A 243,597-nucleotide genomic window follows, 5' to 3' on the forward strand; every position below is an offset into this window, starting at 1 on the left:
TTTGTAGGCAAAACTTCAAAGTTACAAAAAACAGGAATAAACCTCCCTCTTAGCATAGGGAAAATTCACAAGCTAAAACCAAAGATAATCTAACACATCCTTGCTATTACTTACAATTTGTAATCTTAGATGCTTATTTCAGGTAGGGTTTTAGGAGATATGTTTTTCCTGCCCTGGTCTCTCTGTGTCCTGGAGAGAACAACAAAGAGACACAACCAAAACCTTCCCCCACAGATTTGAAAGTATCTTCTTCCCTTATTGGTCCTTTTGGTCAGGTGCCAACCAGGGTATTTGAGCTTCTTAACCCCTTACAGGGAAAGGAGAGGTTTTGGTTTTATGCTACCCTTAGTTGTATGTTTATGACAGGGTGGGAACCCTGGTGTCCTGCAGGCCTGGTGAGAAGGATCAGGGCACCCTGGGGATGAGGCTCCCCTTGGGGAAGGACATGCATTCCTGAGCCTGCATGCAGCAAGGGGGTCCCTGCAGCACAGGATGCTGCAATGCTCTTGCTGACTTCCAGGGCAACAGGTGATGGTACCCTGGTGAAAATCGTGCCCCTCCTTCCCCCCCCGGCCAGGACTCCAGCAGCTGGCCTGTCAGCTCCATAAGGAAACAGCTCCCTTTGTAGGTTCTGCAGCTACCACCCTTTCCACTCCCCTTCGTTCTCAGGGCAGGGCAGCGTCAAAGGAGGCGCTAGTTCTCCCCAGGCCTTTCATAACCACAAACTAGCCCCCGCCGGTGCGCTCACCAGATTGATGTTCACTCCTCCACTGGACAGCGAGGTCCAGCAAAGCGGGCGGGAGGAAGGGACCCATCCATTACTGCCTTCCAGGGGTAATGCCCCAGTGGGGGCTCCTGGAGGGACCACCCAGCTCCCACAACGCTAAATCCTACCTGCAGCCCTCCCCAACTCTGCTGGGCCCCGGCCGCTCTTTATTTAGCAGTGGCACAGGGCCGGCTAAAGCTGTTCCCAGGGTCTCCTGGATCCCCAGCTGACCGAAAGGACAGGGCAGCCCAGACCGAGGATGCAGGATCTCGCCCTGGGGTGAGCCCTTTAAACCAAACCCCTCTTGAGCCCGGGGGGAACAGAACAGGTTCGTTATGTGGGTGGGGGGGCGTTAAATCCAAACAGTGTTAATGAACACAACGCCCCCCACCAGGGAAAGGCAAACAGGCCTCAACAACTGGAGGGAAAAGCAGAGAGGTGCCAATTCAACTCTGGCCTGTGCCGGCTGCAGTGCAGCCCTGAGGCCCCCAGAGCCCTCCCCTGTGTCTGTGCGCAGCCTGCCCGCTGCTCTGAGCTGGCACCGGGGGCGGGGTGGCTGGCTAGTAAGAGTGGCATGGGATGGAGTCTAGCAAACAAGCCAGGCTGCCTCTGTTATGGCACGTTACCCTGTATTATACTGTTCAGCGACGAGGGGAGGCTGGGTAAAATACCTTCTTTAAATGAACCTCAAATGTACCCGGCAGAGCATTAACGGGTCTTGTGATGAACCCATCTGCCGTGCTCAGCGTCTGCCAGGGCTTGCCAGGGCCGAGCCCCGGCACCTCTGGGCCTGGCAGATCAGAGCCCCGGCACCTCTGGGCTTGCTGCATCAGTTAGAAATGTAAAAAAATTGCTTGAGACCCGGCACTGCCCATCTGGTGTGTGTAAGCAAGCTCCGTAGCCAGTCCATACCTGGTCCAGGAACATGATATGGTGTCCCACCTGCGCCCACCCGGAGAGTGTCATTGAATATTCCAAGCAAGACTGTTGAGTTTAAAATTGACAAGAGCTGATGTCTCAGTCATCTCAGAAGGGACTTAATATCACCGTCAACCCCTCCCAGCGCTTCCTCTGACACAGCTCTGACCCTCCCTGAAGGGATCCCAAACTGCATGGGCCAGTTCATCACCGAACCAATTTACAAAGACAAAAGCTTTGCGTTCAGTGTGTATGGGATCAAAGACCAACAACCTTCTCAGCTGCAGGGTGGGAGCCATGATGGGCCTAGTGAGAAAGATGCAAGAACTTGAGGATCTGATGCTACTGGGCTTTTGAAAGGTGATCTAGCCCAAATCAACTGAAGAGGCAATGCTGAACCAGTGAACAACCACCTCTACAAGAGAGAAGCCTGGGAAGGGACTAGCTGCAGATTTTTGTGAAGTCAGAGGACATCAGTGCCAGGACATTGTGGACTATTCTTCCAGCTATATGGACAAAATGTACTTGAAAGACATAACATGTTGCAGTGCTATTGAGAAACTGAAGTGCACGTTTGCTCACTTCGGTATCCAGAACTAGTGATGGACAATGGCCCACAATTCACTGCAGCAGAATTTAAGTCAGCCTGAATGGAATTTGATTTTGATCAGAGGGGTAGCCATGTTCGTCTGTATTCACAAAAACAATGAGGAGTCCGGTGGCACCTTTAAGTCTAACAGATTTATTTAAGAAACCCACTTCTTCAGATGCATGGAGTGAAAATTACAGCCTCCTCACTCCTGGAGTAGGTTCACAGCTGGGCATCCCAGCTGGAGCTAGATAAGGGCTGAGCTCCCTGGGCAGGCTGGGCTTAGCGCATGCCCTCTCCTTGGCATTTCCGGGGGGGAGGGGAGGGGCACAGCATGCTGGCCTCCAGGGATCCTTGGGGAGCTTGGGTGGCAGCAGGAGGGCACCTACAGTTAAGGACAGCCGGACAACACCCAAGCCCCCTTTGTGGATTTCCCTCTCTGTGGGCCTAAGTGCCCATCTGTCCACTGGGGAAGGGGGGGCAAAGGGAGGGTATGTAACCCACACACCTTCCGGGTGTGGTGTTCTGTCCCATCTAGTGGCACTGAGCCACTGGCGGGGGGAGGGGGGGAATGAGTCTGCTCTACAGTCTTGGTTACCAGCCAGTTGGCTTTTAGCTCATACTGTAGAGGCTCATGCACTAAGCTCTAGAGGTCCCCGGTTCAATCCTGGACAGGCCCCTACTTGTAACGCTGACAGACCCCAGTCGTCGGCAGGCGGGATCGAACCTGGGACCTGTGGAGCTCAGTGCATGGCTCTTAGCTAAGGCTGTAGAGCAGACTCATTTTATCTCTTTAAGTGGTCTCAGTGCCACTAGATGGGACAGAACACCACACCCAGGAGGTTACACGTAAATCCAGGCAGGGATGAGGTACTCAGATACTGCAGTGTTGGGGGAGTCCTATAAATAGCGGGTGAATGGGGTTTATTGTGACGTCTTGACTGTGTCTGGAGGCTCCTCCCCCTCCAACAGGTGAGCGGACATTTAATGACAGTTGCTGGTTGTTCCCACTAGTCTGCTCTGCCAGGGCTCTTCTGAGTGCTGTGGGTCTGACCCCTGCTTCCTTCCTTTCAATCATAGTCCTCAAAGGCTTGCTGCAGGACAGCAAGTCCTCAGTCCGCTGCCTGGCTACTCAGACCATCCTGATACCGGATACCTTCAGGGACCAACCCCCTTCCAGCTGCAACCTACAGACCTTCGCCCACAGGATCAGAAGGATATGTGCTAGGTAGAGCCCAGTCACTGGAGCCGGCTGCCCCCGCCCTGCTAAAAGCCAGCCTCCCTCCTTTGGGGCTTTGTGCACCGGCGCCTGCTTGAGTGGGGTGAAACGCTTGGTGTCTACGGGGGAGGCTCTTCCCACCACCCCAAACCCTGGCTTCTTGCCCATTGGCCACCTGCCCTTCCGTATGCAATCCCTCCTCATACAGAGCAGCCCCACGCCTCTGTTTCATTTTGGTGCGTTTATTTACGAAGACAGCGCAAGGAACAGACACATCCATTGGGAAAAACCATGTACAGCTTGAGGCTTCAACAACCCCATTTACAGTAATACATCGAGGTATAAAATATATACACACCTTGTCCTATACACAGAACACAGACCGCCCCGCTGGATCACACAACCCAGAGAGAGAGAGAGAGAGAGAAAAGCCTTAGCAAGCGTTGACAGCTCCAAAAACATCCCAGGGCAAGAAAAGGCACCGGCTGTTTGCAACACTTGTACAGTATCAACACAGGGTGAGGGCTAAACTAAGTGACTGGTGTTAGGTCTGCTCCATCTCTACTGGAGGAGGCTCCATACACAGCTGCTCACGCTCACAATGCAGGGCAGGAGTAAGGTGACTATCCCATCACCAAAAGAACCTCAGTGTAAAGCAGTGCTCCTTCCTGCCCCAGGGGGCGGGGGAGAAATCACACAGACGACTACACCAAAGGCCAGGCATCATCCCAGGGTAAAGCAGGGCTGTAGTGTAAAGTGGAGGAGCCCCCGGACTAATGCAGCTAAGAGTTGCCAGGCTGGGCACCGGAAGAATCTCCTGGTGGAACTGTGGGGAGGGGTGGAAGGATCCCTGCGCGGGGTCAGTCCCAGTGCCAACGGCCCACTGCCTTTGCAGAGGCACAAGGCCACTGATGAAGGCCGTTCGTCCTACCCCGCTGGGTCTCGCAACCCAGCTCCCCCAGGAGAGAAGCTTTGCCCAGCGGCTTTGTTGTTAGGGCTGAAAGGGGCGAGAAGGGAAGGGGAGACGCTGACCATGGGATGGCACCAGTCAGATCAGAAAGAAATCTGACCCTTGTGCTCTTTGGGGGAATCGTACCTGAATCGGGGGTCAGCGGGAGGCAGGATGGGAATACGGCCAGCAGTGTGAGGGGGTGGAAGGGCTGAGAGTAAAGGACCAGGAAGGAAGCAGGGTCCTGGGAGAGGATCAGTGCCAGGACACGTCCTGGTGCTCATGAGAATCCACCTTCCAGTAGGGCGGCCCCAGGTTTGTAACCCTTACGCTGGGGAGCTCTTCCAAGTGAAGGCCCCTGCCTCAGGGACCCATCCCTGCCCGACATAAGGGCTGAGAATGGAGCTCCCAGCAGGGGGGTTACTCCTAGGTCCTGAGGAGCACGAGGGATGGGAGGGACCCCTCGGGACGACAGGCTTCCCCCAGGGCTTTGGGGGCTAAAGGAGTCTCTGCTCCTGGACTGGACATGCCAGGTCACCAGTGATTAGAGGGAATGGGGCTAGCAGTGGCTCTGCGGTGCTAACAGCTAACTGGGGGCCTGAAAGGGGTGAGCCGTGGGGTGCTAGATCTTAATCAGCCCTGCCCCTACAGCACAAACGGTAGCAGATGGGACAGAGTGAGTCCCAGCTCCAGGAGGGTACCACAGCCAGTGCTGTGAACGGAGCTGTTTGGCCCGCATGGTCGGGAGAGGACAAGGGTGGAGCAGTTGGGGTGGGAAGCCTGGCAGGAATCTAGGGAGAAAGCAGAGCAAATAGTGCAGAAACAGAGCTGCAGCAACCATGAGTTCAATTGTCTCCATTGTCAGTTAGGGCATCCTCCCTGGGTCTGGCCCCCAGAGAGGTTTGCATGAGCAGGGTCTGCACAGACAGCAGGTAAAGGAACAGGGCCCGTGGGTGCCACGCTAGGGGTACATGCAGTGCCCTGCAGCATAAACAAAAAAAGTCATTCCAAGCAGCTCAGACTTGTAACTTCCATCGTCTACCCCCGGGTCAATTTCACCATCGGTCTGCAGGAGGCGCCATAGCTGCAGCGGCCTTGAGGGCTACCGGCACTGACCTGTCCCTCCCCGCCCCCCGAAGGCGCCGCTCCCTGAATTCAATCCCCCTTCATGTGCAGTGGGTAGGGGAAGGTGGCCACTGGCCAGTCGAGTCTTGGATGGTTTCAGGACCAGAAAGGGGGATGGAGGGAGAAGAGGCGGGAGCAGGGTGGGGAGAGGTTGGTGGTCAAATGCAGATGCCATTCGTAAGGGTGGAGGTTACGCATCTGTAAATGAGTGTGTGCCAACGGGCCTGACTCTCATGGCCCCACAGACACTGCAGTGACAGGGCAAGATCAGAATCAGGGCTCGGGAGACAGCTCACTGCCGCTCCCAGGCCCTCATCCACCTTGGGCTCCTTTCAGCCCCGAGTTACTGGGCTACAGCCTGCCCCGGGCGCTGCTGCGAACACCAAGGAGACTTGGGGGGGTGAATTTATCTCCTGAGCCCTCGCTGTCCTGCCCTGTTACCTGCTTCCCATCACAGACACACCAATTAAACTCTCCCAAATCACACACGGTCACGGTTACTGTCACTCGTTGCCCCTACATGGAGGCATTTGTTCCCCATCTCCCCACCTTACATGGTAACATCAGGGATGACTGCACTCAAAGGGACCTCTTGATTTGTGCTGTCCTCTTCCCTGTCCTGCTGCCTGAAAGTACAATCACGTGCAATCACTAGCAGGCAGATTTTGAAGACAAGGAATAAATAGGACTCCTTAGTTCTTCCAAGAGGCTAACGCGCCCAGCTACCAATGACAGCAGGGGTGCGTTGGGGGTGTGCTTTGAGTTACTGGCCCCCAGAAGGGGTGCAGCATATATATTTTAGGGGAATGGGCTTCCCCTTTGATTGTACATTACAAAGCTGCCCCTTATTCCCAAGATTAAGCGGCATTGTGCTTTCAGCTGGGGCTCTTCCAGGATTTGTTCCCTGGCTAAGAGGAAGGATAGCCTAAAAGTCCAGGGAACAGATCCTCAGCTGGTGTAAACCATCCTAGCTCCATTGATGAAGCTGTGACCATTTTCACCAGCTGAGGATCTGGCCTGAGATAAGGGAGGGCATTAGGATTCAGAAAGAGATGGACGTTAATCCGAACGCTGGGAAAGAGTCCCTGTTAGGGGACGTTTCAGCCAAACACAAGCTGTATACAACATGAGCTCAGGGGAAACTCCATAACCCTGCTCTTACATGGGTCCTGAATATGATGCCACAGGAAGCTCTTGTTAAATTAGGGTTAAGTGCAGCCAGATCATGGTAAAATCGGTCACTGCATGGTTCCAGACAAGGAGCCATTCCCAGGTGACCACGGCCAGCGTCAGGACCAGGAGGGTCAGGGGGGCGCGTACTGGTTTCACTAAAACGCAGAGGGCCCCACTTCGGGTGAAGCGGAGGACCTGGGAATCAGCGTCAGGCTGTCAGTGCTTTCAAGAACAGGCAGCTGGGGGGTTGGCATGGGCCCTTCGGGGCTCGCAGCAGGACTATTGTGAGCTCGAGAGGCGTTCCGATGTCCGCCTGGCACACGCTGGGCTCAGGGTGGCATTCGGAGCTCCTCTTGACAACCTGCAGACAGGGCCTCCATGTAAGAGTCAGGGTCATGATTTTCAAGAGCGGCTAGTTGTTTCAGGGGCCCAGTCCATGACCCCTTAAAGAGAAAGCCGTGAGCACCCCCTGCCTGGAGGTCAGACCCCTTTCAAGTGTCAAGTTGGGCCCTCCAACAATCAGAGGTCCTTTTTTAAAGGCTAAGGGGGGCATTTTTCAAGCAGAGCAAGGGTGCGGTAGGTCACCCTGCAACGCTAAGGCAGGAGAAGCCCCCAGGACCCGAGCGGCTCAGCAACGCAAGTGGTGATTCCAGGACAAATTCAAGTTTCAAAATCATAAAAAAAAAAAGTTTTAAAAATGGCTCAGACCATGAGGTAGCTTAACCGAAAGAACCCCCCTCAAATGACACTCCTCCCAATGAAAAGAGACCGTCCGCACACACACAGAGCTACAGTACAACACAGCCCCCGCCTGCTCTCCCTTCCACACAGGGAGAGGAGCCGGCAGGGGCACCTCAAGGGAAGGGCTGTGCCCAGCACATGGGAGTGGACAGTGGACACATGCCAGGTGCCCGGTACTGGATCATCTGATGCCGGCTGGGTGGGCGGCCTCAGGACAACTTGTGAGGAAATTTCCATCTTTCAACCTGCTTGTTCCTATTGACCTCCTGTGGGGTTTCGCTGGCCGGGAACGCCACGAGATGCAGTCGCTCAGTGCGAGACAGAACGAGGCCCAGCCGCCACGAGTGCTCGGTCTTGCAATGTGCTGGGGTCACTGGAGCAGAGCTGCCTGGGATTAGCCCCGAGGGAAAGAACCAGGGAATCCCAACAGGTGGCTACTAGGCTACATGCAGGTGAAATCTTCCCCTCTCATGCAGCGACCCGCACTGAGTCCCTGATCCAAAATCCCTGGAGGTCAACGGGAGACTTTCTGCTGGCTTCGGATCAGGCTCTTAAAGATCAGATGAAGCCCCATTGAAGCAGAGACACTGCTGCCCTGGCTCCCTCCTGCCCCCAGAGCCATTCACACCTGCCAGGGCGGAGCGGGTGTCAGGTGTTACATTCGACAGCCGTTGTGACAAGTAGAGACTCAGGCATCATCCGCCAGGGTATAGGCCACCCACTCACCCACCGGCGTCTCAGCCCCTAGCTCAGATCCTTCATTTCAGACCATTCACGTTTGCTTGTCCCTCGTTGCCAACTGGAAAAATCCAACTTTTCTCTCCCAGCCAGTTTAATCCTGTCCCATCGGGGGGGGGGGGTGAGGGGAGGGGATCTTGGATATAATCCACTCTCTCTTGGTGGCTGGAAGGCATCACTTCAACCTGCGTTCCCTTCCCCCAGGCCATCGGCAGAGCCCTGGGGACACTTCTCCTTTTGTTGGTGGCAGCAGTGGGAGAATGATGGGTGGGTGTGATGCGTAGCTGAGCAAACCAAGTCACTGTGTTTGGGTCCCACCAGAGCCAGCACCCTGGCAGGACTTCAGAGCTCCCCATCCCGGTCAGTAGCCAGATGCTCAGAGGCATGATGGAAATGAACAATTTTTCCCATCTCAGAACCACTCCAGAGCAGCAGCGACTGGAGGCCATTTTTACTTTGTGCAGCAGGGGGCGATCACTGGTTTTGCAGGGCTCGCTACTGCAAGACAGGGCAGCCGGATTATCAAAAGGCAAAACAAACAAACGAAGAGGCTGGTGCTGTTTACGAAGTGGAAACGTTTCCTGTCCAATGTATCAGTTTCAAAGGAGGTCAAATCTGGGGCAAGAACCCCTTGGTGTTGTCCTTCGATCTGCCGGGTAGAAGGAAACCCGGGGCAATCCCCTGTTAACCAAGGACACCGAAAGTCTTGCATCCCAGAGAACACACAATCCATTGCTGATGGGGTTAGCTGAAGATCAATCAATAAAACCAGAGTCTGGCCGCTGCTTCTTATGTGACGGGCGGAGCGACGCAAGAAACGTACCCGGGGGAAAAGGGCCAGCCTGCTGCCGTTCCCTCAGGTCCATTTCGCGGCAAGCTCTGCACCCCAAGGGCGTTACGTAGCAGCGAGAAGCTGGCTGACGAAGGTTCTGGCTGCACTGGGTGTTGGCTGCGTGGGACTGGGACTCCTTAGCCAGTCATTAGGGGAGGAGGGAGCGAAGGGAGCGAAAGACCCCAGTGACAGCGAGTCCATGTGCTTTGGGGAGTGTAGTGCTGTGGGGTGCCCACGTGGCTCTGGACGCTGCAGGCACTTGGCCGTGGATGCCCCAGAGGAAGCAGGGCACCCAAGCATGGCGGGGGAGATGGTGGCAAGAGACCTTATGCAATTTTGACCTTTATAAAACTGAAATCTGGGGTGATTTAGTGTCTTGTGCCATACTGGCCATGCAGGTGGGTGGCAAGCAGAGCATGGGCAGGCCATGGGCAACCCCTCATTGCCCCCCAGCTCTGCTAATGGACCTCAAGTCTCATGTGGGCCCCTCCCGCTACCCCCATCTTTCCCTTCATCCAGCTCCATTCTAGCCCTGCCCCACTCCCCGCTGCAGATCCCATCCAGAGCGCCCCATGCCCTCCGCCTTTACCAAAGCGCCTCTCTCCTGACCATATAACCACCGCCTGCCCTGCCCTTCCACCCACTACTCTAGTCCCAGACCTCTCCCAGGCCAGGCCCACAGGCTGGCAGGCAGGGATCTGTCCCAAGCAAACCTAAACCCCTCCTGTGAGATGGTGCGGAGAGCTTACCCCTTTTCCCAGCCTTAAAGCCTTTCCTGGCTATTAAAAATCCCCAGGTCCCAATCCGTTCGAGGGTGCTTAAAAAATTCTTTGAAACCCCACTATAAAAGCTTCAATCCCTTCCCGCAGCAGCTGGGAATGAGCTACTCCCATGCTCAGCAGAGATGGCACCAAGCCGGATGTCCAAATGGGCAGTGGGGACCGCAGGGAACAGCGAACAGACCAGTGCGCGATGAAGGCTCAGTCGGATGTGTGTGGGGGGTGCCCAAAGTGAACAGATCCAGAAATTCCGCTTTTCCTTGGAGACGCCCACAGGGATTTTTTCCCCGATGTGCCAGCTGCCTTCTCTCCACCCCTGGGGCAAAAGGGGAGATGCCCTGGCTCAGAATGAGGTGGGTCAGATGCAGAGGTCGACATTTGCCAGACCGCATGCGGATTTGGCCCCGCGACACAGTAATGGAGCTGCTGCCGGAGCTCCTTGCAAGGAACCCTAGTGCAGCGCCGGGGCTGGGAGGCTGTCTCCGGGAGCGGGTCGTTCCCCAGCCGTGCTCCGTGCACCCTGCTGGTGCCAGGCTGGGGTCGGCTCTGAGCGCGGCCCTGGGGCGATCTTCGGGCAGCACACAAGCCCTCTCCGTATTTCGGTACCGGCCAGCAGAACCCAGCTCTGCTGAACGATGAGGTGTAGAGAGGGGCGCCTGCAGCCGCTTCCAGGGGGAACGAGACCCCAGGCACCAGGGCGGTGCGGAGGTCAGCAGCAGGGTGCAGGTGGCAGGATCCCTCATGCACATCCAGGCTCCGGGGTGTGGGGGCACTGAATAGGCTGTGGGGCAGACTGGAACGATCCCGTTGAGTGTCTCAGCTCAGGGTCCTCCCCAGGGCTGGCAAGACCATGTCCTGAAGCACTGCCTGGCTACGCCCCAGTCAGCAGAAAGCCCTGCGCATCCTGGAAACCCAGCGTGGGGCTGGACGGCAACGACGCCCCCTAGCCGTGGGAGCTGGCAGTGCACAAAGCCCCAGCCGAGACACCATCACCCCAGAGTCCTGGGAACTGGGGCACATGCAGGCCAGGCCGATCCCAGCTCTTCATGGCCGGGGAGAGGGGCTGGGGCCTGGGCCTGCCAGGGAGCCTGCCAGTCGCCCTGGCTCCGGCCTTTCCAGCCCCTAGGTCGGGCCGTTCAGGAATCGTCTCCTGCTCCAGAGCTTCACTGTCATGTCACTGGGGAAGGGAGAGAGAGAGAGAGGAAGTGAGCCCGGGGGGCTGCCCCCACCTGAGCCCCACCCCAGCTAAAGAGAGGAAGCACAGCGAATACAATCAGCTGTGGGCCACGCCCTGCACCCAACTCCCCCGCCCCCAAAGGCATCATGCTGCAGCCCAGGAGAGCCAGGCCGCTGTGCACCAGCGCAAGGAGGGAGCAGATGCGCCCAGCTGCCTGCCAGCGGGATAATCCCCCAGAGCGCAGGCTCAGCCAGTGGCTCCTCACTGGCAGTGGCCAGTGACGCGGTGGGGATGGGGCGGGGATCCCCCCAGCAGTGGCCCAGGAGGAGCAGTAGTCAGATGGGCAAACCCCATGCAGCACCGAGCCAACTGCTGGAGCCAATCACCCCTTCACCGAGCTTTGGAGGGGCCGGGGGAGCTGCCAGCCCTGGCCCCCCTTCCCTACTGCTACAAGGGGGCAGGCAGCCCGCCCCAGGGCAAAGGCATAGAGCAACCTGGGGGGCAGGGAGGGGCCAAGAGGACAGTCTCCTCTTGCAAAGAACTCTACGTGGGGGGAAAATCCAAAAGAATCTCATACCGTTAAGAAGCAGCTGAGACCAGAGCGGAGAGGGGAAGAGAGAGAGAGACAGAGAGAGAGAGAGCAGGCCAGAGAGAGCAGGAGGAGGGTCAAGGCAGGCTAGTGGCACGCCCCTTTATGGCAAGGACGCGGCGAGGAAGGCAGGGGGTGAGCCCAGGCACGTAAGTCCATAGCTTTACCCGGCAGTCACTGCGGCACAGAGAGAAACAGAGGGAGGAAGAGAGGAAGAGAAAGGAAAGGAGAAAAGGGAAATGGTCGGAAAAGAGGAGATCAGAGACGGTGCCGGAGACATCGCGAGGGGCGGGCGTGAGCCCGGAGACCCTCTCTGGGGGCCAGGGCTGTGCACAGAGGCCGGGGAGCGGAGGGAGGGGGCCGTGGCGCTCTCATTGAGATGCACAAGGTGCCCTCGAGGAGGAGGAGCTGGTGCCCGGCAGGCAGGAAGCCCGTTCTCTGCGCCGAGGGTGGCAGGGCCAGCGGCACCAGGTCTGGCATGTCGACGGACCAAAAGCATGGCAGGGCAGGGCAGGACCAGCGCTCGGCATAACGGGATGGGGCAGAGGAGCCTCGCTGTGGGGCGGGCTGACAATGGCTGAGAGATGGAGGAGAGAGGCTAGATGGCTGCGGGGCCCCCAGAGCGCTCCCCCTGCCCCGACTGCTGCCCCACACCAAACCGCTTGCAGCCAGCTCCCGTCCCTCGCTCCCTGTACCATTCCGGGCCCTGCTATCTGGGGGGCGCAACAGTGGGTTTGGAGAGCTCCTGCGGCTCTGCTGCACCGGGGTGAGCTGGGGGTCAGACCTCCCACCCCCATGCTGCAGGGGCCTAGCCCCGCCCACACCCCTCACCTGGAAGCAGTGAATATGTGCTTGGAATTGGTGCAGACGGCATTGATGGGGCTGTCGTGGCCCTTGATCTCCCCAACGGGAGTGAAGTTCTCCACGTTCCAGACCTTCACCATGCCCCCACGGCAGGCACTCAGCAGCATGGGGCGGCCGGGGACGAAGGCCAGGGCGCAGACCCAGTCCTTGTGCGCGTTGGGGATTTGCTGGCAGGCACAAAGACAGGGCAGAGCCAGTGAGCGCCCTCGGGCCAACAGCGCCCGACCCATGCTGCCAGCTGGGACCATCAAGACCCAAACCGCCCCCCTGAGCTCCGGGGCAGGGCCAGACCAGCAGCCAGAGCCAGATCCTGGGTTTGCAGCCGGCTGCTGTTTCTAGAATGGGCTGAGGCAAACACCCCACATCTGCACAGTGGCTGAGAGCTGGAGCTGGAATTATTAAAGCTCTGCTCAATTTCTCATCAAGCAGCAGCAGAGGATTCGAATTCAAGACAACAGGACTCTGGTGAGCTACAGAAGCAGCTCAGCGGGAGAGAAGAGGGCTACGCCCCATGAGACAATTGCTCATTGGGACTGGCCAGAGGATCTCCAAGCTCCGATTAATTCACGGCGGCCATGCTGGCCCCAGGATATGAGACACACAAGGTGGGCGAGGGAATCTCTTTGATTGGACCAATTTCTGTGGTGGAGGAAGGGACAAGTCTGCAAACTCACAGAGCTCTTCTTCCGGGGTGGGGCTTGAAAGTTTGTCCCGTCCACCCACAGAAGCTGGCCCAATAAGAGAGATTCCCCCCTGCCCGCTTTGGCTGCTGCTCTATCCCCGACCCATGGAGCCGCCAGAGGCCGTCCCGGCACTGCTGCGCGCCCCGACTGAACTGGGGAACCAGGCACTGCGGCATGTGGGGCCCGGAGACCAGACAGACAAACTCACAGGGATCGGAAATAGGGAAAACACAGAGCGCTATCTAACTCCAGACCAACCTGTCCCCCTTCCCCATAGGCCACTGAGCCCTTTAGCCGTAACAGGTGGGGCACAGTCCTACAGAACTGGCTACCATGCATTGCCCACGGGTGTAAACTACCTTCAGGACCCACCATGCCAGCCACTGTGGTTTGCAACCCCGTGGGCTCTTCCATTGCCCGGAGGCCCTGTGTGCAATGTAGGGATGGGGTCCCTGCATCTGCCCTCTGGTCCTCTGCCCCCAGCTCGGCAGGAGCACGCTCCAGATTGTAGTGACACTCCAGCAGGTTCTACATCCTCGCTCCAGCCCCTAGCACCGGCCCTAGCCCTCCAGCACACGAAACGGCAGGCTGCGGGTCTAGGCCCATCTAAATGCACCCCCCCTCCCCAAGCCCAGCAGGGCCTTCCTGCTCACCCCACTCCGTACCTGGAGGAGCTCCTGCTGCTCCAGGTCCCACTTCTTGATCCCGTTGTCCCTGGAGCCGCTGAAGAGCACATCGCCCTGGATGGCCAGACACTCAATGCCGTCGTAGTGCGGGGGCTCGAAGTTATGGGTGGGGCCAACGTTCCCCACCACGCTGTCCGCGATCTCAAACATCTGCAAGGCAACAGCCCGGAGGGCAGCCGCTGTGAACCCCGGTGGCGAAGGAGACCAGCCGCTCTCGGGTCATCTGGCCAGCAACAGCTCTTCCCGTAAGGCAGGGGTATGGCTAATGCATCCGACCACACAGCTCCCACTGGATGCTGAGCCAGGGCCCGGCGCAATGAGACAGGGATGGATTGGCAGCGGCGGGGTTCTGCCTGCTTACGCCAGGCCGGGATCCTTGCGGGGAGGCCATGCGGGGACACGATGGCTCCGTGCGGGGACACAGGTCACTGGTTTGAACCTCGCCCGGCTCAGCTGGGACTGGAAATCTCCACCTCCTACAATGGTTTGGCGGCCGACGTGCGAGCACAGATCAGCGCCTGGCTGGCAGGGGGCCACGTTGCAAAGACAAAATAGCCCCCTGGGAGACAGGTCCAGCAGAGGCCACAGAGGGCAGGCTGAGCCCGGATCCACCTTTGCAGGAGGCACGTTGGCGGGGGGTGTGGAGGGGAGGCCTGGGCCGGGCACCTGGAATTCCGGTCTCCAGGGCTGGCGAGCGGCCCGGCATTTTGAGACACGGCAGCTCCTCCAGCATTTCCCGGATCTGGGTTCCAAGATGCTCTTAGGGGCAGTGCACAGACCCTGCTCCCCGTGACCCACAGAGGCACCTGGCAGACGGGGGGACAGGAAGGCTGGCCAGCTGCAAAGCCGCCAGGTCTTTCAAGCCACGAGTCCTGGGGGGCTCATGGCATTTCTCAGACCCTGGTGGGATTTGCAGATGTGCTCAGCGCTGGCCTCCCTCTGCTCCTGCTGAGGTCAACAGAACGGCTCCCTCCCGCCCACTGTGAGACCAGAGTTAGGCCGACACCAAGCGCTCTGGACAACCCCACCCAGCGCGTCCCCTCCTCGCCAGGCCTTTGGTGGGCAGCGAGCCCCTGTATCTGGCACCTACAGGAGAGCGGCTATGCACGGGGCTGGGGAGGGCTGGTGCGAGCAGCGGGTCCTGGGCTCAAAGGCCCCTTGTGCTGCCTGTGAGCGGGAGGGAGGGAGGGTCCCAGGGTACCTTGACGTAGTGATCCTTGGAGCCGGTGACGACCAGGTCGTGGTTGCTCGCGGTCTGGTTCACAGTCAGACACATCACGGGCCCGATGTGGCCGGTCAGCTTCCCGATAGGCTGCAACCTACAAGCAGGAGCTGGGGCTGTCAGGGTGTGGGGCATGCTCAGCAGAAGACGCTCGTTCCTGCAGGCCCTTCGCTGGCCCTGTCTCCAAGGCTCTCAGCAGGGACCCTTCCAGCCCCAGGCCCCTCTCCACCATCCTGAGCAGAAGTGGGGACCTCGGGCTCCAGGGACCAGAGCACGGAGCACCCTTGGCGATACCACGTCCCTCAGCACCGTGGGCCGTGATCCTGGCCTCAGGCTAGGGGTGGGGAGCTGGGTTCAGGTGCAGTGCCAGGGGGTGATCAGCTTGTCCGCTGAGCCCCTAAGGCAGGGTGGGGAAACCTACGGCCCGCAGGCTGGATCCAGCCTGTTGGTTAATTTTATCTGGCCCGTGGCGCCCTCCCCGACCCACACCCCCTGTGGGGCTGGAGCTGCTAGCACCGGCTTGCCCCACTGCAGGGGAAGCCCCAAGCCCCTGCACCCCTAGAGGCAGGTGAGTGGCCTGTGATTGATTTTTTCTGTGGGTCAATGGCCTGTGACAGAAAAAAGATTCCCCAACCCCGCCCCAAGGGCTGCAGCTGGGAGAGGAGCGCTGGGTCCTGCTTTCAGCCACCCCGGGGCCTGAACATCGGCCCCAGCAGCTGCTGCAGTGCAAAGCCCCAGTGCAGACAGGCCAAGCTGCTCCACGCGGGGGTTTGTGCCGGTGCAGCTGCCCCCGCTGCCAAGTCCAAATCTGCCCCTGCCTCAATAACAGCTTCCAGGCAGGAGGGAGCGGGCCCCAGCCCAGCCCAGAACGGCTGCTCCCTCTGCCTGGGCAGCACCCGGCTCCCGCCCCACAAGAGCTGCCCTCGCCTGGGGGCCCGAGCCCCGGTGCTGCCCTGACCTGTTGAGCTCCCAGATGCGGACGGAGTTCCCGGCAGCGGCGTAGAGCATGGTGCCGGCGGGGTTGAGCGCGATCTGGTTGATCTGGTGCTCGCCCTGCACGCTGGCGATGGTGCGGGTCGTGGTCCCGGCACAGGCGTCCCCGGAGATCACCTGACCGGAAGAGCTAAGCCAAAGAGACAGCAAGAGGTGAGCCTCAAGGCAGAGACCCTCGGGGGAGTGGGGGGCAGGGATTTACACAACGTGCAATGGAAGATCTGGTCCATTGTGGACTGATTAGAAGGCTGGAGAGCGTCTGTCCCCAGCCATCTAGAGGGCAAAGCAATGCCACTTCCTGGCCCCATGCAGTGCCAGGATGAGACCCCCCCCTCAGCCCCACGTCCCCTCAAACCAGGAGCAACGGCACAGCAAGGGTGACCCAGGCAGCAGCTCTCGGGGGGCGGCCCCAAGGGAGGTGCCTTGCCGAGCAGCCAGCCAGACCCACGCCAGCAGGCGTGCCAGCGCCACGCCCAGGGGCGGAGCAACACAAACCCCGCCCCTTGCCTGGAGTTGATGTTGACAGGCAGCCCAGGCCCGTTCCCGCCAGTCTGATTTTAGGTCTGGGGAGGGACTGCAGACAAGGAGACGTCTCAGTCGGTGGCTGGGCACCAGAGAGAGGGGCTGATTCGCTGGGGTCTGGAAACGGTGCTGGCAGCTGCAGATGGGTCATTACCCATCCCTGATCAAAGCAATCGTAGGCAGTAGGGTGCACGGGGCCCCCTGAAACAGACTAAAGGAGCAACTGCCTTGAGAGCAGAGCACCAAGCCACGCCGGGCTAGAGTGACCAGCACTGCACCATTCCTAGGCTCAGCCCTGCAGCCTGCCTGGCCTTTGCTATGCGGCCCTGGGTGCAGGACAGCTGGCAGGGCAGTGCGTCGAGCTCGGCCAGGCCCCCAGAGCAGCCTCAGCGCACCAGGTACCTACGTGAGGGTGCGGACGCACTTGGCCGAGTCCCGGATGTCCCACACCTTGATGTAGGAGGTAGAGACGGTGAACACCAGCCCCGAGTGGCTGCAGTACTTGATGGACACCACATTGTTGGGGTGGCCCTTCAGCGAGGCGATTTCCTGGCCCGTCACCAGGTTCCACATTTTGCAGCTCCGATCTGCGGGAGGAGGCAGGAGCACATGACACTGCGGGCCCCTTCCTGTCCTCAGCACAGGAACCCCATGGCTCCCTACCCTCCCACGCTGGCCCCCAGGGGTGCCCCAGGGGCGAGAAGCGAGCTCAGTCCCTGTGGCCCATCCAGCCCCTGGCACCTCCACCAGAACTGCAGACAGGGGAAGGGTCTATAAGTGCCGGGTGGGAGGTGACACCCAGCCACTAGGGGCTGGGCAGAGGCCCCAACAACTCGCTTCATGGATGTCACGGGGAGGGATAGCTCAGTGGTTTGAGCATTGGCCTGCTAAACCCAGGGTTGTGAGTTCAAACCTTGAGGGGGCCACTTAGGGATCTGGGGCAAAAACTGGGGATTGGTCCTGCTTTGAGCAGGGGGTTGGACTAGATGACATCCTGAGGTCCCTTCCAACCCTGATATTCCATGATTTCATGTCACCACACAGCTGTTCAGCCGTAATGACTTGTGCAGCATTACTGCCCTCTACTGGGGGGACCCAGAACTGCACTGGCCTGTTGTGGCTTAGTTTTCAGAGTAGCAGCCGTGTTAGTCTGTATCCGCAAAAAGAACAGGAGGACTTGTGGCACCTCAGAGACTAACCAATTTATTTGAGCATAAGCTTTCGTGAGCTACAGCTCACTTCATCGGATGCATTCAGTGGAAAATACAGTGGGGAGATTTTATATACACAGAGCACATGAAACAATGGGTGTTACCGTACACACTGTAACAAGAGCATCTATTCAGGAGACACCATCACAGGGCCTAATCACATCAGCCACACTATCAGAGGCTCGTTCACCTGCACATCTACCACTGTGATATATGCCATCTTGTGCCAGCAATGCCCATCTGCCATGTACATTGGCCAAACTGGACAGTCTCTACGTAAAAGAATAAATGGACACAAATCAGACGTCAAGAATTATAGCATTCAAAAACCAGTCGGAGAACACTTCAATCTCTTTGGTCACTCGATTACAGACCTAAAAGTGGCAATTCTGCAACAAAAAAAACTTCAAAAACAGACTCCAACGAGAGACTGCTGAATTGGAATTAATTTGCAAACTGGATACAATTAACTAAGGCTTGAATAAAGACTGGGAGTGGATGTGTCATTACACAAAGTAAAACTATTTCCCCATGTTTATTTCCCCCCCTACTGTTCCTCACACGTTCTTGTCAACTGCTGGATATGGCCCACCTTGATTATCACTACAAAAGGTCCCCCCCACCCCCGCTCTCCTGCTGGTAATAGCTCACCTTACCTGATCGCTCTCGTTACAGTGTGTACGGTAACACCCATTGTTTCATGTTCTCTGTGTATATAAAATCTCCCCACTGTATTTTCCACTGAATGCAACTGATGAAGTGAGCTGTAGCTTATGCCTACAGAAATTTGTTAGTCTCTAAGGTGCCACAAGTACTCCTTTTCTTGTTGTGGCTTAGGGGGCTCTCAGGCAGGCCGGTGCCGTCCGAGCAGGAGGCTCGTGTCCTGTCCTCGCAGTTCGGGGCGGCTCAGCCACTCCCCTGGGTAACAGGCTCACTCCGCAGCGATTACACCCAGCGCTCAGCAGCCAGCCCACCCCTGAGGTGTGCACCTTTGGATCCAGAGAAGAGCAGTTCGTCGGTGGCGTCCACGCAGAGAACAGGTTTGGAGTGCCCCTCCGCCATGGATATGCACTGCAGCGGGGCCGTCCGAGCGCTCCTGGCACTGCCCACGGGGTTAATGAGGCCCCTTCCATGAGAGAGAAAGAGAGCAAGGGCGTCAGCAAGGGGGCACTGGCCGGGTGACCTAGGACGGAGCCGGGGCAGGCTGGCTCCGGACCCAACCCCCAGAACCTCCAGGCTTGAACAAACTGGGGCCTGGCTCCAGCTGTGCTGTGGGGCACAAAAGAGCACCATGGCCAGCATGGGGAAGCGCCCTCTCCCCATCTGACCCACTCCAGTTTCCCAATGAGCTTCACCCCGGTTTGGCAGATGGGGAAGGGATTTTTAAAAGGTCACATGGCAAATCAATGGCAGAGCTGGGAACGGAGCCCAGGAGTTTTCGATCCCTCCAGAACAGGGAGAGAACCCAGGAGTTCTGGCTCCTGAGCCAGGAGACAATCCTGTCTCAAACCAGTTCTAGGCTTTGCCCCAGCAACAGCCAATGGGGCTGTGAGGGGAGTTCAGAGGGAGGTTCCAGAGCGCTGAGCACATGAGACTCGACATCCCTGAGGAAAGAGCCCAGGTGGAAGAGCCCATCATGGAGGGAATCAATATCTCCAGAGCAGCTTCCCAGCCAGGATCTCAAAGCACCTCCCCTCCTCCCAGCGGGGTTGGATTAAGGTGGGGACAGGGAGGGGAAGGGGCTAGCCCAGGGTCACACGGTACATTTGTGGCGTGGTTGGAATCGATTTTTCGAGGGGCGCGGAGTACCCCCTACTCCAGCTGATGGTGCCAGAGTCAGGCCCACGGTGTCTCAGATAGGCACCCAAACGCCAGTGGGGAGATGCTCCTCTGCCAGCCTGGCCCTTTTGACGTGCAGGGCATGGGGGAGGGGGAGTTGTGCTGGCACAGACACTGCCTTGGGCTAGTGTAATTGGTTCTACGTTGCTCATGTTGCCAACCCAAGCATGCTGGGGGCAGAGCCAGGGCCTTAGCACACCCCATTAGGGGAACTCTGGGCTGTGGCACAGTCAGCAAGCAGCCCCTTGGGAGGTTGCAGTGAGTTAGAGCAACCCCAAGGCTGCTCTAATATATGTGGGAGGCTGCATAGGCCTTAGCAGCAGCCATAGGATCTTCAGTGCCAAGACGCTGCACCCCAGGTGTTTAATCATTGTGCCTCGGTTTCCCCATCTGCGAGACAGGGATAACAATCTTGACCAGCCTCGCCATGGGTGTTGGGAGGCTGAAGCCCCATTTGTCAAGTGTTTGAGATGTTTGAACTGAAGGTGCGAGAGAAGAGGACAAAACATCATAGTCTGGACCCCCCCAAACATCCACCAGCTCCAACAGCTGGACTGCCCTGCCTCTTGGAGCTAGGCTAGACACAGCGCAAGTTATCATCACTACCCGCCCTGCCCTCGAGGCAGAATAGAGCATGCAGCTGCCCCCATCCAGTCAACGCACCGTACGCTATTTGCTTAAACACCCAGCACTGCATTTCAAGACAATGGCTCAGACCTTAAGGCTCTGGAGACCAGAGGCAGAAAGGGACTTCCACAGCCGGACACGGCATGCCAGGGCCATGCGGGGCAGCAGAGAGAAGGAAAGAGGGACACACAACAAGCAAGAGCCGCACCACGACAGAGTCCCAATAGATTTAGCAAAGAAGCAAGGCCCAGAGTTTGGCCAGCACAGATTCAGCATGCAGGGCAGCGGGAGGGAAATGCGAGAAGCAGGAGAGTTCTCATCAACAGAAAGTTGTATGTACCTCAGCACCTCCGAGACAGAGGAATCACTGTCGTCAGACCTAGGGACAGAAAATTAGCAGGATTACGGGAGAAAAAATCCCGGATGAGAGAGGCAGCAGCAGAGTCAGAGAGTGGAGCGTTGTTATTGCATCCAAGCTAGTGGGGTAGAGAGGGAGGAGCGGACACAGAAAACCAGAGAGAGCAAAGGGGCAGAGGAGCAGGAAGGGACACGTGGCTCGGACACAAGATCTTTCCGGCTGGGCTGGAGTCGTTCAGCCAGAAGGGACTGTTACAATCACCCAGTCTGACTTGTACAAGGCCTCGCCCGGGGATTCCTGCATCGAGTCCTCATTTCATCTCCCATGGTCCCCCCTGTCCCATCACTGCCACCAGCGATCCAACCTAGCCCCCCAGGTTTCGGGGTCCAGCCGGGGCGTTCTGACACAGACCTGCTCTGCGCTATCGTGCAGTTTGCTAGCAGACGGGATGGGGACGGGGGGCTATTCCTGAGCTGCAGGCAGCACCATGGGCTCCCCCCCCAGGTTAGAACGTCACCTCCAAACTGGGATTCTGCAAGGAGGCAGATGGGAGGTGGCTGCTGCCTGCTCCCCTAGGGCCAGGCCCTCAGGGGCTGTAAATCAAAGCAGCTCTGCTACCCCCATGGCAGCTAGGCCAATTTACACCCACCGAGGGGCTGGCCTGTGACTGTCAAAGGCGGTCCTAAGCTGGATTCGATCCTCTGTGGAAACCCAGACTCCCACGGGAGAGCGCATGCCCCCAACCACCAAAGGGTCGCAGCCCCTGGCACCAGGAGCAATCAGGGAGCACCGACGGGACCCTGGTGGAAAGTTCGCCCCAAACAGAGCAGCCATATCACCTCCTGAGGGGCCCGGGGCCTGCGAGCAGCCGGTATCTCCCCACTGAACACAGCGGGAGAGGGAGCAGGGCCCCGAAGGGGCAGGTGCGATGGCACAGCCAGTGCCCCCAGAACCAGGGGTGGGGCCAGCTGGGAAATAGCTTCCCCATCGCCTGGGGACCCCTGCCAAGCCCAGCGCCAACGAGCCCCACGCTTCGGCGGGGACAGGATGGCGGCTCAGCGTCCTCAGCTAACAGCCCCCTGGGCCCACCTCACCCGCTTTAGAACTGCGGCCAAACCCACCCAGCGGCGTCACTGCGGGTGAAATTCCCCCTCTGATGGCCGCCAGCGTGATGGCCGCCATCTTGGCCAACACACCGGGGCCTGAACCGGGGCCCTCCAGAGCTACCAGCAGGACCTGAGGAGCCCAGGGCCGCCAGTGGGGCCTGTGACTGCCCCAGCCCCCCAGGGGATCCCCACGGGCCCAGCGGGGGCCCTGGCACTGCCACGTGTGCGCGCACAGCGCTCAGGCCGGGGCACCGCTTCGGGCCTGGTCTGAGGGCTCTGGCAGTGCAACGTAACGACGAGCCTCTGGCTGGAGCGTCTGCAGGGAGGGCACCTGCCGCCCCAGGCTCGCAACAGCAGCTGCTTCTGCCTGAGCGAAAGGCCCAGGCTTGGCCGCTCAGGGGCAGCCCCGAGACAAGGTCCAGCCAGTAGAGGGGGGCCAAAGAGCCCCGCCCCCCATACCAATGGGGTTATACACAGGCCTGGCATAGGGCTCCTGCCCAGGGAGACGCTGCCCCGTGTGAGGTTCTAGTGCACCAGGATTGCAGCTCTCTGCCTTCGCCCGGGTCAATTCACGAGCCCGGGGCTGACTCCGGCTGGGACTGCCGGGCTCCGGGGCAGAGCGGGGATGGTATCAGGGGGCAGCCATGGGAGTCACCATCTGCCATTCACTGCTCTTGGGCTGGGCTTCCCCAGAGATTCACGCCCCCACCCACTCCTTGCCCCGTGAGACTCTTACTTGTCCAGCGCGGAGCCCTGGCTCTGGTTGCTGGTGAGGCGGGAGAAGACATTGCGGTCGTTGCGCGGCCTGGTGGGAGGGGACGAGGGAGGCGTGAAGCCAACGTCTGAAGTCCTGAGCCGGGGCGTTCAGAAAGAGACCCACGATTACAAACCTACCCCCTTGCCCTATTCCCCCCACCCCTCCACTCAGCACAGGGAGGCCTGCAGTGCCAGCCCATGGTGAAGTGATTATTCCCCTCTATTCGGCACTGGTGAGGTCACTTCTGGAGTATTGCGTCCAGTTTTGGGCCCCCCACTACAGAAAGGATGTGGGCAAATTACAGAGAGTCCAGCGGAGGGCAACGGAAACGATTAGAGGGCTGTTCTCTAATCGGCTGTTCTCAGTGGTGGCAGATGACAGAACAAGGGGCCATGGTCTCAAGTTGCAGTGGGGGAGGTCTAGGTTGGATATTAGGAAACACTATTTCATGAGGAGGGCGGTGAAGCACTGGAATGGGTTCCCTAGGGAGGTGGTGGAATCTCCATCCTTAGAGGTTTTTAAGGCCTGGCTTGACAAAGCCCTGGCTGGGATGATTTAGTTGGGGTTGGTCCTGCTTTGAGCAGGGGGTTGGACTAGATACCTCCTGAGGTCCCTTCCAACCCTGATCTTCTAGGATTCTATGGTACAGCTGAATCCAGCACTGAGCTCTGTGCCAGTGCGCTGCCGATTGCACAGGCCGGTCCCCGACGGGGAGCTAGGCCCATGTGCTCTCCAGCTGCTCCCCAGCTCACCTGGTCGGCTGCCCCCGGTCATAGGATTTCCTCCGGGTCAGAGGCGAGGTGTCCGAGCCACGGGACTGCCTAGGGCTAGAACAGAGCAAGACCTGGTCAGCAATCGCCCCTCCCTGGGCCCTGGGCCCTTCAGCACCGAACAAGCCTACCGCAGAGCAAGCGAGCCGAGAGCCCTGGGGCAGCACACAGATCCACCTCCTGAGCCAGGGGCCCAGCGGGCTGGATCAGGCCCCGGCAGGGCCCAAGGTCAGGCCAGTGGCCCCGGCTAAGGGTTTGTGCTTTGAGTGCAAGTCCTGTTGGCTTCATCACCGAGACTCTGCTGCGGGAGAAGGCAGCTCCATGCCTTTGATAAGAGGGCCATGGAGACTGGACGCCCAACTCTGTCCCACAGCGGAACCCAATTTGTCCTACCTTCCCCAGTCCCCGTCCCCCCGACTGCCAGTGCCACAAACTGTCCATCCAAGATGGCAGAGCAAGCCAGGAGAGCTGGCCCCACCCCTGCATGCTGGGGACAGGCTGGGTTGACCGAGAGGAGTCCACACTCAAGGCTCCAATGGCAGAATATGATGGCCCAGCCCACCTCGCCCCCAAGAGCCTGTAAGCATGTGGGGCCCACGCTTGCCAGGGCTTACAAGGTGCTGCCGCGGGTGGGCAGGCTGATGGTGCGGGAGACCTTATCCTTGTAGTAGGAATCTCGGATGGAAAAGCCGATTCCGTCTTCTTTGATCTCCATGAGGGATACCAAGGACTTGGTGATGTTCTTGGTGGAGATGTCCAGTGTGGGTCCCAGGCACTCGGCCGACACAGCCTTCATCTGGCCTGACAGCTTGGGTTCCCCCTACGGCAGGGCAGAGGGAGAGGAAGGCTGAGAGGGGAGGAGTTCACTGCCCCAAGGGTAGCACATGGAGTGAGTCTGAAATACTGGCACCCCTTGGCCACTCAGTTCCAAGAAGCCCCCTGGCCGAGCACCCAGCAGTGGCAGATGTAGGGAGACCTTTCAGTTGGGCCCTGGTTGCCAGCATTAACGCTTCATGCACTCATTAGTGAGGGCAACAGGAAGTACCCCCCATGCCAGGCTGGAACATGCCCCATATGGCCAGGGCACTGGAGCAGCTCTCCCAGGAGGATTTGGCACATGGAGGGACTGGTCCAGTCAATTAACTGCTGGGGAGGGCGCACAGCACCGGGGTATCTCGTGCGTTTTATTTGCTCCCAGAGGAGGGGTAGGCAGCACGAGGACACCTTCCCTGGATTCAGGGAAGCCCAGTACAGCCCAGTGATGTGACATTTGGCGGTTTCAAGTGGGGTCTACCACTCAAGGAGCCATTTATAGGGCCAAAGTAACACGCCAGGCACGGACGCCACCAGGAGACCAGACCTCAGGCTATTTCAATTCCAGACCCAGCTCCTCAAGGCATTCCAGCCATGGAGAAGACACCAGCCAGGGGCCACCACCCAGCCGTGAGCACAAAGGGAGAGAGGGGGTACAAAGGACCGAGGACCCCACACCCACATCCAGCCGCGGCCACCTGGACTATGTTAAACGGCCCCATCTGAGGCCGTGAACTGACCTTGAACTTGAAGTCGTCCTGGCTGGCCGAGCCCTTCATGGTGAAAGATTGGGAGAAGCTGTAGGGAACAAAGGGTTCAGTGGCCAACTCCCTTTAGGTTTTACCTAAAGCTAAAGGAAGAAACCATTGCCCATCACCCCCACCCCATAACACCCTATCATCAGCCCGGCTACAGTTCCTCCTCCCATTCCCTGAGGTACAGCCCATCCCCTGGTCCCTTTCGGGGCCCTCTCCACCCTCAGCTCCGTCTTGCCCCTGGTCCTCAAGAGGAATGATTGCTGGGATGGTTCTGTACAGCCCCTGCACGCCTGGGTTTGAGCAAGGCCAGTCATCGTGTGTGGGTAACGTGTGCACTGTCCAGTCACACGTAGGAGCTCTGAGGGGCTGGAGCATGCTCGGTGCAGACAGAACCTGGAGAATTTAGCTGCCAAGCTCTAACGGGTCTCTCTTGCCAACGAGTGCCACAGAGATGTGCCTCCCTCCCCCGGCCTTGCTCACTCCATAGATCCCGCTGCTCAGGGGCACACGAGGCTGGGACCCTGCATGCTCCCTGGTGCGCTCACCTCCCCTCCGAGGCCAGGCTGAACTCCGAGATCTCCTCGTCCGTGCTGGCGTAGCCATTCTCTGCACAAGGAACAGCCAACAAGGGGGTGTCAACGCGACAGAGGGTGGGAGGGCACCGCGCTGGGCCAGTCCGATCAGAGCCAGGCAGCAGGCAGTTGCCGATCAGCGTGTGGACCTTTAGGTCCTTGGGACACCCCCCAGACCACTGCTATCGTATCATTAACTCTATGCCACCAAAGCCCCATCAGTGCATCCTCAAGGCTGGACAGGCTGTGACCACATGGGCGGATACGTCTGGAAGAAGCGGGCCCATCACTCCTGCCCACGGAGTCAGAGCAATGCCAAGAGTCCTGGGGTGGGCTCCATCTGTCCCAATGGGCAGACGTGCCATCTGTAGGGGCAGAGAAACACCCCGAGCCTTCCCAGCTGCTGCCAGCCCCTGGTCCCACATCAGTGCTGCCAGCTCCCTTGCCAGCCAGTGCCCCATACCCACGGGGGTGCCCAGGAGGGAAAAGCCCAGCACCCACCTTGCTGCACGTTGTGGATGAGTGCCTGCAGCTCAGGGTGGGACTCCGCTTTCTCCCGCAGGGCATCCAGGATGACGTGGTTCTGGGAGGAGCCGGTCACGTCTGTTTGTCTCAGGCGCCCTTCCAGCAGGCGGATCTGGGCTTCTTTCTGAGCCACCTGCAGCCCCTGTTTGGCGGGAGCAGGAGGTTAGCCTCCGTCCCGCACACAGGATGGGCCAGTGGGTGGGTTGGGGAAAATCGGCTCCTGGCTTCAATCCCCATCCCTGGGCACAGACGCAGGTTCCACACCAGCCTCGCTCAGATGCTGCTTGCAACCCGTTCCCCGCCCTGGGACCAGCAGCACACAGGCTGGGCCAGTCTCTCAGTCTCCCTCACCCGCGCAAAGAGGATGCCCCAGGCCCAGCCAAATAGCCCCGGCTCCAAACCTGCCCTGCAGCGACTGCGATCCCCCCCGCCCCGGGATCCCATGCTCTGCGACCCGCCCCCCGGAGCTGCACCTCCCCGCCCCAGATGGCCCCTTGCCTGACCTTATCGATGGAAGCCTTGAGGAAGTTGTCCAGCAGGAGACGCGCCTCGGCCAAGGAGCAGGAGCTGATCACCACGGAGGTGTCGGTGGAGTCCAGCTCCTCCTACGGTGCAGGAGAGACCCCGAGGGAGGGGAATTAGAACGGCGCTGGGGGCGGTGAAGGGCAGAAAGCAGAGGGCCAGCAGAGACACCGGCGCCAGGTAACTGGGGGGTGCCCTTGACTGGCTGACGATGGTGGGGACGACGACTTGCACGCCAATACTGTGCGTGAGCACTTGCAGTCAGGGGCCCACTGCACCCCATGCACTGGATGCACGCCTGGATCCAGGCCCCCAATTGGGCCGTCTGTGGGCACCGAACCACACACCTGTGGGATCTCAAGAAGATGAGCTTCTACTGCCTGGACAACAGGAGCTGCTCATTAGTCAGGTGACCAGAGCAGAGCAAGGGCAGGTTTACACTGGGAGCTTAAACCAGCATAGCTATGTCTCTCCAGGGTGTGACAATCCTGCCCCGCCCCAGAGAGATGTAGCTATGCGGACCGAACCAAACAGCCACCTCCTTGGGAGGTAGATTAGCTACTCCAATGGGGAGCGTCTACACCAAGCACTAAAGCCTTGCAGCTGTAGCCGTTGAAGCACAGACGTATACTAATAAACCAATTTACATACGCCAGCCGCTGGGAGGGGAGCAGAGAGGGACACTGTGCTAACCTGGGTCAGAGCCCGCATGTCATTAACAGTACGTTCACACAGCAAAGAAAAACCCACGGCAGCGAGCCTCAGAGCCCAGGCCAATGGTTCTGGGCTTGCGCTACGGGGCTAAAAGTAGCAGTGTAGACGTTCCTGCCCAGGCTGGAGCCTGGGCTCTGAGACCCCTCCCCTGGCCAGGTTACAGAGCCCAGGCTCCAGCCCCAGTGTGAGTGTCTACCCTCTTATTTTTAGCCCTGCAGCCCAAGCCCTGCGAGCCCAAGGCAATGGATCCAGGCTCCGAGACGGGCTGTGGGGTTTTCTTTGCAGCACCGACACATGCTACAGGTGCCAGGGAGAAAGGCCTCATTATTAGGGCTACTGTTCCACATTTCTCGGTGGAAATATTTAATCAAAAAGCCATTTTTAATCCAACAAAAATTTCCTTTTTGCTCAAAATCCCTCCACCCCGTTTACAAAAATCTGACATCAGAAGACTCTTAATGTTTGAAAACAGCTTTCAGCAGAAGTTTGCAGTTTCTCAGAAGGAAAACTCTTTCCCAAGTCCCCCAATTATTTGTCTTAATCAAAACTGATTTTCAAAAACCACAAAAAATTCCAGTTTCTCATGGGGGTGGGGTGGGGGGGAAGAGAGAGATTTTCCCCTGTACGGACGGGGCTTCCACTGATTCCAGCATGTGCAGAACTCCCACCAGGGCTGTTGGGCCTAGCGGCTGGTGGTGGACATCATGGTCTCAGCAGCCGTCCATCCAGCACTGATGGAGACCCTGACGGACCAACATATAAGGGCCTTCCTAAATCCTGGCCCCAGCCGTGCGGACGAAGAGGGCGGATTCGTTGCCTCCGCTGGTCCAAGCCAAGCCGCAGCCACGTCCGTTAGCCTGGCGCCTACGGCAGCCCATTGCACCAGCCCCGCCAAGGCTCAGGCACCTGCTGAACTGGGCCTTGTACAGCCGCCCTCAGCGACCACGAGCAGAGAAAGCAGCCAGACTGCAAACCTGCCTCCTGCAACCCTTGCGCTTAAACTGCCTAGAGGAAGAGTCCAGCCAGCCAGCCTCCTGCCCACACCCAGCCCCATCTATCGGCCAGCCCCCAGCGCACCCCCTTTCCCTTACAGCACACAATGCCCTGCTGTGATCTCCCTCCCATCCCCGCCCCCGTGAGACCACCTCCCCATACACAGACCCCTGCGCCTCGCCCCCGCCCGCAGGCTCCCTCCCCCGGCACCTTGGTCTCCTCCAGCTGCATGATGGTGGCCTGGCAGTCGGCGATGCTGTCGTTGATGTAGTCGATGTTGGCGGTCAGCACCTCGATCTCCTCGTTCAGCTCCTGCAGGCCCTTCTGCTCCTCCGGGCTCCCCGCCTGCAGCTTTCCCCTCTTCCCCTGCAGCGCCTCCTGCAGCAGTGCCAGCTCCTCGCGTTTCTGGGGAGGGGCGGGTGGGAGGGGAACGCTTCAGCTGGCGCCGTCCAGGTGCCAGCAGCCTCCCAGCCCTCCGTCATGCTCAGGCCACCCACCCCCCACACCCACCGGGGCACTGCCCCCCTCCCCCACCTCACCTTGATCAGCCGCTCCATGTCCGCCTCCAGGTTGACGATGGTCATCCTCTGCATGACGACGTCGAAGATGCGCCGCTCCAACGACTGCCACTTGAGCCGGGCCGCCTTGCTGAAGGACTGGCTCACCCCCTTCTTCGGGAACTTCTTCCTGCAGCGGGACGGGACGCGGTCAGGGGGCTCCCGCCGGGCGGGCGCTCGGCTAGTGCTCGGGACGGGGGGGGGGGGCATTTACACATCGGGGCTGCCTCCAGCCAATGGGGAGAGTCCCACGCGTCAAACCACGGGGCAGAGTCACCCACGACGATAGAGCGATCGTCTCCCGCGTGCCTCTTGGCCACAGAACTCCGCTCCCGGCTCACACCCAGGAGCCCGGGGGCTGAGGACCAAGCAGGGAATGGGGCGGTGGGGGACATGGATTTGAAAGCGCTGGTCTGACCTGACGGGCCGAGCCCCATTCACGGAGGGCAAAGGGTCTCCGAGGAAGTGGTCGATTTTCCGATTCCACTGACGCACGATGCTGGAGACCGAGCGAGAGCCGGACTCCGGTTCCGAGGAGGTGGTGCTGGCGGACACCTCCGCCCCCGAGTCCAGCATGGCCGGCTTCTGACTCAGCCTCCCAGAGACCCGGTCCGACATGGGCTTGGCCAAGCGGCGCAGAGCGGAGACCTGGGCGAGAGCAGTGCCGGAGGGTTGGGCCTCCTGGGGAACACCCGCAGGGGGGGATCGCCCCGCAGCCATCCCAGTGGCAGAGCGACTCCAACCCGTCTCAGGTGGCACAGAGAGCCCGGGAGCGGCTGAGCACCTTTCGAGAGAGCTGAGCCTATCGGGGCTGGGTGGAGGTCCGGTACCCTTGGAGAGCCGTTTCCCAGAATGCGTCAGCAGGGGCTGGGGACCCGTCCGGATTACCGACCCCGAGACGGGATCAAAGCACCGTCCCGTGAGCTGTACGGCGCTGGGGCAGGAGGCAGCCTGGACAAGTCACCCGACCGACTCGGCTGCCAGGACCCAGAGCGGGCTGGTGTAGACTGGATCAGAGAAGGGCCAGGATCCAGCCCCAGGAAGGGAGAAGGGGGGCACAGCCTGTTGTGCACACTCCCACATGGCATGCCGAGAATTCCTCCTTCCTGACTCCAGATCAGCTGCCCCTGGAGGCAGGTGTTTCCTCCTCCACCCCGATAGCGGTCATCTCCTGCCTGGTTACTCCTGGCCATAAAACCGCCAGGCTCTGTGGGAAATCCACCCCACCCAGGGCCAGCGCCTTGGGAACAACCCAGCATTGGCTGAGTACGACCCACCGGGATGGCGGAGGGGACTGGAGAGGCCCCAGGCCCTGCCCTGCCCAGGGCCCCATCCAGCAGCCAGGCCTCAGCGCCCATCCGGTCACAGCCGCGAGCAGCTCTCCAGACGCCCGCAGGCGCAGGGGCCGGCACTCACCTCCTGGGTTTTCCTTCGCAGCACGATTTCCTGCTGCCGCTTCTGAGACTCCAGCGCCCGGATCTGAAACTGCGCGGGAGAGAAGCCGAGCCTCAGGCGAGTCCTGAGCGGGCGTGAGCCGCTAAAGAGGAACCCGGGTTCTGGGGTAGAACCCATGGCAGGAATGGGGGAAGGGGAGAGGACCCCAGGCTCCCACACCCCCTTGCGTGAGGCCAGCATGTGGGATGTTCTCAATGCAGGCCATGGGCCAGATTCTGATCTCACCAGCAGCGGTGTAAAACCTGGAACAACTGTGGCATTTGCACCTGCCCTGAGCAACAACCAGAGATGCAGGAGGAAGCAATCACCTCCTCTGACCTTGGGGAGGAACCTGCCACCCCACCAGGTGCTGATCTCAGGGGATGGATGGACAGACTGACACATGGTTGGAGGAGGGGACGTGTTGTGCCTTCAATAGGGGGAGGATGGGTGCCGGATGCTGTTTGAGTCCCCAGACAGACGGTGGGGCGGCTGGCTTCACAGACCCTCCCCTGATGCAGATTCAGCCTGCAGGCCTTGGCGGGCCAGTGGCCCATCACAGGCTCTGAGAGGAGCAGGCCTGGGGGCCAAGCTGGGCACTGATCCCAGGGGCCGGGCACGCGGGAGAGCTCTAGCACCCTGTCGAGCAGAGGCAGGGTAGGGCTGAACACGGAACGTCCTTGATGCAGGCGACGGCTGGATTCACATCTCCGCGGCAGCGGTGTAAATCTGGAGCGACTCCGCTAATGTCAATGCAGTTACTCCAGATTTACAACCAGCGTCATGGAGAGCGGAATCTAGTCCTCTGCTGGTACAGCGCTTGCTCCAGATTTCCCAGCGCCTTGCTCAGCCATCCCCGCGGCTCAGCCCAGCTTTGCAGGGCTCCCCTGCTGCCCCCACATCCCAAATGGCCCCACCCCCTGGCTCAGCCCTGCCCGATCACAGGGGCACCCCTGTCCCCGCCCCACCCTGCGTCAGGGGCTCTGGGTGCAGGCTGGCTCACAGGGGAGGGGGACCTGACATCATGTGCACACCACAGGGGACCTGACATCACGTGCACAGGGGAGGGGACCTGACATCATACATCAGCAAGGGCTCTTCAGCACCCTCCCCATCCAGCCCCAAGGAGCCTGGCTTGGGGCATCTCCCCAGGAAAGGCCCAGACCCCTTGGAGAACCCGCATTCCCCGCTGCGCCTCAGCCAGCTAGTGAGGGAGCTCAGAGCCGAGCAAGGGGCGCAGGCCCCAGCCGGAGCTGCCCGGCCTGCAGGGCCCTGGCGAGGTGCTGGGCTCTCACCTCCTGCCTGCGTTGCTCCTTCTTCAGCTGGGCGATCTCCCGGTTCCGCTTGGTCTCCGCCAGCCGTCTACGTTGCTGCTCCTCCCGCATCTGCTTCATCAGTGCCACCTGTGGGCCCGATGTGACGAAGCAGGACTGTTCTTAATGCTTCCTCTGAATAGTGTGGGGGTGCCTCAGTTTCCCCTAGGAAATTCTTAAGTCTCTAGGGGGTGGGATAAGGGTGTGATATCCTTGCAGAGCTCTAGAGGACAGGTGTGTGCAGGGATCTGCACACAGAGAATGGCCGACACCCTGTTTCCTGGCAACTGATGGCCTGGGCCCTTCCCCCCTGCAAGGTGAGAGCTAAAGGGCTGGAGAACAAAGGAATCTGGTGACCTCCTGGCCTGGGAAAGGGACAAAGCCCAGAGGAGGAGGGGCTGGAGGGAGTTTCAGTTGGGGGCTGGCTGGGGACATGGAGTGAAGGGCAGACGTGGTTGTCTGGCTCACTGCCCCCCAAAATGGACGCAGCTGAGGGGTCCTGTTCTCTGCACCTACAAGCTCTGTTTTAGACCATGTTCCTGTCGTCTAATAAACCTCTGTTTTACTGGCTGGCTGAGAGTCCCGTCTGACTGCGGAGTTGGGTGGCAGGACCCTCTGGCTTCCCCAAGACCACGCCTGGGCGGACTCGCTGGGGGAAGCGCAGGGAGGGGCAGAGGATGCTGAATGCTCCGAGGTCAGACCCAGGAAGGTGGAAGCTTTGTGTCCTGAAGACAGGCTGCTCACAGATAGGTGACTGCCCCAGAGTCCTGCCTGGCTTCATGGGGAGCAGTTCCAGAGCATCGCCCAGGGACTCCATGACACCCCCAACAGCCCACAGCCAGCATAAGGAGCGTGCCCAGAGGGCCATGCCCATCCACCGCCCCTGCCCCAGCGTGGAGAGCTGGCACAAGCGGGCCATGCCCCTCCAGCCCCCTCCTCCTCTGCCCAGCCAGGTACCTTCGCTTTCTTCATCTCTGCCACCTCAGCCTGCAGCTTCTTGAGCTCCCGCTCATAGCGCGACTGGTTCTTGAGCAGGCGAGCGTGTTCCTTCTGGGCCGCCTGCAGCTTCTGCAGGTCCCGGTTCATCTCCTTCAGCCGCTTCTCGTAGTCCGCCTTGATCTTGTTGGCCTTCTCCTCCGTGTAGCATTCCATGGTGCCTGGAGAGGGTGGCGCAGGGACGCTCAGAGCGCCAGGCCAGGCCCAGCCCCTCATGCTCCATCCCACCCCGCTGCCCCCTGGACCCACCAGGCCCTGAGGGAAAGCACCCTCATTGCAGGGCGCTTTAGATTAACCCTTGGCCTCCAGGGACAAGCCTGCCTGGTCCAGGAGCTCAGGAGATGTTCAATGGCTGAGTAGCCCAGACCAGTCATGGCCTGCAAGCCAGAACCATGGGCCTATTTAAGACCAATAACCCTTGCAGCAGAGCAGTGCCAGGCGTGTGCCAGGGACTGCACCACTCCAGGGACTGGGCGTATACTGTTCTCCTCCAGGCAGCCATTGCCATTTCACCCCAGAGGGGAACGCTGCTGAGATGAGTTTGGTGGGACTCAGCTGAGAGCAGGTGTCTCAATCACTAACGTCTCAGTTATAGCATCAGCTGCCCCTCTCGGGGAAGATGCCCAGGACTGAAAAGCCCTGGAGACCAAGCTCTCTGCATGGGCAGGCTACGCTGCTGCTCCTGCACTGGGGAGCCAGTTTCCTCGCTGGGAGGAAGTCGGGAGCAGCTGGGAGATCTGGGTTCCACAGCCACCTTGGCCACAGATGCCAGCTGGCTTTGGGCACAGCTCTTTACCTGGGCCTGTCTCGCAAGGGGGCAGAGCTCATTAACACATGTCAGAACTTGGAGCTCCTCTGAGGGAAGGTGCCGGGGAAGAGACTTTCCACAGGCCCTACTCCCACTCTCCACGGCCAGCGGGCTGCCCAGCCCTGATCAAGAGGTGGGACAAGTGGCACGCTGCCGGGGGACCGTGGAGAGGGGTCAATCCCACGAGGTGGGAAGCCAGACAACTGAGCAGCCAGCGGTAATCGCCGGGGACTGCAAGAGGGGCATGGAATGGAGTGGGGAGCGGCCCCAGTTTGGGTCTCACTGGGCGCCGGGAGAACCCCAGGGGTCTCCTGCCGGCGCTGGCTCAGAGGGCCCGTGTGGTGGGATGAGCCGGCGGGGTGGAAGGGGCACTGCCCGTACTGAGGTTCTGCAGCACCCGGTCCCTCTCCAGCTGGGTGTCGCGGATCTTGTTCTGCAGCAGGATCAGCTTCTCCTCGTACTGGTGCTTGAGGGTCTGCAGGCGCCGCTGGCTGTTCTCCAGCTCGTCAATCAGCTTCTGCTTGATCTCGATCTCGCAGGTCAGGTCAGCCAGGTCAGCCTGGAAATTCACCACTAGCGGTGGGAAGAGAGTCAGTCAGCCAGGCAACCCCAGGGAGGTCAGGGGGAGAGCGCCAGGGAGCCCTGGGCTGGCCTGGAGACGGGAGGGGCAGTGCCTGGCTCATGGGTCCCCTGTGGACTCTGGCTTTGCAGGGGAAAAGGAGGCAGATGAGGCAGGACGCCGAGGGGATGGCATCTCGCTCCTGCAGTCTTAGCCCAGCCAGGGTACCCGGAGGTGAATGTGGGGGGCTGAGGTGGGAAGGGGCACCAGCTTGGCAGCCAGGCCTGTGCCACTGAGCACCAGCTGAGCAGGCCCACCTCAGCACCCCGACTGGCACCTCGTGCACCTCCAGCCAAGACCTGCCCAGCTCACCCCACAGGCCTGCTGCAGCCCCCTACCACCTCCCCAAAGGGGGCATTGGCCCTGAGTCACTGCACATACCCCCAGCCCAAGCCTAGAGCCGGGCGCCGTGCTCTCTGAGTTACCCTTCTCCTCAGCGTCTGAGTCCGAGTCCACCAGGCTCTCCTCACTGCCCGAATCCTCGTCCTCATCCTCACAGCCACTCTCCTCCCGCTCCTCCTCCTCCTGGGAAACAAGCGCAGGGTTAGGGCAGAGATCAGGAGCCTTCGGCCCCTCTCCTGTCATCCCAGGGGCTCAGACCTCTCTCCATCTGTCAGCCCCAAACGTGGGTGAATTAAAGCGATTGCCTCAGAAACCAGTGCCAGGCAGAGGCAGGAGAGAGGGCGAGGGACAGGGCTGATCCCGCATCATTCAGGATGTGGGGTGTGCAAAGGGAGGGGGCCATGTCTGAGGAACGCCCCCCACCCTCCCCGCTGAGATGGCAGCTGGATACGAAGGGCCTGATGGGGCAGACGGGACACGGTTCATGGGACAAAGCCCAACTGCACGGAAAGCCCTGTGGCTAGTTGCCCTGCCCCAATGTCGCCAGTGTGTCAGATAGCACAGGGCACTGCCAGGGGGCTGAGGGGATGGTCTTGCCCGCCATCCTCGGCCCGTGCCCAGCCCCCACTCCCCACACCTAGGTGGGGCCAAACAGCAGCCAACTGACTGCCCTATGGGGGGGTGGTCATGGACTCTGCCCCTGCCTCCCAGACGCAGCTGACCCAATGCCAGCGAGGCACAGAGAAGGCTGTTGCTATTCTGGCTAGCAATGGGGCTCCCACCCCCAACTCCACGGGGGAAGCCTCCCTCACCTCCTCGTTCTCGTCCGTCTCCTCCCCGTTCTCCTGCTGCAGCTTTGGCCTCTTCTTAAAGGCCTCCTTCTCCGGGCTGCCAGGAAGAGAAGGGATGAGCCCTGGTGACGGGGGAGAACTAGCACATGGTCCCCTTAGAACACCCCCAACATCCTCCATCTCAGAGCCCTTCATGAACCCAGCCCTCTGGAGAAACAGGCCAGGTAGTGTTAACAGATGGGGAGACTGAGGCACAAGGAGGGGAAGGGACTCACCCAAGGTCATGTGGCACATCAGAGGCAGAGCTGAGAAAAGAACCCAGGAGTCCTGATTCTCTGCTGTATGGTTTTGGCTTCCCCTAGGGATGCGGGAGCAGGATGTCTGGATCAGCAGGGCTGATGGGGGCTAAAGGGTGCCAGGGCTGGAAGCCCAGGGAAAAGTAAGCACCCCAATAACTACGGTCCTGCCATAACAAAGAGGCAGGCGTGGGCGCACCCAGAACAGCCCCGTCTGCCCGCCCAGCCAGGGAGTTGGCCATCACCTCTTCCTCCGCTGCCTGGTCTCCTTCTTCAGCCGCTCCAGATCCTGCTTAGCCCGCCGAAGAACTTCGGTGGCCTCCGCCTCCATGGAGACCACGGGGCTGCTGAGTGCCCCCAGGCCTGGCCCTGGAGACGAGCCCAGGGAGTAGGGGGGCCTGGAGGAGACCCGTGACAGACTGCGGCGAAGCGACTCATTCATGGCTTCGCTCTCCAAGAGCTTTGTCCTGGGGACCAGAGGGGCTTTTGGTTATGGAGATCTGCCACCCTGGGCAGATGTCCAAGCACCCCAGGGGAAAAGACACACCCCCCCCCCAACCTCTAAGGAGGGGTGACCGGGAGAATGTGTGTCTGGAACCTAAACTGCCCTTGCTCAGCTCGGTCCAAGGGGCTCAGGGCTCCGCTCCTAGGGAGGGGTGCTGCAGAAGGGCCACCACTAACCATCTTCATGCCTCTCATGAGAGCAAAGAGTCCCGTCAGATGCCACTTCCCGGATTTAGTGCCTTCACTTGGATGGCAATACAGCCCGGACCACGTCACAAAGCCGTCTCAGCCCAGGGCTTCCCATCAGGCCTGAACGCTAACGGGAGAGAAGCAACCCTGGCCGACAGCCAGGTCTCAAGAGCAACGACAACACGGCCATAGCAGCCTAACGGTTAATCTTCAGCCGCTGGGATAGACACGGTGGGGCCCCTCTGTTTTCTAGCATTACGGACAGGGGTCTGGATCCTCAGTGGGAGGGGGGTAAATCGGCATTGCTCCATGGACCCCAGTGGGGCAATGCTAATTTTACACCAGCTGAGAATCTGGCACAGAATGAGCGAGGGGATTCCTGTCTCTGGGGCTGTCAGTTTCTCTGGCACAAAATCCACATTTATGAACAGCACTAGCTATCAGACTGCATCTCAACCTCGGAGGCATTTAAGTCTGGATCAGCCAAGGCTCCAGAGAAGGCTTGGGAGCAAGGCGGCCGGACAGAACACCCTACAGGATGGGGACATTTCCCTCTCGAATGTGGGGCTTTTATTTATATTTCAGCAGCACCGAGACACGAGATCAGGGCCCTGTTGTGCCAGGTGCTGCAAGCACCCGTGAGACAGCCGCTGCCCCAAAGCGCCAACAATCTAAATGGTCACGTCAGGCCAATGGCAAGAGAGAGGGGAAGGGACTTGCCCACGGTCACCCAAGGTCATTGGCAGAGCTGCGATATCAGCCTACTACTTGAACTCAGTGCCCACGACATCAGTCACCCAGCCGGGAGCGGCAGAGCCAAGGAGGGAATCTGGGCCTCCCAGCTCAGCGTCCCCCTGCTAGCCCGTGCTGCCCCTTTGCAGGTCCTCTCGAGCTGCCCGCGATACGCGGCCCCCCGGATGGGCGGAAGGAGAGAACGTGGCTCGCACCCACCTGAGCTCCTCGATCTCCCGGATGTAGTTCTGGATCAGGGCGCCGATGGCCTCGTTGCCGTCACCTGGAGTGACAGAATTAGGATCACGGACTAGATCAGAAACACCTAGGAACCGGGGTGCCACTCAGCCACCCTGAGCTCTGGGGTGGCTGTAATTTTCATGGTACCGGTCTGTATTCCCCACCCCACATACACGTCCTCCAGGGGTGTCCATCCTCACCTGCCTTGGCCAGTATCAAATTGGCCTCCTGGCTCATCAGGTGGGTGACCCGGCTGTTGATGGCATCTATGGCCTCCTGCATGGCCTTCACCCTCATGCGCAAGGTGGCGTTCTCCTTCTGGAGCATGGCGTTCTCGTGGAACAAGTCGCTGTAGCCCTCGGAGCCGTCCTCCCCGATCACACGCTTGCCCTGGGGGGGAGAGGAGAAGGGGAGATGCAGAGAGGGCAAAGCCACAGCATCCGTCAGGACTGGCCGAACCCAGCCGGTCATGCACTCAATGTCTCCGCACAGAGGAAGATGGGTAGGGTGATCCTACATCCCCGTTTTGGCTGGGACAAGTCCTTTTTTAAGGCATGTCCCGGGTGACCCGACTTTTTTCGGCAAAAGTGGGCATTTGTCTCCAAGAGCAAATGGGACACTCACTTTTGTCAAGAAAGTGGGGTGCAGAGGAACGTGGGGAAGGAAGGGGGGCTCAGGCCAGGCCTGCAGGGTGTTCCGGTTTCCCTTTGGGAAATGTGGTCCCCTTAAAGATGGGTCACAGCAAGGGGAGAAGGGGAAACGCGGAAAATCAAAAAATGGCAGGCGTGCCCATGGGGAGGCCGTGCTTGGGGGATGGCAGAAACGGGGAGCAGCTGACATACTGTAAATGCCTTTTACAGTTAAGATACTGATCTGAGCCCCTATATATGATGGCAGGATCTGAGCACCTCCCAGTTTCATGCATTTACCCTCATGCACCCCCAGGGGGCAGGGCAGTGCTCTTACCCCCGCTGGGCAGACGGGGATTGAGGCCCTGAGGCTAAGGGAGTTGCCCAAGGTCACACAGTGACTCTGTGGCAGAGCAAGGACTTGAACACAGGGCTCCCAAGTCCCAGGCCAGTGCCATGGCCACTGGGCCATCCTTCCTCTCAGACTGGTGAGATACATGACTCAGCTCAATAGCAACCCTTGGCTGCCTAAGGGCTGGTGCTCATGGGAAACCAGCCCAGACAAGCTCAGCACGAAGCAGGATGTCCGATATGCCACGTGGGACAGGGATATAAAGCAGGAGGTGCCTTCCCAGCTCCGAAAGATACTCTGAAGCCTTCTCCCTGTTCATAGTGTGACGTACAGCCCTTTAACAGCCTACCTCACCATAGCCCCTTGCAGTCTACCCACAAACTACAGCGTCACTGAAACTCAGCCATCTCTGGGGTGGAGCCCAGTGCCACAGCGTATACCACACCCAGGAGGAGTGGTGCTGGCCAAGGCCAGCAGACGTGTAGCTGTACACACACCATGGGGCCAGGTCTGTGCAGGGGAGGCAGGAATACCTTCCCCCCGCCATTCGAGGCTGTGTTGGTGCAGCTGGGATTTGAACCTGTGACGGCGAAGAGTCCAGGTGTTTCTATCATACCCAGGCTTTGTACATGCAAGTAGATCTCCCTCTAGCAGCCAGCCCCAGCAACCGCAAAAGCCTGCCACAAACCCAGTTAGGGGAGTTAGTCCGTTAGCCCAAGTGGCAGGCGCAGAAGGTCCTGGGTTCGATCCGTGCCGGTGACCCGAGTGGGCCGTACATGTGCGAGGCTTCGCCCGCTCAGGCGCCCCTTACCGCCTTGTACTCCATGAGCTCCATCTGGAGGCGGGCGATCTCGGCCCGCAGGGCACTGATCTGTTGGCTGGTTTTGTCCTGGTTCACCACCACCTTGTTCTTGATGTTGCGAGCCCGGTTGGCGTACTTGAGCGTGTTCAAGGTCTCCATGAAGTCCCGGTCAGAGGGGCTGATGCAGGCGATCATGATGGTTTGACTGGGAAGGATGGAGAGCCAGCGGGGTCAACCAGAGCAGCCATCGAACAACGCAACGGCTGGGCCACATCAGATCAGCCAATTCCAACCCTGGCACGTGGGGGCCCATTGGCAGCTCCAGCCACAACCCCCGTTGGCCTTTATTTACTTTATAACCGGGGTGCAATCGGCGTCCGGGCCATGCCTTGGGTCCCTTCCACCCTGGGCTGGCACAGGCTGGGAGTGTGGCTAACGCAGCAGCCTGCTTCGTGCTGGCAAAGTGCCGGCCTTCCCTGCTCATTACAAAGTGATATTCAGGGAGTCGCCACCCACGGCAGCCCACGGCAGGGCATCCGGGGCATCGCTGAGGCAGGAAGGATTAGAGCAATCTTGTGCTGGGAAACTCAGCTGCCAAGTCCCGGATCACGAAGGGCTCAGACACATTTTGCAAGAGCTAATTCTGCGAAAGCTGCCTAATTGCGTCTGGGGCTCGGGACTGAGAGAGCCGAGATAATTACATTGGAAAAGTCGCCACGGAGACACCACCAGACCCTTGGCAATGCGCCACCCCAGGAAACGCACACGGCACTTCAGATCCGTCCCTGAGCCCGAGCGGCCCTCCAGTTACTCGGAAATCTCCCACCCCCCGCAGGTGACACACCCAGGGTGCAGACCCCAGACCCAGCAAGGGTACAGCTCTTCCATTCTGGGTCACACACACCCAGCCGCAGCGGACACCCGCTGGGTGACCCCATGCCCTGGCTCAGGGTGCCTGGTACCTGTTCCCCCCAAGGGAGTCCTGGAGGAGCCGGGTCAGTTTGGAGTCTCGGTAGGGTACGTGCACGGCTTTCTTGCTCTGGTCTCCAAGGGCGCTTATGACGTTTCCCAGGGCCAGCTGCCAACAAAACAGAAGGGCCTGAGTTCTCACCCCATGCTGGGGAGGTCCCTTCCCTGCGGAAAACAAAGCTCAGGGTGATCGGAGCCACCTCTTTCCGGGGAGCAGGGGGCTCTGGACCAGATGCACTTGCAGCTATATCAGCCAGACAGTGTGCTGCCCCTCTCCTGCCTCCACGTTATTCCTGAGCCCCCAGATCCAGGAATCTACCCCTACTAGGGACGGCGCTGGGTAGTGCAGCTAGTGACCGAACCAGGACTCGGCGTGACCCCCCGGCAGCCCCTTTATATCCACTGCAGCCCGTCCCAGCCTCCTCCGCCCGCTAAGCGTCTACCAGGCCGCAGTTGATGGAGATGCCCTCCTTGGCTCTCTCGCCCGTGGCTCCCGTCCGCTTCAGCCTCTCCGAACCAGCCAGGTCCACGAAGTGGAACTTGGCGGTGAGGGTCTCGTACTCGCCGGTGGCCTGGGATCCCTCGGGAAGGCCGGTCACCTGGCAAGCAGACACGCCGCAGCGTCAGCGCGTCCCACGGGGGAACGGGGCATTATCCCTCTGCGCTGATCGCTCCCAACCCGACCCCACTCCGAGCATCCCGCTGTGCAGCCTCACCAGGTCCGGCCGGGCACAGACTCTCATCTGGCACAAGTGGATGGTGAAGATGGCATGGGAGCGGGAGCTCTGGACATTCATCTGGGTGCTGGCGGTTGTGCGGGACAGAGCTCCCTGCTTCAGGCACTGGATCAGCTGCAACGGCAAGGAAAGGGTTAAAAGGAAACGTCCACCCCATCCTGCTGGGAGGGGGCACGATGCCAGAGTGGGGAGGGCGCCCTTGGTCAATGGGCCGTAGTCACCCTGGGATGCGGGCAGCCGAGCCCCTGCGTGGCATGCAGGCCCAGGTGCCCGGGCCCCGCACTGGGAGATCCCTGCCCGGTGACACTGGGGAGCGTCTCCCATGGCCACAGGGAACGAGGGAGCTGCAGGGAGACCGCAGATCAGCCCGCTCACGAGTTACCAAGAAAGCCAAACCCGAGGCCAGAGGCCAGGGTGGAGGCTCACTCAGGGTCTGTGCGCTCAGAGAAGGGATTGGGAATCTGCCCATGCACAGCTATGGTGAGTAATGTAACACTCTACAGATCGAGGCCCCGGTGTGCTAGGTGCTGTACAAACGCAGTGAGAGCCAGCCCCAGCCCCAGCCCCACGGAGCTGACAGAGAAGGGACTTGCAAAGGTTACACAGCAGCAAGTGGCACGGTGGGTAACAACCCAGCTCTCCCAGGGCCCAGCCCAGAGTCCTAAGCACTGGTCCACGCTGCCCCCCATGATCTCTGCTGCACACAAAGTGTCTGGGGGCAACAGAGGAGGGATCTGACCTCCAGGTCCTGAGGGTCGTTTCTGCTGGCCCCAGACGGCTGAGAGACGTTCCCGCGCAGACACCGCACAGGGCAGGGGCTTCTCCAGGACCAACCCCCTCCATGCACTTGTGCCAGGAGATACCCGCTTGAGGCAGCAGGAGAGACTCGTCCCGGCGTCACGCGCTCACAGTCCTGCCTTTGGCGCCTGACTCTTCTCCCCTGGGACCAGAGCCTCCTGCAGCGATGCCTGGTTAACTAATGGCTCTTACTGCCTGCTGGACGAGCGATTCCCTCGCCCCGGCGCTACAGGATGGGGGCTGCGTTCCCACCCCCCCTTCGCCCTAGGATGCTGCTCCCATGGGAGACAGGTACCGCATGCCAACAACACAGGGGGGCATGGGAGGGCTGGGCATGGAGCCCAGACTCCTGCCCTCGGATAGCAAAGGGTGAGCACATGAGCACTGAGGATGCCAGGGGACCGCTCTCCCTAGGCCCTGCACCACATGGCACAGAGGGGAGGAGCAGGGGGCCTGGAGAGAAGGGGTGGGAAATGGATTTAAAAAGCCTCCTTTCTGGGGACTGGCAAGGAGAGGGTTAACCCTGTCCAAGCTGGGTCCCCTCTTGCTGCAAGGGGGGCTGTTGAGTGTGGGGAAGAAGAGAGGGCTGGGATCGGCAGGGGGACAATTTCCCTTCGAGGGGGGGGCTAGTAGAGCAGGTCGGGGGAGGGAAAATCCATTCACAGCCCATCCCACCCCACACCAGGTTTGGGACCAGGGAGCACGGTCGTAGGAAAATGCAAAGGGCTCGCATCCTGGTGCGGTGCCCTCATGCCACCCAGGGGCACATCAGCCGGCCATGTGTCAACGCCACACCCTGACCGTGGCTGTCCCAGGCCAGCAGCAGCCAGAGCCTCCCAGGGCTGGCTAGGACAGCCTGCAGGAGAGCTTCCGCCCTGGGACTCTGGCGGGCTAGCACCCGACTCCCCTTGTCGTCACGGGGGCTCTGCCCCGCACAGCACCCGGCCCCTCCATTCCGCCCACGCCCGCTCTCCGGCGACCCGGAGCGGCCAACCCACGGCAGCAGCCAGGCCCCGGGCGTCGCCCACCTCGTCCTGGGAGCTGATGAGGCGGGAGGTGACGCCCGTGGTGTAGATGCTGCCGCTGGCGTCCTCGTGGATTTTGATGTTGGACTTGCGGTGGCGGGAGTCGGGGTCCCGGGCGCTGTCGAACAGGTCCAGGATCTCCTCGTTGTAGAGCTGCGGGGGAGGGAGACACGGGAGCAGGTTACTGGGCGGCACGGGGCCCGCTGCAGAGCCCAGCGCTTGGCTTCACGACTAATCTCCCGCCACTGCGGGGTGAACAGGGGCCGTGCTCAGACCCCTAGCGCCATGCTGCGCTGGAGGAGGGAGTATCCTAGAGAGAGAGTCCACGCAGACCACCGCGAAACTCCCGTTGTCGTTTGCCAGCGGGTCCCAGCTGGCTACTGGATCTGCTGGCCCCACACAGGCCGCCACATGGACTAAGATACTCTAATGGCACCTGCTGGAACAGCTGGTAGAGCCCCCTGTTCTCTGGGGCTCCCCTGGCCGGTCACACGCCAACCTTCCAGCCGGGAGCTTGCTTCGAGAAAGAACCGAAATCGATTTGGGAAGATCTGGCGGGCGTTAGGCTCGGCACGCAGTTCATTGCGACAATCCCAGCTCAGGGGCTAGCGGGAAAGCACCGCCGAGCGGCTCTGAAGCTAAAGGCTAATCTGTTCCACTCTGCCCCTGGAGGAAGTTATCTCCAGCCCAGTAAAGCCTCCCCTCTAACGAACCTTCCTGGAGAGGGCAGAGGTCCCAGGACACGGCTAGGAACACAGCGGTAACAGCAGCCGCCTGTCACCTTGCATGCTGGAGCTTTAATGGACCCACAAGGTCACCCTCCAACGAGGGCACCTTTTATTCCAGCTGTGCACACCACGGCGCTGAGATGCAGCCACCTCTGGGGTGGAGGGTAGCCATCAGCACACCCCACCAGGGGAAGAGGGGACACTGGGGCAAACCATTTCCCACAGGGCCACGCTGCCCTGCTGCGTTTGCGGGGAGCGTGGGTGTTCAGCGCTGAGAGGGCAGGCGCTATAGGCCAGCTGAGCCGGGCCCTGCATGCGTCGGGCCAAGCAGGCAGCTAACGAAGCCATCCCCTGCTGACTGGCTGCAGCTGCACAGGAGCAGGCAGTGTGGCCTAGTGGCTAGAGAACTGGGCTAGGCCTCCAGAGACCTGGGTCTGGTCTGTTCCCAGCTCTGCCACTGACTTGCCGGGTGAGTGACTTCCCCTCTCGGTGCCTCAGTTTGCCCATCTGTAAAATGGGGATCAAGATACTGATCTTCCTTTGTAAAGCACCTTGAGCTCTCCTGAGGCAAAGCGCTAGGTACCAGCTGGCTCTAGATGATGCGACGGTAAAGCCTGAGCTCTGCCTACACTAGTGCCTTCGCCATCACTGTGATTCTGCGGATCGCCTGCTCCGAGCCAGGCTGGCCACAGCCCACCAGGGGACTACGAACGGGCGACTCTGAAATAGACCAGAGGGGTTTGTCTGGAGGAAACTCCTGCCTCACGCTGGGACTGGATGCTTCAGAAGCCCAGACATCTGAGTCTCTGAAACTATTTAACAGGCAAAAATATCCTGACCGGAAAACAGACAGGACACAATAAACTCAGAACTCGGCAGGCAGCCCCCAGCTCCAGCACTGCCAGGGTCATTAACCCTGGCAGTGCTGGAGTCTCAGCAGCCTCCGGGCTTGGTCAAAGCTTCTCTATAGCCAAGAAGCTAGCATCTGCCAGCCCTGCCGTCGGACAGGACGGCTTCTGGTGCTGAACCTACAGAGCCGGAGCAAGGCCAAGGTGAAGGGTTTTCAGATGTAGCTCCTCTTAGCCTAGGGGGGATGGTTCAGGCCATGTAAAGGGTCCACGGCGTTGGCCAAGTTCGCAGATACTCTCCACATGCCAGTGCAGTGGGGCCAGATCCTCAGCCGGCGTCAATCAGACACAGCTTCATTGAAGTCAGTGGCGTTACCCCAGCCCGTAAACTCTAACAGGGCGTTCCCAAAGGGGATGTCGCTGGGAGGAAAGGGATCGAGCAAAGAGAAACATAGGCTGAATAGCAGGAGGTTTCCCTGACAGTGAGATCTACTGTGGCAACGTACCCGGTGGGAGTCCCAGCACCCTGTGGCATTCACAAGCTGGCCTGGCTCTGGGGAAGATGTTATAGGAGGCAACCCTGCCGCAGCAGGGAGCAAGGGCTAGACGGGATCTCGCAGGGTTCACTGCAGCACTTGTGTCTGATCCTATAGCTCATGCCCGGGGCTGGGCAGTAACACAACACTGCGGGCAGAGGGGCACTCCCAGCCGTGCTGTCCTGCTGGCGTACTGAATGAGAAGCAGGGTTAACCACCACTCGGAATAGCCTCGCCCCGACAAAGGGATTTCAAAGGAGGGGACAATGAACAGGAAGAACTCCCACGTCCTGCTTCCATGCCAGGTCACGGGCGCTCACGGAAGAGCCAAAGCCCTGCCAAGGCTAGAGATCTTTGGGAACACGGTCACCCTTCCCACTTCTTCAGATCTGGGACAGAAGAGATGAGGAGCGCATCATGGAAGGGAAGGTTTCCTAAAGTGCAATATGGGGGTAACTTACCCAGCCAGGTACAGGGGTCTGAAGCCATATGGGTCTCAAATCTTTGCCCAGATGGAGAAAATGGAGCTCAGACTTTCCAGGGGAGCTCTGTGCTCTAGTGGATGGGTCTGATCATCTGGAGATGTGCAATCCACTTCTGGTTCTGACCCAGGCTCGCCTGATCTTTGGCAAGTCACTATCTGTACCTCCGTTGTAAAATGGACAATTGGTATTTATCTAATTCATAGATTCTTAGATATTTAGGTCAGAAGGGACCATTATGATCATCTAGTTTGACCTGCACAATGCAGGCCACAGAATTTCACCCACCACTCCTGCGAAAAACCTCTCACCTATGTCTGAGCTATTGAAGTCCTCAAATCGTGGTTTAAAGACTTCAATGAGCAGAGAATCCTCCAGCAAGTGACCCGTGCCCCATGCTACAGAGGAAGGCGAAAAACCTCCAGGGCCTCTTCCAATCTGCCCTGGAGGAAAATTCCTTCCTGACACCAAACATGGCAATCAGCTAGACCCTGAGCATATGGGCAAGATTCACCAGCCAGATACCCAGGAAAGAATTTTCTTTAGTAACTCAGATCCCACCCCATCTAATATCCCATCACAGGCCATTGGGCCTATTTACCATGAATATTTAATTACCAAAACCATGTTATCCCATCATACCATCTCCTCCATAAACTTATCGAGTTTAATCTTAAAGCCAAATAGATCTTTTGCCCCCCACTGCTTCCCTTGGAAGGCTATTCCAAAACTTCACTCCTCTGATGGTTAGAAACCTTCGTCTAATTTCAAGTCTAAACTTCCTGGTGGCCAATTTATATCCATTCATCAAGGTGTTGTGAAGCCCAAGAAAATACGCCTCTGAAGGGATAGATATACAAGGATCATTGAGGGCACGGAGTGTCAGCAGTGGGATTAGAACTCAGGACCTCCCCGCTCCCAGTCTTTCAGTCCTTTCTAGGCTAGATACACAGCAGATGCTTTCTCCTCAGAGGAGGCATTTCTATGTTGGAGTGTGACTAGTTTTCAGATCACTTGAGATTTTGCACATTCTAAAAAAAAGCTGAAGTTTCAGGATTCCATGAAATTATGCAAAACTGATCTGGCAAAATAATATCACAGTGGTTTTCAGTAATTTCACAAAACTCTCTCCCACCCAGCTCGAGTCACTATACACAAGGATGGCACAGTCTGGATCTATTATATCACAGCATACATTTCTCTGTCAACATAATCTAAAAGTAAAATGCAAAGCCAACCCTTTAAAGATCTCCTGGCTTTTTCCATATGCCTTTGAGGCATTACCAAAATGGAAATTTTGTCAGAACAGCGGGGCTAGCTATATACAGGCTTCCTGCATTCGCCCAGAGAAGGTATTCTAAACCCATTCCAGTCCTGAACTGCTGATTAATGCTGCATTTGGCTTTTTCACATTCCACCCCAGAACTAGCTGCATGTGCGGAAGAGCTGAAGTGGTCACAAAGTACACGCAGTCTGCAAGGCACGGTGGGATCGTTCTAGATGAAAGGCGCAATAGGAAAGATTTGGATTCAGGCTCTGGGGACTAAGAAACAGGGCAAAGGGGTGGCAAGGGCCAGTATGTTACTTTCAAGGTGATCAATTCAGTTGGTGAGAAAGCCGGAAGCAATAGATGGGGTGGAAGGAACCATAGACTTCCTGCTTAGCCCCTGAATTGGGGAAGGCTGGGAAAACCTGCATCCTTTGTACAGCTACTGGACTTTGGGCCAAATCCGGATGTCGGCAAGTGGGTGCAGCGTACACTGACTGCAGTCGAGCCACCCTCCAGCTCCCAGACCCAGAGGGACCACAGATAACCAGCACCACGGCCTCCCCGAGAAGCCAGAACATAAGTGGTCAGCTCTGTTTTATGTAGGGCCCATCACACATGCCCCCCTGCTGCAGCATGTGAGCAGCTGTGGTTTGCGGTCGCTGGGGCTGACACCCCTGCCCATGCCCTGTTCCGGGGTGTGGGAATGGCAGCTCCGAGCGCTCCCCAGCCCCAGCTTGTCCCCTGCTCGCTCACACGCACCTCCAGGAACTGGGCGCTGACTTTGAACTCCGGCACGGCTGCGCCATGCTCCTGCGCCGCCCGCTTGCGCTGCTCGATGCCGCTGAAGAGGTGGGAGATGGCCCGCGGGATAATCCCATGCTCCTCCTCCGAGATGTTTGTGTCAAAGCCGGTGCCCATGGTGTACGTCTTCCCAGCTCCGGTCTGAAAGGGCACAGGACGGGTGTTTAGACAGCCCCACGGCGCATCAGTCTTAGAGCAGCCCCCTGCAGCTCCAGCCCTGGGCCGCCAAACCCAACCTGCAGCCACCCCTCCCTGACTGTTCCCCAACAGCTCTGCTGATGCCCCAAAATCCCAACTCGCAACCCCCTCCCCAACATTCCAGCCCTGGGCCTCTGCCCCTGCACCCCACCAATGAGCCTCAACTCCGGCCTGCAGGTCCAGCCCACCACCCTCCGGCATGGCTTCGCTGGCGCAGCACTTGGTGCCCAGCCAGATAGCCCACAACGGCTAACACCCGAGCCTGGCGTCAGTGCAACGGCCCAGGTTTACCGCCGAGGCCCAGGACGGGGACAGCCGGTACCTGGCCATACGCCAGCACGGTGGCATTGTAGCCTTCGAAGCAGCCCTCTATGAGTTTGCTGACGCAGGTGGTATAGATCCGCTCCTGCCACGTGTCCAAGTCGAAGACAAAGTCGTAGGTGAACGCCTTGTCCTTTCCCAGTAGCACCTGTGGCTCCCCGGGGGTCACCGAAGTGCAGATATGGCATCCCTCAATCTTCTCCTTTGACAGCTGGGGACGGATCCTGCCAGTGGGAGAAGACAGGCAACTGAGGACACAGCAATCTTACCTCTCCCAGAGCACCCTGCATCCTTGCAGCAAGGGGGATCACCCTACCCAACAGTGAAATGCAGCCACCTCTGGGCTGCAACATGGCAGCAGCTGCTTAACCATACAAAGTAACAGTCTGGAACAGGAATACCACACCCAGGTGAAACTGCAGGATGCAGGCTTTAGGAAGGCAGCTGGAATTTGGCCAGGGTGACCCCTCCCGACTCTTGTGACTAATGCAATGAGATATTAGAGACCACACAAAGGGTAGGGACAGTGGTGTTGACTGTCACCTCAATATTGCTGGTTCAAATCCCCGTCAGTACTTACTGACAGCAATTCCCATGTGATGGCTGCTTGGCCCATAGCAAGCGAGATTGGTGGGGCCCAGTGATCACTGCCACCAACCTGACAGTCTATCCCTTAATCATTCTTGTGGCTCTTCTCTGAACCCTTTTCAATTTATCAACATCCTTCTGCAATTGTGGGCACCCAAACTGGATGCAGTATTCCAGTAGTGGTCACATCCATGCCAAATACAGAGGTAAAATAACTTCTCTATTCCTATTCAAGGTTCCCTGTTTATGCATTAGCTCTTCTGGCCACAGCATTACACTGGGAGCTTGTGTTCAGCTGATTATCCACCACAACACCCAAATCTTTTTCAGAGTCACTGCTTCCCAGGATAGAGTCCTCCTTTCTATAAGTATGGCCTAAATTTTTTGTTCCTAGATGTATACATTTAGCTGTATTAACACACATATTGTTTGTTTGGCCCCAGTTTACCATGTGATCCGGATCACATGGTATCAGTGACCTGTCCTCTTCATTATTTACCAATCCCCCAATTTTGGGGTCATCTGAAAACTTTATCAGTGATGATTTTACATTTTCTTCTTGGTCATTGATAAAAATGTTAGCTAGTGAAGGGCCAAGAACCAATCCCTGCAGGATCCCACTGGAAACAGACCTGCTGAAGGACTATTCCATGTTTACAGTTACATTTTGAGACCTATCAGTTAGCCAGTTTTTAATCCATTTAATGTGTGGCACACTAAAAAACGAAATATAAAATTAATCAAAGGATAGTGTGATATCAAGTCAAACACCTTACAGAAGTTTAAGTATATTACATCAACGTTATTACCTTTATCAACCAAACCTGTAATTGTATAAAATATATCTATCTATATCTATATCTATCAGGTTAGTTGGACAGGATCTATTTTCCATAAACCCATGTTGATTTGCATTACTTATATTTTCCTCCTCTAATTCTTTATTAATCAAGTCCCATATCAACCGCTCCATTATCTTGCTCAGGATCGATGTCAGACTGACAGACCTATAATTACCAGGTCATCCCATTTTCCCTTATTAAAAATTGGCACATTAGCTGTCTTCCAGTCTTCTGGAACTTCCCCAGTGCTTCAAGACTTATTAAAAATCAACATTAACAGTCCAGTGAGTGCCTCAGTCAGCTCTTAAAACTCTTGGATGCAAGTTATCTGGTCTGGCTAATTTAAAAATGTTTAACTTTAGTAGCTTCTCTAACATCTTCCAGAGATACAAGGGTAATGGAAAGAGTGTTATCACCATATGATGAGACTGAATCATTCGTTTTTTGCCCCCAAATACCACTTCTACATCTGACCATTTCTGCATTATTATTAATAATTCTACCATTTCCAGCTACTAACTAAAGGGCCAATACTATTGTCCAGATTCTTTTGGTTCCAAATATATATTTTTAAAACTCCTTATTGTCCTTACTCTGCTGGCCATCAATTTCTCCCTGTGTTTCTTAGCTTCCCTGATCAATTTTCTACAATTCTTAACTTCTGATTTATATTCATTACTATCTATTTACCCTTTCTTCCATACTTAAAATTTTGTATAGCTTCCTTCACTTCCCCTCTAAACCTGGGTGGTTTTTTAAACAGTGTGGCCTTCTTCCTGAATTGTGGCTTTTTGGGCATCTAGTAAGGAGTTCTTAAATAATTCCCAATTATCATTCACATTTTTCTGTTTAAATTCTTTCTCCCAGCAGCTTTGGCTCATACTTGTTTTCAGCTTTGTGAAATTGGACCTATTAAAGCACCAAGTATCTATATCACTGGTCTGCACTTTATTCCGATTGCACATTATAAATGTGATCAAGTCATGATACTTGTTCCTAGGCTACCATTACACTTTAGTTCTGTGAGCAGTTGCTCTTTACCTGTAAGAACAAAGTCCAATACAGAATCCCCCTGGGTTGGCTGCACCACCTTTTGAGTTAGGAAATTGTCATCTGTAATAATATTTAGAAATTCAGAGGATGTTTGAGTACTGGCAGCAGGAGACCTCCCGCAGATGTCACTCCAAATGAAGTCTGCCATCATCACACAGGGTTCTTTCCCCCTACACGTCATAGATCAGTACATAAGGAGCTGGTCATCCAATTCCCTAGTGTGATTTGGGGCTCTGTAGCAGACACCAACTAAGTCCCCACCTTGTGCTTTATCTGTTAGCACATTGATCTGTGAGCATTCAAGATCATTTTCTTCCAAGTTATCAGTGACTCGGAGACAGGTGATGCCATTTTGGACCTAGAGTGCCCCGCCCCCACCCCTTTTGCCCATTCAGTCCTTCCGAAATAGATTAGAACCATTGCTTTTAACGTTCCAATTGTGCAAATCATCCCACCGGGTTTCAGGAATACCAAGTAGACCGAATTAATGCTCACAGATAAGCAATTTACCCAGCTGTGAGTGACTGCACAAGCCAGAAGGCACTGGGGGAATTGGGCCCTTTCTGAAGGGACTATATTTAGTGCTGGAGATGAACGTACTCTACGAGAACTTCGGCTCTTTTTGAAAGACACTTTGCTTATAGAATTAGAGAGAGGTGACTCACCGGGATGCCTGACACTAGCAAACTGGAGTTACACTTACGAAAACCATTTAAGAGCAGATTATTCTCAAGCCTCTGGAGAATCCCAGAGGATCATTCCCACAAAAGCATCACGCAAGCTGATTGAGAAAGCAGATTCCCAGCCCCACTCCCCCAAGTAAATCAATCAGTCCAGAAAGGAAATCGTTCATTTTTGTCAACTATTTTCTTCGAAATTATAAGAAGGACTTGTGGCACCTTAGAGACTAACCAATTTATTTGAGCATAAGCTTTCGTGAGCCACAGCTCACTTCATCGGATGCATAAAGTGGAAAATACAGTGAGGAGATTTATATACACACAGACCATGAAAAAATACACATTGTAAGGAGAGTGATCACTTAAGAGAAATTATGTTGCTTTTTTGACCAAAACCCAGACATTTGAAAAAATGTCACTTTTAGTAAAAAAACAAACAAAAAAAGGGATTTTCTGTCAGAAAAAAAACGTGATGGAAATATCCCCCAAGCAGCTCTCCCTGCTAGAGCAGGAAGCTGCAAAGGGGGACACATTAGTGAGGACTTGGGCCTTGTGTTTTCAACCTCCGGAGCAGTTCACACCTGTAGCCCCAGTGCGTAATTTGTCGCATCAGAGGTGCCGGGGCTCAGCTCAGGCAAGTCCTGGCACAAATTAAACACTGAGTAGCCCTTCCCTCCCATGGCACTGCCTGGCCTGGCCTAGGTTTGGTACATTTTCTGGTGTTTTGAAGAGGATGCGTGTGCTCGCGCGCATGTGTGTGCATTATATATGAGGGACAGTAAATTGTAGGGGAAGGTTTATGGGAAATATCCTTCCGCTATTACAAAAATAGTTCCTTATTATTATTGGTCTTGCAGTAGCTCATCGGAGCCCAAGTTATGGATCACCACCCCGTGGTGCCAGGCGCTGTACAAACACAGAACAAGAAGAGGGTCCCTACCCCAAAGAGCTGATGATCAATTGAGAGAGACCACAGGTGGCTGCTGACGGACGACGAGCACAAGGAAACACGGCCCTGCCAAAGGCTAACTGAAGTCTTAGAAGCACCTTTCCTATTTATGAATGGCTCCCTGGCCTAGTCAGATGCCAGTCTCCCTCCTCCTCCTCCCCCCAGTCTGCTAGAAAAAGAGTAAGGCCAATGTTTTCAGCAGTGGCCTCTGCGTCTGGAGGCTTCTCTTTCTGGGGAGCCCATTTTGAGACAATTGGGGCCCAATTCCCAGAGGTACTGACTGTCCCACGGCTCCCACTGACTTCAGCTGGATTTCCTTGTGTTCAAATCTTCTGGGGGGAAAAAAAACCAAGGCCCATTCCGTCTCATGCTGGCCCCCCCAGAAGCAGAGGCGCCCCAAATCCGTGGCTGCTATTGACCAGCTCCCATTTTCATTTGCACAATAAGTGGGTCAGGTCAGAAGATGCTGGATGGTCCTAAAAGACTGCTCCCAGGGGCAAGCTGGGCCCTTGGGTGGATTATTTCTCCTTCCAGACTTCTCTCCCACTCCTTTACTGCTTGCAACCCCTGACCCCATTAAATACGTAGGGGTCCCAGCTGCTAATTTATGGCAGTCGGTGCATCAGAGTCCTAACTGGAATACAGGTTTGGATGGCCTGAGCATATACAAACTACTAGGAAACGTAACACCTGGTTTAGACAAGCAGATCCTCAATCTGCAAGGCATATGTAGGTAGGCCCCCACATCTGCGCACAGCCCCAAACTGCACACCCAATTCAGGGATATAGAAGAATGCACGCTCGCTCATTTAAAATGTTGTTTATCAATACCTAGATTTTAAGGCCAGGAGGGGCCATTCTGATCATGCCGTCTCGTCTCCGGCATAACACCGTCTTTCCCCAGTAACTTCGGAATCAATCCCATGACACGTGGTTGAGCTAAAACAGATGTATTAGAGATGCACATTCTTGATTTCAAAGCTTCAAGGGATGGAGCATCCACCGCAGCCCTGTGTAAATGGTTCTGGGGTCTACTTGCCCTCACTGTTCAAATAAAAACACAAACCTGTACTTTATTTCCGGTCTGAATTCATCCGTCAGCTCCCAGCCGCTAGACTCATTGTTCCTTTGTCAGATAGACTACTGCAGTGCACGTGCTCAATCCACACCATTAAAAGCTCCCTTGACACAGTTTCCCATCCTACCAATTCGAGGCTTAAACATTTTTGCCCCAAATCAGTCATTAAAAATAAACCCCAAATATTGCTAATCAAAACCGACAAGGCAAAGGGACAGTACAAACCCCACATGAGCGAGACTGGGGAAGCCAGAGATGAAAACCAACGCAATCTGAGCCAGGAAGGTAAGAGCTCTGCTAGGGGTCTTTTCAGTACTCGCTCTCAAGTTCTTGCTTACCGCCTAAATCCCAGCGCAGAAGGCCAGAAGAAACCATGAGCCAATCTGACCTCTGTAGCTCACAGGCCACGAGCACCACCCGAGCATCTGCACAACCCAAAAACCCAAATCGGATGAATTAGTCAGAATTTCACATGCACCCCCATCTAAAATCCTGCTGTTACACAGGAATCAACTAATAGAAATGTACTGCTAACAAAATGACCTGCAGCTTTGCTTGGTAAGACAGCTGCATTTGTTGAGATTTTAAAGTCTCCTGTTTCCAGGGGATTGGCCTGGCAGCTCTGAAGCTGGCTTGCCTGGGAAGAATCAGGGAGAAGAGACAACATGACACCAAATACCCTGACAAAAACTCTTTTTGGAGACTTAATGACAAAACAACTCCCCTCACTGGCTGTTTTATAAATATTTATATTAATTCCTTTAAAGCCATGGAAGCCAGGAGAATGGACCACATGCTTAATACCACCACCACCAGCCCCCTCTCACTAAAGTGGGGCTTATCAAATAGTGTCCAATATCATCCTCAGCTACTATTTAATGTACTTTAACCATGGGCGAAGCAAATCCTGTATGGCCACTGTGCCTCAGTTTCCCTATCTGTAAAGCAGGGATAATGATATCAAATACCTGTGTAAAACTCTTTGAAATCTCTGGATGAAAGACACTGTGTAAGAGCTAGGTGTTAAAGATTCAGACTTTAAGGCCAGAAGGGGCCCTCGTGATCATCTCATCTGGCCTCCCGCACATCGCAGGCTGCAAAACCTCACCCCCACCCACTCCTGTAACAGACCCGTAACCTCTGGCTGAGTTACTGAAGTCCTCAAATCATGGTTTAAATACTTCAAGGTAGAGAATCCACTATTCACACTAGTTTAAACCTGCAAGTGCCCCATGCCCCACGTTCCAGAGGAAGGCGAAAGCTCCCTAGGGTCTCTGCCAATCTGACCTGGGGAAAATTCCCTCTAGACCCCAAATCTGGTGAGCAGGTAGACCCTGAGCATGTGGGCAAGACCCACCAGCCAGATACCTGGGAAAGAATCCTCTGTGAATAGTTTGTGTAGGATGAAGGATGGAAAGGGAGGTCAGATTATGCCAGCACAAAAGTCTCACTAAGTGGCTGCTTTTCCCCAGGGTTCCCAAGCTTGCACTTGGTTTAAAGCGTACAAACAGAATCAAACAGCCCAAGGCTCAACTGGGCCCTTTGGGCCCGAATTTCCAGAGAGAGCTCAGCGACAACAACAAGGTTCAGAGTTTCAGAAGGGCTCAGCACTGGGGCCGCTCAGGTTTCTTCTCCCCAAAGACATTTCCTTCCCTGTCCCCTTGGACAAAAAAATGGCTTTTTGACAAAAATGGGGTGTGCGTGCGTGCAAAAATGGGGTGTGTGTGTGTGTGCGTGCGTGCGTAAAACGCAGCGCTTTGTTTTGGACCAGAAAAACCTTTTTTGGTCAAAATTTTCATTGTTTCTTGGGGGGGGAAGAGGGGAGTAAAATGTTTTCAAATATTTCTTGCAAAAAGAATGGATATTTTTCAACATAAGAACGGCCAGGCTGGGTCAGACCAAAGGTCCATCCAGCCCAGTATCCTGTCTGCCGACAGTGGCCAATGCCAGGTGCCCCAGAGGGAGTCAACCTAACAGGTAATGATCAAGTGATCTCTCTCCTGCCATCCATCTCCACCCTCTGACAGACAGAGGCTAGGGACACTATTCCTTACCCATCCTGGCTAATAGCCATTAATGAATCATAGACTTTAAAGGTCAGAAGGGACCATTATGATCGTCTAGTCTGACCTCCTGCACAACGCAGGCCACAGAATCTCATCCACTCGCTCCTGTAACAAACCCGACCTATGTCTGAGCTACTGAAGTCCTCAAATTGTGGTTTAAAGATTTCAAGGTGCAGAGAATCCTCCAGCAAGTGACCCGTGCCCCATGCTGCAGAGGAAGGCGAAAAAACCCCAGGGCCTCTGCCAATCTGCCCTGCAGCAAAATTCCTTCCCGACCCCAAATATGGCGATCGGCTGAACCCTGAGCATGTGGGCAAGACTCTCCAGCCCGACACCCAGGAAAGAATTCTCTGTAGTAACTCAGATCCTGGACTTAACCTCCATGAATTTCTCCAGTTCTCTTTTAAACCCTGTTATCGTCCTAACCTTCACAACCTCCTCAGGCAAGGAGCCAGCACCCGACATGCACAGCTCGCATGAAAGCCTGGCTGCAAGTGTCACACTGGGAGCAGCAGGAATAGCTAGCCCCAGCTGGGGCTGCTGAGCCCTTCTGAATGCTCTGGCCCACTGCAACTGTGCGTGGACAGCTGCACCCTCCCGGAGATCTCTCCCCTCTGAGTCACAAGAAGCTACTGTTAAATGCTTTGGCTTTCACCCTAATGCCCAATAGCACCCTGCTCTCCCCCCTCCCCTGCCCTGCTTCCCTATGCCACCCCGTACAGCTGGGAGAGCCGGCACCCTGCCTGCCGTTCGCTGCTCTGCTTCTGTGCTAAGGGAGGCAAACAGAACCCACAGCGCCGCAGGGCCCATGCTTAGACCAATAAGCAGAGCCAGAGGGTCTGAGCTAGGCAAGGTATTCCTGGCTGAGCCTTCAGACCTGATCCCACCAGACACCCAACCACTCGGAGTCCTGCCTCAGGCCAATGCCTGGTGTCCTCTAACACTGAAGTTCTGGGAGTGCCTAGAGGTACAAGTCAGGATAGAGGCCCTATAGTGACAGTAGAGTTGCCACCTTTCTCATGGCTGGTAACTGGACCCTTGAGGCCCCGCCCCCTGCTCCGCCTCTTCCCTGAAGCCCCACCCCCTGCTCCGCCTCTTCCCCAGATTTTAAGAAAAAAAAAGACATCAGGGCTTGTCAAATGGCACCCAGACACAGGAGCCAAGTGGCAGGTCCTGTACACCTTCACCAGGCAAATGCCCAGAGCACAGCACCCCATGCCCGAGATCTTTTAAACCAAGGGGACATGAAGGGTGGTGCAAAATGAAGAGGCAGGGGATGTGTTCAGTGCAACATGGAAGGATGGAGCAGGAGAGCTAGGAGCACTGGGATAGAACTGAGCAAAGGAAATCAAGACTGAACATCAGGAAATGCAGAACAAAAGTCACGAAGAATATAACGAAGAGAATAATCCTTTATTACCCAGCACAGAGTTAGCAATGAGTTCCACAGGCTATCACCTAGCCCAGTTGCCAAGAGCTTAGTTGGACTCAAAAGAGGGCTGCATATTTTACAAAGATAATGAGAACTTGAGAAGGTTATTTTTAAAAAGTTGTACATCCTCATGCTTCAGGGCATGAGCCAACTTCTAAGCAATGAGGGTCAGGAAGAAACTTTCTGTGGGCAGGTTATTCCTTAATTTTCCACAGGGGCGGGGGGGGTGTTCTTGTACCTTTCCCTGAAGCAGCTGCCCCCTATTAGAAATTGGGCTATGCCAGTTCCTAAACCTGGTTGCTGGCCGGGGAGCAGACAGATGGACGGGACCGGACCTACCGGCATTAGAGACGGAAGAAACCTCCAGGAGGGTTAGTAGAGCACAGATTTGTCCACCTTGCAGAGCCCCCATGATGCTCGCTCCATGCCTTGTCTCGGCTGCATTCCCGAAAGCTCCCCATAACAAATTAGAGACGGAAATAGCCACACGATTACCCTGTATAACTAACGAACTTGCCTGATCATGTGTCTAAGGGTTACAGTATTACAGCACTAATGAGGCCAGACAGATGGTGCTGTTCTAGTCAGTTACTGTCATGCCTGAGGTGGGTAGGATAAGGCACGGCAGGTCTATGTTCACAGAAGATTAAAATAAAGCCCAGGACAAGACTAGACCCTTACAAATCGAAACTCAGGGTTGTAATCCCAGATCTGCCACTGACCCATCATGTGATCTTGCCTCAACCTCGCTATGCCTCAGTTTCCCCACCTGCTCAGTGGGGCTAATCACACTGACCAGCCTCACACAAAGCCAGGAAATTGGATCCAGCCGTGATCGCAAAGCACACCGAGAGGCCAGGCCGGGAAAGTGTTCGTAACGAAAGCAGCGAAGTTGCACCAGGGTGCATTTGGCCCCTGGAGGTCAGCGTGGCGGGAGGCCTCCCTGCGGCTCCCTCTCGGGTATTAAGCTGTGCTGAGGAGTGCGGGACACTGCAGATGTTGGAGGCGTCCCGTCAGAATCCATGTAGCCCAAACAGCAAAGCGGGGCGTGGACTTCGCTCCCAACCTGATCCCAAACCCACGGGAGCCAGTGCCAAGACTCCCGGTAACTCCAGGGACTGCTCCAAAGTGCATCAAGCATCGCACTTGTCCGCCCAGATGCCTAAGACCATTTGGCAGTTAGGGAGTTACCCACTGGTCATGGAGTGGCAGCTCAAACAGATCAGGGCTTCAGAGGCCAGGAAATCATTCATCAAGCCGGATACGAGGCAGCCTCCCGCAGGCACTGCCTGGAAAGGATCGAACCTGAGCCCCATCTGCGCAAGAAAGCGCAGGACAGGGCTTGTTCCAGCCACACGAGCCGCTTCCAGTCTCCATTTCAGGGGGAAAAACGTCTGCCAGCCACTATTTTAGGGTAGAGGGGGCTTGAAAGTTCCCACTGAGCCCTGTTAGGAGTGGGGTGTGCGCCCCAGCCCTGGCTCAGCACCCGCTCCCTCCTGCAGACAGCCCCATAGGAGACACGACACCAACAGCATCCCGGGGGCACTGACAAGGCATTCTGGGAGTACAGCCACCCTCGGGGCTGGGTGCAGTCAGACTGGCCGACAAGCCCAGAGACAGGATCATCGCGAGATCATCGGCGCCGGGGGTTCCCCAGATGGGGGTGCAGGGAGGGGGAGAGGGAAAGGACACAAAGGACCGCACAGCGATCACTGTTAGCAAACAGCCCTGCAAGACGCTCCGGCTGGAGCCTTCCTGATCCTCCGGAGGGAGGAGGTGGGGGTGTGACAGATGCCACAGCTGGGTGCAAGAGGGGTTGGGTGGGGGAGGGACGAGAGTCCCCCGCCCCACTCAGGCGCATCCAGCTGGCTGAGCTGTTTGGAGACGCGGGTGGTGGGAAAGCAGCAAATAGATCTGGTCCGAGCAAGGGCCATTGGAGCCCCCGGGCTGATTGACACGGCCGGCCGGAGCTGCAGATCCTTCCTGCAGGGCCGGTCTATTCGCAGACCTGGGCCTGGCCAGCTGACAGAGCCAGCAACATACCAGGCACAAACGCCGCAGGCCGACAGACACGTTGGTAGAGACAGAGACACGGGCAGGGGAGAGATCTTGCCCTTTCCAACCGGGAGCTCTCGCTGGGCCGATGACTGACAGTGCTGGGCCCCCGGAGCCGGGAGGCCCCTGTGTGCCAGGGAGCCCCTATCCTGCATCCGGGCTGCACGGGAGCCAGACCCGACTCGGAAAGAGAGAGACACAGAGTGGTTTGTAAAGGAACAGAGGCGGCACAGGGGGCTCCCAACTGGGAGCCTCTCGGCCTTTTCTTTCTTTGCTGGCAGGATGTGAAAGCAGCCGTCACCATGGCAAGATTGTCATGGCAACCAAGCATCTGCAGGGAGGGGAAGAGGGAGCGGGACACTGAACCCGAAGGGTGAAAAGCTTTGACTGACACACACACACACACACACACACACACGCTTATAAAAATCCCCAGTCAATTTCTCCAGTGGCCCTGAGCCGCACAATGGCCGGCTTGTTCAGCTCCGTCACCGTAAGCCAACATTTACAGAGGGGGAACCAATTGGGCTGGCGTCCAAAGTATTGAATGGGCACCGGCCTAAGAGCGAGCCCGCAGTCCCCACGCCGGCAGCGAGCGATTCAAGGAGCCTTCCCCCGCCTTGCTTCCTTCTAGGAAGAGGCCACAGTGACCCACTGCACAGAAAAAGCTGGTCCAGAAAGAAGCGACAAGTCCACAGAACCGTGCCAGACGGGTCCCAGGCTCCCTGTGACAGTATGGAAAAACAGGGGTTCATTCCCCCAATGTTCTGTATGGCACCCACCACTCCAGGTGTCAATCAATAACCCAATTGCACCATGGACCAGACAGGGAGGGAAACCAGCGTTTTAAAAAAGGGGATGTCCCCTTGTCCCGCCGTACACAGCTCATCAAGGACCCCTAAGAAGCATTTGATTACATAAGAGTCTTTTGAAGCCGTGTTCACACACAGCCTCATTGCAGATGAAGTCCGCACAACTCAGACCTGAGGACTTGGTTCCCCTGAAGCTCAGGGCACAAACCCAGATGATCTGCTGAAGTTCTAGAGAGGGTGCTGTCCGGTCACCTCTGCTCTGTTTCCCCTTCCATTGCTAAATTATCTCGGTGGGACTATTTTACATCGATCAAACTCCGTTCTGTCCACAGCACTTTGCCAAGCAATACCTGAACAGCCCAGCACAGACCCTAACCTGGCCTTGGCTTTCAAGAGATCTCCGCTCCCCACAGCCCCCACCACCCACTGAGCCGCTGGGAGCTGAGCCGTTTTGAAAATCCAGCACTAAATTAAATCTGCAGTGATTCCCCCTCTCTCTCTCCCCCACCCCCAGCACGGTAAGTGTACAGCAACACTGAAATGCAGCCACTTCTGGGGCAGAGGCATGCAGTAGAAACGGGGGAAGAGAAAAACAACCTTGGACACTTGGGAAAACCCTCTGCTCTTATGAGAAGTGGGGGCCCGCAGGGATTCTAAAAATTAATACTGACCACTCCAGGCTTGTATTAAACTCCCAAGGTTACAGCTTCTCTCTGACCTCGGATGGGTAGATGCTGCCATCACCCAAGTGCAAAAACCACCTTTTGGAACCCAGAAAGGCGCACTTGGAAATTCCTTCCTGTGGGGTACCCTCAAGCCCTGTCACCCCCTCTCTAGGGAAGAGCTGAGGAAGAAAAAGGAAATCAGCTGTTGCCACTAGCTAATTAAACAACGTGTGCACGACCCTCTTAGGGCACAAAAATCCAATCCTGTTCGGGGAAAAAAAATAAATACATTTGGAACCTAGGCTTTTTGCTAGATTAAAAAAAAAAACACAATTACAAGGATTAAGCATCAAGAATAGCTCTCTGAGGTCCAGCTTAAAGGTTACAAGCAAAACAAAAGCACCTGGGGTTAGCTCAGAGAAGTCCACAAGCCATAAAGAAATAAACCTATTTGAGTCTTCCTGGACATTCCCTGATCTACTGACATAGCTGGGGTTTCAAATGAGTAGTTTCTAGGTATGACCTGGTGATTTTCATACCTGGTCCACAGCTTTTTACAGCATAGCTCCAGCCCTGTGTCTGCTCTGTCCCCTCTCCCCAGAGAACAGACAGACAGAAAAAGGGGGAAAAAATTTCCCCAATTTTAAAAAGTTCTAGCCCTCCCATTGGCTCTTTTGGTCAGGTGCCCACTCCCTTCCTTTTACCGCTGGGATTTTTTAACCCTTTACAGGGAAAGCAAGTAGAGAACAGCTACTAACAGGGATTTTATAGCTAACTGGCTGGCTGGGTGTTCATAAAAGGGAGCTACTCCCCCTCCCCCATTCATTTATCACAGGGGGAAAGAATTCTTTATCACCCACGCTAAGCAGACAGTTTTTAACATCTCATCCCCAAACCCTCCGAGACACCCACCGAGTTGTGCCCACTAGTTTGCTATGCTGTCTGGTCAGTTAGGGGCTTGGTAATCTGTAGCTCATGCTAGGGCCTGCTGCTGCTGTCTGCACAGTTGCCCAGAGCAGCTGCTGTATGGATGTGGCTGTAGAGGTCAAAGGGTCGCCCCACACTGGACAGCAGGGTCTTGCAGGCTGCAGGGACAGACAGCTGCAGGCAGGCAGGGGGATATAATCATTAAATAAAAACAATGCAAACTCTCGGGGCTGCGATGCACCAGACCAGGGAACTCTCCCCTCAGTGGCTCAAGACACACACACACACTCACACACACACTCTAGGGAGTTTTCACACAAAACACTCAACTGATGAACAATCAATGGTCTGGAGGCAAGAAAACCTCTCTGCTCAATGCAAGTCAGTATCTCGGCCAAAGATTACCTTGACAGACAGAAGATTCTGACATAAGATGGGGGGGAAGAGATCCCCCACATGGTGGGGCAGGAAGCCCTACATTCAGGGAGGATAGAAATGTCTCTTTGGTACACTCATCTCTGGGATCCTAGAAGGCAGCCAGCAGCTGGCTTAGACAGAGGGTTTTTTGTTTAGCCCAGCTAGCTCCCCTTTTCAAAGGGATTAGACTAGCTGAGTGGACAGGCTGCTCAGAGTCCTTGGGGGCTTCTACCCTTGTGCCACTCAAACGTGGCTTTTCGTTGGCCCCGCTGGAATTTGGATGGGGTGTTACTGCTATGTTAGCACCATCTGCCCCTGGCAGAGACCTCAGAGGTCAGGCCTGCAAACACAGCTGTAGCTCGCTATGGGCGGGGTGAGGGTCGCAAGCGTGAGAGCTACCACCTTGGCCAATGCACCAGGGACACCCACAGCTAGAAGCAAGAGCGAGAGAGAGCGAACAGTCTCAGACTCGTGTCCTCTATGGATCAGCCCAGAGGGGACCTGCAACACACACTGGCCACGGGGTTGCACAGGGAAGCTGAAGGAGGTCAAAGCAACTTGGAGGAATCCAGTCCTGCTTCTAGCCACATGTCCCAGCCTCCGTTTATCTACCTTGGAAGGGCGGAGCAGATCCTGCCTCACGTGTAACCTACATCTGCTCCCCTGCAGCTCTGGCTCCTGTCACCTCGTGGACAGCAGAGGCCGTGCTGGTCTATTTCTGCAGCAGCCGCGCGTGGATGACTCACTCAATCCATCACCTGCTCCAATCCCCCTGAGCTTTCGATGTGGTGCGACTGCCTGCCTAGCCAGTCCCCTCCACTCTCATTGGGCATCTGATCGGCTCTCCCCACACAAACCACGCTAGTGGGGGGCTCTGTTCCAGCCTGCATCTCCAGTGCTGCTGCTCAGCCCCACGCATCCTCCCCAGCTTAGGGGTCGCTCCTGATTCTCGAAGGCACCCGGATACTATTTGAGGGCAGCATAAGTGCCTAGGTCAAGCTTGTTGGCCACCAGCGTGACGAATATTCTCCAGGTCGCTAATTAAAAATATTGACAAGGACTGGACCCAGTATCGCCCCCCAAACGCTTTGGCCCATAGGCTGTTACTCTTGTAAATGCACCATACCTGTAGGAACACAATAGCCATGACCCATTTTGACCACTGCTTTGCCATTCTCCCAGGACCCAGAGAGACTGGGACGGAGGACCCTGTTTCACAGGTTGGTCCCTCGTCCACTGCAGAAAGGAGGCGAGAGATTCCAAGGAGACGGGGCGCTCGCCTCTCAAACAGCAAGAGAACGAGGCCTCTTGTTCTGGCACTGGTAAGATCGATCCAGAGCGACTCTCCCACAGCACAAGGTCCAGAGCCACCGTGTTCAGCAGGGGCAAGTGCCCACACAGACCGGCTCCCTTGGGACATACCCAGGAGAGCTGTTGCTGCGACCCAGAGACCACAGTGAAAGGCCCTGATCCCCGCCTCCCTCATGTCACCACGTGCCCTGGATCACTGGTAGCATTTCACCTCGCCGTACATGGTGGCACAAGGCGTGAGGTGGGGAGAATCAGGCTATTGTACTGAGGGGAACTGAGGCCCAGAGGTGTTATGTGAGGCTGAGGGACTTGCCCAAGGCCATACGGCGTGTCTGTGGCAGAGGGGGAACTTGAACCCAGGTCCCCAGAGTCCCAGGCTAGCGCCCTATCCACTGGCCATTCTTCCTCTGCTGCGGCAACCAGCTCAGCTGAGCCTCCACTCCAGATCTGGGGCGTTTTCTGTGGGGGAAGGGGAGAGATGCTGGGTCTGCTTTGTCCTCTGGAGGGAAGGGGCCAAGTTCCCACATGGCGGGAAGAGGAGGAGGAGGAGAAGTCGTCACTGGCTTGGCTCTGGGTTCGGCCGGGCCCTGTACATGGGGAGAGAGTTTGCTGTCTGCACATGGGGCTCTCTAGTTGGTCAAGCCAAAGTGAAGCATTTAATTACAGAAGCCGGAAGGCAGCTCAGGTGACTGGAGAAAATCAAATGAGGCTCCCGCAGGACTGTCGGGCCTGATCAGCCAGCGCTCTCCCCTATGGCGCAGATTAAAAGACACCATTAGTCACCTCCCAGCAGGGCGTTCGCTTGGTCCTCAGCGCGCCTGCCTGCAGTGGGTACTGGACGCGCCAGGCACCTGCAGCCTCTGGCCATTGAGCTTTGTGCGGAGCTTCTTGGGAGACCCCCCCAGCAGCAAGCAAAGCCCACGACCGGACAGAATGGCCTAGCTTCTGGGGCACTAAATTGGGACTCGGCAGAGCTGGGCTCAATTCCTGGCTTTGCCACAGAGTTCTCGTGTGACCTTGGGCAAGTCCCGTAATCCATATTGTGCCTCAGTTTCCCAATCTGTGCTCTGGGGTAACAGCACTGCCCTGCCACAGGGGAGCATACATGATTGGCTGCGAGGGGTGCAGATACCCCAGAGGTGGGGGCCAGATAAGGGAGAGGCTCAATGTGTTTAATTTAACCAAAGGGTTAAGGGGTGACTTGATCCCAGCCTACAAAGACCTCCCCAGGGAGCCCGCGGCTGATAATAACAGGCTCTTCCGCCTTGCAGAGGAAGGTCTAATGAGATCCAGCTGCTGGAACTTGACACTAGACAAACTCAAACAAGGAGGGTCTTTAACCCTTGGAACAATCTCCCAGTGGCTAGGGTGGATTCTCCCGCATTGGCAAGTGTTAAATCAGGACGGGCGGGTTTACTCCAAGCGCGGCTCTAGTTCCACCAGGAATTAAAGCAGGGGAGCCCTGTGGCCTGGGTTACACAGGACGGACTGGGGGGATCCCTCAGCCCAGAGCAGGTCCTCTCTTGTTCCTGTGCACGGCGTTGCACAAGTGCCCCCCCCGCTCCCCCCCGTTACCAGGATTGTCTCCAGCATGGCACTCCATACAAGTTCAGTCTGGCCACGGGACCCTGTAAGAATGGAGCCTTTGCCCATCAGGAGCAATTCTTCCAGTGGACACTCCCTGCCCTGCCCTCCACAAGGGCCAGGTTCAAGTCCTTCCCTCGTCCCTGGGGAGCAGCCCAGGAAACACCCGAGCTCCCCGCAGAGGCTGGGGATTGCTCACCTCCCTCCCCCCAACCCCTCCAGCCATTCAGGAGCCACCCTGATGGGCTCTGCTGGGGGCCCGGGGCCCGCCCCCCTCTTCCACTCTTGAGCCCCGTTGTCCAGAATGCACAGCTCATAAAGAGCTGGCTCCCTGGCCCCTATAATCCCAGTCTCTGGGCTTTCCCGGGCTTAGGGAAGCCTTTTGAATCAGGCCTCAGGCAGCCAACACGTGCAGCTCGTTAGCTCTGGCGTAGCACACCTGTGCCGAGCCACGCCATCTGCCCGGCGTGTTTCATAGCAGCAGGCTCTGGGTGGGTTTTCAGAGAGGAACGAACACACAGGGTTTAAACCAGAGAAGGCATCGGAGAAGGGAAGCCCCAACCTCAGGGGCCCAACCAAAACCCCAGCAGAGAAACACAAGGGGCAAACATTAGCATCCAGTGCTCCACCTTATTTTAAGCTAGCCTCACGCTGGGCTGGGGGGCTGGCAGGCCAGCTATAGGATTCTGCCGTCAGGTTTCTCAGCAGAGTCTCGAATAGCATCACACAAAGCCGTCCATATTGGTGCTGGATTGTAGAGCCACACACTAACGAAGCTTAGAAAAACAATAATAAAAAAAAAAAAACCACACCAACCCGTCCCTGCAAAAAAGAATCGCGCTGACGTGCCCTTTGCAGCTCCCCTCTGATCGCTGGGCTTGTCTGTTCTAGCCAGGGCCGGCTCCAGCTTTTTTGCTGCCCCAAGTGGACGGGGACAAAAACCACACACCACACCGATTGACCTGCCGCCGAATTGCTGCCAAAGAGGAAGAGAGGGAATGAAGGACTCACCGCCGAATTCCCGGACGTGCCGCCCCAATAACGCACCGAGTGCCACCCCTTTCTATTGGCCACTCCAGGCACCTGCTTCCTTCGCTGGTGCCTGGAGCCGGCCCTGGTTTTAGCAGCTGAGTGGCCGCTTGTCTCTTACCGTGTGCTTGTACAGCCCCTAGCACAATGCGGCCCTGAGCTAGGCTGGCGCCTGAGCACTGCCCTCTCCTGGGTATTTCCACCCTCCCAGAGACGGGCGGCGTTCTGATCAGGAGCCGCCCTCCACGCTCTTTGGGGAGATTCTGGGCCCCCATCCCTACCAGCCACTGAACTATTCGTGCGAAAGCAGCGGCTGGCCAATGCTCGGTCATACCAGCGACACCGCAGAGGAACTCCGCTTTCATTCCAGCCCCATACCTGTGCCGCGGGCCCTAGGCTTCCTCCTCCCTGACCCCGGCCTTCAAATGGGCCGTGTGCCGATGGCTGGCTGACTTATCCCGTGCACAGGCCTAGGGGGTCTTGGAGCATTTCACGTCCTTGCCGAAATTGGAGCGGCTTATTACACGGAGCGTAAGTTCCTTGGGGGGCCTTTTGCTCAGTGTTTATCCAGGGCCTACACAATGGGGACCCGGTCCATGACTGGGGTGGTGGGTAGGCACTACTGCTGGTGATGACTGAGGGGGGACGGGGGCCAGGCGGATCCAGAGGGAAAGGCACCTCCTACTGGGTCGCCAGCACCCTCTCCTGCAGCCTCTCGGCATTCCTCTCCGTGTCCCATCCACGACTGAACCTGCCTCCGCCTGCTTAGCTTGAGAGCCACGAAAACTGGAAGGCACAGCGCTGCAGCGGCAGGGCTCCCTCTCGCCTCGCTCTCTTCTGCTCACGGCCCTGAATGCTGCTGCCACTTTGATGGATGCGGAGAAAAGAACGGTGTCCTGGAAAACCAGATGCCACAGCATAGTAACACCAGAGCCCCGGCTCGAACTTCTCTCACGGCAAGTCCACCAAACAGAGCAGCGCAATGCGAGCTAGGGGCACAGGACGACCCAGGGGCGGGGCAGAAGGTATGCAGGGTCCAGGGGGCGAGAGAATGCAGCACCCGGGGGGGGGGGGGGGCAGGAAGGTGGGAGAAGGGGCTGGTGGATTTTTTGCTTTTCCACACCGAGAAGCTTTAAAGGCTTGTCTTCCCTGAGCCCAGGTTCTCAGAGTTCCTGGCTCTCCGAGAGCTTGTTCCCCTCTCCAGGCTGCCCCCTGGATCAGCCATGCGGGGCAGGGACACTGGAGCAGTGCAGGAGGGCAGGGCTGGGCAGAGACGAATACAGGTGGGATGCTTTATTGAGGCTCCTGGACACAGACTGACCCCGCGGTTCTCTCGGGCTCCCTGGCCGACGGATGCCATCGGCTCTGCCTAGAGTCAACACAAGGTCTCCCAGAATCCTGGCCTGGAACCCGAACCCATGGATGGGGTTGACCCCACTGCACCCCTGGGTGAAAACAAGACCCTACCCCAGCACTGTGAATGGGGAGGGGAACGAGTCCTTTGTTCAGGGGGTCAGAATCTCTAGGCACAGTGTAACCCACACACCTTCTGGGTGTGGTGCTCTGTCCCGTGCCGTGGCACTGAGACCACTTAGAGATTAATGAGGCTGCTACAGCGTTAGCGAAGGGCCGTGTGGCTTTTAGCTCATGCAGTAGAGGCTCATGCGTTAAGCTCCAGAGGTCCCAGGTTTGAGCCCACTCGCTGACAACAGGGGGCTGTCCCGGAATAAATCAATGCAGGAAGGAGCAAGGAAGCCATCGGGGGATATTACCATGAAATATAGATGAGCAGAGACTCCGGGAATGATGGCCCAGAGGGGCCCATTTGTCATAACAAACCAGATCTGCTCAGCCGCAGACACAGCGGGGAGCTGGGGCCATTGGAGCCCAAGCGTAGAAGGTGGGGGTTCCCTATTTTCTGGGCTGACCTCCCCCGTCCATTCCCCCACAACGGAATGGGAAGAGCTCTCACTCTGCTGTGCAGGGGGTAAGAAACTCCGCTCACGCCCCCGCCCCCGCCCCCTACGTCAGCATTTACAATGCTATGCAAAACAAGTGCAAATGGCATTCTTCTCTCGTGCTGGTGCAAGCCAAGTCACACTATTATAATGTGTTACTATTTAGATCACAAGAGCCCCTCTGTGCCCTAGTCACAGACCAGGACCCCACGGTGCTAGGCGCTGGACAAACACAACACAAACACGGTCCCTGCCCCAAAGAGCTTCCCATCTAAGCAGCATTTCACTCCGCATGTGGCGAGGATACAGGAGACACCGCAAGGAGCAACCCTAAGGAGCTTGGAAGTTACACAATCCCATTCCAGCCAAGCAAGGCAGGAAACGGGCGATCGCCCTGCAGGGAACATCTGCCCTGCTGCCGGGAGCGACTCTCCCAGGCCAGGTGGGCGGACAAGACTCGCTCTAACACGCTAAATACAGCGGCGTGGACGTTTCGGCACAAACTCTTCAGCCTAGGGGGTCGGGGAGGCTCCGGAGCCTGAGCCCCAACAGCCACATTGCTGTTAGTCTGTCTGCCCAGGCCGGAGCCGGACCTTCAGTCCAAGTGCCTGCCACTCCCAGCAGAGAGGGAGGAGAGAGTGCTATTTGCATTGAGAGCATTAACAACAACATCCCCCCCCCGGCCCCGGCCAGCGCAGACCCACGGGCAGACATCAACCCACACACACTTTGAGCAAGCCGCCCCCCCACACACACACCACCCTAGGAGCTGCAGGTCAGTAGTTCTGGGAACTGAAAACCAGCCAGCCCCCGGCACATACACACAGCTCACCGCCAGGGTATTTCATCCGCAAGAAGCAGAGTGCGCTGCTAACGGCCAGTATTTGGCTGGTCGCAGCCTGGTCCAGTCTGCACTCCTGAGCCCCTGATGTCACCCCAAACTAGGCCCTCCTGGATTCTGACCCTGTTCCGCTCATCTTACTACAGCGATAGCAGGAACCCCCAGCCATAGGGCAAGCATCCGCCTGGTTTTTAACACGCCCCATCTGATTCATGCAGAAATCTGCCAGGACAATAAAGTGCATTATCCCCATTGCCTTTGCTACACGACCTGCCGTTCTCAGCTGCCTCACCGGGCCATCCTAACCTGCCCATCCCATTCGGAGCGCGGCGGTGAGGGCCGGCAGCTGGCCGTCATCCCAACCTCTCTCCACTTCTTTGAGCCCATGCTAAGAACTCCAGCTGCTGCGGTCCGAGCCCCGGTGCCCTGGCTGAATTGGTCCTTTCTGGACCGTGCTTCCTCTCTGGTCAGTGAAGGCGCTGGGCCTGGCAGAGGAGAAACAAGGTCGGACCAAGAATCCTGTAGCCAGCTGCCTTCTCAGCCACACACAAGGCCAAGGTTACGTTCTCTAGGGTCTCATTCCCTCAGTGACTACAGCACCCTGCACACGTGCTTTGCTTGATAGGGCAGCAGGTTTGCAAGAGGCTGCCCTCAGAGGGAGGAAGGAAGCATGTCCTATTAAACCTCAGCCACAGGGGGCGCTGCGGGGAACGAGGCTCTGAGGCCAGCCGGCCCAGCTGCCAGGGAAGGAAGTGTCAATGGGGTAGGCAAACAGCGGCTCACTGGACTGTAAATCCTTTTCTGCCATATATTTAAACACTCCATAGGAGCAGGGGCAGGAATACAGCCAGTTAAGAGCTTCAGTGGGACACCTCGGTCCCTCTTCCCTCCCTTTGTCACCCGGCATGTTTCTGTGCACGGTCAAACAGCTGCTACCTCCCACCCCAGAGGTGGCTGCACTTCCCCATTTGGGCGAGGCGATTGCCACGCATACGACTCGCTGTCTTAACTTTCACAAATGCCGGCTTCACTTCTGGACGAATCTCGGCGAGCGCCGCCACAGTCCTGTTTCACCGAAAGCACCCCCCCCCCCCGGGTCGCAGACTTTGGGATGGAAAGGCTTATATCAGTCAGATGACTGACAGCAAGCTCGTTGGGGCAGGGCCCCCCTTTTTGTTATGCAAGCATGCAGTGCCCAGCTCTAAGGGGCCACAGCTGTCCGTCTAAGGCCACCATCAGCGTAGTCTCGGAGCACCTCCCAGTCTTCATTGTATTTATCCTCACCCCCCATGAGACAGGGCAGGGCTGTCCCCTCCACTGGACAAATGGGGATGGAGCCCCAGAGAGATTTACTTGCTCACAGTCAGGCAGGACATCAGGGTACTGAACCCAGGTCTCTGGCGAGCGCCCTGACCACTGAGCCATCCTTCCAGCCCTGAGCTGCGGTGGCTTCTCCAGCCCTGGCAATTTTTAAATCCAGGTGGGAAGGTTTCTCTGAGAGATCTGCTCTCGGGTTCATTGTGGGGCAGGTCTCCACCCGGCTCTCTGTAGTGGGTCAGACTGAACGGTCAGGGCTCCCTTCTGGCCATGGACTCTGAAAAAACCGCAAGAAACACAAGCGCCACCTGGCAAAAGGTTCAGCTGGATTCAGACTCAGGAACGGCTATGGAGATGGATTGGCACCTTCCCATTTGAACTGCGGGTCTATGGAGGTAGCCCCTAGTTGCCCGGGCCTCATAGCGGGAGGTGCTGTACAGACACAGAATATTTCACTGTCCCTGCGCTGAAGAGCTCCCACCCTACGTGCAGACTTACACGGCGGGGATCACCACCAGGTGAAACCTTCATATTTCAGGGCATGCACCAGCCATTGACTGACAGGGGTCAGGAAGAAGCTTCCCTTGTCGGCAGGTAATTCCATCATTGTCCACTAGGGGGCACTTCTTGTTCCTCACTCTGAAGCCCCTAAATACCTTTGAGGCCCAGAGCCCTAGGGTGGCTAATACAGACACAAGCCCCGACCACGGGGATGTTTGATCACGGCCCCCGGGTGCGAGAGTTAAGAGCTCTCTCTCATCACCCAGGCTCCCCTCCAGCCAGCTCTTCCCGCTGCCACCACCCGCACCGCACAGCTGGCTCGGGGAGGGGGCTGGCCCGGGCGCTTTGAGCTCCGACACACACAGGGGCGGATTCATTCTGTGCCCGCCAGACCCAGACGCGGGCCTCAGGCCTGAGGCTGCTCCAGGCGAGAAAGGAGAAGAGGCCCAGTGGGGGCCATAACGGGAGGCTTTGTCCCTCGGTGGTAAAGGTCAGGACATTGAGGGATAACGCTCCCTCAGGAACCTCTCTCCAAGGGAGGGGAGAGAGGGGCCCACGACAAGTTAACAGCTGCCCCGCTCCCTTCCTGCGGCAAAGCCCGGCTGTAAGAGAGGCCGGGGGTCCTCCACTCATCGATCTGCTGGGGGCTCGGGGCTGGAGTTTGCAGTCGCTGTCCCATGTCTACACATTACCCATGCGGTTTGGAGCGGCTTTGAAATTGACACCACCCCAGGCTTGCGGCTGGGGCCTTTCCCGAGAGGAAAATTCATGGGGAGAACAGTCAGGGTGGGGCAGGGGCTGCCGCCAGCAAGCCCTGGCCAGGGGATGCGGAGACTCGTGCTGCCCCACCGTAGCCTTGGGAGAGAAGAAGCACTGCACGCCAGTGAAAAACCCCTGTGGCCCCTGGGTTTCCTTCAGGGAGACTCTCCTGGGACTAGGTCAGCCCCATGGCAGGGACCCGCTGGATGGCCAGGCAGGGAGCAGTGCCACCCTGAAGAGAGCCAGGCCACCAGCAGGCGAGCGGTAGACGCCAGTGCAGCGTTAGCCAGAGCGCGCGGGTCAGAGCGAGCCGAGCAAGGTGAGAACCACAGGGCCTGATCCCAGCCAAGGTGCCTGTGACATCCATGGGCGCTTTGCCCCTTGGGGACTACAGCAGAGCTGGGGGAAGAATTGAACGTTTGGTTTGGCAGCAGCTTCCCCTGCCCCCAAAAAAATAAATAAATATTCTGTTCATGTTGAACAGACTCTGAAGCTTTTGGGACATTTTAGTGAATTGAAAATGTCCATTTGGGGTCTGTTCCAGAGCAGGGATTTGAACCTGGGTCTTCCACACCCCAGCTGAGTGCCCCGATCACCTGGCTAAAGGTTAGTAGGGGCGGAAAAGGGAGTCTGGGAGCCTTCTCCTTTGGCCATTTTGTGAAGGGCCAAAATTATTCACGTCAACTACGCGCATCGTCTTGGGTTGGCCGAAACCGCATTGGCCATCAAACCTCCTGCGTGACACATTTCACCGCGCTCTAGCCCACAAGGCCAGGCTTGGAAATGGACAACGGCGGCAGAAAAGTCTCACCCAGAAGAGGCTCCTGCCAACACGTTCTTGTGTCATAGGGCGAGGGGCAGACGGGAAGCGCGGTGTGAGACTCAGTGCTGTATCAGAGGTGGGCAAAGCCTGGGGTGGGGTCAGAAGCTGGGTACTGGCATTGCACAAAGACCAGCCGGCCCGGATGACCTTCCGCTTGGGTCGAGGGGGAGCAAAATGAGAAAAAGGAGGAAGGATGGCCCAGGGTCAGGGATTGGGGGGAGGCATAGCTCAGTGGTTTGAGCATCGGCCTGCTAAACCCAAGGCTGGGAGTTCAATCCTTGAGGGGGCCATTTAGGGATCTGGGGCAAAAATTGGGGATTGGTCCTGCTTTGAGCAGGGGGTGGGACTAGACGACCTCCCGAGGTCCCTTCCAACCCTGAGATTCTCTGATTCTAAACAGGGTCAGGGCGCTAGCCTGGAACTCCGGAGACACAGGTTCAGAGTCCTGCTCCACCTCCGACTCCCCGTGTGACTTGAGCAAGTCACTCAGGGCTTGTCTACACAGGGAAATGAATCCAGATTAAGGCAGGGTGTAAATTTAAGCCAGAAAAAGGCACTCTTATTCCAGAACCAGAGTGTCCACATGGGGAGCTGTTCCAGCCAATTTCCCTACGTGGACAAAACCCTTTAGTCTCTGTGCCTCAGTTTCCCCTGCTGTAAAATGGGAACAATGAAACTTAACCTCCTTTGTCAAGTGCTTTGAGATCTATGGATGACAAGTGCTCGAGAAGAGCTGGCTGTTATCTGCACAATAGAGATAACAGTACCACCCTACCTTGCAGGGCTGTCTGAGGATAGAGACAGTAAAAGCCCTGCTGGGCTCAGATACTACACAACGGAGGGCCAGAGAAGTGCAAGAGACAGATCACAGGCTGCACTCGCCATTACTGTCCCTAGAGATAAGCAGCCGAGTCCTTGCAGGTTTAAAGGGACAGCCCGCAGAAAACAAAAACATCATGGTTACAAAGGGAACTGCACCCCCAGGGTCGGCGCCCCAATTCACGGACAGCCTGGCAGACAAGCAGCTGGGTCTTAGCCCCACCTTCTCGGGCAGCAGAGAGAAACAGCAGGGTTTGATTTTTGCTCCCAACACATTATTCCCAGCATCCCGCTTTCACTGGAGTTAAACCCGCCATGCCTGCTGTGTGCAGAAGGGAAGCCTGACAGACAGCAGCCGATCTGCTCAATGGGCCGAGTGCCCACGTATCCAACCCATTCAAGTCATGGAAAAGGAGCCGTCCCGGGAAAGCAACCCCCAGCACCTGCCTAGTGTGAGCCACGCGCCTGCTAAGAGAATCACCAGGGTATGGCAGGGTCACATGCTTAACCTCCAACGCGAAACTGTGGAGAGGGCAGAAACCTGCTAGCACTTAACACAGGCGGAAACCGCCCAGTTGCCCACAGTCCTCCCCCCACTGAGCACCTCCCAACAGGGAGGCCTCTGTGGCAGAGCCCTGCGTGACCTCCTGGTGCAATCAGGCAGGTCCCAAGCCTCTCGGCTGTTTAATCTAACAACACGTTCGTATTTTGACAGCCTCTGGTAGGGGATATCCCCTCCGGGACCAAAAAGGCCTGCCTGACAAATGGGGAAAACAAGAAGCTTGCCTGCTTTTCAATTAGCACCAGGGACCACTGGGAAAAGTGCCCTCCCTCTGACTGATGTGTCGGATTCTTATTTTGAGCAGGTTGGGGTTTTTGGGGGTTTTTTTTAGAGCTTCGCCTTCCGTCATTTTCTCCCGCAACCTCCGCCCTAATTATGCTGCTTGACCATAATTAACATTGCTAAACCACCAGGTCAGAGCTGCCACAGCCCAACTGTCCCGTAGCCTTAAAATCTCCCCTGATCCCCTTTTTCCACCTTGCAGGGTGCATCCCCTGGAACAACACTGATCTCCATGGGGGGCTCCTTTTCCAGGCGAGATCCAAGCCCAGGAAAAGGAGGAGGAAAAGACACACACACACACACCCCTCTCATACGCAGAACTCTTTCATTCTTAGTATAAAATTAAGGTTATTCAGATGGCAATTACCTGGTTCTTATGTAAGGCTGGAAGGCACCAAATAGGAATAGCTAAGTGTGTTTTGTCCCCTCTACTAGTTGGTCCACATAGAGGATAAGAATCTACTACTGCTGTCAGTTACTGAAGTTACTTCGGAAGTGTCGGGGTAATGGTCTATGCTCTGGATCTGGAGGTGCTGGGTACAGAGATGGGACGGGGGAAATTCATTGTGCGGAGACAGAGCATTGCAAACAGAACCTGCCCCACTTAATGCTGTAAATGCACCGTGAAAGAGTGAGTCTAGAGGACGTGGAGGCATTTCCGCGTGGGCTACATGCAGTGGGCAAAAGCACCAAAGGGACTTAGATGCCTAAATCCCACTGACTTTCAATGAGCCCCTAAATCACTTTTGAACATACGAATCGCACAGCCAGCGAAGGACGCCGGTCAGGCCTGGGAAGAGGCTCCTAGAGCATGGAATATTCTTCTTGTTTAAATCAAAGGGGCACGGTCGGGTATTTTAGCCCCAAAAACGTAGACTTAGCAAAACCCAATACCAACGAGATATTTGATCTACGTTCTTCACGTCAGTTCGAAAAATGCGGCGGATAGAAGCCAGCTTTGTAAAACTCCAGCTCAGCCACACATCTAAGGCAAGCGACTGTTTACCGAGCAAGTCAGCTGCACTTTATTTCTCCACGATCTTTGCACGGCCCCCGGAATGAGTCACCCAACGCCCTCCGAGCCGACAGCGGAAAGGGTGAGTGACTCGATGTCGCGCCTGCCCTGGGGAGTTCCTGTGACCATTTTAAGCGGCTGATTTAAACCACTTCTCTGCGGCAATGGACGCCAAACACACAACAGCGCTCTGCTAGGGCACGGGAACCCAGAAGCGAAACTGACTAGCTATGAAAGAGAAACTGGCTGGTCTAGTGGTCTCTGCCTAGTTGCCTGGTGCCCTCTGACCCAGACAATTCCCATCAGACTCCCCTGCAGTTTAGCTACCGGGGTAGGTCTCCCCTTGCTGTATGCATGCACCTGAAAGGGGAAGCTGCAGCTGCCTTTCCATGCCTCACATGGCTAGATCCCCCAACAGTCGCTGTACAGGACCCCACGGGATCTGGGGTTTCACGAGGTTTCTGCTCCACGAGGTCACACCACTCCAGACTTCAGCCCTCAGCCACGCAAAGATTTGCGACCTCCTACAGTGGAGATTGCCGCGGTTCCAGCCCTAGCCACAGCCCCCCGGGAACTGGAGCTCCGTTCTCTTTACGGTGGTTTGGATTAGGGGAATAGATACTGGGTGAACCTGAGTGCTCATGAAAATGCAAAGCCGAACAGCAGTGACTGGAGCGGAGCAAAGCCTTGGCTAAAGCTCCCCCTCCACTCGGTGCTGACCCACAGCCCCACGATTGTTCTAGCTCTGGGCTGCCCCACACAGCTCCACCGATGCGTCATTTGTGAACTGCTGCCTCCTGTCCGGCAACTCTCCTGAACAGAAGCCGACTGGCAGGGAGCCCAGTGGCCAGAGACCCCCTGGGGACGAGGCAAAGATCACCCAGCTCCTTTCCCCTGTGCCCGTCACAGGCCCAAATCCTCTCTAGAGAGAAGCTGGGCCAGCTGATCCTTCACACTACTGAGCTCCCTGCAAACCTGCAGCCGCCACACCCACCCCCCTGGGCCAGCGGTCCCGAGCATGAGACCGGACACTGCTTTCTCCCACAGAGCCCCCACCCACTCCCCTGAAGACTGGATCTCCTGCAGCCATTCACCCCAGTCACACCTGTTTATCTCTCTCTACGTCCAACTCATGTGCGCACCTGGGTCCCATCCTCATAACCCACAGCCCCCCGCCAAGACTCTGGCTGCTTTCGCCTTCCTGGGGGCTGGGGCCAGCCAGGGCAGGTGGTGGCTGGGGGGATGCACCGGCCAACCCAGATTCAAAGAGGTCTGAGCCAGCAGTGGGGGAGCGGGGGCAGGGCCGAGGGGGATTGCAGCTGCTTGCAAGATGAAATAGCCAGAAGCCCGTTGAGGGCATCGGGGTTCACTTCCCCCGCTGGAGCCAACACTAGGCCAGGTGGGGCAGCGACCTCTCGCCCATCTCCCCATCTCTGCAGGCGGGAGCCCAGGCCCTGGGGCCCCTGCCATTGGCTGGAACAGTTACATTTTCCAAGGAGCTTTTACTGAGTCTCCCGCATTTTCCTTCCAGCTTGTCCAGCCCATGTCAGCTCATCCCCCAGCCCATGTCACCTCATCCCCCAGCGCCTGCATCCCCATCCCCAGGGGTTTTGTAGCGTGAAGAGCATCACAGCACGTCCCCTCCTCTCTGCTCCAGCAGGAAGATGGGAGTGGGGGGTGCTCCTGGTCTGCCATGCCCAGTGCTCACACCACGCCGGGTTGAGAACCCAGGACCACAGCTCGAGCCAGTCTCTGAGGGGCTTCATTTCAGCCCTGCCAAGGGGGAATCTCCCTGATTGGTTGCCTCCCCCACTTCTCGCCCCCTGGAGAAGAGCAGCCAGTCAGGGGTGCCGCAGACGCAGCTCGGGGTGGCTCTATTCTCTTCTCCCCCCTCCCATCCTTGGTGTAATGGGGTGTGCCCCCCAACACAGGGATCCTGGCTGCAGCTCCCCCGGGCCTGGGAGAACAGAACCCAAAAGGGCCCACAGTGAGTCTGGAGGGGGCCGACCAGATGTGGGCTGGAGAGGACAGGCAGATGGGACGTCACTTTCATTTCCGTAGCCAACAACAGACACACACACACACACTTTTTCAGCCTACTTTAGCTCTCGCCCTGCCAGGCTGCAGGTGCCCTGTTCTCAGCCTCACTCGCACCATCCCGAGAGGGCCGTGCCCCGAGCCGCAGCAGGGCAGCCTGCTCTCCCCCGTGGCCACTGCCTGACTTCCTAAGGCTGCGGTGACAACGGACGTCAGCCCATTAGGGCTTTGTATCTTACCGGCCAGGGCAGGAGGCCACAAAAACCCCACCGACAGGGAACCAGACCAGAGAGGCCCATCAGATCAAGGACGACCCCTTCCCACCTATTCGGAGAGCCGACCGGCTCGGATCCCAAACCACAAGAGACTGATTCTTCCAGAGCTGCTCAGATGCAGCAAATGGGCTGCTCACATGAGATCTGAGCACAAGACCGGAGTCGTCTTGGGTCCAGCTTGGATCAGGATGCTGGAGACTATTTTAGGTAGCTAGAAAATCTGTTGGATTATCTAAGATATTTATATGCCCCCCTCCCCCCATCACTGTATGCCTCACAAAACGTGTTTATCCTCCCCCCCCCCCTCCCCCGCGCACACACACCGCTCTTATCCCCATGGTACAGACGGGGAACAAAGCCACAGAGACGCCATGTGACTTGCCCAAGGTCACACACAGAGTCTGTGGCAGAGCAGAGAATTGAACCCGGGTCTCAGTGCCAGGCATGCAACTTAACCTCTGGGCCACCCATCCCTATTTAGGTGCAGGCCGCATTGAACAGGGGCTTTTACTCCCGCCTTTAGAAGATTCTCCGCTCCAGCTATGTGGCCTTCAAGACACGCTCCCACCCCAGGAAGGCCCATGAGATCCCCACCCCAAGGAGCATTCTGTCAAGGGTTAATACTAGGAACACGCTGAACCCAGGGGTTGTAATATGAACCCCTGGCTCCAGGCACCGAAGGACTTGAAACCCGAGGTTAGGGAAACTGTGGGGGTTAGTTTGAAGTCAGTTAAACCCACGAGTGCACAAAAAGCCATTCATTGCTCTCTTCCGGGAGCTTCCCCATTTATTTCCGTCCATGCAGACAGACAGGAGACGGCACCAAGTTCCTACCCATTTCTCCTCCCCCAGCCCTGCAGAGCATTCCCCAGGGTTTGAAATACGGACGGGCAATGGAGGGTATGCGACCAGGGCCAGCCTGACAATTCCCGAGCACCACCTGAGCTGCCTGCTCCAACCCCTGCAGCTGGGGGATAAACCGAGCTGCAGTGAACTTCTCCAAGCGCAGACAGGACGTCGCACCTGCCCCAGATCCCAGAGACCTGACAATCTCCCCCCCCCCCGGATTCAGAGTCCCCATCTAAAGCAGCTGCCACCTCCCCAGCAGCTCCCTGAGCAGCTAATTCTACTTGTAATTTGAGTAAACGATCAGCTAATTACTGCGGGAAAGCTTCCTCCCCACAGGATTCTGCACCTTCCCCACGCTGCAGAGCCAAATGGGGATCTAAGCAGCATGACACTAAGCCCGCTATGGACCCCAAATGGAGGAGGCAGGGGGGCAACAGATTAGCTGCAGCTGCATTGAATTCCCTTCCGTGTAGAGAGCAGGGCGAAGAGCCCTGCAGAGAGAGCCCTCAGCCAGTTTAGCAGTGAGGGTCACAGTGTAGCTCTGGGGTCTAGAGGCCTGTGCCCAGTTCTGGTCAGCCCATCTCCAAGGGGGCAGAGCAGAGGGAGATGGGGTTCAGAGACAGCCCACAAGAGCCACTCATCTGAGGGCCTGGGGCTGGTGAGCATAGAGAGGGGATGTGAGGCCAGTGTCCACAACAACGAATGGGGCACAGAAGGCTGGTCAGACCCTGCTATTCAGCCCATCTCCTAGTGGAAGGACGAGGGGACAGTCAATGGACTGAAAAAGCAGCATGTTTCAAAGAGATGGAAATACATATTTTTCACACACACACACACACACACACACACACACACACCCACCCACCCACCCACCCCGTGGAACTCACTGCCACAAGATTTCACTGAGTCCCAAAGCTTAGTGGGATTCACAATAGTCAGGCATTCCTACAGATGGCGAGACCCACCAGCGTTCTAGTGACAATTAAAGAGGTGGCAGATGTTGCCCCATGTCATGGCACAGGGGCCAGCTAGGGACTTCGGGATGCTCCCCAACTGGAGGATTTGCAACATGGGCAGCCTGCCTGCAGGTTTCAGCTGTCACCTGTGGCCACTTCAGAGCTGCCCTCCGTGGTCACGAGGGCCTCCCACCATGATCATCTTCCTGGGCTTCCGTCAGCGCCCGCACTGCACTCCCACCGCCCTCCCCAGATACAGGCTCAGAGCAGGCGCTTTCCGTTGGTAACGCACCAGGGCCGGCTCTGAAACAGGGATCCCAGCCTGCCGCCCCTTGGCCAGGGTTACGAGAATTGGCCCAGAAAGAGGCTTTGTCCACACATGTCAGTGCAAGGATCCTCCAAGGGCTATCACCCACTCAGGAGCCAGTTTCCACCACTGCTCCCAGTTTAAAAATCCTGGGATCATCACTGATGTCCACGTTCATACTGGTCTGGTATCTTTGTTTAAAAAAATTATTATTCACTCAGCTGTTTCAATCTTTTTTTCTTATAACAAACCGAACAAATTCTAGATGCCAACATCTACAATGAGTACGAAGACCAAGATCCTGGCCTGGCATCTCCCACACAATCCCAAGTCATCTTCCCTGCCCTGGGGGCACCCGGCGGCAGGGTCCTTCGAACACAGCAGTTGGCCAATTCTCGTTCCACCACCTACACCAGAATTGGCAGTAAGTGGAGCTGGAACTGCCAGCCAGCCTCCTAGGAGATCTCAGACAGCACAGACAGCCAAGCCCAGGGCCTAATTCTGCCCCCCCGGCCCCCGCGCACAAACACACCCAGCCGATCTCTGCTGGTAATGTTAGCACCACCTGTTTGACAGCAGAGATGCCAATGCCCCATCCTGGGCAGGCCTGGCAGTGCGTCTGCTCCCTTCCCCCAGCAACCCTGCTCCAAGGGGACATATGTTCTCAGTACAGCCCTGTCTCTTGCTCAGCATCCCCGAGGGACAGCGGGAGGGGCTGCAATCAGCATGCACTCTGTTGAGGGAAAAGGCCCAGGCAGGGACCATCGAATTGTGGAGGTAAACGTGTGGTTACGCAGGTGGTATCGGAGAGAGGGCTTTGGATTCTTCGACCAAGGGATGTTGTTCCAGGAAGGAGGATTGCTAGGAAGAGATGGGATCCACCTAACGAAGAGAGAGGGAAGAGCATCTTTGGAAGCGGGCTTGCTAACCTAGTGAGGAGGGCTTTAAACTAGGTTCGCTGGAGGATGGAGACTGAAGCCCTGAGGTAAGTGAGGAAGTGGGATACCGGGAGGAGGGTGCAACAGGGGAGGCCTCCTGATTCATACTGAGAAAGCAGGGCAATCGGCTAGTTATCTTAGGTGCCTGTACACGAACACAAGAAGCCAGGGAAAGAAGCAGGAAGCATTGGAAGCCCTGGCACAGTCAAGGAACCATGAAGTGATTGGAACAACAGAGACTTGGTGGGGTAACTCAGATGACTGGAGCATTCTCATGGATGGGTGTAAACTGTTCAGGAAGGACAGGCGGGGGAGAGAAGGTGGGGGAGTTGCACTGTATGTAAGGGAGGGTAGGATTGCTCAGAGCTCCAGTAAGAAACTGGAGAAAAGCCTGTTGAGAGTCTTTGGGTTAAGTTTAGAGGCGAGAGCAACAAGGGTGATGTCGTGGTGGGCGTCTGCTATAGACCACCAGACCAGGGGGATGAGGTAGACGAGGCTTTCTTTGGACAACTAACAGAAGTTTCCAGAGCACAGTCCCTGGTTCTCATGGGGGACTTCAATCACCCTGATATCTGCTGGGAGAGCAATACAACAGTGCATTGAGAATCCAGGAAGTTTTTGGAGAGAGTTGGGGATAACTTCCTGGTGCAAGTGCTGAAAGAACCAGCTAGAGGCCGTCCTCCTCTTGACCTGCTGCTCACAAACAGGGAAGAATTGGTAGGGGAAGTAGAAGAGGGTGGCAACCTGGGCAGCAGTGACCATGAGATGGTCGAGTTCAGGATCCTGACACAGGGAAGAAAGGAGAGCAGCAGGAAACGGACCCTGAACTTCAGAAAAGCAGACTTTGACTCCCTCAGGGAACTGATGGGCAGGATCTCCTGGGAGGCTAATATGAGGGGGAAAGGAGTCCAGGAGAGCCGGCTGTATTTAAAAGAAGCCTTATTGAGGGCGCAGGAACAAACCATCCAGACGTGCAGAAAGAATAGCAAATATAGCAGGCGACCAGCTTGGCTTAACAGAGAAATCTTCGGTGAACTTAAACACAAAAAGGAAACTTACAAGAAGTAGAAGCTTGGACAGATGACTAGGGAGGACTATAAAAATATTCTTGAGCATGGAGGGGTGTAATCAGGAAGGCCAAAGCACAGCAGGAGTTGCAGCTAGCAAGGGATGTGAAGGGTAACAAGAAGGGTTTCTACAGGTATGTTAGCAACAAGGTGGTGGTCAGGGAAAGCGTGGGCCCCTTACTGAATGGGGGAGGCAACCTAGTGACAGAGGAGGTGGAAAAAGCTGGAGTACTCAATGCTTTTTTTGCCTCTGTCTTCACAAACAAGGTCAGCTCCCAGACTGCTGCACTGGGCAGCACAGCATGGGGAGGAGGTGACCAGCCCTCTGTGGAGAAAGAAGTGGTTCGGGACTATTTAGAAAAGCTGGACGTGCACAAGTCCATGGGTCCAGATCTAATGCATCTGAGGGTGCTGGGGGAGTTGGCTGATGTGATTGCAGAGCAACTGGCCATTATCTTTGAAACTCGTGGCAATCAGGGGAGGTCCTGGATGATTGGAAAAGGGCAAATATAGTGCCCATCTTTAAAAAAGCAAAGAAGGAGAACTACAGATCGATCAGCCTCACCTCAGTCCCTGGAAAAATCATGGAGCAAGTCCTCAAGGAATCCATTTTGAAGCACTTGGAGGAGAGGAAGGAGATCAGGAACAGTCAACATGGATTCACCAAGGGCAAGTCAAGCCTGACCAACCTGATTGCCTTCTATGAGGAGATAACTGGCTCTGTGGATATGGGAAAAGCAGTGGATGTGATATACCTTGACTTTAGCAAAGCTTTTGATACAGTCTCCCACAGTATTCTTGCCAGCAAGTTAAAAAAGTGTGGATTGGATGAATGGACTATAAGGTGGATAGAAAGCTGGCTAGATCGTCGGACTCAACGGGTATTGACCAATGGCTCCATGTCTAGTTGGCAGCTGGTATCAAGTGGAGTGCCCCAACGGTTGGTCCTGGGGCTGGTTTTGTTCAATATCTTCATTAATGATCTGGAGGATGGTGTGGACTGCACCCTCAGCAAGTTCGCAGATGACACTAAGCTGGGAGGAGAGGTAGATACACGGGAGGGTAGGGATAGGATACAGAGGGACCTAGACAAATTGGAGGATTGGGCCAAAAGAAATCTGATGAGGTTCAACAAAGTGCAGAGTCCTGCACTTAGGAAGGAAGAATCCCATGCACCGCTACAGACTAGGGACTGACTGGCTAAGTGGCAGTTCTGCAGAAAAGGACCTAGGGGTTACAGTGGATGAGAAGCTGGATATGAGTCAGCAGTGTGCCCTTGTTGCCAAGAAGGCTAACCGCATATTGGGCTGCATTAGTAGGAGCATTGCCAGCAGATTGAGGGAAGTGACTATTCCCTTCTATTCGGCACTGATGAGGTCACATCTGGAGTATTGCGTCCAGTTTTCAGCCCCCCACTACAGAAGGGATGTGGACAAATTGGAGAGAGCCCAGCGGAGGACAACAAAAACGATCAGGGGGCTGGGGCACATGACTTATGAGGAGAGGCTGAGGGAACTGGGATTGTTTAGTCTGCAGAAGAGAAGAATGAGGGGGGATTTGATAGCTGCTTTCAGCTACTTGAAAGGGGGTTCCAAAGAGGATGAATCTAGACTGTTCTCAGTGGTGGCAGATGACAGAACAAGGAGCAATGGTCTCAAGTTGGAGTGCGGGAGGTCTAGGTTGGATATTAAAAAACACTGTTTCACTAGGAGGGTGGTGAACCACTGGAATGGGTTAGCTACGGAGGTGGTGGAATCTCCATCCTTAGAGGTTTTTAAGGTCAGGCTTGACAAAGCCCTGGCTGGGATGATTTAGTTGGGGTCGGTCCTGCTTTGAGCAGGGGGTTGGACGAAATGACCTCCTGAGGTCTCTTCTAATCCTAATCTTCTATGATTCTATGCACCCCCACAAGACCCAAGCTGTTCCCTCTGGCTACACAGGTCTCTCCACCCCACTTGCAAAGCTAGTGCCAAATTCGAACCAGAGCCAGCCCCCATGGCTGGAGGGGGTGTGCACCCTCCCCACTTGACAGGGCAGAGGGGAGCAGCCCCAGCAGCTTTGGGGATAACAGGCGCTCGGCCTGGCCACGAGCGAATCAGCAGCCTGGTTAGGGGAAGGCTGCGTGTTTCAGCAGTGTGTTTAGAAAAGAGCCTGAGGTCTGGAGGTTGCAGGGTTTAAATAAACTTGAAATCTGACTCGACTTCCTTCCCCAATTTCACAAGCTCCATTTCCTGGCCCTTTTCGGGCATGCTCAGCTGCTGCAGGAAACGTGGGCTAGGGACTTTGAGGGTAGTTTTGTATTTTTTTTTATATTTGAAAAGTTCTTTGAAACCCAGCACAGACACTTTTGTGAAGAACTCCCCCAACCCCTACCCCAAAGCAGCTCTAGGAGGGCCCAATCCCATCACCCCAGCCTCCCCAACCCTCCAATCAAACCCTGGGCACACAAAGAAACAACAGCGCTCAGTGGGCTCCATCACACCGGCCCCCAAGTGGATCTGCTTCCTGGACCTTGGAGCGTCCTCTATTGACACAAACAAGCCTGGAGGGCCAGCCTGGCCATGGGAGAGGGAGCCAGGGTCTGCTCCCATGAGCCCAGTGGGGCCTGGAGTCTGTCCACCACCAGCCGCATCGCCAGCCCTGTTCTGACAGCATCAGAACCAGCTGAAGTTCGGACCCGTGGCGGAGTCTGTGAAGCCGGCAGTTGGGACGGGGCGAATGGAAGGCTAAATTAAGAAAGTCTTCTGGAATCGAGAACAGGAAATGCAGAGTGCTCGCTGTCTAGTTACATGCAAAGACACTTAACTTGTGACAGCCACAGCCTGGAGGTCACCTATGAGAAGGAAAAACAACAAGGGGCATGTCCTCTTCCCCCATCTTCAGTAAAGAAAGACTACTAGATTTTTTTAAACTTTAGGACTATCAGGAATAAAGTCTTCAGCCCTGTCTATGATTAGCGTTGCACCGTTTAACTAACAGTGTGATTTTAAACTAGTTCAGTTAAACCAGTGTAAACGCAGGGTGAACAATCCATTTAGTTCCAGCACAGTTCAATCTCCATTTTTCTTAACTCATTTCCCCATCAATCCAAACAAGACTGAAAGCAAATTAAGAGCATCCACACAGGGATTTGCACCAGTTTAACAAAAGCTATTTTGAAACTGACTAAAACAAGAGCAGTTTATATTTAAACAAGGCCTTACCTTTCCTCTTTCTGCCAGAGGTCTCCCTGGAGGACCAGAGAACTGGAGTAGAAGCTTTCACTGCCCTTAATTGAAAGGGCAAACATGTTACATATTGAACAAAGAGCTTTTCTCCCATTTGATTGTCAGGTGTTTGAGTTGAAGTGGTGTTAAAGACAAGAAGTTCAAAACAGTCTAATTTTGGTGTAAATCCACAGATGTAATTTTGCTGGTGCAGCTTACCCTGGTTTGAAAACCTGGTGTTAACTGTATATTAGGACTTTGGTCTGGCACATGTACATCCGTGGCTAAAAATCCAGTGTAAGGTTTTTATTTAGACCTTGCTATTCTCTTGCCAGTGTTATGTTTCATGGCCCACACACAGAGGAGTTAAATCAAAACAGATGCACTTGCCAGAAGGTTGCAATGTAACTATTCCTTAGAATCCAGAACCCGAACACACAAGGATCCAAACACAGAGAGAGAGAAAACAGGCTGCTCCCTAAACTAGAGAGGCACAATTCACCCCACCTTACTCTAAGCATCTGCTGACTGCTGCTGGGCCCACATTGCACATTTCCCTCCAGAGCCACCTAGTCTGCAGGCTGGATCAAAAACAAACCAAACGAAAAAACACACCCTTGAAATTTAAAGTGACAGCCTACAATTTTAACAGCATTTTCAATACACCATAATCAGTTGCTCAGTTTGAAGTTCTATGGGACTTGTGATGTCATAAACCTAGTCGTTCTGCAGCCATACACAGAGTCGTCCAGGGAAGAGAGACAGCCTCACTCTCGGCAGTAAAAGAAGGAGGAAAACAGTCAAGAAAACAAAAATAGCATTTTCTAGGCTTTCCTCCTACTGCACATCATTAGATGAACCAAAAAAGGGGCCTAAACCCCATGGGTTGCTCTCCCTTCTGCCCTCAAGTTTCCAAGACAGGCCTGGCTCCATCTCTGTAGCAGAGCAGCCGGCAGTCCAGCCCTTGGGCAGTGTAAACGGAAAGGGGTTTGTTTTTTTGCTTGTGTTATCATGAGAGAAGATTAAAAAGGCATCTGGATAAGCAGCAAGCTGGGGAGCCAACAGGGCCAGCTCAGCCACATGAGCAGAAGCTGGCCACATCACTGCCTGTCATAGGTAGGTAATAAAAGCACACTCCAGCACACCTTGCTGGCAGGTCTGTGCCTTGAACCAGCAGCCATTCAAGGAAGAGCCACTGTCTTCGCTGATTTTGCTTTGATGTGTAAAGTGCATCTATTTAACAGACTCGCCTCCCTCCCTGTTGCTTTTGCAGGCTCAGCTCTTTGATCCAGGAGCAGGTATTTGGTATCATGTTGGGTTTTTTTTTTTAAAGGTTTTACTGCATTTCTGCAGATGGCGCTGGGATTCCCCTCCCCAATGCATTGAAAACTCAATTCCACAGGTCTCGACTTTCCAAGCAGGTGCTGGAGCAGGTTCTGTGCTGTCCCATCCAGGCATTGCACAGCCTGACAGATCCTCCCTACAGGGCCAGTCTGCAAAGTCCCTTCCTCCCCTCAGGGAGCCCTGGCTCCAGCACGGACTCTCACAACGAACTGCTCACCAGGGGCATAAGGGGTTAATAGCCTGGTCCTAACCAGAACCATGGGCTCCTTCTCCCTTGGTGCTGCAGCTCCCACCCCCACGTGGCAGCCACACTCAGGCAGCTCCTGGGAGCAGTGTTCTTGGGAGGCCACCATGAGGAGGGACATATAAGCACCTCCATAGGTGTGTGGCCCCAGGATCCTCGGGAACTGGTGGGGCACGCAGCACAGCAGAAGCCAGGGGTACCCCAAAGATCCCTGTGAATTCTGGGTCAGGGTGGATCCATGGAACGAGGTGCAGGGTCTGAGCGCTCAACTGCAAGTCCTGAAGGTCATGGGTTCAAGTCTCGCTCAATCTCACCCTGAAAGGCCACCTCCAGTTCACCCGGCTGCATACCGGGTACCTGATCCATTGGGGCAGGGCAGCCAAAGGCAGTTGGAGGGGATGCTGGCCACATGGTTCTCCTGCCATAGCTATGAAACTGACCTGCCTCGATCGCACCAGTCCGATGAACCATTGGCTGGGCAAATTCTGACATTGTGCATCTAAGGGGGAGGGTAAAACCTCTGGCCATCGCCTCACCTTCCTTCCCATGCCAAAGGTGGCTTTTCAAACCCCTCTGCTTCTCTGCCTTCCATGGAGCCAGAACCTCCCAGATCGGGTCACGCTGCAGAGCTGCGACTCCCCACTTCTGCGTACGCAGGCACCTGGTCACGCACAGAGGGGTGCGCACACCCCAGGCGTGCCAGAGTCCAGCTGCTCCTGCTGGCTGGGCAAGGGCGGTTTAGTATCATTCCAAAGGCGGCAATCCCACAGTCTGATTGAAAATGGGGATAAAGCTCTCGACCCCCCAGGGCAGAGTCATTTGTGTCTTTCTGGGTCTTAGCAGATAATGCGCTACAGATTTCCAAGTGCCCAGCACGCTCGGGCCTGGGTTTGCAGGGGAGTTGGACAGGCAACCCCCTCCCCCTTCCAACACACTGGAAGTCCTAGCGCTGTATCGGAATCAGCCAAAAAGCGCGAGGACCTTCCACGGCCCGGGCTGGTGTTTGGGACCCTTTCTGTACTGTTCCAGCCCAGTGCTGCAATCCTGCCTTGCTGTCCCATTGGCCACCACTGGCCTCATTATTACCATTTATTTCTAAACCCCCTCCTTTGTCCTGCCAATTCACCTTCAGCTTCCAATGCATGCACCCCGTTTCCCCCCCCCCCCCCCGCCCCAAACCAGCTTTCATTGGCCAGATCAGCGGCAAATAGCCTCGCCCCGAACCAATATCTGGAGCTAGGAGAGGCTCTAAAGACAATGGAGCACAGGGCAGATTGGGTAAGGATCAGCCTGAGAACCCACAGAGCGCACATGCTCCCACATACACACCCTTCCCTCTGCTGATCTCATCCTCCACCATCCTAGCTAAGCCACAGCCAAACACCAACGTCACTGACACTCTCCAGAATGCACGATTCGGAGACTGATACCCTCTCTCCCTCCCCCGGCCCTTCTGCTCACCCTTGGGCCACCGAGGGGTTTCAAAAGCTGCTCGCCAGCAATGCACCACGTGAGCCTGAGAACCCCTCTAGTAGACACAGGCTAATGGGGATTAGCTGGGAGCAAGGCACCGCCGATTATAAAGGCCCACAATAATCCTTCGCCAGGACTACAGCCATCCTTTCACCTCAGAAAGGGGGAGCCCCCAGCAGCCCAGACTGGGGGCTTTTGTTAGAGGATCTGTCCTGAAAGAAATGCAAGATGAATGACGGGTGGATCTCCAACCAGTGGGAAACCTCTGTGCTCGGGCACACACACAGTGTTGGGGCACCAGTGCAAACCCCCATGGGAGACAATTTAAACCCGTGCAACACAGTAACAGTGCAGGTTACCTGAGCTAATATCCCGGAGCAGACAAGGTCTCCAAGCAGTACCCGCTCCTCCCCCTGACGTCAGGGGCTTGGCTGCTCCACTTAAGGGGTTCTTAGTGAGTCAGTGCAGGCTCCATTGACTTCACTCCAGATTCACACCAGCTCAAGCCAAATCAGAATCTGGGCCACCAGGGCCATCCTCTCCTGAGCCGGTGGTGTGGGGGGAAGGACGAGTTGCCTCCCGGTAAAGACATAGGAGATCTGAGTGAGCTGGGGCGCAGGGCAGTTCCCATTGATGGCCATTTCTCAGACACACACAGGCCTGCTTCAAATGCTGCATTTAAAATAGTCTCTTGCATCATCAGTCTAGCACTAGCCGCCAGCCGCCTCCCAGAGGGGTCTGCAGCACTCCCCACGGGCAGAGATCCCACCGCTCACCCCCATCACAGAAAACAATGGAAAACAAGAGAGGTTACCACTATAACCAAGGCAGGGACAAGGATTTGGAGAGACTATTGGGCCCTGTCTACACAGCCGGGCCCAATCAGATTCAAAACCGGTTCAGCTGGACCATATTTCAGAGAATTTCCATGGAGACCAACTCCCCAGAAACACCAGGTTTAAACAACAGGGCCTCTAATCCTGCCTCCGTTAGACCCCCCCAAGACCCTCGGTGCTTTTAGTGCAAGCACTGTGGCTTTAAGAGGGCCCAGGCCAGGGTCACTTGAACTGGGTGACCCAGCAGACAGGCTCCCCGGTTTGGTGACCACTCAACACGGGGCAGACGGTCACCTCTCTGCAGACGGAGCCGAAGGGGAAGCGCTGCCCAGGGCCAGAAGTCAGAGCCCGTCCTCCACGCTGGGACAGTGGCTCAGTCTGCAACGGACTTGCTTACCTCCCCTCCCACCTGCCCCAGCGCCAGTCTCCCCATGGAGCATCAGCGCCGGTGTGCTCGCCACACGGCAGCTCAATAAGGTGCGCTTATGCAGCAGGGTCTCCCCTCCCTCACCCCACCGCTCCTTTCTTGGCAACGAGCCGCAACGAAAATGACAGTCGGCTCCAGGATCCTAGTGGCTGCACTCAGAATACACCCAGCCCTGAGGCTTCAACAAAGAACCCCCGAATCTGACAAGGGCTCTGCAATCCTCCTTGAGACCCAGTGCCGATACCTTACTAGAAATCTTGCCACAGTTTCTCCCCTAACGCCCCGTGCACCCTACCACCACCTAGAGCCATCCAGCACAGCTCACAATAGTCCCATTAACTGCAAACAGATTAGATGCCATTTACAAATCCCTTATTAAAAAAAAATGCAAATGCAAAATCTTTCCCCTATTGTTCCCAGGCCAGGAGGAAGCACAAAGGATGCCGAGATGAGGCAGTGTCTCCGACCTTCCCACTGAAGCAGGAGACTCACACCTTCGGGGAGGATAAAGGGACTGCTGTAGCCACATTTGTCACCGATTGCATTTAAAACACACACAAAATGGCCATGAAACAAGCACATTTGATGAGGGAAAGCTGCAAAGCGGAAACCCGCAAGGGAGAACGGAGGTAAAGCAGCACTGACGTTCAACAATGACATTTGGGATGTTCTCCCCCACGCCTGGAAGGCCACTCAGACCAAGGGGAGAGGAGAGTCCTGGATACAACAGATTAACACCAAATTACAACAGAAAGGAGCAGCTCTTGCCAAACCAAACCCCCCAAACTGTGAGGCCAGGAAACGGATTTTTGGTGGCTGGAGATAAAGGGGGGTCATCCAGGCCTCAGAGACACAGACAGCTCTTTCATTGTACGACCCGGGGCTTTGTTGGGCTACAAAAATATAACGAGAATAAATCGAGCGCACGCCAGTCGGGGAGGAAACCCAGCAAACTGCTAGGCTAGTGTGCGAAATACAGGATTTCCTCACTGGTTATCTTTCAGAGCGGTCAGCGCCGGCCGGATTCAGAGAGAGAGGCAGAGAGCAGCCCAGTGTTGTCTCAGAAGACAGAACAATATTGATCTGTGCATCAGAAACACACATCCTAGACAACACACACACACACACACAACCCCCTAGGCAAAAACCAGAACAACATCCAGCTGCTGAGGCGCACAGCCCCCATCCTGATCTGTGCCTATCCAGGCTCCAGATAAAGCTCACACAACCCACCCCCCCTGCAAGGCACCAACCCACCAGTATTGATCTGCACACCCCCATGCAGCCCCCCCCCCCGAATTTTGCACCTCTGTTTAACCCCATGGACCCCCAGCAGCAGGAGGAAGGGGGCGAGCCGCAGAAGGGGCTGGACCAACGCACGGCACCTTTGTCTGCCCCCAAAGCCCATCACCCCATTTCCCGGCGCCAGCCCCTCACCGCGGCCGCTTACCTCACCGCCACCTGGACGCAGCAGTCCCCGGGGGTCGCCATGCCCGCGGCCTCTCGCCACCCCACTGCGCGGAGGGGGGGGGGGGGCTACAGCTCATGGGAGGCGAGGCGGGGCCGGGGGTCCCGGGGCCGGAGCCGCCCCGGTTCAGCTGGGGACGGAGGCAGCCAGGGGTGGCGGGCGGCGGCGGCGGGGGGCGCGGGCATGCCGGGCGCGGGGCTGAGCGGGGCGCTGCTCCATCCGCCCCCCGCGGAGCGATGCGGAGCCGGGGCCGCGCAAGCTCCGCCGTGAAACTGACAAGCCTGGAGCGGAGCCGGGCGCCCGAGCCAGCCCCGCGGCGGAGCGTGGGGCCGGGCCAATCCGGGCCGGGGAGGGCGGGGCCGGGCCGGCTTTAAAGGGCTGGGCACGAGGGTGGGGGCGAGCCCGTGTGCGCGACACACACGCCGCACCGACTAGTGAAACACACGCCGGGGGGCGCCCTGCCCTGGCAGCGTAGGGCGACCCCACAGCAAGCGAGGGGTGGTAGGTGCCGCCATATAGAGAAACCCCAAATGTCAGGACTGGCCCTATAAAATCAAGACACCTGGTCACCCTAGTTCAGTACCAGAGCAGAAGCTGGTCCAGTAAAAGCGATTCCCTCACCCCCCCCCCCTTACGCCCAGGGCTCCCTGGTGAGTGTGAGAGACCCCCCCCCCATTCCCCTCCCGTGAGGGGGGAGGGAGCCAGGCGGGCCTTACACGAAGGGGCGTGCGAGAGACACACACACGCAGCTGGGGTCTAAATCCGTGGTTCTCAAGGACCAGGCTCTGGACCCTGAGATCTCCCTGACACTGCTGAGGAAGGCAGCAAGCCGGGCCCTGCGGTCAAAAGAGTTGAAACGTGAGACCCCCCCCCCCCCCCCCCCCCCGAGACACCCCAGAAGTGTAAATCAGCGCCCAGGACTGTGAACTAGCTCCCAGGACTGTGCATCAGCCAGCGGGCCTTGGCCTCAGTCAGGCCGGGAGCTGTGGACAGGGGGTGTCAGCTCCCAACACAAACACAACCCAGCGCCCACCTTTGTGACAGACCTGCCCCAGGGCAGGCGGTGTATTGAGGATGCTGGTGTGTCAGAGCCGCACCACTGCCCCCTGCTGGCTGCAGGGTTTTCGCCCTGCTCATGGGAGCAGCATCTCCTGTGGGGTGAGGCCGGGGCCCGTGAGCTCTCCAGCTGCGCCGGGAAACTGGGTTCTCACCCAGCCCGTTTTCCTTTAACTCCAGAGGCTCGTAGGTCCTGGGCTATGGGTGGCGGGGACCAGCTTGTTACACCCGCATCGGCCCTGAAGTTAGTGTGAGGCTACGCGGAGATCCGCCTTTCTGCACAGTGGCCCCAGACTCCCACCCCATCACACACATTTGCTGCATACGTGTCATGCCCGCGGCACGGTACGTCATGGCTTCAGAGCGACTGATGCTGCCACAGCAAAGGTCCTGAGTCCCACCGCTGTAAGGCGGTGGGTGGGCGGACTGCCATGATCAGCGGTGGGAAGAGAATAGGCTAGTTTGCTGCCACGGCTGCACACGGTATATTCACATGGCAGCTGCACTGGGAGGGGCACATGGGGCAGAGAGGAGCAGGGCCTAAAGAGGGATCAGGCTCACAGACAACCCCACCCCCGCGAGGTCAGGATACTCCCCGGCCTGTTTGCCAATGAGCAGACCGACAATGGCACCCGGGCCTGTGGACCCTGCTCTCCACCGGCACCTGCGTTAACTGTATTCAGCACACCCATGGGACATACAGTGCTGGCCACACCTGCCCAGCTGTGCTGAGTGGGGACACCGCTGCCCGTGAGCTGAGGCCCCAGCCCTGCTGAGCTTCTTGGTCTTGTATCAGGTGGGCACCCTCTAGAATAGGGCACGATCCTCCTCTCCCCATCACTGATTTTAGCCCGAATGGAACCCCTGCTGGTTCACGCCAGGATGAGAGGGGTCAGGCCCTGCGACTCCCAGTGGGAGAGACCACCACCAGGTTTCATTGTCACTGCTTACAGGGCCAGTCTCCATTCCCCTCAGGGAAGCCATAGGACCAGCCTGGTCTCTGGTGTAAATACCTTGTCTTGTGGCAGTAGCTTGCGGCCTGATTTCATCCCTGCTGTATGTTCTATTTTGTTTTGGTTTTGTTTTTTTAAGGAGGGAGCGGTATGATCGAATAGTTAAGGGAGGGGACTAGGCATCTGGACTCCTGCGTTCTGCTCGGTTGCTGTCTTGTGGCATTTCCCTTCCCAGTGCCTCAGCTTCCCACGTCAATAAAATGGGGGCAAACTGTGTTGCTCCTTCGTGGTGGGCCTGGGCTGAAAAGGGCTCGGTACAAGGGTGAATGTTATTTTTTGAGGATTAATTATGAGCAATACTTATTTCACTCTCATTTCTATGGCAACCAGAGGTATAGCTGAAAGCCGATAAATCATTTGGAAAGGCAGGTGTGTGCCTGGTTTCTAACCCTGCAAATAGTGCCCCCCTGATGAGTGTGTGTTGCAGTGAGGCCCCCTCTGTGCCAATCCAAGCCCAGACCTGGAGAAGAGCTCGGGGCAGCTCGAAAGCTTGTCTCTTTCACAAGCAGAAGTTGATCCATCACCACACCCACTGGCTCATATCCTGGGACCAAAACAGCTACAACAAGGCAGCAAACAAACCTGGGCTTGGTCTGTTGCAGCTACAGCTGCAGAAGCCTGGCTCTTTAGCTCAAGTTCTAGCCACTTGTTGCTTTTTGCTCTGGAGGGCCCCACATTCAATCCCTGGAGTGTCAGCCCCTAGAAGACATTCCCCCCCGTTCAATCCCTGGTGTGTCAGCCCCTAGAAGACATTCCCCCCCGTTCAATCCCTGGTGTGTCAGCCCCTAGAAGACAGTCCCCCCCCCCGTTCAATCCCTGGTGTGTCAGCCCCTAGAAGACAGCCCCCCCCGTTCAATCCCTGGTGTGTCAGCCCCTAGAAGACAGTCCCCCCCCCCCGTTCAATCCCTGGTGTGTCAGCCCCTAGAAGACATTCCCCCCCGTTCAATCCCTGGTGTGTCAGCCCCTAGAAGACAGTCCGTCCCCCCCATTCAATCCCTGGTGTGTCAGCCCCTAGAAGACAGTCCCCCCGTTCAATCCCTGGTGTGTCAGCCCCTAGAAGACAGTCCCCCCCGTTCAATCCCTGGTGTGTCAGGCCCTAGAAGACAGTCCTCCCGTTCAATCCCTGGTGTGTCAGGCCCCAGAAGACAGTTCCCCCATTCAATCCCTGGTGTGTCAGGCCCTAGAAGACATTCCCCCCCGTTCAATCCCTGGTGTGTCAGGCCCTAGAAGACAGTCCCCCCGTTCAATCCCTGGTGTGTCAGCCCCTAGAAGACAGTCCCCCCGTTCAATCCCTGGTGTGTCAGCCCCTAGAAGACAGTCCCCCCCGTTCAATCCCTGGTGTGTCAGGCCCTAGAAGACAGTCCTCCCGTTCAATCCCTGGTGTGTCAGCCCCAGAAGACAGTTCCCCCGTTCAATCCCTGGTGTGTCAGGCCCTAGAAGACATTCCCCCCCGTTCAATCCCTGGTGTGTCAGCCCCAAAAGACAGTTCCACTCCTTCATGAAGCTGACCCTTGGAAACCAAATTCATTAGCTCTTCTCCACACAGGCAGCTGTTGATCTCTGCAGGCATCGCTCATCAACAGCAAACACTGCTCCCTCCTCATAAGCCAGCTGTGGGGCTGTGGCGGGTGCCACCAGGCCAGCTCAGAAAGGGCCCAATGTAGCGTGCGCCGGACCAGCAGTACGTGAATTCCATCGCTATGCCTGCTCCCCTCGCAAAACCCTCTGACCGAGACGTGGTGGGGTGGATTCCCCCCGCTCTGTTATCACACACTCATTTGCTTGGGCAGGCCGATCAGCGGCACGTCGCTCCAAACCTGCCCAGGAAGCAATCATGGCTGGTCGGGGTTCCCCAGCTGCTTATGTAGCCAGTACATGTAATGACTACAGCCTGCACGCCCAGGAATTGGGCCATCTCCCAGGAGACTGGCTGCGCGTCTAGTGACTGTGAACGGGAACAACGGCTGATCAGGTGAAATAGATTGCGGGGGGGTGGGGGGAGAGGATAAAACCCATTAATCAGAATGCCTTTGGCTAGCTCCAGGGGGTTAGCCAGGTGTGAAATCCAAACTCTGCCCTTTTAATACTGAAGCTGCCACAGAAAAATTACAAGAAGAAAGGACGGTGGAAGGCAGTGCAGCCCCTGTGATTATCATTTACTGTCTGTATTGCAGTGGCACCCAGGAACTCCAGAGGTGGGCCAGGCCCCATTGCGCAGACCCCAAGAGTTTCCAATCTAAGTACAGGAGTTTAAATCGCTTCCTCTGGCCAATAGTCTAACACAGGGGTAGGCAACCTATGCCACACGTGCCAAAGGCTGCACGCGAGCAGACTTTCCGTGGCACTCACGCTGCCTGGGTCCTGGCCACCGGTCCGGGGGGGCCCTGCATTTTCATGTAATTTTAAATGAAGCTTCTTAAACATTTTAAAAACCTTATTTACTTGACATACAACAATAGTTTAGTTCTATATTATAGACTTAAAGAAAGAGACCGTCTAAAAACGTTAAAATGTATTACCGGCACGCGAAACCTTAAAAGAGAGTGAATTAATGAAGACTCAGCACACCACTTCTGAAAGGTTGCCGACCCCTGGTCTAACAGATGAACAGTGGCTCTCACTTACTTGGTATCCAGTGAAGAATAGTCTCCTGTAAAAATAGCCTTTAACGGTTGCCACTCCACAGTAGTTCACCTTTATATGATGCTTTTTGTCCTGAACGTTACACGCTTACACGTGCAAAGCTAATTCCCTGCACTCCTGAAATGCAGCCCCCTCTGGGTGGAACCCAGCAGCTGTTTAGCAATGGACTGTAAGAAGCTAAGAGGCAGTGAAGAACACCCTGGCTAGCTGAACTAGCAGGGGACTCTAGGTATGCAGAATGCAATTATCCACAGTGGACTGTAGTTGGGATAGCCAGGCTATCACCCCAAGCCTTGTGCAAATCGCCTCGGGATCCTTACTGGCTAAACGAGGTCAAGGCTTCTCTTTTAGTGCTCGTCTCTTTCTGTAGCACAGCACCCCCTACTGCCCCTTGGCTGGAACTGACTCCGGGGATAGATCACCCCCTGCTGGGTTACCACCTCTCTTCTTGCAGCAATCTTGCAACACTTCAAGCAAGCGTACCTCGGTGGCGTCCCACCCCGTTGTTGGCATGGCCTACTGCTGCTTAGCTTGGGAAAGGTGGCGGAATGCCAGGGGCCCGATCCTGCCCGTTGAATGCCTGCTGCTGGTGACGGGCATTTGAAGTGCAGTGGGATCCCAGGCTGGGGCCCTAAGGACGCTCAGCTCCGGACTGTGCTGCAGGCCTGGCCTGAAGCAGTGCTCTGAGGGAGCAAACACAACCTCAGCAAGGGACGCACAGCATCCCGCTGCCCGGGCCCACGCAGCTGGGTGGATCCCCTCTGTCCTGGGTGCTGGGCACAGAACAATAATAACTCAGTGAGACCATGCAGTCGCGGCGCTGCTAAGGACAAGGCCACTGGCACCATTTCACACACGCCTTAGCCAGTCGCCTCTCACCCTGCATGAACCTGCAGCTTCAAACAGGGGCCCTGGCGCCTGTGATCTCCAGCGGTGGGACCTGGATCTTCATGGGGGGCAAGAGCCAGCCCAATGCCCCCTTCTCCCCAAAGGGCTGCGGGAGAGAAAGGCCTGGCTGAGGCAGCTCTCCCATTACACACCCAAGTGACCCCCCCACCCCGCCTGGATCATGGATTTAATGGGGAAATAGGCTCTTCCCCATAAGAAATTCCATCTCCGCTCTGGAGTCTTTCCCAGCTCTCAGATGTCTCCCCTCTTTTCCAGCACACTCCCACCACAGCCCCTTGTTGTAGCCACCAACTTCCAGGCAGGACAGACTGTGCTGGGGGAGGAAAGGGTTCTGGGCCTCACAAGGGATCTTACCCAGAGACCATTCCAGCTGGTCCCATACGGGGACCTGGAAATGTCCCCCACAGCAATCACTCCTCCGAAAGCAGAGTGGGGGCCCGGGCTTTTCTGAGGCTGGGTCTTGGGCCAGCTGGCTTCCTCCTTGGCGCGAGCGGTTGGTGCTCCCCCTCTACTGCAGGCTGGCTGCAGACTCAGGCAGACGCTGACGTCACGGTTACCCTCAGCAGTACGGCTAGCAGGAAGGCTAGCAATGAGACACAGTGAAAGCTGAGACACTGGCATCGCGACGTGGACAGGGTGGGGAGAGGCGGCACCTTGTCCTGGGCCTCTCTGCCTTAACCCGGCCAGGGGACAAGCACTTGTCTGGCCATCTATCGCTGTTTGTGGGGCACCCTTCGCTGGAGCTTCTCATCCCCGGCTGGGCACAGAAAGCCCCTGCTGCTGTTCTCCTCCCAGGGGTGGCTCTGCAGACTCCATCCCAGGGCAGGCAAAGGAATCCAGGCCACGATCTCCCCCCCGAGCCCATGGGCAGCCCAAGGAAGACGTGTGCTGTCAGACAGGAGACAATCCCAGAGGGGATTTTTTTGGTGGGGGGGATCCAGAGCCCACAGCTTGTTTCTCACAGATTGTAAAGCATCCTGTTTAAGCGATTCTAACTCGTAGAGAGAGGGCCGTTTAGGCTCGTCTGGAGGCCCTGGGCCTGGCCCAACTGGGCAGCGTCTATGTTCCTAACAGTGGGCATGCACTGCCCCAGTGAATGGGAGCTGCCCCCCGCCCCCCGCCCCCCGTCCCGCCCCAGCCATGCCTGTGTGGTTCCAAAGCCCCTTCCACGTGCACAGTTCCGGCGCCGCCCGGGCCATCCCGTTCACACGGCGGCACGATGCACCCGGGCCAGCTGGTGAAACGTGACCATGAGAGACCGCCGGGCTCGGAACACAAAATAAACCAGTAACTCAGATGTTACGGAGAATCCGGAGGCAAAAAAAGGAGAAAGCGCGACAGCTGGGGAGATCAAAGCGCCCTTCCCGGCGGCCTCGGGGTCTCCACTGCAGAGCCGCTGCCCTGCTCCTGACCTGTTCTCTCGCTCCAGTGCAAGAGAGAGAAGCCGAGTGAATGAGGATAAGGGGGAGTGTGCAGGGGAGTAGCCCCCCGCGGCATGTGCATGGTGCTCACACACACACACACCCCCAGAGGTGGCTGCATTTCGCAGCTGCCAGCCGTACACAGGGTAGTTGGAAAACATTGTGTGAGCCTATTTTTATAGAGCACCCAAAGAGCTGCAGTGCATCGAGCCAGCACCCCTGAAGGGCAGCCAAGAGGACAGCGGAGAAGGGGGATTTTGGGGTTCGGGTTTCGTGTTAGGATTAGGGTTAGCGGACAGGAAAGGGTTAGTTCTGTTGCTGGAGTGCTGTGAATGGTGGTCACTTGCCTTGCTTTTGACGCAAGAGACGGATGCAGAAGGAGGAGAAGAGACAGGGTAGTAAAGGGGCAATACGGCTTTCCACCGCCTTCTCAGGATACAAGTCACTGGCTGACCCCTGGGCAGGCAGGTCGGCCTCCCCCTGGCTGCGGTGTCATCTGGCTGGTCTGGTCCCCCTCCTTTGCTCGCAGCGCAGAGCTGCGGGGTCTGTCTCCTCCTGGCACGCTGCCGATGGGCTCGGATCAGGTGAAGAGCCGAGAGAGAGAGAGGACAGGAGGAAGATGGTGGTAGGGAGAAAGGAAGGAAGGGGAAAGCCGAGCAGGCTCTCCCCTGTATTAGGTGTGGTCCTCGCTGTCCAGTGGCGACAGGCGGGCTGCCGTGGATGTCCCGACGATCGAGGCTCGCCAGCCAAGGGCAGAGCATCTGCGGTGCCTCTGTTATCACAAGGGAGCTCCTGCCACGCCGGCTGGGGCCACGCGACAAAGCTCGAGGGCTTGTGCAGCGGAGTTTTTAATGCTCCTGCAGCGCAGACATGATCTGGCCTCATTTGAAGGATCCCTTGCCCGGAAAACTTTAGCCGGGAGTCTGTTTCTCCAGCACGTCTCTGGGAGGGGAAGCCAACCGGCACGTGTATCGCGCGTTTCACACGGCCCCAGCCGGCGCCTCCTGCTGGGCTTGGGGTGGGTTTGATTTCTGGGCCCAGGCCCCTTACTATGACCCAAACTCTTGAGACCCCATTGGAGTGCTCTCAGGGTCTGGCTGTGTCCAGCAGCCTCAGCGGAGGGTCTCCTGTGCATCCATGACAGGCCAGCCCAGTCTCTCCCCTGCCCCGAGGGACACAGCGGGGCCGGGCGGTTGGCACCGATAGGTGAGTGTCGGCTTAGACTTGAGCTGGGCCCGAACCAAGAGCTGAGCCCAGGCACGTAGAGCGTGGGAAGGTTTTTCCTCCCCACTGACCAGCACTAGTGGGGAACGCACTAGACTAGGCTGGAGGCCAGCGACCCCCTGAGCCACCCATCGCCCACCTCCCCCACTGGATCACAGCCAGTCCCCAGGGCAGCGCCAGCCCTTTGATGTCCCTGGGCGGAGGCTGATCCCCTTGGTCACAGGAGCCCAGTGAGGAGGTGGAGGCCCTGACAAAGCCCCATTGTGGGGCAGGAAGTGGGAATGGCCTGTCGGACAGGGGGAGGGGGTTGTCTGGCTGCACAGAGAGAGACGTTCCTGGGAGTCAGCTGGAATGAGACCAGCAGGTCGCGGGTGTACAGCAAAGCTTGTGCTATGGGGCGAGCCAAGGGGAGACTTGGCGGCTGGAAGCTGAAGCTAGAGACATTCAGGCTAAACATAGGAGGCCCCATTTTCACCGGTAAAAGGCCCTTAGCCAGTGGCACCGTGCACCAGGGCGGGGTGCGTTCACCATCACTTGGAATCTTACACGGGGATCGGCTGGGGCGGGCTAAGAAGCAGGCGCCAACTCTGCCAGGAGTTATGGGCTGGAGGCAGGAATCACTGGGGGATGTTCTCCATCTGGGGCGATGCAGGAGGCCAGACTGGCTGGTCACCCTGGTCCCTTCTGGCCTGAAGCTCTAGGAACCGGTTTCCTGCCCCGTGGGACCTGCCCCTCCCCAAGTTCTGGGTTAATTCCTGAGCAAAAGGGAGGGGTAAGACTTGGAGTTGGACAACTGGCCCCCTTTAATGAGGATACGTCTGAATTACACCCCAGATGTCCCATCCACAAACATGGGCTAGTTCACCTCACTCCCCATGGATTGGTCAGGTGGGGAAACCGAGGCACAAAGCGATTGAGGCCTCGTTAATATGTGTATTTCACCGAGGGGTACAGCTACACTGAAACCCCTCCTCCCCCCATGACACTAAGTCTCTGAGCCTGGGACTATGGGCTCAGGCTTGTGGGGGTCACACTCTGTGGCTAACAGCAGCAGTGTGGACGTTCCCACTCGGGCTGGAGCCCTCCCCTCTCGCTGGATCTCTGGGCCTGGCTCCCACCCGAGCGGGAACGTCTGCCCTGCTGTTAGCCCCATAGCCTGAGCCTGAGCCAGCTGACCGGGGCTCTGAGACGCATGGCATGTGGTGTTTTCACTGCGGTGCAGCTGTACCCTTGGGGACCCCAGCCGAGAGGGGGGCCCTGCTGTGCTGGACGCACAGGTCCTGCCTGGAAGAGCTAACAGCCCGCCTCAACGAGACCACACTCGGTTTGGGAGCCCAGCCTGAGGCCCCTTGGATGGGGCTTTCCTGGGGTGCTGAGCCCCTGCAATGCCCATTGAGTGCAGCTTGAGCAGCGGGCGCGTGACATTTCCTCATGATCAGGCCTCAAGTGTCTCCAACTGGGGCTCCCCAGAATGAAGGCCCTGGCAGTCAGCGGAGAGTGGCTGGTCCGAGGTCACGCAATGAGGCAGAAGTGGAACCCAGGCGTCCTGGCTCAGTCCACTAGACTCCAGCTCCCCCTTCTGCCGCTTGAGGGAGACCCTGGCACCACCTCGTGTATCATAGAATCAGAGAGTATCAGGGTTGGAAGGGACCTCAGGAGGTATCTAGTCCAACCCCCTGCTCAAAGCAGGACCAACCCCAACTAAATCATCCCAGCCAGGGCTTTGTCAAGCTGGGCCTTAAAAACCTCTAAGGATGGAGATTCCACCACCTCCCTAGGGAACCCATTCCAGTGCTTCACCACCCTCCTAGTGAAATAGTGTTTCCTAATATCCAAACTAGACCCTCCCTCAGCCACACACCTGTAAGGTCTCTGGCTGGATCATGATTAATGAAGCTTCACAACTCCCCTGTGAGGCAGATGGGTACCATTATTCCCACAATACAGAGAGGGAAACTGAGGCACAGAACAGGGCAAGTGATTTGCCCATGGGCACACATTGTGCCAGAGCTGGGAACAGACTCTAGGAGGCCTGGTCCACAGTCCCCGGTTCCAACCACTAGACAACGCTCAGTTCCTATAGCTTGTGTCTGATTAAACACTGCGCAGAGGGGGGCCAGCCACTCCTTAAACCCCCAGGGACGCCCCCTCACTTCTGGGGGGAGACCCCGGAGTTCCATCTGAGCACGGGCCTCGTTTCCCCTGCCAACTCCCCGGCTCTCCACCTGCAGAGAGCCTCTGACCGCCTGGCTCCTTTCCCCTCCCTCACTCCCCGGGGGGAACCCCCTGCTGTCACTCGCCAGGGCTTGGCCGCAGATGGTCCTTACGACAGCCACTTCCCGTTTATTAAGTTAACAAATAAACACCAGGGCCGAGAGCAGACGGGCTCTATTGATTCAGCGCATCCCCTGGGACTCATCATTGCTCTGCATTTTAATCTAGATTAGCTGGGGACTGGGCTAGCGACGGGCTTGTGCTGCTTCAAAACAGAGCGCGCAGCCCGGGGGCCAGAGGGGGGGAGAAGCACTGTCCAGCAGGGGGTGCCGTGCAGCCCCCCGCCCACCGCTCACCATGACAGAAGTGCCGTCCTGGCAGCACTGGCTGGTCTCTGCCCCTCCTGGGCAATGCTGTCTTGGCTGGGGTGTCTCCGGCCTTGTCCCAGATCACTCCACGTTGGCAGGACAGCACGGACCCCTGGACGTCACGGAGGGCCAGACTCTCCCAAGAGCCCAGTCCCCAGCGTCAGGCTCCTTGGGCAATTTTGCACCATGAGGGAGAGGACGAATTCAGCAGATCAGCCGTTCGCTACAAATCCCAGCCCCGGCCCATCTGCTCCCTCCGCGACTTTCAAGCCCTATCTGGTTCCTTTCGTGGTACGAATGAATTTGGCTCTGGTTCATCGCCGTAGAAGGAACTGGGCTGGATTATCAGCGAATGACAGAGAAGCCACATCCTCAGCTGCCACAGCTCCATTGACAGCAATGGCACGATGCTGATTTACGCCAGCAGGGACCCCTGCGCTCCCCTAGTCTGACCTCCTGTCTAACGCAGGCCGGAGAATTTCAACCCGCCGTTCCTGTGTCAAGCCCCTGCCTTGTGGTGGAGCTAGGGCACATTTTTGGAAGGAAGCATCCAAATGCAGCAGAATCCAGCCCACTCAGAATGTTGTTCTAATTGTTAATTCACACACACACACACACACACACACACAATGGGTGTTGTATCTGAGCTAGATTTGACCCAGAGCACTTATTCCTGCTTGGAACAGAGCGAGGCAGCCCCACTTTTGAACCCAGCCTGGGAAATTTAACACAAAAGGCACCAAATCTGCTCTTTATTAGGCTGATTAGAACAAAACACACGTGTGATTTTACTCATCGGCCAGAAATGCCACCTGTCCTGGCTGAAGACAATGCGAGAAGGGAGATTGACCCAGGGCTTTCGTGGTGAGCCAGCCCCTTAGGGCACGGACCTTCTTTCTGTCCTGCGTTGGCACAGGCCCGAGCATCACGACGGGGGCTCCTAGGCACTAGGGTAACAGCAATAATAAATCACTGCAGGGCAAGCTGCCCCTCCAAGCTCAGGGTCCAAGCCAAGGGCAGGCTTGGCTCCTGGACAGACTCCTGGACAGACAGAGGAAGCGGGGGCTTGTGGTTAAGGCTCGGGCCGGGACTCAGATGTGGGTTCAGTTCCCACGCTGGCCACAGAAACCCCGCCCGTGACCTTCGGCCAGTCACCCTGGCATTGATTTGCAAAGGCTCACATGACAATGAGAGGTGAGGCCTCTCGGTATGTCATAGGGAGCGAGATAAATAGTGAAAATCTCCCCCTTCCCCTCACTGGCCCTCGTCCCCCACCTGTAGCACGTGCCTGGTCTAGATGGCAAGGGCCGGCTCTGGCTATTTGCGTTCAGCCCCATGGTTGGAAAGTGGCTGCTCATTCGGCAGGCCTGACTGGAGACCCTTGGGGGGCCTGGCGTTCAGAGGGACGGGCACCCACTGGCGTTGGCTGGAGCTGCAGGTGCTCAGCACCGCTGGAAAGCAGGCCCCCAAGGGTCTCCGCTGGCCCCCCTCTGATCGAAGACCAGAGCCCAGAAGGACAGAGCGGACCAGCGAGATCGCGGTGCCAGGGATTTAATGACCCGTCCGGCGCACACGTTTCAGCTCTTGGGAGGGCAGGGGGCACACCCAGCCCACGCAGCGCCAGACACCCCGGTAGGAAATGCCCCCGGAGATCAGGCCCTTGCAGCTCCTCCACAAACAGCCCGGCGAGTCCTTCTCTGCTCCCATCTGCCTGGCCCGGGGCAGAGAGCAAACAGTCAGGGCTGGGCGTGGGAGGGGATGGTGCTGTGTTCCCATGGTGCTGTGTTTTCCCTCTCAAAGCCCACAAAGGGATGGCACCTCCTGGCTGGCACCGTTGGCGAGGGGGATCCCCGGCGGCATCTCACTGGTGGGGGCTGGAGATGGCCTCTGGGAGCCAGGCGTGCTGGGCTCCCGGGAGCTATGCAGGGATGTGGCCAAGGTGTGTTGGTGGGTGGAACCGGCCTCCGCTCCCACCGGGCTTTCCCTTCCCCTCAGCAACTCGGCCGCGGCCTCTTCCATCACCACCATCTCCAGCTGGCAGGTGGCCGCCCTCTCGGCTCCCACGGCCGTCACAAAGGATGGGTCGCGGGCCAGAGCGCCGAGGCCCCCCGAGAGAAGAGCCTGCCGCAGAAGAAAGGGATCAGCACGGCCTGGCTGCTCGGGCTGTGCAGAAACCACCCCTGGGCTCAGGGCGGCTGACGCCTGCATTTCCCAGCGGGGAACAAACACGTGGAGCTGGGAGCGTTCACGCTCGGGAGAGAACCGGGCCCAGAGCCAAGTGTGAGCAGGGGCTCGGCAAATTCTCCATCTGCAGCTCCGCCGGTGCCCCTCAATCCCGACCCGCAGCCCCTGCTAGCCCAGCCCTGGACTCCCCCAGCTCCGTCGGTGCCCCTCAATCCCGACCCACAGCCCCTGCTAGCCCAGCCCTGGGCTCCCCCAGCTCCGCCGGTGCCCCTCAATCCCGACCCGCAGCCCCCTTCCTGCGTCTATCCCACAGCTGGCTTTCTGCCCTCCATACCGCTGTGCCAGCACCGTTACTGATCTCTGCTTTTACCCCATTTCGGTCCCCGCCGTGTCCCCCCATTGCCTCTACTTCACCACCCTGTCGATGACCTTCGACCCCTCTAACCGGGGCTGAGCTCCGCTCCCCATCCCATCCGGAGGCTCAGGGCTGGCAACTCCCCCCGTCCCATCCTGCCTCTGCCCCCTTGCCTCGCCCCGTCCCCCTCCAGGAGCTGTGGCTCCTCTCCTCCTTTCACCGCTCCCCCAGGAACAGTCTCTCCAGCCCCACCCCAGCCAGTCCCCCCGCAGGGTGCTGCCCCAGTTCTACCTCCTGGATGAGTAAATTGGTGGGCGGGGTAGAGGCGGCAGCATCTCCCTCCCCGTTCGCCTCATGGCCACCATCCAGCTGGCACTCGGAGCTCAGCTCCGCTCCCCGCTCCCGGGCAACCGCCTCCTCTCTGGGCAGCTGGGCGGAGAAGCAGCCAAGAGTCACATCCTGGGGGGTGAGCAATTCTGAACCTGCTGCAACAGCCTCGGCGAGTGGGCGAGGTGGGAGCTGCTCTGTGGAATCGCCCAGGGGCCACCCCCGCCCCCCGGGCTTGCTGAGCAGCCGGCGTGACACTATCACCCGCTCGGATCCCTCTCGCCTGCCGTGGCGTCCGCTAGCCGCCCGGTGGCACCCCTTTGGAGGAAGAGCGCAGCCTCTTCCGGGGCAATGACTCGGCACTCGGACAGCGCTACCTTCGCCTGCCCTGCTCCCCGCTGGGCTCCGGGAAGAGCCGGGCGCCCCGGTTAGTTTAAGGAGAGGTGGCGATCATTGGCGAGGGCACAGAACCTGAGGGCCAGTCCAACAACAGCTGCCTAGCTGACCACGCTCTGAGCTCCAGGATACAGCCCAGTTACCGGGGCCCGCGGCGTTGCTCTGTGCCCAGGCAGGGGAATAGCAATGTCACCCCATCCTCGCCCCGGGGGGGGGCTGGGGCCATGTTCCCACAGAGCCCTGGCCTCCAGCACAAGGCAGGGGAAATGCTAGCAGTGGGGGTTATGTAACCGCTTGAGCTCGGCTCCTGTAGAGTCAATGGCCAACTCCCCCAGGCTAGCAACAGCCCCCTGTCCATAGCCCCAGGGGCCTTCTCCTTTCCTCTGGAGCGCAGGGCAGAAAAGGCCGGGGAATGGGCAGAGAAGGGGAAAGGCTACAGAGCCTCATCTCCTTATACAGCGGAGCCATGATTACCTGGTTATAACAAGGCATGACCCCCGCTCCAGTCCTCCATTCCCCAGTACGCCCATCCCCACTCTTGGCCACCGGTGGCCCCGGCAAAGGCTCCAGGCCTGTGGGCCGTTCCAGTGGCCATTGGGAAGAGGGCAGGGGTGCTCTTTGCGCCCGAGCCATTCGGGTGGCTCGTGGCTGGTCACCGGGACATCCCCAGCCTCCCCCAGCCCCGTGGCCGCGTCTCTGCTGCGGATGGGCCAGGAGCGTGGGCTCCGTCCCGCTTCCCAGGGGCCAACCGGGCTGGGGCGGATGCCACGCTGGGATCTCCTGCCAGCTGGCCCCAGGGGGCCCGGTGCCTCCAGTGCACAGTTGTCTTGGCCAGCCCAAAGTGGGAGGGGGACTAGCCCCCCCCCCCCAGATGAGCCACATGATACCCCAGCCCCATTTACCTGCAGCCCGCACCCTGGGCATCCGCCGACACTGGCTGCCCGCCTCCGGTCCAGCTGCCGCTGCAGCTTCTCCAGGCGGAAGGAGCGGTTGTGGCCTGAGGGGAAGGGAAGGGGGGTGTCACGTGGGGAGCCCACGGGAAGGACACTGCTGGGGCCCTGGGGCATAGGGAGTGCCAGCTGGAAAGGGACTGACTAGTGCGGGGGCAGCAGAGCCCCCTCCCCTGGTGACCCCCCGAGAGGGGCAGAGGGAACCAGATGCTCCCCCAGCTCACAGGGAAAGAGCTTCGCGGTACTAGCAGAGCATGGGCCTGCCCTCGGCCTTACACCCAGCCCGCCCCTGCCCCCAGCGAGGCCCGCACATGGGGAGGGGAAACCAGAAATCCTGGATGCCCCCTCTTGGAAACCACCGTGACCTCCCGTCTCTGCCGGCTGACGGGGGACTCGGCCTGCAGCACCCCAGGAAATCCAGCCTCCTGCTTCACCTCCCTTTGAGGGCCATGGCACCCTGGGGAAAGGACCCCCCCCCCAGAACTGGCACCCCCAGGGAAGGAGGTTATCTGCATTCGCTACTGCAGGGAATTACAGTGTTGGCTTCTCTTTCTATTGCTGAGCTCGTCCTTAGGGCCATGAAGAAACAGCCCCTGTTCCCCGATAAAAGGGGGCTCCCCGGCTGCCTTGGTGAAAAATGGAGTCCCACCCCCACATAAAAGGGGGCCCCTCCCTCCCATGCCTTATGGGGTCCCCCCAATCAAAGGGGGTCCTCCCTCCCAACCCTCTAACAAAAGAGAGTCCATCCTCCAGGCCACTTGGTGAAACATGGGATCCCACCCCATGCCCGTCTGGCAAGCCGGGAGTTTCCCCGGGCCATGTCACTGCCCACCCAGGACACCCCTCCCAGTAAGGCCAGGATGTGCCCGGTGCGATGATCCTGCAGGTACTGACCCAGGGCAGAGTGCGGCCATGGCTGGCAGGATGCCGGCAGCATCCTCTCCCCCCGCAGCTCATTCTCGTACTGCACCCTGTCAGGGACAGGAAAGAGCATCAGTCTGGCGCAGGGACCACCCCCCAGCCACCTCTCCAAGGGCTTCCATTCGCAAGCATCAGTCACCATGCGAGACCCTCACCGCCTCCTGCCTTCTGTCCACCACAGCTCCCTCCTCGCCCCTCCATCCTCTTCTTCAGCAACTCTGGGCTCATCCCCTCCCCTCCGGCTTGACACCCCCCTCCCAATCATATTAATAAAAACAGCACAAACTCCACTTGTATTGGAGAGAGAAACAATGACTGGACAGATAGACACCCTAGGTAATGAATGGATGGCTGTGTAAGGAGATGGACAGATGGATGGATACACTATTATAAGGTGATAACAGTCAGCAGAACAGATCGTGTCAAACCAACCGGACAGCTTTCTTTGACAGGGTAACAAGCCTTGTGGATGGGGAAGAAGCGGTAGACATGATGTATCTTGACTTTAGTAAAGCTTTTGATACTGTCTCACAAGATCTTCTCATACACAAACTGGGGAAAAACAACCTAGATGGAGCTACTATAAGGTACGTGAAAAACTGGTTGGAAAACCATTCCCAGAGAATAGTTATCCGTGGTTCACAGTCATGCCGGAAGGGCATAACAAGTGGGGTCCCGCAGGGATCGGTTCTGGGTCCTGTTCTGTTCAAAATCTTCAGATAATGGCATAGAGAGTACACTGATAAAGTTTGTGGATGATACCAAGCTGGGGGGGGGGTTGCAAGTGCTTTGGAGGATAGGATTAAAATTCAAAATGATCTGGACAAACTGGAGAAATGGTCTGAAGTAAATAGGATGAAATTCAATAAGAACAAATGCAAAGTACTCCACTTAGGAAGGAACAATCAGTTGCACACATACAAAATGGGAACTGACTGCCTAGGAAGGAGTACTGCGGAAAGGGATCTGGGGGTCATAGTGGATCAGCAGCTAAATATGAGTCAACATTTAAGGCTGTTGCAAAAAAGGCAAACATCATTCAGGGATGTATTAGTAAGAGTGTCGTAAGCAAGACACGAGAAGTAATTCTTCCGCTTTACTCCGTGCTGATTAGGCCTCAACTGGAGTATTGTGTCCAGTTCTGGGTGCCACATTTCAGGAAAGATGTGGACAAATTGGAGAAAGTCCAGAGAAGATCAACAAAAATGATGAAGGGTCTAGAAAACATGACCTGTGAGGGAGATTGAAAAGTTTGGGTTTGTTTAGTCTGGAGAAGAGAAGACGGAGAGGGGACATGAGAACAGTTTTCAAGGACATAAAAGGTTGTTACGAGGAGGAGGGAGAAAAATTGTTCTTCTTAACCTCTGAGGACAGGACAAGAAGCAATGGGCTTAACTTGCCGCAAGGGAGGTTTAGGTTGGACATCAGGAAAAAGCTTCCGAACGGTCAGGGTGGTTAAGCACTGGAATAAATTGCCCAGGGAGGTTGTGGAATCTCCATCACTGGGGATTTTTAAGAGCAGGTTGGACAAACACCTGTCAGGGAGGGTCTAGCTAATACTTCGTCCTGCCTTGAGTGCAGGGGACTGGACTAGATGCCCCCTCAAGGTCTGTTCCAGTTCTATGATTCCATGATTCTATGATAGAAGGGTCTGTCTCGGGATAGACAGAGGAGGTGAATGGGGACAGACAGACAGGACAGCATCACTAAGTGTGAAGAGGGGGAGATGACTTACCCTGGGTGCTTTGAGATGTTCTGGCCGATGGGTGCTTCACCACAGGATTTGCACGGGCCGGTGCACTTTTGATCGGAGACTGCAGTCGTGTGGCACTGCACAGAGTCACACCTTGGGCTCTGAAGGAGGGATACAGGGCAACATGAGCCTGCCACCGCTCAGAGCCTTCTCAGCTGTGAAGCCAGACCTGCCGCAGCGGAGGGGAAGGAGACTGGGGGGCAGGGTGTGGAGCACCCATAGGAACGAAGCATCTCAAAGAACTCAAGTTACGTAAGGTAAGTCACCGTCCCTTCTTCGTCGAGCGTACGTCCCTGTGGCCGCAGGACACTCCAGAGCAGTAACTCAGAGAGGAAGGGGGATGCCACAGAGGTGAGTCAAGGACTGTTCGGAGAACGATATCACCAAAGGTAGTGCCCTCTCTGGAAACAGGAGAGATGGCACATGCTTGGCACAGGCTAGCAGAAGACCAAGTCGCAGTCCTGCAGATTTCTGCTATGGGCACGTACTGGACGTGGACTGAGCTCCAGTGGAATGTACTGTCACTGTGGGGGGGAACACCCCCGTTCTGTCATAACAGGTTAAAATACAACCTGCAACACACAGACAACCCCTGGCTGGACTGGAAACAGGTCCTTCATTCATTCTGTTCACGACACAAGTAGCCTGGATGAGGCCTGCAAGGACCTACTCCTGTCCACAGAGAAGGGAAGGGCCCATTGAACATCCAGCGAATGAAGGCTTGAGACCTCTCTGGAGGCCTGAGGATGTGGGTAGAACGCTGGCAGGCGAATCTCCTAGTTAATGTGATCTTCCAAGGAGACCTTAGGAAGAAAACAGGGATGGGGACAAAGTAGAATCTTGTCCCTATGAAAGGGGGGGATATAGTGTGTCAGCCAGGAGTGCCCCCCGCTCTCCGATTCGTCTTGCTGAAGTAATGGCGCCCAGGAATGAAGTTTTGAAGGAGATGTGGAGGAGAGAGCAGGTGGCCGTTGGTTCAACGGAGGCTTTCCTTGGAGCATTAAGAAGCAGGTTGAGGTCCCACTGGGTCCCAAACAGGAGGAAACCAGTTGTATAGACACTGGAGGAATCTGGCTGTGACAGGGCGGGCAAAAACCAAGAAGCCCTGGATGGGTGACTGGAAAACTGTGAGAGCAGCCACCTGCACTCTAACAGAGCGCACGGAGAGACCCTGTATCTTTAATTCCAGCAGGTGGTCAAGTATTTTGGAAAGGGGAACTTCTGGGGCTTGGGAAGAAGAAAGAGAGCATCAAGAGTGAAGGCGTTTCCATTCTGGAGATAAGTGTTGCCGGTACTGGGCTTTCTGCCAGGCAAACAAATTGACTGAACTGCAGCCAAGCGAGTTAACTCCTTGGTTGAGAGCCATTCGGGATCCATGCCCTGGGGTTCAGAGAGGAAGCATCTGTCATGAGGATCTTTGATGGTGTGCAATGCAAGAACGGGGTTCCCACACAGACCATCTGTGGGTCTTTCTATCATGTAAGGAAATCCAACACCTTCTGAGGCACTGTGACCCGTTTGGACAGGTGGTGTCTGTCCGGGATTTTTACTGTTCTAAATCCTGGAGACATCTGAGATGGAGTCTCACATAGGAAGTCATGAACATGCAGGAAGATGTGTGTCCCAAGAGCTGAAGACAAGCCCTCATGGTTGTTTATGGGCTGAACTGTAGCACCGAGGTTAGGCCAGGTAGGGTGGAAGATGTCTCCCAGAATACACAGGCTCTTGCTGTTATGGGCTCCCGAGTAGTTCCTATGCAGTTTATCCTTTACATTGGAGTTAGGATCGATTTTTTGTGATTGATGCAAAGTCTTAGAGATTGGAATAAAGTTAACGCCTTGGCCATGGCTGATTGGACCTCTTGGAGAGATCAACTCCTGATCAACCAGGTGTCCAAATATGGGAATACCGAGATCCCCCATTGACAGAGACCAGCTGCTGCTGCCAAGAGGAACTTCGTAAACGCCCTCAGCACCGTGGAGAGTCCAGAAGGGAGAACTCGATGTCGATCGTGGTCTGTTCCGATTACAAAGCAAAGCAAACACTTGTGGTGATGGGCGTCCTGTAGGTCGAGGGCAATGAGCCAGTGTCCTGGATCCAACAGTGGGAGAATGGGAGCTAGTGTCACCCTGATGAACTGCTGTGCTAGAACTTAGTTGATCAAGTTTCTGAGGTCGAGAATCAGCCTCCCCCTCTGTCTCTTGCGGGAACTAGGAAGTAGTTGGAATAGAATCCTTTCCTGGTGAATGCTGTTGGAACCAGCTCGACTGCCCCCAGGAGGAGGCGGGACGGGACCTCCACAATGCTGGTCTCTCTGGTCTCATGGCAGATGTTCAATGAAGTGTGTATGTTCTGAGTACGTGGTAAAGTCCCTTTTCACCACCCAGGCCTGTAACTGGCACTACGGAATAGAAGAGCAGCTGATGAGTAGCTCTTTCTGCCCCATACGTCCAGTCTCTTGGATTCATTGTCTATTGGAGAGGGTCTGGATCGAGTCTGATGGCTCCTTTCATTGGCTGCTACGGAATTAGGACAAGGGTGGGAAAAGAAGCGTTCCCTCCCCTTTGGTGGGATGTAGTACTTCTTATCACTTCTCTTTCAGGTGGGTGGAATCGTGGCCAGTGCTTGCCACAGAGTGCGTGCTGGGTATAGCAATGCCTCATTACTGGGCAGAGCAATCTTTCCGTGGGGATTGCTATTCACCAAAGAACGTTATGACTCTTGGACTTCCTCAAGCGGGATTTGGAGAGAGTCCACTGGCCTCTTCATGAGCTCCGGGAACATTTCGAACTCATCGGCAGAGGAGGGCGGGGGTGGCGTTACTGCCTCGTCCACAGATGACGAGGACTCAGCTGAAGGAGGTGAGACCTCCTCAGGTGGAGGCACTGACTCCTGCTGCGTATCGTCTGGTACCGAAGAAGTGCATGGTACCAGGGGACGGACAGCTGCTTGCCATGGATGGAATGGGACCAGTGGGTGCCTGTAATCTCTTCTTGGCATCCTGTAGAACTGGTCACCAAAATGGCCCCCAGGACTCCCATTGACGGGGGGGAGGGAACAGGGAGAGTGTCCCCAATGACAGTCATCGTTTCTGGGTCTGCGATGCCTGGCGGGTTCTCTAGGGTCCTCCTTGGTACAGGGACCCCTGGGAGCCGGATGGTATGGCACCAGGATGGATTCCTGTACCGGGACCTCAGAGGCTATGTGACGGCTCAGGTAATGTGGCTGGTGCTGACTGCTGGAGGCTTGGGTGGGTTTTGGCCTGCAGGTGCCTAGGCTGTACCGGCGAGGGGGCTCTGACAGATCCCACCGCAACGGAGTTGGGCTCATCCGAAATGATGAGATCTTCAGACAACGGGGGCCTGGAAGGAGCCGGAGGGTGCTGACAGCCGCTGGCAGCTGGAGGTGAAAATGTGGACTCTGAGATGGAGACTGCTGCATTACTGAGGTGGATGCAGGGTCCTGTCTCACTTCAGAGGTGGGGTCAGAAGCCGGTGCCAAGGGATGAGTGGTAGCCCCATGCATATCATGGTGCCATGGAGGGTCAGGTATGTGGTACCGACGCCTCGACACCAGACTCAGTCGGCCCCTTTACGGTACCCCTGAAGGGACATGAGGGCTCCTGCAAGTGGGTCTTGCGAGGTGAGCTACCCCTTTTCGCCACGATTCTCGGTTTGGGGAGGAGTGCTTTCTCCTCTTCAAAGGCTTCGTCTCCGTGGTCCCAGCTGCAGCTGGGCTGATGACTGAAAGAGCCAATGCTAATGCCTGGGGGGAAGCGGCCCTCTCCGGAGCGAGAGCACGTCCCATTAACAGGACTGCTAGTCTCATCTCCCTGTTGTTTTGGGGCCTGCCCTTAAACCCCAGACAGACCGCACGCTCTGGGGGGACGGGGGAGTTCCCCAAACACCGCAGGCAACTTCAATGTCCACCGCGGTTGGAAAAAGACCTGTGACAAGTCTGGCAGGGCTTAACCCCTGGGGCGTTAGGCACAACAGATTGATCGGCACAGAAAAAGGTCCAGGAGTAGTTGGGGAAACCCCCCTCCCCTCCAAGAGCACAGAAACGTGCCAAATGAAATAAAAATGAAAATAAAATATAGGGCAGGAAAACAAATGAGAAACGAAAATACGCGAGAAAAGTCTTTCCGGAGGTGAGAGAAAGGCGGGACGCAGAATACAGCGATCTGCGGAAAACTCGGTCCCGAGCCTCAGGCAGCTGAGAAGGAGCTGAGTGTCGGCAGGCTCTCGCCTCCCTGGGTCAGGGGCCCTGCCCCACACCCCCACATCCCTGTATCCCGTCCCTCGGAGCCGGCGCAGGCCCACCAGCACGACGGCGCAGGCTCCAGTCCAGGGCACACGCCTCCTACGGTGGAGCCCTCACCGGGACGGATAGCAGAAGAACTAATGAGGACAGCCCCGTTATGTTTGTGGGGTAACCCTCGTCCCCCCATTTCACCGCCCTCCTGTGTTGTTTTGTCCAGGGGTCCGGACCCCAGGCTAGCACCGTGCTGCAGCCTATTGCCCCCTTCTGGCTGGACCATGCAAAGACATTCCTGGACCTGCTGCTGCCGAGCTACTGGCCTTACTCCTTCAATTCAAGCAGTAGCAGCTGACGCGTTCAGATCCGAGGTTCCCCTGTCCAGCCAAGCCCTGTGGATGACCCTGCCAGGGGCATGTCATGCTTCAATAACAAGCGCTCTGGGCGGTCGCTGTGTCTTTTCTGCAGTCTCTGGAGCTGTCTGACTACATAACATCACCGCCAGGGCCAGAGGGAGCGAAGAAGGGCTTGGGAAACCGAGAGCCACGTACAGATGGGTACAACTGGGCTCAGGCCAAAGGAGTCACGCTGCGCACGCCAGCCCAAGGTCCTTGCAGCGTCCATATGGATAACAGTCACAGGGGCAGCCTCGGAGGGTTGGCGCGGCAGTCTGCCAGCTGGCATCATTCATTGCACTTGCAGCTGTCCAGGGCTTCACAAAAGGGGCACATCTGCGCAGAGAACTAGCCCCAGTGACCAGAGCTTTAGCCTGGGTGCCTGAAATCACGCGGCCCGATTCGCAGGGGGGCCGAGCGCCCCGGCCTCCCTCTGGTGTCAGAGCAGCTCTGCTCACCGCTGCTCTAAATCGGTCTCTGCCCTGTTCTAGACCCTAAAGTGCCCCACCGATAATCTGGGGCCAGATCTTCCTCTGGGGTAATACAGCCCGGCAGCCGCCACGTGCCTGTTGCTGGGATTAGTCTGACACCTGCTGGTGTAAACAGGATCTGCAGCCGGCTCCGCTGTGTGATAAAGGCCGCAGGGCAGGCTCTGGGTCCAAGCAACCGGCTGCCACCCACCCTGCCACGCGGCGGGCTCTGGGTCCCCGCACAGTGCGGTCCTGACAGGGTCCAGGGTCGGGGTCCTGGCTGCACCCCAGCCCTGCACAGTGGGAGTTGGGTTGGGGTCCCCACATGACAGGGGTTGGGGTTAGGGATCTCTGCACAGCAGGGTGCAGGGTCGGGGTCCCTGCCCCACGCTCCACACCCAGTTCTCCGCTTCTGCCCCCACTCTGTGGAGGGGTGTGTGGGCAGAGAGCACTGAGCATAGGGGCTTGTGGGGGGGTTAGGTGGGCACCCCACAATGATAAATAGGTTGAGAACCGCTGGGGTAGAAAGGGGTGAAGCTGCCAGGCCATGGGGAGGCGTGTGCCATGCTCTGTAAACGAGACCTGGGCAAGGCGGGCATCTGGTTTTGCCTGAGACCTGAAGGCAGAAACTGCACCCCCCTCACCCCCCCGGTTAACGGGGCGGGAGGTGGCCAGTGTCTGGCCCCGCACACACAAGCGTCAACATATACACGCGTGAACGCTCACACACACACACGCGCGAGCACCCGCCGCCGCACCCGTTCACACACGCTCACAGTCCCCGAGCGCCAAGCTCCCCGAGTCACAGCAGCTGTGCAGTCGAGGGATATGAATGGGTCCCTCTCTTATGGAGACTGCACCATTTACACAGACAGCATAACCCCTTGCGGCCCCCCCCGCCCCCCGCCACGCGCCCTGGGGGGCCGTCTCCGACCATCGCGCATTACCGTGCGGCTGCGTTGCTGTTGTTGGTGTTGGGGTTCCTGTCCGGGGGGAAGTCATCCAGGAAGACGGGGGAGTCCAAGTCTTCGCTCCCCACTTCAGTGAACTGCAGGGGTCTCTGGCTGGTCACGTGGGGCTGCAGGGGGCTGTTCCGCTCCATGAAGGAGTCCACATGGCCGAACAAGCCACCCGTCCTCTGGAACCAAGAGGGGAGAGGTCAGAGCGGGCCTTGACTGTGGCGCTTCTTGAGGCCTCCCAGCCTGTGGCGCACGCCGCCCGACGGTCCGGATGGGTTTGGGCCCACGGTGGGACGGCAAAGGCCAGTAATGGCGGCTGAATTTAGGGCCATGCACAGCAGGGCAGCAGTAATAACAGCCCCAGTTCTTACAGAGGCTCTTTATAAATAGGGGGCTCAACTCCTCACCTCACAGCGGGGAAACTGAGGCACAAGTGACTTGCCTTAGATCACCCAGTAAGTCCATGGCAGAGCTGGGAATAGAACCCAGGTCTCCTGAGTTGCAGCCCAGTCCCAGCCCATCCACTAGGCAGCACTCCCTCTCTTACCGGATAAACCCTTCCACACTCACAGGCAGCTCTGAACGCGAGGGATTCCCTGAGGAGCGAGACGGGGCAGGACGCTGTCACAGACTGCTGGTACCTTGGTTGCCACTGTTATCATTACACCACAGCCAGCTGGAAGCTCCCAGCATAGGGAGTGCAGAGGGAATCTCTGTCAGCAGTGTTGGGTCTGTGACACATAGCTGTGCACCGGGCAGAGGTGCCGATACACACTAGCCAGTCCGTCCCAGGAATGAGCACTCTTCCAGCATGTTAACTGGTTAATATCCACTCCGCGGTCCGGGGGAGTCAGTACAGTTAGCCCCATTGTACAGGGGAGGGGGAAGGGACAGCCAGGGCGATAACACCAGTGCTGGGATTAGAACCCAGAGATCTCTGAGCTCAGGTCACCAGCCCGCAGCTCCACCTAATGCAGGGGTGGGCAAACTATGGCCCACAGGCCGGATCTGGCCCACCAGGCATTTTAATCCAGCCCTCGAGTTCCTCTGGGGAGCGGGGTTTGGGGCTTGCCCCGCTCCAGCCAGGGACAGGGTCAGGGGCCACTCTCCGCGGCTCCTGGAAGCAGCGGCATGTCCCTGCTCCGGCTCCTATGCGTAGGGGCAGCTAGAGGACTCTGCTCCGCATGCTGCCCCCGCCCCAAGCACTGCCCGGCAGCTCCCATTGGTCGGGAACCACGGCCAATGGGAGCTGCAGGGGCGGCGCCTGCAGATGGGGCAGCATGCAGCAAAGACGCCTGGTCGCGCCTCCGCATAGAAGCCGAAGGGGGGACATGCTGCTGCTTCTGGGAGCTGCTTGAGATAAGCGCCACCCGGAGCCTGCACCCCTGAGCCCTTCCCTCACCCCAACCCCCTGCCCCAGCCCTGATCCCCCTCACGTCTTCCGAACCCCTCAGTCCCAGCCCGGAGCACCCTCCTGCACACCCAACCCCTCCCCTCATCCCCAGACCCACCCCAGAGCCTGCACCCGCAGCTGGAGCCCCCACCCACCCCGCACCCTACCCCCCCCCGCCCCAGCCCAGAGCCCCCTCCAGCACCCTGAACTCCTCATTTCTGGCCCCACCCCAGAGCCCGCACCCCCAGCCAGAGCCCTCACCTCGTCCTGCACCCCAACCCCAATACTGTGAGCATTCAGGGCCCGCCATACAATTTCTATACCCAGATGTGGCTCTCGGGCCAAAAAGTTTGCTCACCCCTGACCTAACGCCTGGGAACAGAGGAGACGGTGACGGCGACTTAGCCAGTCGGTGACGTGGTTTCTTGTGACTGACACGCTCCTCTGTGATCAGACCCATTTCCACAGACTGTGGCATCTCCCATGCTTGTGGCTTCGTGCCATGCCCGCCGGCTCACGTGCTCACACAGAGCTGGGCCCTGCCCAAGTGTTTGGCACCAAGCGGCCATGACAATGTGACTCTGATCTCGGGCATCATCCCTCACCCCTGGCACCTTCTGGGGGGCCCCTACCCTGTCTGCAGCAGTCACCGCTCAGCACACATGGGACACCGGCGGTGGGGCTGGTACGTGCGGGGAGGGTGTGGGGGGAGCGGGTGGTACCTCTCGCTGTGCTCACCCGGTATATCCCTTCCTCTATCGCTGCCTCCATCATGGCCCTCTCCAGCTCCTCCTCGGCGGTCAGGTCCCCAGAGATCGTTCGGTGGATCTCGGGTGCGGCTTCCTCTTCGATGCTTCTCAGGCCGGCCTGGTTGGACGGACAGAGACAGGGAAGGTCACTCGTGGGGCTGCTGGTGGCAGGGCGAGTGCTTCCTCCCCAGGCAAGGGGAGAGGGAGGCTCAGCAAAGCCCGGTTACCCGGCAGCTCCAGCTTCCTTCCCCGAACCCGCAGCCCTGCCCCCCAGCTGCCTCCACCGAGCCCAGGCTGCCTTGCCTACTTCCCAAAGGGGGGGCTCTGGTGCCTGCTGGTTCAGCAGCCTCTCCCCCGGCACTAGCTCTGTGCACTGGGTGGGGAGGAAAGGGGGACACAGGGAAGTGACTTCACACAATGGGGCTGGAAGAGAGTAAATGAGCTGAGTCATGGGGCCGGGGGGCGAGGGGTCTGTCTAGGGCATCGGCATCTCTGCCCCTCCTGCAGGGCCATGGGGGCTGGCACATCTCACCTTGCACATGTTGGAATTGGATTTGACACCCAGGGACGGATGTTCCTACACCCCAGAAGGAGGCCAGGGGAGCCCTGAGACATGGCTGAATTCCAGGTTGGACAAGAGAAATACCCGCATCTCCCCAGGGGAGGAGTCCTCTGTGCTCGGGACATGCCCCCCAGGACCTCTGACACAGGGAGCCTGGACTCCAGGTGAAACTCTTGTGTGGGGCTGTTCGTTCCATCAGCCAGAAGGGGGGCAGGGAGTGACATGAGCCTCAGACCTTCCCCTTCTCCCTCCCTCTTTGTCCCCATTTCATGGGTGGGGAAACCAAGGCAGACAGGAGGGAAGTGACTTGCCCAAGGCTACACAATGAGTCAGGGGCAGAGTGGGGAAAGAACCCAGGCGTCCTGCTGCTCTCCACTGTGCTTACTCCTCTAGATTGCGCTGCCTGTAGAGACTGACCCTGGGTCATCGTGGAAGGAGCAGGGCTGCAGGAAGGGTGGTGCGGGGGCACCAGCTCTGAGATTCCATCACGGGAAGCCCTTGAAAGCCCAGAGCTCGGTCCAGGCACCAGTCCAAGCTGTGTGCAGCGGAGACCAACTGCCAGGCCCCGAGGAGGCAGCCACCAAGCTCTCCCTTAGGCTGGGCCAGCCTCCTCCACTTCAGGACTGTTCCTCTTAACGTGGGGTCCCATCCCTTACACACTGAGATCTGTTTGGACTCTCCTGTCTCATCCACCAGCTCTCCTGTGCAGCCCCATTTCCAGTGTTCTAAGGGGCAGAGCTTCCACCCACAGCCCGTTCCCCTGTCTCCATGTCCCTTTGTTCAGCTCTGTCCCAGGGCCTCCCCTCCGGCCACCCTCGAGAATTCCTCTGCCAGCCTAGTACCGACACCTTCAAATACTTAGGCCTCCTTCCCACCTTGCCTGGCACATAATAACACCACCACCTCGCTCTTGTGGAGCACTTTTCATGAGGCGATCTCAATGTGCTTTACCACTGAGGTCAGTGTCACTATCCCAATTTTACAGCTGGGGAAACTGAGGCACAGAGAGGGGAAATGACTTGCCCAGCGGCGCTGGTGGCAGAGCCCGGGTCTCCCGAGTCCCAGGCCAGGGCTCTATCCAATAGGCAACTCTGCCTCCTGAGCCCTGCCCTGCCTTTGTGCAGCAGGGACAAGCTGGCTGCTTTATCCAGGCAAGAGGAGCAGCTGGGATCCCCAGACCTGTTGGCACTGACCTGGATAGCAATGGCGTTCTTTTTGGGCCGATACCCATAATATTCCTCCTGGCGCTTCATGAACTTCCGGAAGTGCTCCTGGATGAGGAAGGTGGCGTAGAACTTGCCCACGGTCACCTCGTCCTCTGGAGGGGAGAAAGCCAAGTGAGTGTAACACTGCCCAGCGGCTATACCCAGCCCCTCTCCGAGCGGCGTGGGGCGGCTGGGGGGCGGGCAGAGGGTGCCAGGGAGAAATAAGCCAGGGAGGATGGCAAACAGAACACAGTCTCTGGATCACCCATGGGAAGACGCACCTCCAATCGGCGGAATGACCTGGTCCAGGAGTTTCATGCTAGTTCTCTTCCAGATCTTCTTGATAATGGCTCTCAGCTCCTCGTTGGCCTGCTCAAAGTTACCTGTGGGGAGACAAACCACCAATCCATTCGTTCTTCCCCTAGGGAACACCGTTGGCTGGACGGAGAGCTCCATCATGGGGATCCTAAGTTGACTCTCCAGGAGTTTTTAGATCTGCTTTTAAAAGCTGAGCAGACCTTGGAGCTGGCTGGAATTGTAGGCGTGTCCCAGACAGCGGATACACTGGGAATGTCCGTCGCTGATCGGGGTCGATTCCCAGCGGGAAAGGCAGCGCTTGCATCCCAGGAGTCCCGGCACACCAGGTGGATGACAATCCCCAAGGCAAACCCCTCAAGAAGGTGGGCGGGGGGAGGAAAAAAGGGCCTATTAAGCAGAACCTCCCCAAGTTAATGGAAGAGGAACAATTATAAAATAAAGAAGAGAGGCAAGTAAACGAAACTAAACCTTGAACTGAGAACTCGAGGCTAAGCGGAAGCAGGCAAGCTTGACGCTCTGTCTCAGGCCAGCAGGTGGTTGAGAAGGAACCGAGGGCCATTTGCCCGTGCAGCTCTACATACCCACAGCACAGGGCCCGGGGACGCCGGGAATACATGCACGGGATGAACGGGCAGTGCTACTAAACATCTCCAATCGCGGGTGGGGGGCGCCACTCGAAGAAGAAGGCAGCATTCTGCGGAAGGGTGAAAGGATCCCTGCACAACCCTCCCCTACCGCACAACCGGTGTTGCGAGGCTAAAGTATAATGGGCCAAGTTCCCAGCAGGTGTAAATAGGCTTAACTCCTTTGAAGTCAAGTCGTGCTGATTTGCAGCAGCAAAGGATCTGGCCCTAGGTCCCCAGATGAAAGGCACCAGGGTAGCCGATATTACTCACAGCTCATGTTGGTGCTGGGAAGGGTCCCCTGCCTGGGTGGAGCTAGGGAAGCATTTTGGAGGCAGTCTCTATAGATGCACCAGCCAGCGCTGTGCTGGCAGGGGAGGGCAGGGCACCAAAGCAGACAGAGCACGTCCCTCACCTTCCGTCTTGATCTTGAGGGCTGTCCGCACCAGAGCGAAGAGAGTGGCGTTGAAGGTGACGGTGCCGTCGCTGTTCAGAGGCATGTTCATACACACCAGGCGCTGCACAACAAACGACAACCGCGTTCACCCCCCAGCCTGGAGTGCACTTCCCACGCCCAGACCCGGCAGCAGACCCCGGCAGGACTGCTCAGGCCAGGCCTCAGGGAGATGCGGTGCCATGACAATGGCAACACAGTCTGAGAGCTAGGGAACCAGAGAGACCCTCCCGGTCCATCTGTGTCCAGCAGCCCCCTTAGAGAGAGTCCCCCTTATATTCATGACAACGGAGATCCGTCTCTATTGCACGGCACTTGTGCAAAGGACACTCTCCAGAGCACAGCTCACCAGGCAGCAAAGACTGACCACGGAGGCCTTGGCTGCATGGGAACGGTCAGGTTAAAGGTTATAACTCTACGGACGGGTTGGGTTAAGCAGCAGGCTGCGTATGGCGGGTGTGGCCTCACCAGTGGAGATGTTGAAGGTGAGGGAATTGGGAAGACATCCTTCTTTCGGGGATGGGATGGCATCAATGAAATCCATCCAACCACAAAGGCAGCGGGGTGCACTAGAGGATCCACTAGAGAGCCCGTCCAACCCAAAGGATTCTGGGATCAGACCCCATGGCCTCTTGATAACATGCAATTTCACCCAATGGTCCAGAATCCACAGCTGGTTTAAAATGGCAAAGCTGCCTTAAGCTCCGACCCAGGAACTGGGTGGCTTTGTTAACGCTTTGATGGCGTGAGTCAGAAATGCTCCCATGCTCTGTGGAGAATGAGCGGGTGCAGGAAGAAGTGCCGGACGCCTATGGAACAACAGCCACGCCGTCCACTCTCCCTGCTCCCTCTGCAGCCCCGGCTTTTGGAGAGCTGCGGGCGACAGGACACGTTCCCCACTGAGGAGTTCGGACTCCCGCCACCAGCTTTCATGCAGCCACAATGTGACCCACCAAAGCCGAAGAAGGGCCTGGACCCCAACCCCAGACCCAAACACGGGGACACTAGAGCTGAGCGGTGCAGCTTGGACCCATCTCTAGCTGAGATTTGTGTCTGACCAAGAGCTTCGGGGTGTTCTCAGCAGTGGGGTCCTCCACCTTGTATTGGACTGACTGTACCATGGGAGTGTGTCAGCCTCCACCCATTTAAATTGTCTCGCTCCCCCAAAAAGCCTCCTTCTCCATTAAACCCTTGATATCAGATCATGAGGATACTCAAAACCAACCCTGGATTTCTCCCCAGCTCCTTTCAGCGGGAGCTGGGGAACCCAGAGGCTGCAGGGGGTGTGGAGGGAGGGGTTGGGACGGGGAGGTGAGCCGTCCGGCATTTTAATAATGGAAACTTTCCCTTTGCAAAGGGATTATTACCTTGCAAGCCACGCGGTGCGGACAGAACTTCCCAAAGCCCAGGGGAGGCTGGATGCGTCTCAGCAGGGTCACCACATCCAGATGTTTGATTCTTCCCCTGCAGGAGTCAAGAGACAGCTGTGCTTTACCCATCTGCTCCAGTGGTAGAATTGCAAACGCTGGGGGTGGGGGTGGGGTTAATTGGCTTGCGGGGGCAGGAGCTCCGGATCTCTGGCTCAGCCACTGACTGCCTGTGTGACCTTGGGGAAGTCACTTAGGCCCAGATTTTAACGGTATCAGACGTTGCTACGCTGAGTGATGCAACACCGAACTGATCCAGATGCCAAAGTCTCGTTTCCAAAGAGATATAGGTGCTGGCAACGGGATTTTTGGCTCTTCAGTGCCTAAATCTCTTTTGAAAATGAACCTTAGGCTCCTAAATCAGTGAGGCATTAAAAAACTCAGTGCAGCAATGCCAAAAACCTTGAAAAATCTGGGCTTTACGTCTGTTTGTACTTCAGTATCTCCATCTCCAACATGGACACTTCCCCGCTGCACAGACTGCTGCGAGGGTAAATTCATTAATGTAGGCGAGGCCCGGGGCACTACAGAGATGGGGGGCAGAGAAGTATGTAGGTAGGCAGATAATTTTGGAACCGATGGGATTTCATATTGCAGGCCATTGTAGAATGACACTACAGTGCTGACATATTATGTCACTGGGGACTGGATGCTTCAGGGGACAGGAAAGCTCCCAGGTCTAGAATCCAGCTGGGGGTAGTTTGGGGGCCTGCGTTAAATGAGTTGCTGTTTCTCAGGCCAGTTCTTAAAAGGTCTCAGAAAGCCACCATTATAACTAGCACCTTGGATGATCATCTCAGCAGGGCTTTAGAGCCATAGACCAAAAGAGCCCCCTGTGCTCATCCAGTCTGACCTCCTTGTAGGTTATGTAATATGTAGCATGTATATTTTTGGTGTTGGGACATTGTCTGGCAGGGAGGGAGAACAGCTGGGTGAAAAGATGAGCCAGCAACCTGATCTGCTTAACAACTGGGTCAGCAGTCCAACCAGGTGATCATCTTGGTCAGCAACCTGATCAGGTAAACAAGGGAGTTAGCAAACTAATCTCCGCTAAGCAGGAAAGTGTTTATACACTATATAACGAATAACTTTGTAACAGTGTATTCAAGGCGAGCACCTGAACCTGGGGGTGCGCTTGGATTTAACCCTGTTGGGCCCTGTTTCGGCAGACTGATCGCTCACTGAAGCAGTGAAGAAATGACATTCTTCTTCAAGCTCAAGGCTCTGTCTGTGAACAAGTGCGTTCTGGGTAGCAGGGAACAGAACCGGTCAACGCTCCTGTATAACACAGGCCAGAGAACTTGCCCCGAATAATTCCTTTTGAACTAATGCACATCTTGAAAAACATACAGGCTTGATTTAAAAGTTGCCAGCACTGGAGAGTCTGCCACAGCCCTTGGTATTGACGCTACCCATGCTATGGCTGAGCAGTGGATAAATAGGGGACTTCAGGCCCACGGGCTGCCAATCCAGCACCTTCCAGCTGTGCTAACTTCTCTTAGCCTTTTAAGGAAATAATCTGCAGGCCTCCCTGACTGCCACTCAGACCCAGGCCAGCCATTGACCAGGGCTCACTCACTTGGCTTCCGGGTCATATTCTGCCCAGATTCTTTTGAATTCGTCCAGGTGGTGCGGACCCAGGATGGACCAGTCCCGCGTGAGGTAGTCAAAGTTGTCCATGATGACGGCGACAAAGAGGTTGATAATCTGGCAAGAGATGAGCATACGTGAAGGGGACCAGATGCGGAGCCAGATCCTCAGCTAGCGCAAAGCAGCTCCCATTGAAGTCAGCTGAGGGTCTGTCCCACAAAGCCCTGGAGAGGGCAGGACATGGGGTCTCCAAATGTGAAGGGCTTATATAAAATGACAGCAGGGCACTGGGCCGTGCGCTATCTTCCCTGTGCTCTAAACTCCACCGGTTGGTCTCCTCTGACAAATTACATACTTAGTACAAAATTCCCCTCTCCAGCCTGCCTGCTAGATCTCAACTCCGATATCCTGGCTCAGACATTCTCTGTCTTCGCCCTGGGGGACCCATCATGCAGGGACCAGGCCTGCCTTGTGGATTCAGGAACATTTTGTCCTTACAGCAGTACGTGATGGGCAGCCAATCCAAGCTGGAGAGCGCTTCCCAGCCTGTCTAGCGCAACTACTGCATGGAGAATACACGAGAGGGTCGTTTTTACGTGCCTCGCTCTCACCAGAGCAAGACCCAACCCGGGAGCCATGTGCCCCACAGGATCCCAGGCTGAAAAAAGAGGGAGAAAAGAGGCAGTGGATGGATCCCCTCATGCAGGGGCTGAGTGAGGGCCAGGCAGAGAGGGTTTCCTGAAGCCAGCAGAGTCTGCTGCTATTGTCGGGCAGGGAACAGACCCTAGCGCCCTGGAAATATTTCATACCCAGCTGGTAAAACCTGTGACAACCACAGGCGAGTCCTGCCCTCGCCCCTGCAAGACGAATACTGACATTTGTCCTCAATCCGCCTGGCAGCTCGTTCATTTCAACCCCTCCTGCGTGACCGTGGGTGGCTCAGTGGCTTGACAGCATTGCCATGGGTTGCCCCCTGGGAGACCAGAGTCCAGGAGCCGTGAGCAGGGCTCTCTGGCTTGCTGGAGCTCAAGTTTACCATGGGGTGGGCTCTGGAGGGTGGAGGACTTCACCTCCTGGTGACTGAGTTCTGGAGCAGCACTGGGGTTTTTCTTCCCAGCCTTCCTTCTGCCACTGGCGAATGAAGCGTGCTGTGCCCTCAGCCTCGCAGAAAGGGGGATGGCAGCTGCACAATGCAGAACACGCTGAACCCTTCGGACCCTGTCTGGACTGCTCTGGGGCTGCCCAGGACCTGGGGTGCCACGGGAGAGCTCATGGGAGAAAGCCTTGGCATTAGCTCTCTGGTTGGTCCCCGGCCTCCACTTTCACCCTTCTCCCGTCCAGGACAAAGAAGGGGCCGGGAGCTAAACACAAGGGGATCCGGAATCAGGGACCGTACCAGGAAGGCGCAGAGCATGTAGAAGCTGATGAAGTAGAAGTAGGCGAAGCCCGTGCCACAGGTGTACTCCTCCCCTGGGGCGTAGTCAGACGCGGGGTCACACAGTTTCCCGTAGCTGCAGGCCAGCAGGATCTCCTGCCAGGCCTCGCCTGTCGCGCACCTAGGGAGAAAGGGAGAATGCCAGCTAGGCTCTGCAGGGAAGGGCTGCCCTGCCCAGGAAGTATGGGATGAGATTTGCAGGAAGGGAGCAGGATCTAGTGGTTACAGCAGGGGCCGAGAATCAATATTATTGGGTTCTAGTCCCAGCGGTGGGCGGGCAGGGGACTAGGCGTCAGGACTCCTGGGTGCTAGCCCCCACTTGGGGAGGGGAGTACAATGCAGCAGTACAAACAGGGTACTGAGTCAGGACTCCTGGGTCCAATCCCTGGATTTGGGAAGAGAGTGAAGTCTAGCGGTTAGAACAGAAGAGTGGCAGTCAGGGCTCCTATTCCCGGCCCTGCCACTGGCTCACCATGCAACAGTAGAAGTCACTTCCCCATCTGTGAAATGGGCACAGTGATAACGCACAAAGGGGAGGGGACAAGCGATGTTTCTAAAACACTCCTGAGATGGTTGGACTGAAAAACACCAGAGACCATATTTGTTATTCTTATCCCTTCTTAGCACTGGTAAGAAACCAGTTTCCTTCCCATGGGGAATGCTGACACTTCCTTTTATACCAATTCCAGAGGGGAAAAAAATCCACATTTTGAAATTTACAGTGGAATGGAAATTCAAAAGTATTTCATTTCTGAAACATCAAATGTTAGCGCATCATTTAATTTCCACAATGTGGAAACATGAAGCATAGAAACATAGCCTAAGCTTACGAGGAATTAAACATGTTTAAAGTTTTGATTTGAATCGTTTGGAAACGTTGCCATCAGGACTGGTGTTGAAATCAACGCGGTCCCACAAAGCTTTTCAATTTCAGCCCAACAGCATCTTTGGGTGGTGGAAAACTCAAGCTTGGCCTTGCATTCAGCACCAAGCCCAGCTGACCTGAGAGTCAGGCACCACTGATGGGCTGCGGGTCTGCGGGCACCCCCAACAGGGCTCATGCGTCTTCTTGGGGAAGTTCTGGGGAGCCCAGCGTGGGCCCCAAGGCACACGCAGGCCACAACCTGACCCCACGGTGTATTTTCCCTGCAACCTGTTGCAACCGTAACCGGCTGGTCAGCGAGCCATGCTTCCCCCTCTGTGCCAGGTCCCCAACGGCTAGGACGAGCCTGTGCCAGCTGCCAGCTGAGGGACTTACACCCAGATCCTCAAAGGTATTTCGATGCCACTGATTTCAGGGGCCTAAATATCTTTGAGGCTCTGGATCGTGGCCCTGCAGAACAAGCTAGCGCAGCTCCATGTTCACCTCTGGAGGTGCTGGGTTCAACGCCTGGGGATGGCCAGGATGACAGTGCCATGATGGATACACCTCACTGTTGCTTCCGTGTATGGAGACCCAGGTCCTTGTGTTGCACTTGGACTGGTGCATTGTGGTCCGGTGCAACCTCTTGGCACACACGAGGGGCCCTTTCACGACCTATGGGAGTGAGGGGCTAGCCTGGGGTCTTTGCTCCTCGGGGAGTCAGGATGGCTTCCCCCAGCAGTGGCTCCCGGCTGGCTGTACCAGGCACACCGAGGGGATGGGATGGAAAGGGAGGCCGTGGGCTGAGGAAGGGGCGAGGCCTGCACAGACCTGAAGAGCAGCAGGACGGCTTGTGGGAAAGTCTGGAAGTTGTTGTTCCGGTTGATTTCGGTTCCATCCACCAGGGCGATTTTCCCAAACATCTGTGAACGACATGCTCAGATCCCAGCTGCCCTGGCAGAGGAACCCCCCCACCACAGGCATCTGTGGCTACCCTCCACCCCACGCGCCCGCTCCTGGCCTCACCACTGCTCCCGATGGCTCCTTTCCAGCCAACAGCCCGGAACCACAGGGAAAGGGCTGGCCTGGCAGGATGACCTTGTGGACTGGGCACAGCGCGGGGAGTCAGGGGTCCAGGGTGTGTTCCCAGTTCTGCCACCGATTGGCTGTGTGAAGCAGAGGGAGTTTGACAGCTCCGTGCCTCAGTTTCCCCATCAGATAACAGTGACCTCCCCCTGGCAGGGAGGCTGCTGGGGCTTGATTCACTAGTGACTGCAGAGCACTCTGAGACCCCCGCCCCCGGCGGAAAGGCAGCAGGGTTGTATCCGTTGTGCGGCAGGCGCTCCTGAGGGGTGACCCCTGCTCCCTGGATCCTGACTCTCCCACACCCCGCCAGCCGGCGCCCCAGCACTGTCCCTACCGCCTTACCTGCATCCCGATCACAGCGTAGATGAAGAACAGCATCACGATCAGCAACGCCACGTAGGGCAGGGCCTGTGAGACAAAGGGTCCAGGGCTCATGTGGGAGTGGAGCTGAGAGGGAGCGGCCTATCCCCGCTGTGGATCCCACCTGCTTTAGGGGTAGGAATTCTCCGGGCCGGAGCTACCAAGCTCTGGTGCCAGCCAGGGGTCCAGCGGGGCAGCTGGCAAGAGAGTGAGGCTGTCTGCTGCTGGAAGCTGCCATTAAAAACACCCGGTCTCCAGCGTTCCTGCAGCTGTCGCTCACTCCACAGCCTGCTGCACAGGGAGCTCCCCGCCCCAGCAGCTGGGACAAGCACTGGGGGGGCCAGGGAGAAAGGGACATGCATTGTCTCAGCACAAACAGGTGCCCACGACTGAGGTGCTGGAGAGCACCCCCAGGGTCCCTCCAGTCCTGAAGCTCCTGCCCAAGGGAGCTGGCGATCTTACTGGTCTGGGGAATATGGGGTCAACTGAGGCTCTGAGACATGCTGACACCACTATGAATGAGCATCTGGGAAGCCCTTCTTGGGTCCTCCTGAACTCCCGGATGCTTGGGTAACCTACATGTCAAGTGTGTGCCAGCTAGTGACCGGTCCATATCGAGGTTAACAGCCTGCTGCGGCCAGGGCTAATGGAGCTCTTGCTGAGGATTGGTCCACACGTACCTGGAAGGACTTGATGAAGGTCCAGAGCAGGGTCCTGACTCCTTCCCCCCGGCTCAACAGCTTCACCAACCTCATCACCCGGAAAAGTCGGAAGAAGGTGATGGAGACGCGGGAATTGTCTGTAGAATCCTGCAGGCAAAGCAGGCCCCTTAGCCGCTCAGTGGGAACAGAAGCCCCAGGGAGGGGAGGGCGGGAGCAGGCCCAGGAGACCTGCTGGGCTCTTCGGGGCTGCTTGGCCACGGGGAGGAGCCACCGCTGTGCAGGACTGGTGGCGTTTCCCCCACTGTTCACCGCTGCAGCCCAGGCATATCTCGGATCTGCAGCCCCGCTCAGGGCTCTCCTGCAGCTCTCCTGCAGCTGTGTGGTGGAGTAAGCCCACGCGCTGGGCCGGCTGCATGCTCTAGTGAGGGTCGAGGGGTGCTACCAAGTCAGTACATGCCAGCGAGGAGGATCCAGAAGAGAGGCTCCCTCCCCCATGCTCAGCTCCACCAGCAAGGGTTACATGATGGACTCCGGTCCCCCCTGCTTCACCTGGGGCTCTGGTTCCCACCACCCTGGGCCCGAGAGCCACCTGGCTGCAGCAGGTCTATGGCAGGGGGCAAAGGGTTGGAGCTGGCTGTGCACATTCGGTTTGGGGCCATGGAGCGGGGGTGACCGGGGTGGGGTGGGAGGAAGGGAGGGAAGGAATAGGGTGGGTTAGGGGTGGGGGAGACCTTCAAAAGACGATATTGCGGCCCCAAGTCCCTGTGAGTCCCTCCCTGTCCGGAGGGAAGCGGGGATCGGAGCCCTCCCAAGGGGGACGTGCAGCAAAGGAGACTGTCAGGAGAGAAAAGCTCTTGGCAAGGGTGGGAACTCTCCGCTCCGCAACAGCGGCCACAGACGCACAAGTGACAGTGCGACACCTGCTCGAGTAGCCAAACGCTGCTTGGCGGGTGCATCCCTGGGAATGGGACCTGCCGTAATAACACCTCCTAGCTCTTCTCGTCAGCAGATCTCAAAGCAGTTCACAGATCACAGTCTTCACACCCGCCGCGTGGTAGGGCAGGGCTAGGTTCTGACGGGCATCTGAGGCCCAGCATGACTTGCCCCAGGGAGCCTGGGGCAGGGAATTGAAGCTGGACCTTCTGTCTCCTAAGCTGGAACCCTAACCCCGTCTTCCCTGTAGCTCTCACGCTGCCTTCCCCACCAGGAGCCCCAGGTGTCTGCGTCTTATCAAAGGCTCCCAATAACTTTTGGAACAAGCTGAGCAAACGCTCCACAGTGCTGATCAGCCAGGATCACAGCTTGTGGGGCAAATCCCTCCCCCGCTTTGTCTTGTCTCACTGCACCATGTCTTGTTCGGTAGCGTTCGCTGGGGAGGAGCCAGGAGCCGCTGTGGCTGGCACACTGACTCACAGGGCGGCATGGGGCAGAGGGGGGATCAGAGACCTGACCTGCCTGTATGTACAGCTCCGTGGATTCAGCTGAGGGGATATGCCAGGCACATGATCGGATGATCATAACACAAGGTTCCACTCCCCACAAGGCAGCTGTGGCCTAATGCTTGATGGGAGGAGTCAGGAGTCCTGGATTCTAATCCTGACTCCACCAGCAACTTGCTGGATGACCTTGGGCCACTCACTGACCCTCTCCCTGCCTCAGTTTCCCCAGCTGCCCAACGGGGATAGCAACATTTGGTTACCAGGCCTTAACACCTCAGTGGTTCTGGTGCCAGAGGCAGCTGTCCAGCAAAAACAGCAGGCTCATCTCCAGCTGCCCCTCTTGATAGCTCAGGGGCTGGCTCGCTATGGGGGGACCTCTGCAAAGGAGAGAGTGGGTTTATCCAGGGGGCTCAGTGAAGTGTCCCTAGTTCTGCTCTCCAAAGTGTTCCTAGTCTGAAAAGTCAGCCTGTCGTTGTCCCTGCCCCAGCTCCATCTCGGCCTCAAATCACATCCCAGCCTCCATCGTCCCACGGCTAGTGCAACTGCCCTCTCTGGCCTCCTGAGGCTGCCTCTCCTCACACTCCAGCATGCTGGTGCCCACCCCAGCAGTATCAGCACCAGCAGCAAAAGCTCTGCCAGGTCTCTGGGCACCATCCTCTGCTTTAAAACGCCCCCACTTGCTCCAGCCGAACTGATGGCGTTTGTTTCGCTCTGTTGGCTCAGACAACCCACCCGGGGACCTGCGGTGGGAGGAGTGCCCCGCTGGCCCCAACCTAGCCCAGCCCCCAACCTGCCGCAGGGCTGGGGCGCCCAAACCCGGCCCAGACCCAGCCATGGCCAGGGCGCCCCTACCCCAGCCCCGACCCAGCCGCGGCCCAGACCTGCCAGGGCTTGGCACCACCCCCACCCGAATCCTCTGCCCCAGTCCTAAATCCCTCATCCCCAGCCCCACCCCAGAGCCGCACTCCCAGCCGGAGCCCTCACACCCCTGCACCCCAACCCTCTGCCCCAGCCCTGAGCCCCCTCCCACGCTCCGAACCCCTCAATCCCACCCCCACCGCATGGATTTTGTTAAGTGCACCAATATGAAGATGATGTGTCACACCTCCCTTCCATACTGGTGCACGTAACAAAATTCATTGTTACGTGCTTCTGGGACTCGTGACTTTTGTCCATCACCAGGAGATCAATTACCACCGACACCAGCACAGGCTCTGTACCATACACAGCTGAACAGGGATTGAGGGAACCCAGAGCCCAGGGCCATGTCAGGCCAGGAGGGAAACTAACCTTCTGCAGAGAATGGAAGTGTCGAGAAACGTATCCCTGCAATTGCACCAAATCACATTGTAAGAAGCTGTGTGCACACAGCTGGGGGGAGAGACCTTAGAATCAGAGAATATCAGGGTTGGAAGGGACCTCAGGAGGTCAGCTAGTCCCACCCCCTGCTCAAAGCAGGACCAATCCCCAACCTTTACAAAATAACGTTGCATTAGACGATACAATGAGCAGGTAGAGCGTCTGTCCTGTCTGTACAACAGCCGGATGCAACCTTAGTTAGATGGCTCTGTCTCTAGCTGAGTTTTGCTGTATTTCATGGATGAAGGACGGACGGATAGAAGAAAAGTGCAATATGGATGGATGGGTCGGGGGGGGATAGGGAGGGGTGGATGGATAGAAGAAAAGTGCAATATGGATGGATGGGTCAGTGGGGGGATAGGGAGGGGTGGATGGATAAATAGATGGATGGAGATCACATTTCAGTGTGAGGTGAGAAGATCTCCTAGAGGTTGGGTGTGTTTCGCTCCCAGACCATTGGTGTTTTTAGCTCCTACCCCCACTCCGAACGGGAGAGTCACCCTGTGCATTTGCAGAGCAGCCCCCTGGATTCACACCATGCAATCCAGGCAAACACAGCAGCTGAGTGCAGCAGAGAAACAACTAGGGGAAGAAAAATAAAGAGACCCACTGCAAGCACATGCAGCTGATATTTACAATGCCATTACAGCCTCCGCTTAGGCAGTACAGTCCGCCACTGGAAGCAAGAAACGTCTGTCGAGAGAACAAGAGTGTCAGCAAGAGAAACTGTCAGAGAGGCAGGAAACAAAAGAGAGACAGAGGGAGAAAGAGAGAAAGGCGGCTGGAGGGAAGAGCAAGCTGGGAAACAGAGAGAGGAAGAGACACAGAAAGAAGACAGGGTAGGATGGCCCAAAAACTAACGCACAGAATAAGGCAGATCTGAATCCAGGCTCATCCCCAGGGCAGGTTGAAGGAAATATCAAGCTGGGTAAGACTGGAAGAGAAATGTTCGGACTTGGGAACCTAAAGATAGGCACTAGGGGAAACATCTGCAAAAGTACCAGAGCAACTTAAAGGCCGAAGCCCCTAGCACCGTTCAATGAGACACCAGCCCTGTCTACACTAGAAAGTTGTTCCACTTGAACTATTCCGGGGTAGTTAGAGCAATACAACCTGCCCCAGTGTGGACGCAGTTATACTGGTGTAGAAGGTGCTTTATACAGGGGTAGCTATTCCCATATGGGAACGGGAATACCAGTATATTGCAGCTTTATATGGTCACTGGTATAGCTACATATTGGTAAAAAATTCATGCCTCTAGCCAACATACACAACAGTTACATTTTCAAGTGTAGAGCAGGTCTTACGCTACGAGGTGTCTAAGCCACTTTTGAAAATGAGACTTAAGCTCCTAAGTCACTTAGGGTTCGTCTTCCCTACCAAGTTAATGCAGGCTCTTTCTCAGGTGTTGCCCTGAGCCCGGCTCGCGTCCACACACAAAACCTTCTCGCCCAAGTGTGCTGAATTTGTTAATTCCTAGAGTGTAGCTATTCCTAGAGCCCAGCACGGATACAAAATTTGTACCCACATCCGATCCACAAAAATGGTGCATGGATAGAAAGCAGATATCCGCAGATCTAACTATTCCATTCCCTGGCTAGGGCGCTCCATTTGGGTGCAATTCTCCCCTATGCTGGGAATACAGCTACAAGGCATATGCACCACTTACATCGTCACACCAGGCCTAAGTGGTGTCTAGCCCTTGTGCTGGCCCTGTGTGCAGGAGTGAATTTCACTCGTAAGGCCTTACCCCCAATGCAGTGATGTCAACGAGTGCATTTCAATTGACTTAGTGGGCTTGGGATCACAGTCACAGGGCATGAACCAGCAACGGTGCTTAACTTTTAGTCCCATTGAAGTCAATGGGACTGCTTGCATGTGCTTAAATGTTTTGCTGGATCAGGGCCTGAGTGACTTAGGAAAGGGCTTCAAAAGCAAGGCCTTCTCCGCCCCATCTTGCATGAGTCAGTGACCAGCAGAAACAGGAGAGAGAAAGGAAGGAGAGAGAAAGCAAGAGAGGACAGACTTTGCAAACCAGCGTTAAAATTTTTCTGGGAGAAAACAACCGCCAGGAACGGCTTTGTTATTGGCGAACTTTCCCCTCGCCCCGGAACACGAGGGCGGCCCGTCCCAGTGGCGCTGCTGGGACCCACTTGGCAGAGTTTCGTGAGAGTGCGGTCTCCCTAAAACACGGCACTCCCGGGGTCTGTGCGCTTGGGCAGGAAGCAGCATTCCAGAGCCAGAGGCAGTGCTAGCCCATTGGACTAAGCAGGAACATTTCGAGGAGCCCCCACACAGCACAAACTAAAAAAGCCAGTAGGGGGCCCTGTCATAAATATAAAGGGAAGGGTAAACACCTTTAAAATCCCTCCTGGCCAGAGGGAAAACCCTTTCACCTGTAAAGGGTTTACGATAACCTCACTGGCACCTGACCAAAATGACCAATGAGGAGACAAGATACTTTCAAAGCTGGAGTGGGGGGGGAACAAAGGTTCTCTCTGTCTGTGTGATGTTTTTTTTTTTTTTTTTTGCTGGGAACAGGAAAGGAATGGAGTCTTAGAACTTAGTAATCTAGCTAGATATGCGTTAGATTCTGTTTTGTTTAAATGGCTGATGAAATAAGCTGTGCTGAATGGAATGGATATTCCTGTTTTTGTGTCTTTTTGTAACTTAAGGTTTTGCCTAGAGGGATTCTCTATGTTTTGAATCTGATTACCCTGTAAGGTATTTACCATCCTGATTTTACAGAGGTGATTCTTTTACTTTTTCTTCAATTAAAATTCTTCTTTTAAGAACCTGATTGCTTTTTCATTGTTCTTAAGATCCAAGGGTTTGGGTCTGTGTTCACCTATGCAAATTGGTGAGGATTTTTATCAAGCCTTCCCCAGAAAAGGGGGTGTAGGGCTTGGGGAGGATTTTGGGGGGAAAGACGTTTCCAAGCAGGCTCTTTCCCTGTTATATATTTGTTAGACGCTTGGTGGTGGCAGCAATAAAGTAAAGGTAAAATAGTTTGTACCTTGGGGAAGTTTTAACCTAAGCTGGTAAAAATAAGCTTAGGGGGTTTTCATGCAGGTCCCCACATCTGTACCCTAGAGAGCTATGGAGGCAAAGGACAAAGAAATGGAGGCAGCGAAAGAGGCAGGAAAAAAACCACACAGACAGAGAGAACCTTTGTTTCTTCCCCCCTCCAGCTTTGAAAGTATCTTGTCTCCTCATTGGTCATTTTGGTCAGGTGCCAGCGAGGTTATCGTAGCTTCTTAACCCTTTACAGGTGAAAGGGTTTTCCCTCTGGCCAAGAGGGATTTTAAAGGTGTTTACCCTTCCCTTTATATTTATGACAAGCCCCCATCAACTGCTTGGGGCCCTAAGCAATCGCTCAATCTCCTTATGCTTCATGCCAGCACTGTCCAGAGCAGACAAGGCTACAGACTCCAGGTGAGACAGGTGCAAACACATACCCTGACGGGCAATGACTCAGAAACTCCAGCTGCCAATGGCGGGCAGAGAGGAATACTTACCAAGTGGGGTTGATGTTCTCCAGCTACATGCCCAGCTTCACTGAGCCTAGTTCCCCCCAACCAAAATCTCCAGCACGGTCCCTAGAACTCAGTTCTCCTCTTGGTCCCTTTGCTCCTGGTGGCCAGAGAGAAGATCTCCCCTCACCCCTGGATCTTCAATTGTGGCCATGAGGGGGGACTGTCAAGGTGCGCGCGTGGGAGCAATGTCAAGGGTAAAACGAGGAGGGGGGATCTTGGGGTGGCCAAGTGAACCCTTTGGAAGGAGACCAAAAAACAGCCCTGATGTCTCTTGTTGGAGGAGGGGATGTGGGGTGATTTGGGCAACGTGCCCAACCTGTTAGTGTTTCTCAATACCCACTGAATGCAAAGCTCTTTCCAGGGGGAGCCCAGAGCTCCAGTAACTCCTTTCCCAAGCAACAATGGGATTTGAAGCCCAGGTGCCCTCGCAGCTGAGTACTGCTGGGAAGGACACAGCAGCCCAGGAAGTGTTTCAAGGCCCCACTCAATGGCAGCTCAGTGATTGGGGAAAGGGGCTGGCAGCTGCTGCTCTGCCTGGAACTCCTGACAGGAGCTGGCACCCGCTCAAATTAGCAGGCATTTGGGGACCTCTGCAAGCTCCCTAATGGGTTTCTCCTTCGTGCTGGCTAGGAATGGAGAAAAAGCAGAGGGGCTGCCACAGTGCTGGTCATTAAAGCCACCTCTGTCTGGGGCGGCAGTCCTGCTCAGGGGGGCTTTTGGTTTCTGTTAGCTGGTGGTGACATGGGAATGGAGCCAATGACCCAATACCCGGTCGGGGGCAGCTCCGAGGAGTCCTGTTCCCTGGAGTTCGGCACCTCGCTCACTGAGGAGACAGTCAGTACGGTTGCCCCAGGAGAATGGAGCCAGCCAGAGGGCTCCTCTGGGCTGCAGAGATGGCAATCCACCATGCGGGACTGGTGTGCACTGGGGCTGGGAAGCTGTGCCCGAGAACAGGAGAGGATGACATTTCATCTCCTCCAGGCCAGACCTCCTTGCCGATGGTTCACTCTCAGATGCGGGGGAATGGCTAAGTGCTCCTCTGGGACACAGCACAGAGAGCGGGGACACGCTGCAGTGACTACTGGATGGGCCTTTTTATTAGTGAGGACGTGTTAACCCCACTGGAGTGCTCACTTCTCAAGCTACTTCTACAACTACAGCTGGGTTCATGGTACGCACCGCACACCCGGTGTGTTTCCGTGCCACGTGCTAGCAGCCGGGTCCACAGCTCCCAGCAATGCTCCGTGCAGTTCCAGCACGCCTCCTGGACAATGCTCCTGTATGCAGGCTGCCCGGTACACACACACTGCAGCATACACGTGTGGCATCATGTAGACGGTATATCCCGAATATACTCCGGTGTATATTGGATATACAGGCACACATATACAGAGTAGGCACCGGGTATATGTGGCAATCATCATACACGCTGACACACTCCAAGCACACCCAGCAAGTCACTGAAATGGTGCCTGACCCTCACAGAGCGCAGGGCAGAAACTTCTTATAGGGACCATGAGGCAAGGGGAAGTCTTTCAGCCATCTCTATGGTGATCTCAGGCCAAGTGAGCGGATTGCTAGCCATCTGGGCATGTGGTTAAAGAACATGGGCAGGGCACGGCGCGGGTGCAGCCTCTGGGGAGCACTGGCATATGTCACTATGGAGTCAGCTTGAGGTTCTGGTTCTGTCCCAGGACAAGGGCAGTTTCCACAGGGTACCTCTGCAGGCAGATTCAGGAGGAGGGGTGGGGTGAGGGCCACTGAGGCTGGTGGGGGGCGTCCACCGGGGCTGTGTAATGGCTGAGGAGAGAGCCTGTCAGCACCAGCTCTTAAACAGAGAGAAGAAGGTTAACCCACGTGCCCAAGCCCCTGCCCCAGTCTCCTCCTGCCCAGCCCAGGTCGCTCCGCCAGGTGCCCCACGCAGTCCTGCAGGAACCCAGGCCTCCCACGTGACAGTGGGATGCTGGCAGCCTGCCAAGGTCGTCACTGCCGTGACATCACCATCCTGCCCATGCTCTCGGACACGTTCCCGCCCCCCCACCGCGGCACTTACATCGATCTCGCTCAGGATGACGTCAATGATGCTCCCGATGACGATGAGGAAATCAAAGACGTTCCAGGGGTCACCGAAATAGCCCTGAGATTGGAGAGAGCAATCACGGGGGGACGACGGGGGGGCGGAACAGGGGGAAAGAAAAGGAAGGAGCTGAGGGTCAGGCAGGGGAGATTCCTCTTGGGGGGTTATCAACTCCCTGTGGCGGAGACCTGCCGTTCCTGAGCGAGGCGTGCTTTGTCCCTTGCAAACAGCTGCCCCACTCACCGCACCAGAGGGAGGGTCTCCGTTTGCCCACACAGAATACAGCCAGCGGGGGGAGGCTGCCCCCCATGCCCCGAGATGGAGAGAGCACTGCAGAGCTTGGATTCAGATCGCCCTCCCTATGGATACCATGCCGAGCACGGTGCTATGTAGGGGTTTGGCCCTGAGCTAATTCCATGTCCACTCTTATCCGCTGGCATGGCAGAACCCAGCACCCACTTAGCTCCTGGGGTCAGACCTTCCCAGCTGATTGGTGCTGATGCTTATTCTGGGCACATCGACGGGGACCACGGAGGTGAGCGGCCCTCTCTCAGTGGGCATTGGGACACACCTGCAGGGTGGGGCAGAGGGGGGCTCTGCCTCGCCTCTCACGTGGCTCAGTGGCTGCGGTGGCGGGAGGCTCAGGGGCTCTCGCAGGGCCGCTCACACTTAAGCCTGGTTTGATGGGGGGTCAGGAGAGCTCCGCGGGGCCACTAGCCTCCCCCCCCATTGGAGAGACACCCAGGACAGGGAGAGCAGCGGGGTGGGGGCGGGGGTGTTGGGCGAGCAGGTAGCTGGAGGAAGGGCTCCCCCTTGTGGCCTGCATTGGCCCTGCTCCTCCCCTCAGGAGCTGCCAGGTCCTCAGCCCCAGGCTCCGAGGGGATTGTGTTCCCGGGACGCCATGCCCACCGCTTGGGGTGAGCCCCTGTCCTCCTCCAGATGCACACCCCCTGGGACCCTCTCCAGACTCGCACCCCACCCAAGTCAGGAATCGGGGTCTGCAGCAGAGCCAGTCTCCAGGCAACCCAACGAGCAGCAGGCTGCCGACGGATACCGCGCCCGAGGGGTGGGAAGATCCAGCGGACAGGCCCCTAAGCCCAGCGGCAGTGCCAGCAGTCCAGTGGCTACCCAAAGCATTTGCCCATGGCTGTGATAGCTCCTGCCTTGTCTCACCCCAGGTAACTCGGTTCTGACCCTTGGGATCTGACTCCTGGCTACCAACTCCTGCTCCAACCACTGGGCACGGCTGCCCACATCCCGGTCACGTTATGCACCCCCACCCCGCACCCCTCTCCAGACTCATGCCCCCCAGACTTTCACCCCACACTCACCTTGGCTTTAAAGGCCAGGAGCTTGAGGAACATCTCCACGGTGAAGAGGATGGTGAAGACCACGTTCAAGTTGTCCGAAATGTAGTTCATCTCAGCGGACTGATTGTAGTGCTGGGGAGCCAGGAAGAGGCACAGGTTAGCTCACTGGGCTATGGGGAGCAGGTATGGGGCTGGGGTCTCAGATTCTGGACCAGATGCGAGAGCCTGGGACCGACATACAAACCTAGAGCTCTGTCAGGGTAGGAATGTGAGCAGAAGTTGTGATGCTTTCCCCCATTCCACAAACAGCTCTGCCAATGCATCTAAGTCCTGCCCCATAGCCCCCTCCCTGTTCCAGCCCTGGGTCCTGCCCCACAGCTCCATAGATGTTCCTGATTCCTGATCCGCAGCCCTGGGCGTCCCCACACCCACGCACAGCTGTGCCACAGTCCCTCCCGCCTCACCTACAGCACCCCCGGCTTTTCCATAGGAGGGGCCTCCCTGGAGCAGTGTTGCTGAACTGCATGACGTATCCCAAGCCAAGATCCAAACCCAGATATCCAAGGGCACCGGACCAGTGGCGAAGCCTGAGTCTCACTTTGATGGCTTGCTAGCCTGCTGCCAAGAGCCGGGTGGCCTCGGACACCCCCCCGCCCCATGGACAGCGGATCAAAGGTTCCCACCCTAGAGCGAGGGCGTCCGCTTTGCTCCATCCTCACCTGCATGCCCAGGCAGATGGTGTTCAGCATGATCAGGAAGAACATGAGGTACTCGAAGTAGGAGGAGGTCACCACATACCAGATCTGGTACTGATAGGGGTTCTTAGGGATGTAGCGTCTCAGCGGGCGGGCTTTCAGCGCATACTGGACACACTGGCGCTGCGGGCGAGAGGAGGGAAAAGGTCGAGCGTTGACGCCCGTGGAGCAGAGGTGGTACCGTGGGCAATCATGAAACACTCCCAGCTGTAAAACCTCCAGCCACGCTCCCAGCCCCTCCCCGCTGCCGAGCCAGGCCAGACCAGATTTCGCTCATTGCGCAGGAAATCCTGTGATTTTGAGCATTCCCCCCCCAGTTCTGAAAACAAAAAAATTTGAAAGTTCCCGTGAAACGCAAGTTTCGTTTTGGGGCCCACTGAAATGTTTTGCTCTGAGAAAACAGGAACGTTTCCCGCCGCCGTCGAGCTTCGTCGGCTTCAATCGGTAGTTTGCTTCAAAATGAAAAATCAAACCCCCAAAGATTCCATTCAGAAAATGGCTGAATGGCTGACGTGAGCACAACCCTGCATTGCGGGAGTGGGGTTCTAAATGATATTTCATCAAAATGGACACGTTTTCGACAACATCAGCATTTTCCATAGGACAGTTGTTGTGATGAAACATTTCTGCCCCTCTCTGACTCCAGGCTGCCCTGGTGCACGGTTACCAGCAATCGCTTCGGCGTTCTGCTCTTGGCCCCTTCTGGGCCAGGTCACCTGTTCTTGTACATTGGGCCATGAGATCCATAACAACCCCGGGTACTCAGGACCTGGGACCCATGCATCCGTCTGAGAAGCTGGACCACAAGTCCTTAGGGCCATTTGTGATCACGGAACCACTTGACCCGGTAACCTTTTGATTGCAGCTGCCAGAATCCCTCAAGTTCCACCCGTTGTTCCACATCTCCCTCCTGAAACCTTTCACCAAGAATCCCTTCCCACACCGCACTACTCCTCCCCCTCCGCCAATAACTGGGCAGGGCCAAGAGGAATGCATGGGCCAGCAGATTCGGGACTCCCGTCGAATCCAGGGATGACTCCAACAGCTGAGTGATGGGGAGGGATGTGGCCTAGAAGAACATTGCAGATGACACTAAACTGGGAGGAGAGGTAGATACGCTGGAGGGTAGGGATAGGATACAGAGGGCCCCAGACAAATTAGAGGATTGGGCCAAAAGAAATCTGATGAGGTTCAACAAGGACAAGTGCAGAGTCCTGCACTTAGGACGGAAGAATCCCACGCACCACTACAGACTAGGGACCGAATGGCTCGGCAGCAGTTCTGCAGAAAAGGACCTGGGGTGACAGTGGACGAGAAGCTGAATATGAGTCAACAGTGTGCCCTTGTTGCCAAGAAGGCCAATGGCATTTTGGGATGTATAAGTAGGGGCATTGCCAGCAGATCGAGGGACGTGATCGTTCCCCTCTATTCGACATTGGTGAGGCCTCATCTGGAGTACTGTGTCCAGTTTTGGGCCCCACACTACAAGAAGGATGTGGAAAAATTGGAAAGCGTCCAGCGGAGGGCAACAAAAATGATGAGGGGACTGGAACACATGACTTACGAGGAGAGGCTGAGGGAACTGGGATTGTTTAGTCCACAGAAGAGAAGAATGAGGGGGGATTTGATAGCTGCTTTCAACTACCTGAAAGGGGGTTCCAAAGAGGATGGCTCTAGACTGTTCTCAGTGGTAGCTGATGACAGAACAAGGAGTAATGGTCTCAAGTTGCAATGGGGGAGGTTTAGGTTGGATATTAGGAAAAACTTTTTCACTAGGAGGGTGGGGAAGCACTGGAATGGATTACCTAGGGAGGTGGTGGAATCTCCTTCCTTAGATATTTTTAAGGCCTGGCTTGACAAAGCCCTGGCTGGGATGATTTAGTTGGGGCTGGTCCTGCTTTGAGCAGGGGGTGGGACTAGATGACCTCCTGAGGTCCCTTCCAACCCTGATATTCTATGATTCTATGACTTGTGGGAATCCCTGGAATACGTCCATGTCCTGGACCTCCTGTGGGTTCCCCAAGAAACCCGGCCCAAGGGCTCCAGGGAGGCGACCCTAAGAGAAGCGGGGTGCTGTCAGGGATCAGACCAGCTAGGACCTGCGGCTGGCTTGCTCCCTGACTAACTTCGCTGCAAAGCAATCAGTGAGCCTAGCTGCACTACCTTGGAACTGACAGAGAGGTCACAGCCCCTGACGGGTCTAAGCCCGGCCCCCACCGCAGGTCAGCGGCTGCTGAGCAGGTACCAGGCCCGCAGCAGCACTTGCCCTTGTTCCAGTCCCTGCTCCCCTCCAGCTTCATATTTCTGGCTTCGATCCCCAGCTCTGCCAGTGGCTTACAATGCCAGTTTACCCTTCGACTCTGGCATTTGGCTTCTGACCCTCGGCTCCTTTCCTGGACTTTGCCCTCCCCAGACCCAGCTCTAACCGGTGGGACGAACTCTCGCTGCCACCACTAGGCCTGACCGCTCGCGGCCCCGTCGGTGGCAATTGGTTACAGCTGACTGTCACAAGCCAATGTCTCTGTTGAGTCCATGATTTCAGTGTTTAGCAAAGCGATGAATTGAAGCTCCCAGGCTCGTCTGTGGAAGGTGTGGTGCAGGTTTCCTCAGGACGAGGACAGAGAGGTCTGAGACGCAGGGTTTGCTTTGTGAGAGGGACTCGCCTGCAGGTCTCTGGCTGTTTCGGTCTTTGCTCCGTGCAAGTTCATTCAAGAGCGAAGTGACTGTCTGGTTTCGCCCGCAGTCCGTGTAGGAAGCCTGAGCCCCTTGCAGGAATGGGCCATATAGGGCCATATTCTAGCTTTCCTTGGGTGGGGGAGAGGGCACAGGGGGCAGCGTGAATCCCGCAGGACAGTCGTGGCGGGGACTAGCACCACTAGGAAAGCCGGATGTCCCTCAGGGGGTGTGGCTGGGGCCCAGCTGCAAGGCCACCATGCAATGGAGGGAGCATTTTCTGCACCTTTTTAAAGGCAGCAGCAAGTCCCACTCCTGAGGGGGCTCCCCGGCCCACCGCCACCCCTTGTTGGCAGGCCACCGCCAGTCACTGACTTGTAGGGTGACCAGATCGCAAGAGTGAAATATCAGGACACATGGTGGGGACACACCGGGGAGGAGGGTGCACAGCCCTAGGAAGCTGCGAGAGAGGTGCACATCCCTGGCTCCGGCCCCCTCTGCAAGCTGCAGGTCGGGGGCGCATGGCCCCCGCCACAAGAAACGGTCACAGGGCTGGTGCATGGGGTGGGGTGCAGGAGGGGGATTCGGGGTGCTGACTCTGGGAGGGAGTTTGGATGTGGGAGGGGGCTCAGGGTTGGGGCAGGAGTGTGGGCTCCGGGCGGCACCTACCAGAGGCGGCTCCCCAGAAGTGACAAAGACTCCCTCTGGCTCCTAGGCAAAGGTGCGGCTAGGTGGCTCTCTGCACTGCCTCGCCCACAGGTGCCACCCCAGCAGCTCCTATTGGCCGCGGTTCCCAGCCAATGGGAGCTGCAGAGCCGGCGCTCATGGTGGGGGCAGTGCGAAGAGCCCCCCTGGCCGTCCCTGCACCTAGGACCCAGAGGGAGATGTTACCACTAGCCGTCTGGGTAGGGAGCCTGCCAGCTCTGCACCAACCGGAGGCCTGGCAGCCCTACAATATTGGGACAAATGGGGTCCCGATCATACATCAGTCGGGACACGGGACAGAGAGTTAAATATCGGGACAGTCCCGATTTTATCGGAACGTCTGGTCACCCTACTGTCTTGGGGCAGGCCCCCACTGCAGCCCAAAGGGGCGATACTGTGCCGCTCCCACATAGCCAATACACTAGTGTGGTGGGGCAGCTGCCCCACACAGGGAGGAAGGGTTAAAGCAGGCCAGAGGGAGCCTGCCCAGAACCCTCCCATTAGAGGAGGGCTCACTAAGCGAGCCAATCGGGAGTTGGCTTGATGCAGTGGCCAATCAGGGCCAGCAGGGGCCTTATATAAAGGGCTGCTCAAGAGAGCAGAGGGCAGTCTCTCCCTGGCCTGCTAGGGAGAAGCCTGGCTACCAAGGAGCACCGTGGCTAGAGCAGCGCTGGGCAGCGTAGCAGAGCAGAAGGAGCTTCTGGCTGACCGCGGCCAGACTGAGGCCCTGGAGGAAGGGCAAACAAGGTGCGAGGGCTACCCCTCACTTGCCCTGAGGGAAGTGGCCCACACCGACTGCAGTTTGCCCCTGGACCAAGGGACTAGACTGGTGACTGCAGCAGGCCACTGAGGCGAGTGGCTGGGCTATAGACTGCCAGTCCCCCCGAAAGTGGGGGGAGACAGCGGACAGGGGCCCAGCCAGAGGGCTGTGCCCAGAAGAGGATGCTGTGGTCCGGGGAGCGACGCAGGTCACAGAGTGCAGCAAAGCGGGAGTAACGGCGAGCGAGACACCACCGGAGGAGGCTGCCCCGTGGAAGGACTTGAGGTAATTCCAGAACGGCCAGCAGGAGGTGCCACGGTGGTGAGTCTCACTCCGTCACAGCTAGTCAGTGGCCGGCGCAGCCCAGCTTAGGGGGACCATCCTGGGCTCCCGGCCTGGTGGCCAAGCCTGGATTTGTCAATGCAGGTGTCCGAGAGCAAACGGAGAGAGGCACAGAAGAACTGGGGATCTCATCTTTCACCTCTGCAGCTTGGACACACCCTCGTGCCTGGGCTCCCGGCCTCACCTGCCTGGGGTCCCCTGCACCTCGGTCTTGCCTAGCTCACACCCAGCTTGGGCTCTTGTCTGGCTGGCACTCATCCCGCACGCTCAGCAACGTACGGGCCCTGGCACCTAGCTCTGGTACAACTGGCTCCTTGCCCCCAGAGCCTGGGCATCCCTGGAACCTGGGGATACCCAGGTCATGGGGGTTGGGGTGGGAGGAGACTGGGGCCTCAGGGGGAGGTTCCGTGGGGGGGATTCCATGGGGAGTACCTGGTTCTTGTCCAGCTCGCAGTTCTTGTACTCGCTCTCGCCCTGCTCCTGGAAGGTGACGATGACGAAGCCGACGAAGATGTTCATCATGAAGAAGGCGATGAGGATGATGTAGATGATGAAGAAGATGGCGATCTCCACCCGGTAGTTGTAGATGGGGCCCATGTCCTCAGTGTGGGTGTCGATGGCCTTGTACAGCAGCCTGTGGGGAGCAGCAGAGAGCACGGGGTGGGGCCTCCGTCCAGCCGAGCTAAGGCAGAGCGGTCAGGACATCCCAGACAGCTGCAGCCCCTTCGACTGCACTGACCCCTCTCTCCACCTTCGGGAGAAGTCCCCTCACGTGGCATTCCCCAGGCGGGCAGCAGCGCCAGTGGGGTGCTGGGATCTCCCCCGTGCAGCCCCCATGCTGCACGCTCCCCCCGTGGTGGACTCACTGCGGCCAGCCCTCGAAGGTGGAGACGGTGAAGAGCGACATCATGGCTGAGAGGACGTTGTCGAAGTGGAAGTCGTTGTGTACCCACTCGCGTGGGCGCAGCTCCAGCTGTGTGGGGCTGCCGTCCACGTACAGGATGAAGTAGCCTCTGGAACGGGAGCCGACGCCACATTTACAGACAAGGGGTGAGTGAGAGGGGAACTGGGCCCAGAAACGCTCCAGTCCCCTTGCCCATGACACACACACACACACGCCCACCTGCTGAAGACTCCCTACTGCTCAGAGCACGGTACTATCTCACCAAATCAACCTGAGGAACTCACAGCTGCAGGAGGCCAGAGTCCAGTGCGGGTGGCCACAAGCGCCACGGCCGAGTATGCGAGTTCTGACAATAACAGGAATCAGCACTCATGCAATCAGGGTGTGCTGAGGAAGGATCACCTGCAGACACCAGGGCTACAACACCTCTACGACCCGCCCAGTATCCTCACCAAGATCCACCCTTGGTGCCTCTCCCCGAAGTACCTGGGATTAGTTGGCAAATCCCATCACATGCTCCTGCCGTTCAGGATGAGCTCTGCCCTTCCACAGCCAGGGAGACTCGTGCCCCAGGGCAGCACCGCCCCAGCCCCCTATACACCCAGACATATACTCCACCCGCCAGGGTGCCCAAAAGGGGACCACGAAAGGTGATAAACACCTGGGGGCATGGGCGGCGCGTGACTCCACCGTTGGGGGAGGCTGCGTGCGCACAGACTGTGGCCCCGCCCCTGCCCCACTCGTCCCCCTCCCCACCCGCGCCTCTTCGCCCCCTCCCCTGGGGTCCCCCTGCCTGCCCGCCGGCTTCCGGCAGCTCACCCCTCACGCGTGCACGTGTCTCTTCACCCCCTCCCGTGAGGCTCCCATGCAAGTGGACCAGGGACAGGAAGAGGCAGAGCCTTGAGGGAAGAGGATGAGTGGGAGCTCGGGGTGGAGTGCAGGCAGGGCCATGGCTGGGGTGCCCACCCTTTCGGTGGCGGTGCGTTCCAAAGGTGGTGGGCTGGCTGTTTGGGGAAGTTTAGCCCCCTCTGGCCTCTTATACCCACCACCCATGCCTGGGGGCCGCCATCTTCTGCTCCTGCTTTTGAGGATGAGTGAAGAAGACCTGAAAGAGCTTTTCCAGGTCGTTCCATAAACCACAAGACAGGTCCAAGCTTAGGGCTGCCAACTTTCCACTCACACAAAACCGAACAGCCCTGCCCTGCCCTGGCCCCTGCTCACTCCCTCTGTCACTCGCTCTCCCCACCCTCACTCTCTCGCTCATTTCACCAGGCTGGGGCAGGGGTGCAAGAGGGGGTGAGGGCTCCGGCTGGGGTGCGGGTTCTGGGGTGCGGGTTCTGGGGTGGGGCCAGAAATGAGGGGTTTGAGGTGCAGGAGGGGCTCCAGGCTGGGGGATGGAGCCGAGGGGTTTGGAGTATGGAAGGGGGTTGCGGGTTGAGGCTGGGGGGCGGGAGGGGGTATGGGCTCTGGGTTGGGGGTGTGTGTTCTGGGGTAGGGCCAGAAATGAGAGGTTCAAGGTGCGGGAGGGGGCTCTGGGCAGGGGGTTCAGGTGCAGGGGGTTTGAGGGCTCTGGCTGGGGATGCAGACTCTGGGGTGGAGCTGGGTCTGAGGGGTTGGGGGTGCAGGAGGGTGCTCTGGGCTGGAACTGAGGAGTTTGGAGGGCGTGAGGGGGATCAGGGCTGGGGTGGGGTTAGGCATGGGAGGGGGTCAGGGGTTCTGGCTCCGGGCAGTGCTTACCTCAAGGAACTCCCAGAAGCAGCTGCATGTCCCCACTCTGGCTCCTATGTGGAGGCGTGGCCAGAGGGCTCTGCACACTGCCCCATCTGCAGGCACCGCCCCTGCAGCTCCCATTGGCTATGGTTTCCAGCCAATGGGAGCTGCAGAGCTGGCACTTGGGGCAGGGTCAGCATGCAGAGCTGCCTGGCTGCCCCTACACATAGGAGCCGAAGGGGGGATATGCCACTGCTTCCAGGAGCCAAAGCAGGCAGGGAGTCTGACTTATCCCCATTGTGCCGCTGACCGGACTTTTAATGGCCTGCTCGGCCGTACTGACCGGAGCTGCCAGGGTCCCTTTTCGACCAGGCGCTCCAGTCGAAAACCGGACACCTGGCAACCCTGCTAGTGCCTAACTGTTGGCCTGGCCTTCCTCTGGCTTATGAACCCAACTCCTCCTTGGCCCTGGCCATTCAACACTACCCTCGGCTCTCTGCCCCCTACAGCAAACTGCCCTGGACCGCAGGCTTTGCTCTGCATAGAGACCCACGCCTGGGCTCCTCTGCTCAGCAGGCTCACAAGAGACAACAAACGAGGACTGTTTCCTCACCTTCCCTACCAGTTCCCCCTTCTGCAATGATACCCCCGGTCCCTGCGCTCTGGCTGCCATGTGCATGCAGTGACGACACGGGTGCCTACCTGCATTCCTCTTCTGTCATCTTGGCCGGATCTGTACAGCTGCTAAACTTCCCCTAGGTTTAAGCAGAGAGCAGAAGAATCAGGGATTGTGCTGTGAACCCCAGGGGGCCTGACTGATAGACCTGGGGAGCAAGGACAAGGGCAGCTGCTGGCAATTGCCGTACATCCTGGCCTGACCCCACGGCTTGGCCCTGACCCAGTGGGCAGCGTCTCCAGCCTCAAAGGGGGCTGGTTAGTGCCGGTCGTGAGAGCCTGGGCCCCAGCCCAGAGCCTGGCCAGATATGCCAGCCCTCAACTCTCCCTGCGCAGTCAGCAGCACCGACGACCCCTAGGAGCCCTGCAGGGCCCGAAGGCCAGACCACTGCTGCAGCAGCCCGTGGCACTCCCAGCCGAAGAGTCACATCGACCTCATCCGTTCGCACAATAGCACAAGCACAGACCTGCCTGCAGGGCCATGGGTGGTCAGGAGGAAACACCTGTGATCCTTGCAACACGGTGGGGAGCTGGAGCGGGCGGGGGAGAAACCGAGTCACGGGTGGGGAAGGGACTCGCCCAAGGCCACCCAGCTGGTCAGCGGCAAAGCTGGGAAGAGATCCCAAATTGGCTGACTCCCATGGGGCCATGGAGCTGCCTTGCTTGGGCATAGACTATGCATATACTGCCCTGTTCTGCCTGCAGCATGCTGGTATGCCCAAGGGTGCTGGTGGCAGGGGAAGGTCCTCGGCCTCCCCTCTGAATTTCTGACATGGGAAACGAAGGGGAGCCACTTCCTGGCGCTTCCCTGAGCTCAGCTCCACCCCAGCTCTCCCCGGGACAGGGAGGGTTGGGGGGTACCAGCGCTGGGTTCTGGCCGGGAGGGGCTCTCACCTTGAAGAGCTGCACCCCGATGCAGGCGAACATGAACTGCAGCAGGGTGGTGACAATCACAATGTTGCCGATGGTCTTGATGGCCACGAACACGCACTGGACTACGTGCTAGAGAGAGAGAGAGAGAGAGAGAGAGAGAGAGAGGGGGGCCAATGCTGAGATGGGCCGGGCCTGCAGCGCCATGAGCTGCTGTGAGTACCGGCCGTGCCCGTGTGCAGGGCAAGTGGCCGTCCCAGACCCGGAGGCGGGACCCGGCATCACACCGGCGTGCAGGGGAAGTGGCTGTCCCAGACCCGGACGGGGGACCCGGCACCACACCGGCGTGTGGGGGAAGTGGCCGTCCCAGACCCGGATGGGGGACCCGGCACCACACCGGCGTGTGGGGGAAGTGGCCGTCCCAGACCCGGACGGGGGACCCGGCACCACACCGTCGTGCGGGGCAAGTGGCCGTCCCAGACCCGGACGGGGGACCCGGCACCACACCGGTGTGCGGGGGAAGTGGCCGTCCCAGACCCGGACGGGGGATCTGGCACCACACCGGCGTGCGGGGGAAATGGCCGTCCCAGACCCGGACGGGGGACCCGACACCACACCGGCGTGCGGGGGAAATGGCCGTCCCAGACCCGGACGGGGGATCTGGCACCACACCGGTGTGCAGGGGACGTGGCCGTCCCAGACCCGGACGGGGGACCCGGCACCACACCGGCGTGCGGGGGAAATGGCCGTTCCAGATGCAGCCGGGGGGCCTAGTACAATACCAGTGGGCTGCCTCCCAGCTGCCCACAAACACCTAACGAAACAGCCGGGTGAGAGTGAAATCAGGTCGCCTGAGCCCTGGGATCCTGCTCAGATGGCCCATGATCTGGCAGGCCCTGGATTCCTGTTGCCAATCTGAGGGGGGCCGTGGCCACCCCCAACGGAGGGCCCTTGTCCCGTGACACATGCCGCGAGCGCCCTCTCCCCGCCCGGCTCTCACCTTCAGCCCCTTCGCTCGGTTAATGGCCCGCAGCGGCCGCAGGACTCTCAGCACCCTCAGGATTTTCACCACGGAGATGGCGCTGGACCTGGGGTGGGCGGGGGGAGACGGGGTGACTCAGCCAGCTTGGGGCCTGGCCAGACAAATCAGCTCCCACATACCGTCGGGAGCCAGACCTGCCGGCAGTGATGCATCGGGGGAGAGCCGACACCTGTGCCCCTGTAACGTGGGCAGGGGACCTGTACCCGCCAGGGGCAGGAGGGGGGGTCTGGCGGGGGGCAGGCTGGGGGTGTGCTGCAGGGGGCAGGCCGGGGGGTGCAGAGCGGCAGGGGCAGGAGGGGGCATCAGGGGGAGGGCAGAGGGGCAGGCCAGGGGAGTGCAGAGCAGCAGGGGCAGGAGGGGGCATCGGGGGGAGGGCAGAGGGGCAGGCCGGGGGGGTGCAGAGCAGCAGGGGCAGGAGGGGGCATCGGGGGGAGGGCAGAGGGGCAGGCCAGGGGGTGCAGAGCGGCAGGGGCAGGAGGAGGTGTCGGGGGGAGGGCAGAGGGGCAGGCCGGGGGGTGCAGAGCGGCAAGAGCAGGAGAACAGGCCTGGAGCCAGGCTCTGGCAGGGGCAGGCTGGCACATGTCCTAGGCGGGCAGAGCAATCCAGCTCGGTTTGACAGAGCTCCCCAAGGGCAGCACTTCCGGGCCCTTCACACCGTTCCTGCAAGGGGCCGGCAGGTGCACAGCACCTCCGTAGCAGAGTTGGGCCTGGACCCCAGGATCGCTGACGTCCCTGTCCTGAGCCCTCACCCCTAGGCCACATTCCCACCCACCGTGAGGAACAGAGCCCAGGAGTCCTGAAGGAACTTGGGGGAGGAGGAAGGCAATTCCAGACTGAAGTGGGTGCCTGCCCACAAAACCCTTGCGTGTCCAATTCGTGGCATATGCCTCTCCTCCCCATTCTCACGGGTTGTTTATTTCCTTACTCCCAACAGCGCGGCTGGATGACTTTGTGGCACCGAACAGTGTATGAATGCTGAGGCAAGGGGAATCACCCAACTCACATGCTTCTGGGCACGGGCTGATTGTCACAGGGATCAGGAGGGAATTACTCCCCGCCCTCCATCTCCAGCCCTGCGTCTGCCCAGGTGCACCCCTACCATCTGCAGCATCAGTTACTGGTCGTTGCTGGAGGCAAGATACTAGGCTAGACAGACCAATGGCCTAACCCATTCTACGTCTCTATGGCCAGCGTCGATGGCAGCACTGCAGATGCCCTAGCCTCGGCTGGATGGGCAGACCTGTTGCTACAACAGGTGCTTACTCAATTCCCATGGAGATGAGGGAGACGGCAACCACCAGCAGATCCAGGATGTTGAAATAGTTCCGGCAGAAGGACCCCTTGTGAAGGAATGCGCCGTATGCAGTCATCTGAAGGGGAGCAGAGGAGAGTTAATGGGAACAGGGCAGATCACCTCTGATCCCCTTTCTTTTTAGTGACTTCTGCTCATGAAAGAAGCCAGACTGGAGCCCTGGAGACTTAAGTCCTCTCTGGATCCTCAGAATAGGCCCAGCCAAGGAAGCTTATCATGTCCCACCGAGCCAGTGAGCCTCGGCCCCACCCCACAGGAGTCTCTCCAGGGAGTTCATTCTCCACAGCCCGTTCTTGGCCCAGCTGCCAATTGTGATGGTGGTTTTCTCATACAGACACCTGTGGCCAGGGAACTGGGCTGAGAGCCACTAAGCAAATGCTTCCCTGGGGCTACCAACCAGCCACAGTATAGCACGGCCAGCAGTGCCTTCTCCGACTGCTCCATCTAGGGCGGGACTCAGGAGCAGAGCGGGTCAAAACTCGGCATTTCTGTTTCATGGGAAAGTTCGATACATCATCATTTGGTTTTGTTCCCGACTGGAACCAAAAAAATATTTTCAAAATATCCGATGAAATGGGAGTTTTGAAAAATGCTGGTTTTGGAACATGTTGAAATTTTGTTTTATTTTATTTTATTTCTTTTTTCTGTTTAATATTTTTATTTTTATATTATTTCATGACATGTCTGTAGCATGCACTATGACTACTGGTGTGGTAAAATGACAATCGTTTAATTAGTCTATTGTTTTCATTTTAACTATTTAATAACGGATGCTTCAATCTAGCAGAGAAAGGCATAATATAGTCCCATGGCTGGAAGTTGAAACTAGACAAATTCAGATTGGAAATAAGGTGTAAATTTTTTACAGTGAAGGTAATTAACCATGGAAGCAATTTACCCAAGGTCATGGTGGAGTCTTCATCACTGATAATTTTTAAATTAAGAGGGGATGTTTTTCTAAAGGCATTCTCTATGTTCTACGGTCTGTGTCACATAGCAGGTCAAACCAGACGATCGTAATGGTCTCTTCTGGCCTTGGAATCTATTAATCTGTCCATTTTTAAAGCACTTAAGGACAGCTGCTACTTAGCACTCATTGAAACATCTTCTCTTCTCTTCTAGATCAAAACGTCTCCTGTTTGCATTGTAACTCCCGTGCCAAACTATTTCATTACAACACAAACAGGAGACACTTTGATCTAAAAGAAAAGAGAAGATGTTTCAATCCACGCTAGGTGGCAGCTGCCCTTAAGGAGTTTTAAAATGAAACATATTGAAATAATATTTCTACTAGGGCTGCCAAGCGATTAAAAAAAACTAATCGTGATTAATCGCACTGTTAAACAATCATAAAAGACCATTTATTTAAATAGTTTTGGATGTTTTCTACATTTTCAAATATATTGATTTCAAGTGCAACACAGAATACAAAGTGTACAGTGCTCACTTTATATTTATTTTTGATTACAAATATTTGCAGTGTAAAAAACAAATGAAACAGTATTTTTCAATTCACCTCATACAAGTACTGTAGTGCAATCTCTTTATCATGAAAGTTGAACTTCAAAATGTAGAATTATGTACAAAAAATAACTGCATTCAAAAATAAAACAATGTACAACTTTAGAGCCTACAAGTCCACTCAGTCCTACTTCTTGTTCAGCCAATCGCTCACACAAACAAGCTTGTTTACATTTGCAAGAGATAATGCTGCCCGCTTCTTGTTCACAGTGTCACCTGAAAGTGAGAACAAGTGTTCTCATGGCACTGTTGCAGCTGGCGTCACCAAAAAAAATCTACATTTGTAAGTTGCATTTTCACAATAGAGAGATTGCACTATCGTAATTGTATGAGGTGAAGTGAAAAATACTAGTTCTTTTATTTATCATTTTTACAGTGCAAATATTTGTAATCAAAAATAATATAAAGTGAGCAGTGTCCACTTTGTATTCTGTGTTGTAACTGAAATCAGTATATTTGAAATTGTAGAAAAACATCCACAAATATTTCATAAATTTCAATTGGCATTTGAGTGATTAACAGTGCGATTAAACCTGCGATTGATCACGATTTTTTTTTATTTAATTGTGTGCGTTAGCGGCGATTAATCGACAGCCCTAATTTCTACTATTATATTATGACTTGTCACAGTAATAGGGCATATTATGGGCCTTCATGAGTGGTAGTTGCTGGTTCGTATTGATGGAAACATATTATGCACTATTACTCCTGCCATGGTATGAAATAATGTAAAAATGAAAAAAGAAAGGACATCAACTTCTAAACAACATTTTGAAAAACTCCAAACTTCTTTTTTGGGGGCAGGAATTTTTGTCAAAATCGACACAAGTTCATGACAGATTTCAGTTTTGGTGAAACTAACAAAAAACGTTTTGAGGAAAATGTTCCAGCTGTACTTAGGAGGCCCCCCAAGTGGTGACAGTAAGTGGCACAGGCTGGCCAGCGAACCCCCCAGTGTCTGTCTGTTTGCAGCAGCAGCCTCAATCAAAGATTCCCCATTCACTGCAGCCACTGCTGGCTCCTGCCGCTGCTCCGGCCCGCTCAGCGGTTTCCCATCGCTGCAGCAGATGGGGTGTGACTCACCTTCAGGACTATTTCAACTGTGAACACGGAGGTGAAGCCGATGTCAAAATATCCCAGAACCTGAAGATAAAAATCAAACAGAGGTTTTGGTAACTCAGGAGACAGGATGTTATGGGAACGTCCTACAACTGGGAGCTCTGGCAAACAGAGGGCACGCTGCCCCGCTGAATCGAAACTGCACCCCTGGTGCTATTAATAAATACAACAATAATACATACATGCTTTGCACTGTGACTGCTCCTTTCGCGCCAGCATCTTTATGACACTAATGAATTAAGCCTCCCAGCCCCCACTGCAGTTAGGAAAGGATTATCCTTGGCAGAGCACAGCAGTCCAATGGTTAGAGCCCAGGAGCCAGGATTCCTAGCTACTGTTCCCGGCTTTGGGAGGGGAGAGTGTTCATAGAATCGTAGAATATCAGGGTTACAAGAGACCTCAGGAGGTCATCTAGTCCAACCCCCTGCTAAAGTGTGGACCAACCCCATCAGGACCAATCCCAACTAAATCATCCCAGGCAGGGCTTTGTCAACCCAGGCCTTAAAAACCTCTAAGGATGGAGATTCCACCACCTCCCTAGGGAACCCATTCCAGTGCTTCACACCCTCCTAGTGAAATAGATTTTCCTAATATCCAGCCTAGACCTCCCCCACTGCAACTTGAGACCATTGCTCCTTGTTCTGTCATCTTCCACCACTGAGAACAGCCGAGCTCCATCCTCTTTGGAACCCCCTTTCAGGTAGTTGAAGGCCGCTATCAAATCCCCCCTCACTCTTCTCTTCTGCAGACTAAACAAGCCCAGTTCCCTCAGCCTCTCCTCGTAAGTCATGTGCCCCAGCCCCCTGATCATTTTCGATGCCCTCCACTGGACTCTCTCCAATTTGTCCACATCCCTTCTGTAGGGGGGGGCCTAAAACTGGACACAATACTCCAGATGTGGCCTCACCAGTCAGCGTTCTAGTGGTTAATGCTGGCGATTTAGGGTCAGGATTCCTGGGTTCAATTCCTGGTTCTGGGAAAGGACCATGGCCTAAGGTGTCAGGATTCCTGGGTTCTTTTCCCAGCTCTGTAAGCATCTAGCTGGGTGACCTTGGGCAAGTAATTTCCCCTCTCCGGGCCTCAGTTTCCCTATGTGTAAAACAAGGTTAGTGATAGTGCTTTGGGGTCCTCAGATGAAAGGCGCTACACGTCCAAAGTATTACAATCCAAGACAATTTAAAGGTGGGGAAACTGAGGCAGCACTAGGGGCAGAAGCCAGGAGTCCTGATTCCAGTTTTTTAGAGCAGTCCTAGTTTACCTCCATGGAAACCTGAGCTGGCAGTCCAGAGGCAGGGAGTTGTTTTATTGAGACATACCCAGCTGGTCCTTGCAAGTGAGCTGTGCCCCAGAGGAAAGCAAAACCACCCAGCCCCAAGATGCCAGCTGGTGTGACCTGGGGGAAAACTCCTTCCTGACCCCAAGTATGGTGATCGGTTGGATCCTGATCACGTGAACAAGAACCAGCCAGACAAGCACCTGAGAGAGCGGATCCTTGGCGGCACCTCGGCACCCTGCCCAGTGGCCCACCTCCAGCCGTGGAGTTCTGATGAATAACTCCATCCACACTTGCGGGGTCTCCGAGTGCTTCACAGGGCAATTTACTGCTCTGTGGGCATCCCTACCACTCCCCGCACCACAGGGGCCGAGCAGCTCCCAACGGGGAATGAATTTAACCTCACGGGGTAGCTTTATTATCCCTTTGCTACAGACGGGGATGGTGAGGCACAGAGAGGGAGTGACTTGCCCAAGGCCACAAAGTAAAGTTAGTGCCAGGGCTGGAATGAGAACCCAGAATCCCCTGCTGTAGCCATGGAACAGGCTTTCCTTCCAGAGCCAGGAAAAGAACCCAGGCCTCCTGATTCCTCATCCTCCGCACTAAACTCTCCTTGGACACAAGCATGCTGAACCGTTGTTCTAGAACTTCCCAACTCTCCTGGCAGAGCCAAGAACAGAACCCAGGAGTCCCGAGTCAGAATTTCCTCCTCTAACCATAAGCCAGGAATAGAACCCAGGGGTTCCGTCTCCCAATCCCCTGATCTAACCACTAGACAACGCTTCCCTCTCAGAGCCAGGAAGAGAACCCAGCTGTCCTGATTCCCAGGCCGCTGTTCCAAACTCTCCCTGGGCACAAGGCAATAGCCTGGCAAGCAGCTCCCCTGAAGCTGCACATTTCTGGTGGCTCAAACTGCTTTCCCCATCCTGGGCACCTGGTTCCTGAAGGACTCGGGCCGGATGGGATCCTCAGCCGCCAGGGAGACGCTGCTGAGCAGAATGAAGAGCAGGATGAAGTTGGTGAACCAGGTGGCGTTGACGATTCGGTGGCACAGCACGCGGACCCTGGGGAAGGGAGAGAGGGGAGGCAGGCTGAGACTCCGCTCCTGTGCTGGCAGAGCGGCAGTCAAAGCATTGTCAGCTCCAAGGGGGCTAAGTGACAGCCCAGGCTAGAGCTTGGGGAGTGGTGCACCTGGGAAGATCCCTGTGTGAGTCTCGGGGGTGGCACCCCTCACTCTGTGCGCCCGGCACGCTTGTACCCCGGGACAGCTTGTGGGCACAGATGGCTCCAGAGGCTCTAACAGCCCGCAATAGCTAAAGGAGTCACGGTAGCTCCCTCAGGAGGTCCCAGGTTCTGTGCTCGCTGATCACTGCTGGGTTTCGGACAGATGGAAGGAGAAGCAGCACCTACTTGTTGGTGGGGCTGAAGATGAAGAAGGCGCTGGCTTCGGGCATGGGCACTGCTTTCTCCTTGAGCTGCAGCTCTGCCAGGGGGCGTGGCCGAGGGCTCAGGGGGATTTCGGGCTCATCTTCCTCATCGTCACCTATGGAAGAGCCAGAAAGTGGGAAACATAGTCTGTGGAGCTCGCATGATGGGGTCCTTCACTTAGCAGCAGCCAAAAACAAAAAACTTAGCAGAAGCTGAAACTTAGAGGTAGAGAAGGTTCCCTTGGCCCCTCTCCGTCCTGGGCAGCCAATGAGGGATTGTTCTCGTAACCATCCAGAGTCCGGAACTGGGGATGATGAGACCGCCGTGGTCCAGCAGCAGGGTGAGTCCGCAGAACAGCTCTGACCCTCCATGCAGGGATCAGGAACATGACATCTGGCCATGTTTCCTTTTATGCCAGGCAGAGAGAGTATGGCCACCACCATTAGATGAAGGGCTGTGGCTCCCCTCGCATCCCACAGCCCCTGGGGGTACTCACAATCCCACTGTGGAGCAAGATGCTGCTTGCCATTAGAGACCCATGGGGCAAACCCAACGTCCTGACTTCAAACCCTCCTGGCCAAAACCAGCTTCCGGCTCCCGTTGCTCTCAGTGTGTGTGTGGGGGGGGTCCCCCATCTTAGGCTTCCTATTGCGCCCCCTAGTGGGCAGTGGGACTCGACCCTCAGTGAAGCAAGTAACACCCCACAAGCAATGGAAGAGGCATGTGCAGAGTCTGGTATCCCCCCCAGCGAGAGCTAGAACTTCCTGATCACGCCCCCACCCACATTGACAGACCAAGCGCTGCAGAGAACTGCACCGAGTTTATTCCAGCTCGGCGTCCGCTGGAAACAAACCATGTGGCTTTCTGCATCATAATAAGCCACTAGCTGAGCTGCACTCTTGGGACCAGAGCCCTCCAATGGGATTTCTCTCTGCCAGCCCCCCCAACCCTTTCCATCGCTCTCTCCACCTCTCCGGCTGGAGGCAAGGATCAAGCCAGAGCCTTACCTGGGAAGTCCGCAGAAGGGTAGGGGTCTTTGATCTCATTGACGTTTGATTCAAACTCATCCACTTTTAACTGAGAAGGAGAGAGAGCGGTGAGTAGCTGAGCATCCCGGAGAAACCACCCGTGGCACTGCCAGGGCTCTTTGATCCTCAGCCTTCCCCAGGGCAGCGGGACAATGCTGCACAGCGAGAGGCAGGGAGACCTCCCCCCATCTCCCATTGGGGCAGGCGCCATCTGTTTGTTCTGTGTCTGTACAGTGCCTGGCACAATGGGGCACCGACCTACAACGGAGGCTCCTAGGCAGAGGCGGATTAAGGTTCCCTGGGGCCTTGGGCCAGAGCAAGTGGGGGGCCCCTCCGCACCCCTTCCGCCTGTGGCCCCACCCACAGCCCCACCCCTTTCTGCCCCTTCCCCCGGGACCCGCCCCTGTTCCACCCAGAGTCCTCCCCCACACTGCAGCCCCGCAACCCTTTTGCTCCTTTCTGCCCCTCCCCCCGCCCCCCACTGCGGCCCCAAGACCAGAGAAGCTCTGTCCCCTGCCACGGCCCTGGGGCCACAGCGGGGCGTGAGAGCTCCTTCAGTCCCAGGGCCGTAGCTGGGGTCTGGATGCTCGGACTTCCCCCGCCATGCCCTGTGCTTCTGCGTGGGACCAGGGTCTGGCCAAAGCGGGGGGGCGTCTCCTGCCCAGCAGGGTCAGTGCATGGGGGCTTCCCCAGCCCCACCCACCCGGCGGCCGCAGCTCCAGGCTTTCACCACCAAGAACAGATTTTTTCCGGGGACCTCCCACCCCCGTTGGCTGGGGCCCCAGGCCCAGTGGCTAATCCACCACTGCTCCTATTGCTACCACATTACAAATAATTAACAATAAACACCCCGAGGCAGGGGAGCCAGGATCACTGGACAAGGGCCTCTGACGGGCCCTACGTGTGTGTGTGCATCTGTGAACCCGGGTGTGTAGAAAGACCTTGAGTGGAAACTCCACCGAGACAGCCCCTTGGTAGAGGACCTTTGATCCTGGGCCTGTACCCCCTGAGTCTCCGTCCCCCCCGTGTTCTGGGAGGGGGCAGGGAAAGCAGGCTCTCTCGTCAGAGGAATGATCCTGCAGGGCACACAGAATGGACGTCTTGCTACAAGTCTCCAGAGATGCGTCTGCTGGAGCTCAGGACTTTGCCCCCAGCCCTTCTGTGGGCCCCGGGGAATCCCCCTCCCTCCCCGCATGGCTATCCACCTTTCATGCGCGACAGGGCGAATAATGGGAAACCATTACTGCTCGGGAACATACGCCTCAACTGACGGGGAAAGGTCCCCTAGACCTTTGGCCAGACGAGCTCAGCGGCACCGACCTTGGCTGTGGTGGGGATTCCTTCGGCCTTGGCTTTCTGCTCCAGCTTCTTGGCCAGCAGGAGCTTTTCCTCTTCGGATTTCTCTGGGTAACTTCTGGACGGGGGAACCGAAAAGGAGAGGTGGGGAGTGAGGCCACGGCAGAGACTCAACAAATGCTGCTGAGATGATGCCCGAGGCCAGCAGCTCGCGTTGATTTGCAAGCCATGAGCCCTTGGGGGTTCCTGCTTTTGAGCAGCAGGGAGCAGCACTGACCTGGACATTTTCCTCCGCTTCCTCTCCTCGGCTTTGGCTTTCTGGGCGGACGTCAAGCTCTCAGCCTCGGCCAGATTGTCCACAGCAATGGCCAGGAAGACATTGAGCAGGATATCTGAGAGGGGATGGGGCTAAGGAAGCTTCGGGAGCATACACATATGTGGGAGTTGCCTCTTGTGAGGAATGAGTCCCTTCCACGGCCGGGGCTTAGCGAGAGCCTGTGCGGTGACACTAAGCAAAGTATGCAGGCAGCAGGCTCAGTAACGAGCCCTCTGTGTACCCATGACAGCTGCCTCTTGGCTTTCACCAGTGAACCTCCATTGGTGTCAGGAGTGGGATCCGAAGCCATGAGACCAAGAGAGCTACCCAACTGATTTTTTCATCCCTTTTAACCCCCACTCCTGGTACTATGATGTCTGAACATACCATACCCAGCCCCATAGCCCTTCCCCGATGTGTACTTGAACCTTGGTGTGACTGTGCTGGACAAGACAAGAAAACGCCCAGCTGTTAAGCCCCTGCTGGCTAGAGAGAGGATACAGTTCCCACAGACGAAGAGGATGATGAAGTAAATGCAGACCAGCATGCCGGGGAAGGAGGGCCCTCCATAAGCCATGATCCCGTTGTACATGATTGAATTCCAGTCTTCTCCAGTCAGGATCTGGGAGACGGGGTGAGTGAGAGAACAGGTCAGGTAGAATCATTCCACTGACCACTGGACAGTCCTGACTCCTTGTTTCCTGCTCTAACCACTAAGTCACCCTGTCCCCCAGAGCCCAAAAAAGAACCCAGGTATCCTGACTCCAGCCCCTCCTCTATGCGTTGGACCAGCCGGCTTGACGCCCGCTGCACCCCATGCCCCGTACCTGGAAGACACTGATGAGCGCCTGGGGGAAGTTATCGAACGTGCTACGCAGCACCTCCACATCTTCAAAGTCGTACTTCCCGCCGAAGAGCTGCATCCCCAGCAGGGAGAAGATGATGATGAAGAGGAAGAGGAGGAGGAGCAGGGAGGCGATGGAGCGGACCGAGTTCAGCAGGGACGCCACCAGGTTGCTCAGAGAGGTCCAGTACCTGGTGGGAGGAGAGGCACACAGGCTGCTTACGGGCACACAAGCAGAAATGGGGGGCAGGGTGTGCCCTGCTCATTTTGAGAGGGACACGCCATCATCTCATCCCCGCTTGGCCGGGGGAGGCCCTCACCAAATGTCTCCTGTGTGGTCCTGGGGCCAGGCGTTAGACAGGAGATGAGAAGAATAATGCCTAACTCTTCTGTAGAGCTTTTCATCAGTGCTGTAGATCTCAAAGTGCTTTGCAAAGAAGGCCAGGTTCATTGTCCCCATCTCATAGGTGGGGAAACTGAGGCACTGGGTAGGGACATGACTTGCCCCAGGTCCCCCAGCAGACCAGTGGCAGAGGTGGGAATAGAAGCCAGGTCTCCTGATTCCCATTCAAGAGGGCTCTCCACTAGGAAACACATCCTAGTGCTCAGTTCCTGGCTTCGCCACAGATGTCTCGTGCGACCACGGGCCTGGCACTTAGCCCCTCCGGGCCTCCGTTCCCCATGTGTGAAACAGGGATAAGGATGCTGACCTGCCACACAGGGGACATGAGGAGGAATCCGTTGCTGGGAGGCACTCTGATGTTATGGTGGTGGGGGCAGATAAGTACCTACCTAGATAGGTCTGGGGAGCCAGGTGAACCCCATGCCCCGCTCCCCCCCATTTTCATTATTGCCACCAAATACCCCAACCTAGGGAAGTGAGGTTAATGAATCCCGTGGCATTCTCAGCTCTGTTGTGTCTCCGGGACCCCTCTGGCAGAGTGGGCTCCTGCCCCTGCTCCGGGTAGCTGTGAGGAGCCTCAGTGGGTCCCAAAGGACAGGCTGAGCTGTTGGTTTGTCTCATGGCAGGAGGGCTCAGACCCTGCACTCTCTACGCCTTCCTTCCAGCAGGGCCGCAGGTAACGACTCAGAACGCGGTATGCCCCTCCACTCACAGGGCAGCCTGATCAGCTGGGGGCTGATGGCGGTGAGTCAGTGTCAGATTAGAGCCCCGAAGTTCTGTGTCCCCGCCCCCCCCCGTCCCCCGCTTTGACCTGCCAGACCCCATTCCCCTCCCAGAGCCGGGGACAGAACCCAAGAGTCCTGGCTCCCCGCCTCCTGCTTTGACCCGCTAGACCCCACTCCCCTCACAGAGCTGGGGAGAGAACCCAGGAGTCCTGGCTCCCAGTTCCCTACTCTGACTTACTTGACCCCATTCCTTTCCCAGGGCTGGGGAAAGAACCCAGGAGTCCTGACTCCCAGCCCCCCTGCGCTAACCACTAGACCCCACTCCCTTCCTGTGGCAGAACCCAGGAGTCCTGGCTCCCAGGACCCTGCTCTAACCACTAGACCCCACTCCCCTCCCGGAGCTGGGAACAGAATCCAGGAGTCCTGACTCCCAGTCTCCCTGCTCTAACCACGAGACTCCACTCCTCTCCTGTGTCTGGGGCAGAACCCAGGAGTCCTGGCTCCCAGGCTCCCTGCTCTAACCACTAGACCCCACTCCCCTCCCGGAGCTGGGAACAGACACTAGGTATCCTGAACCCGGCAGCTCATAGTTGTGGTCATGCCTGAGGCCTCAGAAAGGGTAAGGACAGCCCAGCCTCCCCGTGCAAGCCCCCCTGCCCGTACCGCCTGACCCCAGACCCTGGGGAGAGGTGCCCCCACCTGGTTATCTTGAAGATCCTCAGCAGGCGAATGCACCGCAGGACGGAGATGCCCAGGGGCGACATGACGTTGATCTCCACCAGGATAACCTCCAGGATGCCGACGCACACCACGAAGCAGTCGAAGCGGTTGAAGAGGGACATGAAGTACTGGCGCAGGCCCAGGGCGTACATCTTCAGCAGCATCTCGGCCGCAAAGAGCGACAGCAGCACCCGGTTGGCGCTGTCTGCAGGCAGTGAACCCGGCCGGTCAGCGCTCTGGACCGAGGCGGCAGATCCCCCGGTGGCCACTAGCGGCCGCTGGTGAGACCACCTCCACCGCCTCCCTCTCACTCCGCCCCCCTCCGGCTTCCTTGTCCCCCAGCCTACGATCCTGGGGCAGCGCAGCCGGGAGGAGGAGGAGGAGGCTGACTCACTCTTACCTGCCCAGCTCCTAGCCCTGAGCAGCGGAGGGGAAACACAAGACCGGGAGGAAACTACACGTGCACACCGGCACGCTTGTGCGCTTGCACGGGTGTGGTGCACAGGCGCGTGCATGGGTGTGCATTGGTGTGTGTGTATCTATGTGGGTGTTCACGCATGGGCAGGCGGGCGCGCCCCCCCCGTGAGTGCGGCTGCACTGACCTGGCAGTGTCCTCGGGTGCTCCCCGGCACCAGGCCGCCCTGCTCACCTTGCACGCGGGTCAGCCACTCGGGCTGCCAGTGATGCTCGGAGGCGATTGACAGGGTGTTCAGCGAGATGAGCAGGATCACCAGCCAATAGAAAAACTTGGACTTCACCACTTCGCGGCACTTCCTGCGGACCAGGCGGTTCCATCTCCTCCACTGCCGGCTGGAGAGACGGGCCAAGAAGGGTGACTTCGGGGCTCCCTGCCCCCCAGCCCCAGAGGGCAGAGCCATTGCAAAGCGCCCTGCCCACTGGCTCCTAGGAACCCACGCGAACGCATAGGAGAGGGGTTCTGCAGGCGGGGTTATCGCTTCGCCCCATCTAGCATCTTTCCTCCATCCCAATCTATTACCGGCACGGGGTCAAAGTCCCCACTTAATCGCCACGATGGCAAATGGGGATGCACCAGGGTAACAGAGGAGATGCTGGTGCGTTAATGAACAACTTGTCTCAAAGCCCTTGGGAAGCGTACTTCATTTATCCCCATTTTACAGGTGGTGAAACTAAGGCACTTGCCCAGGGAATAGAACCCAGGTGTCCTGGCTGCTCACCCAGCGCAGTATGCATGAGATGCCTTCCCTTCTGCATGGCAGCCCGCCCTGTGCATGCTCTGGAGAGGACACTGCCCTGGCAACACCTGTTCATCCGTCGGCTTGACCTTTGATTGCCTGACACCGCTCACGCAGTTCCCAGAGACCTGAGATGTGCTGGGTGGGAGGAGGGACTGGGGAAAGGAGCTTGACACACGGTCCCCCAAAAGAAGAGGCCGGATACCACCTGCACTAGCCTTTTTCCAGAGCCAGACATAGCAAAATCCACCTTTGCATGGGCTGCACTGATCATGGCATATCCCCTCCTAACAAAAACACCAGCTCTTCTCACAGGGGCTCTTACAGCGGGATTGATTCCAAGAGCAGGAGAATCGGGGTCCGGCAGGAGAGAGACAGAGACAGAGAGTGTGTGTGCGTGTACTCACAAGAAGAGAATCCATTTGTTCATGCCCTCAATTTCATACAGGCTCTCTGTCTCTGAGCCCCCTTCCTCTGACGGCAGCATCCCTATGAAAGAGAGAGATCTTCAGTGAGCTGGGAAACCCCTCACGAGACACATCGGCAATGGATTCCCCCTGGAGAGCCTTCCAGAAGCACATCTGGAAGGGGAACTCTAAGGGTACGTCATCACTGCAATCAGAGGTGTGATCGCAGCTTGTGTAGACACACCCGAGCTAACTTTAATCTAGCTAGCTCAGACACTGGAGGGGTGAAATCAGTGCATAATTACTCGCGGGGTTATTGCGGCTTCACCTGCTCTGGTAACCGAGCTGGCTAGATTAAAGTGATTGCAGTGCAGATACACCCTGAGAAGCACATCTGCAAAGGAAGGGCTCCCCTCTAATAACTCCCTAAGAGACACAAACCTCCCCAAGGGACACGTCCACACTCAGTAGAACAAGTTTGGGAAGGAGGGGTCTTTTGGCATAGTAATGTGCAAAGAAACGGAGAGACACTAGACAACATGGGAGTGTAACCAGTGGCAATAGAGAGCAGGGGACCAGCGAGGGAGTTCAGAATTGTTATTACATATAACTCCACAGCTGTGTAAAATGCCCCACAGAGTAAACAAAGAGCCAAGGGATTGTATCCAAGCAGACAACAACACCCCGGGAGGTAATGGGGAAGGGGAGTTTGCCAATAATGCTTTTCTATAGCAACTTCCACTTAAGGCTCTCAAAGCCCTTAGCAAATGTGAATAATTTCAGCCCAAAATGGGCAAGTATTAGTACATCCCACTACACATGGGGAAACTGAGGCACATATTGGTGAAGTGACTTGCCCGAGGTCACCCAGTAAGTCAGTGGCAGAGCCAGGAACAGATTCCAGGTTTCCCAAGGCCTTGGCCTGTCCTGTGCCATAAGACTGTCTTTCCTCTCCAAAAACTCTTCATCTCTGGCAGATCTGAAGCAACTTCTAATCCTTAAACCTGGATAATGTCAAGGGAGGGCAGCCTCCCTCAATGAGTAAACTAAGAGCCAGTGCACACCTCCCCCGCTGCCCCCCTTTGCTCCTCCCACAGACACCCCACCCCCACCCCGGTGGAGGATTTAACTATTCTCCAGAAGCGAGAGGGAAGCCAGGCCTGGGGGTGTCCTGCCTGGCTTTGCCCAGGTGAGGATGATACCTTCTCCCCTGGCCCGGTGGCTGTCCATGACTTCGGCATGGGTGATCCAGTCCATGTAGCCCTTCAGATCCTCCTCCAGCTGCTGCTTCTCCCGCAGCTTCTGGAACGTGCCCCGTGACTTGGCCTTCTCACGCTCCTTGGTGAACTCCCTGGAACAAACCCAGACGGCTGGCATGAGGCAAATGGAGAGGGGGCGGCTTCAAGCCAGACCTTGCTCACGGGACACGCTCATCGAGTGTGTGCCACGTCCCATTCTAGTGGCTGGTCCCCAGAGAGGATAAGAGCCTACTACTGCTGCCAGCTAATGGAATTACTCCTTTAACACAACTAAAGACTGAGAATGGATCAGTCCTGCCTTTTACCTTTGTTATATAATACAAAATTGGAGGAGGAGGAGGAATACAGACCTAATAACAGGAAATGCTTCCCTATTCCTCATTTTTTATTATCATCGTGTGGAACTCCTTGCCACAGGACACCACAGAACCAGCTACTACAGCTAGATTGTAAAGAGGGCAGGTTAACATTAGGAGTGCTAATGGCTGTCCCCACTGCTGCTGTTGAGGCACACAGGACGATCCAATACTGGAAAGCCTTGAGGAAATCATACAGAGGGTCAGAGCTAAAGGGGAAGCTCACACAGCTGGAGGGTGCAGAGAGATTGCCAGCTATGCCCACTTTCCCACGCTCTCCATAGTAAAGGTGACCTGTCAAGGACGAATAACATCAGGCTTGGCTTTTTTTTTACTCCATTCTGGGGGATAAAGCCGGCCTGGAAAGGACGGGTGGGTTTGTTTTCAGTGGTATTTTACCCGCTTGCTTTAATCAATGTCTTGTCTACGCTGGAAGACTTGAGGACTAGTAGGATTGTGACACTTCAGGGACCAAGACATGACAGCTGGTTAACTGAGAAGGGAAGGGAGTTTTACAGGGACTATTTAAAATTGCCGTTGGGGCAGGGACTGTCCTTTTATTCTGTGTTTGCACATCACCTAGCACCAGGGGTCCTGGGCCAGGAGGGGGGCTGCTAGGTGCTACCACAATACAAGTGAATAATTACAATGTGTTCATTGTCTGGTTTTGTTAAGGCTGGGGAGAAAAGCTCTCTGTATTAAGAATTCCGCCGTCCTGTCCCTTCAATTAAGGGCTGAGAGCGTCACCGCTCTACATTCTTGAGTCCTCCAAAGAGTCCTCCAAGAGAAAAGGGAAGACAAGGCTTGATAGCTTTGGTAGCCAAGGTACCAAGGAAGAGGGGAAGAAGAAAACAGAAGAAAAAGGTAAAAACCCCTTTCAGGCTTTCTGTTCATATCCCCAAACTCAAGAAGGGTCCAGCCCCTCCCTCGGGGCGGGGATCTGCTGGGACCAAGAGATAGGAGGGCGGCACCGCTGCCCATGCGCCTTACCCACTGAGCACACCCAGAACCAGGTTGAGAACGAAGAAAGAGCCCAGCAGAATGAGGCTGACGAAATAGATCCAGGGCCACTCGTTCCCGATGGCGTCGTTCACCTGAGCAGGACAGAGGCAGATGAAGATCCAGGGGGAGAATCAAATCCACCTGGCTCAGGTAAGCCCGTTATTGGAGCAGCTGAGCGCCTCACAGTCTTTACGCATGAGGAACTAAGACACAGAACGAATAAGAGACTTGCCCAAGGTCATACTGGGAGCCTGTGGCAGAGCAGGGAATTGAACCTGGCTCTCCCAGGTTTCAAATTTGTCCCTACCCATCAACCAGCCTTCCTCCCAGGAACCCCTAGGAGGAAGAAGGGCCCAGTGGTTAGGGCGCTAGTTTAAGGCTTTGAAGACCCAACTCTCTACTCTGCCACAGCCTCCTTGTGTGACCTTGGGCAAGTCACTTAGCCTCTGGCACTCAGCTCCCCACCTATGCAATGGGGATAATAGCACTGTCCAGCCTCCCTCCCGGGCATATGTGTATGTGGGTGTGGGTGGGTGTGTGGGAGGGGGCAACAACGATGAAATGCTTTGAGATCTAATGGTGAAAAGCACTGCATAAGAGCATGCATCCGATGAAGTGAGCTGTAACTCACGAAAGCTTATGCTCAAATAAATTTGTTAGTCTCTAAGGTGCCACAAGTCCTCCTGTTCTTTTCCTTTCCATGGCTGCTACTCTGAAACCAGAGCTAGGTGGTGTTATTATTAAAAGCCACCAGACACAACATCAGACGCTGGCCCAGCACCCTGTGTCTCAAGCTGCCCTCACCTCATGCTCCTGGGAACAAAGGATGCCCAGAAGGGTAACACACCAAGCGCTCTCCAGAGGCAGAGGCGGGACTGGAACTCAGCTCTGCAATTCCCAGACTGTCCCTGAGCTGTCACCCCGTCCTTTCTCCCCTACCATGCTTCGTGGCTCGGAGGGCAAGTTTAAAGTCACTTATACCTGAGCTCCAGAGTTGAGGAGCCACCCAAGGACTTGCTTCCACCATGCAAGGGTGGGGTAAGTTTGAGAGTCTCAGCGGTACTTGGATAGAGATGGTCTCTCGGGTAGGCAGGGCTCAAACCATTTGGGGCTCTGCCGGGGAAAGCCAGCACCTTGCACTCCACCCGACGGCTGCGTGGCAGCCAGCCCACTCTGCTGCACTGGCGGGCGTCACCTTCTCCCTGAGGGGGCATCGCTCGGTGGCTACATTCTCCAGTAGCTGCAGAGTCTGGGGGGGCTCGCTGCCCCGACAGGGATTTCCACCCTTTGGGAAGCCTGGCCAGCCCAATCCGCTTAGTGCCACGTTCTTGTTCAAAGAGCGGGCCAGCGTCTCCTCACCCCGCAGCCAGCAGGCTCAGGCCTGAGGCCCGCACCTACCCAGTAGAGGACTTCCGTCCAGCCCTCCATGGTGATGCACTGGTACACGGTCAGCATGGCGAAGCCAAAATTATCAAAGTGGGTGATGCCGTTGTTGGGCCCCGGCCACCCGCTCCTGCACTCGGTGCCGTTGATGGTGCAGTGATGCCCGTGGCCGGTGCTGGCGCATGGGGATGGCTTCTCCGTTTCCACGGTGGCAAGGATGTCTGAGGGTGAAACCGAAGCACAGAAGGACAGGCTGAGCAGAGGACAGAAGGACAGCTACCTGCCTGCTGCTGCCTATAACTCAGCCCCCGGCCCCACCCAGAGGAGGGCTTTGGAGCAGTGCAATATACCTCCTAAACACACCATATAGCCATATAACGCCCCCAGCCTTGCCATATAACACCCCCCGCCATGCCATACACCTCCCACCCATGCCACGTAGCCATATAACGCCCCCAGCCATGGCATACACCTCCCCGCCATGTCATACACCTCCCAGCCATGCCATATAGCCTTGTAACACCCCCAGCCATGCCATATAGCCATATAACGCCCCCAGCCATGGCATACACCTCCCCGCCATCTCATACACCTCCCTGCCATGCCAAATAGTCTTATAACCCCCGCAGCCATGCCGTACACCTCCCCGCCATGCCATATAGCCATATAACACTCATAACCATGTCATACACCTCCCAACCATGCCATATAGCCATATAATGCCCCCAACCATGTCATACACCTCCCCGCCATACCATACACCTCCCAGCCATGCCATATAGCCTTATAACGCCCGCAGCCATGCCATACACCTCCCAACCATACCATATAGCCTTATAATGCCCCCAGCCATGCCATACACCTCCCCGCCATGCCATATAGCCTTATAATGCCCCCGGCCATGCCATACACCTCCCCGCCCTGCCATTTAGCCATATAATGCCCCCAGCCATGCCATGCACCTCCCCGCCATGTCATACACCTCCCCGCCATGCCATATAGCCATATAACGCCCCCAGCCATGCCATACACCTCCCCGCCATGCCATATAGCCATATAACGCCCCCAGCCATGCCATACACCTCCCCACCCTGCCATTTAGCCATATAACGCCCCCAGCCATGCCATACACCTCCCCGCCATGCCATATAGCCATATAACGCCCCCAGCCATGCCATACACCTCCCCGCCATGCCATACAGCCATATAACGCCCCCAGCCATGCCATATAACGCCCCCAGCCATGCCATACACCTCCCCGCCATGCCATATAGCCATATAACGCCCCCAACCATGTCATACACCTCCCTGCCATACCATACACCTCCCCACCATGCCATATAGCCATATAACGCCCCCAGCCATGCCATACACCTGCCCGCCCTGCCATTTAGCCATATAACGCCCCCAACCATGTCATACACCTCCCCACCCTGCCATTTAGCCATATAACGCCCCCAGCCATGCCATACACCTCCCCGCCCTGCCATTTAGCCATATAACGCCCCCAACCATGCCATACACCTCCCCACCCTGCCATATAGCCATATAACGCCTCCAGCCATGCCATACACCTCCCCGCCATGCCATACAGCCATATAACGCCCCCAGCCATGCCATATAACGCCCCCAGCCATGCCATACACCTCCCCGCCATGCCATATAGCCATATAACGCCCCCAACCATGTCATACACCTCCCTGCCATACCATACACCTCCCCACCATGCCATATAGCCTTATAACCCCCGCAGCCATGCCATACACCTCCCCACCATGCCATATAGCCATATAACACTCATAACCATGTCATACACCTCCCAACCATGCCATACAGCCATATAACGCCCCCAGCCATGCCATATAACGCCCCCAGCCATGCCATACACCTGCCCGCCCTGCCATTTAGCCATATAACGCCCCCAACCATGTCATACACCTCCCTGCCATACCATACACCTCCCAGCCATGCCATATAGCCTTATAACGCCCGCAGCCATGCCATACACCTCCCAACCATACCATATAGCCTTATAATGCCCCCAGCCATGCCATACACCTCCCCGCCATGCCATATAGCCTTATAATGCCCCCGGCCATGCCATACACCTCCCCGCCCTGCCATTTAGCCATATAATGCCCCCAGCCATGCCATACACCTCCCCGCCCTGCCATTTAGCCATGCCCTGTTCCTGTGCCGGCAGAGCCAGTGATGACACTCAGGGCTGGGCTTCGATGCCGCCGATGGATTTCCGCCACAGACCCACCCCACAGCAGCAGTGCCACGCCCCTCTTTCCCCGCCCGGCCCCCCCCAGCTGGTGGGAGGGTCACCCGCGTTCCAGACCTGTCCCGACGTAGTAGCAAGTCTTGTGCATCTTGCCCTTGAAGAGCTCCTGCCCCACGATGGCGTAGATGATGACCATGAAGAGGACCAGCAGGGCGATGTGGAGCAGGGGCACCATGGCCTTAATGATGGAGTTCAGGACCACCTGCAGGCCTGCAGCCCAGGGGGAGAGAAGGGGAACAGGTCACACCCCCTCCCCACCTGACTGGCAGCACCGCAGCGTCACGAAGGGATGGAGGGACCTAGGCCCAGCTCTCACCAGTGTCTTAACCACTCGGCCATCCTTCCTCCCCAGCATGTGTCCCTCCATGTCCCAGGAGCGTGTGTGAGAGAAGGAAAGCCCTGGTGACTCTCTCAATCCCATTACGGGCGGCAGCAGCTCCCGGCCCCCCTCATGCTGCCCCAGAGGGATCGGGGAAGGTCGAATCCCCGCAGTCCATCTCCTTGGGAGATGGTCTCAGGATGGGGACATCTGCTCCTAGACACTGGGGTGACACCCACCAGCTCCTTTCACAACAGGCTATGGTGGGATTGGCGCATGCTGGGTCCTGGTGGGTTATGTCTCAGCAAGGGGCACTATACAGGGACTATCTCGACTTTCCTGGTCGGCTGGAATTCCACCGAGACCCAGCTGGGGGCTGGCCACAGACCCGTGCGAAGGGGAAGCCTACTGCAGCTGCCGTGACCCTAGCCTCCCGCCAGAGCCGCCTGCCGTACGGGCAGCTTTCACCCACTTGGCACTCCCGACACCAGGCGCAGGGGTCTCAGCACGCGGAAGGCTCGCAGGGCTTTGACGTCAAAGCCGCCCTTCCCCGTCAGCGGTGCACCCTGCATCACGTTGATCTGCTCCACAACCACCGTGACCAGCCTGCCAGAGCCGGTGAGGAAGGGAGTGGGACAGGGAAGAGAGGGGAAAGGGGAGGAGAAGAGCAAGAGAAGGAACATGGAGGGGGAGGAAAAGGGGGGAAGGAGACAGGAAAAAAAAATCCAAGCAAGGAAAGTCAATCTTACCCTGTACAGGCAAGGACGGGGAAGTTCCCACTACGGCCCCTGCCAGCACAGCTAAACCCTAACCTCATCTCAGACCGAGCCCAGATGGTCTCAGGTTGGGGACATCTGCTCCTAGACACTGGGGTGACACCCACCAGCTCCTTTCACAACAGGCTATGGTGGGATTGGCGCATGCTGGGTCCTGGTGGGTTATGGTACGGCTTTTTTTCCGTTTTTCAGCACGGCCAGTGAATCAAAAGCTCGGCGATTCTCGCAGCTCTGATTTAAAGCCAGCCTGTGTGCGGAACCTGTAGGTCTCGAAGGAGGACTTAAAAGTGGGAAGGGCGTGTGGGCGAGCTCGTGGAAGTTGTATCAGGCAGAGGGGTGCCATGTGGGAAAAGGCCCTAGAACTACGTAAGTGAGCCTCATCCAACTGGAGTCACTAGAAACCGGCTTCAGTGGGCTTCAGATCAAACTCCAGGCGTCGGGCGTGTTCACGCTGTCCCTCCCGTGGTCTCACAACCCACTCCAACAAACACCAGGACATTTTCTAAGAAAGCTTCCGCTCCCCCCCTCCTTTACCCCAAAGAGACAATGGCGAAGTCCAGCACGTTCCAGCCGTTTCGGAGGTAGGCGTCCGCGTGGAGTAGAAACCCATAGGCGATGATCTTGAGTGTGGCTTCAATGGTAAAGATGATCAGGAAGACGTATTCGATCTTCTCCTGTGAGAGACCAAGGACAGAAGGGAACCAGTAGTGAGGTGGGTAACAGACACAGTGAGGGGGAATGACACCGCAGCCCTGGGACCCCCCCCAGCAATCATTCAGCAAAGTGCAGCTTGTTTATTGCAGCACTGCCAATGCTTGTGATTTTATAGGAGTGGCGGGATTTCAGGGGGGTCTGGAGCCTGTCGGGCGCTGATGCAAGAAGCTGAAGCCCCCTTGAGGAGTTCGGTCCTGCGGGAAGCCGGCAGAGCCAGCACTGCCTCCGTTCCCTCCTCCCATCCTGTGAGAAACATGGACAGGGCAGTACCTCTGCTCTTTGCCCCTCCAGCACCTGGCCTGGGAAGGGACAGAGGGAGCCATCCCTAACCCCCCAGTCTGGGAAAGGGGAGATGAGAGGGGACCCCACTAAACCCCCCCCCAGGCCTGGGAAAGGGGGTGAGGAAACGTAGGAGGAGCAGAGGTGAGGCTCCGGGGGCTGGACTGAGGGGCTGGGGACTGATGGGGGGCTGGACTGATGGGGAGGCTGCGAAAGAGAAGAATATTTACAATAAAAAATGATTTATTTTTAGTTATTTGGACAATTATTAATTAAAAACCAAATTATTCATTGTAATTACTGGATCATGTATATATGTATGTAGTTATCAAAATTATACAGCAGCAGACGGTTTAAATGATTTTTGAAATGCTTTGAATGTGACCGAATTGATTTTGTTTTAGGGATTCTGAATGTAATTACTGCACTGAGCTAAGGAAAGCTCTGAAAGGGATTTGGTGTTGTAAAGATATTCTTACATGTCAAGAGCTCTGCAGCTCACCTCGTTATTCAAAAACCATCAGAAAAAGTGCTGCACAGAGAGAACGCTTTGTGTTTCTCGGCCGTTCATTGCTCATTTGCCGGCTCCATCTTATAGGCCTTGTTCAGTCTATTTCTACATGTGTGTGAATTAGGTTTTTCTATCATGTTGTCACTTTGTCACAGGACAGAGCTCTCCACTGAGTACTTAGGTTACACCTGTGTACAAGAACTTCCCATTCATCCTCCCCTTTTTCCAACCAGCATGCATGCCTTCCCTCTACCGCATCTCTCCATTTGGGAATGGATACTTTTGAGGGGCTATCCATCCTCATGAGGAGATACCATTAACAGAAGCACAACTATTATACTGAAATGAATCTCTTGCTACTGAGGACTAGCCCAAATGCAACATCTTCTGCATCTTCTCCTCTCGAATTCTCCTGAAGTATGTCTGTCTACTTGCAGCCTCCATTCAAGCAGCCACATGTGCATTAAAGGTTAACTTGTCAGCCGGACATTATCACTCACACACTGCCAGAAGAGCAGAGGAGAATTTGAAAGGCAAAAGACAGATTGAAAAACAAGAGTTTGATTGTTTTTTTGTTGTTGTTGTTTTTTTAAATCTCACTGATTGTGGGGCCAATCACACGATTTTAGAGGATCTGAATCATGGTCCTGCTTTGAGCAGGGGGTTGGACTGGATGACCTCCTGAGGTCTCTTCCAACCCTGATATTCTAAGATTCTATGATTCTTGATCTCTTGGGGTTGGCAATACTGCTATTGGGTGAGAATCTCTAATTCACGTATACCCTGTTGTTAAGAGGGAAAACGGAGCAAACCAGTTCAATACTCTTTGAGAGAAGCCTAGGGTGACCAGATGTCCCGATTTTATAGGGACAGTCCCAATTTTGGGGTCTTTTTCTTATATAGGCTCCTATCACCCCCCCACCCCCTTCCCGATTTTTCACATTTGCTGTCTGGTCACCCTAGAGAAGCCCCCCACTCTCTCACTAAGTGACTCCCAACTCCCAGCTCACCTGCACAGCTGCTGCTCCTGCTCACACACAGCCTCTTACTCCTTGGGGGAACTGCACGCAATGCGCCATGCAATGCAGAATTTTGCAGAATTCCTGGTTTCCCCTGCGGAATTTCTGGCCGCCACTAGGGGCCGCTGGGCACTGCAGAGCCCAGCTCGCAGGGAGCGAAGCACTTTGATCCTCATTCTCCCGGGGACGGGGAGGGCCTTGGAGACCCAGCCAGCTCTGGTAAAGGATGAGGAAGGGCAGGGCTGCACCACACCATATCCCCTAGTGGGACAGTAAAGACTGGGGGGAGTAAAGGTTCTGGGGGTGCTGGTGTCTGCCCTGCGACTGGGATCTGCGGGGAGGTGGCTGCTGGTGTCTGGGCTGGAGGATGCTACGTGGCTCAGCTCTGGGGGGATGGGAGTGCAGGTGTCTGGTCTCTGGGGGGCCCCACACAACTCCCTCCAGCCCCCCTCAACTGGAACTGGGTTGTCATAGAGGTTTCTTTAATTCTCTACTCCTGGGGGAAATCTTTTTTGCTGTTGACCATAGAATCATAGAATATCAGGGGTGGAAGGGACCTCAGGAGGTCACCTAGTCCAACCCCCTGCCCAAAGCAGGACCAATCCCCAATTTTTGCCCCAGATCCCTAAATGGCCCCCTCAAGGACTGAACTCACGACGCTGGGTTTAGCAAGCCAATGCTCAAACCACTGAGCTATCCCGCCTCAAAATTCCTTCCCTGACCGGGAATCTAACCCAGGCCACGGCAGTGAGAGCGCCGAATCCCAACCACTAGACCACCAGGGAGGCGATATTGTTGATGTACTTGTTGACAGGTATTTTGAAATAAATTACCAAAATAATTGAAACTGAAGTGATTATATTGTGTTATTTTGACAAATAAAATATGCAGAATTTCGCAGAATTTTTAAAATTTTTGCACAGGATTTTTAAATTTTTGGTGCAGAATCCTCCTAGAAGTAGCCTCTGTTTCCCTCCTGAGCCCAGCCCCCTCTGATCCATTCCACCGTGATCCTGTCCCTCTTTATTAAGTACAGTTGAATATGACTTCTGAGCCCCACTCCCCCACTGTGGCCAGTCCCCCCAGCTGGGTCCCTCACCCCCACTGTGGCCAGCCCCTCCAGCTGCTCTCAGCCCCACTGAGGCCAATTCCCGCATCTGGGCCCTCCCCCCTCCGGCCAGCCCCCCCAGCAGAGCCCTTTTCCCCATCAGTGGGGCCCCTTGCTCCCGTCAAAACCCAAACCGAGCCCTGGTTTTGCCCACGGCTGTCCTCAATGGGTTCCAGCTCCCTTTGTGCTGTGAGCCCCTCTTGCCGCTCGTGGCAGGAAACTGAGGTTTGACAAACCAGGGGAAGGGAACCCCTATACTCCATTTGGGCAGAGAGGATGCTGCCCCCCTCCTCCCCTGCCTTCGTCCAGAGGCTTTGCTGTCTGGCTCTTTGGCTGACTCAGTGCAGCTGCCTGCGGCCATCAGGGCCCAGAATAGTCGCTGCGTTTTGCACCGGGCACAGCAGTAGCTGCCAGCTGTCCATCACCCCCCCTGACGCTAATCACTGCCTGTCGCTAGGGCCTCTTCCAGGTCAGGATTTAAATACTTTAGAGCCAGCCAGATATTTGGGGGGGAGGGTATTTATATTTATGTGTTTACATTCACACCCCACAATAACAGCCCCTTCAGGGAAGCCGCCACTGCCGCAGGGCAGGGAGATTCCCCACTTTCGGTTTGCTCTGAAATCCTGACCCAGCCTGGAATTACACCCTGAATGCTCTTCGGGGCCAGACTCTAATACAGATGCCCATCTCCTGCTGCCACCAATAGGGGTGTTTGGCCCACACATATCTTCCTAAGTATTCATTTGACTGGTAGAGCAGAAAATGCCAGAACTGAAAGAGTGAATTCACCCTAACAGGGGATGGGACCCAGGATTGAAATCTCCCGCTTCTAGGTGCTGGAAAAGAAATCAGGCCAAAGCCCACGTAGCTCCCTTTTCACCTGCACGCAGACAGCAAACATGCCAGGTATGACTGGATAGCTAGCAGCCCCATTCCATATTGTGACCTGAGAACCTGTTAATGCCAACCAACAAGGAGGTACAGAGGGGTACAGGTATACCCTGAGGCCAGTATGCACCCATCTCATTCACCCAAGACTGTCATGAGAGGTCTCCACTGAAAGCCGGTGGCACATGGTTATTAATATCATTGTGAGATGTATGTATTGATACAATGGAAGGCGTTCTGTATAGATACTGAAAGCATGGTCTTATAGACTGGATTAAGGTGTTAGTCATCACAGAGGTGAAAAACCAGGTTTTCGGTCAGACAAGAGATATTTATTCTCCGCTCTCTGTGTCAGGTTGTAATTCAAGCATTGTAAGATAACACAATGGCTGCCCGTTTACACATGAAGTCAAACGCTAAGGAAGAGATGTGAAGCCAACAGGCAAGCAGCACACAGGAGAAACAAGCCTCCGGTGGCTATGCTGTGTGGGAGCAAGGATAGCGAACAATATCTGGAAGGCAAAGATGACACCCCATCGTCCTGCGCCCAAGAAGTAAATGGAAAGCATGTTCGCATTCATAAGCAAGTCTGGCAGGCCAGGTCAACTGACTGGGGCTTGTGCTACAGGGCTAAGCTAGCAGTGTAGACATTCGGGCTGAAGCTGGAGCCCAGGCTCTGAGACCCTCCCCTCTTGCTGGATTTCAGAGCCCAGGTTCCAGCCCAAGCCTGAGTGTGACCCCTGTAAACCCGAGATGGTTGAACCAGGCTCTGAGACTTGCTGACGCAGGTCCTTTTTTGCAGTGTAGACGTACTGTTTGAGGACCTGGACCTTAACCTTTTGTGCTTCAGTTTACTCACTAAAAATGGATTTTTTCTTTGGAGCACATTCTGTGGTATCTGAGCTGTAGATAAGAGATCTCTTGGTGTGTTTGGGGTGGTTATTGGACCTGTGGAGGTAAGTGTGGGGATCTGTGGATTTCTTGTAACTAGCCGTCTGTAGGGTTCCAATGCTGAAGCTGATTGTGGTGTCTAGGAAGTTGATGCTGACGCAGGAGTGTTCTAGAAAGAGTTTGACAGATGGATGGTGGTTTTTGAAGGTGTGGTAGAAATCTATGAAGTCCGGGCTACAAACTTAAAACTGCCTTCACCAAACAAGGGCACTCCACCAGAGAAACAGATCACATCAAGGAACGACCCCACACTGGAACCCATATCGGACATCATCGAACAGTTACAACCTACACTCTATGGGGACCACATCCTGAAAGATCTTTCCTAAACCGTTTCTTCAAACAACCCCCCATCCTCTCCAAACTCATCCACAGACCAGGACACCCTCACTCAAAGTGGCACCAGAACGGCCAGAACACAGATGTAAAACCTGCAGGCATAGCTCCACCGCTGCGATGACCAGCACGCCACACAGCACACCTTTCAAGATCCATGGGTCCTACACGTGCCTATCACAACAAGTGGTGTACCTCACCCAGTGCATTAAGTGCCCAACCACAACTATGTGGGTGAACCCAAACACTCTCGAATGGACTTGCACAGTTAAATGATAAAAAACGAAAACACCCAATCACCTGTGGGCGAACACTTTTCACCGAACGACCGCTCCATCTCTGACCTCTCAGTTCTCGGCCTCAAAGGAAACCTGCACGACGCTTTCAAAAGACGAGCCTGGGAGCTTAAATTCATAACGTTGCTAGACACCAAAAATCACCATCTTAATAAAGACTCTGGATTTATGGCTTATTACAACAAACTGTAACCCACTAACCCCCTTGGTTTGTCCCATGACTTCAGAGGTGGTAATGGGCCACTTCACTTTGAATGGTCCCTTAGAATATGTGAGAGACTATGTGGGTGAATGTGTTAACTACTTACGCTACATAATCTGTTCCACCTAGGGTGACCAGATAGCAAGTGTAAAAAATCGGGACAAGGGGTGCGGGGTAATAAGTGCCTATATAAGAAAAAGCCCCCAAAATCAGGACTGTCCCGAAACAATCGGGACATCTGGTCACCCTAGTTCCACCTTGTATTTAGTACAGAGTACCTTTCCCAGACCCGAAGAAGAGCTCTGTGTAGTGTCGTGTTCTCTCTCTCACCAACAGTTGGTCCAATAAAAGATATTTCCTCACCCACCTTGTCACTACAGACTTTTTAAACAGAGCAGAGTCCCCTCCCCACTCCCCGGGCCTGCTTTTTACAAGTCTCATTGGGTCTGTACCGCAGCCCATATACTCCACACAGCCTTACAGACCAACACTGCATGTGTGCAGGGCCAGATTAACCTTTTGTGGGCCTGACGCCAAACATATTTGTGGGCCCCCATAGGGGCAATGGAGCCTGGTGCGGGGAGGTCGGTCCCCAGAACCAGGGGCCAGCCAGGGGCAACGGGGCATGGCATGGCAGGGGTGGTCTGGCTCCACCCACCCCAGTGCGAGTTGCAAGACACACAGTGGCCCTGTGATGCCAGCGTGCCCCTTCCCCTCGGGGGGCGGGCCTATACCACGCCACAGAGCCCCCCGCCCAACACCAACTCCCTCCTGACTTCCTATGGCCAGAGCCCCCCTGGACCCACTATGCCCAGCGCCCCCGCAGACCTCCCCCAGAAATGCACAGCGCCCTGCACAACACCACCCCTGCCCACAGCCCCACCACAACTGCCCAGCACCCCCCACAGAGAACCCCCACTCCCTAGTGCCCCAACACACACAGATCCTCCCGCCCCCAGACTCCCCACAGACCCCCTCCCCCAGGCCCTGCCTCCCGGCCGCACTCACCGGCCCTGCTGGGAGGCGACTGTGTCTGCGGGCTGAGCCGGCAGCGCAGCCAGGGCTGGTCCCAGGGCTGGGGATCGCTCCGGCCCCTCGGGAGTGGAGTGATCAGCCAGGCCAGGACCTGCCCTGGCCGGGCTCCCTCAAGACGCACTTGCCTGGAGGGGCCCAGCCAAGCCCCCCACACTCTTCCCCGCCCCCCAACCGGCCAAGACTGGCCAGGCTTCTGCACCAGTCCCAGGCGGCTCGGCTCTGGGGGGACAGGTGGGGCCCCACAGGTGGTGGGAAGCAGAGACTGAGCGGAGCCGGAGGTGCCCTGGGGTCTGGCCAGGGGGCTGAGAGAAGCCGGAGGGGAGGCCAGGAGATGGAGAGGAGCCCTTGGCCAGCCGGCGGGCAGGCCGAGAGAAGCAAGTGGTGGGCAGGGGGAGCCAGCGGGGTCTCGGGGCGCAGTTCAAGCGGAGCAGGCCGGGGCCCCTTCTGAGCCTGGGCCCGGCTCCATGGAGCCACTGTAAACCCGGCACTGCATGTGTTTGTCTCATAGCTGTCCAGTAGGACGCCCATCCTACTGCCCGTGCGTTACTCTTCCCTTTGCCACAGGATTCGTGCTGGTAACACATAGGGGACAAGGCAGGGGAGCAGGTGATGCTGCAGGTACCAGGGTTTCCAGGGTAGGGTGTATGTAGGGAATTGCTCATACGTGGGCCATGGGCCAGTTAAATCCGACATCCACAGTGCTGTGTGGGACTCTGCTGCGGGAGCCCTTCCTACCACCCAGCTGACCTGCAGGTCCAGACATGCATGGGTAGGACAGACCCTCACGCCTCGGGTACCCATTCGTCCTATGTGCCAAGTACACAGGGTAAGCACCCCTCCTGCCAGGCTAACATATCCCCTGGGTGGGCGAGTCACGCCAACCTGCCAGTCTGTGCCAGGCGCCTCAGCTCAAAATGCCCCTCTAGCAGGGACGCCAGTTCAGGTATCGGGGAGGGGTGTGAATTCCGGTCCCCGCTCGTCCCTCTCCCTCCTCATGCAGGGACCCTGGGTCTCCCTCAGCTGGGAAGTCTCCCCACACAGTGTATGAGCCAGTGCTGCCAGGGGTCAAGTTCCTGGGGGACGCCCCTGTGTTCCACGGCACAGCAACAGATGCCCTGTGTGCCAGGTCACAACGCCATCTCTCGGTACAGAGGGGCAGCGGGCCAGCGCAGTGAATGGTGTTGCAACCCCCAGGTTGCCCAAGGGCATCCAGCAGCGCAGTGGCAGAGCTGGGTCTCCTCACGCCCAGCCCAGTGCCTCACCCGCTGGACAACACTGCCTCTTGGGCACCTAGTGCTGTAGAGACTGATGCTTTGGAGGATAGAAACGCCTGTGGACAGCATGGTCCTGTGCTCCTTACTCAGCCCCCTGTCAATCAGGAGTGACACCAATGGGATTATGCCAGTGTGAATGGGGAGCGAGAGTAGAACCAGGCCCTGGCTTCTTTTCCTGGAGCCACAGCACCCAGGGCTGGGAGGGGATCCCATCAGGTCTCACTTGCAAAGCTAAGGCAGGCCCTGGAGAGGAGACCTGCAGGGACTTTACAGAATCAGGATAAAGAAAGGGCCCCTCAGCCCAGCTGTCGGGGACCAGTGGCCCACAGAGGACAGAGTGGTTGAGAAGATGGGCCACTGTGTTTCCCAGCTACGTCCTCCTCTCTGCTCCTGACAAATGCCCTCCAGCCCTGCTCACGTCCATGCAGAAGTCACCTCCAAGCCCGTGGCTTTGGCCATCTCGTCCCTGTCTTTGCCTCCCTCGTCCCTGCTGCAACGAACATAAGCTAGCTGTCTTCACTGGCAATGGCCACAGGGCCTCTCCCCACCCTCCCTCTCACCCACTCCCGAGATTCCAGACGGCGACTCCTGCCTCAGGCTGGATCATGACGGCCACCTCCATCGCCCTCCTGTTACATTTTCCGTGCTTTCCCCTCCCGCTGCGGCGGAGCTCCCTGCAAACACCCGCAAAGCTCCCTCTTCTCTTCCTTCACATCCCTCTGCACCACTCTCCTTTGCCAGGATGCCTGCAAAAAAACCTAACAGCTAGGCTGAAATCCCTGCCTACCATGCTGGCCAGGATGGATTCATTGTTCCCTTGTACTGTACTGTCTGTCCGTGTCCACCTGTTGTCTCTTCTCTTAAATTGTCAGCTCTCCGGAGCACAGACTCTCTTTCTGTTCTGTGTTTGTACAGCGCCAAGCACAGTGGGGTCCTGGGCCACGATTTGGGTTCCTAGGTGCTACGGTAATCCAGATAATAAATAACAACAACAGCTGTGAGGGGCTAGTGGGGGATGCAAGCCTTGGGATCAGACACTCACTCTAAAACCCCTCCGGATTTGCACCTCCTGGGATTGCTGTGGGCCCTCGCTGATCCATTCTCCGGGGCTGGGGACTCAGACTAGGGTCCTGGGCTTGCCTCTGTCTCTGCAAACGCTCTGCAGGGCATTGCGACTGGAATGCTGGGCGGGCACGAGGGTACCCATGAAATAACGCACCTGACAAGCGCTGCCAGTGTCTGTCAGGGCCACGTATTGGCTGAATAGGCAGCTAAGGAGATGACCAAGGGCCCCCCAAATTATTTGCCGAATAACTCATGTGGCGAACCCAACAAGAGCTGTATGCTGGACGGAGCTGCAGCTACACAACTTCTCCTGGTCTGGCAATGCCAAGGGGCTGTGGGTGATGGGACCAGGGACTCCCGCGCCAGCCAGCGCAGAGCTGGCTCACTATACAGGCTCTGCTCTCAGCTCCCCATGGCCCAGCGTGGGGGGGATGTGGAGTGTGTCGGGGCGGGGGGGGGGGGGAAACAAAAAGCACTGCACTAGAGCTGTTCTCTGCTTCCCTGAGCTCATAGGGAAGCATTAGGAACAGAATGCAAGTCCAAGGAGCCCTGAGATTGCTCTCAGTTCCACTGGGAGCCAGGATGGCTCCTGAGAACCCAGCGAGTTTCAACCCCCTGCTCCGAGTGCAGGAACGGAAACACCAGGCATTAGGCCCAGAGCACGTGGCGGACGATTTTCCAACGGTGCCCAGGAGGCAGGCACCGGGGGGGAGTATTTCCAACCCAAACAGCCTCTCGACGTCAGGAGACCCTGGCTGGAAGGCTGGCTGTTCGAACGGCTCCCTACGCAGATCAGGGGGGTACTCGGAGAGGAATGCGTACGGGGGCGGGGAAGGAGAGGGTATGGATGGGAAACGCATAGGAGACAGCCGAGGATCAGTTCCTGGCTTGCACGCTCAGCTTTCCCCAGAACTCCAGCCCCCGCACCCATCGCTCCTCTCCTCCCATAAACAAGTGACGGGGCTTGTTTGATGAATCCCAGGGCTCCCGAGACAGGCTGCAAAGCAGCAATAACTCTCCCTGGGAGCTGAGCGAATGGAGGTGCCACTTCCTACAAGGAGCCTTTCCCTTTATGGACTCCTTAGCTCCCGGTCATAAACCTTGCCGCTTTTCTCCATCAGGGCTGGCCTCTGTAACCTTGCCAGCGGGGCCTTAACTCTGGGACCTACACGGGACCCCAGCCATAACTTAGCCGCCCACTCAGATCCCCGCGGTATTGTCAGCTACCAGTTATTTATTCACTTGAAAAGCAGCAATCGCAGACCCTGCACATGCTCCTGGCTCTGACACTCTATCATCTCCGGGGAGGTCTGAGTAGGCAGAGGGTCAGAGGCGTGTGCAGATTCCTTTCCTTGTTTCAAGGTTCATGGGAACGTAGCAGCTGGATTGAGATCCCTGGGGATTTCGCTCTTCTGTAGCCACACAGCAGTTGCAGCAAACTTCCTTCTCAGTTTGTGTGTGTGTGAGCAAGAGAGCGAGAGAGAGACCACTGCCCTCTACTGGATGCAATCAGAACTGCTCAACTGTGTGCCAAAGACCCTACTCTGCTTACAGCTAATGGAGATTTTCATTTTGCTCTGATAGTAGGGGCCTGGGCTTTCTGGAGCAAGATGATCTGAATTAGGAGATCGCTGTCACTCTGAAATTCTAACCGCTCATGGTGTGAAACAGATGGACAACTCTGCAGTTCTTAACTGGCCAAAGGCTTGTTACAGTGCCCTGAAAGAGGGTGTTTTGGGGGGCTTTCCAGCCCAACCAGAATGAGGAAGGAACAGAAATTACAGGCTCTCTCATGAGATTTCCAGCTCAGTCTCACAGCTCCGAGCTCTTTGGGTAAGGCTCAAATAAGCCTGTGAACTTTGGGTGCTTGTTTGAAGCAAACCTCGAGACGGCAAAACTAACTGTCCCCAGAGATATTGCACTGGGACTCGGGAGACCCAGTGCTTTCCCTGCCTCTTCCGCTGGGTGAGCTTGGGCAAAACACGGCCCCTCTTTGGGCCTCAGTTTTCCCTCCCACCCTTTGTCTGTCTTGTCTATTCATGTTGTAAGCGTCTGGGGCAGGGCCTGTCTCTTATTACATGTGTGTGCAGCACCCAACACAATGGGGCTCTGATCTCTGTTGTGGCCTTTCAGTACCACTGTCATGGACCTAGTAATGATAAAATCCTACTCCTTTCTAATCACCTTTCTTTTTTCTGAATACAAACCCTTGAGGATACAGAACACACCGTATGTTAGAGCCAGCTGGTTGTCTGCCCCCGAGGTGAGGTCAGCAAGGACAGTAAGCATAACTGACAGAATGACAAGGACAGGCTATCATCAGTTCTCAGACTGTGGGTCAGAACCCCAAAGTGAGGCGCGACCAGATTTTAATGGGGTTGCCAGGGCTGGCGTTAGACTTGCTGGGGCCCGGGGCCAAAGCTGAAGTCCGAGCCCCACCCCCAGGGGCCAAAGCTTCGGCTTTTGCTTCCCCACGCAGTGAGGCAGGGCTCAGGCTTCGGTCCCCCCACCTGGGGTCCTGGGGCACATATCTTACAAGGAGTAAAGCAGGACTCTACAAGGAAGGGACAAACACACCAGACCATCTCAGATTCCATCGTCAATTTCTGCTCCCGGCTAGACAACCCACAAGGCCCCAGAATTTGAGTAGCTGCTCGGGTCAAAGGGGATAACTGAGCAGTTTAATGCTGCTAACATCTTGTCACTTATGGGGCCAGCCACTCCCTCCCCAACCTAACACGGAGCAGAGGCCTGTATCTTGGTGTTGTGGGTCCCAGCTTCCCTTCCTGCTCATGGACTCAGACGCGCAGGTGTAAATTTCACAAATACATAACTGGAGACCATGCAGCTCACGTGCCGGTGTCTCGGAGGGTGAAATTTCAGTGCCGGGCAGGTGCTAACATTAGTGAGCAAGGGGCTCAGCCCCTTAATGCTGCCTCGACTTGATGCCCCTGCTATTTATAAAAGGTTAGTTTGGAGCACAGGTGAAGGAAAAATGATTGCCTCGGGGGCTTTGCAGCGAGCAAGACGGTGCCGGGGGGCGGGATTGTACAACACGAGGATGAGGCTGTCTCTTACCAGGCTGGAGTTTGAAGCGTTGGTATCATCCTCCGGCATGGGCAGGTAGACGGCCAACGCCACGCAGTTGGCAAAGATGGTCATCAGGATAATGATCTCGAAGGGTCTGTGGGTGGGCATTAAGGAGAAGCACAGAGCCGAGGCGCAGTCCTTGTGTATGCACCAATTAACAGTAACGACCTCATCAGCTGATCCAATGCCAGGGCACCGGCCACATTTACACAGGAGAGGCCCAGGAATGGACTAGCCAGGGGTGCTGCAGCTCAGGACTTGAGGGGCACTGGCAGAGCTTGGGGGGAGGACCCAGGGCTGCAATAACATGGGGTGCGGTTGCCATCAGACCTGCCAACACTCCCACAGTTTCAGAGCCTCTTACAGATCTGGGGCACAGCCCATCAGTCTAGGGGGAAATCAGCCTCTGATTGGCTGCCTTCCCCACCTCTTGGGGAAGGCGCCCCTTCTCCTCTCCTGTGAACAGGGATGGGTTCCTGCCTCTACTTCTCCACATCTCCCTCCCACCCTAGGGTTGCCAACTTTCTACTCACACAAAACCGAACACCCTTGCCCCACCTCCTGCCCCACCCACCTCCAAGACCCTGCCCCCACTCACTCCATCCCCTGCTCTCTCTGTTGCTCGCTCTCCCCACCCTCACTCACTCATTTTCACTAGGCTGGCTCAGGGGGTGAGGGCTCCAGCTGGGGGTGCAAGTTCTGGGATCGGGCCAGAAATGAGGGGTTCAGGGTGCAGGAGGGGGCTCTGGGCTGGGGCAGAGGGTTGGGGTGCAGGGGGGTGAGGGCTCTGGCTGGGGTTGCAAACTATGGGGTGGGCCTAGAAATGAGGGGTTTGGGGTTTAGTAGGGTGCTCCGGGCTGGGACCGAAGGGTTTGGAGGACAGGAGGGGGATCAGGGCTGGAGCAGGGGATCAGGGCCGGGGAATGGATCAGGGGTGCAGGCTCCGGGTGGTGCTTACCTCAAGCGGCTCCTGGGAAGCAGCCAGCATGTCCCCTCTCTGGCTCCTATGCAGAGGCGCAACCAGGCGGCTCTACATGCTGCCCCATCCACAGGCACCGCTCCCATTGGCTGTGGTTCCCAGCCAATGGGAGCTGTGGGGGCAGCTTGCAGAGCCCCCTGGCTGCCCCTAAGCATAGGAGCCAGAGAGTGGACATGCTGGCTGCTTCCCGGGAGCCACGCAGCCCGGAGGTTGCAGGGAGCCTACCAGCCCCACTGTGCTGCGCCGCCAACCGGACAGCGAATGGCCCGGTCAGAGGTGCAAGCTGCCAGGATCCCTTTTCGACCAGGTGTCCGAAAACCAGACACCTGGCCACCCTATCCCACCCGGCCTAGGAATTGGGCGGGGGGGGGGGGATGAAGAACCTCTGCATAAGGAGCCGAGGGACATGGAGAGCCAGGGGCAGATGTGGGGCTTGGGGAGGGGCTCAGCAGTGAGGGGGAGCTGGGGAAGATTGGGCAGCTAGAAGAGCACAAGATTGATGGGGAGGCACAGAGCTGATATGGGGAAATGTGGGAACACATTCGTAATTGCTGTGGGGCTGTTGTGACCCAGTGACCTCTTGATGCCAACTGGCACAGCAGGTACAGGGGGTTTTCCAGGGATCTCCTGGGTCAGCTCTGTGCGTGTTAGTACTCCAGAAGATGGTCTCCACCAAAAGCCTGTGGCCCGCTGGTCGTCACAATCATTTTGAAATGTAAGCATGGATAATATTTAAGGAATTATGTCTCTCTACTAAAAATTACGTTCTTAAAGCCTCAGAGCTGAGGCAGGTAACCAGGAGGGGACATATCTCAGACAGGTTCCTTTCAGGAAGGGGTTACAGACACTTATCTCCGCATCTGGTCCCTGTGTGTGGTCCCTTCACAGTCGGAGTCTAGTTGCATAGGGAGCCACAAACTCATCTAGATTACAAAATTGACAAGAGATTGCAAAATCTACAGGGCAGAGCAATTAGCACCATGGGGTCTGGGTTAGGAATAAAGATCAAAGGACTGTTTTGAGATAGCCCGGGCTGCAAAAGACACACTGGGGGCTCCTTTACTTAGGAGGCAAGCTGCCAACATGACTTGTCTCATGAAACAAGGATCACAGGCTGTAAAAAGCTGGAAGGACTTTGGGGCGAACTTTGCTGTGTACGACATGAAAGTAGCGAGTCTAGGTTCTAGAACGTGTGCTCTGATTTTATTTTGTATGTAACCGTTGCTTTCCAATACACGCCCTCCACAGCACGTATCCCATGCTGGGTGACAAGCCAGGACGGCTAACACCGCAGTTCAGACAATAGAGCAGAGACCCCCCCCACCCGGCCAGGACTGTGACAAGGACCACGAGCCCTTGGCCATGCGGGAGGCCACCCTGCGGCCGTCCAGGGAGCCCTCTGCAGTCCCACTATCATGACCGTGGAGCTGCAGAGGGCTCCCAGTCCCAGCGCTGCGGCAGGGCCGTGACAGCTGATCCCTGCAGGCACAAGGAACACTGCGTTCCTGGAAGGGCAGAGCAGAGTCCTGGCCTGGGGGGTTGTCTCTGCTCTGCCCCACCAAAACCGCAGCCTCCCCCCCATCACCGGCCCTGTGGCAGCTCCTCTGTTGCCCTGCGGTCAGGGGAGCGAGCGAGCGGAGCGACCCCCGGCCAGGACTGCGAGGAGGAGGAGAAAGACAAGCCCTAGCTGCCACCCGGCTGCTGAGTGGCTCCTGCCCGCTAGATTATTCCAATAAAATCCGTGCCCCGCCTGCTGTTCGGCTAACGGGGAGCGTCCTGTACGTGCTCCCAGCGCAATCCCAGCTCCTCATCCAATAAACTGCTGCACTCGCCCCTCGGGACACACCCAGTGCGTGCGAAGCAATCGGAGGCGGGACTGGGGAGCTGTGTGTGGGGGGGGGGCGTGTACGACTGCTGTGGGTGCCGTGAATCTGGGAACACTCTGTGGGTGAGTGATCGGCACACTCCAACCTCCGCTGTCCCCTGGAGGGCCCAGTGTCCCCCTGGCATGTGCCAACTGCTAACCTTCAGTGACAGCAGAGGCCTAGAGGGTAGGGCCTGGGGTGCCAGTGGAGGTGAGGAGCTGACCCCCGGTGGGCAGAGACAAGGCTCCCACATGCAAAGGGCAGGTGGTAGCGAGGTGCCTCCCCACCCCGGGTACCCCGGCTGTGAAGCGTCACAGCTGGACACAGAATTCATTCCTTTGCATTTAGGGAGTGGCTGGAAGCGTCGCCACCCCAGGGAGTATTTCATGCACATTTGCCCAAGTTTGTGAACATTCAAACTCTGCTGCTTTTTGGCCCCAAGGCGTTGGCAAGTCTGGGGGCTGCAGGTCAGGACTGAGGGGCAATGGCAGAGCTGTGTTTGGGGAGCTGGAGGACAGGGCTGGGTGTGTGGGGTTTGCCTTGCACCTACCTGCCCCCTGGTTGGCCCGGCACTCCTCTCCGCTCCCTTGTGACAGAGACAGGAAAAGCAAAACGAAAGCAGGTTCTTGAATCAACATCTCCACTTGCTCCTCTGCCAAGGCAGGACCCAGAGTCCCGGGAAGCGGGGAGGGCCGGGAAGTGATGCTTGCTGGGCAATTTTACAAGGGAAACCATCCAAATGCTCTCCAGTCATTTAGCAGATCCAGTCACCCCTCTGCTCAACAGCCCGGGGGACGGTGCTGGGGAGAGCCCATCCTGTGCCCGCCGTGTATGTGGAGGTGGATCGGAGATAGCGGGGGAGGTTGGGGAGGGGGTGTCACAGGTCACACAGCTTGTGTCCCTCTGTCATCCCACCCACGGAGCATGCTGGGTTTCCTTTCATGGGGCCAGGCTGAGAACAAGAGGGCAAAGATTCAATCCAGGGGAAGCAGCGTGGCCTGGCCAGGGGATGGGGCAAAGGCCTAAGACATGTCAGCTGCTGCAGACAGTGACAGCCGGAGCGGCCCAGCCACTGGCCTAAAGATCACATCACACCTGTTGCCACTGCACGGCTGCGGACCATCCACAGCGATGACAGGCTGGGCCCCGACGGCCACGCTGCTCCTGGGACACTCACCCTGCAGGGGAGTTTAGCGGGCGACTGATCCTCAGAGTGGGGCTCCCCGGGGCCAGACCCCCAACAAGGCACTCCTCCCCTCCCTGGAATTCAGCTGGGCCCGCCCGAGTCTCCGCCTGCCAGGGCATGGTGCAAACCACCCGTTTGCTCAAGCATCTGCCTGATGAGGGCTGTGGGGACAGGGAGGGATTGATAGGAGTCATCTTTCAATTACCGCGTGCTGGCCCGTTCTGCAGCATTGTCCCTCGCACTTCTGCACCCGGGGGGAACAGCATAAAGCAGAAGCAGCGCAGAGGACAAGGTCTGATGCCTCCATCCTTAGTCCCTTCCCTCTGAGCTCCATTTATTATCCCAACAACCACAAACTCACCCAAGGAAAACAAAACTGCCCCAGCTGGAGCTTTCTACCCAGCCGCAGTGCCTGGGGCTTCTCTCCAGCGGCTCCTACCAGCAACTGTCCTTTGCTGTAACATCTCTCTGCAGACCCCACGTCCCTGCCCCTCCTTAGAGTGAACTAATCACCTGTCTCTCCTCCACTAGGTCTTATTAGTGAATAGGGCCAGCTGGTCACAGGCCTCCAGCTCTTAAAGGGGCAGGCAGCCCTGTTACACAGGCCAAACTGAACACCTGCGGCTCTTTAGATATCTTTGGTAAAGAGAGCCATGTATGTCCGTGATGATGTCTTTCCACAAAGAACCAGCCCCTTCGCCCCGTGGATTAAATCTCCCGGCCCTTCAGCATCTGCCTGCTGCCTAGACCTGCCGTAATCAGCTGACAAGGAGGCCACTGGCTGCTAAAGATGATCCTCTACTGCCTTAATTTTAGTCACGTGCCCAAGGTGGACATGCTGGCAGTCTGTATATTTCACCCCACACTTTACTGTCAATCACCATCAGCAGCCTCCGATAGCCCTTCCGTCCCAGGCTCTCAGGGCTTTAAAAACTCAAGTCCCTTCCCCACCGTCTTTTCCCTCATTTGCTCCCTGGAAATAACGACGTTGCCCTGTCTCTGCCTGGTGTGTGAAGATCTGCAGAGGGAAAGCGCTCTTGAGTTGTTACAACGAATGAAACCTCCCCTTCCCTCGGGTTAGTCTCCCCTTCTCCGGAAGAGTTAAAGGAGGGACACAGGGATCGAGCGACCCACCTGAAGTCACACCCAAAGTCAGTGGCAGAAACGGAAACAGAACCCAGGAATCCTGATTCCTGGTCCCCTGCTTCGTCCACTGCATGGGCTGCCTTTTGTCCCGCAAGGACGGAAGGAGCCTGGGACCGTTCTCTGTGCCTCTGCTATTTGGGGATTTACTCTACGTAGTTCCCCCTCAGATACTTCTCTAGGGAGTATTACCTAGTGGCTGGAGCAGGGGCCTAGGAGCCAGGATCTCTGTTCCTGATTCTGGACCTAACCTACTGCATGTCCGGGTCTTAACCCCTCTGCGGCTGAAGTGCCGAGGGGTGCCAGCCTGGCCTCTTTCGCTAGCAGGAAATGCACCCAGGTTAAACCAGTACAGACGCTTGGGATCCTGTGGGGGCAGGTTTCCCTCCTGGCTTCTCTCCATTTATGACTCCGGTAAAGCCCTTTGAGAGCATCACCTCTGCCCTGGCAGCAGAAGCAGCCCGCATCATAAACCTGTCTCTAGCTGCAGCCTAAATCACACCAGGCCTGGAAATTTGCTGGCTTTTATGGCCAGGTTTTCTGGGGCATGACAGGGAGCAAGCTCCACCAGGCACCGGATAAGCAACCTGCCTTCTGAGCATTGTGAAGCGAGGGTGGCATCCAGGTGCCATGTATACCAGTAATGGGGCACATGTCCCCACACCGCAGCCCCCAGCACCCCAGCACTCACAAACCCCACTCCGTACACCCCCAGAACGCTCACAAAGCTCGGTTACAATTAACCCCCTACCAAGCAACCGGCCTGACCTTTGAGCAAATGCTACCTTGAGTGGGCCAAAACTAGGCCACTTCCTCTCGTTGCAACCCCCAAAGCAATAAACCAGGTGAACCAGGGGCATTGTGGGTATAAATAGTACCCAGTGCATTGTGGGTATAAATAGAACCTGCTGCATTGTGGGTACCAGTGTAACCTGATGCTGCAGAGGACTCTCTCACACACACATGCTGTCCCCTACCCTGTTTGCAGTGACTGCTTCTTTGACCTTCCTGCTGGCGCACCTGTCTCTTTCCTCCTTCCAGTCTAGAGCTCCCTGGACATAGCAGACCCATTCGCTCTCATGGCTACCAAGGTTCTGAGGTTACGGCAGTGACCTAAGGGTCATAGGTTCTAGTCCCAGATGTGCTGCTGATTTGCAGGCTGACCCTGAGCTAGTCACTTCTGCTTTCGGTGTCTCTTGTCCCATGTGCAGCTTCAGGGCACTACTCCCGTTACAGCCGCGTGGAGCAGTTGTGAGAATTAATTCATTACATGTTTGTAAAGCAGCGACAGAGCCTTGGTCAAAGGCAGCCCAGAGCGTTATTATTAAAAGGATAAAAAAACAACAACACCAGGTCCCATAGCCCTTTGCACAGGGTAGGACAGGGATTGCTCACTCCCCACTGAAATGCAGCCACTTCTGGGGTGGAACACTGCATGGGAGGGAGGAGGAGTCAATAACAGCTATGATGCAGGAAGGATTTTAAGGAGTGTGATATAGCACGGCCAGAAGGCAGCAGGAGAGTGATCCTATTGGAATCCGGGAAAGAGGTGAAGCCGTCCACTGCTAAAGGATCCCCCCCAGCCTAAGAGGGGGATCCACAGGACCTGGATACCAAATAAATCCGGGGGACAACTAATGAAATAACAGGGACAGGAGTGCGGTCAAAGGGTCAAATGAAGGGAACCGGACGGAGACACTGAGCAGAGAACCCCGGACAGCTCCCACTGCTCCTCAAAGGCATCAAGGGAGTCAGTGGACACCGCCCAGAGGAACTCTGCCCAGATACGTGCACGGACCGAGGATCGGAAAGGGGCCCCACAGTCACAGGAGACTCCATCGGCCAACCTCCTCACTCTGGTTTTATAGATGGCCATTTTAGCTAGGGCCAGGAGGTGGTTGACCAGGAGCCCCGTGACTTTGTGGGGCCGCCAATAGGGAGTGCATAAATAAGAAGGTGAAGGGAAAAGTGCAGCCAAAAACATAATAAAATATTGGTGAGGAGCCGGAATAGGGGCTCCAGCCTGGCACACTCCAGATATATGTGCGCCAGGGTTTCCCTCACGCCGCAAAAGGGGCAGGTGTCTGGGATAGGGGTGAACCGCGCCAAGAACACGCCCGTGCTCACGGCTCCGTGAAGGAGCCGCCAACTGATATCCCCGGCGGGCCTCGGGACCAAGGTGGAATAGAGGCCGGCCCACCGGGGCTCCTCACCCTCTGAAGGTGGCAGGAGGTCCCGCCATTTTGTATCGGGGCGGGACACCAGGGTGACGGCGACAGCAGGAGAGTGATCTAGGAGAGAGATGTAAGTCCCAGGATGAGGAGAAGCCTTATTCCCTGTAGAGGGAAGAAAGGTTTCTATAAATTAATTAAAAGCACCTGAAGCCAGTCACCTGATTAATCCCCCCAACCCCCCCCCCCCCCCCGCTTCAATCAGCCAGGGGAAGGAGTTGGAGCAGAGTGGTTTGCAGTTGGAGCAGAGAGCAGTTTGGAGGAGTTGAAGTGGAGGAGAGTTTGGAGAAGTGCCATGGCTGGCTGGAAGACCAAGACCCGGCCAAGACCAAGACCCGGGTAAAGAGACACCCGGCTTGTGCAGAAAGAGAGGGCAGGAAGCCCCACAAGCTGAAGAGCAGGAGCGGGAAGTAGCCCAGGGGAAGGAAGCACGAGTTCGAGTGGTTTACTGCTAACCCTAGGGCCCCTGGGCTTGGACCTGGAGTAAAGGGCAGGCCTGGGTCCCTCCCTCTCCACTACCCATCTCTGGGTTACTAGTGGGACAGTAAATACCCTAGTTAAGGGGCACGAAACTGAGCCCTGAACTCCCCTCCCCACCCCCGAAGAAGAGGAAGCGTGGGACCCATCATAATCGTACCGGCAATTTGCCACACGCGGCAGAACGTGCCAAACTGGAGCGTACCCAAGACAAAGGCCCCATGCGCCATTTCTTCCAAAAGGTACCACAAAGCCTTCGACGGCCGTGCCCCACACTTCAGGTCTGATCCAGCAGTGCGGGGCACCCGGCTGGCGCAGTGCTTCAGTACCGAGTCCGAGAGAGAAGCCTGCAGCCCACAGTACAGGGACCCTGATGGCCAACCAGCCAGCGTGTGCCCATAGGACGACCCCCCCTCTCCCTTGTTACATTGATTTCCCCAGCAGTGGGATAGCGCCCTCAAGTCAAGAAAGGACCCATACGACATGCCTGATGGCCAGACTGCAGCCTAGTACACCTGGGGTGAATCTGGGCCCCTCGGGGTCCTAAAACCAACAGCCTCCGTCATTTGAGCTAATGGAGCAAGGCCCAGCTCGTTACATATATTCAGCGATGGACACGGTTGGAGGCAGAATGCCGCTGACTGCCAAGGAGATTGTGGCGCCCAAGTCCCTACTGAAAAGGATATGTAGGCTTCTGAGCACCGCAGTGCCTAAATCCCTTCCCAATTCCGGGCCTCGGGCTATTAGCTGGAAGCAGCCGCAGCTGCCCTGTAGCACTCTCTGCAGGCCACGCCTGGCACTGCAGGCACTCCCTGCCTCCCTTTCCTCCTCTGAGGTGGCCCCCAACCTTCAGCCTTCCCCACACAGGCTGGAGGTGGCGATGGGGCCCAGCCTCCAGCCAAGTCTGTAACTACAATTTCACCCCTTCCAGGGTAACAAGAATCCAAACACACAAAAGGTTCTTCCGCCCCGCATGGGCTCCACTTCAGCCCCCCGGCTGGGGCTTAGCTCCCAACCCCTCTGGGCTGCCGTGCCCTCATCCCTGCTCCAGGGTCCAGATCTGAGGCCAGAAGGGCCCAATGGGGCCATGTGGTTTGACCCCCTGTATCACACAGGGCCTGAACTCATTCCTCTTTGAGCGAGAGCGAGCTTTTAGCAGAGCAGGGATCAGAGAGAGGGGAGCCTAGGGGAGTGCTGGATGGAGAGAGCGAGGTGTGGGGGAAAGACAGAGCAAGAAGGAGAGAAAAAGGGAGAAGGAAAGAAAGAGGGAGAGAGAAGGGAATGGCGGAGGGGCAGGCAGAGCCATCCATCTGTGATGTCAGACAGCAGCTGCGGGCGAGCGGCCGACGCACTGGCTGAGCTATTCCAAGCAGCTCGCAGAGTCCCTCTCAGTCGCTCCCCCCGCCACACACTTTACTTTCCCGGCCTGACATTTTCTCCCCGACGCCCCGCTCCGGGCCGCCTCCACCTTTTTCCCTTTCCTGCCTCCCGAGCGAAGCGCATCCTCTCCCCGCCACACCCCGATCCCTGCCCCGGCTTCTCCAATCAGCCGGCACCTTCCCGCCACCGGCACGCAACGCACCCTTGGCACAGGTGCCCCCTGCCCCTGCGTGTCGGTTCTCTCCCCCTCGCTGGTTGATTCGCTCGCATTCCTTCCCCAAGATGGTTTGTGCCTTCCTTGGATTCCCGCCAGCACCTTCCCTCCTGAAGTGAAAGCAACGTCTACCCTTCTCCCCCCCTCGCCTGGCTGCACAACGCATGGGAGAAGGGAACCCCTGCGATTATTTCCCTTGGCCCCATCTTTGCTTGGTACCAAAGAGACTGAACAGAAGCCGCAGTGTCCCTGATCCAAATCTCCTCCGTTTCTCTCACCCAAACAGCCCCCCTTCCACTGAGCACATCAATTACCATCTGCGACCTCGCCCCAAGAAAACACAGGCCAGATCCTGATCTCCCTGACTCCAGCTTTATGCCACCGAGTGCAGCGGGATCGCAGAATCGGGCCCCTCATTCCTTCTCATGTATATTTAGCCTTTTCTTGGCCTCCCCTGCTCTTTCGCATCGCCAGCGAGACAGACTGTACAAACAGGCACTTCGTCAGCCGTCCGGAACAGGGGAACCAGCTCTATCGCTCACCGAATGTAAAAACCTGTCCACACCCACCAAATGGCCCCAAACATTCTCCCCCGTGCCTTGGGCACGCACTTTCCTCTAGCTCGCCGCTGCGTTGAGGCAGTCCCTCCGCATGCTTTCCAATGCCCCCTTCGCTTTGCCGGGTGTCGGCCTCCCGTGTTTCTAGACACCCCCACGCAGGTCCCGTCTCCCCTCCCCGCCTGGACGGAAAGGATACTTCCATTCCACAATGCCGATGCAGGCTTTCCGCAGCGGGTGCTGAAGGGTTAAGCAGAACAGAGCCCTGGCTGGTCGGGGGGCTGCGGGTGGCACCGGTTTCTTCGACTTTTCTCTCTGTTGCTTTTTCTTCTGATCATCCTGGGCAGAAGCAGGCTCCATGATCTTCCTTCCCTAGCTGCCTCCTCCAGCCGTTCTCCCCCCGTCCCCTCCTCCCACAGATGAGACCCCCGTCCTCTGCCCGAAGCCCCTTCTGGTTCTCTTCTGCCGAGCCAGTCTCCTCAGTGCAGAGGGGGAAGGCGGGGGGGTGGCTGGAAAGTGCACTCACACATACACAAATGCACCAGGCATGAGTTTAAAATTAGACACCGTCCCCGCTCCCTGGTGCTGTCAGAGTTCCTGAGACAGCAAAAGAAGCCCAGCAGCTGTTGCTTATCCCAAAGCTGGTAACTGCTTCCCAAGCTTCAGCTCCAGGTTAGGAGTGGGGGTGAGGGACCCACTTCCAGAGGGAAATACCCCAAGAAAAACCCTCTTCATCCCACTTCAGCTCTCTCCCTGGCCCTCTGCCCCGTTTCCCTCTGGCTTTTGAAGCAGCCCAAGGAATCATCAGGCTGTTTAAACTACACAAGTCGCCTGCTTTGTCCAGCTGGGCCCATGGTGCGTATGAAGAATGGAGTATCAGTCCTCGCTTGGGTTGGGTGACTGCGGCAGATAAATCCTATCGGAATAGCGATGGGCATTTGGAAATGGATTCGCCTCTCCCGTCTGGTGTTTGCTTTCCAGTGATCCTTCCAGCCAGTGTGTTTGTTGGGACAAACATTCCCCGCCAAAGCAAATGTTGTTATTAACCAGAATCAGGGAGTGTACGGAAACCCCGCTCTGCTAGGCGCTGCATGTACATGAGAGAGAATCCCTGTCCCAACAAGCCTAGAATCTAACCAGACACGAGTGGGAGGAAGTTAGACTTCTGATCCCCATTTTGCAGAAGAGGAACAGAGCGGGGCAGGCCAGATCCTCGAAAGGATTCAGGCATCTGAGCTCAATGAGAATCAGGCACCTAACTTCCTTTGCAAATCTGGGTCAAAGTCCCACAGGAGCAGAGCCAGGCACAGAACATGCAGAGTAGCCACAGAAAGCACATGCTGAACTCGGAGCGTTTGCCCCTGGATCCTGACTGTAACTAGCAGGCACTTCTCCAAGGCCCGTCCAGCAGAGGGGCACAAAGGAGGGGGGGTCAGCAGTGCCGTTAGCCTCATCCAGAGCGAGGAACACAGCCCATGTCTCCTTCTGCCTCCGCTCGGCTGCCGGGGAAATTCAGTGCTTTCTAAGGGTGGTTAAGCTCTGGAGCAGGCTGCCAAGGGAGGTTGTGGAATCTCCATCATTGGGGATTTTTAAGAGCAGGTTGAACACACGCCTGCCAGGGCTGGTCTAGGTTTACTTGGCCCTGCCTCAGTGCAAGGGGGCTGCACTTGATGACTTCCCAAGGTCCCTTCCAGCCCCACATTTCAAGGATTCTATAGGGCTTGTTCTGGATTTCACCGCCTAAAAGGGTCTAGGACTGGCTAGCACCAACACCCAACACCTTGTCTTACCCCTCCCTCGCATCGCTGAGTTTTACACTGTGTGATCTGCCTGCATGTCCCCTAGGGAAACGTCTACATACAAACAGTTAAATACTCCAGGAGATGAATTAGACTTTGCCCTGCTACAGGGGCCTTTACCCTGGATGTGTTTTAAGAACATTACTAGATAATAATACCGAGCACCTACAGAGAGCCTTGTATCTGCAGATTTCAAAGCTCTTTAGAAAGGTGGGTCAGATGTATTATCCCCATTTCACAGGTGGGGAAACTGAGGCCTGGAGCGGCAACGTGCTCAGAGTCATGCAGCAAATCCACGGCAGAGCTGACAAAACAACCATCTCTCGCACTTCTATAGCGCTTATTAACTCTGCTCTGTGAGCACTTGACAAAGAAAGAACATGTCAGTGTCCCTATTTTACAAGCAGAGAAACTACAGCCCCACGTGATTTGGGGATTGGCCCCACATCAGCCAACACGCCAGGGACAGAACCCCCTTTCCCTGCCTTGCAGCTGGAGGTGCTAACCACTCTGCTATCACCCTGCTGCTCTCAGAGTATCCCTGCTATGGCTTATATCATCTCAGGATCATGTCATCCACCATGGAACTGCCTGGCTTGGGAGCATCCCAATTCACGGGCCAGCAGCCCCGGTGCAACACAGTCCTGAAGGAGAATCCCATAGCTACAGGCCTGCTAGCCAATGGGGGGAGGGGAGACGCTGCAGCTGTTCCCGTCCATCGCTGCGTCCTCTGGGAGCATCAGCTCAGCTGTAAAGGGGTAAAATTAGCAACATTAATTCCACACAACCCCCCTCAATCATTTCCTGCATTTTAGGGTCAAATATTCCTTCCCACCCCCGACAAATGATGGGGTCCCTGGAGGCATCATGGGCTGCGTTCACCACATCTGACTGCAATCCTGAGTGGGACCCCATTTTGCCCTCCCTCCCTCCTTCTCCCACTAATCACTGTCCCCATGTCACTTGGGATTCAACCTATGAGCTCAGCTACGGCTGCAGCCCCGGCGGGGAGCTCTGAGCACCTCAGCCCTGTCCCCGTGCCACTAGCAGCTGTCTGTGCAAGGGAGGGTCTCTGGGGACATCTCGTGGCTAGCCGGGGTCTGGCGAGCAGCTTGGAATTAGAATCATAGAAGATCAGGGTTGGAAGAGACCTCAGGAGGTCATCTAGTCCAACCCCCTGCTCAAAGCAGGACCAACCCCAACTAAATCATCACAGCCAGGGCTTTATCAAGCCAGGCCTTAAAAACCTCTAAGGATGAAGATTCCACCACCTCCCTAGGGAACCCATTCCAGTACTTCACCACCCTCCTTGTGAAATAGTGTTTCCTAATACCCAACCTAGACCTCCCGCACAGCAACTTGAGACCACTGCTCCTCGTTCTGTCATCTGCCACCACTGAGAACAGCCCAGCTCCATCCTCTTTGGACCCCCCCTTCAGGTAGCTGAAGGCTGCTATCAAATCCCCTCTCACTCTTTTCTTCTGCAGACTGAAGAAGCCCAGTTCCTTCAGCCTCTCCTCGTAAGTCATGTGCCCCAGCCCCCTAATCATTTTTGTTGCCCTCCACTGGACTCTCTCCAATTTGTCCACATCCCTTCTGTAGTGGGGGGGCCCAAAACTGAACACAATACTCCAGATGTGACCTCACCAGTGCCGAATAGAGGGGAATAATCACTTCCCTCGATCTGCTGGCAATGCTCCTACTAATACAGCCCAAAATGCCATTGGCCTTCTTAGCAACAAGGGCACACTGCTGACTCATATCCAGCTTCTCATCCATTGTAATCCCCAGGTCCTTTTCTGCAGAACTGCTACTGTACCAGAATTGGTACACACACCTTGATTGATGGTTTTCCTCCACCCCAGTCACAGCTGTAAGTAATTGCACACACTGACCGATCACTGACTGGGTGTGTGCTTTTAAAGGCAGAGATCCAGCAGTGTGTGAATGGAAGACCCAAGGAGGGTCTGCTCCCTGCTCCGTGCCATCCCCTTGGCCAGGAAGGATTAACCACAGAGGACTGACATTGGTGGTGGCTCCTGGGGTTTTCTAAGGCTCTGTGTGAAGAAATATCAGGCCTACATGGCAAATTCAGAGGTGATGTTTTCTGGCTAGACAGACTCTGCCTCTGGCAGGGATACCGCCAGCCTTAGAAGACACAAGATCATCCTGAATGGTACCATGGGACCATCACGGAGCTGGATTTGCGGGTGCCTTTTTGTGGTTAAAGAGTTTGCAGGCTTTGACTCAGCCCCAAACTGCCAAGGGAGATTCCTCCCAAACTGCCCCGTGTTAGGAGGCAAACTCTGCGCCAGCCCCGAGTTGCACCTGGCTCCCAATCAAATCCACCAGTTGGCCGGCTCACTTTGGAGGCCTGAGAGTCCTCAGCAGAGCCCAGTGGGTACTGTGGCATTCAGAGATCACACCCAGAGCACAGAGGTGATTCTATTGATTTCAATGGCATTTAGCAGTCTAAATACCCTTGAGGATCTGGGCCTCGGTGCTGAAGGTGGTCACAAGCACTTCTGTGCCTAGTTTCAGCTGGCTGTGCAAAACAACAAGAGCTTCACGGCACCCTGCCCAGACTCTCTGTCTGGGAAGCTCAGCCCTTGAAGGCACAGCTCCCAATACCACGTCTTCCCTTCCAAGCCAAAACTTAATAACAATAATGCTTAAAACCCCAACATTAATACAATACACAATTACACATATTGATAACCAACGTAATAACTACACAACAAGGTTCAATTCGTCTGCGAGATGCCCTGCACTGTCTCTTAGACCTGGGAGGTGTAATGTCTTGGCCCACATACACAGAAGTTAGGGGGGAGAAATCCCATCAATGGCTCTTGCTGGATGATTGTTAACCACCAAACAAAACAGCCCCGTGCTGTTTACACACATTGCTATGCGCAGTGTCTGCATTTAGTCCTGGTTACTCCTTTGAGCTCTACTACTGTTTCCAAGAACGTTTTTGGACTTGTTCAGAACCTGTATACTTCATCCACCCCGTAGTTACCACAGCTCCGTCTCTAAAAAACTACAGAAGGACACCATGACACAGACAGAAGGGACTTCAAGCATCAATGGCAACGAATACAGTGGTCAAGAAACACGTCTTCTGGGTCCTCATGAAGTGCGCTGGTATTCACACTGCCAAGCTTTGCAGGTCCCAGATGAATAGTTTTCTGTTACTAGAGAAACTTTCATCAATACTCAGCAGAATGCCAGCAAAGCAAGCGTGTCAGCAGAAGCAAAGGGGCTTGTGGTACAGATGGGTTTCAAATTCACAACCTGCAGCTTGGTATTGTTGGCTGTGTGTATTATGCTATCCCTTTCTTGCAGGGGGAAAACACTGATTTTGCCTGTGCAATAAATGCAATAGAGAGTTGCTGAAAACTTTGCACAACCTGAGAATGGAAGAGAAGTTGCACGGGTACTTCATAAAAGTTGAACAGCAAGCTACTGAACTGAATCTGCAAATGCCAACTTACAGGAACCAGCAAAAACTCTGGATCATTTTTACGGCAGTCACACCGCATCCTGCCGTTTGGAATCTTTAAAAGATAAAGTGGATTGCTTTTTCCCCTGCACTCAGGGCTGCAATAAGTGAAATCGCCGGACAATTTAATCCGCAAAGTTGTGGCCTATCTCACTGCAAAAAACAGGAAAACTGTTAATATATCGAAAGGGAAACTGAACGAAAAATTTCAGTGCAGAGTTCCTGAGATGCAATATGATTTATTAGTCCACCACACTGAACCTATTTGAAAGGCTCAGGAACCAGACAACAGAATATCTTTTCTGGAACTCATGAAGGTCTGTACAGAACATGACCTGGAACTTCTGTATCCTGACGGATTTGACCTATTGGTGCTTTTGGCACCATTACCTATTACAGTTGCAACTGCAGAAAACGGTTTTAGTGCTAAAAAGTGCAAACTTCATAGACTTTGCAGCAGCCTGTCAGAAGTTGGTCTTCAGCAACTGTGAATTCTTGCAGTAAAGACTGACTTAACCAACAGCGTGAACACAGAAGAGGCTGTGGATACCTGTATTCAGATGGCTCTCCGGTGCACGGATTTTCGTTGCAATGGTGAATGTAGCACTGTTTATTTCTATGCAGATGGTAGGTGCGTGTGTTGATATGGTTTAATGTGTATAATATGTATGTGTTTAACTTGCCCCTCCAAAAGCGGTCAAATTGAAATTCCCACACATGCCCCTGCCCACCAGTGTCTCAGAGATGCGCTTCCCGTTTGCTGAAACAGGAGTGAAAGCACAAACAAGAGAAGCTCTTCAACCGGGGACTCCTCCCGGTTGCTGGCTCTGATTGCTGGGAGCGTGCAGACCCAAAAGACGGCTTGGCAGGAGGTGTTGGGAACTCGATGGGCCGTAACAGCTTCCTGCCGCGTGCAGGGCGGACAGTCACGTTTTCCCACACTGCACCAGGAGCTAAAGCGGCCACAGTTGGCGATGGCACTAGGAAGCCTGGGATAGGGTGGTTTGACTCCGGTTTCAGTACTGCAGTGTGGACGCTGGGGCCTGTGTCCTGAAATTGTAAACCTAGCGCATGGACACTCCCAAACGCAGGGTCCACGGACTCAAGTCCCACTAACCCCGGCTTACACTGCAGTGTAGAATGCCTCTGAGAGCTGGCTGCGAGTTTGGGTTGCCAGGCTCCAGTTTAGCATGTAGGCAAGGAGTGGAGGAGCGGGCCAGAAGTGCAGGCTGGCCTCTCGGTCGTCTATGGAGCAGCACAGAAGCCAAGGCCCAGGGAGCCAGCTGTGTGTGCTTGGGACTGGCAAGGAAGGGTGTGTCCTGGGAATACCCAGTGTTGCCAATTCCCACGATTGTATTGTGTCATGATGTCTAATACTCTTTATAAGTTCTAGCTCCTGAAGTCAAGTGAATATAAGAGAATCTCAGCTTGCACCTCAAACAAATATTAAGGGTTCTTCCCCCCCCCAGCCCCTGGTGGTGGAGAAAAGTTTAAAAACGTGACCCTAAAAGCTCAGACACCAGAAGGCAAGTGAAAAGAACCAAATATTTATTAAGTTTGTAAAAATCTCATGACTTTAAAGCCAATCTTGCGATTGTCTAAGGCTTGAGCCTAACCGTGGATACACTAGATGAACGCTGCCACAGAACGGAGGAGTTCTTGCCCCTGTATTTGGCCCCATGGTGCCAGGGGCCACACAAGGCCCTGCTTCTAGCGTCTCAGTTTGGTTTGTGAAGAAGTCAGGAGTGAGGAGGGGGCTGGCAAGGAGGCTGTCTTGTCTGGTTAGATTGTAAGCACGTAAGGGCAGGGATTGTCTGCTACTCTGTGTTTGTACAGCATCTACCACAACCAGACCCTGATTTTGGTTGGTTCCTAGGCACTGCTGTAATGAATGTGATTAATAACCTGCCCCTCTCACCCTGAGTGTAGCCCCCTGGCATTCGGGGTACAGCATTTTGGCCGTCAGGCTGGAGAGGTTGGACGCCCAGCTCTAAACTGTCATGGGTAGAGCAGGTCGGCTGTGAGCAGTAGGATCCTGAGCCAAGGTTTCCCACGTGGCCGCCTCTGCCCTGGGAGCAACCTCACCCGCTGGGGTGTTGATTTTGCCCATGTCTGGGCTAGAGTTCCCCGGTAGACCTGCCCCGAGCCAGGCACTGCTGGCTCTCCTGACCTCTCCAGAGCCCCAGCGGTCTGCTGCAAGCACCATTCCAGGTCTCGCTCCTGGGGTCTGGCCCAGCGGGACACCCTACCCGGGCCTGGTTCTGACTGCATGGCCCCCAAAGGAAGCAGTTCAGAGGAGTCAGTCAGCTCTGTGGGGCCAGGCGGGGGGCCAGGCTCGCCGATACCTGGCAGTTAGTGCCCAACGACATAGGGTGCCCTGAGTATCAATGTGCTGCATTAGCTCCCATTTCTTGCCCTCATGCACCATCCTGCCACGCTACCAGGGTCCTGCCGTGCCACTGCCCTGACCCTCACTGCCCCATCTTCCTTCCTCACTCGGCCCTGACTGTGCCTCCCCTGCAGGGTGCCATTGCCTGGGGGGGGGCCAGTGCCACCACCCTCCGTTGCCCCTCATTGCACCAGACACCCCCAAACCGCTCGCTCGCCCCTGAGAAGGGAGGCCAGCTCCCTGCCGTGCAGATCACCAGCAGTGCCTCTGTCCCTGCACCCCCTTTAGCTGTTTGGCGTGGTCCAGATGCTGATGCTGCGGATGATCAGCCATTCGCTCTGACTCTCCGTCACGAGGATCCGCACGCACTCCGCGGCGGCCGCCGTGCTGTTCTCCAAGCCCATCCGTTCAAAGTGTCCCTTCTCAAAGGCTCCGATGCGGGTGTACAGAGCACAGCCCGTGCCATTCCCCTGCCGCTGGCGGCCCAGCTCCACGGCCCCCGCGCGGAGATAGTCGCTGTGGCGCTCCTTGGAGCCGGTGTGGACCTGGAGCCGTGAGATACGGGCAGGCTGGTGGAACACGATGGTGAAGTGGCTGCCGGCAGCTGGGGCTTTCCCCCAGAAGTACTCCGGCATCGTGCTGTAGGCCTTGCTGGGCAGGTAGGCCTCAAAGGTGTCCATGTCTGTGAACATCACAGCCGGGGGGTTGTCAGGCAGGTCCAAGGAATCTGCCTCAAAGTCATCGTCTTTCAGCCGGTTGACTGTCCCCTGGAAGGAGGAGTACAGGCCCATGTGCTGGAAGAGGGATGGCTTGAAGCGAATCACCTTCTTCTGGGTGAGCAGCAGGCGGAAGTGCCCCAGCAGCCAGTCACACGGCATTTCCTGGTAGAACAGCAGCAGGAACTGGGCCAGCTGGGGCAGGTCGCTGGAGTGGTAGAGTTTGCCAATGTAGCCCAGCTTGGAGAACTCCAGCATGACCCAGTAGGAGCCTTCCTGGGATGCCACTGCCTTCCTGATGGCCGTGAAGAAGGACTTGGAGCACTCCACGTCGTCCTCAATCATGAGGTAGTAGGAGGAAAGGTTGGCAGAGAAGCTGAGGAGATAAGCATAGTCCACGTTCTGCTTGGATCTGAACTGCACTCGATCCTCGGCATCATTGTAGTTCCTCTTCAGGCCTTCCAGGGGCGGGTAGCACTCCGGAGGGGCATGGATAACCAGCAGCTGGCCCCGGAGGAGGTGGGGAGTGAATCTTGCGGTAATGTCCATCACCACCTGGGTGTTCCACTCCGAGTCCGGGTCAGCCAGGTGCACCACCACCACCATCTCCTCCAGCTCCTCCTGGGTTGACTGACTGAAGATGGACTTCAGCGTGTCCAGGAGGTAGTTTCCTCGCTTCCGCTTGACAGACGACAGCCCCACAGTGAGGAACTCTGAAACGCGGAGAGATGAAAGGACAGACATGAGCACCACTGACACGTCAGGAAGGCCCAGACCTTCATGATATTTGGGTGCCTAACTCCCTTTGAAATCCAGGAGAGTTGGGCACCTAAATCCCCATGAGGGTGCAAGCCTAGCTGATTTCATCTGAAGCCAATAGCAGGTCCTTGTGTTTCAGCGCAGGCTGACGCCCTGTACTGTAGCTTTTAGGACTGTCTCAGAGGGTGGCTGGGCCTTTACGGGGAGTTGTGCCGAGCCTTACAGATGATGGATCGGCTACATCCCACCTGAGATGGATCCACAAGGGATCTGGTGATTATCGAAGCCAGCATGGCTCAACTGGGAAGAGGAGGGAAGGAAGGCCTGGGTCCAGCAGGAGAGCTACGGGAAGCAAGTTGGCTCCTGTGTGAGGCGCTGGGGCAGGGTCTGACCCCCAGGCAAGTAGTCTGTAGAGTGGGAACTTGTAGGGAATAGGCAGGTCCCTGCAGGAGACTCCAGGTTAGGGGCAGAGATGACTGATGTGCTGCATTAGCATTGTGTGGCAGAAATAAAGCCGAAGCCCGAAGAAAAGGGCCTGGGGGTAGGGTCTGGGGGTAGGGTCCCTCCTGCCTGGGCTGTGAGGGGACAGGCGAGCAGCCTACAGAAGGTCTGAATGACATAAGAACGGCCATCCCGGGTCAGAGTGATGGTCCATCTAGCCCTGTAGCCTGTCTTTCGACAATCGCTGGTGCCAGGTGCTTCAGAGGGAGCGAACAGAACAGAGCAATTATCGAGTGATCCATCCCCTGCCGCCCAGTCCCAGCTTCAGGCAGTGAGAGATTTAGGGACACCCAGAGCATGGGGTTGCATTAGGGACACCCAGAGCATGTTAATAGCCATTGAACTTTCCTAATTCTTTTTTGTTCCCAATTATACTTTTGGCCTTCACACCATCCCCTGGCAATGATTCCCACAGGTTGACTGTGTGTTGCGTGAAGAAATACTTCCTTTTGTTTGTTTTAAACCTGCTGCCGATTGATGTCACCAGGTGATCTTGTGTTATGTGAAAGGGTACAGTACACTTCTTTAGTCACTTTCTCCACCCCAGTCACGATTTTACACACCTCTATCATATCCCCCCTTAGCCGTCTCATTTCTAAGCTAAACAGCCAGTCTTCTTAATCTCTCCTCATCTGGAAGCTGTTCCACACCCCTAATTGTTTTTGTTGCCCTTCTCTGTACTTTTTCCAATTCTAATATATCTTTTTTGAGATGAAGTGACCAGAACTGCATGCAGTATTCAAGGTGTGGGTGTACAATGGCTTTATATAGTGGCATGATATTTTCTGGTGTATGGTTCCTAACGTTCTGTTCGCTTTTTTGACTGCTGCTGCGCATTGAGTGGATGTTTTCCACAATGACTCCAAGATCTCTTCCTTGAGTGGTAACAGCAAAATTAGATCCCATTTTGTATGTATAGTTGGGATTACGCTTTCTAATGTCCATTAATTTGCATTTATAAACATTGAATTTCATCTGCTATTTTGTTGCCTAGTCACCCAGTTAGTCTGCTGTGGACTTAACTGTCTTGAGTAATTCTGTGTCAGACTTTGCCACCTCACTGTTTACCCCTTTTTCCAGATCATTTATGAATATGTTGAACCACATTGGTCCCCGTTCAGATCCTTGGGGGACCCCGCTATATACCTTTCTCCATTCTGAAAACTGATCATTTATTCCTACCCTTTGTTTCCTATCTTTTAACCAGTTACTGATTTATGAGAGAACCTTCTCTCTTATGCCATGACTGCTTACTTTGCTTAAGAGCCTTTGGTGAGGGACTTTGTCAAAGGCTTTCTGAAAATCTAAGTGGATCACCCTTGTCCACATATTTGTTGATCCCGTCAAAGAATTCTAATAGATTGGTGAGGCATGATTTCCCTTTATAAAAGCTGTGTTGATTCTTACCAAACAAATCATGTTCATCTATGTATCTGGTAATTCTGTTCTTTACTATAGTTCTAACCAATTTGCCTGGTACTGAAGTTAGGCTTACCAATCTGTAATTGCCAGGATTGCCTCTGCAGCCTTGTTAAAAAAAATTAAAATAAATCGGTGTTACATTAGCTATCTTCCAGTCATCTGGTGCAGAGGCTGATTTAAATGAGAGGTTAGAGACTACAGTTAATAGTTCTGCAATTTCACATTTGCGTTCCTCCAGAACTCTTGGGTGAATCCCATCTGGCCCTGGTGACTTATTACTGTTTAGTTTATCAATTTGTTCCAAAACCGCCTCGACTGACACCCCAATCTGGGACAGTTCCTCAAATTTGTCACCTAAAAAGAATGGCTCAGGTTTGCGAACCTCCCTCACATCCTCAGCACTGAAGACCATTTTAAAGAATTCATTTAGCTTCCCTGCAATGGCCTTATCTGCCTTGAGTGCTCCTTTAGCACCTCGATGGTCCAGTGGCCCCACGGCTTGTTTGGCAGCTTCCTGCTTCTGATGTACTTTTAAAAGGTGCTGTTAGTTTTTGTGTCTTTTGCTAGTTGCTCTTCAAATTATTTTTGGGCTGCCTAACTAGACTTTTACACTGGACTGGCCAGGGTTCATGCTCCTTTCCATTTTCCTCGGTAGGATTTGACTTCCAATTTTTAAAAGATGTGTTCTTCTCTCCACCCACCCCTTTTACTCTGTTCAGCCATGGGGGCATTTTTGGGGTCCTCTTTCTTGTGGGTCTTGAGAGTGACAGCACTTGGCTGGAACTCAGGAGATTTGGATTCGTTCCTGGCTGTGACACACATTTCCTGCGCTATGTTGGACGTGTCACTTAGGAGCCCCTTCTCAACAAAGCTCAGCTTCTATTTAGGCACCTAAATAAGAGCCAGATCTTTATAAAATGCTCATTGCCCAGTGTGCTGAGAGGTCTTGAAAATCTGACCCTTCATTTCTCCAGGCTTCAGTTCCCTGACTGTAAAACGGGGGGGACGGATGACACTTCCTTTCCCCAACTTTGTGTCTGTCTTCTGTATTTCAGTGGTAGGCTCTAGGAGTCAGGAAGCATATCTTACAAATTGTTTGTGTAGCAGCTAGCACACTGGTAAATGTCCATTGTTTAATGATGCTGGTAATTGCAGGAGAACTGTGTATGTGTGTGTACCAGCCCTTGCTTATTCATCTTGTTCTCTTGTTAATTTCCCCTTTGTGTCCTACCTAATCGTTCTCAGTGAAAAGCTCCAAGCCTGTGTAGTTTAATCATAGTGGAATAGCTGCCACCTCTCCTGGACCCAGATGACCCAACCACTCCCACTGCACCTCCAAACTGATGCAAGTGAGAATTTACCTGCCCCCAGAAAACCCTCCATGAACACACAAGTCAGGACAGGGTCTCCTCTCTCTTCTGCCGGTCCCCTTCCCTAAGGTTGAGCAGGAGTGGGGTACCAAGGGTTGCACAAAGAGAGCTAGAAGGAATCTGTATGTCTTGTGCCGGATCTTTTTGCCCATTGAGTGACAGTGTCACGCCAGCTATGCCAAGGGGAAACTCCCTTCCTGGCTGGGATGGGGGGCACCAACCCCACACTGAGCCGGCAAGGGTTATGGGGCTGCTGTGGGCCCACTCAGGCCGGCATCGCTGCCAGGTAATGAACAAATGGGCAGTTAAAAAGGGAAGTGGACAGCTCAGCAGGTGGCTGGCTGTCCAAGGAGGAGAACAGACCTTTTATCTTTTGCTTCCTAAGGAAAGGATCAGCCCAGAGCCTCTGCAGAGACGGCTGACTGGGTGCCAGAGCTCTAGGGGGCGGAAGATGGGCCAGGCGCAGGATCGTGGAGTTTGTTTTTGGAAGTAAAGCAGTAAAGCAAAGCAATAATTCACGGGCTGCCTGGGCCAGGCCTGTGAGTCCCAGCGAGACTTTGGCAGGGTGGGGAAATGCCTCACTACACTCTGGTGGACTTTTGCACCCTACGTGAGTCTGCCCTGTGGTTTGTCTCAGCCCCGGGGGCAGGGGGTCACACACTCCCACTTGCAGCAGAGGGAAAGCCACAGCCCACTGTTGTTTCTGTTTTGGGCTCTCTCCCGTGGACGTGAATAGCTCCTCAGTGACAAATGTCTCCCGCCGCTCTGGAGAGACTCAGCCGTGTGTTTGCTAGAACCCTCGTGAGGGTGTGGCAGCTTGTAGCTTTCAGAGGAGATAACAGATAGAGGCTACGGGGGAGCCTAGCCTTTAACTTGACCTGGGGACTCACGTGACAGCTACAACCTGCCTTGTCTTCACTAGGATGTTAACTCAAGTAAAGCCCACGCCATTCTTCTGAGTAACATCAAGGCCGCTCCCAGCCCTCTCAAACGGGCGAGCCTCGCCACGGGCGAGCCAGCCAAGCCCAGCACCCGCACACAGGCACAGAGTTAGAAGGGACCACAAGGGTCCAGCCCCCTGCCACAATGCAGGACTTGTGGTGTCTAACTCATCCCAGACAGACAGCTCCAGCCTCCTTCCGAAAGCCGCCAGTGAAAGAGCTTCCACAAGCTCCCGAGGCGTCTGTCCCATTGTCCTGCTGTTCTGACCGATAGGAAGCTTTTCCTGAGGTTTAATCTAAATCGGCTCTGCTGTAGTTTGACCCCATCGCCTCTTGTCCTGCCCTCTGTGGCCAGAGAGAACAACCTTTCTCCATCTTTTTTATGGCAGCCTTTCAAGTATCTGAAGACCGTTATCATGTCCCCCCTTAATCTCCTCTTTTCCAAACTAAACATAGCCAGTTCCTTCAGCCTTTGCTCGTAGGGCTTGGAATCTATCCCTCTGATCATCTTTGTCACTCGCCTCTGGATCCTTTCCAGTTTCTCTACATCCTTTCTAGACATCGGTGACCAAAACTGGACACCGAACTCCAGCTGAGGCCTAACCAGTGCCGAGTAGAGCGGTACTATCACCTCCTGCAACTTGCATTCTGTGCCTCTCTCAATGCAACCTAAAATTGCATCTGCTTGTTTTGCAACAGCATGGCATCGCTGACTCATGCGGAGGTTGTGATCCACCACAGCTCCCAGATCCTTCTCAGCCGTGCTGCTGCCAAGCCGGATATCCCCCGGTCTGCATCTGCGCCAGTTACAGAAATCGGTCAGCCTGCGTCCCAGCAGTCACTCTGCTATGGTGGTGCCTCTAACCCAGCGTTTCTCGCCAGTCCCCGAGATCTCCCTGACACAGTTTAGGAAGGCAGCAAGTCAGACCCCCTGGTATCAAAAAGGTTGATAACCACAGCTCTGGACCGTCTCTCTCCAGATCCAGCGGCAGGCAGAGAACGCTGGAGGCTAAAGCAGGCCGGTCCTGGGATACTCACTCTTCCTGGAGGGGGGGGAGCCGGCGAGGTAGCGATAGGAGACGTTCCTGGAGGCAGGGACGTTCCACAGCTCCTGGGAGCTGCGCAGGTTCCCGTCGGGTTGGAGTTGCTGCAGAACCGTTTCCTGGGCCCAGCGTTTCACCTCCTCCTGGGAGCCGGAGCAGAGCCAGCGTTAGCTGCCGTCAGCACACCCCAAGGCAGGCCTGTGGCAGATACACCTCGTCCGCCACGGGGCGTCCATTCCAGCCCAGAGCCCCCTTTGCTCAGGAGGGCTAGAGCTGGAGATCAGCATCCCCTAGCAGCCCTGTGCCATCGCCCACCCGCCAGTCATGCCCTCCCCCGCTCAGACTTCTCCACCTGAGTGCGGCAAGGGAGGAGAGGCCATGAAGCCCCCAATTCAGGGACAGGAGGTGGGGTTAGGAGAGGGGAGCGTGGACCCCAGAGTGAGGGGAGGGGATGTGGGAAAGCCCATGGGACAGGGCAAGGGGAGGGACAGGGAAGGGATGCGGGGCAGCCTGGGGCAGGGCCAGGGGAGCACAGACCCCAGAGTGGGGGCTGGGGATGTGGGGCAGCCCGTGGGGCAGGGCAAGGGGAGCACAGACCCCAGAGTGAGGGGAGGGGATGTGGGAAAGCCCGTGGGGCAGGGCAAGGGGAGGGACGGGGAAGGGATGCAGGACAGCCTGGGGCAGAGCCAGGGGAGCCCAGACCCCAGAGTGAGGAGAGGGGATGTGGGGCAGCCCGTGGGGCAGGGCAAGGGGAGGGACGGGGAAGGGATGCGGGACAGCCTGGGGCAGGGCCAGGGGAGCCCAGACCCCAGAGTGAGGAGAGGGGATGTGGGGCAGCCCGTGGGGCAGGGCAAGGGGAGGGACAGGGAAGGGATGCAGGGCAGCCTGGGGCGGGGCCAGGGGAGCACAGACCCCAGAGTGGGGGCTGGGGATGTGGGGCAGCCCGTGGGGCAGGGCAAGGGGAGCACAGACCCCAGAGTGAGGGGAGGGGATGCGGGAAAGCCCGTGGGGCAGGGCAAGGGGAGGGACGGGGAAGGGATGCAGGGCAGCCTGGGGCGGGGCCAGGGGAGCACAGACCCCAGAGTGGGGGCTGGGGATGTGGGGCACCCCGTGGGGCAGGGCAAGGGGAGGGCCGGGGAAGGGATGCGGCGCAGCCTGGGGCAGGGCCAGGGGAGCCCAGACCCCAGAGTGAGGAGAGGGGATGTGGGGCAGCCCGTGGGGCAGGGCAAGGGGAGGGACAGGGAAGGGATGCAGGGCAGCCTGGGGCGGGGCCAGGGGAGCACAGACCCCAGAGTGGGGGCTGGGGATGTGGGGCAGCCCGTGGGGCAGGGCAAGGGGAGGGCCGGGGAAGGGATGCGGGGCAGCCTGGGGCAGGGCCAGGGGAGCCCAGACCCCAGAGTGAGGGGAGGGCAGCCCTGGGGCAGGGGAGGGGAAGGGATGCTGGCACAGCAGTTCGGGAGCAGAGGGGCAGGCAGAGGCGAAGTCTCCGCCCAGCCCAGCCTGGTACTCACCACCAGAGGGTCCTCCGGGCACTGCAGGCGGGTGCTGAGGAACAGGAGCAGAGCCAGGAGCATCAGGGCAGTGGCGAGCAAGCGCTTTGGGAAGCATCTCATGGCAGCCGGGCTCCGCGGGCAGGGGCTGGCTCCTGGGGGCGTTGCCAGTTTCAGCCGGGCTCCTTCGGGGGAGAGGCGAGAGCACATGAGAGGCACGGTTTGGAGCAGCGCGGCCTGCTCGGGGAGCAGGGCAGGGAGGGCTGCTGAGCAGACAGCCAGCGCCTCGGCTCTCATGGTGCAGAGAGCCGGGGTCCCAAGCGGCTCTCACCAGCTCCCGTGACGAGCCTGGAGCTGCGTGGCACAGGCCAGCCCTGAGGGCGAGGGGCCCGGCAGGGAGCTGGGGGTGTTTGCTGGCTCTGCAGGGGCCAGGAAGAAACCGCCACAAACAGGCTGAATTCCTGGATAAACTTCGGATCTGCCATATTCAGTTCTGCCACCTGACATTAGCTCTCTTGACTAATTTGTCAAATGGACAGGCGAATACTTGGTTTCAGAGGGGCAGCCGTGTTAGTCTGTATCCGCAAAAAGAACAGGAGGACTTGTGGCACCTTAGAGACTAACCAATTTGAGCATCGTGCTACAGCTCACTTCATCGGAGGCGAATACTTGACTGCCTCCTTGGGCTGGGGGAGGAGGGCTGCGAAGTACCTGAGCATATAAACAGCATTCAGGGCAGATGGGTGCACCACCCACTGGTCTAGAGCATATTTGAAGGGGGAGGCTCTCTCTCCTCCCCCCCCCAACTCCAATGGTGAGATGTCCCACAAACCCCGGTCCATGAGAGCTCTGGGGCAGTGCCACCGCCAGATCCGATCACGGCCCTGAGCGCTGGAAGATCTGTAGGCACGGATCCATGTGTACGGTGCACAGCCGCTCCTGGGCTCCGCCAGATAAATAAAGCGACTTGTCTAGGGGGCTGCACCTGAAGGTCACGAGGAAACATCAGCTACTGCAGAACACGCCTGCAGACACGGGTGAAAGGAGCACACCCTGGGGTGGCTCTGACCTCCTGGCTTCCCAGGTGCACTCTAAAGCCTTTGATGATCTGGCTTTTGTCGTCCTTGGCTCTCTTCTCAAGTGATACCTGGAATTTCAGAGCCGGGGGGTGACTTGTGCTATCAGCACCCAGCACCCTCAGGTGCAGCCTGCGACCTGCAGCAGGAGTCTGGCCTGAAAAGCTCGGGCAGGTTCGGGCCGAGGAGAGACAGCTACACAAGAGCAGACTGAGTTTTGTTCCCTGTCTCGCACGCTATGCGGAGCCCAGGGCCTGTTCCAGGGCGTCTCAGCTCCCCTCTGACCACCTGAGCTGGCTTCGAATCCCAGCCCAGGTACGAGCGCTTGGACGCACCAGGCGCTGGACCCAGTCTCCGGGGGTTAAAGGATATGAATGGCGGGGTCTTGCTCACGACACTTGATGGCCACCAGTAAATAGGAACCCCAAACTGCTCAGTACATGAATCCAGCCAGCCCGGGCTCCTGGCGCTCCTACCACCAGCTGCGACAGAGGAAGGTGCAAGAAATCCCCTAAGGAGCAATTACGGACGAACCTGCCCACAGAAGTTTTGCCCTGACCCCAGTCAGGTGCTAGTGGGTAGCAGGAGGGTTTATTAGTCCTCTCTAGCTTCCCTTTTGCCTTGGGAGGATGGGCAGGGCCCCCAGTCAACACTGGCTGAGTCACTTATAAATGTTATGGAATTGTTCTGGCAATGATGCAGATGCCCTCGAAACACATTACAGCCCTTCACCCTGCCCTTTCTGTTACCTGCTGGCTGCTACCGAGGCAGAGACGTGTGTGATGGGATGAAGGAAACTGCCTCCTCGGGCCTTGGGTACCACCCGCGTGAGATGTGGGCAAGCAATCTCACTGCCGCATCATTCGGATTGCTTGATGCACACGCCTCCCTAGGCCTGATCCGATGGGCACAGGAATAGCCCCCCCTCAGTAGGGACGGCTATCCCGCAGTCAGAGGGGCGACCGCAGCTCATGCGGACATACCGCAGCTAGCGTGGATCTGGCTAGCTTGAAAGCAATAGCCGCGAAATCCCAACAGCGTGGAGCTCACTCACCCAGGTATCGCGACACACCTCACCAGCCCAGGAAGGACGGATGCCACACCAGAGCCTGTTCTGCCCCTGCCCGGCACCAGCTCCTCCAAGCTCTTCCCTCAGCCCGTGCGCAGAGCCAGGGCCTCCCACAGGAACCTTTCTACTTCCTGCAGCTGTCGCTCCCATCCTGTGAACCAGGGAGCCAGCTGGGTTCCTTCCCTGACCACAGCAATTCCTGCCAGCATCAGGGTACCAGCCACTCTCCACCAAGCTCTTGCTGGCCTTTATAAAGACCAGGTGCTTTTCAAGCTATCACCTGACACCCTGGCCCCACAGCCTGCAGACTTATTAGTCCCAGGTGGGCTGGGTCCATCTCCCCTTAAAGGGGCCAGGCATGCTGTGACACCTTCTGTCTAAAGAGTTCTGGAGGCGCCCGTCGTGGCGTCCATAGTTAAAGCTGAGTGAATTGTGTTCTTAAAGCAAGGACTCAGCTTGTTCATTATGTCCAGAGAACACAGCATCAACCCTCTAAATTACAGCACTCACTCGGAGCGTAAGCCGAATTCTGCAAGAATTTACAAATCAATCTAGTAGTTTAGGAGTGGAAACGGATTTAAAAGTGGGCCTTTAGAAAGTTAGCATTTGGCATCAGGTTTGGTTGTTTTTTTCCCTCCCCCCCTCAGCTTAGTCATTGTCTATCTAGGCAAAAATTGGCATGGAGCAGATCCGGTGCAAAGGGTAGCTTTTGAAAAGAAATATGTAGGATTTCAGACTGCAGAAAACGTGTAAATTGTTAACCATGACAGCAATTAACCATCGGAACAATTTACCAACGGGTCATGGTGGATTCCCCATCATTGACAGTTTCTTAAATCAAGATGGGATGTCTTCAAAACAACTCACTAAAAACTGCCCATTGCCAAAATGGCCACTGTCTGCCATTGTCCTCTGTCTACGGCCTGCCTTGGAGGCAATATGGTTGAGAGCAATGGGAGAAAGCTGCCATCTTGGGAAAGGGCAATTCTTTGAGGGCGTCTCAGAGGGAGAAGATTCCCTGTGCCAGCCTCTGCTGATGTGAATGTTCAGTTCTGAAAAATAAGGGCAGAGAATTACCACTAATCCTGAATCATGCTGTCCAGATCTACCCAGTAGGATGGGCAGGGGAGAAGGGAAACTGGTATACGTGCGTGGGGAGAGCAGGAGGGGAGGGGAGGTGGATGTTGATCCCACTGCTTTGAGCTGATCTGGGGGTGCAAGTTTATAAGACATGGTTGGCTCAGTCATCGGGGTCCTACCTCCAGCCCAGGACTCCTGCAATGAGAGGGGAGCTCTCCGGAGCTGGAGGCCTGAGGGACCTATAGTGATGTTATTGCAATCCCGCGATAACTGCAAGAAGGATACCAGGGCCTCACAAAATGCTGGGCTTGAAAGTCCATGCAGGTGCCCACCCCAGCACAGGACTTAGGTGCAAGAGAGTCTCATCCGGTTCTCGCAGAATGGCCCAAAAGACAGAACTCCAAGCACCTCCCCTGCCTACATCGCCTGTAACTGCCCCACTAGTCCATGATCTGCGGGTGCTCTGCACCTCTGGAAATCAGGTCAAGGGGTCTCAAAGCTGGTGCCCACAATAGCTGCCCCATTTCACAAATATTGGCCTTAAGTTCAGTTAGTCACTGGAGAAGAATCGAGACCTTTCACAAGATGCCAGTCCTTCTAAGCCTGACTGGAGAGCTGTGCCAGAGGAAACCAACCATGACATCTCCGGTTGACTGGCACCCTGTTTTCAGACAGGAAACAACCGGCTGCCCATATTCAGGGGAGGGATCCCGCTCCTGTGGGCAGAGGTGCGACCCCACAGCGGAGCTCTCAACACCCCTTTGCTCACGCACTCCTGCACAAGAACGCAGCTGGCCCGTTACCACACACTGACAAGGTGCTGAAAACGACGTTCTCACAGAGAGGACATGGTGGTGGGAAAGAGTCCAATGCACTAAGTAAATTCAGGAGTCAGCTGCTGCACCTGCCTCCTTGTCCACTTAATCACAGATCCTGGGCCAGTCTCCACAAGCTGCCTCTGCCCTGGTTTCCTCTCCACGCAGGGACTGTGCGGGCAGCGTTGCAGACGGTAACTCCTGTGGTGGAAGCCTGCCCAATTCCATATCTGGAGGGCAGTTTGCAATTCCTGGCCTCCCTTGATCCACAGGCTGTCCTCTGGTTACGGAACCTAGACATTGCACCTGGACGTCTGCATGCAAGAGGAAGGAGTATCAAACCTGCCTTGCTCTCCGCTCTCTGACCAAGTAACTTCCCTTCCAGTGGAAGCCAGGAACATGCAAACAGTCAGGACAAGATGAGGCTGGGAACCTGAAATTCAGGTCCAGCTAACAAGCCAGGTGTCTCAAACAAGCCTCTTTTACAAACATCCCCTCTCCACCCCCACCCTGCCAAGGAATTCCCTGTATCAACAAAACCACGCTCTCCTAGAGGGCCAGGCCTAGCTAGGGGACACACAATGAGGCTTTGATGGGGTCTGCAGGGCTAACTGGGGCTCTTCCCTGCACTCCAGGATCCCCGATTCTACCTCCTTCACAGCTCCGGACTGATGAAAAGGAGTGTGATGATGTTACGCGATGTTCATATATTATTGAAAGGTCTGGGCAGGAAAAGCTCCTTGCATTATGTTCTCAGCCCTGCCCGCTGGCATCTGCTCCAGGGCCAGGCTGAAATAGTCCATAGCACTTAGAGCATTAGGGAATGAGCTCTCCCAGGAGGACTATCCTCTGTGGGGGCAGGGGAGAAACCGAGGCACAGGAAGGTTGGAGAGGATGACCTTGATGGAGTGAGACAGGGTTTTACCATTAGGAATTCTGGCCTAGTCTACCCTGGAAGACATTCTAGGTGACGGGGGAGTTGGCGGGGTTGTCACATCACGGGTACCAAGGAAGTGAAGTCTGTAGAGACAGGAACGGAACGTATTTTTACTCAGACGGTTTAAAGTTCATTGGCTTGTTTGTGTCAGCAGGGGCCAGAGCACTGGACTGAGACTTGGGGAAACCTGAGTTTAATTCCTAGTTCTAGTTATTAATTAATTCCTAGTAATTCATTGGCCTGCTGGGTGACCCTGGGCAAATCACATCGTCACTCCGTGCCTCAGTTTCCCCATCTGTAAAATGGGGATAATGATCCTGCTCTTCCTTTCTGGAATGCTTTGGGATCTGCGGAGGGAAAGACCTAGCGACTATTATTATTTAATACACACACACCCAAGGAAAGCTCTCCCAGCGCTCCCATTCCTTCCACCAAAGCTTCCAATCCTTCTTTCCGAGTCAAGCAAGAGTTCTTCCAGTGTGCACAGACCCGAGCTAGCCTTGCTCTCACTAGCAGGAGTGCCGACAGCCGTGAAGCTGGGGCAGCAGCACGGGCTGAGTCCACAGCCAGGGTCCCAGGGAGGATGGTCACTGGTGCAGCACGTGCTGCTGAGACTTCACTGCTATTGTTATTGGAGCGAGCTAGTGCAAAGCTAGCTTGGGTAGGTCTGCTGTCACCCCTCTGAGTGTGTCTGCCGTCACCCCTCTGCTGCTGTCGCCCCTCCGGTTGTGTCTGCCGTCACCCCTCTGCTGCTGTCACCCCTCCGGTTGTGTCTGCCGTCACCCCTCTGAGTGTGTCTGCCGTCACCCCTCTGAGTGTGTCTGCCGTCACCCCTCTGCTGCCGTCACCCCTCTGAGTGTGTCTGCCGTCACCCCTCTGATTGTGTCTGCCGTCACCCCTCTGCTGCTGTCACCTCTCCAGTTGTGTCTGCTCTCACCCCTCCAATTGTGTCCGCCATCACCCCTCTACTGCCGTCACCCCTCCGGTTGTGTCTGCCGTCACCCCTCTGCTGCTGTCGCCCCTCCGATTGTGTCTGCCGTCACCCCTCTGCTGCTGTCGCCCCTCCGATTGTGTCTGCTGTCACTCCTCTGAGTGTGTCTGCCGTCACCCCTCTGCTGCTGTCGCCCCTCTGAGTGTGTCTGCCGTCGCCCCTCTGCTGCTGTCACCTCTCCGGTTGTGTCTGCTCTCACCCCTCCAATTGTGTCCGCCATCACCCCTCTACTGCCGTCACCCCTCCGGTTGTGTCTGCCGTCACCCCTCTGCTGCTGTCGCCCCTCCGATTGTGTCTGCCATCACCCCTCTGCTGCTGTCGCCCCTCCGATTGTGTCTGCTGTCACCCCTCTGAGTGTGTCTGCCGTCACCCCTCTGCTGCTGTCGCCCCTCTGAGTGTGTCTGCCGTCGCCCCTCTGCTGCTGTCACCCCTCCGGTTGTGTCTGCCGTCACCCCTCTGAGTGTGTCTGCCGTCACCCCTCTGGTTGTGTCTGCCGTCACCCCTCCAGTTGTGTCTGCCGTCACCCCTCTGAGTGTGTCTGCTGTCACCCCTCTGGTGCCATCACCCCTCTGATTGTGTCTGTCGTCACCCCTCTGCTGCTGTCACCTCTCTGGTTGTGTCTGCCGTCACCCCTCTGAGTGTGTCTGCCGTCACCCCTCTGGTTGTGTCTGCCGTCACCCCTCTGCTGCTGTCACCCCTCTGGTTGTGTCTGCCGTCACCCCTCTGAATGTGTCTGCCATCACCCCTCCGGTTGTGTCTGCCGTCACCCCTCTGCTGCTGTCACCCCTCCAGTTGTGTCTGCCGTCACCCCTCTGAGTGTGTCTGCCGTCACCCCTCTGGTTGTGTCTGCCATCACCCCTCTACTGCCGTCACCCCTCTGATTGTGTCTGCCGTCACCCCTCTGCTGCTGTCAGCTCTCCGGTTGTGGCTGCCGTCACCCCTCTGCTCCTGTCACCCCTCTGGTTGTGTCTGCAGTCACCCCTCTGGTGCCATCACCTCTCCAGTTGTGTCTGCTCTCCCCCCTCCAATTGTGTCTGCCGTCACCCTTCTGATTGTGTCTGCCATCAGCCCTCTACTGCCGTCACCCCTCTGATTGTGTCTGCCGTCACCCCTCTGCTCCTGTCACCCCTCTGGTTGTGTCTGCAGTCACCCCTCTGGTGCCATCACCTCTCCAGTTGTGTCTGCTCTCCCCCCTCCAATTGTGTCTGCCGTCACCCTTCTGATTGTGTCCGCCATCACCCCTCTACTGCCGTCACCCCTCTGATTGTGTCTGCCGTCACCCCTCTGTTGCTGTCACCCCTCCGGTTGTGTCTGCCGTCACCCCTCTACTGCCGTCACCCCTCCGGTTGTGTCTGCCGTCACCCTTCTGATTGTGTCTGCCGTCACCCCTCTGCTACCATCACCCCTCTGCTGCCGCCACATCTCTGATTACCTTGTAGACACCCTCCAGGAGCCAGACAGTACATCTCAGGCCCCAAAGAGAAGGCAGGAGCTTCAGGATGCATAAGGACCAGTTCCTCTGGGTATTTGGGTTTGCCACTGGAGTGGATTCCCAGCTTAGACGCTCCCATTTCCAGCCCAGTAATGGCTCCTGATGGCAGCCGGCACCTTTAGTCCCACTGGTGTCTTTCAGTGAGAACGGATCCCCACAGCTAGCAGCAGTCCCGAGCGAAAGCCACTCAGCAGGCTCCTCTTCATTGCCATTGACTTCTGCACACATCCAGGCTCTTTGCAACGAAGAACCTGGAGGGTGCGTCTCACCCCCGCCGATGAGGGATGAATCCTGCATCCACTGCAGACCGAGGCAAAAAGCCCATGGACGTTAGTGGGACCAGGGTTTCGCCCAGAGACTTTTCCTTTTACTTATGTACCAAAAAAAAAAGTAATCTAGGGAATTTAGGGCCTGACCCTAAGCCCATTAAGGTCAGTGGAAAAACTTCAGCAGACTTTGAAGTCGGGCTCACAATACACAGAAAGGTCCGGATATGTGAAACCTGACCGACAGCAGGAACTCGCCAGCCCTGCTGGAGTTAAACTCACACGACCAATGCTGTGTCTCCAACGCCTGCAGCCCCGGGGTCACAAGACACAATGCTCGGCTTGGACCTTTTAACAATTTTCACATCTTCTCTGGAGAGTCTACGGCCTGTATTCCTACACAGTGTCTCTTTCCACCGGGGTGGCCAACCTGTGGCTCCGGGGCTGGAGCTACAGACGCTAGCTTTCCAGTGGGCCGGGGGGTGCTCACTGCTCCACCCCCTGCCCTGCCCCCACTTCACCCCCTTCCCCAAGGCCCCTGCCCCTTCCCCTGAGCCTGCCATGCCCTCACTCCTTCCCCTCCTTCCCCCCCCTGCACACATGAAACAGCTGATTGCAGGAGGCGTGGGGAGGGAGGGGGAGGCACTGATTGGCGGGGCTGCCGTGGGTGGGAGGCGCTGGGGGCTGGAGGAGGGGAGCGGATGGGGGGCTGCTGACGTATTCCTGTGGCTCTTTGGCAATGTACATTGGTAAATTCTGGCTCCTTCTCCAGCTCAGGTTGGCCACCCCTGCTTTCCACAACGACTAACTGCTGTCAGGGTTGTTTTGTTTCTGATATTTACCCGGCAAGGATTTGTAAGTCACACTGTCAGCGCTTCCAAAATAAATCATTAAAAACAAAGAAAACAACTTCCATCAGCGCCCAAGAGTGAGGCGGCTCAGGCCCTTCCATGACCGAACAGTCTTCGGTCACTCATGCATAGATCACAAGCGCTTTGCCTGGTTGTCTAGCAGCGTGCCCAAAGTCCCACTGGGGAGTACCAGGGGTTAAAGCTGTGACTCAGGGCAGTGGTAACCTTGATCTCGGTGACTTCTAGGGTGACCAGCGGTCCCGATTGTATAGGGACAGTCCCGCTATTGCAGGCTTTGTCTTATATAGTCTCCTATTACCCCCAACCCCGTCCCGATTTTTCAGCCTTGCTGTCTGGTCACCCTAGTGAGGTAGCACAATGCAAGTTGATTGTTGCCTTACTGATTAACTTGGGGATTTAAAATAAAAAGGTCTGGCTTCGTTTTCTCACCTTGGCCACTGCATTTCTGGGCTAATTCTGGAATCCAGCCCCGCAAAGCAGCCACCCTAGCTTGGGCTTTATTGATTGAGACCATGGCGAAGAGAAGCCGGGTCACGGGGTACTTGAGGTCAACAGACTCTGGTAAAAGGGGGGGGCCAGTAATGTTATTATGGGATGCTCTTGCAGCACCATCAGTAAGGTTGCACCGAGCCTTCTGTGGAGAGACGATTTTTTTAAGTGCACTAAAATCCGCACACGTCGTCAAACTGGCCAGAGAACTGCTGGGCCAGCGGAGAGCCCAGAGAGCGTTAGCACTGGAAACTGGGGGCATTTGGTACGGGGGTTCTCGAGATTCTGCCCCCATGCCGTGACCTTGTTTTAAAAGCTGCTGGTTCTGACTACCCTTTTTTTGCCCAGAGCTAGGGGAAAACTAGAGAGAGTACTCACACACAGCTTCTATCGCTGCGCTGCCCCTCGTCTCAGCTGGCCGTCAAAACCCCGTGGGTCAGCCGTGAGGAGCCTTTGGGTTTGGTTGTCCGAGGGGTGCACGTGAGTGCGACAGCTCCAGCGTGCCAGCAGGAGCGGGCCGAGCGCCGCAGGCTGGAGCAGCGTTCCTTTGCAAAGGCAACGTTTCAAAGTGCTCTGAAATGCACAGGAAGAGTGAAATCTGGCATGCCGGATCAGAGGCTAGTTCAGCTCGGTGGGGCCACCCCGGGCTCGTTTGACCAAAGGGGTCCGGAGATACAGCTGCCCTGAAGTGTCCTGTTTTTAAAATTCGGGCCTGGTGCATATCGCAGACACGCAGCAGGGAGAGCAGGGTGGGGGACGCAGCACAAAGCGCGGAGACCAGGCCGGGAGCTTATAATGGCCTGGCTTGGTGCATTATCTTGTGTGGCCAAGTTATTCTTTCTGATCCTCAGATCGACTTTGGCTGCCAACCTGCCTGCTCTGGAAGGGTACAAAGTGCTGCTAAGCATCCGTAACTCCCCTGTCACCACAGGGTTTGCAGATAGATTGAGAACTCGAAGGCAAGAACCCACACCGGGGGTCACTCCCACTGCAGACGCAGCCTGTCGGTGCAGCTTACGGGTGAGCTGACGTTTCCGGGCTCTAAGGCGCGTAAATGAGCACAATAGCTAATGAGCGTTGCTGGGTCATTAACTCCACAATTGAGTCTTTGTGCGTACGGCACTTGTGCACTACAAAGGCTTGACAACACAGGGAAACTGACCCGCCCATCTATAACAGACTAATTCTTCCCCTAGGGCTAGGCCAGTCCATTTCCCCGTGTAGACAAGCATTCCGTCGTGCTTTGCTTTTGTAACCAGGCCCCAGCTCTCTCAGCCGGCCTGGCGACAGGAGCCCGACGCTTTCCCACAGCTCAGCCCTGCGTCGGTTCAATCCGTGCACCTGGACCTACAACGCTGCCTGGCTGCGTTCGGATTGACGCACTGCAGGGAGACGCAGGCAGCTATCCCATGGTGCCTCGGCAGGGGACAGAGCGCCTGGCAGCCGGGCACTCAGGGCAGCACCGGCAGCATGCAGGGCAACGCACTGTGGGATACCCTGCCGCACCGAGGACAGCCAGGCCTGGCCCGCCTGGTTACACAAACACCCTTAGGGAGGCCTGGTTCCGATGCAGAACAACAGGTAGGACCTGGTTCTCAAAGAGAATCCCGTGTCCGCTGAGCCCTCTGGCCAGGTGCCTGCCCGCTAACGGTACCCAGCACCTGGGGAGTGGACAGGTGACGTGGCAAGCGCCAGGCGTACCGAGCTGTTTACCGGAGCAGACAAACGTGACAGGGTGTCGCCAGAGCCTGTGGGGACTTCATAGAATCACAGAATATCAGGGTTGGAAGGGACCTCAGGAGGTCATCTAGTCCAACCCCCTGCTCAAAGCAGGACCAATCCCCAATTTTTGCCCCAGAGCCCTAAATGGCCCCCTCAAGGATTGAACTCACAACCCTGGGTTTAGCAGGCCAATGCTCAAACCACTGAGCTATCCCTCCCCCCCAAACATGCTGTCAAATCCTGTATGTCTCCTAAAACAATAAATTCTCCTGGGTGCATGGAATGGCTGAGGTAACCTTTCACTGTTGGAACCTGTGACTTCCTCCAGTGCAGAGGACATGGGCAACAGGATACAACCCCTTGGCCAAAACCAGCAGGCAACAGGGTCCCGTTAGACAAGTGCCCCGTATCCACGGCGCGCGTCACCATGAATCTTGTCCTACGTGCTGCTACCATGCACAGCAGAGAGACTTTGTTCCCCAGTGCGGGTAGACACCTTGGCTTCCTGGATGGCTGAGTGACATGGCAACCTGTCGGGGGGTGGGGGGGGGGGGGGTTTGTTTGGCAGCCTAGACGTGTTCTTCACAAAGGACTGTGACGGGTCCAGGGAGGAGTTCTGAGACGTGGAGGAGGGCTGGGAACTTGAGCAAGCCCCTGGCCATCTCTTCCGTCAGCTCCAGGGTTTCTTGGGGACCAAATATTTAACCAGGGGCTCTACAGTCTAGCAGAGGACAGTCTAACCCAACCCAATGGCTGGAAGTTGAAGCTAGACACGTTCAGAGTGGAAATAAGGTGTAAAATTTTAACAGTGAGAGTCATTAACCACTGGACCGAGGGCCACGGTGGATTCACCATCACTGACCATTTTAAAATCAATGTTGGATGTTTTTCTAAAACCTCTGCTCTAGGGACGATTCTGGGGAAGTTCCCTGGCCTGTGTTAGACAGGAGGTCAGATTTTGGGTCTGACTACACTGCAATCAAAAACCTGCAGCACAGAGCCCCTGTTAATTGACTTGGGCTCACCGAGCTCAGGTTGCGGGTCTAAAAATAGCAGTGTAGACATTAAGGTTCCGGCAGGAGCCCGGGGTCTGAGACCCTCCCCCTCTCGAGGGGTTTCAGGTGTGGGGCTCCAGCCCGAGCCCGTACGTTTACACTGGAATTTTTCGCTCAAGCCAGCCATGGCTGTGACGCAGGTGTTTTATTGTGGCCTAGGCGTATCCTAGCTGATCACAACGGTCCCCGCTGTGAAACCTATTAATCTTGATTGCAATAAGCACATGGGATTGGGCAGGATCAGGACTTTGGTCTAGGTACAAAGAATAGCAGGCTCGTAAAGGGGGGGTGAACGGAGGGAAGTCTGTGGCGGAGTACAAGCGGTCCACCTATGCTGTGCAGAACAGATAGCATATCTCAGAGTGCATTGTCCCAGGTACTGCAATGCTGCTCTGAACACATCTCTTCCAGGCACTCTGGTGCAGAGCCACCACAAGGGCCAAAATCCCAGTTGCAATGCCTACGTCCCTTGGTGAATCTGGGCCTCTGTCCCCTGCTGAGGCATTATGGCGATAGCTGCACGGATTTTCCCAAGAGCACCGGTCTGAACCCCCGAAGGCAGCCCTGTAGTTGTAGATACAGCTGCAGATGAATCCAACCCCTTTCTTTGTACTTAGCAGACGGAAGAATTGCAAAATACCCCCATGTGCCTCGTCTTTCTAAGTAGCACGCGGGATGCCAGGGCGGAGACACAGAGCTCATATTGGAAATGCCGGAAAAACAGATATGGGACGAGGGTATAAACGGGTCTGGAGAATTTAGCCACAGGGTCATTGGTGCTGGGCAGGGGCAGAGTTAAGGTTGTTTGGGGGACTTGAACTCTGAATGTCCAAATTTTCAAACATTAAATTTTTTTGCACCAACATTGTACTAAGATGTTTTCCTTACACACTTAACTTGCTGGTATGTCCCCTAAAACAATAAATTCTCCTGCGTGCATGGAATGGCTGAGGTAACCTTTCAGTGTTGGAACCCTAACTTCCTCCCTTCTTAGCTTACTGGGATGCTCACTGGGCAGCCAGAATGTGGCATTAGTGTTGGGTTTTTTCCCATTTCTAGACGGCTGCGTCTGCTTTCACGGATCTGCTGTGCTGCTCACACAGCGCTGGGCCCACGCCCAGCAAACTGGCTGCGAGGAACCGATCCCCTAGCTGGCGAGGCTGCGTGGGGAGGGGACACCAGAGATAAAAAGAGTAACCCGCAGCAAGACTTGTGTCCACCTCTCCTGTCGCAGTGGAGACCTGTGCCAGTGCTTTAGGCCCACATTCTCAAAAGTATTTCGGCACCTAAATCCCATTGAAAGCAATAGGATTTGGGCGCATACCTACCTGTGAGAATGTGGGTCTTAATCCCGACCAGTCTGATGAAGAGACCCGATCCACGAGCAATCAGCAGGGGGGACAAGGGAGTAAGCCCACCATGAGAGCCGCTCCCTTGCGCAGGGTTGTGCTAGCAGCCAGATGGTCTGTAATAAGCAAAGGCCTCGGGGACGGCCTTGAGCGAGTCCCCCTAACCTCTCTGCCTCAGGCTTCCCTGTCCATCCATCAGACGCAGCCTGCTCCACCTCCCAGGGGAAGCGGAGAGTTCAGCAGTGGAAGAGCACTGCAGCGAGCAAGGCTCGTGCAGGAGCGGGCCACAGCAGCGAGCGGTGTGTGCAGGCCGGAAGAGAAGGCAGCCCCTGGCTCCCATTATTAGTGCGGAGTCCCAGGCACTCAGCAGACAGGGATGGAGACAAGGCCCCTTCTACAAGGAACTCACACTTTGAATAGGCAATGCACGGACGAAAGACGACAAAATACCAAAGGATGGGACAGGAAGGTTAGCTTGGAGACAGTCAGATGACGGATCATTTCCTGTCTTTTGGCAGGGGGCAGCAGAAGAGAAGGGCTTACAGGGAAAGGGCATTTGAGAGGCAGAAGGCACCTGAGAGCAGGTCAGGGAAGAGGTGCTGGTGCCGGGGTGAGCTGGGACGAGCCTGGGGCCATCATGCCAGATGGGTGGAGAGAAGTGTGGAGCTCGAGAAAGGCAGGAGTGGGGCTGCCTGGGGCCTTGCATGCCAGCGCTAGGAGTGAGCACCACTGCAGAGGGGCTGGGGAAGCAGGTGAGCAGGAGGATTTCTGGGGCAGGAGGGCTTGGGAGGGAATTGCAGGTGGGTATTTGCCAGGGCTCCCAGCCGGTAACGTACCTCGAGCTGGCTGTGGCTGCCACCCCCACAGCAAGCAGGAGGAAATCCCACAGACTCCGCTCCCTCCCACTTCCTTGCTGCCTTTGTAAAGGAGGCTGCTGCACCAGAGCAGTGCAGGAAGTCAGGCCGGATGGGGCCCAGTTCTCCTGCCTTCCTTCACCTTGACGAGATGTTAGACATGAACAGTGCCTGGGAGTGACGTCAGTGGGGCGGGCACAGCCTAACCCCAGCATCGGTACTTTTTATCGGGCCTCGAGCGAGTGTGCACACCAGAAGAGACGACAGCCCCTGGCTCCCATTGTTAGTGCGGTGTTAGCCCCAAGCTTTCAAAACTACGAGCCACGTCCCCAGAAAAATGGTGAGCTTGGCTTCAAAAAAAAAAAACCACAGGATTTTTAGATCCAGCCTGATATGTTTTAGGTGCTTTTGGGTTTAGGGGTCACCTTTTGGGGCCTTTCAACACAACTGGGAGGGCTAGAAACTTACTTTTCTTTGAAAGGAGAAGCTGAGAGTCTCTGTGATGGGGCGCTTGCCCCACACTGGGCTCTAAGGGGTTAATAGAGCCCTTGGGAGGCTGCGCAGGAGGTGGCCAATCAGAGAAGGGCTGTGAAGAGTAGCCAATCAGGGCCGGGCTGGCCCATATAAGAAGGGCTGCTGAACACAGGGCAGCTTCAGTCACTCCCTGGAGCCTGAGGAGGACAAGCTGCCTGGCAGGCTGAAGGGAGCAAGCACCCTAGATAGAGCAGCTTTGCAGGCAGAGACGTAGGGAGCTCAAGGCAGCTCCTGGCAGGCTGCAGGCTGAGGCCCTGAGACAAGGGCAAAGAGGCCACAGGGAAGTGGCCCAGGGAAATCTACTGGAGTCGGAGGGGGTACTGCAAGCAGCAGCCATCTACAGGGTCCCTGGGATGGGACCCAGTGTAGTGGGTGGGCCCGGGTCCCCCCCGCACACTCACTCATCACTGAGGAAGTGGCTGGACTAAGAGACTGTGACATTCCCCTGGAAAGGGGGAGCACAGAATACAGCACAGCCGGAGGGCTGTGTCACTGAAGAGAACGTCGCGGTCCTGGGAGTGACGTGGGTCCCAGCGCAGAAGTGACGGTGGTGAGGCACCGCCAGAAGGGGGAACCCTGGCGAGAAGTGCTAATTCCCACGACAGCTGGCAGGAGGTGCCAGAGTGGAGAGTCCCACCCCATCACGCTCCTAATCACACGACCTCATGAGCTGAGGTGTTAAGAACACCACCAAATATTGCACGTGTAACCCGCAGCCCTTGCTAGGTGGGGTGTGTGCAGCCAGAGCCCACAGCCGGATTCTTAGCAGCAACTCCTAGGTTTAGAGCTGGAGGCCACCAGTTCAATTCCTGCTGCTGACGCTCTCCCAAGGGGCCTGGCGTGACAGGGGACTCGTGATGAAAGCGTGGGAGTTCGACAAGGCACAGAGTACAGACGCTCCCTGCCCTGAAGAGCTTCCGGCCTAACAGAGGGGGATGCAGAGACAGCGGTGCTGGCGAGGGAATCACACTGTGATTAACGAGCTGGGACGGGGGAGGAGTGTGAGGCAGCGGGATTAGGCAGGGGCGAGCAAAGGTTGGGGTGTTCACTCCCAAAATGGGAAGGGTGGGCGGGCTCAGCTAATGTAAAGGGACACCATGTACGTGGGTGTCACCAATCATGCCTCTGATCCAAAGAGTGCTCTGTCCGAAGGGTTTTTTAGCAATCCTCTGGGTCGTCTGCCTCAGTTTCCACCCCTTGTTGTCCTAGTCTGTCCCCTGGTCCTGTTGTGTGCGTGTGTGGCTCTTTCAAAGCAACAGGGAAAAGAAACAAAAAGAAAGAAAGAAGACAAAGAAAGAAGAAAACAAGAAAGAAAAGAAACCTTGAAAGACACAGGGAAATAGGCCTGTGCCAGGGCAACAAAGGACCAGGGGAATGATTGTGGGGGTAGAACCCGACCAATCCCCTTCCTCCACGCTGAGCAGCTTGTAAATGGCTGGTGGTGCCTCTCTTATAACCAAAAAGAAAAGGAGGACTTGTGGCACCTTAGAGACTAACCAATTTATTTGAGCATAAGCTTTCGTGAGCTACAGCTCACTTCATCGGATGCATTCATGATGCATCCGATGAAGTGAGCTGTAGCTCACGAAAGCTTATGCTCAGATAAATTGGTTAGTCTCTAAGGTGCCACAAGTCCTCCTTTTCTTTTTGCGAATACAGACTAACACGGCTGTTACTCTGAAAACTGTCTTATAACCAAGAGTTGACTGCAGGTCAGATCAGGGTCTGAGTCAGCCATCAAGCCGCGGGATGGCGCAGCATCAACCTCTCCCAAGCCCGGGCTCCAAGCGAGGGGAGAGGGGGCAGGTGCACAGGGCTGGCCGTTGCCCCCCTCCGGCCCCCCTGAAAGAGGTCATTAAAGACCAGCCGGGGCTGCATGGTCAGGGCTGCGTTGCTCCCTCAGGGCTGAGTGTGCCGCGAGGCCTGGCTCCTGCGTCTCCTCCCCGCGTGGGCGTGCAGAGGAGCGGGGAGGGGGGATCGCCCTGCTCCCTGGTGGGCCGAGGGGGGAAATCACCCACGGACGTCACCACGGAAGGGGATGATGGGTGCTCGGGGCGTGGGACTGTTACGCCGTCAGCATCTCCCTGCTGCCGCCTGAGCCTCCCCCAGCCAACCCAGGGCTTGGCTGCACCATGCTCTGCCCCAAATGGCTCAGAGGGGAAACCACGTCAAAGCCCCGGCAGCAGGGCCGGCGCGAGGCATGAGCCGACGAACGGCCAGTCGACCCTTCCCGGCACAGCTGCAGCCAGTCTCCCATCGGCATAATTACTCTGGCGTGAAACTTGCATTGCTGGGGGGGGGGCGCTTCACATCCCTGGGCGAGGTAAGTTCGATCGACTTAAGCGGTAGCACAGACCTGCCCTAAGCAGCTCCAGGGGTCCCCTATTCACTTTTTATTGTAAGAACTTGCCTGTTTTAAAATGGGGGGGGGAGCAAAATGTTCCTGCTTAGGGCCCCCGATGGGCCAGCCCTGGCTGTGCCTGGCAGCAGGTCAGGGGGGCCGGGCAGGGGCAGGGACAGAACCACTCCCTTCTCTAGTGCTTCCTTTCCCTTGGTGATGGTTTCACAGCCTGGCGGCATGTGGCTCCTAGCCAGTGCCCACGGGAAAGCCCCCCAGGAGGACAGCTGGAGGGAAAGGACTTACTTCGTCTGGCTGAGCCGGCTCCCCCAGGGAAGGAAGCCGCCGAACGCCGGAGCTCCCGTGTTATTCTCCTAGTTCGCCCTTTCGCTTCCCTGTGCCCAGTGCCTCTGCTTTCCTCCTGCACAAGCCCCACCCCGAGCCGGGGCTCACGGCTCACATTGGCGGAGAATCTGACTGCAGCTGCTGTGCACAGATCCACTCACCGGGTTAGTCCTGGGGGAGAGAGGGCTTTGTGTGCGAGGCAGCTGGGTCTGGGCCGTCCCATCCCCACTCCAGCAAAGGCCAGGGCCTGCTCAGCAGAGGGACAGCTCCCTGCTTGGGCCGGAGGAGAGGGACCCCGGGGTGAGGCTTGGCTGTGGGGAAGCCGAGGCTAAGTGGGTAACTGCCCCAGCGGGATCTGGCCCTGGGCTGGCAGCTGCCAGCAGGACGGAGGGTAACCCACGGGTGAGTGTGTGTTACGGGGGTGCCCCTCAGTGCTGATCCACAGGACTGGGGGTGTTACAGCCCCTGCCAAGGGAGGCTTGATTCCTTAGCTCCGTTCTCCGTGGTACACGGCCGAGCTTACACCCATGCAGCTGCTACTGCAGGCTCGAAGCGGACGGGGGAGAGCTCGCCCATCACTTCCTTACTCCGGCCCCCGCGAGCGACGTCGCACTGGCTACCCCGGCACTTAGGGCGCTGAAACTTGCGTTGCTCGGGGGGGGGCCTATTCACCCCCCGAGCCACAGGTTATACCGCAGTAAGTGGTAGTGTGTACACAACCTTACCGGCTATGCTCCTGGCGCTGGAGGGCCCCGGTTCGGTCCCTGGTGCGTCAGCCAAGATAGCAGCCTTCTCCAGGAGCTCAGCTGGGGCCAGCCTCCCCGATGGCCCCCAGGGACTTGAAAATGCTGAGGCGGGTGTGACGGTGACAGGGGCTGGAAACCAGCCTGGGATGGCTGCCCTGCTCCCTCGCCTTCAGAGGCCAGCTCCACCAGAGGGGTGCTTTGCTGGTACACTCCAGGGGCAAAGTCTTTCTCATGCAGACACAGCCGAGACCAGCAAACCACGTGTATGGGCTAGCTTATTCCAGTCCCCCTAGCATACTCGGTATAGCCTGTGTGTATCCTCAATGTAGCCTGTGTGTATATTCAGCATAGACTGGTCTAACAGTGTTTATACTAGGGCTTCGGCCAGGCGGGGTCACCCCTCGACACCCCGCACCCGACGCCGTGAGGAAAATAAGGAAAATAACCCCCTCGCCGTGCTGTCACCCCTCCCTGTGGCAGGCTGCTCCAAGCACTGGGCCAGGGGCACAATGCCTGGCCCGCCCCCTGTAAGGACAGACTTTCAAGGTGGCTCAGCACCACAGCTGGGGCCAAATTGTCCAGTGCGTTGCCAACATGCGTCCGCCACGCTGCTCCTTGGACAATCGGAGTTTGGTGCCTACACGGGACCTGAGTGAGCTTAAAAACTCTGCCCCCGAAAGGCCAAACACAAATATGAGGCGGCTTCCCGTTCCCACCTAGTGAGGCTCACTTCAGACAAAAGCCAGGGGACAATCTCCCCCCGCCCCTCACCCACCAAGTCCCAGACAAACGGAGGGGCCCTGGCCCGCCAGCTCTCCTCCCTGCTCCCCGCAGCACCTTCCCCGTGGGGTTGCAGACCGACACCCCCCCTCCCCTCCGCCCGCTGCAGCTACGGCTGCTCAGCGGTGACTTTGCCCTGTCCCCACCAAGGCCGGAAATCAGAGTGCAAGGGTGGCTGGCTGCTTAAACCCACCCCAGTGCCAGCCCCTGGAGTGGCGTTTTGTCACTGCCGGGCAGCGGTCTCGCCCTGTTACTGCTGGAAACGTAGACTCACCCGGAAGGGCTCTGCCGCTGTCCTCGTGGTCGTTCAACTTTGAACAGTGTGCTCAGGACTGGAGCAGTCGCTTGCCCAGCCGCTGGGTGGGTTGGGACTTCCTGGATTCAGTGTTTGTGTGTGTGTGTGTGTGAGATTCCGCTTTCAGTGCAAGATGGCAGCTGAACGTACTTCACAGCTGCACGTTGTAGCCTGCCCAGGGCTGTATCTGCTCCACAGGGCCCGGAGAGACCCCAACCCGGGGGCTTGGAACATCTCTCCTCAGGAGCCCCGGCCAGGGCCCCCTGACTGACCGGAGGGGCATGCCATAGATTTGCCTCCCTGGAATTTCCTAACTGTGGAACCCGGAGAATGGGCTTCTTTCCTGTGGGAAGCAGGTGGCTTCGGTCCCACTGGCCACAGAAGAGCCGCGAGGTGGCCATTTCGGCCCGGGGCAGCCCTCCTTCCACACGGCCAGGGCTAGCAACAGTGTTCAATGAACTGCGAAAGCCTGGGGCACGGTTCAGCAGAGGGTGAATGCCGCGATGGACTGCAGGAGACACAAAGCCCGGGTTATAATCTGTCGGTAGGGGCAGAGCAACCGGCAGGCCCACTGGTGCAGGCAGGGCAACGGGGTGCAAACTGCCCCTGGCAGGGGTCTACCCTGTCCACACTGCGGGGTCTGCACTGGCACAGCCAGCCCAGTGGCTGAAATGGGGCAGTGTGGACGTGGCCTGAGCCCAGCGTGTAAGGTGGGTCACCTGACTCTAACGGCACGGCCGCGTCAATCAAACACCTCTCGTCCGCCAGCAAACAGGTGGTTCCCACAAACCCCTTCCAGCTCCCCAGCGCTGCTTTTCCTTTTGCTGGGTTCGGGAAACCCCCCCCAGGAACGGGCACGGCCTATAAGCACGTCGGTGAGAGAGCCCCTCTTGAGCACTGCCTGATGCTACGGAAATGGAGGCTTTGCATTTCGCTTGCCGTTTTAAAGCCAAAAAATGCCCCAGACCTGGAAGGCCGGGGAGCGAAGCTCTAACGGGGGAGACTCCACTGCCATAAAACCTCCAGCCCTTTCAGGGCACCCATAAGCAGCCAGGAGCCAGCACCATGATGGACACACGGTGTGTGTTTCTAGGGCAAGGCAGTGGAACAAACTCGTTTGGCATCGGCATTACTTTACAATGGAGCCATCTCCGGTTACCCGAAGGGAGGGGGAGAGTGATGTTCACTGGTGTGGATTTCAATCTTAAAGGGACAACACGCTTCCATGAGAAGAGCTTTGGGGCCTGCTCCTGCTCTGTTGTGGCCGTGTAAACGCAGAATCATGTCACTGAACGAGGCCTTCACACAGCTGGGATAGAACTGAATCCGGCCCGCAGCACGGTAGGGCGGTGCCCTTGGGCGTGCTCTATCCTGAGCCAGAGTCCAGCTGCTCTCACCCTTCTGACCTGCCAGTTCCATTCGAGTCACTGAACGTCCGCACAGATCCCCTGCCTCTGGGTGACCCGCATTAAGGCCTGTCATAAAAGGGCAGGTAAAGAGTCCCCTGGATTGATGGAGCTGGAATTGCTCCATCATTAGGAACAGTGCGGAGGGCATGGACCCAGGCAGAGATGGACCCCTGTGCCAGCGGTCCTGGGCGGGCGTCACTGCCCCAATCCAGCATTTGGCTCGAGGGGGAGATTCACACCGCAGGGGGGCAAATCTGATTCTCCCCTCTGCTAATCGGATGTTTGATTTTATCCCTTCTTACGGGCTCCACTTCCTATTTCTCTGCACTAAATCTCCCTTTATAGTTTCTCTCACCTGTTTTCCTGGTGAGACTGATGGCTTATCCCGTCCTCTAAAGGCACTGGGAGTCCTCCCTGCACCCTGTGCTAATCCGTCAATAACTCATCAGAGGCGAGTCAGTGTTCAGACAAATGCCCACCATGAGAAGGGGCCCTGTCCCTTTAAACACCAAAGGAAGGCAGACAGACGGCTAAATTCGGATTAATTTGTGACCATGAGAACAAAAGCCTAGATCCTCCATGGGATTTAGGTGCCCAACTCCCATTGGTTCCATGGCCATTAGGAGTCCAAATACCTTTGGAGGCTATGGCCCAAAGGGCCATTAGAGAGAAGCTGTGACAGTGGCCAGGTGGGTGAGATCAAAGGGAGCAGCTCTTATAACTGAGTTTGTGTCGACACGGCAAAAAACCCCCACCGAAGCGAGTCTCCGAGCCCAGCTCCCCCACTGGTGGGGCTAAAAATAGCTGACACCTGGTGGGTGGGAAGCGTCTCAGAGCCCGGGGTCCGGGCCACGCCCAACAGTCTACCCGGCCGGTTGATCCAGGCTTGGAGCCGTGCTCGCTGGGTGGCCGTACCCTGCACCGCCCCAGGGGGAGGCTGACACAGGACACCGGAGATGGGGTGCGCCGAAGCTGCTTGCCAGACGGGTCTGATCAGAGGTCGGAGACGTGCCCGAGAAGTGTAAGATGATGCTCCGCTAAGGCCGTGAAGGGGGCTGCGCTAGGTTGGTGTTTACAGCGGGCCAGGCTAGCTGTTACGCGAGCCTTTAATTATCGCCCGACGTGACATTCGCCTTCTAGTCACACGTCTGGGTGCCATTGCTTCACGCCCGACCGCGAGGTGCTCAGGGCATGCGGGTGGGCTGGAACCCGTGTAGCCAGCATACTACTGCTTGGCACACATTCGCTGGGCTTCCAGACCTCCACTGGGAGATTTCACATTGACCCCCCCCAGGGACATGAACCAACCTGCAGCCTCTTCGGAGGGCAGCTGGAGCCTGCGCAGCTCCGGAATCACGGTGAGCAAAGGCCCGTTGCAGGGACTCCTCCCGTAGGCGGAGCCATTGGCAGACAGACGCACGGAAACGCTTGGGGACCTCAGTCAAGAACCAGCTTTCAGGGCAGAAGGCAACATTCTCCTCCCCGGCCTCTCAATCCCGCCAGCAGTGCCCAGAACAGACCCCTGGGGGAGCCATCTCGATTCCACCCCCACTGAGCCATCATGTGTTTTCAGGCCGTTTGGTAGCACGGGTGTCTACCTGGCCCTGGCGTTCCCAGCTCAGACAGACATACCTGCCCTAGCTCTGAGCGCGTTAGTGTTCTGGAGCCAGCACTGGAGCCGTGGCAGAGCCAGGGTGTGTGGACGGGGCTAGCCGCCCTTCCGGCACTCCTGCCTGAGTCCCAAGGTACGTTCCCCAGTGGGTGCAAATCAGACTCACAATTGCATGCGTCTGTTTGCCCACGTAACGGTGAGGCGGTTTGAAAACGAGGCCCTTCACCTGTCCGTGCCTCGGTTTCCCCATCTGAAAACAAGGACGGTGGGGTGGCAAGCGCAGCTAGCGGGGGCTACATTTTCACATGCAACGGTGGCCGAGCCAATGTAGAGCCACGCCCCTCCGGGCAGCCCCCCGTGGCTGGGTGCGGGGAAATGCAGGCACAGCTAACCAGCAAGGCGACAGGTGCACTGGGAACACACTGAGGGCCGAGCTCCCTAGCAAAGCCCTTAGAACGTGGACTAGGCTGTAAGTCCCACCAGTACCTGGCATCTAGCTGGCGCCTCTCATGCTTAAAGCACTGTCCAAACACTCGCCAACCCTCCCTGCCAGGCAGGGATTTGCTTTTCCTTTGCCCTGGTAACCCATTCGCTCTTCAAAGCCAGACGGGAAGCGGCTCGAGCAGACTTTGTTCCGAGCAGCCCCTGCTCTCTGTGGCCTTTCCCTGAGCTGTCTCGCCAGCCAGGCCCCTGCTGTAGTGGGCCCCGCCGTTCCCCATAGGGAGTGGGGAGCTGCTGGAGTGCAAGCAATGGGGCTGTGCAGCCTGCAGCCAGCCCCCTCTGCAGGGCCCAGGTTAAACCCGCTGCTCTGTAATGCCCAGGAATGGATCCCTCTTCTCTTTTTTACTTTCTCCCTCCCCGGGACCCCAGCAGCCTCTGTGGAGCCATCCCGGGGCTGAATGCTCTTCTCCAGCTTGCCTGAACTCCCAGAGGTCTCGCACGCAGCTGGGCTCCCGCTGGCTCTCCTCGGGCCCTGCTGATCTCCAGAGGGTCCAGCTCTGCAAGTGGTTCCATTCGTTCCTCCCTCAGGGCTGCTCCCCTCTCCCCATGTTCATGGAAGCCCAAGCTGGGGCCTGAACCTGTCACGCTATGCTGTGGTGTCAGGGCGGGGAGTAGCCCCCGTTGGCCTCTCGCTCTTACAGCGCCGGAGCTTGTTCCATATTTTAAGCCTTTGTTAAAGCGCCCAGGGCTCTTCTTGCCCTTGGGGACAGTTCCCTGCACTTCCTGGGGGGTTAGGGGGTGGTCAGCAAGGCCCAGGGGCTGCAGCTGTGAGCGCGGGCCTCTCAGCTCTGGGTCTCTGCTTTGACTCCGTCCCAGGTCACCAGGGAGGTGACCCCAGCCAGCCGCAGCCAGGTCCCAACCCCAGCCTGGCTGCAGCCCAAATCCACATCCCGCAAGGCCCCTGCTCCTCCCAGAGGGCCCTGCTGATGTGGGCACAGAACCCAAGCCCTGCGGTCTCTCCCCTCCCCCCAGCAAGAGGGCGGCAGGCTCAGTCACCTTCCCCGACCCTTGCAAAAACCAGCCGTCGGGGTGTGACATGCCCGGGTGCCAGCCAGACCGACGAGTCACCCCTGCCCTGCAACCTGGGGTGCCCTTTGCCCTGCATTGCTCCAGCGTGCAAATCGCTCCCAGCCATGTCTGCGTGTGCTGCAGCCAGCCAGCCACACCTGGGCTCTCACAGAGTGACCCCAACACACTGCCCCCCAGAAATGCATGTTCTGTACTGCCCAGCCCCCTGCTGGCTGGGCACTACCAATATACTAAGTCCGTTATTCCTTTAAGGGAAGAATATGCACCCAAATTGTTACCCCAAACGGAGTTACCCAGGCACGGCTGGAACACGTTGGATTACATCAAACAAGTGCATTACGGACAAAGAGAGATTCCAAGCGAGTGCAAGCAATGAGGCAGAAAAGTCAGACAGGGTTACAAAAGAAAAATAAAGATAAAACCCTGCTGGTGCCCAACTTAACACAGTCTATTAGATTCAAACCCCCGTTTGCTCACCAGGTGCTTTCTGCGGCCTGACTGACCAGTCTCTTCAGGGCAGGACCCCTCCTCCAGATCCAACAAACGCCCCCTTTGTCACTTCAGGTGCAGTGAATGCAATGGGCAGGGAAAGAGAGAGGGGTCCCTGGGGGGTCGCCCCTTCCTTTGTATAGTCCTGTCCCCCTTTGAGAAGCATTTCCCGCTGGGAGCGAGGCACCAGGAAGTCTGTGTGGGTGGGAACTTCATGCTGGTTCTTTGCTAACGACGTCGATTTTTTGCCCCTGCCAAAGAACGGCCACTTAGCAGGTAGCAATCCATCAGTCTTGTTTACACCTGGCTGAGGTGTCAGCTCGCTCTTTGTCTCCGAGGAACTGGTTCCACCACTCCCCAGACTTCTCTGCACAACATACTCCTAGCCGTGAGCTCAGCTGGTGTTTAGCAGGTCACGCCGCTCCGTGCATGTGGCCGTCAGATTATTGATCAGCAAACGATGAGTTTTGAACTGACCCACCACAAGGCGTCCCTTGCACTGACATTAGTGCAAGCGTGCGTAGGGTGCGAACACAGGGCTGTATTCTGTCACACCTGGTTAAGGCCCAGGACAGACCCCTGGCCAGCCACCACCCACGGCAGGGAGGTGAGCCCTGGGGCACGCAGGTGGACAGCCCAGCATGGCCCCACAGACCTAGGAGCTGGGCTCCGTCTGCCAGGCAAAGGCTACTCTGCCCCTCCACAGCCCCCTTGTCTGCTACACCCCATCTCACTGCACAGCCCCTCCTGCCTGCTACATCCCATCTCACTGCACAGCCCCCTCTGCCCCTCCACAGCCCCTCCCGCCTGCTACACCCCAACTCACTGCACAGCCCCCTCTACAGCCCCCTTGTCTGCTACACCCCATATCACTGCACAACCCCCTCTGCCCACTGCACACCCCATCCCTGCACTGTGGGTCTCCCAGCTATTGGCTAGGCAACAGCAGCAGATTCCTCAGTGGGAGCTTTTGTCTGCATGTCATTCCCGGGGACCCCCACCCCTCCCTTCCCCCCGTCTCTGTCCCCCGCCAGCACCCTGCTTGCCTCACCTCTCCCCTCTGCCCCTCCACCCCTGCCTTCATTCATGCCCTTTCTCTCCCTTCCTTGTCCCCTCTCCACTCTGCTCCCCTCCCCGCCTGCCCCTAGCACTGTCTGGGTCTCCCCAGCCGTGCTCTGTTTGCTCATAGGCATGGCCTGGCAGGGTACCTGGCATGGCCGGGCAGGGTACCTGGCCAAGGGCTTTCACCCTCCCGGGAAATTGAGCTGCTGGCAGAACGGCAACGCAAACAGCCTTTATCTCTCCGGGCTGCCAACATGTCTCTGCAGGGTTAGCCCGAAGGGGAGCCGTGCCGGGGGGAGCCGGGGACCCTGGGCTCTGCAGGCCTCGGCCCGTCCTCTGGACGCCCCTCTGCCGGCCTAGGCCCTTCAGTATGGGAACGCCGCTGGAAAGAGCCAGGGGACGGAGGAGCTGAGCGAGGAAGGAGAATTGTTAGGGGCTAGCTGCACCCTGTAGGGCTTGGCCGAAGGGGGGGACAAGTGTGTGGCTGGCCCGGAGCAGAGGGCAGCCTGAGGGGCGCGGCCAGGAGGCCTGGGGCGGAGCTCAGGAGAGGCAAACGGCTGCTGAGGGCCAGGGCGGTTGCTGAGTCTGGGATGGGGGGGAGCCCCAGCGGCTGGCACGTTGAGTCATGGAGGCTGGGGCCAGCCAGTGATGGGCTGGGAATGAGACTAGACAGTAGGGCATGGGCAGGGCCAGCCTGCTGAGAGATGGGGCTCAGCTCTACGGCCCTTTATCCCCAGCACTCGGCCCGCCTGCCTGCTGCCCCAGCTCAGCATCACAGGGCAGGGCTGGAGCCTTGGACTGGGCAGGGAGCTGAATCTCACAGGTGGCCTCCCAGCTCTGGCATGGGCACCAGATACAGTTTCACGTCCTGTTCCTGCTGCTGCCCAGCTGCTCTGCCCTCGTTCAGAGCGGCTGGGCAAACACTTTTTTTCCCCTACAGTTATGTAAATAAACATGAGCCCGATTCACCAGTCACTGAACCTAGGCCGACTCCAGCTCACTCAAGCCCCCCGGCTGCGTGGCGGTCCCCTGGGGAACATTCCCTTACGTAAATGTTACATGGAATCTGATGGGGCGGCTGGACAGAGAAACAGGTGAGACAAGCCAGGGAGAGGAGCACGGGGATGCAGCAGCTAGCCCTGGCTGGAGAACTTCACCTGGACTCTGAACCTAAAGTTGGGTTCGTTATCCGAGCACCATCGCCTCCACAGGCAGGAGGCGGGCCAGGTGACCGTAAGCAGGGCAGGGGGCTGCTTCGGTGGGAACAGAGACATGGAAACATGAAATGAAGCCAGCTCCGAACTTTCACTCCAGCCAGCAGCTTAGTCTCTTTGCTGCTTCACCTCACCCCCTCTTGGGACTCAGCCAGCCCAAGGAGCAAACCACCGTGCGCCGGCCGCTGCCCCCCTGGTCATTCTGGCCCAGGCCGACTGGGAAAGGAGCAAACGTCTCGTGAGCAAACCAGCGCTTGCAGGGCAGCCAGGCTGCTGTCTCCGAAGGAGTCCCCGGATCGCTCGGAGTAAGGCAGCGAGCGCTGAGAAAGGGGGCTCTCGGGATGACTCCAAACAAAGACGTGCGAATTGTCGCCTCTGTGGGACAATCTGCAGTGTGAGCATCTCATTCGGTCTTTACCTACATGCTGCCAAAATCACCCTCCGGTCCAGCGCTTAGCGCCCCAGAACACAGCCCGGCACCCGCCGCTAGACTCAGACCTAGCCCAAGAGCTGATGGTAGCAGCAGCAGGCAGGCACCCACTACACGCTGGGAATATGCCCACGAGAGGCGATAGCCATAGCAACAGGGTAAATCATAGAATCGCAGGACTGGAAGGGACCGCGCGAGGTCATCTAGTCCAACCGCCTGCTCAAAGCAGGACCAATCCCCAATTTTTGCCCCAAATCCCTAAATGGCCCCCTCAAGGATTGAACTCACAACCCTGGGTTTAGCAGGCCAATGCTCAAACTTCTGAGCTATCCCTCCCCCCCCCCGACAGGTGTCTGTCCGACCTGCTCTTAAAAATCAGAGATACAGAAGAAGAAATGCTCAGCGGGCTGCGAAGGGAATACAGCAGAACCCCGTTGAGCCAATATCCGGCGGCTCTCCGTATTAACCGAACAACCGGCACGCACGGGTCCAGACGTGGGTGAGCTCTCCTGTGGCCACTAGATGGCGCTGCAGCCTCATACTTTCCCATTATCCGAATTTTTGATTATCCGATCGGGCTCCTTAACACCTAGGAATCTGAATCTTTGCCTAGGGGGATTAGGCCCTACCCACACCTCCTTTCTGGAAGGTCACGGTCACGGTCTACAGCACGTCCCAAAACTAAGCCAGCCTTTGGTGCTCGACGTTGTGGGGGCCCTGAACACTCAGGGCCTTATCTGGGCCCAAGCCTTTGAGGTGTGTCTATCAGCACTCGCGAAGTGCTTGACAAGTACGAGAAGCCTGTACTTTCTCACTCAGAATACTAGACCCAACCTCCACACTACAACACTCTCTTTTTAACCAAAGTACAAAGACGCCCCTAGAAAGGCAAAGCCACTCTGAAGCGATGGTCTTTGTTTCTTAATGGTGGAGCTTTCAGAGCTCTCCGAGCTTTGACATACGTGGTTTGGCGCTCAGGGCTGGTTTGATGGGTTGCACCGGAGTCAAATACAAACATCTCCAAGAAACGCAGCACTTCACATCGCCTGCTGCCAGTGCACTCAAATGGCTCCTCTGAAGGACACTGCTAAGTGTTATGAAGGCTTAAGCCAGTTCCTGGTAAGACCCAACACAGATTGAAGACCAGGGTGTGGAGTCTGAGTTTAGCCCAATTGAAAATGGAGAAACGAATTAGGGTCAATTAGCCTTGGGCTGTGGTGGCATCATGGATAAGACAGGGACCTCTCTCTCCCCCAGGCCATTGCAGGAGCTTTCTGCAGGAGTCATTTCACCATTCAGGAGTACGGCGGTCTCTAGGGCAGCTGTCACAGGGCCGTTACGTGGCTGGGATTGGGAGGGGATGTCTTTCACAAGCTAGTGACTGGGAGGAAGGTGCCCCGGGGACAAGCTCTCTGTTAAGATGGGGTCCGAGAACCCTCAGCGCGACGTGAAGGCTACATTTTTTACTTCACTTAGGCCTGGTCGATAGACGAATTTTGAATTGATACAACTCTGGATGTGATACAAACCCTAGGGATACAGCTGATATATCAATAGAGATTATTCTCCTTCCCCTGCCTATGCTTTTCCCAAAGCTACCTGAGCATGCCCAGAACTGGTAGGATGTTAGCAGGCTGCCAATGGCTTGCACTGAAAAACCCAGTGTGCAAACATGAAAACACAGTCTAAAAAAGTTTTGCTGGAACATACCAATTCATTGAACCCAAAATGTTTTTCAGAAATATCTCGGGTTTGATGAACTTTCCTGGCAGGCTGCTGGAGGCCATGAGCTTCCCAGGTCCATGACTCCAGGGCAGCACTGCCATGCCTGGGCTTCCAGGATCCCTGCTGCGGACCTGGGAGCCTGAAAGCTCAGGGAGCTCTATCTCCATCTCTAATCTGCAAGGAGCCTGGAAGCTCTGCGAACCCCAGCTTCTGAGCTGGCAGCCCTGGGAACCAGCTGGATCAGGAGTCTGGAAGCCCTGGGGTCCCACATAGTGGGGTTGCCCTGGAGCCACAGACCCTGCCAGCCCTGGCAGCCACTGCCTGAAATTGACAAGAATCAAGTCAATTTCACTCAGCTGCTGCTGGGGTCCCAAGGAGCAGATTGTGTGTCCCCCTTTCTGAACCATTTATTTTTCTTTCAGAATTTCTGAGTTGTGGGAAATTTCAAAAAATGCGCTTTTGTTCCCATTCAGAAGGAAACAAGTTCTAAAATACAGAAGTTTCCCACAAACCAGAAATCCTAAATTTTGGCCAGCTCTCATTCTAAGCCCCTCTAACATTGACAAATCACAGCCAGTTTTCCCCAGAGCGCTGAAAGAGTCACTCGGAGGGGCTGGGATAGCTATGTGCTATTTCACATCCAAACTACCAACACTCCATGCCAGTCGATGACAAAGCCGGAACGTATGGCCTGTTATCGATCTGCTGAAGATGTTAATTTGAACTGAATTTATTTTACATACCTAATGCTAGGCCCATTTCTCTTATCCTCACTCCTGGCTGGGATAAGGCAAGTCCTCTCATTAAACACAGGGAGATATACCTGCCTCTGGGGAGACATGCAGCAGGACATCTCCATAAGGCAGCGTGTGTGTATGCACGCATGTGCATTATACCTGGAAGATGGCTGACGGGTGCTTTCTCTGTGCTTTGCAGGGAGAGAGGAGAGCCTTGAGGCAATGGATTAGCTCCCTGCGGAAGGCAGTCTGGGTGCAGGCATAGAGATACATGTTCACAGCTGCGTTGGTCAGTTCCAGCATAGTACCAGCGTCCACCGCAATGTTAATAGCCTTAGAGTAATCCTGTCTCTCTATGTCATAATGGCAGGTCCTGAGAATAATCTGCGTGACAAACCTGGTGGCGCCCAGATAAGCGAATGTCATCGAGACAGTCACAAGGAGGAGGATGGATTTCTTCTTCTGGTACCTGAATTGGGTCCCAGAGTTCACTCGGTGCAGCCCTCCGGCCATCACACAGTGCACTTTGTTGCTGAGGACGATCTGCCTGAGGGTCAGGCTGTTCAAGGTGAAGATGATGACATAAGGGACAACGTTCACGAGTGAGGTCTGAAACCAAACCAGCCCCTCAACGTAAGAGCTGGGAAGGTCAGGGTTAAATTTGCAGACCGCCCGCCCCGTCCCATTCACCCTTTCTGATCTGTTGGACCAATAATACGGGATAGCCACTAGGTAGCTGCAGACGTGAACCAGGGCAATAGTGTAGAGCGTGCGTCTCGGAGAGCACAGCTTTGCCTTCAGCTTGAAGGTGTTGATAGCCACGAAGCGCTCGACGGTGAAGGACACCACCAGCCAGACGGAGGCATTGACTGCACCGTAATTGAAGACGTCCCGGAGGGTGCACCAAGGGTCCCGGTACCAGAACGGCTCCATGCTGTAGCATTTCAGGATCATCTCCACGAGAACGATGAGAACGAGAACCACGGTGTCGGCCAAGGACATCGCCATCAGGTGGTAGCGGCTGGAGGCAGAGATCAAGCAGTCCCTCCGCCAGAAGATCACGAAGGTCATGATGTTTGCTGAAAGAGACATTTCCGCAGCTGTTTGAGTTGGAAGCAAACCCATCTTCCCCCCCACTCTGCTGCAGCTGAGCCCTAGGGCCAACAGAACAGCACAGCACAGACGTATGCTGTGACCCAAGATCCCCTCAATGCCACTTGGCAAGGGGGTTACAGGAATGTCCTGATTCCGGTGCATGCATCCTGGTTCACCACAGAATGTCATGGGGGGGCTTAAATGAAAGCCAGTGTGGCCCTAGTCATTAATATTGCTGTGAAATGTGTGTATAGATGCAACGTAAGGGGTTATGTACGTCGGCTGCAAATATTTTCATAGAGTCGTTATTAAGGCAGGAGTCACCAACAGAGGTGAAGAACCAGGTTTTCGGTCAGACAAGAGATGTTTATTTGCCAGTCTCTCCGTTGGGATGGAAATTAAACACTAGAAGCTAACACAAGGGATACTCAGGAAGTCAACAAAGAGATGCGAAGTCACCAGGTAAGACAAGCCACAGGTGGTTAGCCTGTCTCAGAACACAGGCAATCAAACTGGGTTGTAAGCAGAGGCAAAGAAGACACCCCATGACCCTGCACCTAGGAAGTAAATGGACAGCATGTCCATTCATGAAAACAGGATCTCAGCCAAGCTTGGCTGAAAAACGGCAGAAGCTGTTGGATGAGAAATTTCTTTAGACAGGAGGTTAACTTGTTAGTTAAGTTTGGTCTCTAGAAAGCATGTTATGATTTTGTTTGATATGTAATCATTTGTTTCCAAGATCCTCACTCGCTGTCACTTGAATGTTGAATCTTTGATCAGAAACTTATTCTTGTTCTCACTAGAAATAGATCTAAACGCTGTGGGATTAAGCAAAGTGCTGGACCAGAGCTGAATCTAGTCAGCAAGGAGCCTGGAAGCTCTGCGAACCCCGGCTTCTGAGCTATATCTGGAAGCCCTGGGGTCCCAGATGGGGGTGGGGGGGCTGCCCTGGAGCCACAGACCCTGCAAGCCATGGTGGGACAGCAGACCTGGTATTTCTCTGAGTAGCCAGTGGCAGGGGCTGGACACCACAGGGGAATGCTTCAAAGGGGTTTGGGGACTGCTGCACCTATTGTTAACTTGCAAGGCAAAGCCAGGGCTGGTACAGCCCAGAGGAGAGTGCAGGAGTGTCTGGCAGGCTGGTGGTGTCAGGGAGCTGTCACCCAGCTAAGCACAAGCAAGAGTCCCTCACGCTACAGGCTGAGGATACCAACATGACTGACAGTCCTGGGTACCCTGAGAACCATCACATATGTTGTGAAACAAGCTGACAGCTTATACCATCAGCCACGTGGGGTCCCAACACCCTTCACACCTCATTTACACAGGGAAATTGACTAGCATAGCCAGAGCATAGTAAGCTCCTCTTCACCCCTCTTCTAACCCATGTGGGCACTCATTCCCAGCTAGCTATTGCAGACCACCGTTTCACAGTAGCGATTCTGGTCAGTTTGCACACGTAGACATGCCCTGAGGCAAACGGGCCCAAGAGAGGGTGCTGCTGTTTGTCTGGAGAGAGATTCCTGCCCGGTTGTATTACAGGTGACCTGCAAATGGGAAACCAATGTCTTAGCTTCATCCAGAAAGAAGCAAAAGAGGGAAGGAGAGAGGTTGCTTGTTTGTGCATTAAAAATTCAAGTTTTTGTCCATGCTGTAACTCTGTAGGCAAATGGAAAACTGAGGAGATGATAACATCACAAGAGACAGGAGAAAGCAAGCTAAGTAACAGAGGGGAAGGGATTTTTAGCCAGACAGGCTAAGTGTTGTTATCGTTAATTAACCCTTTTTCAACTCCAATGCCTAACAAACATGTAGGAAAAGACAGTATATGTTAAAGATTCAACACCGCCTGCATTTAAATTGTAAGAAAGCACCCAATATACAGCTGAGATCCCACAGAGAAGTCCTCCAGCAAAACCATGGGATTAACATTCTTGACATTTTAAAGGGCTTGTCTACACAGGGGAAACTGAGCAGCATAACAATTCTGTGATTTAGCTGTTAGTTACTATGGAATAACTATGTCGGTCAAGTTCTCACCCAGATAGACAAGATCTAATGCTTTAAAGAAGTTCCTTTTTGTTATAAAGATTTTAAAAAGTTTATCTATAATAAAGAAGCAAAAAGAGACAAACCCAGTCGTTTAAAAATCCTTTTCAGGTCACATTTAACAGGGCAGCAGCAGCATTGCTCTCTACATCACGTAATTCAAAAAGAGACAGAGGATGACTCCAACAAAGCGAGGATTTCAATGGGAATTTTGCTACTGACTTCAATGGAGCCAAGATTTCACCCAGAAATTTTTTAAGTTGTTATTAAAAATTGAGGATGGTGCAGAAAACGTTTGCAGCAAAAGAAATCAAGAGGTTCATATTTTTTTTTGTGCCCCATCTGTTCTCCTGTTCCCTGAGCATCTTCATCTCCTGTGGCACTTAGAAACCTGGGGTTCAGTCTGGAACATGCTCAGAAGTGATCTTCCATTCTATAGCTAGAGCTAGTCAGAAAAAAAACACCCCCCAAAATTCAAAGTTGTTTTCCCAGGTTTGAAATAGCGTGTCCAGGTGTCCCCATTTCAAAAAGGAAGTTGAAACACCGGAAAGGGCTTAGAAAAGAGCTACTGGAGTTAACTTAGGTCTGGAAAACTTGCCTTACAGTTAGAGATTTCAGAAGCACGGTCTATTTAGGGTAGCAGAGGGAAGATTAAGAAACCACTTGATCAGGGTCTACAAGTACCTACACATGAAAATGATTTCTGATAGTAGTGAGCTCTTTAATGTAGCAGACAAAGGCATGACAAAAATCCAGTGGCTGGAAGTTGAAGCTAGACAAATAGAGACTGAATATAAAATGCACCTTTTTGACAGCGAAGGTAACTCACCTAGGGACTTGGTGGATTCTCCATCCCTAGAAGTCTTTAAGTCAAGACTGGGTGTGTCTCTCTAAAAGTCCTGTTCCAGGGCAACCAGAAGCTATGAGACGGATGCAGGATCACAATTTTTCCTTTCAGCTTTAAAACGTATGAAGATGACTATCCAGCCACATACTCACATGGGATCCCGATTATGGCCAGAAGCGGGTAAAACACTTTCTGTAGCGTTATCATCCAATGATCCTGAGTCATTTTCGAGGACAGCCCTGCTTTCCCGAGGTCTCAAACAACGGCTAACTAGTTCACCAGCCCCAGGACAAGGAGCAGGTTGTCTGTCAGAGTTTTGTTCTCAGCTTATCTTTCTAATAAGCCCTCTTGAAACAAAATTACTGTCTTTTAATTTACAGCTGCGGCTAGAAACCCCATGTTAATGATTACCTGGCTGGACAAAGAAAGGGGAACGTGAAGAGGCAGATGGAACTGTTAGATCAGTACAAATTAAACAGGACCTATTACAGAGCCAGGCACATGGGCAGCGAGTATAATAGGCCAGGGGAGGTTAAGCCTCCCGTGGGACAGCCACCACCGACCTGCCACTGGATGCCTGGGCCATGGTGGCCCCACCTAGGCTTCCCCTCTTCCGGTCCCTATTCTGCCCCTTCCCAAAGGCCCCCCATCGCCCCCCACTGCCTGGCTGAGTCCCTCCTCTTCCCCCCTCTGCTCCCCACGTCCCTCCTCTCCTTCTCCCCCTTTCCCCTGCAAGTCCCCCCCTGCCTGCCTGCCTGCCACTCACCGCTCACCGTGTCCCTGTAGGCGGTGGGGTTCTCACGGGAGTGGGGGTGGAGGAGAGGAGGGACACGGAGAGCACAAGCAGCGGGGCCTGAGGGGAAGGGGTGTGTGGAGGAGAGATGCGGGGAGCAGTGGGGTTCTCACGGGGGTGGGAGGCGGAAGAGGAGGAATGCAGCAAGCGGGGCGGGGGAGCAGCGAGCGGTGGCGGGGTCTGGGGCAGAGTGTGGACATGGCTGTGGATGGAAGAGGAGGAACAGGGAACTGGCCTCCCCCAGGGGAAGATTCACCAGCCACCCACGGCCATGAATAAGTAATGGTTGGGGTCCAAAGCCATACAGAAGCTTCTCCCTTGAACAGCAGCAGAGCAGGAAGTAGGCAGGCCATTCAGCCGGTTTTGAGGCAAACAATCTGCTTTTTAGGTGCATTGTGCCCTGGCCAGTACAGAGACAAAACCAGTGGGCTTGTCCGGTACCTGCCGGGGAAGCCGTTTCGAAGAGTGCGTCGCTCCACTCCCGCCGGTGGGACCTGGCACGCACCGTGCATGAGGGCATGCTGGTGGGGGCGGAGCAGGGCGCGCTTCAAAAGGGCATCCTGATGCAGCAAGCCCACGTGCCGGGAGGGGCAGGGTCACGCTGGCAGGGGCGGGCCCATGCTATTCCCAGCAGTACCGGACTGGCCAGTATTCTGGGAATGCGGGAGTGGCCCCCTAGCAGGCAGCATGGCCTTGTGCTGGAGAACTAGGGCAGGGCAGGAGATGTGTGGGTTCAACGTGTGACCACACTGAAAATCTGGCCCTTTGTGTCTTGGCCAAAGGCATTTAGGCACCTAGCGGGATTTTCAAAACTGCCTCTGCAGGTCAGGTACCTAACTCCTATTGACTGCAGAAGGGATTTAGGTGCCTAACCTGCTTAGCTGATTGTGAAAACCCCACTAGTCGCCTCTGGCCCTTTGTCTCTCCATCCCTAAAACAGGCTCAGGGGTGCTTCCTTCCTCAGCCCACCCATTGTCTGCATGTGCCCTTGGGGCAGAAATCACCTCTTATCCCATGTTCATACCATGCTGACAGAATGCTACCATTCTAATATTAACAGCAGCAAAGCTGGAAAGGGGCATCGTGGGCCTTGGGAGAGATGGACACCCCCTCTAAAGGGTTGTAGGCCTGGAATTCTTACTGATCTATTCCCCTTGCCAGAGGGGAGCAACTGCTAGAAGCATTTTCAGCTTCTCTTGCCTCCCACCATTACAGGGATTTTCAGGCAGGCAGCGGGGGACAGAGAAATGGAGAAGGGGAGTAGTGGTATAACACTTTGCATATCAGGAGTGCCCTGAGGTGCTAGGCACTGCATGCACTCAGAGGACAGCCCTGCCTGAGCGCTCACAATCCAAGCAAGCTGTTCACCACAAGCTTGCCTACAGCTCCTTCTCCCCAGCGGCCAGTTCTCTGGCATGCACTGACCTCTGCAGGCCAGCACCATTACTGCCTTTGGGGTCTCAACACCTCTCCGCTCCCTGACGCATGGGGTGGTGTCTCCCCCAGAACGACAGGAAGGGCAACGTCTCCCAGCACTGAGGGATCAACTCTCTGCAGCAGCAAATGGGTAAAGGTCGCCAACAAATGCTGCATGATCGGATTGTGGGTGGGTGAGTGCAGAGAAGAGCCCCAAATGCTGCTGCCCAGCTGTGCCTGCTGGGGAGGGGAGTGGTGGGTTTGAGTGTCCCCCTAATGCAGCCCTGGCTGGTGGAGGGGGCAGGCTGGACTCCAGCCTCTGCCCCCTGCTGTTCTACCCTAGCACTTCAGGTTAAAAACTAGGGCAGCTGCACGAACTGCTGATACTTCTGTGCCCTTGACAACCCGTATTGACTATCCCCGTGCGCAAGCTGGGAACCGAACCTAGATCAAATCTCAGCCCCACTGTCCCTCCCAAAGAAACTGCCGCATCCAAGGACTCGGCTGTGCGCACACCCAGAAACTATGGGCGATCCATTACACATCCTCCTCCGGTAACCGGTCCAAAGGACAATAGGTGCTGGACCAGCCACTGCTCCCCCCTGCACCTCTTCCCATCGCAGCAGTCACACAACAACGATACTGGGTTTTCCTTTTTTTGTGAGAAAAACGTAACGTTCCCATTTTAGGTCAACGCCAAACTAATTGGGGGTGTGTGTGTCTGTGAGATTTTTTTGGTTCAACAACTGAACCCTCTTCAACTACCCAGCAGTACACTGCCACTTTGTAACCTATTTCTTATCTGTCTCACAACAGCCACCAGCCTGCGTTAGATGGGGATGCATCCCCAACTAACGAGAGAGCTTTCTATTTCGAGTGCAGAGCTTCGGTCAGCAGGAAACATCTCATCAATCAGCACGCACCCAGGGCTCTCTCCATCTGGGAAGCTGCGATTTGTACACGGCTGGTCCGGGGCCAGCTCCCAGGGGATACAATAAAGGAGCTGACAGCTAATAGCCTTCCAGTGAGTAAGTAACATCTTGGACAAGTCTCATGGCTTTGGGCAGCACTAATAAAGAAACAGGAAGCATTATCCAGAGAGCTCTCAGAATGATAAAACAGGGACGCTCCCCTTAGGAGAGAACACAGGGTAAGACAGACATGCAGCATGGCAGGATTTGATTTAAATTTTTAATCCCTGGTAAACCTCAGTTTCTCCGACACACAGAAATTGATGAAAAGCTATCCAGTAATAACAGCTGGCAAGCGTGGTCTGCCCCGCACGGAGCACCTGTAGCAAGCTGCTGTCACTGGACCCGGGGCTGCAGGGGGAGCCCTCCGCAGCTCCACTGTCATGTCCCACTCACCCACCGACCGGGAGTGTGATGGCCATCCCTGGGTGGGAACCATTCAGCAGTGGCTAGCCTCCCTCTCAGTTGGGGGCCCATCCTCCTCCTGGTGGCCCTGACAGGAGGTCTCTGCTCCACCAGGCCAGGACCGCAGCCTCCCTTCCACCCTGTGCCTGCGTATCTTGGGCCCCTCGGTGTGGCAGGGAGCCCGCTCTAGCGACTGCCCTAATTCTAGTCCCTATTAATTTCCCACAACTGTGAAAATTAAGTAGTTAAAAACAGAGGAAAAAAGCTTAAAAATCTATATTAAATTGCCAACATTTAAAAAAATAAAACAAGAATCCAATTCTGCCAAGCCAGGATGACATTTTATGATGGGTCAGAGCGAGGTTCCATTGGCCCAGTTACTAGCCTTCGGAGAGTTGTTCTTGGAGATGTGCTGCACATGGGCAGTCCACTCTGAGCGGGCAGGTGCCCTGTGTACGCTTATTTTCCCTCCCTGGTACTTGACAGGGGGGCGCAAAGGGGGGTGCGGAAGAGTGGTATGACTGGCTCCGATGCTGGGAATCGTGGAGCCAATCTCCAATTCAGAGGTGGATGAGTCGCCCTGTGCACACCAAGGGGGCTGCTTCTGAGGGTGTTGGAGAACAGCGCCGAGTCGGCGAAGTGTGTAAAGCAGCCAACTTGGCAGGCTTCCCCTTCAACAGGGCCGATGGGCACGAAGTCTGAAGCACAAGAGGTTGTCACAGCACCAAGTACTGCATCAACAACACTGGTGCGCCTGTCTGCTGGTATTGGGAGCACAGGATCCTGCACTGCCAGCGATACCAGCACCAGCAGGCTCAGCAGATCTCTCGCTGCTGCAAACGCCTTCCGTGTGGTTGGTATCAAGACAACCTTGGGTTGCTGCAGTACTGCAGATGTAGAAGGTGCAAGCTTTGGGCCCTGGACTTGACGGTGCCTGCCTCAGTCCTGCAGTGAATGGTGCCCATCGTGGCGCCACCTGAGAAGAGGAGTGCTTGGATTTTGGAATCCACATGCTTATTAGATTTAGGTGTTGGTGATCTTCCTCCCT

The 243,597-nt window shown here is 56.4% G+C and overlaps 4 protein-coding genes across 19 annotated transcripts; all 4 read right to left on the minus strand.

Moving 5' to 3' along the window:
* Positions 1 to 3,718: 3,718 nt before the first annotated feature.
* KIF21B (kinesin family member 21B) lies at positions 3,719 to 89,547 on the minus strand. Of its 6 annotated transcripts, none has more exons than XM_037884994.2 (35): positions 89,222 to 89,545; positions 47,449 to 47,671; positions 46,887 to 47,069; positions 42,267 to 42,416; positions 40,420 to 40,554; positions 40,147 to 40,302; positions 39,697 to 39,812; positions 38,744 to 38,939; positions 37,152 to 37,341; positions 36,931 to 36,994; positions 35,532 to 35,753; positions 35,012 to 35,087; positions 34,283 to 34,382; positions 33,620 to 33,811; positions 32,392 to 32,591; positions 31,417 to 31,524; positions 30,104 to 30,172; positions 29,106 to 29,335; positions 28,670 to 28,817; positions 28,341 to 28,535; positions 26,405 to 26,506; positions 25,878 to 26,043; positions 25,350 to 25,410; positions 24,787 to 24,844; positions 23,848 to 24,053; positions 23,216 to 23,290; positions 22,443 to 22,556; positions 20,583 to 20,621; positions 18,766 to 18,902; positions 16,972 to 17,152; positions 16,009 to 16,173; positions 15,030 to 15,147; positions 13,808 to 13,978; positions 12,427 to 12,626; positions 3,719 to 11,006 (listed from the first exon to the last, which is right to left on the minus strand). In XM_037884994.2, exons 1-35 carry the CDS (start codon positions 89,260 to 89,262, stop codon positions 10,952 to 10,954), a joined length of 4,842 nt encoding a protein of 1,613 aa, XP_037740922.1. In that variant the 5' UTR covers positions 89,263 to 89,545; the 3' UTR covers positions 3,719 to 10,951. The 6 variants fall into 6 exon arrangements, with proteins under 6 accessions (XP_037740922.1, XP_037740923.1, XP_043389472.1 ...); XM_043533537.1 differs by lacking the exon at positions 3,719 to 11,006 and adding an exon at positions 11,313 to 11,772 and having other exon boundaries at positions 22,443 to 22,511; positions 89,222 to 89,547; XM_037884992.2 differs by lacking the exon at positions 3,719 to 11,006 and adding an exon at positions 11,314 to 11,772 and having other exon boundaries at positions 89,222 to 89,546.
* Positions 89,548 to 100,823: 11,276 nt separating this feature from the next.
* On the minus strand, positions 100,824 to 204,290 carry CACNA1S (calcium voltage-gated channel subunit alpha1 S). Of its 3 annotated transcripts, none has more exons than XM_043533514.1 (44): positions 204,166 to 204,290; positions 189,928 to 192,275; positions 179,685 to 179,790; positions 167,460 to 167,599; positions 166,622 to 166,755; positions 165,888 to 166,040; positions 163,559 to 163,764; positions 162,149 to 162,252; positions 160,746 to 160,894; positions 159,544 to 159,625; positions 158,572 to 158,732; positions 157,902 to 158,127; positions 156,058 to 156,265; positions 155,732 to 155,852; positions 155,192 to 155,306; positions 154,939 to 155,032; positions 153,598 to 153,667; positions 152,573 to 152,705; positions 152,097 to 152,226; positions 149,854 to 149,913; positions 147,201 to 147,307; positions 145,896 to 145,983; positions 144,920 to 145,027; positions 144,053 to 144,105; positions 141,603 to 141,749; positions 141,169 to 141,370; positions 136,221 to 136,379; positions 135,523 to 135,633; positions 134,168 to 134,251; positions 125,799 to 125,927; positions 125,101 to 125,166; positions 124,504 to 124,595; positions 122,772 to 122,931; positions 121,365 to 121,492; positions 119,726 to 119,822; positions 118,320 to 118,422; positions 117,245 to 117,346; positions 116,952 to 117,076; positions 115,186 to 115,314; positions 113,043 to 113,233; positions 105,194 to 105,270; positions 104,252 to 104,346; positions 102,918 to 103,055; positions 100,824 to 102,208 (listed from the first exon to the last, which is right to left on the minus strand). In XM_043533514.1, the coding sequence occupies exons 2-44, from the start codon at positions 190,086 to 190,088 to the stop codon at positions 101,882 to 101,884; spliced, it is 5,571 nt and encodes a 1,856-aa protein (XP_043389449.1). In that variant the 5' UTR covers positions 190,089 to 192,275; positions 204,166 to 204,290; the 3' UTR covers positions 100,824 to 101,881. The 3 variants fall into 3 exon arrangements, with proteins under 3 accessions (XP_043389449.1, XP_037741066.1, XP_043389450.1); XM_037885138.2 differs by having other exon boundaries at positions 102,918 to 103,085; XM_043533515.1 differs by lacking the exons at positions 179,685 to 179,790; positions 189,928 to 192,275; positions 204,166 to 204,290 and adding an exon at positions 184,088 to 184,982 and having other exon boundaries at positions 100,832 to 102,208; positions 102,918 to 103,085.
* LOC102938060 (alpha-1,6-mannosyl-glycoprotein 4-beta-N-acetylglucosaminyltransferase) lies at positions 196,561 to 230,185 on the minus strand. 9 transcript variants are annotated; one of them, XM_037885213.2, is made up of 5 exons: positions 224,745 to 224,840; positions 215,126 to 215,320; positions 205,682 to 205,845; positions 204,166 to 204,313; positions 196,561 to 198,847 (listed from the first exon to the last, which is right to left on the minus strand). In XM_037885213.2, the coding sequence occupies exons 3-5, from the start codon at positions 205,781 to 205,783 to the stop codon at positions 197,703 to 197,705; spliced, it is 1,395 nt and encodes a 464-aa protein (XP_037741141.1). In that variant the 5' UTR covers positions 205,784 to 205,845; positions 215,126 to 215,320; positions 224,745 to 224,840; the 3' UTR covers positions 196,561 to 197,702. The 9 variants fall into 9 exon arrangements, with proteins under 9 accessions (XP_037741141.1, XP_037741139.1, XP_043389452.1 ...); XM_037885211.2 differs by lacking the exon at positions 224,745 to 224,840 and adding an exon at positions 222,906 to 223,067; XM_043533517.1 differs by lacking the exons at positions 215,126 to 215,320; positions 224,745 to 224,840 and adding an exon at positions 229,794 to 230,185.
* A 3,163-nt stretch (positions 230,186 to 233,348) lies between these two features.
* Positions 233,349 to 239,566, minus strand: LOC122463449 (probable G-protein coupled receptor 142). The gene has a single exon (XM_043533521.1). The coding sequence runs from the start codon at positions 236,255 to 236,257 to the stop codon at positions 235,127 to 235,129; it is 1,131 nt and encodes a 376-aa protein (XP_043389456.1). The 5' UTR covers positions 236,258 to 239,566; the 3' UTR covers positions 233,349 to 235,126.
* Positions 239,567 to 243,597: the final 4,031 nt, after the last annotated feature.

This window comes from Chelonia mydas, chromosome 21, assembly GCF_015237465.2.
Source record: "Chelonia mydas isolate rCheMyd1 chromosome 21, rCheMyd1.pri.v2, whole genome shotgun sequence".
Taxonomy (NCBI): domain Eukaryota; kingdom Metazoa; phylum Chordata; order Testudines; family Cheloniidae; genus Chelonia; species Chelonia mydas.

What these genes read in the sequence shown, in the direction of transcription:
- LOC122463449 (XM_043533521.1), bottom strand. Translation starts at nt 236,257, where the DNA reads ATGACATTCTGTGGTGAACCAGGATGCATGCACCGGAATCAGGACATT.
- KIF21B (XM_037884992.2), bottom strand. Translation starts at nt 89,262, where the DNA reads ATGGCGACCCCCGGGGACTGCTGCGTCCAGGTGGCGGTGAG. An exon ending in AGACGGACGAGAACGAGGAG is followed by an intron (nt 34,383 to 35,011) that starts GTGAGGGAGGCT and finishes CTTGTTTCCCAG; the next exon opens with GAGGAGGAGGAGCGGGAGGA. An exon ending in AGCAGCAGGAGCTCCTCCAG is followed by an intron (nt 12,627 to 13,807) that starts GTACGGAGTGGG and finishes TGTGCCTGCCAG; the next exon opens with CAAATCCCCAACGCGCACAA.
- CACNA1S (XM_037885138.2), bottom strand. Translation starts at nt 190,088, where the DNA reads ATGGAGCCTGCTTCTGCCCAGGATGATCAGAAGAAAAAGCAACAGAGA. An exon ending in CCTTCATCAAGTCCTTCCAG is followed by an intron (nt 125,167 to 125,798) that starts GTACGTGTGGAC and finishes TTTGTCTCACAG; the next exon opens with GCCCTGCCCTACGTGGCGTT. An exon ending in CGCACCGCGTGGCTTGCAAG is followed by an intron (nt 118,423 to 119,725) that starts GTAATAATCCCT and finishes TTTGTTGTGCAG; the next exon opens with CGCCTGGTGTGTATGAACAT.
- LOC102938060 (XM_043533516.1), bottom strand. Translation starts at nt 213,199, where the DNA reads ATGGGAGCGTCTAAGCTGGGAATCCACTCCAGTGGCAAACCCAAATAC. An exon ending in TCCTGGAGGGTGTCTACAAG is followed by an intron (nt 205,846 to 213,060) that starts GTAATCAGAGAT and finishes TCTCCCCCGAAG; the next exon opens with GAGCCCGGCTGAAACTGGCA. An exon ending in GCCCGGAGGACCCTCTGGTG is followed by an intron (nt 204,314 to 205,681) that starts GTGAGTACCAGG and finishes TCCGGCTCCCAG; the next exon opens with GAGGAGGTGAAACGCTGGGC.